This window comes from Anastrepha obliqua, chromosome 5 (genome assembly GCF_027943255.1).
Source record: "Anastrepha obliqua isolate idAnaObli1 chromosome 5, idAnaObli1_1.0, whole genome shotgun sequence".
Classification (NCBI taxonomy): Eukaryota; Metazoa; Arthropoda; class Insecta; order Diptera; family Tephritidae; genus Anastrepha; species Anastrepha obliqua.
In genome coordinates, this window is record NC_072896.1 from 65,484,255 (window position 1) to 65,772,612 (window position 288,358).

At 38.1% G+C, this 288,358-nt stretch overlaps 2 protein-coding genes across 2 annotated transcripts; one reads left to right on the top strand and one right to left on the bottom strand.

Annotated features, from left to right (window-relative positions):
* Positions 1–1,351: 1,351 nt before the first annotated feature.
* Positions 1,352–234,702, bottom strand: LOC129248648 (uncharacterized). Its single transcript, XM_054888276.1, has 92 exons — positions 234,580–234,702; positions 161,883–161,938; positions 142,161–142,383; positions 140,652–140,753; positions 138,918–139,034; positions 105,813–105,944; positions 102,373–102,744; positions 101,619–101,945; positions 92,680–99,954; positions 89,733–90,047; positions 87,841–89,649; positions 87,582–87,674; positions 77,896–78,699; positions 61,202–61,345; positions 60,958–61,026; positions 60,800–60,877; positions 59,362–60,375; positions 57,650–57,871; positions 57,292–57,474; positions 56,264–56,755; positions 53,747–56,176; positions 53,358–53,675; positions 52,982–53,287; positions 52,593–52,910; positions 51,148–51,471; positions 50,752–51,069; positions 50,356–50,685; positions 49,954–50,283; positions 49,549–49,863; positions 48,963–49,286; positions 48,542–48,865; positions 48,170–48,475; positions 47,784–48,107; positions 47,370–47,711; positions 46,975–47,283; positions 46,235–46,561; positions 44,428–46,023; positions 41,148–44,354; positions 35,202–35,528; positions 34,793–35,110; positions 34,388–34,729; positions 34,024–34,320; positions 33,655–33,960; positions 32,941–33,588; positions 32,555–32,872; positions 32,156–32,491; positions 31,780–32,088; positions 31,411–31,716; positions 30,699–31,346; positions 30,327–30,638; positions 29,916–30,257; positions 29,551–29,856; positions 28,541–29,494; positions 28,166–28,477; positions 27,768–28,106; positions 27,406–27,705; positions 26,382–27,338; positions 25,797–26,111; positions 25,396–25,731; positions 25,029–25,340; positions 24,657–24,962; positions 23,945–24,589; positions 23,564–23,878; positions 23,171–23,503; positions 22,801–23,106; positions 22,432–22,737; positions 21,722–22,369; positions 21,348–21,662; positions 20,340–21,290; positions 19,639–20,280; positions 18,860–19,576; positions 18,511–18,807; positions 17,495–18,448; positions 16,717–17,370; positions 16,043–16,657; positions 15,324–15,974; positions 14,945–15,256; positions 14,206–14,877; positions 13,831–14,145; positions 13,108–13,767; positions 12,253–12,567; positions 11,814–12,161; positions 11,142–11,750; positions 10,745–11,074; positions 9,572–10,657; positions 7,496–8,098; positions 6,979–7,179; positions 6,721–6,915; positions 5,653–6,654; positions 2,346–5,570; positions 1,857–2,285; positions 1,352–1,785 (listed from the first exon to the last, which is right to left on the bottom strand). Exons 2-92 carry the CDS (start codon positions 161,931–161,933, stop codon positions 1,544–1,546), a joined length of 54,009 nt encoding a protein of 18,002 aa, XP_054744251.1. The 5' UTR covers positions 161,934–161,938; positions 234,580–234,702; the 3' UTR covers positions 1,352–1,543.
* Positions 234,703–279,152: 44,450 nt separating this feature from the next.
* LOC129248808 (protein GVQW3-like) lies at positions 279,153–279,608 on the top strand. Its single transcript, XM_054888422.1, has one exon. The coding sequence runs from the start codon at positions 279,153–279,155 to the stop codon at positions 279,606–279,608; it is 456 nt and encodes a 151-aa protein (XP_054744397.1).
* Positions 279,609–288,358: the final 8,750 nt, after the last annotated feature.

The window sequence follows — 288,358 nt, forward strand, 5'->3', positions numbered from 1 at the left end:
GGAGTAAACTCTTGGTAGTCTAGTGGTTTTTTGTGGCTACTCTACTTTTCTTTACGTTTATTAACGTGTAATGTTTATTTTCCCCAGGTTGTTGTTTCTAGTGTGTTTTCTACAATTTTAAGGTTGTTTTATTTATTTGTTTACAAAAAATAAATAAACATCTCTAATGCTTGATTTGCTTTGATGATTTTTACTATAGTGCATGGAGCCTATACATAAAAAATTCGTATCTGTGCTTTTCGGAAATGTATAAGGCCATTAATTTTTACTCCTCCTTTTTATTCCATTTGACTGCCTATGTGCCTTTAAAATTAATTTCACATATCTGCACTGCCTTTGTCTTTGCTCTGGATTACATCTCTTGAATCGTTCGTTTTCATTGGGTTCAATGAATGCTCTTTGAATTCTTCGTCTCTCAAGGCAGTTTCTTGGTTTCTTCATTTATATAAATTATAGGAAATCTTTACATACGTACATATATAACTATCTACTTAGAATGGGTGCGGGTTTTTTTCTTAATACAAGTGCATTTATAGATAGATTTAAAGTTGAAGTGCCCCACCACCTACACAGTTCTTCACGCATGCCCTGTTTTTCTTTTCTTTGTATAAGGGAAAACAAGTTTTAATACGTCAGTGGCAGCGTAATTGTTTATGTGTGTATACGTGTATACGTGTGTGTGTATGTATGTGTGTTTCGACTAATGAAGAAGTTTTATTGTTAGACGAGAATTCTTTCGTAGCTTCTTCAATTCTGTTTTACTTTAGGATATACGATTTTTCGTAGCATTTTTTATCTCTATTTTGCTTTTTTCTTTATATCCCGGCATCTGATCTAAATGCTGCTCTTTTTCCTTTCTCTTCAACTATGCGTAAATGCCTTTTTGCTCCTTTTTCTATATGTTTGTCTATAAACATACGCAGTGTTACAGCTTTGGCAGTTGTTCATAGTTATTTAATATAGTTTTTGTTTTCTTTCTAACTACTTCAGTTTTTAAATTGAGTCCTACTAGTAAAAAAATATTTGCATAACTAAAATAATATAAAAACTGTACAAATTTGATTAAATCATTTAAATGTTTTTTTCGCATTTTTCGCATATACTGTTTTGAAGAAAAATTCAAAAAGCTACTTGAAATTCTCATGTTTGCTATAATACGAGAGCGTAGTTCTTGACGCCTACGCATTTTAGGAATGTTATGGTCAGTTGAGAAATATTCGCTTATATTTTATATAATACACATTTTTGGGGTTTTTTCATACGAAACTCGTTCGCATCTTCGTAAATTTTGACACGTCCTGTTTAAGTTATTTATTTGGCTATTTTTTCCGCTTTTGTTTTTCTTTGCACTTTTGCAAACCTCTTTTTTAAATATCAGCAAATATCAAATTTACTGTTTGCTTTAACTTTTTGCACAGGCTTTTCAAATATTTATGTTCATCCTTCAATTTAAATTTATTTTTACTAAATTAATTATATTTCTCTTTTCGTCAATAATTTCTTAACTAAACTAGTTCTAATAAATTTAGTTGTTCATCACTGCTTATGATAGATAGTCTGGTGTTGGCTCTGGCACAGCTTCGGGATTCGCAAATAGCGGATTGGGGAACTCTGGTGGATGAGGTAGCGGGGCCAGCGTTTTGGGCCGCCGACGATAAGCCATAAGCCAACAGGAAACGGCTACAGCGACTGCTACCAATGCCAGCAAAGCTGTGATAACGAGTGCTATTATCAGACCCACCATAGAGACGCAAATGTCCTCGACACGCTGAGCAGATGGTTTGACTGTAAGAAATAAAGCAAAATTGTTTTAATTTACTACTTATCCATTTCTTCTCCATGCGCTCTCCACTTACTATTCGCATCACTGATGCCAGGGCCGCTGCGTTTTTCAAATGTCAGTATGGCATTCGATGAAATTGTTATCTCTTCACGTAATTGTCCTTCCATGCCGGTGTTTGTCGCCACTGCTGTTGTATCCGTGGAATTGTCCGATATAGCGCGACGTCTTCTACGCCCGAAAGCATTATAGCCGCGACAATTAACCGGTTGACATTTACCAAAGCAGACGCGTATGTTACATTGGAAGCGTATATTGTCGCTCGAAGGGAATTTGAAAGCATTGAAGTTGGCCATAAGGCTGTTGGTGTCTGGGTTGTACTCCCATTCGCCAAAGATTGAAGCATCTGTAGCGCAACCGTTCTCATCGGTTACAATATATTCATTCTCTACATTATCCTCCATCGTTTTTGCAATACAAGAGCGTGCAAAACCGCCATAAATTGCTAAAAAAATTTAGAAAAACATTAATTTTAATTCAAAGATACACTCTCTTAAATACTTACTTGCTGGCTCTACGTCCACTTGTAATTTGAGATTGTCACCGATTTCCGCGGAATTAATCTCTTCACCTTCATGTGTAATAATGCGCATTTGACAGATTGGCGGCGGTCCGGTGTTGGCGATAGTGCCTGCTGTAGTCAGCATAGACACATTGAAGCCCAACGTTACGTTCTTTTCACCAGTCTGGTAGACGCATTTAATGTTATAAGCTTGTGCTTTGTAAGTGACCAATTTTGGATGTTTCTGTATGACCAACACGAAACTAGCAATGTCTTTCACAGCTTGCATGCCACAACTACCGAAATGTACACGGAATATTTCCGTGCGTGGTACGCTTTCGCCAGCTAGATTTACCACACGGCGACATTCTTCATCCTTACTGTGCCCTTTAACGTAGAGCACACCATTGAAGCCGGGTTCGGTGATGTGTATTTCTACTTGTACGCCATCAGCCAGACAGCTGACCAACATATCGGGTCGTGGGAAGTCCGTGCGGAAGTTAGTGTGATTACAGATAAGCTCAGGATTGCCGGTGTAACCAGTGATGCATTGACATTGCGCACGATGATTGATAGCGTTACAGAAGGCGTTCACGCCACACACCTTTTGCAGACAAGGATCCTCACAGGTCTTAGGATGTGTATTACAGTAACGATTGTCGGCGCAGTCATCGTTGGTTTCGCAGCCAGGTTGGTCTTCGGCTATGCATTCGCCAGCAGGAGTTAGTCGGTAGCCATGGTCAGTGGGGCAAATGCAGCGTCCGCGCTCATCGATTACCATGCCGCGTTCTAGAGCGCAGACACAGTGTCCATTCTCATCAATCTTGAAACCTTGTTGGGGTAGACAGGGTGCACAATATTCGTAGACATCTAAAGCTGTACCTGGTGGGCACACACACTGACCATCTATATCACGTACGAATCCTTTCTCGATAACGCACAACGACCGCTTATCGCATTGCACGGCCGCGTTACCAGTGTAGCCTTCAAAGCATTCACATATCATTGTACGTACTGGCACTGTATCCAAGACACGACAGTCAGCGTTTACACCACACGGATGTGTTGCGTTGCATGGATTGACGCATTCACCACGTATGCAGGCAGTTTGACTTGGGCAGTCACCATCGTAGCTGCAAATTGATATTTCGCGTAATGGCTCACAGCCGTTGCGGCGAGAAATACTACCCGGTGGGCAAGCGCAGTCCGGTCGATGATTATAGACTTTACAAATTTCGTCATATGCACAGACCACCTTTGTTTCGCATGGGTTCTCACATTTTCCATTTAAACATGCCTTATCAGACGGACATTCATTGTCAGCACGACATCCCAGTGGTGTACAAGAGATGCGCGCGTTTCCGCGGAAGCCTGGCAAGCATTCACATACGGCGCGATGATCAACTGGTAGACACTCCGCATTTGTGCCGCATTGTTCTCCTTGGCAGGCGGGGACGCAAAGCTGATTGCGACAAGCATGCGTTGCTGGACAGTCTGAGTTGATGGCACAACCAGTCTTAGAACATTCAAATTCTGGGTTGCCTTCATATCCTTGGCGACAAGTGCAGACGGGTTTATGGTCCTTTATGCGGCATTCGGCATTCAAGCCACAATTGCAAGGATCTCTACAGATGCCATTGACACAGGATTTATCAACGGCACAGTCAGAGTCAGCTATACAGCCGCCCACATCCACAATAGTTTTTGTTGGTTTACAAGTGCCACTACCGCTGCTTATGTAGCCATCGGGACAAACGCAGATCATGGTACGCACCGGTGTGGTTGGCGTTACTTGGCATTGTGCAGGCTTGTTACATGGTTCCAGTGTAAGGCATGGATCGACGCATTCATCGTTTATGCAAGCCAATGTTGCAGGGCAGTCTGTATCTACCTTGCACACCGGTTGTGGTTCGGGACGGCAGTCGACATATGGGTTACCTAAGAAGCCAGCAGGACAACGACATACCGCCAAGTGATTTTGCGCGCGACACTCGGCGCGTGGTGAGCATATATTATGATAGATGCAGGGATTTACGCATTGCTCATTCTGGCACATTTTATCTGTGGGACAGTCGTTGCTCGTAAGACATACAATAACACGACAGCGCTCATAAGCATTGCCACGATAGCCGCTCTTGCAGCGGCACATTGCTTGATTGGATTGTACATAGCATTCGGCGTTTATGCCACAAGGATCGTTGACTAAGCAAGGGTTGATGCAGTTGCCGTTGATGCACGCCTTACCAGAGTCGCATTCACTGTCGATGCGACAGCCAATCGTACGGCAGAATGAGTAAGGATTGCCTTCATAACCGTCCTGGCAAGAACAGGTTGCGCGATGATTCTGTACGTGGCATATGGCATTAGTACCACAGTTGCAGGGGTTCCGACATTGTCGATTGATACACGCCTCTTGGTCCAAACAATCTGCGTCCGTGCTGCATCCTGGTGGGCTTTGGAGTATAATTGGTTTGCACTCACCGCGCGCATCGGGCACATACGATTCGGGACATTCGCACACCATAGTTCGTACAGGAACGCTATCCAGTACGCTGCACCGTGCAGAGCTGGCGCAGGGTGAGAGTATGGCACATGGATTCTGACACTTGTTGTCGATACAGGCCAATCGGCTCGGACAATCGCCGTCATCGCGGCAGACAGGTTCCACAGGACGACGTTCACAATAAGAGTACGGGTTTCCTAGCGGCATTGACTCGGGACAGCGACAGACAGCCCTATGTTGCAGTGCTTGGCAGATTGCATTTTGTGCGCATGGACTATCCTGGCATGGATTCACGCATTGATTGCGTACACATGCTTGATTGGTGGCGCAGTCATAGTCGGAGTGGCATTCGACGCGCATGCAACGTTGGAATGGATCACCTTCTAAGCCAGCGGGGCAGCGGCAAGAGGCGCGATGATTGCGGCCAAAGCATTCAGCATTGAGCGCGCATGGATCACTGATTAAGCAAGGATTAACACATTCACGATTTACACATTGTTGATCCGAAGAGCATTCATCGTCCGATTGGCAACCAATTTGTACACAACCAAATTGTGCATTGCCAGAATAGCCAGGTTGACAGTAGCATACTGGGTGATGATTGCGTACAATGCACTCAGCATTCAGACCGCAATTACAAGGATTGACGCAACGCTCGTTGACACATGATTCGCTGAGCGAACAGTCGGAATTAGATTTGCAGCCAATTGTAGATACGTCTGGTGCTGTGGAATACGCAAGGAGAATACCCATTAGAGCTTCCAGTTGGTAGAATAAATGTAAATAAAGCTAGAATATTATACTTACGCGGCACACAACCGGTGTGGGCATCGCCGGTAAAGCCAGGCGGGCAACGGCATACAGCTCCTCTGTTTTGCACATGACAGTAGGCACCTTGCCCGCAAGGGTCCTCAACACAAGGATTAATGCAGCGTTCATTCTTACAAGTCTTATCATTTGGACAATCATCATTCTTCGTGCATTCTGCTGCTGGTGTTTTCGGCTGTTCGTGTACAATCAATTGGCATTCTAAGCGGGGATTGCCCTCATAACCACGCGCGCACGTACATTCCGCGTAATGATCGCGAGAGCGACATTGTGCATTAACACCGCAGCGCTCCAAGCGGCAAGCGTCAGTACAAACACCTCGTTGACAGATTTCAGTGTTGGCACATTCATCGTTGCTCTGGCAGCCGCTGACTACTTCATGCTTGATCGGGATACAATTGCCCGAGTTGTCGGTAATCGTATCGCTTGGGCACTTGCAGATCATTGTCCGTAAAGGTAAAGTATCCAGAACATGGCAGGTCTGTTGGGGCGTGCAAACATGTGGAGTGGTACATGGATTTGCACAATGGTGATTTATACATGCCAATTGTGATGGACAGTCCGCATCTTGCGTGCACTCCGGCTGTACCTTAGTGGGGGGCTCGCGTGGAACATCGCACTGCACGAACGCGTTCCCACTATAACCTGGGCGGCATTCACATTGCGGCTGATGACGTCTACCCGTGCAAATGGCATTCAGAGCGCAGGTATCCTCATCGCAAACCGGACGGCAAATACGATTCAGGCGATCGCAAGCTTCGTGATCAGCGCAATCTTCGTTGTATTGGCAGTGACCTGTGATGCAAGAGATAAATGGATTACCTTGTGTGCCCGGTGGGCATACGCAGACGGCTTGATGATTTTGTGGCACGCATTGAGCTTCAGTTCCACAACGTACTTCACCGTAGTTACACGGGTTGACGCAATTCTCATTGATGCAGGCCTTGTCGTACGGACAGTCGGGGTTTATCTTACATTCCGCTGTATTGGAAAGCATATTTGGATTTATAAGCACAGTCATAATGAATGAAACTCAGCAGGACTTACGTTTGTAACATTGAACTTGAGGATCGCCACCCCAGCCAACAGGACACGAGCATATTGGACGCGAATTGCGCACACGGCAATCAGCATTGCCAGCGCATGGATTTGCCTCTGCGCAAGGATCTTGACAACGTTGATTGATGCAAGCCGTTGTAGGCGAGCATTCTGAATCGTGTGTGCAGCCGGCAGTAATTTGAGCTGTAAGAGAATACAGGATGATTAGTTGTCATGTTGAGAACAGTAATTTATGATTGGACTTACGTGGTTGGTAACAGTTGATGAACGGATCACCCTGTGTACCCTGCGGACAACTACAGACGGCGCGATGTCGTTGAGCCAAGCACTCGGCGGTATGGGCGCAAGGCGAACCATCAATGCAAGGATTCACACACATACCATTTCGACAGGCTTCAGTGTCCTGGCATTCGCTGTTGGATTGGCAGCCGTGATCTCGTGCGGGTTCTAGAGTCAAAAATTTGAATCAGTACTCATGTAATTAAGAGATAATTGTGTTAAAAGGAAATAGGTTGACATATAGTAATATCTGTTTTGTGCTTCCATAATTGTGTGTAGCTGTACAGAAGTGTTGATAACAAAAGTTAATCAGTTGACTAAAATGCGTTTTTGCAATTTGTCAACTTATATATATATATATATTTACAATATGTAAAAAAACATTTTTAACTCATTAATAAAATTATGCTGAAATGAGACAGAGACTCAATAAAATATGCTCTTAAAAATTTGCTGCAGTTTTTCAATCACTTGGCTAACTTACCTTTACGACAGCCCACATCTGCATCACCCACATAGCCGGGTTCACACTGGCATATCATTGTACGCAACGGCAATGTGTCCACCACCGAACAAATAGCATTCACGCCACATGGCTGCGTTACAGCGCATGGGTTCTTGCATTCGCCGTTGAAGCAGGCCAATTTGCTGGTACAGTCCCCATCCATAGTACATTGTGGTGCCACCTTAGGTTCTTCGAGCACACAGCTAACCAGCGGATTGCCACTATAACCTGGTGGGCAGCGACATAACGCGTGATGATTGTCGACACGGCATTGAGCACCAACTCCACAATTGCATGGATCCTCACAACGTTCGTTTTTGCAAGCCAAATTGAAGGCGCATTCGTCATCGCGTGAACATTCCGGCCGCTCGCAGCGCAACAAAGGATTGCCGCGATAACCCTCTGGGCAATGGCAGCGCGCCTTATGGTTGTAATCTGCACGACAAATGGCATTCGTGCCGCATTGTGTATATGGACAAGGATCGGTGCATTGCTTATTGATGCATGCTTCAGTCGCGGGACATTCCTCATCTGAACGGCAGCCAATGGTATGACAGTAGCTGAAAGCGTTACCGGTGTAACCTGAGGGCGGAAGAACATCACATTTTTGAAGAAATTCTAGGTTTTTAGAATACTTAAAATACTTAAAATACCAACAAAAACTGTCGCTTAGTTGCTTTTTCAATTATTTTACAGGATAAAAAATGAATGACTTTGGTATCATTTAGTTGTTTTCATAACTCCAGCCAGTTTTCAGAAAATGTATTAATAAAACCTATGAATCTCTTATAAGGCAAAATTAGAAAATAATGTATCACATCTGCAACAATTGCTTATGCTTGGGCTTCCATAGAGAGATTGCTACACGATATGTGCGTTTCATTTAGGTTTGAGATGAAAGAGCTTGATTATTTTCAACATAAAAGCATCTTTTCGGCCGCAGGCACTGTGACACTTTTCCAATTGCAGCTCGGGGATAAGCCTTCCTCTTGCCTTGCAAGTCGAAGTTGAGGAGTTCACGTAAGTTTTGGATTTATAAACCACTCCACTGTGTACTGCACCAACTATGCTTCTTAAACTCGGTTAAACAGAGTAGCTTTAGTAAAGGGAATAAGAACAACTAGGGTGATTTCCATGAGATAAGGACCATAAGGCAAATATGGCTGATTCGACAAAGCGTGCACATTCAGATATATAACGAAATGCAAGCTCTTCGTCTTCTAAGCCCAGATCTCCGAAGTGGTTGCCAAGAAACATTTTATCCTACCAGCGTGACCCTTTCGGTAATCTTAACGTAGTCATGTACAAAATCTCTTGACTACGCCGCTATTAATATAACTGAACACTTATTGTGATCCTTTGGTGGCCCATAATGTACTACTACTTGCATATATATGGTTGCTTCAACTGGATTTATTTATTTTTGCTCTCAAATATTGCCATTGTCTAAGTATATATTGCCAGTTGCTTAGGCAGGGGTCCCAATAAAATATTTAGTAATTACTGATATTTTACCGATACAACTCGGTTATCCCAAGTGGAGCAGTTGACCAAAACTCGTTGACTCCACTGCCTTAATTCAAATGAAGTGTAGATTGCTCTTGATATACATTTTCAAGCTCTACACGACTAGCACATATGAAATTCTGAAAGTTAACTCTCCCAGCTTACCATAGTGATTTGCTTGAATTATCCGCTTTAAGTTCGGAAACCCTTTGACATTTTTTCCAAACAAAACTTATGTCTTAAACTGTCAACTATCAAATACGATTGGCAAAAAAAAAAAAAGTGATAATTCTTAATCGGAGAGCTGTGGGAGCTGGCTCAAAATGAGGGCCAATATCTAAGTTCAGAAGATCTAGCTGAGCACTTCTCGAGGCTACTAAACCTGTTATCGGTCTAAAATTCAAATATTTACTGGACTTGAGCAAATAGATCATCTTTCTAACTATAAAACTTTACGGTACTAAATTGCATTACTTCTCCTTAGAATTAAAACACTATGATTGCTCTTAACCAATTCTTCACTCATTGCTCTGAGCTTCGCGTACTCACCTTCATTACAAACACAGAGTGGTCGGTGAAGTTGGATATGGCAGCGTGCATTTGTGCCACAGATATTCGAGAGTTCGCATGGATTCTTACAGGCCTGATTCACACATGCCTTGTCGTTAGAGCACTCCGAGTCCGTGGTACATTCTGGGCGAGGTGCCGGTATTTCTTCCATTTGTGGTAGACACTGATTAAATGGTGAGCCATAGTAACCACTGGGGCATGTGCATACCGCCTTATGATTGATAGCATTACAAATCGCGTTAAGACCGCAAGCATTGATACATGGATTGCGACATTTTTGATTAATACAAGCTCGATTGCGTGAACAGTCCTCATTAGTCACGCACTCTGGGTATGTGCAAGTGGCGACGCCATTAATAATTTGACAAATACCATTGCTACGGCATGGTGAGGGATTGCATGGATCCACGGGTTTCAATGGCTCATGACATTCGACGAACGGATTGCCAATCATTGGGCTGGGACAACTGCAGATTGGATTGTGGTTAACTGTCTGGCATTGCGCACCATAACCGCAAACACCGGGACATGGATCGATGCACTTTGCACTAACACAAGCCTTGTTTTTGGCACAGTCTGAGCTGAGCGTACATTCCGGACGACAACCTTGACCATTTGGATTGCCAAAGAACCCAGGCAAGCATTCGCAAACAGCTTGATCGCGCTGTACTCTGCAGATGGTGTTGGTGCCGCACGGTGTTGGATAGCAAGGATCGCGACGTTCCTGAGGCTCTACTAAGATAAGTGAACACTGGACGAAAGCATTGCCAGTATAGCCAGACGGGCATGAGCAAATCGGTATGTGGTGGTGAATGGTGCAGAGCGCTCCCACGCCGCAGGTGCCTGGACAAGGATCGGCACATTTGTTGCGTATGCAAGCGCGATTCGAGGGGCACTCCGAGTTGCCAATACATTCAGGACGACAACCCTCGTAGGGGTTACCAATGTAATCGTTAATGCATGTGCAGGTGTAGCTGTCACCGCGTCCACGACATTCACTATTCGAGCCACAGGGCGATGGACGACAAGGATCACGGGGTTCCTGTTTTGGTGGTGGTGGAAGAACTGAAAGAAAACAAATGAAATACAAATAGTATAAAAGGGGGATATTAAGCTATAGCTAAGGCTAATATCGACTTGCTAGCGCCTTACTTTTGGGTGCCTCGTAACACGCATGGAAAGGATCGCCGGTCATTCCAGCTGAGCAGTAACAATTGGGTATGTGTAATGTCACAATACAGTTGGCATTTATTCCGCATGAACCGGGACAAGGGTCACGGCATTTAAGATTAATGCATGCCAAGTTGTTTGGACAATCATCATTACTTGAGCATTCTGGATGGCAATTGGGGGGAACACCAATATAGGAAGCCAGACAAACACACTGAGCCTGCCCCTGTTTGTCGGTACATTGAGCATTAGGACCACAAGGTGATGGTATACATGGGTCTTTTTGTATGGTGGGTGCCTCTTCCCTTATTTCTAAAATTAAGTATTAAAATATTAAGTAAATAACCTACGCGCCTTCTTTTCGCGAATAGTAAGTTACCTGTTCTCGTGCAAAGGGAATATGGATTACCGTTGTAGCCGCGTGTACATTCGCAGTGTGCACGGTGCTGCACTGCCTGACATTCGGCGTTCAGACCACATTGACCAGGGCAAGGATCGACGCATTTATTGTTGATACACGCATGTATTTGTGCACAGTCCGAACTGGTGTAACATTCGAGACGACAGTTTGGTGGGCTGCCGAAATAGCCGATGATACAAGAGCAAATTCCATTAACGCCGCGTTCGATGCACTGCGAATTGGGGCCACATGGTGATGGTTGACATGGGTTTTTGGGTTCAACTTCACGTACAGGTTCGCATGCGACAAATGCATTACCAGTCATTCGTTCAGGACACCGACACATGGGTATATGATTAATGACATTACAGAGCGCACGCTCGCCACATGTGCCTGGACAGGGGTCCACGCACTTATTGCGCACGCATGCGCGATCACGTGCACAATCTGCATTGAGAACACATTCTGGACGGCAACCGATAAAGGGATCGCCGTGATATTCTGGTATGCAAGAACATTGACCATTGTTGCAGACTGTATTTGCGCCACATGGTGAGGGAATGCATGGATCGACAGGCTCAGCTGGTTCTGTAAAGGGATGTATATTAACAGTGTGAATGGCGTCTAACAACAACAATGAGGGGCATTTACTAGGTGAAGGCGGTGGTGGTGGTAGTGGGCGACAGCTGGTAAATGGGTCGCCGGTGTAGCCAGTCGGGCAGGAACAACTTGGGGTGTGATTGATAACATTACAAAGCGCTGAAAAGCCGCAAGAGCCGGGGCATGGATCGCGACAACGCTCATTCATACAAGCCATATTGCTGGCACATTCCGCATTGATGGTACACTCCGGTCGGCAATTGGGAGGGGCTCCGATATAGTTCGTCAAGCAGCTGCAAGTTGCGGCCCCATTTACTTCGCGGCACTGTGAGTACGGTCCGCAGGGGGAGGGAAGGCATGGATTGACATCAGCTGGTGGCTGCACTGGAGGACGAGGCGCTAAGGGGTATTCGACGGAAAAAAATAGTAAGTGAAGGGTAATAGATGCATAGATAGGATCATTGCATGCAGTTCCTGCATTGCTGCTTACATGGTATGGGCTGGCAGCTAGTGAAAGCTTCACCGGTAAATCCAGTTTTACAAGCACACAAGGGACTATGGTTATGTACGTGACATTCTGCATTTATGCCACACGCACCGGGGCAAGGGTCTTTACATTTCTGATTTATACATGCTTTATCTAGTGGACACTCGGAGCTAACGACACATTGCGGACGACAGGCAGGTGGGCTGCCCACGAACTCAGGTAGGCAGGAACAAACGGCTTGGCCATTTGAATCGCGACATTGCGCATTAGGTCCACATGGCGATGGCTGGCAAGGAGTTACGGTGACAGGTGGTTCGGCTGTTTTGGGTTATAAAAAATTAGTTTCGATAAAGGATATGAGAGCAAGCAATTAGATACTTGAACCACCACTTAAGCAAACTCTATTGTAATAAAAGCGAGATTTGTTATAATAACATGAGCGCAAGGTAAATTTCAATATTAATGGTTTACTTAATCTAATACTTAAATTTAAATAAGTACGTGTTCATAATAATTAATTAGCGCAATAGTTTTTTATTAGTAATGAAGCCAGAAATCAATTTTTCACTTCAGTCATCTGAAGCAGTTTCTTATTTGTTTCTGGTTGCTAGTCGGGTAAGTTTACATTGTGGGGTTTAGAGATTTTAGTTACTGAGTTACCTATATATAGGCCTAATGTTTAACTATGTTATTAGGGCCTAAAAGGCAACCAAGTCTAATTATGAAGGTATTTTGTATATTAGCCAGTTTTTGCAGTCATTAGGGTTGGGTTTAAATTTTTTAGTTTGGCAGTTCAGCGTTTTTTCGGCTTTGAAGGTTTGTAGTTAAGAGAAAATACGCGTATGAAAAATTTCTTACGTTCCGCTTGCACAATTGTGCAACGTGTATATGGATCACCATGGTAACCGGGTAGGCAAGCGCAGTTTGGTATATGATTGATGACCTGACAAATAGCTTCTGAACCACAAGTGCCCATACATGGATCACGACACTTTTGATTCTGACACGCTTTGTTTGCAGCACAATCCGAATTCCTAACACATTCCGGACGACAAGCTTCATAAGGATTACCGAAATAGTTGGGTAGACATTGGCATACGCTAATGCCATTCCGTGGTTGGCAAATCGCATTTGCACCGCAAGGGCTGGGACTGCAGGGTAAAGCAACTTCCGTTGGTGGTTCTCGTTGTACAATGCAAGCGTTGAAAGGATCGCCAGTATATCCGCTTGGGCAGTAACACATTGCACTGTGTGTTAACACTCGACATTCGGCAGCAGCACCACACGAACCCGGACAAGGATCCGCGCACTTACGATTGATACACGCCTTGTCCGAGGCGCACTCAGCGCTTGTCACGCATTCAGGACGGCAATGTGGTGCAGCGCCAATAAAATCGGGCAAACAAGTGCATTGTGCGCCATTCAGTGTGGCGATACATTCCGAATTAGGTCCACAAGGAGATGGTTGACAGGGATTGGTCGGCTTTTCGTCACGTACTGGTGGCGGGGATGGTGTAGCTGCAAAATGGGTTAAAGGGTTTAGTGTGAAGTACATTAGTGAGAATGTAGAGACGCCGGTACTTATAGGCTGGCAAGAAATGAATGGATCGCCAGTGAAGCGTGGTGGACAAGCGCAGATTGGACTGTGATTTTGTACATGACAGACCGCACGTATACCGCAGGTACCGGCGCAAGGATCTTGACAGCGTTGATTTAAGCAAAACTTGTCTAGAGTACATTCCGAGTTTGAGACACATTCGGGACGGCAAGTTGGTGGTGCGCCAATGTAGTCAGGTAGACAAGAGCATATAGCTTGTTGATTTGCTGCACGGCACTGTGAGTTTGGACCGCAAGGAGAAGGTTGACAGGGGTTGACTGGAGCTGGTGGTTCGATGACTGAAATTGAGACAATGTGAGTTTCTAAATTACCATACCAAGCGTCGGATGTTTTGTTACTTGTAATACTGTCACAGCGAACAAATGCATTGCCTGTCAATCCGTTGGGACATGAACACATCGGAATATGATTTATAACATTGCAGACCGCTTGCGAACCGCAAGTTTGAGGACAAGGGTCTTTACACTTTTGATTAATGCAAGCGCGGTCACGTGCACAATCGCTATTAAGTACGCACTCTGGGCGACACCCACTGTATGGATCTCCATAGTAGTCTGGTAGACATGTGCATACTGCCTCTCCACTGCAGATAGCATTTACACCGCAAGGTGATGGAATACAAGGATCTTGTTTGATTGGCTCACGTTGTATAGGTTTTGGTGGTTCTGGTTGGCAACTGCTAAATGGATCACCCACATAACCGGCTGGACAGATGCAGTTAGGCACATGGTTGAGCACATTACAAAGAGCATTGAAGCCGCAGGATCCGGGGCATGGGTCACGACACTTTTCATTGATGCAGGCACGATTCGACGAGCAATCAGAACTTACAACGCACTCAGGGTGACAGTTTGGAGGACTACCTATATAGCTTGGTAGACATGAGCACACTGGGCTACCGTTGCGGTTGTGACATTGGGCATATTGGCCACAAGGTGATGGATTGCATGGATTAATTGATAGCAGTGGTATCGCTGGTGTTACGTCTGCGACAGGTGGCGATGGAGCAGCTGATATTACAGGAAAATATAATTTTCAGAAACTGATGCTATTTGAATATTTTACTTTTTATCTTACAAGGTATTGGATAACAACGCGTAAAAGCATCTCCAGTATAGTTTGGTATGCATGTGCAAATCGGATTATGATTGTAAACGCGACATTCTGCATCCTGACCACAACTGCCTGGACAAGGATCGGCGCACTTTCGATTTATACAAGCTTGTGTAAGCGAGCACTCAGCATTAATTGTGCATTCTGGACGACAAGCAGGTGGTGACCCAATGAATTCGGGTAAACAAGAGCAAACAGCCTGTTGATTGACTTCGTGACATTGCGCATTCGGGCCGCAGGGTGATGGTAGACATGGGTTAACGTAAATTGGTTCCACTAAGAATAAAAGGACAAGTCAAAGTTGTACGTGGCTGCGTTAATGAAAGTTGATATTTCTGCTTACATTGCTTGACAGGCGAGCAGAAGCTATACGGATTGCCTGTATAACCATTCCAACAGTGGCAAACTGGCAGATGGTTCCCAACCTGACACTCCGCATTTTGGCCACAGGTGCCTGGACATGGATCCCGACATTTGCGTTGTATGCATGCTTTGTTTGACGAGCAATCACTATTTAACACACACTCTGGTCGACAACCCTGGTAAGGGTTACCGAAGTACTCTGGTAGACAGACACAGGATCCAACTTTATTATGACGACGGCATTCTGCGTTGTCCCCACAGGGGCTAGGTATGCAAGGATCTACATAATCGGGTGCAGGCGGAGGTGATGGTAGTGAGAGACGACAAACGGTAAATGGATCTCCCACATATCCTTGTTCACAAATACAGTTTGGTACATGGTTCAAAGTGTGACACTGGGCATTTGAGCCGCATAGCCCTGGACAAGGATCGCGACACTTCTGATTAATGCAGGCCTTATCGAACGCGCATTCCGAGCTAGAAATGCACTCTGGACGACAATTTGGAGGTGCACCTATGAACTCAGACAAGCAAGTACAAGAAGGAGCGCCATTAATGTTGCTACATTGGGCATTTGGACCACAAGGTGATGGACGACATGGATCGCGAGGTTCTTCATGAGACGGTGGAGCTGTGGAGAGGCGAATTGAGTAGGGCTTAGTTTTTGTGTAAGAAAATCGTGGATGTCGAAATACATACTGATAATAGGCTGGCAAGCGACGAATGGACTGCCAGTATATCCTGATGGACAAGAACAAATAGGGTTATGGTTGACGATGTTGCAGAGCGCGTTGTGGCCACAAGCGCCCGGACAAGGGTCTTTGCATTTCTGGTTGATACATGCGCGATTCATTGGACATTCTGAGTTACCAATACATTCAGGGCGGCAGGCAGGGGGTGTACCAATCATATCTTGTAAACAAGAGCATATGGCTATGCCATTCCTATCTTGGCATTGTGAGTTGGGGCCACAAGGTGTCGGTTGACATGGATGTAAAGGTTCTGCTGGGCGCTCTGGTACTTGCTGACATTGCACAAATGCATTGCCTTGCATTCCCGCTGGACAGTGGCACATGGGAATGTGGTTGTGTACTTCACATATAGCGTTCGAGGCACAAGTACCAGGACAAGGGTCCTCACATTTCTGATTAATACACGCTTTATCACGTGGGCATTCGGTATTCAAAATACATTCGGGACGGCAACCAGTGTACGGATCACCTTGATATTCTGCTATACAAGTGCAAATACCATCACTGCATTGAGCGTTAGTACCACATGGTGATGGTATGCAGGGATCATCAGCTGGTGTGGCTATTTTCGAGAAGATGAAATTTGAATGTGAAGAGAAAGATATATTGAGTTTATATTACGTGGTGGTGGTGGGGCTGGCTGGGCATGACAGTTTATGAATGGATTACCAGCGTAGCCTGCCGGACACGTACAAGCTGGGATATGATTCAGGACATTGCAAACGGCGTTCACTCCACAAGAGCCTGGGCATGGATCGCGACACTTCTCATTAATACAGGCACGATTACTGGAACAGTCAGAGTTTATAACACATTCCGGACGACAATTTGGAGGTGCGCCGCTATACCATGGTAGGCAGACACATGTCGGTTGATCATTTGTTACACGACAAACGGCATATTGGCCACATGGGGAGGGAACACATGGATCTCGGTATGGCTCGCGGGCTGGTGGTGGTGGTGGTGGTATTAGGTAACAACGTACAAATGCGTCACCGGTATAACCTGGGCGACAACTACAATAGGGACTATGTGACCTTACGCGACACTCGGCGTTTGAGCCGCAAATGCCAGGGCAGGGATTCTGACATTTTTTGTTGATGCAGGCCTTATCGATGGGACATTCAGAGTTCGTTGTGCATTCGGGGCGACAGGACGGAGGACTGCCGATAAAGTCGGGTAAACAAGAGCAAACCGCTTGTTCATTTACCTCCCGACATTGCGAATTTGGTCCGCAAGGCGATGGTATGCATGGATTTACATATTCTCTAATAGCTATTCATATCATGAAAATAAAAAAAATTATCATAGTAAAAGTGCAATGACATAAAGCTATCCTGTGAAAATTATGTTTTCCTAGTTCTAAAAGCAAGTTAGGAATACAAATTGTGATGCTTACGTTCTTTCAGTGTGTTGCAGTAGTTGTACGGATCTCCAGTGAAGCCCGACATACAAGTACAGGTAGGCAAATGATTGATCGCGTCGCATTGTGCATTTTGGCCGCATACACCAGGACAAGGGTCTTGGCATTTTTGATTGCGACATGCCTTATTTGAAGGACAGTCAGAGTTCGTGACACATTCGGGTCGGCAACCCTCATATGGATTACCGAAATATTCTGGTATACACTTGCATGCACCGGCGTTATTTTGTGTGGTACAGATAGCATTACTGCCACATGGACTTGGTACGCACGGATTAATCTGTTCGAATTCAATTATTGGTTCGGGATAACATTGGGTGAAAGGGTCACCTATAAAGCCGGCGATGCAGGCACATGATGGCGTATGACTAACCACGTGGCACGTAGCTGATGCACCACAAATCCCGGGACAAGGATCTCGACATTTCATATTGATACACGCTTGGTTGTTGGGGCACTCCGAAGAAGATAAGCACTCTGGCCGGCAGTTGGGTGGTGCACCAATATAGTCCGGCAGGCAAATACATGATGGTGAGCCATTTCTATCCGTACATTGGGAGTTCGCACCGCATGGTGATGGTATGCAGGGGTGTGTTGGTTCGTTTTGGGCACTCGGTGGCGGTAAAAGTTGGCATAGAGTATGGGCATTACCAGTATAACCGCTGGGGCAACTACAGAATGGCGCATGATTCATGACTAAGCAAAGAGCTCTTACACCACAGCTTCCTGGGCAGGGGTCTCGGCATTTATGGTTCACACAAGCCATGTTCAGTGGGCAGTCCGAGTTTATAGCGCATTCAGGTCGGCAGTTAGGTGGTACGCCGAGATAGTCGAGTAGGCAAGCGCACACAGCTTGCTGGTTAATCTCAGAGCACTGCGAATTGGGACCGCAGGGAGAAGGTTGGCACGGGTTTATAACCGTTGGTGGAGCTAAAATAAATCGTGTGTAGTTGGATGTGGATCTAAAATACTTTTCACATTTTGAAACCTACTTTGTAGAACCGCGCATTGAACGAATGCATTACCCGTCATTCCATCGGGACAATGGCACGTTGGTATGTGATTAAAAACATCGCAGATGGCACCCAGACCACAGATGCCTGGACAGGGGTCGACACATTTATTTTTAATGCAAGCATTATTACGTGTGCAGTCCGTATTGAGTACACACTCGGGACGGCAACCAAGGTAAGCGTTCCCTTGATATTCGGGTAGGCAAGAACATTCGCCATTATTACAAGCCGAATTGCTACCACAGGGGGACGGATTACAGGGATCGTTTAAAGGCACTAAAAAAAAAAATATTATATTTTTTTTGTCATAAGAAACGACGTAACATACATTTCGGTTCGGGTCGCTTGGGCGCACAACTGGTGAAAGGGTCGCCGGTATGATCTGGTGGGCAAGTACATATTGGCGTGTGATTAATGACATTACAAATCGCTGCGAAACCACAGGAGCCTGGACAGGGGTCTCGACATTTTTCATTTATGCACGCTAAATGTGCCAGACATTCGGCGTTGATGGAACATTCAGGGCGACAATTGGGCGGCGTGCCTAAATAGTTGGGCAGGCAAGAACATGACGCCTGATCGTTAATGCTGCGACAGACAGCGTTACTACCGCACGGTGATGGGACACAGGGATCACGATACACCTCGTTAATAACCGGCACAGTGGGGGGCTCTAGAAGAAGAAACCGGTGGATAAAATATTTTCCTCTAGCATAGACATTTTGCCTCTTACGCGGTATTGGGTAACATCTTGTAAAGGCATCTCCCGTGTAACTATTACGACAAGTGCAAAGCGGACTGTGATTGCGTACGTGGCATTCAGCATTGAGACCACACACTCCAGGACATGGATCGATGCATTTTTGATTGACGCACGCCTTATCGAGAGAACATTCGCTGGAAGTGGTACATTCAGGGCGACAATCTGGTGGGCTGCCAATGAATGTTGGAAGACAAGAGCAAACCGCTTGTTGTTTGACTTCCTTACATTGAGAATTCGGTCCACAGGGTGACGGCTGACAAGGGTTTACTACTTCAAATTTAGCTAGATGTACAGAAAAAACACCTTTAAATTTTTCTATTAAACATTATTTCTTCTTTGCTTACGTTCCGCTATCACTCTGCAGTAATTGTACGGATCGCCTGTATATCCGCTTAAACAGTTACAGGTTGGTAAATGATTGCGCACATGGCAGAGGGCATTCTGCCCACAAGTACCTCGACATGGATCTTTACATTTGTTCTGTAAACAAGCTTTATTCGTAGGACAGTCTGAGTTCACTACACACTCTGGGCGACAACCTTCATATGGATTTCCTATAAATTCGGTCAAACACTGACAGGCGCCAGCGCCATTGCGCACAGTGCATTTGGTGTTGGGACCGCAAGGACTTGGTTGACAGGGATTAAGAATTTCTTGTGGCACGTCGCGTATGATATCGCAATAGCTGAATGGATCTCCAGTATATCCGCTTGAACATACACACATTGGTGTATGATTAATTACATGACAGTCTGCATTTGCGCCACAAACACCTGGACAGGGGTCCTCGCAATGCTGATTGATGCACGCCTGGGAAAGCGGACACTCAGAGTTCGTTACACATTCAGGACGACAATTTGGTGGTGAACCAATGAAGTTTTTAAGGCACGAACATGATGGACTATCGTTGATAGCGCGGCACTCGGAATTGGGACCGCAAGGCGATGGGTGGCAAGGATTTTTAGGTACGTCTAGTTCTGGCACAACTGTAAGAAGACGTTACATGTAAATTGTCTGCGCTGATGGATAAATTTAAAGTATTTACTTCGTATAGGACTGCAAGCTACGAATGGATTGCCAGTGTATGAGTTGACGCAGCGACAAATCGGTGAATGATTGATGACAGTGCATTCGGCATTAATTCCACAAACTCCAGGGCAAGGATCGCGACATTTCTGCTGTAGACAGGCTCGGTTTAAGGCACAGTCTGCATTGCTGGTACACTCTGGGCGGCAGGATGGAGGTGCACCAATAAACTCGGGTAAGCACGAGCACACAGCTTGCTGATTGATCACACGACATTGCGAGTTCGGACCACAAAGTGATGGTTGACAAGGATTTACTTGTACCTTAGTTGTTAGGGGTTGGCATAGAGCGAATGCGTTACCAGTCATACCTTCTGCGCAATGACACATTGGTACATGGTTATGTACTTCACAAATGGCATTCGAGGCACAAGTGCCCGGACAGGGATCTATGCATTTCTGACGAATACATGCTTTGTCGGACGGGCAGTCTGTATTTAAAACACATTCTGGACGACAGCCTATCAACGGATTACCTTGATATGTAGGTATACATTCACATTGGCCATCGCGACATACAGTATTGGGCCCACAAGGGTAAGGGCTGCATGGATCTTCTTCCAGCTTGGGTGGAGGTGGAGGTGGCGCTTGGCACGAGATAAATGCATCTCCACTTAAACCAGGTGCGCATTGACAAATCGGCGTATGGTTGATAACATGACACTGGGCGTTGAAACCACATGCACCTGGGCAAGGATCGCGGCATTTTTGATTTATGCAAGCTTGAGTGCTCGAGCAATCTGAGTTTCTAATACACTCCGGATGGCAATTCGGTGGACTACCTATATAGGTGGACAAACATGAACATGATGGATTGCCGTCAATATCACGACATTCTGCGAACTGCCCACAAGGCGATGGCACACATGGATTACGCACTAGTTCTGGTGGTGACGCAGTTTTTGGTGGAGCTACATTGGGGAACAAATTATAATTCTGTGTTCCTCGTTCATACAAAATGAGCTTACGTGGTATGCGATAACAGCGGGTGAAAGCATTTCCAGTATATCCACTCAGACAACTACAAATGGGTGAGTGATTGCGTACGTGACATTCTGCATATGAGCCGCATGTACCCGGGCATGGATCCTGACATTTCTGATTAATGCACGCCTTATCGGATACACATTCGGCGCTCGTTGTACACTCTGGTCTACACGCAGGTGGTGCACCACTAAAGGCGGGCAAACACGAACAAACGGCTTGTTTGTTCACTTCGCGACATTGTGAGTTGGGGCCACAAGGTGATGGCTGACAGGGGTTGATATACTCTTTCATAATCGCTAAACAAAAATTATGCTACCTTGACTTATACGGTTGTGATATGCCAAATTAAACTTACGTTTCTCTGGCAACTGGCAATAACTATACGGATCACCAATGAAACCATCCAAGCACATACAAGAGGGCAAGTGATTAATAACCCGACACAAGGAGTTTAGCGCGCATACGCCCGGACAAGGATCACGGCATTTCTGATTCTGACATGATTTATCCAAGGGACAATCCGCATTCGTTACACATTCTGGGCGGCAGCCCTCATAAGGATTACCCAAGAATTCAGGCAAACACTGGCACGATCCAGCATTATTCAATTGACGACACGCGGCATTTGCACCACAAGGATTCGGTTCACACGCCGATATGAATTCCGCTTGTTTCACTGGTTCCGGTAAACAGGCAGTAAATGGGTCACCAGTAAAGCCAGGGGTACATATACACATTGCTGTGTGACTAATCGTATGACAATGTGCATTCTGTCCGCATACGCCAGGGCAAGGATCGACGCATTTTTGATTAATGCATGCCTTGTCTTGACTGCACTCACTGTTTGTAATACACTCTGGTCGACAGTTTGGTGGAGAGCCCGTGAATTGTGGTAAGCAAGAGCAGGATGGTGTATCACCGATAGCACGACACTCAGAGTTAGGACCACAAGGGGATGGATAGCACGGATCTTTTTGTTCTTCCAAACGTGGTGGTGGTTCAACTAGAGGGGAACAAATTTTGTTTTTAGTAGTTTATTAATATTAGAAAATTCCAAGTGTTTACTTATTCGTTGGCAAGACACGAAGGGATTTCCGGTGTAACGTATTGGACATGTACATATAGGTGCGTGATTTACCACGTTACAAATGCTATTAAAACCGCAAGCGCCCGGGCAAGGGTCGACGCATTTTTGATTCTGACATGCCCTTTGTGGGCCGCAATCAGAATTGCGTACACATTCTGGTCGACATGTGGGAGGATTGCCAATAAAACCTTCAATACATGAGCAAACAGCGTTTTGGTTGAATATCCTACATCGGCTATTTGGACCACACGGCGATGGTTGACATGGATCAGATACGAGTTTCGCTTTAGGGTGAGGAATAAAATTTAGCGATGTCACATCGGTAAAAGGTATAAGGTAATATTTACGTGGTACAACGTCACATTGGAAAAAGGCATTTCCGGACATGCCGTCGGGACAGCGACACATAGGTACGTGATTACTGACTTCGCAGATAGCATTAACACCACAAGTACCGGGACATGGATCAACACATCTATTTCGGATACAGGCTTTGTCAAAGGGACACTCGGAGTTAAGTACACATTCAGGACGGCAACCGATGATAGGATCGCCGTGATATTCCGGTGTACATGAACATTGACCATCACTACATACCGCGTTGGGACCACAAGGGGACGGATTGCAGGGATCGTCTTTTACTGGTGGCTTAGCTGTTAATGTAGTTTTCATGAATAATTTGATATTAACCTTTGCAAATTATGCATTTTTTCTTACGTGGTGGTGCTGGTTGGCAGCTAACAAATGGATCACCCACATACTCCTTGGGGCAAGAGCAAATAGGTATATGTTTTATCACGATACATTGCGCATTATATGCGCATGAACCCGGACAAGGATCAGTGCAACGATTATTGATGCAAGCTAAATTCGATGAACACTCTGAATTGGTGACACATTCTGGACGGCAGTTTGGTGGTGCTCCAAAGAACTGGGGTAAACAAGAGCAGATCGCTTGATTGTTTACATTTTTGCACTGTGAGTTGGGGCCACATGGCGAAGGCAAACAAGGATCGCGTATTGGTTCGGCAACAACTATTGGTGGTGGCGCTATATAAGAAATATGTCGATTAAAAGAGGTAAGCGTTTCGAGAAAGAAATCAGACTCACGCGGAATGGGATAACAACGCGTAAATGGATCGCCAGTATATCTGTTCTGGCAAGAACAGAGAGGCGAGTGATTGCGCACTTGACACTGGGCACCGACGCCGCACATGCCTGGACATGGATCGGTACATTTTTGATTTATGCATGCCTTATCAAAGCTACATTCTGCGCTTATGGTACATTCGGGTCTACAAGCTGGCGGCGTGCCGATAAACTCTGGCAGACAAGAGCAGACGCCTTGGCCACTAACTTCACGACACTGACTATTTGGACCACATGGCGATGGTTCACAAGGATTGACGTACTCTTGTATCTTAGCTAAAAGTTAATAAAAATATGCTAATTAAATGAGTTAAATTTTCTATGAGTAATTGTTTTCCTTACGCTTGTCTTCAACTGTACAATAGCGATATGGGTCTCCCATGTAGCCAAATATGCAAGAACAGGTTGGTAGATGATTTCGTGTGAAACACTCGGCATTCAATCCACAAGTTCCGGGGCAGGGATCGCGGCATTTCTGATTTATGCACGCCTTGTTTGATGGACAATCGGTGTTTAGTACACACTCAGGGCGACAACCTTCGTATGGGTTGCCAAAGTACTCTGCAAGGCATTTACAAGAGCCTACGCCATTTTGTTGCAAGCATTCGGCGAATGGACCACACGGATTGGGGTTGCAAGGATCAATAACTTCAGCCGGTTCTTGTACAATAAAGGTACACAGTACGAATGGATCACCAGTATAACCACTTTCACAGTAACACATTGCTGAATGGCTTATAACCCGACAGAGAGCATTATTGCCACAGAGACCAGGGCAAGGGTCTATACAACGATTATTCCGGCATACATTATTGGACAAGCATTCTGAGTTTGTTACACATTCGGGGCGACAATTAGGTGGCTGGCCGAAGAAGTTCTCGAGACAAGAGCATGACGGTGAATTGCCTGCAGGTTGGCAACGACTATTTGGACCGCATGGTGATGGCTGACATGGGTTCACTGGAGTAGTATCACGCACTGGTTCAACTAAGGTGGATAAAGGGAGAAAGGTGGTAAGAAGCAGAAAACTATTGCAAACAGGTGTTGAACTCACTTATGGGACGACATTGTATAAAGGGATTTCCTGTGTAACGTTCATTGCACATGCAGAACGGATTGTGATTAACAACCGTACATTTCGTATATAATCCACAAGTGCCTGGACATGGGTCCACGCAGCGTTGGTTTTGACACGCACGATTCGGTGCGCAGTCAGAGTTACTGGTACATTCTGGACGGCACGACGGAGGACTACCTTGATAGTTCGGTAGACAACTGCATACGGCTTGTGAGTTCACTTCGCGACATTGTGAGTTTGGACCGCAAGGAGATGGCTGACAAGGATTGCGGTAAATATCCACTGAAGGAAAAAAGTAAAGATATTCTAGCACGATGTTCGAAAAAACAAAATATAATAAAAACCTACTCTGAACAGGTACACATTGCACAAATGCATTGCCGGTCATATGGTTAGGGCAACGACACATGGGTACGTGGTTATAAACTTCACAGATGGCCTCTGAAGCACAGGTGCCGGGGCAAGGATTAACGCATTTCTGGCGAATACATGCAAGATCACGCGCACATTCTGTATTTAGCACACATTCTGGCTTACACGCGACAAACGGGTCACCTTGGTAGTCAGATATGCAAGCACACTGACCATCGGCTGAGCAGATAGCGTTGGACCCACAGGGGCTAGGATTGCAAGGGTCGATTGGTTCTTGTTGCGGTGGTACTAAAATTCATAGTATTAGGAGCATTTAGTGATAATGAAGTTACGCAAAGCTTACGAGGTGGTGGAGCTGGATGGCACGCAATGAATGCGTCTCCTACATAACCGGGCTGGCAGGCGCAGTTCGGTGTATGATTTACAACATTGCAAATAGTATTCACACCGCATGCACCCGGGCATGGATCACGACAACGTTCATTTATGCAAGACTGGCCGCTGGAGCAATCAGAGTTCACAATACATTCAGGACGACAATTGGGTGGGGCACCTATATAATTTTGTTGGCAGGTACAAGATGGCACATTGTTTTGATTGCGACAAGTGGCATATGGACCACAAGGCGATGGCACACAGGGATCGCGAGGTACATCGGCGGGCTGCTGAGGTATTGGTGCTAAGATTGGGGAAATATTTGCTTTGGTAAAGTATTTTTGGAGCTGAATTTATTGCTTTCCTTACTTGGTAGCGGATAACAACGCACGAATGGGTCACCTGTAAGGCCACTACGACAGGAACATATTGGACTATGATTACGCACTTGGCAGAGTGCTTTTTGACCACAAATACCGGGACAAGGGTCGGCACATTTGCGATTTATGCATGCCTTATCACTTGCACATTCTGAACTGGAGGTGCACTCGGGTCTACAGGACGGTGGTACACCAATAAACTCGTTAAGGCATGAACAGACTGCCTGACCATTTACTTCGCGGCATTGGGAATTCGGTCCACATGGGCTCGGTTGACATGGGTTTACGTACTCTTGTATGATAGCTAAATGAGTTTTGGTTTGTTAGATGAAAATAAATTAAAAATGATACAAATAGTTACAAAGTTAGTAACTGCAAGATATAGTTGAAACAACAAACTACATGTTATTTATGTGACGACAGAACGAATGCCAGGAGAAGCCTGTGCCGGTAAAAACTGAAAAAATGTTTTTTAGTTCAGTAGGCAGAAGCTTTTCCTGAAACTTTGTTCTTCTGACACATCAGTATACGAGTACAGTTTTGCTAAATTATAAACTCAGATGCTCTAGCTTACGTGTTGCAGGCTTGGTGCAATGACGATATGGATCTCCGGTATAACCCACAAAGCAGTTGCACGTTGGTAAATGATTGACGATATTACATTCGGCATTCTGACCACATGTACCTGGGCATGGATCGCGGCATTTTTGATTCTGACATGCCTTGTTCGATGGACAGTCCGAATTGAGCATACATTCTGGTCGACAACCCTCATATGGATTACCGAAGTATTCGGGCTGGCATTGGCATGCGCCGGCACCATTATGTTCGAGGCAATTTGCGTTGGCCCCACATGGCGATGGCGAACATGGATTGAGTACCTCGATAGGTGTGGACACTCGTACTGGCTGACAAAGCGTAAATGGATCGCCAGTAAATCCTGGTAAGCAGGTACAGCGCGGTGTATGCGATACGACGTGACATTCGGCGCTAGTGCCACACAATCCTGGGCAAGGATCTTTGCATTTTTGGTTAATACAGGCCTTTGTAGAGGAACATTCCGAGTTCGATACGCATTCCGGCTTGCAGTAAGGTGGCGAGCCGATGAAGTTTTCAAGACATGTGCACGACGGTGTGTCGCCAACTGCACGGCAATCCGAGTTGGGACCACAAGGTGACGGACGACAAGGATCGGTTGGAGTAACATCCAGTTGAGGCTGGTCGATGATGCGTTGACAAGCTACAAATGGATTTCCTGTGTATTGCGGTAAGCAAGTACAAAATGGTTTATGGTTGACGGTGTTGCACTGTGCGTTGCGTCCACAACTGCCAGGGCATGGATCGATGCACTTTTGATTGACACACGCCAAGTTGGCTGCGCACTCCTGATTAGCTGTACATTCTGGACGACAAACAGGTGGTGAGCCAAAATAGCCTGGTATGCACGAGCAGACTGCCTGCTCATTCACTTCGCGACATTGAGAATTTGGACCACAGGGTGAAGGTTGACAGGGATTGACCATAACGCGAGCTGAAAAGTGAAGGTACCGAGGTAAGTTGATAATTCGTTGGGGTGGCGTAGGGAAAATTATAGTTACATGGCAATGGCGAGCACTGTATAAACGCGTTGCCGGACATGCCACTCGGACATGAACAGATTGGTATATGATTGATGACGTTACAAACAGCATTCGGTGCACAAGTGCCCGGGCAAGGATCAATACATTTATTGCGTATGCAAGCACGATCTCGTGCACAGTCGGCACTGATTACACATTCGGGTCGGCAACCAGTGTAAGGATCACCCTGATATTCTAGTAGGCAAGTGCAAATACCGTCGCTACACTGAGCATTTGAACCACATGGTGAAGGATTGCAAGGATCTTTCTCAACGATGGCTGAGCAAAGAATGAGAGCGCATATTTAGGTGGATAAAGCTAAAATATTTTCATTGTCTTACGTTTTGGTGGTGGTTCTGGTAGACAATAAGTGAATGGATCTCCAGTATATCTCGCAGGGCAGGTGCAGCTCGGAGTATGGTTGATAACATTACAGATAGCGCCAAAACCACACGAGCCGGGACAGGGATCGCGGCATTTTTCATTAATACACGCTTGACTGCTTGGGCAGTCTGAGTTAATAGTGCACTCCGGACGACAGTTAGGTGGTGAGCCGATGTACTTGGGTAAGCAAACACAGGAAGGTGAATCGCCAATGCGACGGCATTGGGAATTTGGACCACACGGGGAGGGGACACAAGGATCTACAGGCTGACGCTGAACAGGAGCAAGTGGTGTAGCTACAATAACAAATACAATGCGTCAATCCTTCCAAATAGTTATTAAATCATCATCTTACGTGGTATAGCGAAACAACGTGAGAAGGCATCTCCTGTGAAACCTGCACGGCAAGAGCAGAGTGGACTGTGATTGCGCACGTGACAATTAGCATTCTGACCACACATGCCTGGGCATGGATCGACGCATTTTTGATTGATGCACGCTTTGTCGAAAGCGCACTCTGTCGAGATCGTGCATTCGGGGCGGCAGAGCGGAGGACTACCAATGTATTCGGGTAGACACGAACATACAGCCTGCTGGTTAATTTCACGACACTGCGAGTTGGGACCACACGGCGAAGGCTGACAGGGGTTGATATATTCCTTGATAGCTGTTTTAAGATAAATGTCTATTGCTATAAATTCTAAAGATTTTAACTTCATTGTTTGCTTACGTTGTTTCTCTACTTGGCAAAAGCGATATGGGTCACCACTATAGTCAGGTATACAACTACATGTCGGTACGTGATTCAGCACTACACAGATGGCATTTTGGCCGCAGGTGCCAGGACAGGGATCACGGCATTTCATATTTTGGCAAGCTTTGTCGGAAGCACAATCAGAATTTAACATGCACTCAGGTCTACAGCCTTCGTAAGGATTACCAAAGTACTCAGGAAGGCATTGGCATGAACCAGCGTCATTACGTTGCACGCAGCGTGCATTCGGACCACAAGGGTTTGGATTGCAAGGATCGATATGATCCAGTTGTGGGATTTTAATTTCCACACATTGTACGAATGGATCGCCTTCGAAGCCTGTTGGACAATAGCAGCTTGGAGTGTGAGAAAGAACTCGGCATACAGCACTATTGCCACACAAGCCTGGACAAGGGTCTTTGCATTTTTGATTGATACAGGCTAAATTAGTGGCACATTCTGAGCTAGTCACGCATTCGGGTCTACAATTAGGTGGGGCACCGATATAATCGGTCAAGCAAGTGCACGAGGGCTGGTCACCCACAACGCGACATTCAGAGTATGGACCGCAAGGTGATGGTTCACAAGGTTGGGTGGGTGGACGCGGTACCGGCAACTCTATGATGGGTTGGCAACTGATAAATGGATTACCGGAATATCTGTGTGGGCAACGACAGAACGGACTGTGATTAGTTACATGGCAAAGTGCATTAATGCCACAAACGCCTGGGCATGGATCGGAACATTTCTGATTAAGGCAAGCATGATTCAGTGGGCATTCTGAGTTGGTAGTGCATTCCGGCCGACAGAAGGGTGGGTTGCCTATAAAGGACGGTATGCAGGAACATACGGCTTGTTGATTAACTTCGCGACATTGACTATTTGGTCCGCAGGGTGTTGGATGACAAGGATTCCGTGGAACATCCAGTTCTGTAAAATTTTAATTTTTATCGAATTTTGAAGCGCTTCATTTATTTAAATCTTACTCTGTATGGGTGTGCATTGTATAAAAGCATTGCCTTCCATACCGTCGGGGCAGCGACAAATTGGTATGTGATTCAAAACTTCACAGATGGCATTAGATGCGCATGTTCCAGGGCAGGGGTCGACGCACTTGTGGCGTACACAAGCGCGATCTCTGGCACAATCCGTGTGCAACACACATTCAGGTCGACAGCCTTTATAGGGATCGCCAAGGTATTCTGGTATACATGTACACTGGCCATTGTTACATTGTGCATTTGAACCGCAGGGCGAGGGAATACATGGATCGTCTTGGGGCACAATTTCAGCTGAATAAAAAAATTTCGGAGTACTAAATATGTTTCTTTTCATTCTAACTTCTACTTACTTCGTGGTGGAGGTAACGGATTACAGACATTGAATGGATTGCCGGTATAGCCTGTTTGACATGTGCAAATCGGTGTATGGTTTATGACATTGCATAATGCACTGAGGCCACAAGAGCCTGGACAAGGATCTCGACATTTCTGATTAATACAAGCTTGATGACTGGGACACTCCGAGTTGAGACTGCATTCTGGACGACAAGATGGGGGTGTTCCAAGGAAATTCGGTAAGCAAGAGCACGATGGGGTGCCATGCGCATCACGACATAGGGAATTTGGGCCACAGGGTGATGGTACGCATGGATCTTGTGGCTGAAATTGTGGCGGTGGTGGAGGAGGTGACGCTATTGGAGAATAACGTGGTGACGTCAGTTTTTTTTGTTGTAAAGATGTGAAAAGGCAAGAGGTCTTACTTATAATTCGGAAGCAACGCACAAACGCATCGCCGGTGAAACCATTGTTACAAGTACAGATGGGACTGTGATTCTTAACGCGGCATTCAGCATTCTGTCCACAAACTCCCGGGCAGGGATCAACACATTTCCGATTAATACATGCCTTATCGGTGGTACATTCAGAGCTAGTTATGCACTCTGGTCGACACGCTGGTGGACTCCCTACGTACTCTGGCAGGCAGGAGCAAACCCCTTGACCATTAACTTCACGGCATTTGGAATTAGGACCACAAGGCGATGGCTGGCAGGGATTTTCGTATACTTTCGGCGCTAAAAATATAAAAGAGTTGAGGCACACTGCTACCGCATGCAGCTTTAAAACATGCTTACGTTCTTCCTGGACTACTTGACATAATTGATATGGATCACCAATATAGCCGGAATAGCATTCACAAGAAGGTATATGGTTGATCGTTTGGCATATTGCGTTTGCACCACATGTGCCTGGACAGGGGTCGACACATTTCTGATTTTGACAAGCCTTGTTCGATGGGCAGTCTGAATTAAGCACACATTCCGGTCGACATCCTTCATATGGATTTCCAAAGTACTCTGGTAAGCATTGACAAGAACCCGCACTGCCACGTTCTTCGCATTTAGCGTTGACGCCACATGGACTCGGACTGCACGGCTTTAGCACTTCAATTCGCTTATCTTTTACTGGGTTACATTGCGAGAATGGATCACCAGTAAAGCTATCTTGACAGAGACACATGGGTGTGTGACTAAAGACACGACAATTGGCGTTCAGCCCACACAATCCAGGGCAAGGATCTTTGCATTTCTGATTTATACATGCTTGTTTCAACGGGCACTCTGAGTTGGATATGCATTCAGGACGACAGTTTGGCGGTGAACCTTTAAACTCTGGCAGGCATGAGCACGACGGAGAGTCACCAGAGACTCTGCACTCTGAGTTTGGACCACATGGCGAGGGTACACAGGGATTAGAAGGTGTGTCTTGAGTAATAGGAGCAACTATTTGAGGAAATCCGTAAGCAGATTAATAAAATGATTTATTGATAATTAAGTAATTTCATACTTATTTCCAGACAACGCACAAACGGATTCCCTGTCATTTGACTGCGACATGTACAGAATGGGTTATGATTTACAATATTACACACAGCATTGAAGCCACATGTTCCCGGACATGGATCGCGACACTTGGAGTTCTGACATGCTTGATCGGGTGGACATTCAGAGTTCGTCGTGCATTCTGGACGGCATTGCGGTGGACTACCTATAAAGCCTTGGAGACAAGAGCAGACACCTACATTGTGCAGTTCACGACACTGGCTGTTGGGTCCACAAGGCGATGGTTGACAAGGATTTCTTATTATGGGCTCTATAAGGTAAGGCAATAAAGCAATTTGTAAAATTCTAGATTATAAATAAAGCTTATAATTACTTTCAATTGCGTGGCACTCGAAGAAGGCATTGCCCGACATATTTTCCGGACAATGACACATGGGGACGTGGTTGTTAACAACGCAAATTGCGTTGTTACCGCAGGTTCCAGGACATGGATCGATACATTTATTGCGGACACATGCGCGATCACGTGCACAATCTGTATTGAGGACACATTCTGGACGACAACCTATATAAGGATCACCCTGATATTCCGGTATACAAGTACATTGGCCATTGTTGCATTGACTATTTGGGCCACATGGTGATGGAACGCAAGGATCATCGAACACTGTTGGTTGAGTTGCTGTTATCGAAGTAAAAAAAAAAGTTTGCGTAACGAGTTAAATCCTTATAGTTCATTGATGTCTTACGTTCTGGTGGTTTAAGATTACAGTTGATAAACGGATTGCCTATATAGTTTTGTATACAAGTACATGTCGGTGTATGATTGATTACTCGACATTCTGTGTTTAGACCACAAGCGCCAGGACAGGGATCTCGACATTTCTTATTGATGCAAGCCTGCTGACTTGGACACTCCGAATTGATAGTGCATTCTGGTCGGCAATTGGGTGGTTGGCCGATGAATGCAGTTAGACAAGAGCAAGAGGGAACACCGTTTATACTCCGACACTCTGCGTTAGGACCGCAAGGTGAGGGTAAGCAGGGGTCACGATATTCTTCGCGTTCAACTTCAATGGATGGCGCTAAATGAGAAATTAAAATCAGTATGGAAGATATTCCTGCTTTCTGTCATATCTATTGCTTACGTGGTATGGGATAACATCTAGTAAATGCATCGCCGGTAAATCCATTGTTGCAAGTACAAATCGGACTGTGATTCCTAACACGACATTGAGCATTGTTGCCACATGGATTGGCCGCGCATGGATCCACGCATTTCTGAACGATGCAAGCCCTATTTGTGTCGCACTCAGAGGAAATGGTACATTCAGGACGACATGCAGGTGGAGTGCCTACGAAATCCGGTAGACAAGAACAAACAGCTTGTTCATTTGACTCACGACACTGAGAGTTTGGACCACACGGCGTGGGCTGGCATGGATTCACGTATTCTGTACGCATGGCTGTTATAGCGGTAATACAGCAAAATGAATAGAATTTTAAACTATAAGAATAAGAAAAAATTTCTTACGTTCAACAGGAGGTGTGCAGATACGATATGGATCACCGGTATAGCCGTTAATGCAAGTGCAAGATGGCAAATGATTGACTACTTGACAATCGGCATTCTGGCCACAAGTGCCTGGACATGGATCCTGGCACTTCTGTTGCTGGCATGCCTTATTCGAGGGGCAATCGGAATTCATTATGCATTCAGGGCGGCAACCCTCATAGGGATTGCCAAAGTATTCCGGCAAGCATGCGCATGAACCAGCACCATTATGTTCGCGACAAACTGCATTAGGTCCACACGGACTTGGACTGCAAGGTGTTCGTATTTCGACGACATCACGTTCTGGTGGAAGACTGCATTGCACAAATGGATCGCCGGTATAGCCAACCACACAGTTACACTGTACAGCATGGCTAATCACACGACATTCTGCATTCAAGCCACAGCGTCCAGGGCAGGGATCAACACATTTATGATTGATACATGCTAAGGTGCTGGCGCAGTCTGAGCTCGTAACGCATTCGGGTCGACAATTCGGTGGACGGCCTATATAGGACTCAAGACAAGAACACGATGGTGCTTCACCGATTGGACGACATTGTGAATATGGGCCACAAGGCGATGGACGGCAAGGATCCGTTGGTGTGATGTTACGTTGTGGTTCAACTGTATAAAAAATTAAACGAAGTTCTAACTTTTTTTCCAAAAAGGCATTAGCAATGAATTTCTTACTAATCGGTTGACAGCGTATGAATGGGTTTCCACTGTATCGAGGCGGACAAGTGCAGAAAGGGCTATGATTGACGACAGAGCACTCGGCAGCAATACCGCATGTGCCCGGGCATGGATCACCACACTTCTGGTTTAGACAAGCCTGTGTAGGGGCACAGTCAGAATTCGAGACACATTCAGGGCGGCAAGTTGGTGGACTGCCCATGAAGTTGGGCAGACAAGAACAAACAGCTTGTTGGTTGACCTCGCGACACTGAGAGTTCGGACCGCAAGGTGAAGGATGACATGGATTTGTGACTGTAATTTCTGGCAAAAGTGTGAATAATTAGTATCGTAGAGTTGGGTAACAGCAACGCTTAGCGAGCTTACTTGGTGCTGGACTGCAACGAATGAAAGCACTGCCGACAGTGCCATCTGGGCATCTACACATGGGTATATGGTTTATAACATCACAAATGGCGTTTTCACCACATGTGCCAGGGCAGGGGTCGGCGCATTTTCTGCGTAAGCATGCCTTTTCGCGCGAGCAGTCAGTGTTCAAAACACATTCGGGACGACAACCTGTGTATGGGTCCCCGTGATATTCTGTAAGACAGGTACAAATACCATTTTGGCATTGAGCATTTGCACCACATGGTGACGGATGACAAGGATCGATGGGTTCATCTAAAAAAATAAATGGAATTTGTTCATTGCAACCGTTGGCGATGAGTTTTGGTAAACATTTGCTTACTAATGATTGGTTCTGGTGGAATGAGATGACAGTTGGTGAATGGATCGCCCGTGTAACCTTTGGGACATGTACAAATGGGAGTGTGGTTGATGACACTACACTCGGCGTCAAACCCGCAAGAGCCCGGACAGGGATCGATGCATTTTTCGAGTATACAAGCCATGTTCGAAGGACATTCAGCGCTGATGGTACATTCCGGATGACAGTTGGGTGGCGCCCCAATGTAATTTTGTAGACAGGAGCAAGACGGAACGCCGTTGATGTTGCGACAATCGCTATGTGGGCCACAAGGTGAGGGTACGCAAGGATCCCGTTCAATATGAGAAATAGCTGGTGGCGGGGCTATAGCAAGTGAAATAAAGTTAACGATATTTTTCACATATAAGGGACTTCAATAACCCTTACGTGGTATTGGATAGCAACGTGTAAACGCATCGCCGGTAAAACCATTACGGCACTGACACAACGGACTATGATTGCGCACGCGGCATTCAGCGTTTGTGCCACACGTGCCTGGACAGGGATCCACACAACGTTGATTTATGCATGCTTTGTCATGGGTACATTCTGTGCTGAGAACACATTCTGGGTGGCAGTTTGGTGGTACGCCAATATATTGTTCCAAACACGAACATACCGCCTGGCCATTCAGCTCGCGGCACTGAGAGTTGGGACCACATGGTGATGGCTGGCAGGGATGTATTGGTGGTGCCTCACGAATGGCTATAGAAATCCAATAGCGACGAGAAAAGAGAAGAAGCAAAATATGGAAAATCACGATACTTATTCGGTACGTAGGGGCAGATGTGCTTACGTGCTGGTGGCTCCACATGGCAGTAACTATAAGGATCGCCCGTAAAACCGATGCGGCACATACAGGACGGTACATGATTTATAACGCTGCAATCAGCGTTTGTGCCACAAGTGCCTGGGCAAGGATCGCGACATTTTTGTTGAGTACATGCTTGCGAACTAGGACAATCCGAATTGCGTATACATTCGGGTCGACACGACTGATAGGGGTCACCGAAATAATCGGGTAGACACTGACACGAGCCAATGCCATTACGATCGCGACAAATGGCATTCGAGCCACATGGATTGGGCTGGCACGGTGTAATTTGCTCGTTTACAATACGCTCTGTGGGAGAGAAAGAAAGAGAGATGCGAAAAAAGACAAAGAGTTAGAAAGGTTTGACATGTGTGTTGTAAGATATGCCATTAGTAAAGTCAACACACCTTTTGAGTTTCAGTAGCGCAGCTTTGGCAATTTTTATGCTTGTTTTGTTTGTTTGCCTTTTACATTCCATTTTTTTTGTTTTTGTTTTAATATATTATTTAGAGCACGTAAATATAGGTTAGAGCACGTAAAATATTTTCTTAATTGCCAACACACATTATTACACTGTTACGGTGGTTACGTTTAACGGTTAAATCAGAGTAATCGAAATATATGACAGTTAGACAACAATTTGCGGTGCACTTGTAACGGTTACACTTAGCTTAATAAAGGTTATTCGAGTGCGGTACAACAACACTGTATGGGTTGTTTCTTTTTTTGTGTTTTGTTTTAAATAAAACTTGTGTTCATTTTTGTTAAGTTCTTACTCAATTGTGTTTGTGTGTGTAAAAATGCGAGCGTGTGAGTGCAAATGCATGTGCGCGTTTACTTTAGCGGTACAAACTTAAGCATACGGGTAGAAAATTTCGAAAATTTGACATCAAAATTTTCGTGATTATTTGATCAGTAACTTGTGTTTGTCTTTCCAATGAAACGCATTTGTTTTTAGCTTCCAATTTGAAATATTTTATTGAGTTCTTTTGTTTATTAAATAATTTTGAATATTAATTTAGTAAAGCTTTACTTAGACTAGCTTAAACAATTAGATTTGTTATGGGTTAAAAATGTAACATCCAGCGTTGATTGGTTTATTAAAGCAGTTGACGTTCAGCAGATAATGAATTTTTGGGCCGTTGATATTTTTTATTCAAATAGAGGTGTCAATTTGGGTTAGCTTTGGTTAGGGCGGTACGCAAAAAACAACGCAGAACTCGACGAAGATTACAGACTTAGTATGAGGGGCTTGCTAGGTGTATCAAATTATAACATTTGTGTAAGCAGTGTTTGGGGGTATTAGGGCCAGCAATTTGTGTAAGGCTTGGTTTGGTTTGTTTTAGTTTTGTGGTGTGATAAGCATTTCGTATTCAGATTTTATTTTAGGCGATATTTGGTCAGATTATTTTGTTTTTATTTTTACCAGACTTGGGATTACTTTATAAATTCAATTCAGCCCCGACTAGCAGTAAGATTGATTTTCTAGGCTTATATTTCGTTTTAGAAAAGCGTTTTATTTAATTTTTTGCTATTGTAACACTCTTACAGCTAAAAACTAATATACATCCAACATCAAGGCGTATTATCAATTTCCATGGACTTATAAACTACATAAATACGTCAGAGTTAAGAAATACGAGTATATATTCAAAAGGTGAGGCAAATAGTAAGGCGAGGCGTGATTTTTATTTTATTAAGGCAAGTAAAGCGCTTAGCATGTTGATATCATAGATAAATAAAAAGCATTACACAGGGCATGTTCTTTTTAATTTTTTCGTACATATGTACATAAGTATGTATATGTAGGTCAATAAATAAGTTAATAAAAACAATGCCTTTTACAGCTGCCACACACTTTCAAAAGCGAAACAAATTCGGACAGTTCGTACGAGATTTGTGCCTGTTGAAATCTGCATTTTGCCGCTGAAGTGCCCAAGATGAGTACACACATGTGCGGTGTGCGTGGTGAGCAGTAAAGAAAAAAAAATACTTTTATATGTTTTCCCGTAAATTTGTTCTTCCGCCTAAAAATGAGACGACTTTTTTTATTGTTTTATTTAATATTTACCCGGGCTGCCAAAGCTTTGAAAATTACCAGTGGATCCCCATGGGAAAATTGGTATAAAAAGCTTTCAGATCGGGCTAACATTAACTAAGGGAACAATAAATAAATATATGTCTAATTTTTTTGGCATACAGCAAATTAAGAAAAACGTTTACACAACCTAGTATACACATATAAATATTTAAATGTGCGTAAAAGCGCAGTTCACCGTTAGAATGTGGCACCTGTTTCTTCTCATTGCAATGCATTGTGTTTGACAGTGTAACAGACATGATTTTTATTTAAAACAAGTGAGTTATAATAATACACAAATTAGAACAGATGCTGTGATCGCATTTTGTGACATTTATGAGTTTTGTGAATTTAAACAACAAATTAACGTTTAAGGTGTAAACGAAATAAAAAATGCATTTTGTTGTGCTTGACAATTATAAATACTTATATATAGAGCCTATAAATATATTTATTCATCATTCATGTCAGGAAGATTTTCTTTATAACAAACATAAATTTTACGAAGTTAACCGTTTATACAAAGAACTAAAATGGCGAAGCTGCAGTTGGATAGACAGATCATAAACATAAGCAAATGAAAAAGCGTCATCGAAAGTGACAGTGCTGAGTACACTGAAATTTAACCTTCTGGTAGTATTATTCTCTAACCGGAGTTATGTAACTACGATGAAAGGAGCCGCCGATTCGCTTTTGAATATTGTATACTCGCCAAAAAGGTCAACATTTGTTGCTGTCGGCTCGTGATGTAAAACCTCTATATCATGGGCCATTTGAGAGGAAATTAAAAGGATGAAATGCACAATTCGCTTAAACAATTGCGTTAGTCAAGTTGCAATCAAGGCCCTATGATCACTGACAAGGGAAATCACTCTTACGCTGACGCTATCAAGCTAATAATATGCAAGATACCGTATGGCTGATTAGTCTGTTAAGCCGCGCACCCATCAGGTAAATTCTACGCGTAAAGAGAGTGCGACTACTTATGGTCTCGAGGTAAGCCTATCTCTACATTGATATATAAGATTCCCTTGGCAGCCGGTTCCAGAAGGTAAGTAACCAGGATTATATTTCTGCTGCGTTTGCTAAAGACGGCTCCACCCAAAATCAACAGCGGTTAGATGCAACCAGTGCGACGGGTGGTATCATCTTAAGACCCGCTACAGCCTTAAAACACATAGGGAGTAGTCCATGCGCGTGTGGCCAGGGGTTGCTCCCACCTGTATGGCTTCCACCTCGCAAAATGTGTACGCACAACCAACCAGCACTACAAGCAGAACCTCCAAAGCTCGTAGGAGTTTACCCGAGCCACCACAACCCTTGTGCAAGAACTAACCAGGTCCGTGTGTCAGACCAGAGAAACTCGAAATTTGAGATGAGTCAAATGCAACTCTTGCAATGGCTGGTGCCGCTTTCGGAGGTGATCTGGCCTGCGTACCATCCGAAAATGAGCTCGTGACTACGTTGCTCTCTACTATCGAGCCGTTTACCCGCAATCGCCCAGTGTGGCGCGTAATGCACAGCAGGGCCAACTTAGACTGGTCACTGGTCTTCCACGCTGACGATGTGTTCCAAAGTGGATGCTTATCTCACCAGCCTTTCTCGCTTTTTCACTGCGAGGAATCTCCTACTTTCCCCCACTAAATCCACGACGACCCTCTTTACCACCTGGACGAAGGAGGTCAAGCTACAGCTAAAGGTGAAATTCGGTGACACACCCATACCGACAGTTAACAACTCCAAAATGTTTGCGTCGGCTTTGATAATTTACTCTCATATTCAGCGCACATAATCACGATGCCTACTAAGGTCCCAAACTGCAAATCTACTCATCTACATCCCTCTCCCTCTGCACCCAACCTGTCAAAATAGCACGTTTTCTGAGTTTATCGTTAGATGAGTTCGACGAAGACGATCTGTGACTACATCGCATTGACAGAGTGTAGAAGGCTGCTACAACAACAACAACAATTTATTTTCTTATCTCCAAAGACTAGCAAACGGTACTGCTATGTAGGAATTGGTTCAGCAAAACTTAATGAACTTAGAGCGCATTTAGGAAATCATATTTGTACCCGTTCAATTATGCTTATGTAAATTTTATGACTTAGTCTCTAAATGAAAGTAACACTTTTTGATGTTTAAACCCGAGACCTAAACACCATAGTTCCAAGACGTCATCTGGTTTCGAAACTTTGGAAAATGCTTCTAAATCGTCATGCTACTAAAATCATTTATAAGCAAAACAAATCATACTGGCCCAAGTATATTCCTTTGGGAGCACAGGAAGATTGCGAAGAAAGATTCGGAAGAAATGCCGTCAATTGTTACACCGCAATTTCATTTACATATTACGGCGGCCGCCGTAGCCGAATGGGTTGGTGCGTGATTACATTCGGAATTCACAGAGAGGTCGTTGGTTCGAGTCTCGGTAAAAGCAAAATTAATAAAAAAAAACATTTTCCTAATAGCGGTCGCCCCTCGGCAGGCAAAGGCAAACCTCCGAGTGTATTTCTGCCATGAAAAAGCTCCTCATAAAAAATATCTGCCGTTCGGCGTCGGCTTGAAACTGTAGGCCCCTCCATTTGTGGAACAACATCAAGACGCACACCATAAATAGGAGGATGAGCTCGGCCAAACACCTAACAGAAGTGTACGCGCCAAGTATTTATTTTTTTTTTTTTATTATAAGTATGACTTAATCCAATTCAGAAATAAGAATTAAAATCCATACAAACAACTTAAAAATAAGTAGATTACGCGAAACTTTATCAAAAGCTTTAAAGAAATCAGTATAGACGCATTTCACCAGAAACTATATCGGAAGAAGACGAAATACAGTATTCACTAAAAACAGCAAGATTCGAAACTGTAGATCGGTTAGAAACAAAGCCGAGCTGTTTTGGCGAAATCAGAAATGTTGACTTTAAAAAAATCAAACCATTTTATTGGAAATATTATATTTTCAGTATATCGTAGTTCACTTGGCAATATTTTTGAGGTTACAGCTGCTCATTTGATGAAATCAACGAAAGCTTTGGAACGATTCAGTTCAAAGATCGCATCCGGTAATCGTATGTCATAGAAGCCGATGCAACCACGTACCGTGGGTGAAAGTGGAAAATGGATTCTCGGTGTTTGTGAAGGAAGTTTTGATCAAACTCAACGGAATTTGTTCTTTTCATACCCATAAACGGTTAACTTGGTAAATTACTTCATTTGTTTTTTGTTAAGAATGAACGTTTAAGATAAAATATTAAAACTAAATAAAAAAAATACTTAATACTTCTCAAAGTAAGTCTTTAAATAAACTCAAGCAAGAAATGACACGTAAGTGAGATCATACATTTTTGGATTTAAGTTGTGAAGTGAGAATAATTTTCTCGCAGTGTAATTGCTAACTGTGCAGGTACATATAGTATACAAACATAAATATGAAAATTTCTGTTCTAATTTGTGTGGCAACTACGGATGGCATATTCTGTGCTGGAACTTTAAAGAACATGAACTTTAATGCAAATCAAAAATACAAGTTTCAACCGAAGTTAATTTTAGAGTACAAGTCGTTTATTTTTAGTAAAGAACAATAATGAAAAGCTGCGCCAAATACGATTTAAAACCCAACAGTTCCACTAACAGAATTTGCCATTCAGATAACAACCGTTCTTTATTGCTGTAATGATGCTAGAATTGTGTTTTTAATACATAAAAGCACCCAGTTTTGCAGTTTAGAAAGCATATTGATTCATGGCTTAAAATATATTTAATATAAAATAGCAGTTTTTTTAGCGTTTAATGGTTGCATCTGTGTTATTCACATATAAAAATGCGGTAAATTTTTGTCTTACCTTGCACTGGCTGACAGCCGGTGAATGGATCACCGGTATATCCCACTTCACAGGTGCAGATGGGCATATGATTGGCCACATTGCAACGCGCATTGAAACCACACGAACCCACACATGGATCTTCGCATTTCTGTCGTATACACGCCTTTGTTGACGAACATTCCGGATTAATGGTACATTCTGGTCGACAATTAGGTGGTTTGCCTAAAAAGCTGACTGCGCAAGAGCATGCGTAGCTATCTCCGACTACCTTACATTCGGAGTTCGGTCCACATGGTGATGGTATGCAGGGATTGGCTGTTGGTGTTTTCTCAATGACACGTTCTTCTATGTAACAGCGTGTAAACGGATCACCTGTGTAGCCGGCATTACAAGTGCAGATCGGATTGTGGTTTATTACTTGACATTTGGCAAATTGGCCGCAAGCGCCAGGACATGGATCTACGCATTTCTTTTGTATGCATGCAGTTTGCAGTGAACATTCAGAACTGACTATGCATTCTGGTTTGCAGGCCGGTGGCGAGCCCAACATACCTGGCTGGCAGGCACAGACGGCACCCTGTGCGGTTGCTTGACAAATGCTGTTTGATCCGCATGGACTTGGCTGGCATGGATCTTTGGGCGTTGGTTCTCTTTGTATTTCCGGATGGCAATTGATGAATGGATCGCCAGCGTAACCCTTTGGACAACTACATATCGGAATGTGGTTGCTGACATCGCATTGTGCATTTTGACCACAAGTACCTGGGCACGGATCTACACATTTCTTGTTGAGACAAGTTTTATTCGGTGAACAGTCTGTGCTGAGTGTACACTCGGGGCGACATCCTACATAGGGATCACCTTGATAATCGCGTATGCACGTACAAATGCCATTGTCGCATTCGGCATTAGCGCCACAAGGCTGGATATCACAGGGATCTGTCGATACGGTGGGTGGTGTTTTGACTTCGATTATTTCCACGCATTGCGAAAATGGATCGCCGGTGAAACCGCTGCGACAAGTACAAACAGCTAGATGATTCTGTATGCGGCACTCAGAATTGATACCGCATGTACCTTCACATGGATTGCGGCATTTCTCAGCTATGCAAGACTTTTCGGGTGAGCAGTCAGTGTTTACGACGCATTCAGGGCGGCAATTTGGTGGTGCGCCGATATAGTTGGGTAGACATGAGCATGATGGTTGATCACCACTAGCACGACACTCGGCATACAGCCCACAGGGTGATGGGAAGCATGGGTGTCTTGGCGCCTTGGGTTCATCTTTAGGTGCAGGTGGTGGTGTTGGATAGCAACGCGAGAACGGATCACCCGTCATATCTAGTGGACAACTGCATATAGGATTGTGATTGATTACTTCGCACTTTGCGTCTATACCGCAGGTACCGGCACAAGGATTAGCACATCTAAAGTTATGACAAGCCTTATTTTGGGGACATTCAGCATTGACGGTGCACTCTGGTTTGCAGTTAGGTGGTGCGCCGATAAACGAGTCTAAGCATGAGCATACGGCAAGACCATTTGATTCGCGACATTTGCTGTTCGGTCCACAAGGTGATGGCTGACATGGATTACCTTGTGGTGGGGCCGATGGTGGCGCAACTTGACGTTGACAATTTGAGAACGGATCTCCGGTGTAGCCTTCATTGCAAACACAATTCGGCACATGATTAACGGCGTAGCATTGTGCATTTGAGCCGCAAATTCCAGGACAGGGATCTTTACATTTGTTGCGTATGCAAGCCTTGTCCGTTGGACAGTCAGAACTTAGCACACATTCGGGTCGACAACCATCGTAAGGATTGCCTTGGTAGTCATCTATACATTTACAAGAAGCTGCACCATTACGCTCAATACATTCGGCGTTCGCGCCGCATGGCGACGGCTCGCACGGTTTGACCGGCTCTTCAATAGCAGGTACACATTGAACAAAGGCATTGCCAGCAAAGCCCGCAGGACATGAGCAGGAAACGGTATGACTTATCACGCGACACTCAGCATTTGTACCACAAGAACCAGGACAAGGATCATGGCATTTATTATTAATGCATGCTTGACTTGATGGACAATCTGGGTTGATTATACATTCTGGACGGCAGTTTGGTGGCGAACCGAAGAACTCTGGTAAACACTGGCAAGAAGGTCTGCTGTCAGTAGCTTTACAAATTGAATTGGGCCCGCACACATTGGGCACGCATGGATCGCGCGGTATGCCAGGATCACGTTCTTCTGGTGGCTGTGGCGGTGGTATATCAAAACAGCGCTTGAATGGGTCGCCTGTTTTACCTGGAGAACAACCGCAAATTGGACTGTGATTAATAACTTCGCAACGAGCGTCAATACCGCAGGCGCCTGCACATGGATCAGTACATTTTTTGTTGACACAAGCATGCAATGCCGAGCATTCGCTGGACACTACACATTCAGGTCGACATTGCGGTGGACTTCCGATGTAACCCTCTAGGCATGAGCATACTGCATGACCGTTAATGTCACGACATTGGCTGTTTGCGCCACAAGGCGATGGCGAACAAACTGCTTGCTTAGGTAGTTCGATTATATCCTTAAGTCTGCAATTGCTGAACGGATCTCCTTCATAGCCCGTGATGCATGAACAAACAGGGATATGGTTGAGTACTTCACAAATGGCATTAATACCACAAGTGCCGGGGCATGGGTCCACACATTTGTTACGCATACAAGCCTTGTCGCGTGGGCAATCTGCTGAGAGCGTGCACTCTGGACGACAACTATCGTAAGGATTACCTTGATAGTTGTCTTGGCAGCGACATTCTCCATTGAAGCAGTCGGCATTCGGTCCACATGGGCTCGGATCGCAGGGATCGTTAGGAATTTTTGGTGTTTCTATAACTGGTGGTATTGGACTGCAACGTATGAATGGATCGCCTGTATAACCGTCAATGCAGTTGCAAATTGGTACATGATTGAGTACATGACACTTGGCTTCGAAACCGCAGGAACCAGGGCATGGGTCACGGCATTTTTGATTGATGCATGCTTCAGTTGGACCGCATTCTGAGTTGAGAACACATTCAGGGCGGCAGTTTGGTGGTGCACCGATAAAGTCTTGAAGGCAAGAGCAAGCCGGACTACCGCCGATAATTTGACATTTGGAGTTAGGTCCGCAAGGCGAAGGCACACAAGATGGTGGGCGCTCTGTAGGTTCTACATCGTGGATAATTGCTACAATAGAGAAACAGAGAAATCATAGTTAAGGAATGCCATTTTAAAATACTCGAACCCTACAGGTACTTACGAATTTTCGAGCACTGTACGAATGGATCACCAGTCATACCACGCGGACAAGTACAAATCGGGCTGTGATTCCTTGTGGTACAAATTGCGCGTATACCACAAGTGTGTAAGCATGGATCGACACATTTGTTATTAACACACGCGCGTTCCGGAACGCACTCAGAACTGACAACGCACTCGGGTCGGCAGTTTGGAGGCTGATTGATGAAACCGGCTTGACAAGAGCATACGGCTTGATCATTTATGCTGCGACAGATACTATTCGGTCCACATGGTGATGGTACGCAAGGGTTTATCGGTGGTGGGGGCGTAACTGGTATCTGCTTGCACTGGAAGAACGGATCGCCGGTGTAACCAGGTGGACAGTTGCATGTAGGTACATGATTCTCCACCGAGCAAATGGCGAATTCACCACAAATGTTGTTGCATGGATCAACGCACTTGAAGCGTACACAGGCCTGTGCTGTAGAACAGTCATCATTAATTTCACATTCACGTCGGCAACCGCGGTCTGTATCATAGGGATTGCCTTCGAAACCGTCATGACAATAGCAAGCACCGGCTCCATTACGTTCTCTACATTCGGTATGTGGGCCACAAGGTGAAGGTTCGCATGGTGAGCTAGGCGGTTGTTTCGGCAGTACTGGTTGTATTAACTCGCAACCCAAAATTGGGTCGCCCTCGTAACCATCCGTACATGAGCAGATCGCGTTATGTTGCACAACCTTACAGAAGGCATTGCTGCCGCAAGAGCCGGGACATGGATCGATGCATCGTTCGTTCTGACACGATAAGTTATTGGGACATTCATCACTGTTGGTACATTCCGGACGGCAGTTGGGAGGACGACCTACATAGTTGGTCTGACAGGAACATGCTGCTTGCCCACCTATCTCACGACACAATGAGTTGGGACCACAAGGAGAAGGTACGCATGGATTTTGTGGATCTCGAGGTGTTTCTTTTTCTTCAATGCAGGAAGTAAACGGATCACCGGTTAAGCCAGGCGCACATGTACAAATCGGATTATGGTTGACCACTTGACAACGAGCATTGTTGCCGCACGCACCACGACATGGATCCGCACACTTCTGATTAATACAAGCGCGATTCTGGGGGCACTCCGAGCTGACAACACATTCCGGTTTACAAGATGGTGGCGCACCGACGTAACCATCGACGCAAGAGCAAACAGCATGCCCATTAGACTCGTGACATTCGCTGTAAGGGCCACAAGGTGATGGTTGGCATGGATTGATTGGAGTCATAGTCGTAATTTCGATAACAGAACAGGAACGGTGTGGATCACCGGTGTAACCATCAAAACACATGCAGTTTGGTGCGTGATTTAAGACACGACATTCTGCATTTATGCCACAGACACCAGGGCATGGATCTTGACATTTATTATTAATGCAAGCACGCGAACGATCGCAATCTGAATTTTGTACACATTCCGGACGGCAACCACTATATGGATCTCCAAAGTACTCAGGCAAGCATGAACAGGATCCTGCACCATTTCGCTCGCGACAAACAGCATTCGCACCACATGGGCTGGGGTTGCAAGGATTGCGTGGTTCTTCCGTTGGCGTCACTGTAAGGGCGAAAAAAAGGAAATTATGTGTAAGGACAGTGAGCTGGTAAGAAATGTTGATAATTAGACATTTGAGGCACTTGCGGGCAGGGATGTACAATACATGGAGCAGTTCTCTGTACTTTATATTGATTATTAAAGAACAAATTGATTTAAACCTGGAAGTGCTCAAATGTCTATAGAAAAAGATTTATAGTATGAAGATATATACTTTTTACAATGGCACATCCAGAGAAAGGATCTCCAGTATAGCCGATTTCACATTGACACGTGGGATTGTGTTTAATAACTGTACATAGTGTATGTACACCGCATGCGCCGACACAAGGATTCGAACATTTCTGATTGGTACATGCCAAATTAGCTGGACAATCTGAGCTACTTAGGCACTCGGGACGGCAATTGGGTGGTCGTCCCAAGTAGGTAGGCAAACAGGAACATGCTGGTGAACCGCCAACATCGACACACTTCGAGTTGGGTCCACACGGTGAAGGTATACATGGGTTACCAGGTTTAACTACTACAGAAGGCACGTCCACTACATACACAGGCAACAGGAAGATAGTTAAACATACAGGAAGGCAGGCAGGCAGGCAGGCAGTGTTGGATAGGTTGTGTTCACAGTAGTAATGTTTTCATAGTTTGTTTATAGTAAATTTTATATAGTTGTAAGTAGAGTAGATAGGATTTTACACAGCCACAACATATAAATTTATAAATTTATACATATCACATAAAAGTAGAAAAACATAACAAAGAGAAAATATATAGTTATTTATATGAACATGCAGGTATGTATTTAAATATTAGTGTTTAATGGGGAACATTGCGACAGAAGAGCGTGCTTTACAATAATCATAAAAAACGACTCAGAAGAGAGTTGGGCATCCATCTCTTCCTACTTCTAACGCCAAGCTACCCTTTAGATGTTTAAGTACTACACATGCTTACGTTTAATTTTAATACATCTACTGAATGGATCTCCCGTAAAGCCCGGCGGGCAAGAGCACGCTGCATAATGATTTATAACCTGGCAACGCGCTTCGCTGCTGCAGGTGCCAGGGCAGGGGTCGACACATTTCTGGTTTTGACATGCAAGATTTTGTGGACAGTCTGAGGAAACGATACATTCGGGCTTACAATTTGGTGGTGACCCAATAAAGTTGGTCTGACAGGAGCATACTGCATGGCCGTTTACCTCGCGACATTGACTGTAGGGGCCGCATGGTGATGGAACGCAAGGATTTGAGTCTTTCGGAGCTGTGCAGTCAACAAAAATAATGGGTTGTATTAGTGAATGTACTCGTATCAAATGAGCAGGGGGGTTAGTAAGTTTATTTTCATACTTGGCGTTGGCGGGAGCTGAGGTATTTCACGGCAAGCGCTTAACGGGTTACCCGTGTAACCTTGCAGACATTGACATGTTGGTGCATGATTGGACACATGACATTCGGCATTCAATCCACATACACCTGGACAGGGATCAGTACATTTGTTATTTACACAAGACTTGTCACGCGGGCAGTCGGAGTTAGCAATGCATTCGGGACGGCATCCGCTATAGGGATCTCCCAAATATTCTGGCAGGCAAACGCATGAACCAGCGCCATTGCGTTCTCTACATTCGGCGTTGGGACCACAGGGCGTAGGGATGCAAGGTGTAAGTCGTTCTTCCGGTATTACAGTTGCTAAACGGTTTACAAACGATCGAAAGTTAGTAAAAGTTCTTCTTTGTGAGGACGACGATGATAATTGCTTACGTGTTGGAGTGCAGCCGGCGAACGGATCGCCAGTGAAACCAGTTTCACAACTGCACACTGGCGAGTGATTCACCACATTGCAGAAAGCATTGAAACCGCACGAACCAGGACAGGGATCCTTGCAACGCTCATTTAAACAAGCCAAGTTGGCAGGGCATTCTGAGTTGAGCGTGCATTCAGGACGGCAGTTTGGTGCACGGCCAACAAAGTTAGGCAAACATGAGCAGACTGGCGTTTCGCCAACAGCGCGACATTGTGAGTTTGGTCCGCACGGACTTGGAATACAAGGGCTGGATGGTCTTGTTGGTAAACGAGGTTCCTCGCCTAAATGAGGCAAATATTTTGAGTAAATGCTTTAGAAGGAAGCGAACAGTTTATGGTCTTACGTTCGACGGGCAGACAACGTATGAATGGATCTCCGGAGTAGCCAGGTGGACAAGTGCAAATTGGATTGTGGTTTGTCACCTTACAACGCGCTTCATTTCCGCAAGTGCCCGGGCACGGATCTACACAGCGCAAATTTACGCAAGCCTTGTCCTGCGAACACTCCGAGCTAACGGAGCATTCAGGACGACAAGACGGCGGTGCACCAATATAATTGGTTATGCATGAGCAGACCGCATGACCGTTCACTTTACGACATTGGCTGTAAGGACCACATGGTGAAGGGCGGCAAGGCTCAGGTTCGATGTCTGTGGGAATTTAAATGATGACATTTAAGGATTATTTTATATACTTTTAATGAGTGTAGACTATACGTTTTGGTTGTTCACGACAATATTCCGAAGGGTTACCCGTGTAACCAGATGGGCAGCTGCAACTGGGCGCATGGTTGATAACGTGACACTCAGCGCCGACACCGCACGCGCCTGGACATGGATCGCGGCATTTATTATTCATACAAGCAAGATTCTTCGGACAGTCGGTATTTAGTACACATTCGGGACGGCATTCAGTGTATGGATCTCCAGTGTATTCGGGTAAACAGGTACAGGAGCCCACTCCGTTACGTTCTTTGCAAAGAGCATTCGCACCACAGGGGCTGGGATTGCAAGGCATGGGGATTTCTGGCGGTACATGAACTAAGGTGGGTAATAAAGCGTTACAGTAAGTGTTCCCATACTCAAAAATTATTATAGCTGGTATATTTCAATAAAGCATTGCTATTTGAAATCTTACTTTGTGGACTACATTCTGAGAAAGGATCACCCGTATAACCGTCCAAGCAGCGGCATATTGGTCTATGATTATTTACAATACATGTTGTGTATGAGCCACATGAGCCCTGGCAAGGATCTTGACAATGTTGATTGATGCAAGCCATATTACCGCTACATTCCGAATTCGATGTGCATTCGGGTCGGCAACTCGGTGCTCTGCCGATGTAGTTAGGCAGACACGAGCACACAGCTTGACCGTTTGCGTCCGAAACGCGACACTGTGAATTCGGGCCGCACGGCGATGGGATACATGGGTTTATGGGATCTCTTATGATAGGTCGTTCTACATATATCGTATATACATATATACAGGGCATAATAAGCAACATGCAACCAGAAGAAAAATGTCCACAAATACGAAGAAATATAAGCAAAAGAAAAAGAAAAATTTGAATAAGTAATGATGGCATGACATGGGTATGAATGACAAGAGAGCGCACGACGCGGTGTGAAGTTCTAAATTTTTGCAATATTTGATAAGTTGATAAAACTTCAGAGCGTGTTGAGCGCCCGGTTATAGTGAGCGAAAAGCGCAATGTTCTTACTCTCTTCGTAGACGCAGCGTACAAATGGATCGCCGGTGTAACCAGGTGTACATGAACAAATCGGATTGTGATGGACGACACGGCAGAGGGCATTGTTTCCGCAAGTGCCCGGGCAGGGATCTTTACAACGTTCGTTGATGCAGCTCTTGTCTTGCGCACAGTCAGAGCTGCTCATGCATTCTGGACGACAGTTGGGTGGTGCACCCAAGTAGTTCGGTAAGCATGAGCACACTGCATGGCCATTGACAGGTCGACAATTGCTATACAGCCCACAAGGGGATGGCTGGCAAGGGTTGATAGACACCGGAGGTTCATCTACGAGGGCAACGCATTCAAAAAGAAAAATAAATTGTGTGTCGTCAGTATGAGTGATTACTCCTTTTCGCAGACTAATTGAGATCTTACATTGTGGGGGTGGCTCAGGTATGGTTGAGCAACCAATGATGGGATTTCCGGTGAAGCCGTTAAAGCATTCACAGTTCGGCATGTGATTTAAGGTGGCGCATTCGGCGTTACGGCCACACATACCCGGACATGGATCAACACATTTGTTGTTGACGCAGGCGCGCACTTTCGGGCAATCCGAATTGATAACGCACTCCGGACGACACTCAACATATGGGTCGCCAAAGTAATCGGGTATGCATTTGCATGAAGCCGCACGATCGCGCTCTTCGCAAATGGCATTCACCCCACATGGACTTGGACGGCAGGGTTGGATTGGTTCATCGGGTACTGCAAGTGGGAATATAAAGGCGTTAATAATTCTCTTTCCGCCTAAGGGATGTGTAAGTGATTTTGACATACGTTGTATAATTTTGTAGCAACCAGAGAACGGATCGCCGGTGTAGCCCGATACACACATGCAAATAGGTGCATGCGCACTGACTTGACAGATTGCATTGTTGCCACACGATCCTATGCAAGGATTTGCGCAACGCGCGTTCATGCAAGACAGTTGCGATGGACACTCAGAGTTGATTGTGCATTCCGGACGGCAGTTTGGTGGTCGGCCAATGTAGTTTGCAATACATGAGCAGACTGCGCCAGAGCTTGATGCACGGCATTGTGAATTTGGACCACAGGGGCTGGGCACACAAGGATTTTGAGGTGGTATGCGTGGTGTATCAAGTGGTTCTAAAAGCAAGGGGAAGCAAGTTAGTTTTGACGTGTCTTCTTGGTGGTGGTGTGTGGGAAACATACTTCTTTCGGGCACACATTGTTGGAATGGATCGCCAGTGTATCCATTTGCACAGCTACAAATTGGTGAATGGTTGATAACGCGACAATGTGCATTCTGGCCACATGTACCTGGACACGGATCCTGACAACGCATATTCATACAAGCCTTGTTCGAAGGACATTCGGAACTCAACATGCACTCCGGTTTGCAATTCGGTGGGTTGCCCAAATAATTGGGGAGGCAAGAGCAAACGGCGCGATTGCTTACAACACGACAAGTGCTATATAAACCACATGGTGATGGACGACAAGGATCACGCGGTATAGGCAAATACATATCTAAGTGACAGTGAGGGAGACAAATATAGGCAATTTGGTTAGGAGTTGCGTTTAATGATGGGCTTGAGTGAGACATACTTGATGGTTTTTCGTGGCAGTTACGCATTGGATTGCCTGTGAAGCCGGGATTGCAAAGACAGAGCGGCACATGATTATTAACGCGACACTCAGCATTAATGCCGCACAGACCTACACATGGGTCGACACATTTCATATTCACGCAGGATTTTGTGTGCATGCAATCACTATTCTGTACACATTCAGGGCGACAATTTACGTAAGGATCACCAAAGTAATTTTTAATGCAGGTACATGAACCAGCACCATTGCGATTTCGGCAAACGGCATTCGAGCCGCAAGGCGATGGATTGCATGGATCGGCGGGAATATCAGGAATTACAACTACAACCGAATAGAAAATAGATGGAGATAGCATAGTGATGAGTTTTGGTAGAGTGAGAGAGACTTCCAAAAATACAACAGTATAATTATTTATGTATGTAATAAAAATAAAATGTATATCTGCATATGTATGTCTGGTGGCGTTAAACCTTGACGCCGAAATAGTAGAATTGACTATAAGTATAAGTGATAGCAAGTCGAGGTAATAAAAAAATGTAATGATATATAGTGAATTGAAATAAAATCCAGTGGGAATGTTGAAATGGAATTGATTTGAATAATTGGAGCAGAATGGCATGGGAGGAAATAGTACATATTGAGGAGGAAGATCGAGAATAAAAAAATTGGGATCAATGGAGAAAAAATATATAAAACAAATGGTTAAATCGAAAGGAATGCCAATGAATTTAATTAATGAATTAATGAAACATAATGAACTAATCTGGAATAAAATAGCTAGAAAAAATTGGGATTCATTGAAATAAATGGAAGAAAATCGATCAGAATGAAATTAATTTTTGTACATCGCTCCGATATGGAATCCATTGGAATGAAAGGAGAGGAACAAAATGAAATGTTACGTAGAAAATATAATATAATGGGAGAGTGCAATGGGGCAATATGGAAGGACTTACCATTTCTTAGTATAGAATGGTAATGGATGAAATTATGTGAAATGAAATGAAACAAAATTCAAGAATACTAAAAGTAATGCAATGAAGATCTCGAGTTCTACGGAGTCCTAAAAAATGCTGCATCGGCAGTAAAGCAAATTAAATTAAACTTAAAAAATTGAATATTTTATAATCATTTCGGCGTCAGAACTAACTCCAACATGAGATGCATATAGTACAACGACAAAAATGACACAAACTTTCAACAAATATATGGTACATATGTAGATATTTTAAACATGCAGAAAAAACGAAAAATACAAATATACAATAATAAAATAATCAGGCATATGGAAGATAAATTCAAAAGTACCATTAACCTTACATGAACAAACTGAAAGAAATATACAATATTAAGAAGAAAGAAGCTACTGGCACCAGTGGATGCCAAGTGACTGAGTTTATACATGTGAACAAGGCAGTTGCGAACATAAAACATGTACTTACTTTGCGGCGTATTGCAACCAGCATATGGGTCACCTTCGTAACCTTCGAGGCAAGAGCAAACTGGGTTGTGATTTTGTGTTGTACAAATCGCATTGAAACCGCAAGCGCCGACACAAGGATCCTCACACCGTTGACGTATACAAGCGCGGTTCGATGGACAGTCTTGATGGATAACACATTCCGGACGACAGTTGGGCGGTGCGCCAAACATACCTGGAGTGCAACTACAAGCAGCGCGGTTATCTACTTCACGGCATTCGGCATTGGGGCCGCAAGGGCTAGGTAGGCAGGGGTTGCCCCGTGGTGGTGGTTCTCGAGCTGTGGGTATTTGGAAGATGTGAACATAAAATTTCTTTGCATATACTATTCAGAATATATTTGAAGCTTACGTTTCGGCACACATTGTTCGAAGGGATCACCCATGTAGTCGACAGGACATGAACAGATCGGATTGTGATTTACTACCTGGCATTTAGCGTTGAAGCCGCAGGTGCCAATGCAAGGATCTGTGCACTTTTGATTGATACAAGCCAAATGTTGTGAGCATTCCGAACTGACAACACATTCCGGGCGACAGTTGGGTGGTGCACCGAAATAGCCAATTTGACATGAGCATGTTGGACGATCGTCAACCACGCGGCAAATACTATTGCCACCGCAAGGTGTAGGTTCGCAGGGACTGCGTGGTGCGTTTGCTGTTGTGTAGAAAAAAAAACATAAATTTTATGAGTTGAAATTCTTCACCTTAAAAATATGTATATTTACGAGTTTTCCGTTTGCAGCCTGTGAATGGATCACCCTCGTAGCCACGGGTGCAACTGCATGTGGGTACATGGTTGACCACTGCACACTCTGCGTTCGAGCCACAGGTGCCCACACATGGATCACGACAATACTGTTTGATACATGCCAAAGACGAAGAACACTCAGCATTGTAAACACATTCCGGACGACAACCGGTGGAGTAGGGATCACCAATATATGGTTCAATACAGCTACAACGAGCCTCTCCATTACGTTCGTTACAAATCGCGTTCTCACCACAAGGACTGGGATAACAGGGATCAATACGATCTTTCGGTTCTATAGAGAGGAATAAATAATGTAGGTGAAATTTTCGTTTTACGACGCTTCATGACTATGTTTGAACTTACTCTCATCGATTTTTGAGCAACCAACAAAGGCGTCTCCCTCATATCCTTGGTCACAGCTACAGTGCGCAGCATGTGCTATTACGGTGCAGCGTGCATTGTGGCCGCATGTGTTCACGCAGGGATTTTGACATTTCTCTTGTATACACGCCTTATCCGCTGGACATTCAGTATTTAGTGTACACTCCGGACGACAGTATGGGGGACTGCCAATGTAATTAGCAACACATGAGCAGACTGGGCGATCTTGTTTTATTTGACATATTGAGTTAGGCCCACATGGCGATGGGACACATGGATTGCGATCGGTTCTCTCTTCTGGTATGCGGCCACACGATACGAACGGATCACCTTCAAAGCCGGGTTCGCACGAGCAGATGGGGTTGTGATTTAAGACCTCGCAACGCGCTTCAACACCACATGTACCAGGACATGGATCTGAACATCGTTGATTGATACAAGCTTTATTCAAAGGACATTCCGAACTCACAACACACTCTGGCTGGCACACTGGCGGTGAGCCCTTGAAGTTTGGCAGGCATGAACAAGCTGCATATCCATCTGGTGAAATCAGGCAACGAGAGTTGGGACCACATGGCGATGGTTCACAAGGATTGCGAGCTGGTTTCCTTGGCGGTAAGTAGAACGGATTGCATTGGACGGTTGCATCACCCGTATAGCCTTCAACACAGAGACATATAGGTGCGTGGTTTACAATACGACACATAGCATTCACGCCACAAACGCCGACACATGAGTCCACGCATTTGGAGTTGACACAAGATTTATCTGCTGGACAGTCTGAGTTGAGTACGCATTCGGGTCGACAACCGATGAATGGATCGCCAAAGTAACCTGTGTGACAGATGCAAGTCAATGCACCATTTCTCTTCTTACACTCTGCATTGGCACCGCAGTGTAGTTTCTCGCAGCTAGGTGATGGTGCTGGCACAAATGGCGAAGGTGGTGAACAGTGTTCGTACGGATTGCCATACAAGCCAGGTGGACAACTACAGATGGGGTTGTGTTCGTATACATTGCAGAGAGCGTTGTGCCCACAAGAGCCTGGACAAGGATCTAGGCAGTGTTGGCCCAAACAAGCGCGGTCGAAGGGACAGTCGGAGTTCGATATACATTCAGGTCGGCAGCGTGGATTTTGTTGAGCATTGAGTCCAAAGCATGGATCGCATAACGCAACGCCGTCACCGTATACCGAGCAAACATCTTGTGGACCACAGGGTGAAGGTACACAAGGATCGCGTGTAACATTCTTTAGCACACCAACTGGTATACATTGTCGAAAAGCGTCTCCGGTGAAGCCATCGAGGCAGGCACAAATAGGTGTGTGTTGTTGTACTCTGCAAATAGCGTTTATGCCGCACACTGTACCAGCACATGGATCGATACACTTGTGGTTGATGCAAGCTTGCGCTGTGCCACAGTCGGAATTGATGTCACACTCTGCACGACAACCACTCTGAGGGTCACCCAAGTATCTAGGCAGGCAAGAGCATACAGCGCGATTGTTTAGTAGTTTACATTCACTATTCACTCCACAAGGGCTAGGAATACAAGGATTGCGGCTTGGCATTTTGGGTATATCTAGCGCGTAACAGCGTATACCAGGATTGCCAGTGAGTCCAGCATTGCATGAGCAAACTGGATGATGTTCCTCCACGCGGCAGTTGGTACCTTGACCACAAGCACCTGGGCAGGGATCGTAACATTTAAAGCCCATGCATGCCTTATCGTGCGGGCAATCGGCATCCACTTGACATTCGTAACCATGACATCCTTTAGTAGAGGTGGGATCACCGGATAGACCCTCAGGGCAAACACAAGCGCTTTGACCATCGACGGATACGATACATTCAGCATTCGGACCGCAAGGATTCGGCTCACAAGCACTACGTGGTGGTTCGCGACAGCCTTGATATGGATCACCGATATAGCCAGAACGGCAGTAGCATTCCTCACGATTACTGGTAACATAGCAATCAGCATTGCGACCACAAGGTCCTGGTGTGCATAGTTCATCGGAAACAGGTGGCTTTTCACAAGATTTGAATGGATTACCGATTTTACCATCGGGGCAGAAGCAAACTGGATTACGTGAAGAATCGCACACAGCACCAAAACCACAAGGGTTGGGGTCGCATGGATTGACAGGTTCAATGCAGCCACGAATTGTGTTTGGGCTTTCTACGTAGCCGGGTAGGCAAGTACATTTAGAGAAGCCATTGCTGAGTACAGCGCATTGCGTGTTTGGCCCACAAGGCGATGGATCACAGGGACTCTTCGGCACTTCGCATGGGACAAGCGGTGGTTGACCTTCATATTCGGGTAGACAGAAGCAAGTTGGAGCACCACTCACCATACGACAACCTGAGTTTGGGCCACAAGGGTTCGGGCGACATTCATCACCCTCAGGTACTGAAAGCGGTTGCAGAAAGGGAGTTTTATATATTAGTTAATACTTACGAGCAATTAATCAAACATTGAAAGTTATTAAGTACTTACTGCAATTCTTGAATGGATTGCCGGTGAGTCCCTTCGGGCAATAGCAAATCGGGTTACCATTATCAAGCTCGCACAACGCATTAACGCCACATGGATTTGGATCACATGGATTGGTTGGTGGGTTACAAGCGACTTCCGGTCTGCCGGCATAACCTGGTGGGCATTTACAAATGCCTCGGTGATTGATGACGTCGCAAAGCGCATTGGCACCACAGCGACAGGGCGAAGCGCATTTGCCATCAATACACGCCCGACTGGTATCACATTCACGATCTGCACGACAGCCTTGCACTTGCGAGCACTCGATGTAAGCATTGCCCACAAAACCCGATAAGCAACGACATTCGATGCCATGGTTCACAGGAATGCACTCAGCGTTCTCACCACACGAATCTTCGAAGCAAGGATTGATACAGCGACGATTCAGTCGATCGCAGAGTTTGTTAGGCGGACAGTCCTCATTATATTGACAGACAGGCGTATGGTCAAGCGCTGTTATTCGGTGGGACAGGTACGCAACCGAATCGTTTGGTTTGTGCGCAATTGTTTTTGGATTACAGGTATGGTGTGTGTTTTGTATGTGTATTTATAGGTTCGTTGGTGTGGTGTGTTTCAGTTTTTGTTAATTCATAGTAATTTATTTGTTTTTGCGGTGTTCAGAAAAGTACACATTTTTACAGGTGAATGGTGTGAGCGTATTTTACAGTGTTTTGAAATAAAAAATTAAAGAAACAGTTGCGAAATTAGCATAGCTACAAAATGTTATATGGTGCAATCTGCACAGAAAAAACTTTTTGAATATTTTTCTCAGGTTCTCTTAGGAATTCAAGATGTTTATGAAGCTACTCACGGCAATGACATGAAACAAAGTAATGTACAGAAACAACGAGCAGCAGTCGTATACAATATATGTAGATCTCTCTGAAAACTTTAAATTACTTTTGTGCGTTTAGGTCATCTTTGTGCCATTGTCATTGCCCTTGAAACGCTCCTGTGTAACCCGTTTTAGTATGCCATCGTGCACTTACCTGGTTGACAACCAATAAAACCGTTGCCCTGATAACCATCCACACAGCTACATTCGGCAGCATGGTTTGCATTCATACAGACTGCATTTTGCGCGCAAGGATTATGTGCATCGCAAGGATGTTGGCAGCGTCGACTGATGCAAGCCTCCGTAATGTCGCAATCGGCATTGTGTATGCACTCAACTTTGTGAGAAGGGAAAAAGAGCAATGATTAGATAATTTTTATGATTCTTCTAGCCAATTAGTAAATAAATATTTCCGCTATTTAATCAGGGGTAAGTATTTGTTGATTAATCTATTTTTGAATTTATAATGAATTTATGTTATAGGTATGTAATGAACGAAGTTCTTCGCTTACTTGTCCTATCCACAGGCGTGCATTTGATGGTCGGATTACCTTCATGCCCCTTAGGGCACGAACATATTGGCCTATGCATTTTCGCCACACACTTCGCGGTGGGCGCACAAACATTCGCAAAGTCGCAAGGATTATGGCATAGACCCATGTAACATGCTTCATTCTCAATGCAGTCATTGTTCGATTGACATGGTTCCGGATTCTTTGGTGAGCCGGGGGATTCTACTTGTTAGAGGAGTTAGAGTATTAATGTATGTTATTTGGTAAGTAGATTTTTTAGATTATAATGATGTTTGATAACACAAAAGTAACTTAACGTATATTTAGACTTCCATACTTCCATAAAAAATGAGTTAACCAAAACACGAAAAATACGGCAAATATGAGGGGTTTGTAGGAAATTGTTATTTACAAATGTTTTCGTTTTCCAAATATTGAGCAACCAGACAGTAGAGAGAGTTGAAGTGCGAGTATAAAAAAACGTGAATTTGCATTTCATGCCAACTCCTTTTCTTCTTACAAAAAACAAATCGTAATTACATTATTTATAATATATGTACACTAATATTAGCAATTATCTTTCTTTAAAATATGTTCAAAAAATCTTCGTAAATTTAACTACTATTAACAGTTAAAAAAATTGCATATCACAAAAAAAAAAATTTCTGAGCAATAAGTTCGAAAATTTAATGAAGTTTTTTATGTTGTATTTATATAGTTTGAAATTTTAGAATATGCTGCCTTTGTTATAGTAGGATATATTTTTATACGAAATTAACGAAAAAAATTTGCATGCCAATTGCGAATATTCTAAAAAAAAATCTCACTGTGTTACGACTTGTTTCGCTCACTGTTTATATATATATGAAGCGATTATATTCACGGCGGGCTCTTAGCTGCATTGATTGGAGCGTGACTACCATTGGTAGTGCCCGGTTTCGAAACCGCGGGCATCACATATCAAATGATAGAAAAAGTTTTTTCTAAAAGTGGTCCCTCCATTTGTGGAAAACATCAATACGCACACCACAAATAGGTGGAGGAGCTCTACCAAACACCCACAGTATGTCTATATATATATTATCCATATACTAAAGCAAGCTTGGAAGCGTGAATTTAAATTGCATTGCAATTGAATGATTTAATTATTGATTTTTAATTCAGACAGCAGCGTTTTGTACCAGTTGATTTTGATAAGAAAGTAGCTTCAAGAAAAAGTTCCATTGAAAATTGTTTAGTAAAAATAGGAAAATTTTAAATTATTAAAAACAATTTTTAAATTTAAAAATTAAGCCGAATCAAATAAATAATTTTTTTACTTAAATAGTAAAAACTCCCTTTTTTTGGCGTAAAATCTTATTACTGTAGGACTCATTACTTCGACTTTAGTATTTAACATACAAATACAACAAGTAAAGAAATTTCATTGCAAAATAAATAAATAATTTTTTTAGTTCTATGAGGTATTTCTTCATTAAAGAAAATGAAAGATAGGACAGGTTTTTGTGTTCTTCCACGGCCTTTACTGGACTTGTTTTAAAAGCTCTACCGACATATCCACATCTCTAACTAAATTTTGTAAGAAGCTTTTACCTAAAAATGGGAAAGAAACCATGCATTTTCCACTAAAATTTTGCAAAATGTGCAAATCGTGCAATCCTTTTTTGAAAAAATAAAAAAAATGAAAAACTAAACAAATATTAACATTATACCTTTTACACACTCCGCATCGCTTGTGTCACTTTCGCGACACCTATTGCGACACACTCCCAATATGCATAATTGACTAGAACCACAGTTAGTATGATCTGTACAAGTGTTAATCATTGTGATATCAGTAGAGGAGCTAATTGCAGTAGTTGCTACTGTGGTGGCGGTTTCGGTTGTTATAGTTTTAGTAGTAGTGGTACCAGATTCAGTGGTAGTTGTTGCCTCTGCAGCTACAGCTGGAGCTGGCGTTGACGTCGTGGTAATTGGTTCAATTGTCTCATAAGCGAACGACGTCGTAGTACCGGCCATAGTTGGACGTTCCGTTTGTTCCGTTACTGGTGGTGTTATCACAGGGAACATTGTTGTGATTAAATCGCGAACACTCATTGTTGTTACTTGTTCCGATTCCTTCATAGGCTCAGTGACCATAGCTACCGGGAAGGTAGTACGTTGTGTGGTCGTGAGTAAGGTAGTTAAATTATAATCAAATTCATTCGAGGTATCAATACGTGTAGTCTTCATTTTGGGTGTTGTTGTGCGCGCATCGAATGGGCCTTTACTATCCTCGCCGCGACGTGAGCTGCTGCTGCTGGTAGAGATGGCGGCAGAGGAAGTGGACGACGACGTAGAGACAGTGGTGAATGTTGGGGTGGTTGCGTGCTCAGTCACTGTGTTGGCGATTATGTTATTCTCTCCATCGCGATAACCCTTTGGTGGGCCAGTTTTGCTCGTCGTATTCACCTCAAATTCTCTACTCGATTCGGTGGTACTCTCAATAGGCTTTTCAGTGATTGTGCTAATAATTGGAGTTGTGGTAGTGGTAGTATCTTCAAGGACGATGGCTGTAGTAATTTCAAATGAGGTGGTGGTTCTAGGGGTGGTGGATGTTGTTGTGCTCGTGGAAGTGCCAGTTTTATTTGTGTGAACGACGGTGTCGGTGATTATTGTAGTAACATCAGTGATTGGGTTAGATGTAGTGGTTGTTATATTGGTAGTGGTTGTTATTGTAACATTAGCTGTTAACATTGTTGTTGTATATTTTTGGTACGTATTTACACGGTTAACGTGGGAGAGATTGGTTTGAAAATATATACAAAACCGTGAATACAGAAATATTTACAATAAAAATTGTGACGTTGAAATGTAGAGTAGAGTGCGAGGGTATATGAATATTAAATTAAATACTATATATACAAATTTTAATTTTTAAGAATTTGTTAAAAAAATTAGCAATTTCAAATCAAATAAATAACTGCATTAACTAAATTTCAAATGTTTGTACTTTTTTACACAATTGAACCTATACAGTTAAATTGTTTAGCGAATGCGGTTAATTTAGTAATTTAGGAATTAAGTTTTTTTATAATTATTTATTTTTGTTGGTTAAAATGCAATAAAAACCAGGCAAACTTAGCATTAAGGCACTTGAATTGCACTCACCTTTAATGCAGGCACCAGTTGTGGGATCACAGTTGGTACCTATTGGGCAGTGTTCACAGCCAGGTGTGCGTCCGGTAGCTGTAAGGATGCAGAAAGTAAAAGTAGAGGAATTAGCGTCTATTGTGAGAGTTACTATTTGTTTTTAATGATAATCGTACTTTGTCGGCAGTGACAGCCATCGCAGTCGAAACCGGCATGACAATCGGATTTGCTTTGGCATTCGCAGACTGAAAAATGACGAAATTTTAAAATAATTTATTTTATTGACGATGTGACGAATAAACAAGAAGGTCAGTAAACCGTTTGTTGTTTAAAGAGCTACTCGGTTACTAAGTCTCATCTAACGAAACTATAACCGCTCGTTAAATTATTTGAATATATTGTAAAAGTCATTTCACTCACCCCTCGAACAGACCGGTTGATGTTCAATCACCTGGCACTCCTGATCACGTCCACAAGGATTAGCGTACGAACAGGGATCTAAGCATATGCTATTGATGCAAGCGCGTTGTGTTGGACACTCGTCGCTCGAAGCGCAGCCGATTTCTGTAGACCGCGCATAAATAATAAAAGGGCGAGTGAAAGAAAAAGTTATGAACGCCCAAGGCGAGAGAAAAAGAGGAAGAGAATATATTTGAAATTAGTAATATGCATTGACTGGAAATTATTCTCTATTCTTCTATAAATAATATTACAAATAAGCAGGCAATCGTTGTTAATAGTTTTTTTTTTATATATTGTTTTTGTGAAAGCTAATTATTTCAACGCCGATTGGGGTAATTAAAACTTTTTCGTGGTGTATCTTATTAAATGCATTGTTTTATATCAGTTAAGTGTTCCAATAATTCTTAATTGCATTACATTTCTTGTAGATTTTTTTCGTTAAAATTATTATTATTTTTCGTTTAAATAGAAGCGTTAACATACAGCAGAAGCTTTTTAAATTTTTTTTAAAAATGTGAATTATAAATTCTACGCTACGTTAGACAATTGAAAGACATATACAAAAGTGCCAGCATAACAACGTCTACAAGTAGCTGAAATTACGTAAATAAAAACATGCAAGATTCTACTACTACGGTGGGACATGAAGCCTTTTGAGTATTTTATAATTAACTTATTTTAGTGAACCCTTAACCGATGTTAATAACGAGTAACTATTTACATAATATATTTACATTTTTTGTGTTTGTTAGACATATTTACATATTACTATTATTTCATAGTACTTATTTTTAAATTTCCCCCAAATGTATTTTTCTATACTTTTTTCATTTTTATTTGTTAGTCCTACAATTGAATCCGTGCCGAATCTTTCCGCAGATATATGTTGCATGCAGTATGCGAACGCAGATGCTTCTCTTCGAGCTTACGAGTATTACTGTTGTTCTTGCAACACATGCACATTGAAAAGTGGCTGCTTTGATGGCACTCAAAGGCATGCGGCGGTAAATTTGATGAAGAGGGTGTTAGAGGGATAGAGATAGAGGGGAAGATTTGGAGTAAAAAGTGAGGAGCGGTGTGAAGGAGCGTAATGAGATGGGCAAGAATACTTCTTTCTGATTTCTTATGCTTGTTATTGCAATAAGCCCATTGCGAAAACAATGCTCATTTTCAGATTGATTGAAATAGAAAACTAAAACAAGAAACATACATATAATAGTAAAAAAAATATATAAAATAAACAAGGAAGGCGTATTTCAATTAAACATTCAACATTAAAACAGAGCCACATGCAAAACATAAAGAATATTGTGATTATCCAGCGAAGTCCAACGTTGGAAAATTTTGTGTGTAAAGAGGGTAAATACTGATTGATTTGATGGTTTACAGAAAATACAAACACAAAAGGATACGATTCAGATATCAAAAGATCTTTTAGTGCTCACAGTAATTTTTTGTAAAGGATGGTTAAGTTTCAAGGGCCAGTGTTGATTTTGAATAAAATACAATTTTTTTAAGAAACTATTATCATTTCTCTTTATTATGATAATATTGGTATGGTTCAGTTACGTATGGAAAAAAATATCGGTCAAATGGGCCAACGCGGCCTCGGCGGCATACCTCCATCCGATGGTCCAAATTTTCGAAGACGCTGAGGCATAATTGAAGTTCTATGCCGTTAATGTGCCGAATTATCTCATTCTTTACCTCTTGAATTGTTGCTGGCTTATCGACGTACACCTTTTCTTTCAAATAACCCCATAGAAAGAAGTCCAACGGTGTCAAATCACATGATCTTGACAGCCAACTGACATCGCCGCGACGTAAGATTATTCCGCATCAAATTTTTCGCGCAAAAGAGCCATTGTTTCGTTAGCTGTGTGACAAGTGGCACCGTCCTGTTGAAACCACTTATCGTCCACATCCATATCTTCCAATTCGGGCCATAAAAAGTTCGTTATCATCTCCCGATAGCGAACACTATTCACAGTAACTGCCTGACCGGCCTCATTTTGGAAAAAATACGGCCCAATGATGTCGCCGGCCCATAAACCACCCCAACAGTCACTCTTTGTGGGTGCATTGGTTTTTCGGCAATCACTCTTGGATTATCATTCGCCCAAATGTGGCAATTCTGCTTATTGACGAATCCACTGAGGCAAAAATATGCCTCATCACTGAAGATGATTTTCTTCACGAAGTGCGCGATATGCATTTTGATTTGAACGCCCGTTTTCATAATAAGCCTGAATAACTTTAACGCGTTGCTCGATTGTATATCTTTCCACGGTTCAAATTTAGCTAGTCTGAAATTGAAAACTGTCAAATGAAATGCAGAATAAAACTTGACGTTTAGATGTGGTTCACATTCAACATCAGCCCTTAAAATTTAACCACCCTTTACTTTTCCCCTCGGTGCAAATGTACGAAAACTCCAAGAGAGCAGCAGTGAATATGTGAGAGAGGAGAGAGCACAGTAGATAGCAGGATAAATGTTTAGGTAATAGTATACCAAACTCGATATCCACATAAGAGCGATGACACAAATGAATTAAAATAACACAACAAAAAACACATGAGCGGCAAAGTCACATAACATTCACTAAACAATGATTCAAGACAGAAAGAGAGAGAGAGAGAGAGAGAAAACATAGACAAACAACGAGCACGAGTACTAGTACGAATATATGGTTGCTTTCTTGCATGCATGAGACAGACGTCCATGATTGATGGGTGATCCAGTTACTTGAATAATTTTTTTCCCAAACAATATTGCAAGACTTTGCCGCACGACATTTAAATTTTATAGTATTCTTTACTCAGCAGATGGGTGATAGTTTAGAATAGTAATCTATGTAGGAGAAGCAGACGTCCTTGCGGCAAACCACCGGCCGTCGCTTTAAACCGCAACCCCGCATTGTAAACTCATTCCAAGACATATAAAAGTCGGTGTTTTTTTTCAATCTTTTTCTAACAAATTATATAAAACGAGCACCTTTTCTTATACGTACATATGCACACGCTAGTTACCTGCTATTATATGACAATCGGGAGTATTTACATCGGCTGCATTATCGCAAAAGCACATAGGCACATGTTTGATTGTACGACAGACCATAAAATTAGGATTGTATATGCGACAGAAGGTCGGCAAGAGTAGGCAAGGATTAATGCACTCTCCATGTAAACAGAATTCTTCGTCAGTACAGTCGCTGTCAGTCTTGCAAGTTACAGTGGGTATGGCAGTGGGTGGTATTATACTGGCTAGATGTGGAATTACTGTTTGAGCTGTTTCGTTAACGCGTACAGTTACGTCAGGTATTGTAACATTTATGCCATACGGCATTTTCATTGTTGTTAGGGGTCTGATTTGAGGTGTGATAGGAACAAGAGCCTCTGGTGTCGTCGATTCCACATATATAGGTGTAACAGTAACCGTCCGTTGGGTGGTTGGTATTTCCGTTCCATAACCCAACGGCGTTACGATTTTAACTAAACCACTCGTCTCACCCCTACTGGAGGTTTCAATGCCTTCAGTTGATATTCCTACTGTTGCACCTGTTGAGTATGTGGTTGCTGTTTCAAGTGGTGGGACTCCCCTTATCGGACCCAATGTGTTGGTACCTGCGGCTCCGTCTGAAGTAGTAGTTCTATCCGGTGTTGTTGTGGTCTCAACAACAGGGATTACAGGGTATCCAACCGTTGTTTCTACCGAAGGAAACTCGCTTATTGAACCAACCGCTGTAGTAGTTCTGTCGTAATCCGAAGATGCAGCTGTGGCAGCCAGTGTTGACTTGATTCCCTCTGTGGTGGTTGTCACACCAGGAACTGTAGTGTATCCAACCGTTATCTGAACTGAAGGAATCTCGGTTATTGGACCAGTTCTCGTAGTAATTCTTCCTTCACTTGAAGACGTAGTTGTGGCACCAGGAACTGTAGTGTATCCAACCGTTGTTTGAACTGGAGGAATATCGGTTATTGGACCAGTTGTTGTAGTTATCTTTTCTTCACTTGAAGACGTAGTTGTGGCACCAGGAACTGTAGTGTATCCAACCGTTGCTTGAACTGGAGGAATCTCGGTTATTGGACCAGTTATCGTAGTAATTCTTTCTTCACTTGAAGACGTAGTTGTGGCACCACGAACTGTAGTGTATTCAACCGTTGTCTGAACCGGAGGAATATAGGTTATTGGACCAGTTGTTGTAATTATCTTTTCTTCACTTGAAGGTGTAGTTGTGCTACCTGGTCCTGATTCGATACTTTCAGTTGTAGTCCTCACACCAGCAACTGTAGTGTATACAACCTTTGTCTGAGCCAAAGGAGTCTCAGTTATTGGACCAGTTGTTGTAGTTACTCCTTCTTCACCTGAAGGTGTAGTTGTGCCACCTGGTGTTGATTGGATACTTTCAGTGGTAGTCCTCGCACCAGGAACTGTAGTGTATCCAATCGTTGTCAGAACTGAAGGAATCTCGCTTATTGGACCAGTTATCGTAGTTATTCTTTCTTCACTTGAAGGTGCAGTTGTGCCACCGGGTGTTGATTCGATACTTTCAGTCGTAGTCCTCACACCAGGAATTGTAGTATATCCAACCGTTGTCTGAACCGGAGGAATCTCGGTTATTGGACCAGTTGCTGTAGTTATCTTTTCTTCGCTTGAAGATGTAGTTGTGCCACCTGGTGTTGATTGGATACTTTCAGTGGTAGTCCTCGCACCATGAACTGTAGTGTATCCAATCGTTGTCAGAACTGGAGGAATCTGGGTTATTGGACCAGTTATCGCAGTTATTCTTTCTTCACTTGAAGGTGAAGTTGTGCCACCGGGTGTTGATTCGATACTTTCAGTCGTACTCCTCACACCAGGAATTGTAGTATATCCAACCGTTGTCTGAACCGGAGGAATCTCGGTTATTGGACCAGTTGCTGTAGTTATCTTTTCTTCGCTTGAAGATGTAGTTGTGCCACCTGGTGTTGATTGGATACTTTCAGTGGTAGTCCTCGCACCAGGAACTGTAGTGTATCCAATCGTTGTCAGAACTGAAGGAATCTCGGTTATTGGACCAGCTATCGCAGTTATTCTTTCTTCACTTGAAGGTGAAGTTGTGCCACCGGGTGTTGATTCGATACTTTCAGTCGTAGTCCTCACACCAGGAATTGTAGTATATCCAACCGTTGTCTGAACCGGAGGAATCTCGGTTATTGGACCAGTTGCTGTAGTTATCTTTTCTTCACTTGAAGGTGTAGTTGTGCCACCTGGTGTTGATTGGAAAGTTTCAGTTGTAGTCCTCACACCAGGAACTGTAGTGTATACAACCGTTGTCAGAACTGAAGGAATCTCGGTTATTGGACCAGTTATCGTAGTTATTCTTTCTTCACTTGAAGGTGTAGATGCCCCACCTGGTGTTGATGCGGTATTTTCAGTTGTAGTCCTCACAACAGGAACTGTAGTGTATCCAACCGTTGTCTGAACTGAAGGAATCTCGGTTATTGGAACAGTTCTTGTAGTTATCTTTTCTTCACTTGAAGGTGTAGTTGTGCCACCTGGTGTTGATTGGATACTTTCAGTCGTAGTCCTCACACCAGGAACTGTAGTGTATCCAACCGTTGTCAGAACTGAAGGGATCTCGGTTATTGGACCAGTTATCGTAGTTATTCTTTCTTCACTTGAAGGTGTAGATGTGCCACCTGGTGTTGATGCGGTACTTTCAGTTGTAGTCCTCACACCAGGAACTGTAGTGTATCCAACCGTTGTCTGAACTGAAGGAATCTCGGTTATTGGACCAGTTGTTGTAGCTATCTTTTCTTCACTTGAAGGTGTAGTTGTGCCACCTGGTGTTGATTGGATACTTTCAGTCGTAGTCCTCACACCAGGAACTGTAGTGTATACAACCGTTGTCGGAACTGAAGGAATCTCGGTTATTGGACCAGTTATCGTAGTTATGTTTTCTTCACTTGAAGGTGTAGATAAGCCACCTGGTGTGGATGCGGTACTTTCAGTTGTAGTCCTCACACCAGGAACTGTAATGTATCCAACCGTTGTCTGAACTGAAGGAATCTCGGTTATTGGACCAGTTGTTGTAGTTATCTTTTCTTCACTTGAAGGTGTAGATAAGCCACCTGGTGTGGATGCGGTACTTTCAGTTGTAGTCCTCGCACCAGGAACTGTAATGTATCCAACCGTTGTCAGAACTGAAGGAATCTCGGTTATTGGACCAGTTATCGTAGTTATTCTTTCTTCACTTGAAGGTGTAGATGTGCCACCTGGTGTGGATGCGGTACTTTCAGTAGTAGTCCTCGCACCAGGAACTGTTGTATATCGAACCGTTGTATGAACCGGAGGAATTTCGGTTATTGGACCAGTTGTTGTAGTTATCTTTTCTTCACTTGAAGGTGTAGTTGTGCCACCTGGTGTTGATGGGATACTTTCAGTCGTAGTCCTCGCACCAGGAACTGTAGTGTATCCGACCGTTGTCAGAACTGAAGGAATCTCGGTTATTGGACCAGTTATCGGTGTTATTTTTTCTTCACTTGAAGTTGTAGATGTGCCACCTGGTGTGGATGCGGTACTTTCAGTTGTAGTATATCCAACCGTTGTATGAACCGGAGGAATCTCGGTTATTGGACCAGTTGTTGTAGTTATCTTTTCTTCACTTGAAGGTGTAGTTGTGCCACCTGGTGTTGATTGGATACTTTCAGTCGTAGTCCTCACACCAGGAACTGTAGTGTATCCAACCGTTATCGGAACTGAAGGAATCTCGGTTATTGGACCAGTTATCGTAGTTATTTTTTCTTCACTTGAAGGTGTAGATGTGCCACCTGGTGTTGATGCGGTACTTTCAGTTGTAGTCCTCACAACAGGAACTGTAGTGTATCCAACCGTTGTCTGAACTGAAGGAATCTCGGTTATTGGACCAGTTGTTGTAGTTATCTTTTCTTCACTTGAAGGTGTAGTTGTGCCACCTGGTGTTGATTGGATACTTTCAGTCGTAGTCCTCACACCAGGAACTGTAGTGTATCCAACCGTTGTCTGAACTGAAGGAATCTCGGTTATTGGACCAGTTGTTGTAGCTATCTTTTCTTCACTTGAAGGTGTAGTTGTGCCACCTGGTGTTGATTGGATACTTTCAGTCGTAGTCCTCACACCAGGAACTGTAGTGTATCCAACCGTTGTCAGAACTGAAGAAATCTCGGTTATTGGACCAGTTATCGTAGTTATTTTTTCTTCACTTGAAGGTGTAGATGTGCCACCTGGTGTGGATGCGGTACTTTCAGTTGTAGTATATCCAACCGTTGTATGAACCGGAGGAATCTCGGTTATTGGACCAGTTGTTGTAGTTATCTTTTCTTCACTTGAAGGTGTAGTTGTGCCACCTGGTGTTGATTGGATACTTTCAGTCGTAGTCCTCACACCAGGAACTGTAGTGTATACAACCGTTATCGGAACTGAAGGAATCTCGGTTATTGGACCAGTTATCGTAGTTATTTTTTCTTCACTTGAAGGTGTAGATGTGCCACCTGGTGTTGATGCGGTACTTTCAGTTGTAGTCCTCACAACAGGAACTGTAGTGTATCCAACCGTTGTCTGAACTGAAGGAATCTCGGTTATTGGAACAGTTCTTGTAGTTATCTTTTCTTCACTTGAAGGTGTAGTTGTGCCACCTGGTGTTGATTGGATACTTTCAGTCGTAGTCCTCACACCAGGAACTGTAGTGTATCCAACCGTTGTCAGAACTGAAGGGATCTCGGTTATTGGACCAGTTATCGTAGTTATTTTTTCTTCACTTGAAGGTGTAGATGTGCCACCTGGTGTTGATGCGGTACTTTCAGTTGTAGTCCTCACAACAGGAACTGTAGTGTATCCAACCGTTGTCTGAACTGAAGGAATCTCGGTTATTGGACCAGTTGTTGTAGCTATCTTTTCTTCACTTGAAGGTGTAGTTGTGCCACCTGGTGTTGATGGGATACTTTCAGTCGTAGTCCTCACACCAGGAACTGTAGTGTATACAACCGTTGTCGGAACTGAAGGAATCTCGGTTATTGGACCAGTTATCGTAGTTATTTTTTCTTCACTTGAAGGTGTAGATGTGCCACCTGGTGTTGATGTGGTACTTTCAGTTGTAGTCCTCACAACAGGAACTGTAGTGTATCCAACCGTTGTCTGAACTGAAGGAATCTCGGTTATTGGAACAGTTCTTGTAGTTATCTTTTCTTCACTTGAAGGTGTAGTTGTGCCACCTGGTGTTGATTGGATACTTTCAGTCGTAGTCCTCACACCAGGAACTGTAGTGTATCCAACCGTTGTCAGAACTGAAGGGATCTCGGTTATTGGACCAGTTATCGTAGTTATTCTTTCTTCACTTGAAGGTGTAGATGTGCCACCTGGTGTTGATGCGGTACTTTCAGTTGTAGTCCTCACACCAGGAACTGTAGTGTATCCAACCGTTGTCTGAACTGAAGGAATCTCGGTTATTGGACCAGTTGTTGTAGCTATCTTTTCTTCACTTGAAGGTGTAGATAAGCCACCTGGTGTGGATGCGGTACTTTCAGTTGTAGTCCTCACAACAGGAACTGTAGTGTATCCAACCGTTGTCTGAACTGAAGGAATCTCGGTTATTGGACCAGTTGTTGTAGCTATCTTTTCTTCATTTGAAGGTGTAGATAAGCCACCTGGTGTGGATGCGGTACTTTCAGTCGTAGTCCTCACACCAGGAACTGTAGTGTATACAACCGTTGTCGGAACTGAAGGAATCTCGGTTATTGGACCAGTTATCGTAGTTATGTTTTCTTCACTTGAAGGTGTAGATAAACCACCTGGTGTGGATGCGGTACTTCCAGTTGTAGTCCTCGCACCAGGAACTGTAGTGTATCCAACCGTTGTCTGAACTGAAGGAATCTCGGTTATTGGACCAGTTGTTGTAGCTATCTTTTCTTCACTTGAAGGAGTAGATAAGCCACCTGGTGTGGATGCGGTACTTTCAGTTGTAGTCCTCGCACCAGGAACTGTTGTATATCGAACCGTTGTCTGAACCGGAGGAATCTCGGTTATTGGACCAGTTGTTGTAATTATCTTTTCTTCACTTGAAGGTGTAGTTGTGCCACCTGGTGTTGATTGGATACTTTCAGTCGTAGTCCTCACACCAGGAACTGTAGTGTATCCGACCGTTGTCAGAACTGAAGGGATCTCGGTTATTGGACCAGTTATCGTAGTTATTCTTTCTTCACTTGAAGGTGTAGATGTGCCACCTGGTGTTGATGCGGTACTTTCAGTTGTAGTCCTCACACCAGGAACTGTAGTGTATCCAACCGTTGTCTGAACTGAAGGAATCTCGGTTATTGGAACAGTTCTTGTAGTTATCTTTTCTTCACTTGAAGGCGTAGTTGTGCCACCTGGTGTTGATTGGATACCTTCAGTCGTAGTCCTCACACCAGGAACTGTAGTGTATCCAATCGTTGTCAGAACTGAAGGGATCTCGGTTATTGGACCAGTTATCGTAGTTATTCTTTCTTCACTTGAAGGTGTAGATGTGCCACCTGGTGTTGATGCGGTACTTTCAGTTGTAGTCCTCACACCAGGAACTGCAGTGTATCCAACCGTTGTCTGAACTGAAGGAATCTCGGTTATTGGACCAGTTGTTGTAGCTATCTTTTCTTCACTTGAAGGTGTAGATAAGCCACCTGGTGTGGATGCGGTACTTTCAGTCGTAGTCCTCACACCAGGAACTGTAGTGTATCCAACCGTTGTCAGAACTGAAGGGATCTCGGTTATTGGACCAGTTATCGTAGTTATTCTTTCTTCACTTGAAGGTGTAGATGTGCCACCTGGTGTTGATGCGGTACTTTCAGTTGTAGTCCTCACACCAGGAACTGTAGTGTATCCAACCGTTGTCTGAACTGAAGGAATCTCGGTTATTGGACCAGTTGTTGTAGCTATCTTTTCTTCACTTGAAGGTGTAGATAAGCCACCTGGTGTGGATGCGGTACTTTCAGTCGTAGTCCTCACACCAGGAACTGTAGTGTATACAACCGTTGTCGGAACTGAAGGAATCTCGGTTATTGGACCAGTTATCGTAGTTATGTTTTCTTCACTTGAAGGTGTAGATAAGCCACCTGGTGTGGATGCGGTACTTCCAGTTGTAGTCCTCGCACCAGGAACTGTAGTGTATCCAACCGTTGTCAGAACTGAAGGAATCTCGGTTATTGGACCAGTTATCGTAGTTATTCTTTCTTCACTTGAAGGTGTAGATGTGCCACCTGGTGTGGATGCGGTACTTTCAGTTGTAGTCCTCGCACCAGGAACTGTTGTATATCGAACCGTTGTCGGAACCGGAGGAATCTCGGTTATTGGACCAGTTGTTGTAGCTATCTTTTCTTCACTTGAAGGTGTAGTTGTGCCACCTGGTGTTGATGGGATACTTTCAGTCGTAGTCCTCGCACCAGGAACTGTAGTGTATCCAACCGTTGTCTGAACCGGAGGAATCTCGGTTATTGGACCAGTTGTTGTAATTATCTTTTCTTCACTTGAAGGTGTAGTTGTGCCACCTGGTGTTGATTGGATACTTTCAGTCGTAGTCCTCACACCAGGAACTGTAGTGTATCCAACCGTTGTCTGAACGGAAGAAATCTCGGTAATAGGACCAGTTATTGTTGTTATTTTTTCTTCACTTGAAGGTGTAGTGGTGCTACCTGGTCCTGATTGGATACTTTCAGTCGTAGTCCTCGCACCAGGAACTGTAGTGTATCCAACCGTTGTCTGAACTGAAGGAATCTCGGTTATTGGACCAGTTGTTGTAGCTATCTTTTCTTCACTTGAAGGTGTAGTTGTGCCACCTGGTGTTGATTGGATACTTTCAGTCGTAGTCCTCACACCAGGAACTGTAGTGTATCCAACCGTTGTCTGAACTGAAGGAATCTCGGTTATTGGACCAGTTATCGTAGTTATTTTTTCTTCACTTGAAGGTGTAGATAAGCCACCTGGTGTGGATGCGGTACTTTCAGTTGTAGTCCTCACACCAGGAACTGTAGTATATCCAACCGTTGTCTGAACCGGAGGAATCTCGGTTATTGGACCAGTTATTGTAGTTATTCTTTCTTCACTTGAAGGTGTAGATGTGCCACCTGGTGTTGATGCGGTACTTTCAGTTGTAGTCCTCGCACCAGGAACTGTAGTATATCCAACCGTTGTCTGAACCGGAGGAATCGCGGTTATTGGACCAGTTGTTGTAATTATCTTTTCTTCACTTGAAGGTGTAGTTGTGCCACCTGGTGTTGATTGGATACTTTCAGTCGTAGTCCTCACACCAGGAACTGTAGTGTATCCAACCGTTGTCTGAACCGGAGGAATCTCGGTTATTGGACCAGTTGTTGTAGTTATCTTTTCTTCACTTGAAGGTGTAGTTGTGCCACCTGGTGTTGATTGGATGCTTTCAGTCGTAGTCCTCACACCAGGAATTGTAGTATATCCAACCGTGGTCTGAACCGGAGGAATCTCGGTTATTGGACCAGTTATTGTAGTTATCTTTTCTTCACTTGAAGGTGTAGTTGTGCCACCTGGTGTTGATTGGATACTTTCAGTTGTAGTCCTCACACCAGGAACTGTAGTATATCCAACCGATGTCAGAACTGAAGGAATCTCGGTTATTGGACCAGTTATCGTAGTTATTCTTTCTTCACTTGAAGGTGTAGATGTGCCACCTGGTGTTGATGCGGTACTTTCAGTTGTAGTCCTCACACCAGGAACTGTAGTGTATCCAACCGTTGTCTGAACCGGAGGAATCTCGGTTATTGGACCAGTTATTGTAGTTATTCTTTCTTCACTTGAAGGTGTAGATGTGCCACCTGGTGTTGATGCGGTACTTTCAGTTGTAGTCCTCGCACCAGGAACTATTGTATATCGAACCGTTGTCTGAACCGGAGGAATCTCGGTTATTGGACCAGTTGTTGTAATTATCTTTTCTTCACTTGAAGGTGTAGTTGTGCCACCTGGTGTTGATTGGATACTTTCAGTCGTAGTCCTCACACCAGGAACTGTAGTGTATCCAACCGTTGTCTGAACCGGAGGAATCTCGGTTATTGGACCAGTTGTTGTAATTATCTTTTCTTCACTTGAAGGTGTAGTTGTGCCACCTGGTGTTGATTGGATACTTTCAGTTGTAGTCCTCACACCAGGAACTGTAGTGTATCCAACCGATGTCAGAACTGAAGGAATCTTGGTTATTGGACCAGTTATCGTAGTTATTCTTTCTTCACTTGAAGGTGTAGATGTGCCACCTGGTGTTGATGCGGTACTTTCAGTTGCAGTCCTCACACCAGGAATTGTAGTATATCCAACCGTTGTCTGAACCGGAGGAATCTCGGTTATTGGACCAGTTATTGTAGTTATTCTTTCTTCACTTGAAGGTGTAGTTGTGCCACCTGGTGTTGATTGGATACTTTCAGTCGTAGTCCTCACACCAGGAACTGTAGTGTATCCAACCGTTGTCAGAACTGAAGGAATCTCGGTTATTGGACCAGTCATCGTTGTTATTTTTTCTTCACTTGAAGGAGTAGATGTGCCACCTGGTGTGGATGCGGTACTTTCAGTTGTAGTATATCCAACCGTTGTCTGAACCGGAGGAATCTCGGTTATTGGACCAGTTGTTGTAGTTATCTTTTCTTCACTTGAAGGTGTAGTTGTGCCACCTGGTGTTGATTGGATACTTTCAGTTGTAGTCCTCGCACCATGAACTGTAGTGTATCCAACCGTTGTCAGAACTGAAGAAATCTCGGTTATTGGACCAGTTATCGTAGGTATTATTTCTTCACCTGAAGGTGTAGATGTGCCACCTGGTGTGGATGCGGTACTTTCAGTTGTAGTATATCCAACCGTTGTCTGAATCGGAGGAATCTCGGTTATTGGACCAGTTGTTGTAGTTATCTTTTCTTCACTTGAAGGTGTAGTTGTGCCACCTGGTGTTGATTGGATACTTTCAGTCGTAGTCCTCACACCAGGAACTGTAGTGTATCCAACCGTTGTCTGAACCGGAGGAATCTCGGTTATTGGACCAGTTGTTGTAGTTATCTTTTCTTCACTTGAAGGTGTAGTTGTGCCACCTGGTGTTGATTGGATGCTTTCAGTCGTAGTCCTCACACCAGGAATTGTAGTATATCCAACCGTGGTCTGAACCGGAGGAATCTCGGTTATTGGACCAGTTATTGTAGTTATCTTTTCTTCACTTGAAGGTGTAGTTGTGCCACCTGGTGTTGATTGGATACTTTCAGTTGTAGTCCTCACACCAGGAACTGTAGTATATCCAACCGTTGTCTGAACCGGAGGAATCTCGGTTATTGGACCAGTTGTTGTAGCTATCTTTTCTTCACTTGAAGGTGTAGTTGTGCCACCTGGTGTTGATTGGATACTTTCAGTCGTAGTCCTCACACCAGGAACTGTAGTGTATCCAACCGTTGTCAGAACTGAAGGAATCTCGGTTATTGGACCAGTTATCTTAGGTATTCTTTCTTCACTTGAAGGTGTAGATGTGCCACCTGGTGTTGATGCGGTACTTTCAGTTGTAGTCCTCACACCAGGAATTGTAGTATATCCAACCGTTGTCTGAAGCGGAGGAATCTCGGTTATTGGACCAGTTATTGTAGTTATTCTTTCTTCACTTGAAGGTGTAGATGTGCCACCTGGTGTTGATGCGGTACTTTCAGTTGTAGTCCTCGCAGCAGGAACTGTAGTATATCCAACCGTTGTCTGAACCGGAGGAATCTCGGTTATTGGACCAGTTATTGTAGTTATCTTTTCTTCACTTGAAGGTGTAGATGTGCCACCTGGTGTTGATTGGATGCTTTCAGTCGTAGTCCTCACACCAGGAATTGTAGTATATCCAACCGTGGTCTGAACCGGAGGAATCTCGGTTATTGGACCAGTTATTGTAGTTATCTTTTCTTCACTTGAAGGTGTAGTTGTGCCACCTGGTGTTGATTGGATACTTTCAGTGGTAGTCCTCGCACCAGGAACTGTAGTGTATCCAACCGTTGTCTGAACCGGAGGAATCTCGGTTATAGGACCAGTTATTCTTGTTATTTTTTCTTCACTTGAAGGTGTAGTGGTGCTACCTGGTCCTGATTCGATACTTTCAGTCGTAGTCCTCACACCAGGAACTGTAGTGTATCCAACCGTTGTCTGAACCGGAGGAATCTCGGTTATTGGACCAGTTATTGTAGTTATCTTTTCTTCACTTGAAGGTGTAGTTGTGCCACCTGGTGTTGATTGGATACTTTCAGTGGTAGTCCTCACACCAGGAACTGTAGTGTATCCAACCGTTGTCTGAACGGAAGAAATCTCGGTAATAGGACCAGTTATTGTTTTTATTTTTTCTTCACTTGAAGGTGTAGTGGTGCTACCTGGTCCTGATTCGATACTTTCAGTCGTAGTCCTCACACCAGGAACTGTAGTGTATCCAATCGTTGTCTGAACCGGAGGAATCTCGGTTATTGGACCAGTTATTGTAGTTATCTTTTCTTCACTTGAAGGTGTAGTTGTGCCACCTGGTGTTGATTGGATACTTTCAGTGGTAGTCCTCACACCAGGAACTGTAGTGTATCCAACCGTTGTCTGAACGGAAGAAATCTCGGTAATAGGACCAGTTATTGTTTTTATTTTTTCTTCACTTGAAGGTGTAGTGGTGCTACCTGGTCCTGATTCGATACTTTCAGTCGTAGTCCTCACACCAGGAACTGTAGTGTATCCAATCGTTGTCTGAACCGGAGGAATCTCGGTTATTGGACCAGTTGTTGTAGTTATCTTTTCTTCACTTGAAGGTGTAGTTGTGCCACCTGGTGTTGATTGGATACTTTCAGTCGTAGTCCTCACACCAGGAACTGTAGTGTATCCAACCGTTGTCTGAGCTGAAGGAATCTCGTTTGCTGGAATTATAGTCGTAGCAAATCTGTCTTCACCTGAAGGTGTAGTTGTGACACCTGCTGTTATCGTGGTTTCTTTTGTTGTAGTTGTTATAGCAGGAGCAGTAGGGTGTCGATCGGTTGTCTGAACCACCGGAATCTCTGTAATATCAACTGTGGCAGGGATTTCTTCCCTAGGGTGCGGGGATTGCGTGGAAGACAGTGGAGGTTCAGGTCCTTTTAGCTTTGTGACTGGTTTTGGTGTGGTCGTCCGAAATACTGTTACCTGAGTTGTACTGTCATAGGATTCCGTCTCTGTCTCGGCAACGATATCGGTATAGTGTGTACGCATTTCTGTTTGGTTTGCTAAATATATTGTTGTATATTTAATGGTCGTGGCAGTCGTGTCCGAACGTTCAAACGGTATTGGCTGTGTTATGTTTTCTATAGGAGGAGGCATATCAAAAAGTAAAGGAATGCATTTAACAGTAGTATTGCCAATAAAACTATCAGCGCAAATACATGTGACTACGCGATGTGCTTTTACAATACATAATGCAGACTCCGCACAAACGACTATACAGGGATCAACGCATTGCTCTAGCGCGCTGCACTGAAGTGTTTCGTCGCAGTCCGCATCTTTTGTACAGTTGGCACCCGCCGCCGACGGGGTGAGAGTAGGAGTTGTTATTGCTGCGTAAGTTTGTGTTTCGTATTTTTACATTTTTATTTTCGTTTTGATAGAGTAGAGTTTGATTTTTACATGTTGATAAGATAAAAAATATGTTAGATATAAAATATAATATGTACATTTGTGAGTAAATTTTTAATTGTTTTTAGGAGTTGGTATTTGAGGGTAAATACATATATATATACATAATACTAGTTGCTAGAGTATAGCTAGGTAGGAATTGACTAGAGGGATCTTTGTCTTAATATTGGATCAGCAGGTATACCAACGGGAACAAAAGGGTCATAAGTCTATTTAAATACTAAGTTTTTACTTTTTCAAGGTAGTAGGATTTAGGTTTTAATATTTAATATTTAAAGTTTAGAGTTACTTTGTACTTTTATACAATTAGTTAGCTACACTGGTTAACCATTAGTAATACTTCCGACTTTAGTATGTTACGATACCAAACATTTTAGGTAAATATGTTCTGTTGAATTAATTGAAATATTAACTTTTGTTTTAATTTGCTGTTGATTGCATTGATTAATTTTCATTAAACGGTGGCATGAGCATGTGTGAATGTGTAGAGGATTTTATTGTTTGTTAGTTTGGAATTTTGAAAAAGTATCAAAATCCCATCTCCAAGATTGGAATTGTTGAAAAAAGCTATGAATATTTTTCGTTAAATTGAAACTTTAATGGGCCTTATTAATATTTTAAGCATTGTTGTTGGTAAATAATTTACATTTCATTTACAGATGGTTGAGTTCTCATTGCTAGGCTGAAGAGACGCACGAACTGCTTGTTTTTGTTATATATTCCATGAGCCTCTCATGAAAAGCATTTCATTTTAGATTAGTTAACATTTTTTAAACGGACAAATTTTAGTTGGCCTCAATAGAGGAAGTGTGCGGACACTACCCCGCAGAGTGCATACATAGCAATTTGAGTATGTGAGCGCACGCGCAAGGAGTTTGTGACATTATTAGAGAGAAGTTTTAGGAGATTGAACAGAGCGTGAGAAAGAGAGTACATGGTTGTTTTTTTGCTTTTGTAGTAGTATATTTCACACTTATACAACTCTAGACGTATGCTTTACCTTTTTGACATCCATTCTTGGCATCGGCTATAAATCCGGGCGGGCAGAATTTACATATTGGCTTGTGATCCTCGACGATGCATGGCGAGTTGGGCGCGCACGTTGCAAAGTCGCACGGATTTACACACTGATACGAGCGACACGCCAGACCCGACGGACAGCCGGCATCTCGCAAACAAATTGATATGGACGGCTGACAATCCTTCATACATATACACACTGGCTTGTGATCCTGCACCTCACAAGATTTATTCTCTGCACAAATTGGCTGGCGACCAACAGGGACCACGCACGGACTACGACATTTCCCCTCACTACAAGCCATATTTGAGGCACAATCATCGTCGCGATAGCATTCGCGCTTCTCAGGTGCACACGTTAGCTCACCATATTCGTTGACAATGAATCCTGACTTGCAGACACACACCGGCTGGTGTCGACGGGTTTCACACTTTTTACTTCCGCTGCAAATGAATAGTGGATTTTGGCATGGATCGGTACATTGGCCATAGTGGCTACACTGCAAGGTATCGGGACAATCGGTGTCCTGTGTGCAGGGTATCTGTTGCTGGGGATCACGTGGTTGAACTGCTGTGCCATCCGTACATTTCGGATCGGGTTTACATTCGACTTCAGGACGTCCGATATAGCAACTGGGGCAGGAGCAACGCGGACGATGCAGAACGCTTTTGCAAAGCGCATTTGCACCACAAACGCCACGCACCGAACAAGGGTTTACACAGTGTCCTTGCAGGCATGATTTTTCGCTGGGACATTCGACGTCTGATGTGCATTGTTCGGTGTCTAAAATGGAATTTTAAGTGTCCGAAAGAAAGAGTGAGAGATAGAGAGACGGGCTGGTTGGTAGTGATTGCGTTGTTGTATATTTTTGGTTTAGAACTTTTATTACATTGGTGCATATATTTGAGGGATGGCATTTGGATATTTAGCGACTTATAATGCAGAAAAATAGTGAGAAATAGGAGGAAAATTATGCGAGAAATTAAAGAGAACTCTTCGATAGCGACATGAGAAAAATTTGAGAACTGAAGTTCATATCAATAATTTTGTAGAAAGAACGATTGTGCAGAATATAAAAAGAGAATTTGGGAGATATCACCCGAGAGTGGCGTGAGGAAAACATATGCTTGCACATTGAGAAGGGAAAAAGAGAGTTTAATTTGTTGCTTTTGAAGATCGTGCAGTCAAGAGCCAAATCGAGCAGAAAAGAGAAGAGTAAATAGATGAATGAGTGAGCAACATTAACTTGCTAACATACAATTCCAGATCTCAGCGCAAGTAATCATAGAATGCGCGAGTGAAACGGAATAACGAGTGGACGACTGCGCGTGCGAGGAAGAGGGATTTTTTGGGATAAAAATTAAAGAAACTTAACAAATAAACTTAAACTAGCCCTAAACTAAATGAATAATTTGGGTTAGAGAGTGGGGGATGTAGTGTCGCGTGACCTATTGGATTTTTGCTTATGCGTTTGTTGTAGTTGCAACATTTTAGTGACAATAAAAACTATAACTTGTTTGTCAGTGAGTGGGTTTGTGTTTTGTTTGCTTGTGTGGGTGGTGGAGGGTTTCGGTTGTGTGGTGGATTCAGTGGAGGAGAGGTTCGTCTAATATTTAGGTTAGGTTGAGATAAAAGAAAATATATTAAACTTTGTTTTGCAAATGAGGTTTTGTGTGCGTGAATGCGAAATGAATCTAAGAAAACTGAGAATAATTCCGAGGATGTATATTTGAAAACCAAAATTAGAAAAGGATTATTACTAAATGTTAAGAAGGTAGTTTTCATTTTTTTATTTAATTACTTTTATTTAATTTTGTAGGTGTAAATTAAGAGAAAGTGCAATATATTTTTCTCACCGAACAATTCAATATGATTTTTATATTAAAAAGTCGATGGTGTGTTAAAAAAACAAAATTAATAAAGAACTGTGAAGGGGAGACATCTCACATTTTCATGATCGCAGCAAAGGTGTCTTAGTAGTAGTAGTATTTAGTCAGTAACTGACTTTTGTTCTTGTTATTTTCATTTTGATTTTGTTAGATGTTGGATTTAAGCGAGTTATTTGTGTGGATTTATTATTTGAGTAAATGATTCGTATAATTTTTTCAATTTTTTATTTGCCCAATACACGTTTGTTTATTTTTGAATCCGAGTTTATAGCAATAATAAAAAAAAGCAACTTTTTATATATAAATTGGCACATATTCTTGAGAGAATGGCGGCAGCTGTTTGGAAAGTTTATCAAACAGAGTATGAGTGCTGACTTTTGACAGATTTATTTTTGCCAAAGCTAACAAAAATGCGTGATTAGTTGAAAGTTTTTCTTAGTAATAGTAAAACTATGATTAGTCAAATAAAAGCAATTTGCATAGACAATCAAAATTATCTTCGATTTTTTTTAGTTTGCAAAGAATGGCCAAATGATGTTGAAATTAGTTTCGAGTTTTTAACAAGGTTCGAAAACACCAACATATTATTTTTAAAACGGTATTTGTGTAACGGTTTTCGATTTCCAGAACATTTTGGCAGTTTTGTTATTGAAACAAGCTCGGCATGTCTTTAAGAAATATAAAAAGGCCAGTCTGGTAGGCCAGTTGAATAGTCGACATTTTTTAAATTAACAGATGGTAGTATATGCCCGAAAGCCATACTTAGATTTATGATTTTTAAATCCGCATACTGTGGTGGCAATTTTTAGTGAAACATTTTGGTAAATTTTATTGTGTAAATAACGAAGATGAGTAAAATTTGTGTTAAGTTGGGAAATATACTCACTTTAATACTACATATTAATATAGTTTGAAATTGTTGACAGACATTTTTTGCGTCTTGAGTTTTAAGCCTGTCAAAATATTTTTGAGAATATTAAGAATATGCGCCAATCATTTTGGAAAAAAATCAGTCTGCTTTTTTCTTCAAATACTATTCATTCCTTCGCCTTTATACGAAAGTTCTAAATTACAGTTTTTGCAAAGCAAAGCAAAATTACTTATATTTGTTTTTTTTCTGTTTTTGAAATTCGTACGACATCCAACACATGCGCTCTGCCCTAAGGCGTACACTTTCTTGTGGTACTTCATGAAATATTTATATGTATGTATATGCAAGTTGTCCAAAGCAGTACGCATATATATAAATTAAAAAAAGGTATATACATACATACATATTATATATAAAGGGGAAATTATAAAAGGAAGATTTTGTATATGCTTTTTACAATGTTTTTTTTTGTTTAATTTACAAATTACCAAAAAATTATTAAAAAATACTATTAATACCAAAACTAATTTGTACAAAACTTAATAGCGCTTGGTCCAATATATTTTATTATTTTTACATATTTTTTAAGACGACAGTGTGGTTGTTTGTGCAACACAGCATGTATTTGTAAATATTTACAGGTGTTAGTATATAGCTCACTGCCAAGAAACAGTTTTATTTTTTAGATATATGTACAACTTACTAACTAATGCAAAATACCAAAAATATTTGTTTGTATTAGTCAATTTAGTTACAGCTGGCTGGTTTTCGGAACCCTAGGCGTTACTTATTATTATTTTATGTTTAATTCCAATGCTGTATAATTTTATAGATTTTTATGTTGTATGCTTCTTATAAACAAACTAAAATGCCAATATTAAAGTAAATAATTTGTGATAGGTGTAGAGAGGCACGAGCAGAGAGAGAGAGAGAGAGAAGATTAGTGAGTGAATGTGGTTTTCCTTTTTGTACAAAGGACGGCTTTTAGGCGCACTGATTTGCTTGTGTATATTTAATAGTTGCAAAAAAAAAACCAAAAAAAAAAACAATATATGTAAGAGAGTTAAGATAAGGTGAGTTACGATTTCTTTGTTTTTAAATTTATTAAACATTATTTTTTGGGTTATGGAATCATATTGATCAGGCGAATTGTTGGTGTATATATAGCGTGCTTTCGATTAATTAAAAAAAATTTCAAACAAAAAAGTTCAAAATAGTTTGCTGGCATATGTGAACCATGTGAGAATTGTCCCGTCCACAGTTCCCAATCTGAGACGTAGTTGATTTGTAAAAAAATTTATTTAATATAAAAAATTATATCTTTTCATTGCTCTTATAATTATTTGTAATTTAGGTCTTTCACTGTTTCTCAGCATTACATTTTAGTTTAAAATTTGTTCAAGACTTTTAAGTTCTCGTTTTCACACTCGTTTCGAAAAAAATATTTATTTCACGTGTTTCAAACAGCAGGGGGGGTCAACAAGTGAAGGAGCACATGGATATTGGAAGGGAACGCACGTTGTCAAAGGATGTGGGGGATCACACAGCTGTAACTAGTAAGTGGAACTGTGTATTTCTGTAAACGTGTGCGTGTATATGTGTGTGTGTTTGTGGGCGTGTGTTTGCGGAGATCGGTGTCATTTTAGTAACTCGTAATTTTTAATCTGCCGTTATGCTTCAAATTATTTATATACTTTTGTTGATATTTTGCCAGTCGGTGGTTATTTTTTTTGTAGAATTTTGTTGTTGTTGTTTGCTTTACTTATCGCTATCGCGGCGCTTGATCCGGTTTTGCAAATGTGCTTCTTATGATTTTTCTTCTGCTGTTAAATTTTTAGTATTAGCTCAACTGGTTGCTGCTGCTGTATTTGTTGTTTCAGCTACAATTTTGTGCACAGTTTTTACTTCGTTATTTGCAGGATTAGACATTTATACGTGGTTAGGTACATAGAGTTATTACTTCAATATCGCTTTACGATATCAAGTGTACAGTTAATACGGAGCGGGTGGGGGTTAAAAGGATGATGAGGCAGCCAGGACAGGGATATGATGAGCTTGAGGTGGTACAACAACGATTAATTGTTTCAATAATAAAAAATTAAATGAAAAACATTTATCGTCAGACTCAAAACCGCAATTTGTGTTTGTGAGCTTAAAGGCTACACAATCCTGTCTTATAAATTAATTTAAAATGCGTTGGAAGCCATGTTTGCACAAAAAGCTTACACAACTTTTTTGGGTTTTAAAGCATTTATAAAAGTTTCATTCGAATGCTTTCGACTTAAAACTTTAAAATTCGGCCTATGAGTTCATAAAAACTCTAGAGCTATTTACCTTACTAACATTTACAGCCAAATTCTGTGCACTTGATATATTCACCATCTTCCGCATTTTCAATATTGACTATTTATGAAGTGTTGGTATTCTGTGTCAAAAAGAAAACCCTTTTCTTAATCAATTGCCAAGAGGTCAAATTGTTTTAACAAATCAACACATTTCTGAACGATTGAAAATTTATCTATTAAAGCTACACAAATCAGGTAGCATGCTCGCGTTTTGATTTTATGTAAATAAATAGCTTAAATTATGTAGAAGTAATGGAAAATTGCGTGTTTTACGTTTTTGCGGACCGTACTGCGTATAATAACTCCTTAGTTTTATCAAGTTATGCACAGAATACCAAAAAGCTTTCGACTTCATAAAAATCGTAATTATTTGTAAATTTTCTGTTGATTTGCCAAGTGCACAAAATTAGGCTCGAAGCGTTTGGTTCTTAGAAATTCTGTGTTTTGTCGAATATTACAACATTCCACTATTTAAAGTATGTAATGTGCTTGAAAGTTTGGCATATCAAAGGATGTTACTTTAGGATACATAAAATAACGTATCTTGAAGCTTTCAAAAAAGTTGTATTGAACTTTTCTTCAGTGAAAGTTCTAAGGTTGTCAACGTTTTTGCAGGTGTTGGTAAAATTTTGATTTCGAGAGCTTTAAGTTATACGAGGGGAATAGAAATTATATTTTGTCACACATTTGCGTCTTGAAAACAGGCTTTAAACTTGAACCTTAATAGTAAAGTTAACAGAAGAATACAGTTCTTGAACTGACAAGTACATTTATTTTGCCTGGAGGTTGAATTAACGTGAAAACACGACTTGGGTGGTGCAAGTTTTCTTTAGCAGAGCTCATAAAGGCCAAAAGTAAAAGCAATATGAAAATATAAAAAGCTATAAAGGGTTAAACTTTCGATGCAGGCTTCTTTTTTGAGTGATATTATAGTCCATTGTTGTTTTCCCAAGATATTTTAAAGTGTTCTGGCAGAGTGTTCAAAGATTAGCTTTTGAGTTCTCCAGCAAACTTAGCCTTTACTGAGCTATTCAAAATGTTATGTTATGAAATTAAATAACATGCGTTTCTTGGAAGTCGTCTATTGTGTTATACCAAGACTATGGCTATGGCTAGATTCTAAATACACTGAAGTGTAACAACAAAGTTATCGATATGAATTATTATCGTAATGCTTGTCACGCGGCAGGCAAGGGAAAGCCTCCGAGTACGTTTCTGCAATTAAAGAAAGCTTCTCATCAACTAGCGATCGAAAACGTTATATATTATGGTGAAGGAATCTGGCCTAAACCAGCTCAGATTGTTTACGACACTTTAACATTTTAACACATAATATGTATGAATATAGCGTGGAATAAGTATGTAAATAAATGTTGAAAAAGTTTTCAAGCTTGTGTAAATGAATGTTGTTTTTAGTTAAATAAAGCTTTTTAAAATTATAGATGCATTTAATAATAAAAATGTTATGTTGATATTCATTCCATATATATATATACATATATGATATATTTGGCGCCTACACCCTTTTTGGGTGTTTAGCCGAGCCTCCTCCTCCTATTTGTGTTGTGCGTCTTGATGTTGTTCCACAAATGGAGGGACCTACAGTTTCAAGCCGACTCCGAACGGCAGATATTTTTTGAGAAGCTTTTTCATGGCAGAAATACACTCGGAGGTTTGGCATTGCCTGCCGAAGGGCGACCGCTATTAGAGTTTAGTTGTTCTTAATTTTAGTGTTTCACCGAGATTCGAACCAACGTTCTCTCTGTGAATTCCGAATGGTAATCACGCACCAACCCATTCGGCTACGGCGGCCGCCCATATTCATTCCATATTCATTCCATATATGTATTATCAAATTTTGAAGGAAAGCTTTTGTTACTCTAAGCGATTAAAGCGCTTAGAATGAATGCGAAACAATGTGTATCACGCTTAGATAGTACAAAATCAAAAACAAAAGAAATAAGAAAATAAATAAAAAGACTTCCTGAACTATTTAAGTGACCCAGTGCATGACGATTACACTACGAAATAGTGCTGAAAAAGTGTTTACCAACTTCAAATTCTCAACTTAAGTATTCTGATAGCATGAAGATGGACGCCGGCGCCCGTATGGACATTTTGCCTGTATTGCAGTTGTCAGTCTGGCTTTAAAATTAATATAGTATGCATTGAGAATATTCTTCTATTAGAAGATTTCTTTTTTGTTGGATTTTTACTGTGAACTGAAAAAGAAATGCGCGTACAAAATGTTTATATTAAGTATACATATATCTACAAACATACTTAAATTTTCACATTTGAATTGTTTGATGCATTTGATTTATCACCAGATTTACCATATAAAAAACTAGTTTTTGAATTATTTAAATATTTCAGCCTTATCATGAGTTTCGCTCAGTTGGCTTCACCCGAAGCAAATTCCACTTCGAATCAGCTGGTGTACTATAATTCGAACTTAACATATGAACTCTCTGAGCGCTACATGAAAAGTTGAATATTTTTAAGTATAGTGATCAATTGACAATTTTGATAAAATTTAATAAGCATTCAATGGCAGGGTTTTGCGAAAGGAAGATACAATATGAGAGCTCGGACACAGCTGAGAGACACGTTCCCACGGCAGTCGGTTCCGCCTTACCGGAACGAGCCGGATTTATATTCGGTCAAGGACTGTCACTCTTGAAGCATGCCTCTTTATTGCTGGAATATTATAGGTTAAACAAAGCAGCTTTTTTTTTTGCTAGATTTATTAACCATTTCATTACCACATTCGAGACAAAAATGTGTACCATATGTACACTATATGACATAGTTAATCATCCCTACTATGCTTGCTATGTTTGAAGAGATATAAGTAATATTTTAGGTCACTTAAAGTGTTCAAAAATAGTTTATCACGTTGTTATGTAATATATGTATCTGAAAATATTTGAATACAATTTTAGAACTTATTATTTTGGATTGTACTGCCCATGAAATTTTTTTTTTTTCTTATCAAAATAAATTAGGTCTCGCTGCTAGGAAATATTTTCCTTTCCACATAGTGTTCTGGATAATGGTTTTCTTTTATTGGGATGGTCTTTTCAGGATAAGTGATGAAGGATGTGTGTATGTGTGTGTAAGTATATATGGGGACGTGTATGTGAAGGTGTGTTTTTTAAGGAAAACTGACTTTTGTTGTGCAACGATTAACAACATATGTTTAGTATGTATGTAATATTGTATACTTGTAGCAAATGTTGTACTACGTAGCGGATCCGAGTTAGAGGCCTACTGATTTATGTATTTAAATTTAGAATTGTTTTTTTATCAACAATGAAAGCATATTTGGAAAGGGTTATTTTTCTATTTGCGTTGCTATTAATTTTGTGGCACGAATATGTGAATGGTATATGTATTTTGTATGTAACTATAAATCATATATGCATGTGTTACATGTATGTATGTATGCACAGATTGGGAGACCGCGATAGCGACAGCGACATTCCACGAACTTTCATATGCGTTAAAGTTTGTTTTGTTTTTCAAAATTTTGTTTTTCAAGTTGGTATTTAAGTTTTGTATATCACACTTGAAACATGTAAATGTATTTGACGTACGAATAGTATAAAGCGCTGTATGTTGATTTGCTTAGAAAAAAATGCTGATAAGAAAACTCAAAAATTATAAAATTCAAATAAAAAGTAAATAAAAAAATAAATATACCTAAGCTAAGCGAAATTGAAATGAAAAATATTTAAAGTGCACTAAAATGTTTTATATTATATTTTTAGCAAATTATTTTGCTGAGTGTAGTTTTTAATATTTCTCTTTCTTTCCTGCGATTTGCTCTCTTCTTAGTTTATTTATCCTGTCTATGGGACATTAAAGACATCGCGTGTTTATATTATTTTGTATATGTTTCCAGATGTGTGGGTGTGTTTGTGTGATACGTTAAGAATGGCTAAAACCCCATCAACTATATTTGTATTAAACTCAAAATATTGTTTTTATTGTATTTAAACACACTACACTGTGAGAAATATTTGCTTAATAACAACTGTTCACCGCAATCGAGTGATTATTTTTGCTGTGTAAGAGGTTAAATTCAATTCATAAAATTTGGTAAAACAATTAGGTAATTATTTAAAATTTTTCGACTTTACATAATGTTCAATTAAAATTATTTAATAAGAAACATTTGTTAAACTAATCAAACAAACATATTTGTAAAATTGGGGTTAATTTTTGTATTAAATATTTATATGCCAATACTGTATATTTTCTTTTTCTTTTTGAAATTGCATAAAAAACATAAATCTCGAATCAAACAATGGTTACTCACAAAATAAATATTATTTAGAATTAATTGTGTACGCTATTGGTGGTATTAGACGAGGTCTCAAATGTTTATTTTTGCAACAAAACAAAAAATAAAGAGAGGCTAAACTAAAAAGTCTGCAATTAAAAAAATCTGTACTAAACTTGATAGGATTGCTAAAAAGTTCTGGTTATTTTTTTATTTATCAATTTAAATATACTAAAGGATACATAAAATGGCAGTAGAGTTTCAGTACTTACCATGCCGGCAGACATACTCGACTCCTTGGCGCACACATTCGCCGGTAATACAACCCTGAGTGCGGCAGTCTTCTTGGGGTGGTGTTAAGTAACCTAACAAGTAAATGGAAGGTGAAACGAAGTTAATGAAAGTATATAGGTTAAATGAAGAAAAGTGTAGGAAATGTTAATCACAACAAAAACTTTTCTAAAATTTCGAAACATTAAACAAAAATTAATTGTTTTCTCTTTTTTTTAACATCTGCTTCTTCATACTCACATTGCACATACGCATCGCCATATGGGAATTCTTCGGGACAGTAGCATTGTGCCTCGTTGTGCTCCAGCACGTGACAAGCAGCATTCTGCCCGCATGGCTGCTCTGCGCATGCATTCACCAGATGTCCTTCGCATACACATCCCTTGTGTGCATCTCCCATACAACCGTCCATACAGGCACACTCATATCCACCAGGTACTTCTATACATTTGGAATTTGCGCCGCAAGGATCATTCGCACAGCCGCCATACAATGAGCGACATTCAGTTTCGGGGCTGCCAAAGTAGTCGGGTGGGCATGAACATTGTGGTTTGCGATCCACCACACGACATTGAGCATTAACTCCACATGCGCCATATTCCAAGCAGGGATTGCGACATTTGCCAGCATCACAGCGTTTATTGGGCTCACAATCGGCATCTTGCGCACATTGGAATTGCACGCATTCTTTGCTCGGTTCACCTTCATAGCCATCGGGGCAATAGCATAACATACGATGATCGGAGATAGTGCAGAGCGCATTGCGACCACAAGCTGACTTGCCAGCACACGGATCGGCACATTTGCCTTTGAGGCAGCTTTGGTCGGTGGGACAGTCGGAGTTAGCCTTGCAGCCAGCAAGGCAAGTACCGCGTTCACAGAGTTGTCCGAGTGGGCAATTGCGTCCGGTGCCGCACTTCTGGCGACATTTACCACGTGTGCATACTTGACCGCAAGCGCAGTCGTCGGTATGCGTACATGTTTCGGCGCAGTAGGTATTCGTTTCATCACATTGGCAGGTGGGATTACAGCGCTGTGGAGGTTGTTGACAACCGCTGAGTCCGTCGCCGAGGAAGCCATTCGGGCAGCTACATTGGACACCGTGGTTGACCACTAAACAGTTGGCACATTGCCCACATTGTCCAGGCGTCTCACAGGGATTTTTACATTTCTTATTGACGCACGCCTCATTGCTCGGACAGGTGAGATCATTGCGACAACCAATTTGACAAACGCGATTTTCGCAGATTTGTCCTTGCGCGCAAGCAGAGTCGGTGTTGCAAACGGTGCGACAGGTGCCACGCATGCAGCGCTCATCCGCTAGACAGTTTTGATCATTTCGACATTTTCCTTGACAGCTGCCACCGTAACAGATTTGGTTTGCATCGCAATTTTCGTTCTGCACACAGGCGATGCGTGGTGTTTTGCATGATATATCTGCGTTGCCGACTAGACCTTGCGGGCATGAGCATTTCTTGCGATGATCAATTACTAGACATTCGGCATTTGTGCCGCAAGTGGCTGGTTCGGCGCAAGGATTCACGCACTGTTGATTAACACAAGCCAGATCGAGTGGACAACCCTGATCCGAGCGGCAACCAGCTACGCAAGTTAGACCTAAGCAAACTTCGCTGCTCCGACAATCATCATCTCGTCGACAAAGTGGCTTACAGACACCTCCTTGACAACGTTCATTCGAAAGACAGCCCGCATTGTCGGCGCATGGCGGACGACAGGCAAACTCAAAGCAAGCTAATCCATTTGGACAATCGCGATTTTCATTACAGTCGAGTGGTGGACTGCGCACGCAACCGACCTGTGGTGTAGGATTCGGCACCATGCCGTCAAGACAACTGCAAATAGCGCGATGATTAGACACGGAACAGACAGAGTTTGGACCGCAAGGATTCTCTAGGCAAGGATTAGTGCACTTGTCGTGGCGGCAGGACTCGGAAGCGCTACAGTCGTCATCAATACGACAGCCATATACGCATTTATTGTGCAAACAAACATGCCCGAGGAAGCAATCATTATCCACTCGGCAAGTCACTAGAATGGTAGGAGAAGGTGCAAAATTAGTTATTCATTAAGTATTCTAATATGGTTCCTATACTTTTTATTCCAATACTTACGCATGCAGCTACCACGCAGGCACTTTTCATTCAACGCACAATCCTGATCGCTTTGACAAGCCGGCTGACACATTGAGTCGTGACAGTTATAGCCTTCCCGGCATTCTGCATCGCTGTTGCAGGCTACTGGTATGCGCACACATTCCACGTCCGGATTACCAGTGAAACCGGCTGGGCAGGAGCATTGTTTATAGTGAATTTGTATGTGACATTCAGCATTCATACCGCAAGCTTGTGCCTGCAGGCAGGGGTTTACACACTGGCCACCTTGACACACCTCAGATGAGCCGCATTCGGTGTCGAGTATGCAGGCAGCTGCAAAATGTGAAGGATAGGTTAGCTATGCTTCGCTCAGGATTTCGCAATAATGTCTCGTCTGCTTTTCATTGAATGGTCCTTAGTTGAGTAGGTTATGTATATTAAGTTATTTTTTTATTGTGGTAATTCTGTAATGTTACACGTCCGAATCGTCTGTTGCCCTAATCTGTTTAAACTTCGAATCCTTTAATTTTGTGTTCTGCGAGTGAAAAACTAAATAACTTCTTTGAGGATGACTTTTTTCTCATGAATGGGATCTGAAAGGGCTCGGAGACCAAGCCAAACAAAAGAAAACCTTAACAGTGCTGACGGTGTCCTAAGAGACATATTCAATTCCAATTATTTTTCATAGGTAATAATTTTTAAATATTTATTTGCAACTAGTTTTGTAAGATAAAGAATGTGAAACAGAAGTCCCATTAAATAAAATACAAGTTTTATATTAAGTGGAATGGAAGAATACACAATCGAGCAACGCGTTAAAGTTATTCAGGCTTATTATGAAAACGGGCGTTCAAATCAAAATGCATATCGCGCACTTCGTGAAGAAAATCATCTTCAGTGATGAGGCACATTTTCGCCTCAGGGGATTCGTCAATAAGCAGAATTGCCGGCGGCATTATTGGGCCGTATTTTTTCCAAAATGAGGCCGGTCAGGCAGTTACTGTGAATAGTGTTCGCTATCGTGAGATGATAACGAACTTTTTATGGCCCGAATTGGAAGATATGGATGTGGACGATATGTGGTTTCAACAGGACGGTGCCACTTGTCACACAGCTAACTAAACAATGGCTCTTTTGCGCAAAAAATTTGATGGCCCCAAGATCATGTGATTTGACACCGTTGGACTTCTTGCTATGGGGTTATTTGAAAGAAAAGGTGTATGTCGATAAGCCAGAAACAATTCAAGAGCTAAAGGATGAGATAATTCGGCACTTTAACGGCATAGAACCTCAATTATGCCTCAGCGTCATCGAAAATTTGGACCATCGGATGGCGGTGTGCCGCCGAGACCACGGCGGCCATTTGGCCGATATTTTTTTCCATACGTAATTGAGCCATACCAATATTATAATAAAGAGAAATGACAATAATTTCCTAAAAAAATGTATTTAATTCAAAATCAACACAGGCCTTTGAAACTTAACCACCCTTTAGATGTTGTATTGGGGACATCAGAAGACATCCTATCGCAGTCCTTATGGCAGGTCTGTAGCTTCGTCCACTGCGAATCACTGGTTCCAGGCGACCACACAGGCGCATCATAGTTTAGTCGATAGCAACATTTCTTTGTCTTTGCCCCAATGTCATTTGCCCGACGCCATTATCGTGCAGTCGTCAGCGTATGAAACCAGGGAGACTCCCTCTGACTTCGACTTCGAGATATAGAAGTTAAAAAGCCAGGGTGAAAGTCCCTTGCGGAACTCCTTGGTTTATTTTCCTCTCTTCCGATATTTGGTTTCGAAATAGCACCGAGGAATGACGACTACTCAGGTAGTTTGCGGTCCACCTCTTCCGCCTTGATGGGAGTAGCGACTGTAAGATATCATCTATTAGCGTGGCGTGGCTGACTGCATCGAAAGCTTTTTTAGGTCCAACGGTACTAGGACAGTCCTTTCGCAGGGGCGGTTTTGCTTGAGCCCGCGGTTTATCTGAGGGATAATGCTGGTGAGTGCTGTGGTGGTGCTGTGTACTCTTCGGAAGACATGCTGGTGTGAGGCTGGGGTCAGATGTTTCGTGTAAAGAGGGAGTAGAAGGGCTTCAAGTGTCTTCAACACTGGGGAAAAGAGAGTTATCCGATGATAAGAATCCCAGGCTTCAGCAGTGGGACCACTTTCCCTGATTTCCACTTGTCAGGAATAATGAGAGTGGCCAAAGACATATTGAAGACTCTTGTGAGGTACACCATATGAAATCAACCATATGAATTTTGTTTTGTTTGCCCTCGCTGTTCAGGAACTTATATTAAGCAGACGGAGGTTGGTTTATGTGGACCTTTCTATCTAAGAACCTAAACAAAAATTGATTGTAAGATCTAAAACGCCCTTGGCCGAGGACTCAATGTGTTGACGTGTAGTTAGTTCGTGGAGACTGTAAGCCTAAAAATCTTCGTTATCGAGAACTATTTGTCTGTGGGTTTCGAAACCGGGCAAAACCGAATGATAGTGACGCCCAAACCCATTTAGCTACGGTGACTTATTCGAATTTTAAGTATATTTCGTTTTCCGTTACGTTTTAATTTCCAGAGTTTCAGAATTAAAGCGACATTTTGCACTTTCTCTTTTCCAAAATTTTTATATTTGTTTTTTAGTTATGTTATCGGTATATCTTATTTTTTTCGGTAAGTGTTCACAATTCACCATGGACTATACTAGGTTTGGTTACATGGAATTAATTTCATACACATAAACACAAAGTATATATGTATGTAGGTACTACAAAGACCCATGTGTATGGAATATTTTGTAAGTAGGGTAGTATGCAGTGTAGTATTTAACTACAAAGTTAGCGCACTAAGGGGTTACTCTAAGAAGTAGTTTATTTTTTGGTTTTACTATTTTCAAAATCTAAACCGTTCCGTAATTAGCGTTCGTTATATTTTTTGGTTCGCTGTATGTTAGTACTTACGTTTACATATACTATCCGAACAGTAGGTATTGGTCGGGCAGTCGCTGGTCATTTGACATGGTACGGGTAGTGGCTTACAGCCGGTAATCCGATCAGCGGGATTACCATCGTAACCATTACGGCATGCACAATGAGCTTGATGACCCTTAGGTATACATTCGGCATTCTTGCCACACTTAACATTCGCACAAACATCTTGACACTTGGATATACCATTAATTTTCGTGCATTCAGCATGCGGGGGACAATCTTCATTAGTTTCACACTCCACCGCGGTGCGACAACCTTCGTTGTAGGGATCACCAACCAAACCTGGGGGACAAGTGCATTTAAAGGAACCGCGCGAATTACGGCAACGAGCACCGGGACCACAAGGTGCATCCTTACAAAAGTTTATAACGTCACAGCGCATGCGCGGATCTCCGGTATAGCCGGGTTGACAGTGGCATACTTGCTTGTGATTTTCAGTAGTGCACAGGGCATTTTCTCCACATGGTTCGCCAATAAGGCAAGCTATCTTGCACATGTGATCATCGCATGTCTTGTCGTTGGAGCAATCCGTGTCCGTGCTACATTCAATCTTGCGACAACCACTCTTCGGATCACCGAAGAAGCCTTCCTTACATTCACAATCGGGCGCGTGACTGCGCGCAATACATTCGGCATTGCGTCCACAAATAGCGCGACCTAGGCATACATTTTCGCACGATGCACGTCCGTAGGTATCCTGTATACAACTCTCGTTTACACCGCAGTCATCATCATCTCGGCAAAGCACCTCTTTGGTGCAAATACTGTTGAGGCAGTACTGGAATTCAGGACATGAGGAGTTCGCACGGCATGTGGGTTGACAGACGCCTTGTATGCACAATTGATCAGAAATGCAATCACGCACAGAAGAACAGAGCGTGGCGCAGATGCCATTGGTGCAAATTGTTCCAGAAGCGCATTGGCTGTCTGTGTTGCAATATTGTAGTGGTACGCAACCAAGTTGCGCATCACCCGTTGTGCCAGTTTCACAAGTACACATGCCGATGTGGTTTTGGGCGGTGCAACGTGAATTTGTACCGCAAACGTTTGGTAGAGAGCAAGGATCCACACATTTTGCATCCAAGCAGGCCTTTTCGTTGATGCAGTCTTCATTGTCCGAACATTCGACATAAACACATTCGATGGATGGATCACCACGTGAGTTGGGTGGGCATGCACAGATGGCGTTGTGTGACTGAGCTAAACAGGTTGCATTACGCCCACAAGCATTTTCACGTTCGCAAGAGTTACGGCAGCGAGCATTTTGACAGCTCGCACTGGAAGGGCAGTCTGAGTCGGTGAGGCATTCGATGGGATCGCGACAACCTACATTGATTGGATCGCCAATAAGACCTTCGGGGCAATGACACTGGAAGGTGCCGGGCTGATTTTGACAGAAGGCGGTGCTGTGGCAGGGATGAGACAGACATTCATCGATATCTTCGCAGACGCCGTTTACGAGCTGATAGCCCTCATAGCAGGAACACAATACTTGGTGATTAGCAACATTACAGGTACCTTTTCCACACAAAATATGATCGCAAGGCTTGATGCAACGGTTGGTTTCACTATCACAAGCCTTGTCGTTGGCGCAGTCATCATCCACGATACATTCAACTTTAAAGCAACCAACTACGTGTTCGCTGGGATCTCCTAAATGACCAGGAGGGCAATAGCAAGATGCCTGATGATTTTCAGCATTGCAGAGTGCATTCGGTCCGCATGTTGTATTAGTGCAAGGCTCCGTACATTTGTCGCTAACGCAGGCTAAGTTATTTGCGCAATCGTCATCCTTATAACATTCCTTAGGCTTGATGCAGCCTTGTTGAGAGAGCCCGTCGCCCACTGTACCTTCAGGACATATACAACGGTATGAGCCGGGTAAGTTCTCACAGCGTGCTGTTGAATGACAAGGCTCCTCTGTGCATTCGTCAATGTCGGAGCAACCAAACGGTGTGCCAATAAAGCCAGAGGCACATTTACATTTGCCGCTGAGGCAGAGCTCTGTAGGTGGACAATCAGCATCAGAATCGCAGCCAGGTTGACAGGTGCCATCGTTTTTGCAAATTTCGCCTGGCAAGCAGTTGTTGCTAGTGTAACAAACTTTACGACAGACATTTTGGTAACAGCGTTCGCCAATAGCACAAGCAGATGTCTTCTGACAAGGAAGATTGCACTGGTTACCGATGCACATGTGGCCGCTGGGACACTGGTTGGTGGCCAAGCAAGGAGCGGGTACACGCACGCAACCTTGATCAGGTGTGGGATTACCTTCGAAGCCTTCTGGGCAAGTGCACTGACTGAGATGTTTATCTATACTACAAAGCGCATTTGGTCCGCAGATGCCACCCGCTTTGCATGGATCGGTGCATTTGTTATTTATACATGATTGTTCGGCTGAGCAATCTTTGTTACTGCGACATCCAATAACGCAAAAGCCTTCAAGGCAAGCCAAACCTGATGTACATTGACTATGATCCAAACAAGGTATCACACAAATATTACTGAAACATTTCTCGCCGAACGAGCAGTCATCCGTATTACGACATGCCACGCGACACTGCCCGTTGTAACAAATATTTCCGCCGCAGTCAACGTCAGATTTACATCTGGACACCGAGCGTACGCAGCCATCCTTTGGTGAATCTCCGTTCTGTTGGAATTTCAGGGGACAAGTACAAACAGGTTTACGATTAACAACCTTGCATTCGGAGTTTTGACCGCAAGCATTCTCGCAGGGATCAATGCAGCGACCATTAGTGCAAATTGTATTCGCTGGGCAATCGGCATCGTCATTTGGGCATTGACTATCTGGACGACAACCGCTCGTTTCGGGATCACCAATAAAGTTTTCAGGGCAGCGACATATTGGGCCGTGGGGTGTGACCTCGCAAATGGCGGAATGGTGACAAGTTCCAGGAACACAGCCACTAACTTTGGTGCATTCCACCTCTGGTATTGGATTTCCTTTGAAGCCAGGTGGACATTGACAAACCGCGCGATGATCCTCGGCAATGCAAATGGAGTTCTCACCACAAGACTCATCATCACAAACATCGTAGCAAGTGTGTGTCATGCGATTGCACATTTTTGTTGGTGGGCAGTCGTGATTGTAGACACATGGGACGCTCTGACAGCCATTGAAAGGATCATTGGGATCCCCCGCAAAAGGTCCAGGTGGACATTGACATTGAGCGAGATGGTTGTTGGTGATACAAACTGCATGTGGTCCACACTTCATGCTTTCGCAAGCTGGTCGGCAGGAGAGACTTTCGCTTGGTCCAAATTTAACACACGCTTCCGATTCAGCGCATTCAGCATTAGTACGACATTGATTTTTTGCCACTGGCTGACAACCATTCCGGTCATTTGGGTTACCAACGAAGCCAGGTAGACAATCACAGCGGCCCTGGTGGTTGCGTGCCACACAAAGCGAGTTACCAGGGCATGTGAATTCATCACAAATTGAAATGCATTTTAGCACACCGACCACATCTGGTCGGCAGGCAGAAGCTGTAGGGCAGTCCCTGTCGCTGGTACAGTCTGGCAATGAGGGTTTTTCGCAGGAAGAAGTAACTGGATTCCAAACAAAACTGTCTGCGCAGTTGCATAAAGCAAGCCCATTCGCGTCGATATTACAAACTTCATTTGCGCCACAGACGACCTTCGAGCAACGATTGATACATCCTTTTGTTCCTTGCATATCGGGTCCGCACGAGTAGCCAGATTCACAATCATTGTCCGATTTGCATTTATCTTCAATATCTGGTACTTTCCGTTCTGGTTGACAGCCCACTTGCAAATTGCTTGGATTGCCAAAATAGCCATCAGTGCAGATACATGAAGATAGATGATTATTTGATACACAAAGCGCGTTAGGTCCACACTGAATCTTTGTGCAAGCATCGACACACTTTCGCAAACCTTTACCAAGTTGGAAACATATTTCTGAGTGTTTGCAGTCCGCATCGTTGTTGCATTGGCCATGAATGGTGCAACCACTATTGGTATCATATGGATCACCAATATAGCCAAGGGGACAGATACATTTACCGCCATCACAGACTGCTCTCGGCCCGCAGGCAGTATTTGAGCACAGATTTTTACACTTTCCGCTCTCGCAAGTAAAGCCATCGGGGCATTCCACACGCGCGTTGCATTCACAACCCTCTGCATTATTACAGAAAATAGTATCGACCGGTTGACAACTGCTGAATGGATCACCGGCAAAGCCGGATAAGCACACACATTCGAAACCACCGTGGGTGTTGAGGCAAGCAGCGTTCAGACCACATGGTTTGTTCACGCATTCATCCACATCCTGGCAGCCTACATACGCATTACCGGTGAAGCCTTGTGGACAGATACAGCTAATTTGTTGACCATCAGCGCGACATTCAGCATTCGAGCCACAACTATTGGGTGAGCACATATTTTTGCTCTGTATACCACATCCTTCATAGGGGTTGCCGGTGGTGCCAGGATTGCAAGCGCATGCACTACTGCCGAAACCATACTCACAATGAGCATTCTCACCACAATTTGGATCACATTCAGCATATTTAACAGGTGGCACACACACGAGGTCTGGGTTGCCAATAAAGTTGGGTTCGCAAACACATTTCCCGCTGGTCTTATCGCAGGTGGCACCAATGCCACATACCACGCCATCACAGCGTTCCTTACAGCGACCATTGATACAAACCTGTCGCTCGGCGCACGGGCGTGATGCACTGCACTGATCCGTTGAGCACGAACCGCCTGGGAACGGATTACCAAAGTAACCGTGTGGGCATTTACAGGTTGGTCCTTCCGAAGTAGGTATGCAGAGTGCTCCTTCGCCGCAAATGATGTCCTTACATTGCGATACACAGTCGCCATTTGGATCTTTGCTATAACCGACGCGACAGCGACACCAGCCCGCGTGATTTTCTGTCTCACAAAAAGCGTTGGGACCGCAAAGTAGACTGGAACATGGAGATACGCAAGTGCCCTCCACGCATGCCAAATTACTCGCACAATCCTCATTGCTTGTACATGTGCTCTTCGGCGCGCCAGTTTCCAATATGCAACCGCTTTTATATGGATCACCAGTAAAGCCTTTGGGACAAACACACTGATAGCCGCCTTTTTTATTAACGCAATAAGCACCGTAAGCGCAAGGCAGGTGCGCACATTCATCTTCATCTGTACAGCCCATGAGCGGATCTCCTTTGAAGCCTGGTTCACACATACACTGTGGTGGATCCGTTGGTGTACACTTGGCGTTGATGCCACAAGGAAAACGTTCACAAGGGCTCTTACATTTGTTATTATCGTAGGGGTCCAAAAAGAAAGGTGGTGGGCATACGCATTCACCTGGCTGCACACATTTTTCATTCGTGCCGCATTCTTTATCAGCGGCGCATTTTCTTTGCGCTGGTGCGCAAAATCCGTGATATGCATCACCGTTGTAACCCTCAGGACAGGCACAGGTAAAACTGCCAGGGATATTGATGCACTCTGCACCAAAAGCGCACACTTGAGAGTCACGCTCTACACATTCGTCTACATCAATGCAAGAACCATCCGGACCGGCTTTAAAACCCTTCGGGCAAGCGCAGTAGCTAACGCCACCAGCGATAGAAATACACTCTGCACCGCTGGGACATTTTTTATTTTTTGAGCAATCAGCAAGTATGCAGCTATTACCTACCAGCTTGTAGGGTGGTTGGCATTGACACTCCGGAGATTGGCATTGTTCGCACATAACGAAGGGGTTGCCACTGAAGCCTTGTGGGCATTTACATTCATAGCTGCCGGGCAAATTTTTGCATACCGCATTAAGGCCGCAAGCTGCTTTTTGGCGACTCGGAGAGCACTCATCAATATCCTGACACTGTCCAGTTTCTGCATTACGTTCGTATCCTTGTCGACAAATGCACACGCCATTACCGGTGTATGAATCTGTGACGCAAGTTTCACCGGGCGAACAGGGGTTTGAGTCGGAACACGTGAAAGCGACTTTGCCTTCGGTACAGCCTTCCCGGTAGGGATCGCCACTCGTGCCACTGGGACATTGGCAGAGATAGCCACCGGGTGTGTTTGTGCAGATAGCATTTGCCTGACATGGATTCGCCTTGCATTCATCGATATCATGACAGCCACCTGGTGTATTAGGACTGCCGGTGTAACCTTCGACGCATAAACATTGCGATTGTCCGTTAGCTAACATGCACTGTGCGTGCGCTCCACAATTAACCGCTTCGCAGGGATGGCGACAATCATTGCCAATATTTGGCTGTGGGCAGAGACAATGTTTTCCTGCATCGCAAATAGCATTGCCTGGGCAGTCCTTATCTGTGGAGCACGAAACAATCGGCACGCAACGTACTGTAGGATCCGGATCAGGTATTGAATCCGTGGGACAGCGACAATTATAACCGCCATTCATATTTATGCATTCTGCACCTTCGCTGCATTTGTTGCCCAAGTGACATTCGTCTACGTCCACACACTTGGCGTGCGGATCACCAGAGAAGCCAGATGGGCATGTGCAAGTAAAGCTTCCCAAAGTATTCTTGCATGTTGCATTGACGCCGCAACTGCCAAAAGGACCATGTACCGTATCACATTCGTCAATATCCACGCAACCGGCTGCAATGTCACTGGGATTGAAAGTCCAACCGTCTTCGCAGATGCAGTATGCCTCGTTGCCATCAGGCCTGCAGTAAGCATGCTCACCACAATGTACATCCTCACAGGGTTCCTTGCATGCAATACGCGGTGGTGTGCCTACAAAACCAGCCTCACAATCGCAACGGAATGAGCCGGGCGTATTTATACATTGTGCATGCACGCCACAGGCGTCCGCATGCGTGCGACATTCATCGATGTCGACACAACTGGAGCCAATCGGTTCGAAGCCATCCAAACAGAAACACTGATTCTCAATACATTCCGCATTATTCGTGCAATCGAAGCTGCTGCGACAAAGTATATTTACATCGACCTGCTCGCAAGCTACTTTCGGATCCGGCTTTCCATCGAAGCCTTGTGGACACTTGCAGTTGTAGCCTGGAACGGCATTTTCGCAAATAGCATGTGTGCCACATGGTTTGTCCAGCGCGGTGCACTCATCAATGTCGGTGCAGCCACGGAAGGGATCGCCAGTGTAGTCGTGTTTGCAGGTGCAAACAAAGCTGCCGACGGTGTCGGTGCAGATCGCATTCTCGCCACAAGGATTGTCCTGACACTCGTTGATGTCTAAAGTGCGCGTGTAACATTGGTGCGGTGACGTTGCCGAAACGTGCGAAGAGGTGCAAGGGAATTTGTTCAAACATACGGTTCGGTTGTTGTCGTGAAGTAGTTATTGGTTTGGCATCATTTGGTACGATTTTTTGGTTTGGTTGGTTCGGTTTAGTGAATTGAATTTTAAGGCATTCGGATGGTGGGCGTTGATTGCAATAGTGATGGTGGTGGTGGTTGGTAGTGTTGGGAGAAGGTTGTTAATTATTTAAAAATCAAACAAAGAAAGAAAATACTTGGTTACAATGTAATAATGATTGTAATGATTTTTGATGGATAAATATATGTTTGTATGTGTAGGAATAGCGTGAAAATAGGCAGTAGAGGGTAGGTAATATAGTATCAAGTAAGCTTCTCGAAAGCTTAAAGTTTATTAAAAAGCATAAGTTAAGCAGTTTAAAAAATGAATTCAAGAAGCGTTCTTTAAAAGCTGAGATATGTTCGAATATCTCATTGAGTGTGTTGAAAAGCTTAGGTGTGGAGAATTTTGATGCATCCCCAGCAAACTTACTTTGATATTTGGCAACAAATGGAAAATGAATATAATAAGATTTGTAAGCTTTTGCTTGAATAAGACGTTTTGAGTAAAATGAAAATAAGTAAACAAATTATATGGTTCACCGAAATTTTGAGATACAAACAGAGACAGCTCTTTTTGCCATTGTAGGCAGCTCTAAACCATACAAATAATAATTATTTTAAGAAAATTTTGACCGAGTGATCTGGGAGAGTCTGCTCATCGATTCCATGTCAAGCGATCCAAGTATTTTGGACATCGTAAATTTTTCTGAAAATTGGTTTATTTGTAAGCTTGAATCTAATAAGAAATAAACTAAAAAATTTTGAAAAAATTAATAATTCGCAGATTTATTCAATGCTGAAAATTTTTGTAAGTTCTTTTAGACGTAAATTTTATTTTTAATTTCTTAGAATAAAATGTTCTTCCAAAAACATTTTTCGAAAAAAGGTTAATTTTTTGTTCAAAATTTATGAAAATTTTTCTTGTAGTGTAATTTCTTGAATTAATATATTAATTGCACGTATTTGAATATAACTCGATAAGTTATAAAACTTTGAGGGATTACTGAGCATAGTCTCAACTATTGACGAAATAATTTCAGGAAATCAGGAATTTTCCCCTAAAATTTTTAACACAAAAATAAAATTTTTGTACAAAGTAATTTTTTAAAGTGTGTATACTATTTCGTAAAAAATTAAAAAAAAGATTGAAATCTTAAAAATACCTGAAGCTATTTCAATAAACCAAATTTATGACAACATCCATCGCTTGACATGGAATTGCCAATTCATTTTTATTAAAAATTCCCGCTGCTTGCTGGCTAGCAAAATTTCGAAAGATTCAGGAGTGTTGAATGTGTATGAAAGCATTTATATAGAGTTTGATTCTAACTTGTTAAAAGCTTGCAAGCTTCAGCATTGAAATCGCCTCAAACATTTTCATTTTGTGAAAGTAATAGTATTTCGTTTTTGCTTAATTTTCCTTAATTTAATACAAATTTGTGCTTGGAGTCCAATATTTTATCAATAAGTTCGATTACTGTAAGCTTGCAAACTTTCACTACGCGAATACTATAGTTACAAATACAATTAGCGATACTAACTTTCGCAATGCAAATAACCATGTCCTTGAAAGCCGCTCGGGCATAAGCAACGATATGAGCCCGGAAAGTTAATGCATTTGGCATTTGTGCCACACTTGGCCACTCCATTATCCATATTACATTCGTCTACATCAACACAGGCTAAACCGGCACCGGTTATCTTCAGCGCTGTGCCATTGCCGCCATAGATCCCACCGCCACCCAAACTATACTCGCGCTCAAACTCTAGCGTGTAACCCGGCGGACAATGGCACGCAAAACTACCGCCAATATTCACGCATTCGGCACCCAAACCGCATGGATTATTAGTGGAGCATTCGTCGACGTCTATACGTCGAAGATGAATGCGAAATGGCGATGTTATGTTGACACGTTGGTGATGTTGCAATGTGTGCGATGCGGTGTAGTATGGTTGGTGCGGTGGTATGATAATTTAATTTTTTAACCAAATTATTTGATTGTTAAATGCATTTTGCGTGTTATTTTTATTATGGTTTTTATTATAGCGTGTGTAAAACATTTTGAGTTGTGAAGTTGTTGTTTCGTGCCACCGTGAAATACATTTAGGTTTGATTGTTTGTTGTTGTTTGTGATTTGATTGTTTATGCGCGAAAAAGTGCAATTATTAAATTATTTGTTTTTTTTTTCATGAGAGATGCAAATAGAAAGAATAATAAATAATTCCATGTACTTAGTATTGCAACTTTTTATCAAAAAACGAGTTTTTCTTTTTTTTTAACGACGCTTCACTTACCTTCACAACCTTGACTGGGATCGCCCGCATAGCCATCCGGGCAAATACACTTGAAGCTACCATCAGTATTCAGACATTGCGCATTGCGGCCGCATGGTGAACGGGTGCACTCATCGTAGTCCACACAGCCGGTCGCGGAGCGCGCATCACCATTGTATCCCTCCGGGCAGTCGCAGCGATAACCGCCCTCCAGATTCGTACATATAGCACCTGGACTACAGGCGTTCGGTTGTGTGCACTCGTCAATGTCCGTACAGCTGTAGTAGGGGTCGCCGTGGTAGCCATCGGGGCATGCGCAGGTGTAGTTGCCAGGCGTATTAATGCACTGGGCACCAGTGCCGCAGGCAGTAGGGCTTCGGCACTCGTCGAGGTCTGCGGGCGAATGTAAAAATATTATAATTTATGAAGGGCAAGTGGAAAAATTGTAGGAGAATATTTATCGATAAAGATGGATTGAATAATAAATTGAAAGAGTTGAAAGTGAGAATTGAGAATTTATTAAGATCAAATTAAATGTTAAATAATTTAATATTACCTAAAGTAAATCTGGGCAAAATACTAAGAATTTATTTTTAAAAATTTGATATAATAAAATTGGTTTTTTATAATTGTTTTTAATTTAAATTTAAAATGTTTATTACATTATTTTATTTAAATTGTTTTTGTTAAATATATAAATAGAATTTTATCAATACTTTTCGGAGATGCCGAATATTGTTTCTAGAATTTCAAAATGCTATTAGGTTATATTCTGATAATATTTCTTCGATAATGAGTGCTAGAGTTTAGTGTTCCTATTAGCTAATCAAAAAATCTTTTCTAAAATTTTTTCAAAAAAAATTTCTACACTTTTTCTCAAAACTATTTATATAATTGTGCGATTAACCATATAACATTTCTCCCCCGAAATCCGAGATAATAAAATACTTTATTTTATAAAAATACATTTCATCTTATAAAAAAGCCACACCAACTCAAATTTCAAACTTTGAGCAAATTTGTTATACATCCTTCCAATTTCTATAAAAATGTCGCACTTATTATTCAGAATTTTTAGAAAAGTTTTGAATATGCAGTTGTATAGCCTAGAAAAATAATTAAAAGAACAACAAGAATTTTGATGTATTGGGTACGGGCATAAGTTTCCGTCCTTTCTTCGCCAAAGTTACGAATTATTTAAACAATTTAATAATACAATAATACAATAAATAAAAATGAAAAAATGATGTCATGTGAAGTATATGCCATTAAAAACTACAACTTTACTCCATCTTTCAGACAACATGTCTCTGACGAAAAATTCGAGTTCTTTTGACTTGACCCATTCATTGAGCCAGTCTGCGATGCTTTCGTAAGAAATGAGCCGCTCTCCATTAAGGTCTGACTGCATTGATCGGAACAAATGGTAATACGGCGGGTGGGGCGAGATTTCCCAATTCAGTCCTTCTAAACATTTCTGGATTGATTTACCGATTTACCAACGTGTGGCCTGGCGTTGTCATGCAGCAAAATCAGTTTGTTATGTCTACCGTCACATTCCGGCCGCTTTTCTTTGAGAACTCGATTGAAACGCATTAGCTGCAGTCGGTAACGAGCGCCAGTGATGGTGTGATCCCACCAGATGCATAACATAACCTTTGAATTATGATTATTTTTTTTTTCGCTGTCGATAGACCTCGTTCACCTGACAAGCTCCAACATTTTCGACGCTTAGGGTTATCATAATAGTTCAATTTTTCATTGCCAGTGACGATGTAGTTGCTGTCACAATAATTGTTGTATTTGTGTAATGTGAGTATTTTCGAATTTTTTTGGTGCCCCTTCGCGATCTTTATCACACACGTCGAAATTGTCACATTGGAAGCCTCGAAACCACTCTTTAGAAGTCGTATTTGATAGAGCGTGATTATTGTAAATATTGATCAATATACGACACGTTTCCGCTGCACTTTTATTTTAAACGTAATAATGAAGCATGACTTTTGGCAAATGCTGTTTTTTTGGAACGAACGTAGACATTTTTGAAGTCATATAAAAAAGGTTATATACGACTCAAACGTATGTCAACTACTGCGATCGGGACGTCACATATACAACTTCAAACCACCAGTATATTATTAGAGCGAACACAAAACTACTATCAGCAGCGACACTTCCTTTACGAGGGCGGAAACTTATTTCCATACCCAATACTTCAGACTTGATTTTTGCACTAATTTTCTTTAGTTCTGATTTAAAAAATTGAAATTTTGATAAAAAATCGTCGGAATTATGTCAATTTTGTCCAGAGTACCATAATATAGACTTTCCTATAGATAGAATTATATGTGGCCATTCTACCTCCTGTAATAGCGTCTGAAATCACTATATAATCGCGTACAACTAAATGGTTTTTCAATTGGCGCGGGTTGATTTTGGCGCCCTGTGGCAGCCATTTTGTTTCGGTGACATCTGTCGAATCTTTTGTTTATTATTCAGTTGTTTATGCCAAATCCTCATGGCAAGTTACATGATTGAACAGCACGTTCAAATGATAAAACTTTATTATCAAAATGAGTGTTCATTAACGCAAACGTTGCGCGCATTGCGCCCATTTTTCGGTAGACGGGGTGGCCCTTCCAATTTCTTATGGCCCATATTGAACCATATGGGCCTAGACGACATGTGGTTCCAGCAGGACGGCGCTACGTGCCACACAGCAAACGCCATTTTATTCCATTTCAACATCTACCCGCCCTTATTGAAAAACCCTTTACTTTCTCATTGATATATTTACTCTCTAATTGGGCTTAAACAAGCGAACGAAATTCGCGGCTCGTCGGAATTGAGTGCGTACCACAAATTTCTTATTTAATAGCCAAACTAATACGCAACAGAAATACGAAAAAAATTCTTCCGGTAGTCTACCGATCCTACAAAATGTTGTGCGGTGCTTAGTTTGGTTTTTAAATATTTTGAAACAAATAATTATATATATATTAAACTAAATTGCATTTTGCATTAAATATAAACTTATTATGGAAAATAACTATATCTAAATTTTCTACAACTCAAAAAGCGTTCGATCGCGTTTTTAGAGAAAAATGACTCACGAAAATAGAGTAAAAAAATATTAACCTTTCTTCTTAAATCCATTTTAAAATAATGATGATGCCACATGATATATATGAATTTCTATATGACCTTGGATCGAAATCTCCCGTTTCTTTAAGAATACCTCGCAATGCCAAACGAAACAAAAGCTTGCCTACCTGCCTAATGAAAATTTTCGAATCAAATAATAATTAATTGCCAACCAAAAAGTCGATTAAAGGACAGCATCTTACCTTTGATTCCAACCTTTGTTTTTATGACAGACTTACAAATATTTTAGTTAGAAAAAAGCAAAACTTGTTTTAGTTGCGTATCCCAAGCACCAAAGCACCACATTCACGACTTACCTGTGCACAGAACTTCACCATCACCCTCATAGCCGTCCCTACATTTGCAGAGATAGTGCGCTGGCAAATTGCAGCACTCGGCATTCTCGACGCAACGCGCTCTTATTGTAGGATCTTGACATTCGTCTATATCTGTATGAAGAAAAAAAGCGATGTGAAGCAAAATTATTAGCGGATTAGAGCGTAGCTGATTTATTTATGTCGAATATACACATGTATGCATGTATGTACATATGTATGTATGTAAGTTGTGTTAAAGGGATTAGGTATTAAATTTATGCTTGGATGGAGTGATTAATGCTATGAATGTCAAGGTCAAGGTTTTTGTGTGTTCATTTTACATAACAAATAAAGGCGCACATAATCGTCAATTACTTCTTAGACATCGGCGGCCGTTAGTAGTAAAGAAAAAAGCAAAAACATATCCATACAGTATGTACATATGTACGCATTTATGCATACATACAAGTACTTCCGTTACGCATCATTGCGAAAAGCTAAAGACTTAAGCAGAGAACTTGCTTTAGTGGCTGCTTATGAAAGAAAGCCCCTCTCCCCACGTTGTTGATTAGCTTTGTATTACACAGTTTTCATGCATCACTACCATCTAATGCGTATACTGTGCGTTGCACGGGCAATAGTTGCTTTTTTTTCGTATGTTCTGCATGCGTAATTGTTGACACTACTGGCCTGGCCTGTCAGCACATCATTATTTGGCATTGATTATGTCAATTGAAGGTAATTTCTTCTTTTGTTTCTGTTTTCTTTTCTATGTAGTTGTGCGAAATCGCTTGCTCCTTTGACATTTCATTGTCATTTTGTGGCAAGCGCGACAACAGTGTTGCATGCATATGTGCAATGCCAGTGGAGTACAGATTTATGCGCGAGTATAAAATTAAACAATCATGTGACGTGCGGCTGAAGGCCGAGTTGTGGGTTTATATTTAATTTAAAATTAAAGATTTTCTATAATATTTTATGGATTATTTTTGAATTATCAATTTTCAATTTTTGGGACTTCGCAGAATGGATGAAATGGAATAACAAAGATAAAAAAAATATGCCTAAGTTGATTTTCGTAAAGACAAAAAGGGTGGAAATCTTCGTGTATAAAAGGCATTTCAATATTTCCAGCAAATGAGAGTTGAGAGAAAATGTTAGATTTTGGGTTTAAGGAAAATTTATACTCTGCCACGGCACTGCAGTTCTTTACTTTTAGCAAAACTAAGGAGCATGACAGCCCTTCTTTCCTCTCAACTTGCATTTGCTGCGATCTAACAAATAGCAATTAAAGCTAAGTATGCCGTTAAACGTTAGTTTATTAAAAAACTAACCCATTTGATACCAGCAAAGTATTTTGTTCACTTTTGTGAGTATTTGAAGAACGAAAAACAGAGATTAAGAATCTAGCTAACTGATTTCTATACCTGTTATAAGGATGAAAATTTAGTAGACTTGATGCAATATTAACAATAATATGCCATAATAACAACAACATGAGTGGTACTTTTTCGTAAATCTGGCCGGTATAAGTACGAAAGCATCTGCTAAGAATCTAAATATTTGTACTGGCGGGTGGAAAATTATTATCTCACGAAGATTGGCGGTCCACACTACTACTACTACTCGATTTTCTAAAGTTGATTTTCTTCAAACGTTTTAATGCCGTAATAAAAACGCATTGTATACATTTTCAAATTTAATACATATTCTCAGTACTAAAGCAACGTTGAGTAAAAGTAAAGAAAAAGCTGAAGGCAATAGGCCGTAGTGAAAGCTATTAATAACTTTTCTTTCTGATGATAGTTGGGCACTTTCAGTAGTGTTTGGAGTCAAAAACTTAATTACAACCAAACGCTTTATTGAAAAACTGGAACTAAAATGTGATGCTTAACAAATTTAATAAGAAAACAATTTAGCCACAAGCATGTAAATAAGAGACGGCCGCCGTAGCCGAATGGGTTGGTGCGTGAATATCATTCGGATTTTACAGAGAGAACGTAGGTTCGAATCTCGGTGAATCACCAAAATTAAGAAAAAGTTTTTTTCAAATAGCGATCGCCCCTCGGCAGGCAATGGCACACCTACGAGTATTTCTGCCATGAAAAAGCTCCTCATAAAAAACCATTTGCCGTTCGGAGCCGGCTTGAAACTGTAGGTCTCTTCATTTGTGGACCAACATCAAGACGCACACCACAAAAAGGAGGAGGAGCTCGGCCAAACACCCAAAAAGGGTGTACGCGGCAATTATATACATATATATATGTATATATATATATAGAATCTAAAAAGCGTGTATTGTGAAGTCCAAAGAGGATAAACATAATTTTTTAGTCACTTATTTAAATATATTTATATATAACTTCGGATTTCACAATACATGCTTTTTAGATTTTTAAGAATTACAAAAATAAAAGTGTCTTTCAAAAGTGACGCTTAGATACCAGTATGGAATAATTGCTTGACGGTACCTTTTTTTGTCCATTTGCCAAGTAGTTAGATGTGCAATTTTACACGATAGAACACCGCATTAAAAATTTAAGAAGATCTTTAAGAAAAATATAACGCAAAATTTGTGATTTTTTTACGGAAATAAAAAGAAAGTGGTTCTGTGGTCGAGAATAGAAAAAGGACTGGCAGACCAAAACCTGGACATTGTAATGAGAGTACTGCTGTTGTAGGGCAAAGGGTTGCTTAACAGTCTTCAACATTTCTCGACGGTCGCAATAACTAAGTATTCATGAATCGACTGTTTGGCGGATTTTACCTGTAGACGTGCTCATGGTGGGCATTAAATGTCATTGATGTTATTTTTCACGGATAATTGTTGACAGCCGTAATTTGAATACAATTAGTGAAACCTGAAAAAATCTAAATTTCTACGTGTTTCATTCTAAAGCAACCACAAGAGGCGTCTTTTGAAATACCCTTTATGTTTTATGTTTCTGCCTACCAGATACCAGGTGCGCGGCTATATCTGTGCACAAGGGCATTATAATTTTGTGCACATAACGGTAATATCTAACAGCATAAGGGAATCGAGATACCAAATTGAGGACGTCCCATGTCTGTCTGTTCGGCCGTCCGTGCACACCCCCAAGTTTTACACTTATTACTATTTTTCCAAGGTAGTTTGGCATTGAAAATGGGCAAAATTGGTCAACAACCACGCCCACCTGCCATATAATGATAATTTCCAAAAAGCAGAAAACGTGATATCTTTGTTAAAAATGAAGCAAAATATCTCGACACAAGAAAAAAAAATACGCCGCGACTAAATACCACGCCCTCTTCGTAAAACTATCATACACTTGGCTCATATATTGCCCCCATCTCATTACAACATATTTATCATATAATAATATTATTGGAATAGGATAAAAACCACGCACACTGTTTTGCATGTTAAGACTCAAAGACACGTTTAATATTATGCGATATAATTCTGAGCCAGCAAATTAAATTTTAATAAAATTTTTGGTTCATACCGAATTTAGCTTTCCTTACCTATTGGTTTTTTGATATTTTCTGCTTTTTCAAAAAGTTTTCTTCAACTTTTTACTTCTCCTGCCAGCAAATCAGTCGACGGCTTTCCTCTTTAAAAAGCAATGAATATATTACTATTTAACTGTTGTCCTTTCGTTTCTTCGCAGATCATTTACTCGAAAATATGTAGGTACGAAGTTATTAGAATGGCGCTTGCCTAAAAGTCCACTGGAGTTCATAGTTTTGTTGAGCTATCTTTCTACGGCGAGTGGAGTAAGCATTCCTTTTTTCAGTAAACTACATGCATACAATTGATTTTGTGTATTGTTTTTGCCTTTGCTATACAAGGCGAGACATGCATTGAAGTTATGAAAGGCAACAGGAAGCAACTCGAAACGATTTGCCTCCTCGTTTTATTGCCTATTGCCTAGTTGGCTAGTTGGCGATTGTTTCATATGTCTACAACATGTCTACAAAGTGAATGTAGCCGTTTCTTTTTAGTCAATTAGTTACTTTTAACAGTGTGAGTATTTAGCTATTCTTTTTGAATGTGCTTGATATGTTGGCCGTTGTTTGCTGCTATTATGAGCGATGAGTTATAGGCGATTGTGGTTATATCTGTTTTGTGGGTATGACATATTCTATTATGGAACAAACTAATTTGCCTACAGTTACTAGATCAAGTGCATGTATCTCCTCAGAATTGCAGTTTTAATTTAATTTAATAGGATGCAAAAAAGTAATCAATGTATAAATGTTCTCATAGAGATTTCTGCAGCTAACCCAGGGCGAGACCTTTTACAGTTATATTTCGAACACAAAGCGTCCTTCAAAGCTATGGCTATGCTATTGTAAATGCCACGCATACTACTATTTCGACTACAATGCTCCTGCTTCGATCATACTTTGGCTCCTATATATCCATTTTATTTAATATTTCAGAAGCCTTCGCATCAGTGGTATAGCTTTTAATGGTTCCAGAAGTTAAGAGAATTTGCAGCAACTTAAATACTTATATGCCCGCTTATATCCTTACTCATATATTTTACTGAAAATACATGAAAAAAGGAATAAAAAAATTCCTCTCTTTGCTGAGCTCGGAAAAAGCAGCACTCAAGTCGAAATCTATTATTTAGTTCTTTATTCTTTATTTATTTAGTGCTTTATGTAGGCATAAAGATTTGCTTCATGTACACCTCAGTCCCTCCCACTTTCTAACTATGAGTCACAAGTAATTAATTTGATACATTTAGGCCTTAAAACTTACATTCGAATGTAAAGATTAGATTTCTCTAGCGGCATAATAGGAACATGTTGCAAGGAAGGTTGCTATAAAAGAAATTTCGAAGTCATTCGGAAGATCCAACACCGGGACGAGCTATGCCAGAGGTATTTGCTAGTGTTATTATAAATGAGATAATGATTTTATGGCTCGGCAGCCCGACAAGAATTACAGTGAGTCATGCCGAAGAATCAGTTAGGCCCGAGTTAGGCAGGCCTTACTGACGCACGCCTCACTATTACCTTACCAGGCCCACGTTAGGAAAGGCAAAGATTGGCATGCGAGAACAATACCAAATTTGGTTGTGGTCACGAAAATCTGTGGCAGTGTCTCACTTAGGCATAAATTGGAATCCCTAACTGATTTGTAGAAGGGCATCCGGAGTATTATTGAAGTTCGGTTTTTCGAACCTGCGCCTAATGAGCCAGATGTGTGGCGATACCTTTCGGGATTTGGGCCTAGTTTGGCTGCCTTATGAGGCGCAAATTTGGAATGCGGTCTGCCTTATTTGCGCCTAATCATCACCTTACCAAAAGTTCTAGTCGGGAGTATCACACTTGCCACGGAAATTTTCCAAGATTGTATTACTGGTTTCCGGCTCTGACATTCATGAGAATGTCTTGGCCAATAATCACCTTAACGGGCTGTGCGTCACTGAATTACCCACGCAACATCAAATGCAACTCTGACGCCGTCATTTGGTATCGACTAATAAAACTATTGCCGAACTTAGAGCGCCATAAATAGATCATTTAATGGGGTGTTCTAGCCAAAAATCGTCCAAGCTCTTATCAAATCAGCTCACAAATTGGCAATGTAATTGGATATGTACCGAAAACGGTAATTCCTGCATGATTTTCGAATTTCACGTTAAATTATCACTCTCTGGATGTACTCGTATTGGCTTTTCGACAATCAAATGTGACTTTTTTGATATTTTCAAATTAGCTGAACATTATTCATTAGGAAGAGCGACTTTTGACTTCTACTATAGTATATTTTTATTACAATATACATATTTTACCACACATTTCCGGGTTCATAAAAGGAGCGATGAAAATTGTGTATGTGCAAGTAAGTATATCTCATTTATGCTTATGGAAGGTTGAGCAAATAATTTTTTAACTACTGTCTTTCTAAGCGTAAAGCAAAAAATGTATTCTGAACCATCTCTAAACATGTTTCCAAGGCATATATATGTATATAAGCATGTACGAGCATTAATCAAAAATTTTAATAATCAAAATAAGTGTTCCTTGAACTTTAAAAATACTCCTTTTTTAATAAATTACAAAAGCCACTCACCGTACAGTTGGTGTTCTATGCTGCTTCTGTTTTTTATGCCAAACACAAACTGTTTTCTATGCACACCTTCCACTTATTCTACTCATTTTCCATGTCTTTAATTTATGTACCTATTTATGTTTTTTTATTTTCAAATTGAATGGGAGTGAACTTTTACATCTCCAAAGACGCTTTTGCGCTGTTTGCGCTTTCGATCTGCCACAAACAGCGATCAAACTCAAATTTATGACCTCGAAAGAGGCCACTGACGTATCCAAGAGGGAGTAAGAAACAAAGTATTAAAAAAATATTAATTAAATAAAGAGAAAACTTGCTGGTGGTCGGTTGGTAAACGACATTTTTTATGTATGAGGCTAGGTAGCATAAAATTAAAGTTTCACAAAAAGTATAACTAATTATAACTATTTACGAGCCTTTGCAGCAAGAGAGAAGAGCAGGTATCATAGTAAGGAATAGATATACGATTTATATAAAGCAGAGTAAGCTAAGAAGCGAAGTCAAACTTGGAAAAATAGTCTTAAAACCGAGTTTGGTGAAAAAAGTCTGCGGGCGCTTCAAATTAATTATGAGCTGCCAACTTTATGCGGTACTTCGTTTGATGTTTGTATACTCGTACTCATTTCAAACTAATGTTTAATAAATTTTTTTAACATAGCCACAACACTTGTTATAGGGGAACCCGAATATAAAATTTACAAAAACACTTACGTCATGACATGCCCAGAAGTGTTTACGGGGTTTCAAATTTCTTAGGCATATTTTTTATAATTTTCGTGTTCTCTGAATTATTTTCTTCGTTGCCCTTGTATTGCTGCCAGCATGTATGCGGGTATGAAAATTGGTTTATATGTTTATAAATATATGTCTATTAATTTATACAGTGTGTTTATGTCACGTCGTCTTTTGTAGATATTAGTTAGCAGTAATTCATTTCCATTTGTCTTATATAATATAACGAACAGTAGAAGTGGGTAATACTGATGCTTGTAATTTCCAAAGATGAACTCATCAAAAAGAGCAGTCTATTACGTATACACAAACAAACCAAAAATACATACATATGCATATATACCTTCATAGAATTTCATATTAATGTAGGTCTGTGTATGTAAACATTTCAGATATATGGAGTTTTTGGCTTCCGTCTCGCAATTTATTCCGCTGAGAATATTATTTACTGGTCTTGTTGTTATTGCTTTTATGAATCATCATTAAAGCTTTAATTAATATTTAGCACGGATTATTAAAGCCATCGACATAAAGGTGTAACTTAAGTATTATTTAAAGGTGAAATTTCCCCAATTGTTAGTACACTGTATACACCTGATGGACTAATGCAAAAGCTCCCAATGATGGTCGGTGTGCACCAAGGGGCAGCTCTCAGCCCGTTGATTTCTAACATCGTTTTGGACTATCTGATAGTTAAAGTTCAAGACGAACCGCCTTATAGTTTTAATTAATGAAGACCTCGCTTGCTGGAGAGAAAACTGAACACCTGGAATGAAATATTGATAAACAACGGAATGCGCATAAATGTGAAGAAGACCGAATACCTACTGTTTGGCAAAGAGTAAACACACTAACGAGATGCCCCGTGCATTAATGGGAAGCCAACAACAGTAACAATAAGTTTCAAGTACCCAGAATCGATCCTGAGCGAAAATGGAAACAGAGACGAAGATGTGACACACAAAGTTAATGCGGCAAGGTTAAAGTGGCGTAGCCTGACGGGCGTCTTATGTGACAGGAAAATGCCATTTACAATTAAGGGAAAGGTGTAGAAGACTTGCGTGAAACCAGTAATGCTGTGTAGGTCGGAGTGTTGGGCAACGCTAGCAAAGGACAAACAGAAGATGTACGTCACCGAGATGAAAATGCTTCGCTGAGCAACAGACTTCACGCGCGAGGGCAAAGTGAAAAACATTAAGGCACGAGAAGATATGAAAATTGCACCAATCTTGGAGAAAATGAGAGAAGGCAGACTAAGATGGTAGGAACACGTAATTCCTAGAGACGAAGACCCCATTGGCAAACTCGCCATGAACATATAATATGTATCTGTGCCAGCAAGAACTAGACGAATACTACAATCGACCTAGCTAAATATGATACAAAGCGGCATAAGGGATCAATAATTGATGATATGACGACGCTAAACAGAAGAACCTAGTGCATGAGGACAAGGAGAGCCGAGTCTTAAGAGGGATAAGGCAAAGAGAGAGAGAGAAAGAGAGAGAGAGAGCTGTTCATGATGCTAATTCTATTTCTATTGTGACGAGGGAAAACTTGAATCCTGTTGAAGTGAACGTAATGCATCAGTATATATACACATCTATGGTAGCTTCAAGACTCGGACTAAGATTTCTGATTATTCAGCAATGAACAAAGCTTAAGAATGGATGACTGGATGACCGAATGGGCGGAATCATTTTCACAGATCCCAAATTCATCAAATTCATTAATTTCTGAATATTTATTCTTTAAATTACTTACATGCGATTATCTGTAAAGCTAAGTTTCTTTGTTTCTGTGATTTATCATTTTATAATTTCTCAATCGCCTATTACATTTTTTCGCATTATTAATAATTGTTGCACCCTATTTTCGCGCTCTGCTACCGCCTGATTTTGACTAAAAGCATTAATTCACGAAATTTTTCACCTCGCTCAGTAACCATTACAATTCTCGCTCGTTCGGCGTGTCCTCATTAGTGGCACCTTAATTAAATGAACCGCGTAAATTTGCACTCTTAAATGAGCGATGAAGTTAAAAGCTGGGGCAAAAATACAATACCTACGTATGTACTTACGTAGTATGCGGGTACATACTCGTATGTAGGTATGTGTGTGAACATACATTTCGATGTACATATAAAAACATATTACTTAGGCATTGCTTTTTTTTTATTGGCATACATACCTACCCACTATGCATTTATACAAACAATGTAAGTTGCATAGCGCGCTAATGAGTCAATAATAGTGTTAATTAGGCGTGTCAATTTCGGAGGGCTTCCGTAGCGGTATATTTAATATCCGTTCGTGGATTACCAGAAATAGATCGAAATGATTCGAAATCCGCCTTTCATTTAATAGCTTTCGGCAGGCTAAAATGATCACAAACACTATTTGCCTTTCTGGGCCAGTAATAAAAATATCAGCTAAGAAAAGGCTACAGAAATTAGAAAAAATAAGAGTAACGCAGTTTGATACGACAAAAGTATAGTAAGTATACTGATACTTTCCTGAAAAGAAGTGGTAAGAATAGTGCTTTCGGGAAATTTAGCAAAGTAATTGCCAGAGTAGTAACAATTTTCGACAGCAAATAAAAAGTACTATGTCTCCATACCTCTTGTGATCAAATTGCTACTGTTGATATTGCTACACATTTCTTTTATTTTTCATTTAAAAATTTAGCAAAGAAAAACCCGTATGTAGAGTAGGGGCTGCAGGGGTTATGTGAGAAAATTTGTATGTATAAAATCGATTCATCTCATTGCTCATAATTGTAAGTATTCGTACTTCATTTGGCATAGATGTGTGTAAACATTAGCTTGAACTAAGCTTTTTTATGCACTTTTCTTAACCCGTACGTGCCTTTCATCTCGTCATTTTCGTGGAACATTTTAACAGTCCAATTACTTGAGAACTTGTCCAAAATGCCATTCTAAGTAGGAGCTGGTGGTTAAAATTTACTGTAAAAAATTCCTGTACTGTGGAAGTCTGAAGACAGAAGCTTAAGTTGAGGCTGTTTTATGTGACATATTTTCGAAAAATTGTACTTTAGGTCAAAATGTAAAACTTTAACCTTGGTGAAAAGAAGCTTGATCCTCTGGGCAGTGATGTTTTGAGCAAAGTTGCTTTGAGAGACTGCCAGACTATTTAAGTCGTATTTTTGAAATTGATTGCCGAAATATTGAAAAGAAATTTCTGAAATTACTTTTCTGAAAGCAAAATGAGTTGGAGACGTACTTTGCTTGGCATATCTAACTAGACCATTACATTTTGCTTACAATTCTGTAGAGGTACAAAAAAAAAATGATTGTGGAAAATATTTTGAAAATAATTTATTTGAGAACTTGCGATAAGTGTGGATATACTTTATATCATGCATAAGTATTTTTCATAAAGTTGCTATAAAGTTAATGATTTTATTTTTAATTATCATCCATATTTTTTGTGTATTTTGCTCTTGTGAATTTGTTTCACTTTATTGCTTTGATGTATTTACTCAAAGCGCTTCACTTAATGATATGCAAAATTAGAAAAATAAATATATATGTACATTCTAAGCGTGTGCGAATGTATGTGTGTTGTTTGTGCGTACCAGCTGTGCTGGAGCTTATCAGTAGCGCGCGATCGCTCCGAAAAGGGCACAAACAAAAAACCGAACTGTTGCTAAAGCCAAGCGAGCTTAGTAGCAAAATAAAAGTGTAAAAAATTATTTGCACAGAATACTTAATGTAATATGCTGCTGCTAGATGTAGTCATAATCATATTTTTTTTATTGTTTTAAATTGAAGCATTTAATTTCTTCGTTTTTTTTTAATTTAAACGCCAGTGAGTGAGTGATACTTTATGAAAAACCTAAATACCCAGTTACGTGCATGAATTTGCAGAAGCGGCATGTGCGACACACACACGCCCACGTATGTGTTGACGAATTTAAAAAGTTGTTTCGCCGCTAATCTAGCCCAGTAAGCTCACTAACTTCAACTGCAACTTCAATTGCATACAAGACCTTTGCATGCTATGTTGCAACTTTACCTGTACACCCACGAAGTTCACTGCACTTACAGTTTTTTTTCCTAAATATCTACTTGAGAAATGACACGATCCGCAGTACTTTGCGAGTAAATCAAAATTCAAATTAATTGTCACTTTAAAGCATCACTAATGGCGATGCACATTGCACATGCAAACTACGTATGTACGTAAGTGTGAGTGTGTGTAGAAGTGCTAAAGTTTTCCCCCAAAAAGGTAAAGGAAGTGTTGCATTTGTTGTGTTTGTTGTTGATTTTTATTTGCAAACATTTCATTTACTATTCAAAACTATGCACCAACATCCAGTTAACAGTCTGCCACTGGCATGCTTTGGAAGTGATAATCGTGATGCTCGTTTGAAAGTGTTGTTGTTTTTTGCTTGTAACATTTTTGAGGAACGTGACGGGACAGCTCAACTCAGGTTGGAATAACACAAGTATACGTGGCACTATAACAGAAATCTAGCAAAAACAGCAAAAACTCAAGTTTGTCCTCCTTTGACTGTTATAGTATTTTGTCTGTCTTCCGAATTGACTGGCTTCCCTTTAACCTTTGCTTTCACATTTAATGTGCGCAGCCTCAGCCAGCACAACCAGCACAACAACTTCGCCATCACAGGGTTGCATTATGTTAATGAGTTGTTTGTCATCATTGTTTGCTGGCTTTTTATGGTTGCTAATATTGCAGCGGCAGCATTGACAGTCATCAGCGCGGATTGTTTGCCAACTTTTACTGTCATAACCTTGTGGACTCACGGCCTGCCGGTCTAAGCCACTTTGCCTTCACTTGGGTTGTTGAATGTATGGAAAATTGCTGCTAACTTTCCTTATTTTTATTCTTGTTTTTTGTTTGGGAGAAATGTTGTTATTGCTTCATTTTATTGCTATATTTGTTTGGCATAAATACTCAATGTTAATATTTTGACTACAATTCGGAATAAATGTATGTTGTCTCTTCTGCTTTTTATGCCTGCTTGCGGTCGTTAAGTTTGGTTTGAGTTGAAGGTTGTGAAGAGCTTATGTTTCCTCGCTTTTCATATATCTGTTTTTTGACAATTTTTTATTCATACTTCTACTCCGATTATTTACTTTCTACTGTAGTATACAGGCTTATATCTAACGGTATAAGTACATATATAAATGCCTAAACAAACACATACACGACAAGCAGGAAAATCCGTTCTTACGAGGGATTCGAAACTGTGCCCAGTTGGTTTGCCTGCTTTTATAATGGCTTAAATTCAAATTAAATTCTCGTTGACGATGGCGAGTATCGTAGGCGATGGAACATTGAGCTTTACGACGGCATAGACGTAGTGCAGGGAATAAAGATCCAGCGGATAAAGACGATCCGACTCTGGAAGTATTCGATGCGGTACCAGCTGGTGGTGGCAGAGGAAGAGGAAGGCCTCCTCTGCGTTGGAAAGATCTGGTGGAGAAGTAGTTGGCTTCACTTGGTGTGTCCAATTGGCGCCGGTTAGCTTGAGCGAGATACGACTTGCGCACTTTGTAAAATTCAGCCGAAATTGAAAGATCAGAGCAAAAGCAAAATTTGGGCAAGACCTTTAACTGAATGCAAATAAAACGGAGGTGGAAAACGCAAGGCTCTATTGGGAACACTAAAACAAATCTGTGCAAGTGGATCGCGATAATCAATAAAACTACAGCGACAATCATATACAAGCGATTTCAAATCGGTAAGTTATCGTTATAAACATAGCCAGTAAGGGTTCTAAAAAACGAAGCAGCTGAAGAGCAAATCCAAGAATTTTATGTTTTACTCTTTTGTTTCTATTAGCTTGGTAACTATAAATTGGATTCCATTTTACAGAAGAGTAGTCAAGTTTTGAATGAACCAGTCCATTATGGAGTATTTTCCTAGTAAAGGGATTCTTATAACTTTTCCCATTTCTGCACAGAAGTTCTTAGTTATTATAAGCTTTCGGAATTGGATAACAAAAACAAATAATGAACTCAGAGTTAAACACAAAACCCATATCCAAAAAGTCTGTGAGTCGAATTGAAATTTCTGGAACACATAACAGCATTTTATTTCAAATTATTTTTACGACTAAACGGATAGAAGGTAATCTCAGAACATGACGGCTGTTGAGGTGGAAGCCACTGACGGAGTCAGAATAACACTTACCTCTATATACATGGCACATGATAGATCAGCATCGCCTGAAGAGGCCCGTAAACTTGTGCAGGAAAACCCAAACAAAACCCTGCTTCTCGGACGCGATGCCAGTGCGAGGCACGCTTTATGAGGAAGCTCCGAAACAAACGACCCAGATATGTAACAGGGGTAACACTCCCACTTTCACATTTCTTAGTACGGAGTACTTCAGGGGATGTAACTGATCGATGTTACTCTATTGTCTGAAAACAGCTCAGCAAAGTTAGAAAATTGGAGGGTCTCTAATAAAAGGTCTTTTTCGGATCACAGCGGGATCTTCTACGATCTGGATCTTAATGCTGATCCGCCCTTACCGTATAGAAATGCGCTAAGAACCAACTTGAAGAGGTTCAGAAACGTAGTAAATAATAGGATAGGAGAGATTCCCATCCACCAAATCACTCTCACCGAAAACCTTGAGAGTAGGGTCACAACACTGCAGAAGGTATTTAATAGGACCTACAAAACGTCTCCCATAAAATTTAGCAAAAAATCACACCCTCGTTGGTAAAGCAGTGAGCTCTTAAAACTAAGGGAAAGTCTAAATCAACGCTTAACCTCAGCTACTCGACAGGAAATTGGGAGTTGTATAGAGAGATTCGGAGACAGTACATGAAGGCAATTAGGGCCACCAAGAAAGAGAGCTGAAGGAAATATTGTTCGTCAATCGAAACCAACAGGGATTCTGCTAGGCTTAGCCGTGTTCATTCAATGGCTTCGTGGGTCAAGAAGCCTGATGGTACTTGGACTGCTACGACAGAAGAATCGTTAGAACTTCTGAGGTAATCCGAACAATAAAAGTCTCTCTAGAGAACAAACATTACACCATGGCGGCATTCTTGGATATAGAAGGCGCGCTTAAAAATGTTAGTACAGATGCCATCCAACGGGCATTGATAGACTGAGAGGTGGACAATTGCATCAGTAATTGGGTCATCTCTATGCTAGAAACCAGGATCATCAAAGCTAATATGGGTAATATCAGCGTTGGTTATACGTTATTAGCAAAGTCTTAACAAAATTTAGTAGAGGTGGGGTAAAAGCGGTGGCGTACGCTGATGATGTGGTGTTAATGACGCCAAAGGGCGTTAGGCGAGCTTAACCGGTAGGCCACAGGCTGTGGCCTAAGTTTAAACCCGCGTAAAACAGAACTTATGCTTTTCACCCCCAGATATAAGGTACCAAATTTTACCCTACCAAATATTAACGGACAAACTCTCTCACTATCACCCAGCGGAAAGTACTTAGGGGTAATTCTGGACTCCAAATGGAAATTAAATGTCGAAGAACGGGTAGGCAGAAATTGTTTTATATGCCTGTAAACGTATGCTTGGAAAAAGACGGGGTCTTCCACCTAAGCATATATTATGGCTGTATAAGGCGGTTATATGACGTATTTAATTGTATGGTGCAGTAGTTTGGTGGAAAACTTTAGAGAGAGAGTACAATACCAAATTACTCAGCAGACTACAAAGATCAGCCTGTGCAATAACGGTCGATGCAATCAGATCATGTCCTAGAGAGGCTCTCAATGTACTAACACTCGTTATTCCAATAGACCTACATACTCGTATAAAGGAGACGGCAACCATGAGTGCATTTAGGTTAAATGAAGCGGGTCGCTGGATGGAAAAAGCTTATAGTCATGCCAGTCTATTATTACGACGAACTCAGTTAATATCGGTGAGATCTGACTACATCGTGCCGACGATAGCATTCAATAGGAATTTTGCCACTCTCTTTCTATCTAACGAGAAATGAAATAATGGATTCTGACTAAACAAATATTGTGGTGTTGGAGCTGGTATATATTCTCACAGACTTAAAATTGAGAATTCTGTGAGTCTCCTTAATACCAGCAGTGTCTTCCAGGCGGAAGTACTGGCCATTGGGGAAGCCTATAGGCTACTAATCAAAGATTTCTCTTTGGCTCCTACAACCTCTAAGCTGGTGCAACAAAGTAGGAATAGCTTCACCACGTTGAGTAAAAACCATAAAGTTACCTTAATCTGGGTCCCGAGACATCGGAACATTAAACGTAAAGCGAAAGCAGATGAACTGGCAAGAGGGTGATCTGCCATGAATAACGCTCTTGCAGAATCGGTATTCACCCCATTAGGTGCAGTCAGGAGTACAATTTCCCAAAAATACCTTCGAATCGCGGATTGTTTTCCACCTACAACCAGACGAAATGCAAAATTAGCAGAACGTTATGGCCCACCTACAACCTCAAGCAATCGTCGAGATTAATAAGCATGAAACGGCGGGACGCCTGGAGACTAACGGAAGTCATAACTGGCTTTGGGTCTATCGGAGAACCAGCAGCCAAAATGGCTATCCCTCAGAATATATACTGTCACAGTTGTAAATAACCGGAGAAAAACGTAACAATCTTCCATTTTCTCTGTGAATGCCCTGCCCTATGGAAGGACAGAATGCTAACCCTGGGCCAACCGCTGTTCGAGAATCTCGAACAACTGCCTGGCTTAGACGTCAACAGCCTAATAAGGTTTTTAAACCTCACAGATTGGATATAGTCATGCTGTAAATAACCGTTAAACAAGCTGTGGCCCCTCGGCAGGCAATGGCAAACCACCGAGTGTATTTCTGCCATGAAAAAGTTCCTCATAGAAACCATCTGCCATTCGGAGTCGGCTTAAAACTGTAGGTCCTTCCATGTTTGGAAAAAAATCAAGACGCACAACCTTAATTGGAAGAGGAGCTCGGTCAAAGGCCCAATGAAGGGTGTATGCGCCAATTATATATAATAACTCCAAAGGCACTGGGTGTGCATATTTCCCAGCACCCCCGAAATTTCCAAATTGAGCATAAGAAATCCACTTAAATAGTCCACTTGCGTTTGCAAAAAGAAAGGTGGCACTTCACCTGGAATGCTGTCACCTATTGCATGATTTCCTGTAGTGCCCAAATAACGAGTGAATATCTCATCGTGCGTGCAACCTCAATCCGCTGCAAATGGCAGTGGAAAAATGTGTTTGTGCGCCAGGGTGGGGCGTTGCATAACACAACGTAACGCACTTGAGCTTGAAGATAACTAAGTACACATAATTTTCTTCGTATATGTGTGTGTACGTGCATGGGTATATGCAAAAGAAGACTTGATTTGAATATGTATTTCACTACTAGTAGAGTACGATGTGGCGGGGCCCAAGGTATCCGGCGCAAATGCGTGACGGGCAATTCAAAACTTGCAGTGCATTTAGAGGAACAGGTGTCCCAAGAGGCTTACAGTTAGTTAGTTATGCTGATGTTGTTACTTATAACCGATTTATATATTTTAGCGCGTATTTTTGCGATGTCTTTTTCTCTACTACCTACTTTGGCAGTAGTTTGCAACACTGCATTGTCAAAGCCTCGTATACCGTTATGCGACAGTCAAACCATAACTAACACATATGCCAAGAAACGTATAGCAGTATGTACGTGTGGATTTGATATTCATATGCACTAACTACACAACTGCTATTCTTGTTGTGTCGCTCCATTCCATGCGAAGCGGGATGGAAAGAGAATTCTCTTGTCTTAGCTGAGTGACTCCCATTTTGCCGTAGTTGCATGCAGTTCGCAGCTATATTTGCGCTTGAAGGTGGTGTGCTTGTGACAACTCTTATGTGTTGGCGGAGACAAATGTGTTAGCGACGAAGGTGAAGGTGTCAGGCGATAAGCAAAGTGGAAAAGCAAAAAACGAAATATGGACTAGACATGCCCAGCAAGCAAGTGTTTCGGTGCATTAAGAAACACATAAATATACACTTAACGGAAAACTTGTTGCAAGTAATCGTTCGCGGAAAACTCGCTGCGGAAAAGTTAAATGGATGAACTTGATCTAGCAAAGCCTTTTAAAAGCGGTTAGTCGGCCAAAAACTGGCTCCCCACAGCCTGCGTTGAAGATAGATGTTGGCGACGAGCAGGTGGGTAGGGGTACCCATACATATAATTTCAAGTACGCAGTTAGTGGAATTTGCGTAAAGCCGGAAAACTGGGGATGCGGGCATTCGTGAAATAATATCTTACAACACCAAATTGATGTCGGAACATCTGAACGTCTAAACAACTGTCTATGTGCAATTAAGCTAAGTCTTACGCATTTGTATGTTGTATATGTACACACACATGTATTTAAATCATATTTGCATATTAATAGTCTAATTATAAAATTCGACAATGGCCAAAACAAAGCTGCCGCCCCTTGGCGCCATGTAATGCAAAAACTATGATTTAATTGCCTTTTCAGTTTTCAATACAAATTCGTAAATAAGTATTTTTGGAACAGCAGAAACAAGCTGTGAGCTACGTAGGATTTCAGATAATCTAACTGGTTTTTATGTTCATGAAGTCGGAAATTGTGAAATTGTATTCAGTTAGAGCAGCACAATTACTAATGCCCACGCAAATTTCGCTGTATTCCACTCATTTAGTACAAAAACGACGTGCGGTTTTAAGATCGGAATAATCGTACGCCCCATAAAAAAATGAAAGCAGATCAACATTTTGAGCAGTTTTTCCTATTTTTTCTTATTTTTTGTTTTTGAATGTCCACTAATTTTGTGTAAAGGCATAGCTTCTAGCCTAACAAAAACCATATAAATACAAGTTGTAAGCTTCATGCAAATTAAAAAAAAAAAAAAGAAATCACCAACTTTTCACCTAAGTCTCAATCTTTTTAATCAGAATTGTAGAACCATCTCGAACCAAGCTCATTGAATTCTTATGTTATAAAAAATGAACAAGATTACTTAGCAACCTCAAATTTGCAATTTATTCTCCTAAAATTTAATAAACTATAAATCTGCATACCACGAATCTATGTAGAAATTATAATTAAAAACCATCGAGTTGGGAATAAAAGCTTTTGGAGCTTTTCTGATTTTTGCATTGGTTTTATATAACTTTTGTTAGACAATCAGCTACTTTGAGAAAAAATAATAAACATTCAAATAATGAAACTAAAATGGTTAAAACTGGTAAAAATATTGATGAGCTATCGGTTGTCGTAGTTTGTATGTATGTAGCTGGGTAAGGTAGCTGATCAAGGCTGACCGTAACTGCTAACTACATCACTGTACCTCAAAGGATAAAGCAGGCAGTTAATCCCATGTTCTCTTTTTGCCTCATATTGCCCCTAAAATAGCATACGAAAAGGCTGTGCAGCAAGCAGTTTCTGCTAGCATGCCGCTATAGATATTCCCAGCGTACAACTGCTACAAGCAACGCTGCCTCTTAGCCAAATTGTTAACCATTCAGCGCTGACTTAGTCAGAGTTCTAATTCGAGTAGCTATACTGCATAATACAGGCATAATTACATTCTGGTACTAGACCAGGTTCAACTCAACTACTCAACTTCTGAATAAGAATATACTCGTAAGCCAGCAAAGCAAACACTTGTTCTTTATGTGAAAAGCGTATCGAGAAAACTTAACCAGCTTAAACTAATTAAACCGAGACGGATTTTTATTTGGCACTACAACAGAGTATTAGCTTTAGGGCTTAGTAATGCCACTGAGCGAATCTATACCAAGTAATCCAAGTATTTTGTACGTTGTCATAAATTTTTCTGAAAATTGGTTTGTTTGTAGCCTTAAGTACAGACGAAAATTGAAGAAATTTAATAATTTTGACATGTATTCAATGTTGAAAATTTTGGTACATAGTTTTTCAAATGAGCTTTTCGCATGGTGGCTCGAAATTAATCATCCAATTTGGTTTTTGAAAAACTTATTTACTAAACGAAAAAATTATTTCGAGTGAAGAAAATCTTTATTTTGAGCTTTATTTGCTTGCCTGTTTGTACACATCAGGACTCGTTTGACGTTGAGTCATATTCAAAAAAGAACTGCGAACTAAGTGCATCAATAATCGAGTGTATAATGATTAATATAATATATTAATTGATAGTCGAGACTTATATGATGCTTGGCACTTTAAGCAAGACTTTTCGTAGTGAGTGCAGTGATTGAGATCCATAAAGGCTCTGAGCTCACCTAAAATTAAACCTGATTTCATAAATTACCTCAATTGACTTTTGGATTCAGCAAAGTGCGATAGTAATGTGTTAGTATCCTTTAGTTCTGCTCTAATTTTGTTTTGTAAGCGAAATTCGATAGAAGGATGCCAGCCCATAGCTCTCATGTAAATAAAGGAATACGATGTGGTCGCTGAGCTCACGATGTGGTTCATAAATTCTACGAAATCGTGTATTGTTGCCACCATATTTCGGTTTTGCTTTGGAAGTATTTCAGCGGTAATGTGATTTAGCTTGATCAGTTTGAATCGCTAATGCAAATTGTCTATAATCGTATCTATATTAAATCTTCTTCCTTCCGCTTATACATAAAAGTGTGCTTTGTTAAGATACGCTATTTCTTAAAATAGGAGCTGAAAGCTTAATTGAAGACAGCCTTACGTCAGTAGTCATATAAAGCTTTATTTTCATATAGACGTCACCTTACTGAAGCCTAATGTGACAAAAATCAACTTTTTTCTGTTATCCAGAAAAAATTTCATATGCATGTGATAATATAAATTTCATATAGTAAAGTTTCATTCTCAGTTTGCTATTTGCTGATCAATTTAATTTTTTAAAGGATTTTAAAATTTAAAAAGGGCAAAACATACACAGAGGTATCCGTTGCGTATACTTAATTTCATATGCGGAAAGTTCGATTACATACTTCTTTTACAACTACTACAAGAAGAACGATCGAGGGTTGTGCCAGGGCAATCTTTCCAAGAAGGTAGGATTGGAACGAGGGGAAAATCTATACCGATGCTGATACCTCTGTCTTCACTAGGGGGACCAGGGGTTTTCTTTAAATCAGCCGATTAATCTATTACCTTAAAACTGCCGAACATTGCTTGTATTTTTTAGGCAGAAGTTTTTGTGGTCCTGCAGGTACATAAAATGTTCAGAGAACGAGGGAGATATTAACATTTTTTCAGATAGTCAAGCCGCTGTCTGTGCGACCTTTCAGAGAAGGAGACTGCTGAGTACTTTCTCTATAAATGTCCGGGCTTGACAGCCAGACGATTAAGGTCACTGTGTGTTCCTTTTTTCGGCAGCCTCGGGTAGTACGCCAAACTGGCCATTATCGCTTCTGCCAATCCTCAAGAGTTACAAATGTTAAAAATCCATTATTTAATGAATATTGTAGGGTCTGAAATTTTACCATATTTATATGTATACGTAGAAATAACACCGATCAATTGTATTAATAGTATTATTATTATCGACAGAAAATTGTATTATATAACCTTTTTTATGGCTGTTATAGATCAAAATCATTTCACAGGTCTCAGGTATACACGTCCAGCAACAAATTACCCATCTATGAATGTATTTATTATTAGATCTGTATGTATGTATGTCCATTGTATGTATGTGTGCATATCTAGTATTTCTCATCGCATGGTGAATTAGTTCATCTGCGATGACCTCAAACGTTCTCGGTCAGTCATTAAAAAACTTACAAACGCGCAAATTTCCATATACATAACTTTGTAGATAAATATGAACACTGTGGCATAGGGAGATGTATTATTAACAGGTAAAACTGCTTATCTGCACGTGTGAAAATAATAAATAATGAATTCAATAAGAGTATACATGTGTACGAGGTGTGTTCAAAAAGTATCGCGAATTTTGAATTTTTGCAGGTTGCGTGTATTCCAATTTCGATTTTTTTGTGGCGATATATTGATACTCATGTCTCTCACTCATGCCGAGAGCTGCTTTGCTTGCACGTGTTTCGGCTCGTCTTCGATTTTTACCTATTCGAAAAGATGGATCAAAGAACCTGTATCAAATTTTGTGTGAAAAACGAAATTAAGTGCGCGGATGCATTCCGAATGTTGACTGTGTTATACGGAAAAGCTACTTTGGACAAAAGCAACGTTTATCGGTGGTAAAAAATGTTCTCAGAAGGCCGAGAAGATGTGAACGACGAAAAGTGTGCCGGACGCCCGAGCACTCAACAACAGACGAAAAAATTGTGAAGAAAATGGTATTGCCCAATCTTCGAATCACCGTTAGAGAAGATGCTGAGGACCTAGACATATCGATTGGCTCGTGCTATTCTATTTTTTTTTCAATGATTTGGGCATGAGACGGATTGCCGCAAAATTCATACCAAAATTGCTCAATTTCAACCAAAAGCAGCATAGCATGAACATTGCTAATGAGATGTTGGACTCTGTCCGCGACGACCCAAATTTGCTCCAGAGGGTCAAAACTGGTGACGAATCGTGAGTTTATGATTATGACGTGGAAACCAAAGCTCAATCATCTCAATGGAAGCTGCCGCACGAATCAAGACCGAAAAAAGCGCGGTCAATAAGGAATATTACCTGCAAGTTATGCGCAATTTGCGCTAAGCAATCCGCCAAAAAAGCCCGGATTTGTGGAAGAACAAAAATGGGTTGCTTGTGATGCTAATGATGCCACATCCACCGTATTCCCCAGATCTGCCCCCCTGCGAATTTTTCTTGTTCCCGAAACTGAAGAGGCCCATGAGTGGACGACGCTACGCTACGATTGACTAGATAAAGACGGTATCGAAGGAGGAGCTGAACAAGATAAAAAAAATGAAGTGCTTCGAAGATTGGAAAAACGTTGGCACAAGTACATAATATCTCATGGGGATTACTTTCAAGGGGACAAAATAGATATTAATGAATAAATAAACACAAAATTCGCGATACTTTATGAGTATACCTCGTTTGTATGTGTATGTGTGTATGGCATACAAGTAGAAAAAACCCCTTGAACATGATAAAATAGAGGCCCAGATACAAGTGCAAGTGCCAATGCATGTATTTGTTGTTGCGGTTTCAATTCATTTCTTATCGCCTCACGTGCTTTCTGATATTAGTTAAGATACCTCTTACACATAGGAATAATTGCATAAATGTGAACTCAATTGAATTTCGAGAAATTCCCAGCGAGCCGTATTCGCTTGAGAAATATGCTGCGGATTTTTCAACTACTCGGTTACGTGGCATTGCACTGGCTTGCTTCCAGTGATACATTACTTACATATGCCCACATAGGGAATAAATCCATCTATTGTTGGAACGTGCAAGAATGTATGTTAACATGGTGCACCATGCACCATGCAGCTGAAGTGCCCTTTGATGGCTCGCGGCACGAACTAATTTCAATGATAATTATGTTGAGCTAGAATGAAGCTACAATTTATGCATATCGGCACCAAGTTCTTCCCTGCAATTAAATACAATTTGAAATAAGGAGAGGAAGCTAAAGTAAAATAGGCGTCACAGTTAAATCGAGGGCAGATGCTCTTAGTGAGCTATATCTCATGATCGCATATTTTGTGGTAACTTATAGCTGAGATTACGCTTAATAAAACTGTCTTGACAGTTTTGTATTTGGTGAAGCTATTTGAGTGTTAGTGTTGGTGAGCGTAAAAAAGGTTAAAAAAGAGAAAATTCGATACATTCTTCAGTACCACTACGAATGGGATAAAAAGTCGAAGCAGGCAGCAGTTTGATAATACAAAAGTAGAGTGACAGTGTGGGGAGGAGACTCCTCTGCGACTCTCTTTATTTAACTATTCTCTGCTAGGAGTTTTGATCTCTGAATATTACTGATGAATATCGATTATTCAAATAATTAGTAGAACATCGTTTTTGATCGACTACGAAGAAGTATTTCAGCAAATCTGTGAGGCTTTCAACGAATCGCTATTAGCACCGGCCTTTTAATAGAGTGTTTAATACACTCGGTTATGTAAAGGTTGGTTTTGGAATAATGGGTTTGTGCAAGAATAAACAATCCGACGATCACTTGTACTTACATACCTTACATGAATAAATTAAATTAAATGAATTAAACTTTGGAATCCCCTTTGAAGTCACACAAAACTCTATCACCAAAACTCTAAACTTTCCAAAAAAAAGTTAAGAGTATATTTTATACAAAAAAAAAAAATTTTTTGGTATAAACTTATTAACAGGAACTTAAGATATTTCACTTTTAAAACCCCTTTACCAAAATTTTAAACATTGAGTAAATCAGAAATTATAAAACTTTTTTCACAAACCAAAAAAAAAAACTAGTAGAAATATCCAAAATTCTTGGATCACTTAACATGGAATCGTTTCGTACTAAGTCCCAGCTGAAATAGATAGATAATATAAAAATATAGCATTAGTGAATTTGTGCTTCTTAATAAAGGGTATTCAGACTGGAGGTACTTTTTCTAAAGGATTTGTTTGACAGATCACGCGCGACTATTGTCAAACTAAATACATATTTTTTTCAGTTTCCATTGAAATTTCATCATAGAAAGACTTACACCTGAACAACGTTTACAAATCGTACAATTGTATTACGAAAATCTACGCTCTGTGGAAAGTATTCATTGCGCACTCAAGCCAACTTATGGTGTCCAGCGATAAGACTAATTTTTGGATTAATGACTACGTCGATCCGAAGCCATTCAAGAACAGCCATTACATCAATTGAAAACAACCGCCCCATATTTCTTCATAGACAAGGCTGGCGCAAATGTAATGTGCAAACATGGCAAACGCTATCGCGCCATGATAAACGACTTTTTGTAGCCGGAAATTGAAGCTAGTGATCTTCTTAATATTAGGTTCCAACGGCGCTACTTGCCAGACAGCCCGTGAAATAATGGATTAACTGCGTCGTCGTTTCGGTAAACAATTTATCACTCATCTCGGACCTGTGGACTAGCCACTAAGATTGTGAGCTGTAGCAATAAATTAATTATTTTTGATTTAATTAAACCGAACGGAACCATGACAGAGTACCGATATTGTAATTAATACGAGTGAGCCGAGCACTGAAGGAAAAAATGGCCACAACTTCAAAAGATACAAAGAGATATTTTCCAGCAGATAGCGCCCGGTCTCATTTCACAACAGTGTTTTAAAAGGACACGAAGACATACTCAGAAGTATGAAAAGCCTTACCTCACCCTCACTTTTCAGACGTTGCTTATTTGGACTATCATATGCTTTGGATCATCAGCATTTGCGCTCTCATGAAGAAGTAAAAAAATAGATCACCTTTGTCTGGTGCAGAGCTTGTGCGCTGCACAAAATTTGAGAATAAATAGGCGAAACTATTTTTTGTGTACAATAACGCCTTAAAATTTGAGGAAATATGGCAGAAGCTGCGCATCTAATTAGTAGGCCATTTAAAGAAAACAGATAGCGGAGCTTCTGAAACGTAGATAATTTCATCTCATTTATTGGTTATATTCGGATATATGCGTATTTTTAGTTTACTTTGATTCTGTTATTTCCATGATAGGCATGAAAAGTTGCGTCAGAGCAACTATAAAACAATGGATGCAAGATGATATCAAACATTGTGCAACGGCATCTTCAGTAACCACACTGTAATGCCTCTTATACACAGCAACTCAAAGTCAGGAAGTCAACCTTTTGCACTGCAAATTCTATTTTTAATTTAAAACATTTCTTCAACACATTTTTGTCCTCTCTTACAGAATAATTTGTGCGCTCGCTGCTTTCTTTGCCTGCATGTGCCGCTTCAAGAAGACAAGAAACACTTGTTGCAAGCAAACAATTGCCAAGATACATTTAAACATTTTCTATGCACGTGCGTGTGTGTGTATATAAAAGCTTGCTCTACGTCTAGCAAGCAAGCAATGCCGTAATTCTCGTAATCGTAGATTAGATAATACACTTTTTTATACTCCGGCAAGCAGAGATTGTTGGTTATGCATTGTACACGTTCATATATGAACTTGTGCATGCACATGTGTGTTTGTGTTCCGCTTGAACTTGAGCGCAAAGAAGCTGTTGTTGTTACCTTTGTTATGTGCAACAGTCTCAACATTCACTGTAACTAATCTTTAATCTATTGAGTCGGTTTTTTTTTTGTTTTATTATCTGTTCTTATGATTGTTATGAAACTTGTGTGCACTTTAATGCTGGCAATTAGCCAGCCACATTGAAAAACATCTATCTAAATAAGTGCTCTTACACACATACATATATGCAAGTGGTTGGGGTGTAGTGTATCTACACACATGCATTTATGGATCTACTACGCTATATCGCATGTCCAATAGCTATTCTATGCCTTTCTCCAACTACCGACATATAGAAATTTAAGATGCTGCATCAAGACTAACCGACACTGCCACGTTACCTCTCCACTCATCACTCACTCACTGGTGCATGTATGCGCCTGCGCAATGAAATGACGTAATTAAAGCAACCGCCATAGTGGCGGCGGTGGTCTATAAATTTGGAGTGATAAAAGTAGAAGGAATGCGAGGTCGTAAAAACTTTCTAACTTTCAAGTGGCTTACCAGATTGTTATCCCCAAAAAGCAAATCTATACAAGAATTCGGACATGATGCTTGATAGCGATGTGGTTGTTGTGCTCGTTGCAGAAAGCATATCTTTTCTTTTCTGACGGCTCAATTGGCAAGCTGCTTACCATCTTGTATTTTCGTTGGTATTTTAGATAATGCATTTTTGGTTTGCATTAAATTCGCCACAACTTAAATTTTAGTATTAGGTTTGGTCTTAAAATGTTGTATCTTTGTAGTTAGTTGAAGATTTACTCAAAAGGCATTGCAGTAGATTTACTAAGTTTATATTGCTTATGGCGCGAAAGCTGGGACGATGACAACATCCCTTGGAGTGCTTGAGCGAAAGATTCTGCGGAAGATTTTTGTACCTTTACACGTTAGCAGGCGATGGAACAATGAGCTGTATGAGCTTTACGACGTCAAACACATAACATAGCGAAGAAAGATCCAACGGCTTCGTTGGCTAGGCTATGCTGTCCGAATGGACACAAACGCAGAAAGTATTCGTTGTGCTCCTTGTGCCAGCTGGTGGTAGGAAGAGGAAGGCTTCCTCTGCGTTAGAAAGATCAAGTGGACAACGCCTTGGCTTCACTTGGTGTGTTCAACTGGCATCGGGAAATTTTGAACTAAAAATTATGACTTTGAGATTTATTCAGTGTTAAAAATTATGGCATAGAGTTTGCTGAAGTGAACCGTCCGCGATTTTTTCTAATTTTTTTATAAAGTTTTTTTAATTTTTTAAGATAAAATGTATTTAAAAAAGTATTTGAGGAAACGTTATATATTTTGTACACATTTCCAGGAAAAAATGTTTTTGTAATTTCTGAAAAACACACTCTTCAATTTTTTTCATTGTTATCTTAAATTTGGGGCATTTCGATCGATTTGCATACAAGCATGGTTCAACAGAACTCTGCTAGCTTTTCAACTTCGTATTGTACGGCGTACTTTCTCTAAGCTCTAGCACCCTTACACTTCCAAATTTTGTTATTCCCTTCCTTTGTTCGCTCTAGATTAGAATATGCAACATTTATCTCAGCGATTTTCAATTGAGAGAGTTGAACGTGTACAGGAGGTGTTCTTTAAATATCTTCTCAGTTCAAATTGTTTATCACGAATTATGTTTCCGTTGAAGAAGGAATTTTATTAATTATTACACTCCTTTTTTTTAATTAATATAATTGTCCTTACTAAGTTAAGCGCACATTAGCTTTAAGCGGTCTGTAAAAGTTCCTATTATGTTTTAGACTCGAAATAGTTTAAATGATGCCTTCTGGTTTCATTGATTTGCTTTCGGACAATCTATAGTATCTAGGATTTATATTAGCCGTTGCTGGAAATTTCTTATTTACTCAATGCGATTGCCCAAATCGTTCTGATTTTTGTTTTAATTTCTTTCTTGCTAATAATGGGGTACAATTCTTGAGGGCGATATTTGGCCATTATAGGCTTCACCGACGATACACAGTGTACATCTTGTTTGAATGAGGATAGTACTTAACATTTTTTCTGCCGTGTTTTGGCATTTGTTAGACATAGATGGCATATTTTCACTTTCCCTCAACAAACTGCCAGGATTCTTCTAAAAAACTCGGGGAAGTTTGCAGGTAACTAATGAGTCCCCGCTCCACCTGTCTCTCCCTATCGTTTAAACCTTCTCTCTATATCTTTAAACTATTTCCAGGCTATATTTCCTGAGTGGTTGGAACAAATTTCAGGTCATCGCAATTCTATTCCACTCCTCCACAAATGCGGTTAGATAGAATTTTGTATGAACATAACACAATACTAAACCACCAGGCTTATCTCGCAAAGTTATGTTTATAATTTATACAATTAGAATTTTTTCCGAGTCCAACCAGAAAGTCAAATAAGACACCTTTTGTTTTCGACACAATGAGGGCTTCTGACGTTTGGCCAATATTAACTTTGTATTTGATTATTTATTTCGTTACTCAGAAACTACCTAAGGTACTGCCTTGTACCATATTTCTACCAGTCCCACTTTCTTAAACTAAGTCTGATACGGGCCATATAAAAGAATTTTGTTTTTCACCTTTTCTTTTGCTCTACGTTATGCCGCAACTTAACTGTCGCAGACTACCGCATTGAATGACTTAGGAAATGATCTTGTGCTACTTTTTCGCTTTATTACGTAATTTAATAGCAGGAGACATTAATGATGACCGGTTTATGGGGAGCTGCTCACACTCGATTGCAGCAGCTGGCTGAGTAACAAGTAACAAATATGTTGCAACAATGGCTCAGATAAGCATTAGATAGCGTGGTTGTGTGCAGCTAAGTACTCAACGGTGGTAGTCAGCAGCAAACTCTACTTTTAAGGCTACATGTGTGTAGTGTGCATGTGTGTGTTGGTGGCGGTGGCATTTATTGCAACTAAACTTGCACAGATTTGAACGCTTCCTAGTCAACGCCACTAAAAGTGGCGGCGTCTTCTGTCCCAACTATTGTCAGGAGGAAGCTCTACCAATGTTTATATCTGTTTGTGTAGTTCTTTATTCGTTGCTGTTATGCAGTTTTATGTATGTGCACAACGATTTGTATACAAATTCTTATTTATGCTTATAGTTTATAAGAATGTTCGTATGCGCTTTGCCTGTTTCTTTATTACATGCGTTCTCTATAGCCTTGTCACCTTAATTCAAGTCCATTTTTATAGCCCGTGCCGTTTTGCAATGCCCCTCGCCGTTTATGTATGTGTGTCTATATAACTAAATGTGCACTTAAATTCATATTTGTAGCATTATAATAAAGAAGAAGGAGAAAAACAGTTTGTGTTGATGTGTTACCATATTGTCAATGTGTGTGTAGATGAGTATCATTGTGCACCGCCCCGTGTTCTTAAGCCGCCTTCAGCTCTACCACGCCATACTACTACTTCTCTATAATCCACGATCCACTTGCTTTTATGCTACTTGTACTTCATTTTTATTTTTTACATTTTCTCCTATTAATATACATATTATACTATTTCTTCAAAGCCATTTTATAGCCGAAACCGTTAGGCATACTCGGTATAGATATGCATTGCTTACTTAGAAAAACTCGTATGTATGTATGTATTTCTATAGCAGTTTGCTTATATAGATTTTGCTTTATGCCTTTTTATATGAAATTTTTTTTCTTCTTCTTTTTCTCATTCCAGCATTCGGCTATTGCTGTTCAGCGTTATATGAGGCATACATATTTCAGAAGAATATACCCAGTTTAATGCGGCTGGCCGTCCAGATGGCCACTATATGGCCGACCCCCGTTGCCACCACGGAAGTATCTCCGCGTTGCACTGCTTTGTTGCTTGACCGACCGAGCGAACAGAAACAAGTCACTGAGTAAGTTAATACGAATTGTGTTCAAATGTATGTACATACGTACGTACTTATGTATATTAAGTAAAAATCTGAGTGCCAGCCCTGTATTTGCAACAAAGCAAACAGAAAAAACAAAGATCAGCCGCCAAAAAGAATCAAAACCAAACAAAAACAAAAAAAAAAAAAAGAAAAGAAAAAGAAACTTACGCTATGAAAATAAAAATGTAAATAGGTTTGTAAGTATGTAAAAAGCTGTAACTAAGTTGTGTGGAATAAATCAAACATAAAGTGCAAACTAAGAATTTGGTGTTTTTGTGTCGTGTTTTACTTTTCACAATGTATTTTAACTTTTGTTATTATATTTATTTTCTTGTTGTCCGATATTAACTGCCTCGCGGCCATTGATGTTGGTGAATTTCATTTGCCTAATACCGAACTACGTACATGCAGGCTCCTTCAATCGATAACTGAATTAAAATAATTAAAGTTTCTATTTGAACGGGTGGCGTGAGAGGACCGACGTGCTTGAGAAATAAAATTTGTCCCTTGTGATATAATTGCAGCACACAAATAGGAGGGAGAACAGGAAAGAAGATGCAGGGGGTGGAGAGCTAAAAACAAAAATGTCTACACTCTCTTTGGGCGTTTGCCCGACCTTCTCTTTCTATTTGTGGCGTGGAGGGGGTGGAGGTCCCTACAGTTTTAAGCCGACTACGAATGACAAATAGTATTTTATGAGGAGCTTTTTCAGAAAAGCTTCAGAAGTATACTCGAAGATTTGTATTGCCTGCCGAGGCGTGACCGCTATTAGAAAAGACTTATCCTTTCATTTAATGTTTCATGTCCGGAGATTCGTATCCGTGTTCTTCCGAATGGCATTCACACGCCAACTTATTCTGCTAAGGATGGAAAGTTAGGATTATGGAAAACAAAGAAAGAAGACCGAACGATGGCTAATCACAGTTGTGCTTCAGGCTACTGGTGAAATTCATCAGGTGGTTAATATCTAGGACTAGGGGATATAATTTCTCGTCAATGTCCCGTTGACAGGTGAGCCTGATTTCAAATATTTGTTTTTTTTTTTTTTTTTTGTTTTTTGTCGGGACAACTAGCTAGTGCAGCACTCATAAATTAATTAAGTCCATTGTACTACGAGTACACTTGGATTCCCTTTTAATTTTTTTTAAATCTACCCGATCTCCGAGGAAATCTGAGTAGGTCTTGTGGTGCCCAGGATCCAAGGTGGTCGCTTCTTAACACATCAGTGGCAAAGACCTCAAGCCTGATTCGAGCGAAGGCAAGGCAGACGCACAGGAAGTAGCCCGCCGTCTCATCCTCCTCTTCACAAGCTGGCCAGAGTTCACTGTCTGAGATGCCAACCCTCTCCATGTGCTTCGGCCACAGAAAGTGGCTCGTCACCAGTCTAACCAATCCAAGCTGTCTGCATTCCCTTCTGCTTAATGACAGAAGGGTTTGCGACAGTCAATCGGACATGACCGGTAACATCAGTCTAGTCTATCTGCAGCTTCTCTCAGCCTGCCAAGCTCACTTGTGGGTTGTAGTAACCCATTTGCTAACCGTACCTTTGATGGCCGCAGAAGCGAGTGGCAAAACTTAGCTAAGGAGTCAGAGGTCTCATATCGCACGGTAGCCACGTGTCCCGGGACCCATGTTAGCATCAGGCTATTATGTCTACCGACATAATTCAGCCTAGATTTACAGAACTCGACTACCCCTGATGTGGTTGGGGGGCTGTCTAAGGCCATGAGCGCAGCTTGGCTGTCGCTGCAGACACATATAGATCTGCCTCTCCATCAGTTTTCCACAACAAAGTTCATCGCTTTTTGAACCGCATACACCTCCGCTTGAAGCACAGATGCATGCATTTCAAGAGCAAAGTGCAGTTTTGTCCCGCTGGATTCTACGTAGACCGGAGCCATGCTCGGTCCTGGAGCCATCCGTGAAAATACGAAAGCAGTGTTTGTTTTTTTACACTGTATCTCTTTTCAAGTACGACTCTTGATGACATGGAGTCAAGAGGCATGGAGAGAATCGTTGCCTTCTCTGTTTTCCAATGCCAGACAAGGGCCGTACCAGTTCCCATTGTGTTTCAGCCTGCAAATGGCCTTCAAAGCCTCTCTTCGGATGAACGCATCAAGTGGTGGCAAACCAATCAGAGCATCTAATGCCGGGCCTGCAGTAGTCGGAAAAGCTCCGGTGCAACAGATGGCCACAGTACGTTTTAGTCTCGATAAGGTTCCCCTGACTCCCACGAGAAAGAGTCTACTCATCCAGACCACTGATGCATAGGTAATAATAGGTCTTATCATAGCCATGTAGATCCATAGGACCCTACTACATGATTTCCAGAGGAGCTTACTATCAAGAATAACTCCAAGATATTTAATTTCCTTGGATAGCGGGATTATGACGCCTTTTAGCTCAGGCAGAACGAGTTCATCAAGCTTCCTCCTTCTGGTGAAGAGGACAATACCGGTTTTGGTGCGATTTGCCGATAACCCATTCGCACAGCACCAAGTGTCAATCAGATCCAGAGTTTTCTGCACATTCCTGCAGATGTTCATAAGCGAAGGGCCCGTTATCAAACAGGCAACGTCGTTCGCATATACTTGTGTGTAGACTCCAGCATCATTTAAGGTGGTGAGTAGAGGATCGATTACCATGCACCAGAGCAATGGAGACAGCACATCACTTTGGGGACAGCCTCTATTAACCCCGGACGACACCAGCAGATCCTCATCCGCCCGCACTGTGACAATTCTTTGGGCCAGCATTGAACGAATCCAATTCACCAGCACCCGGTCTACACCATGTCTGCTGGCAGAGCTGCACATACTGTCGAATGTGGCATTATCAAAAGCCCCCTCTATATCCAAAAAGATGCCCAAAGCATAGTCTTTTCTGTCGATGGCCTGCTCTATCCTAGCAACAAGGTTTTGCAGTGCCGACTCGTAGGACTTTCCGCTTTGATAAGCATGCTGAAATGGAGAGAGTGGGTGAGCTTTCAGCGACTTCTGACGCATATGCAACTCCACTAGCCGTTCGAGACTTTTCAGCATGAAGGAGGTCATGCTGATGGGTCTAAAGCTTTTGGGGCTGGTGTAGTCATCTCTCCCAACTTTAGAGATGAAAGTGACCCTCACCATCCTCCACGAGCGTGGTATATAAGCCAGTGCCAAGCATGCAGTGAAGATTTTCTTCAGGGCTGCAGTCACTGACTCTATGCCTTCCTTCAGCATGGTGGGATAAATGCCATCTGGTCCGGGGGACTTGTAGCCGCCAAAATATTCGATGGCAAATCGAATGGCTGCTTCGTTCACCACAGACCTGGCACCGTACCAGTCACGCCGAGAAGGTGTAGCAGCTGGCCAATGTTGTAAGTAAATTGCATGCTATCGAAAAGTAATTCAGGAACACCCCGAGCAGCGCACCATCATTAAACTCAGGACCTTAATTTCCGCTGGGCATCAGAGCGGTTACACAAGTGAAGAGCCAATCAGCTACTTCCTCGACTGGGGCTAATTCAGCACTGGGTACGCTGTAATGGTCCGATGGAGTTCCTGGAGGAATCGGCCTCCATCAAGCCTTCTATCCAACTTAGAGCGATCCGTGAACAGATGCACCAGGCCCTGTTTTAGAATACTGCACCCTGCTTACTATTATATTGAGGGAATACGGCTAGAAGATACTGAAATGTAGACCGATGATCTCAGCCTGATTCTGGCGGGTAGTTTTGCCTGCCATGTTCACGGTACCATTTTAACGGTAACTAAAGAAACAAAATGGCAATATTTGTGCACTGGAAATCCTACGACAATATGTGGAAAAGTCTTAAAATCTATCTTTTTTCGCGAGAATGCAGCTGCCAGTACGCTTGCCCTTAGTGGAGATTTTAACAACGTTTTTTGACCGATTATTGGGGGTATGGAATAAATAAGTTTATTACAAAAGATATCCCAAGAAAGAATAATTTCACGATATACAGTAGCATTGTTTTTACTATTTTCTGAGCTTGTGTGAATAATTTAGAAGCATTGAAGTTTTGAAAATTAGGAAGGAAAATTGCCAGGATAGAGCTCTAAACACGGCTAAATGCCATCGAAAGTTTTACCAAAAGTATCAACGACGGCTCTGCGCTTTCGGAAGCGGATTTATCCAGCCAAGTCCTGTCCCCTCAGCAGCTTTCACCAAAAATGTAGAGGGAATGTCTTACGCTATTGCAACAACAACATCTCTAAGTGTGTACGAGTGCATCATATGACAATAAACTGATAAGTATAAGTTTTTTAGTTCCTATGTTTTTACTTTGCTTAATTTTGTTTTGATGGAACGAATACGTGTGTGTATGTATGGGGTGTGTGTTTAATTAGCGTGCAAAACTTACCTTCACAGAAAAGCCCATTGCCGTGATAGCCGGGAAAGCAGGTACACGTGAAGCTGCCAAGCGTGTTGATGCAGTGCGCAAATACGTCGCATGGACGATATTTGCATTCGTTTTCATCTGAAAGCGTGATTTTAGAAAGCATTAGATTTTACAGTGCAGCAGCAGTGGCGTTAATTTTGTAAGAATATAATGAGTTTTTGACTGTTTTAATGTTGAGTTATTGTTGTATTTGTTTGTATAGCTTTTTAATTTTCTTGTAAATTGTTTTGATTAACTCTGATTTAATTACTAATTAGTTAATTAGGCTTATTATTTAACTACTGTAAAGCTGTGTTAAAATAAATTTGTTAAACTGTACCGTGGTTTCACTTGCAAATTACCCTTCTGTTGTTGTTTTCTTAAATCGTTATTATTGTGGCTCTTAAGGCTCTTGTTAATTTTATTAACGTTAGCTATTTAGCTCTTCAGTAGTATTTGTGCTATGGCGCTAAGTAAATACTTAAATTATTATGTCTATGGCATTTAATTTAAATAAGGTCTTACCTTTCGCATTTTGGGTAACCATTTAATTGGCACATTACGTTTTAGAGCAAAAGAGCATTTTCTCTTTATTTTTAATTAGCTCGGCTTTAGTTAATTTAATTATTATAATTATATGTATACTAGGCCAAATTACAGGTTCTGTATGCAATAATTATTAGAAATTAATTAAAATTAATTAAAAGTTAACACACGAAAATTAAAATTAAACTAAAATTAAAACTCATACAGTAAACTTACGTTAAACTCGAAAATTTCGATTTTAGATAACTTCGGTAGAAAAAAATGTAAATCTACGTAATACGAGTACTTAACCTTGTTTTTTTTACGCTTCGACTGAATTTTCTTTTGAAAGCAAATTAAGTTTTTTGAATTTTATGTTAGATAAACTGACTAATGTTTTTTTCTATTAAATTTGTCTAAAATGGGTTAATATCATTCAAAAATATGCGCAGCAGCAAAGCCATAGGGCTCTCATATTTACTAGTTCTGACTGTACTATCGATTTACCTAAATAAAAATTTCATGCATTTTTCTGAATTTTATGTTTTTTTGAAAAACTTTCCTATAGCTCTTAGAAAATCACCCTTTATATATATAATATATAAAATATCTATATCTACATATATATAAAATATTGCACACTGGCTGCCGAGGTCTACGGTTGAGTTTTATGAAATATAAAATTGTCTAATATAAAAAGTTTGAAGTATTTCAACTTAATTTTATTGTTAAGGAATTATTTTAATATTATATAAGGTAGTAGATTGAGTTTTAAGCTTATTCAATTAAGTTAAGTTTTCAGTTACAATTTTAGAATTAAAAAAATTAAGTAAATAATCTCATTATTAATTGTTTTCGTTACCAGAAAGCCATTCGTTATATATACTTATATTTCTAATTAATCTTGGCTTCCTTTACCTAATTCGATAACAACTTTTGTTGGCAATTAAAAATATTTGTTTTTTGCTTTACTTCTAAAAATCAAAAAACCAAGAACATTTTAAGCTTTATACAAAGCCTAATCGAAGAGAATCCTTTTCCACCGATTCGTGCCGCTAACAAACTTAACAATAAATCTTAATTACTTTGCCAACAACTATTACACAATACAATGCAACACAAGTACAGCTGACGCTTATTGCTATAGAAAAACTCTCATTAGAAAGATATTCGAATTTATCGCTCACTCACCTCGTTCACTACAATTACAACCGCCGAAGCCGTCGTTACAATGGCAGACGCCATTTAAGCAAACACCATTCGTGCACTGAGTGCCATCCTTATCACAGTCATCTGAAATTAAGTGAATTCAACGGAAATTACAATTTAGCACCGTAAAAATTTGTACATGTATGTGTGTGAACGCAATATTATTACTACTTTAAGGAACACGAAATGCAATAGAAAGAAAAAAAGCATAAAATAATTTTGAAACTATTCAAGTACTAAATCCTCTTTTTACACTTTGACACTTGAATTTAATCTCTTTTGTGTCGCTTTGTTGTATACACTTCAATGTGAGAATAGAGATTTCAAAGCGATCATTTGCGGTATTCTACAGTAAAACCCGCTTTAGCTCAAATAGTTTAATATCCATCCGATATTCGCACCACGTGATTGGTTTGGGGTACTTAGTGTATGTAAAATTTTGATTAAAAATAAACTTTATTGCATTAATTTTTATCCGAGAATTTGAAAAAGGAAGCATGGAATTATACTAGGTGGAAGGGAAGGTGGGATGTAACTCGGTTTTGGAAGGGCCGACTTAAATTAAAAATTGAAATCCAAATGTGCATGTCACAAACAGATAATGACAGATCAATTTAGGAAGAAACCTCCAGAAAATGGGCATTGCTATTCTGCGAGACAGTCAGACTTTAAGGGTATGTCTGCAAATGTTCTTGAGTGCATAGAAAAACTAAATTTACTAAGAACACCCAGCTGCATGCGGCTTATATGGATCCCAGGACACTTGGGAATATCTTGAAATTATGCGGAGGATGCTTTGGCTAGTGAGACTGGGGTCTCTTTACGAATAAGTCACGAATTATTTCTCGCCATGAGACAACATATCATTAAGGAAGACTTAGAACGAATCACTAAGACAAGAAACTGTAAGGTTACTACAGGTTGCGAGGGATAATACTCCCAAAATACAAACTAAAAATGCTGACTGGCACTCTCACTGGTCATTGTAAATGGCACAGACTTAAGATATGGTACGCTAGCTCCTGTTGTGTCTGCGATAATTCTCGGAAACTCCAGCCACCTTATTTTCGGATGCAATGCCATAGCGAAGAGGAAGTAGACCTTTCGGCCTGGTAGGGTCTGAAGAAAGGCACATACGTTCCGCTAAACTGAGCTGCATTCTAGGCGTATCGAGGAAACTAAATTTGAATGAGGTATTGTAATGCGTAGACGGCACAACTGCTATTATTCCAAACAATTCTTCTAAATTTCAATTTGAATTTCTATCACTAGTAGTTAAAGACCTAATCCTTTTGCAGTTAGGAATATGCCCACTAAGCTCTTAGCCATTAATAAGGAATCTGAGGGTACCTTAGCTGCTGAAAATTAATATAGGAACGTTGAATTTAGTCGTGAAATGTCCTGTTCTTATTTTTCTTTATATTTACCCTTCAACTATTTTAATTTTATTTTTTTTAATAATTTGTTGTGTGCATGTTTTGCCCTACTTACTTGTGCATTTGAGCTCCTCTTTCAGCTCATCGGCACCGAGAAAGCAATCTCGCCTGCCGTCGCATAATTTCGATAATTCGAATAATTGTAAATAGTCTGTAGACTCATTAACTTGACAGCCAAAATAGCCATCTTCGAGATTTAGAAAAAATACTTCGCCACCAAAACGGCTATTTTTCAAATGCGCTTGGTCCGATCGTATTGTTTTGATTTGTGAATGTACCTGCAAGGAGAAGAAAAAAGAAAACAAATATGAAATTTTGTTAGTATAAATAATTTATATATGTTTCTATGTGGCCTTGCAATGAAATATACGTTTAAATAAATATTTATAATGTAAGTACACATAAAATGCAATATGGATAGCTTCGGGATTTTATATGTGCTGTATACAATACAGTAACAAAAACGCTAAACAATAGAATCTTAATAAATTACGAGTAACTAAACTTAATAAGTGCTTTGATCAAGGACAACCAAAATTAGCCTTTTCACACATAAATTTTACTTTTCGAAGTAAAATTTGTTAAGCAGTAAATTATGATTTTTAATTTGTTAAACATTTAACGCGATCATTAAATTTTACTTCTGAATAAGATTTTAAGCTTTACTCGTTAGCAAACCTGTGTCTTCGGGCTGTAATATATTATATATATATATTTATGGCTAAACTGTTTAAGAAATTTGCAAGAAAAGGTAAGTGAGGCCAAATCTTGCCCTACTTCGCCTTCCAACACAGAGAACACTTCTCTTTTGCTCTGCTACTAACAATAGTTACCAATTCTTTTTTCCTTTACTTTTTACGAAGCGCATGGCATAAAGGTTACTCTCTACTGAGCCAAATGTTCGAGAGGGTATAGGAATTTGAAAGAAATCGGCATCTCAGCATGAACTCTTTCCAAGCTTATGCCAAGATTTCAGAAGTCATTGCGGCAGCTTTCATACAACTGCTTACAAAATATAACAAAGAAAAAAGAAATCAAAATTAATGCTAGTCCGCGTCATAGATTTAGTACTCTTTCCACGCTGAAATGAAAAACATTAAAGATTGGAGCGTTACATTATGCTGACTTGATGATGATTTCATTGCACTGACTTGCGGACAATTACAGCCTCTTCTTTAAGGTTAAGAAAACGTTACCCTAGCCTCTCAATAATTGATTTACGTTAGTGTATCTTTAAGATTTTATTTAGATAACGGAATTCTTCTGTTGTTATTTAAGAAACTCCGCGTTTTGTGACTCGGCGCCAAAACAAAAAAGATGCTTACGCCATGCGGACTGAGTCCTTCACATCAGTTGGGTGAGAGGAAGGAAACCGATGGACTTATTGTTATTATGCCTATGACTTACAAAGGATATCAAATAGCAAGATTTTCGAGCAGAATATGTAGTTGCTGGGCCACTCCGAATTTTTTCAACATTGCTTTTTAGTAAACTTTAACAATTTGGCTCAATATTTTTGAATTAACACTGATTTAGCAAACTAATTTTCATATTTTTGTACTTTTGTACATTGCGAAATATGAAGTACTGTAAAAAAAAAAACTGATTAAAAAAGTAAAATTCATCTTTCGAGGACAACTGACACTCTAACTAAAACTAAACTCTAAACTAAGTTATGTAGGTGTGAGGTATTTAACGCTTTCGATCCGAGCGGTATACATGCATGTATGTACCAGTATTATGTTACACACAAAAATTAATGATTTTCTTTCTCAGTAGCTGTAAGTAATAGTAATGTATGGTACCTACACTAGCACCATAATCATTCGAATGAAACTGGTTTTGTCATACCGAATGAAGCGTAAAATTTGTATAGATTAAAATGGTTTTTGGTCGATCTTTTTCTCCTGGGCGATATTTTCGACCTGCTCTTTAACATCAAAAATGCTTAAACGGAATCGAGGTAACCAAAAATTTAGACGTAATTAGCTGTTACAGCATCGGCTTCATAAACATCATTCACAATTTCCGCGGCCTGGCTTTCATTTTCGCCTTTATGAAAGAAAAACTGTAAAATGTACCGAATTTTCTCTTTGTTGACTTCCATTGTTCAGACCCTGTAACGCACAACTGAATGGAACAAACAGAAAACAGGAAACAAATAATTTTAGTGTAAAATGCCACATTGACAGCGATCATAAGCTTTAAACTGTTTGATCGATACTTTGCGTGATATGGATCACTACATCCATTTACCGAGAAAGTAATGTATTTTTTTCCCCAAACTAATATCTTTTATGAGCTGAAATTAATGTGATTCAAACTTATCTACATGTATTTATTTTTTTATTAATGCAAATACTGAAGCTTTTTAAAAATATGCTTTTTTATTACTTGGAGGTTTTAAAATGTTCGGTTTGGTTTCAGTTCAGCCTCGACTTTAAAAATCGATGTTCGGCCGTTTTCTCCATGTACCTATGTATGTAGCTGGGTAGACTGGCTTTCTTCTTAACATATTGCCCCTAAAATAGCATACGAAAAGACTGTGCAGTAGGGCCGATTTGTGGGGAGGCAAAAAAATCGCCCATTGCTCTGTGAAAATCATATTCTAGGGATCAAAATAAGAAACTTTGCCGAACTTTAGTAAGCATTCCCATTTTATAAAAAATTAGTAGGTGCAGAGCCGTGCTAAGTTAATGGAATGTAGGCAAAAATCGCTCTCACACGCCTCCCTCTATACAGTTCACCCTTAGTTGATTAAGATGAGTATAATCGCCTGATTAACTGAAATTTATAGAATTTAGCGACACAGCTCTAGTCACTGCACATTTTTCTGTCTTTAATAAGAACGCAATTGTATAAAATATAACCTCAGTGTACCAAGCTGGGATTTGTGAGTAGAACTGGCAGACACACTTTAAGATAACGTAGCGGACGTGCGCTCATTAGTGACTAAAGTGACGGCAATGCTGCTTCTTTTGTCTATTTTTTTTATGTAGCCTTAGTAATTAGTACAGAGGCCTTCAACTTTAGCAGTAGCATAATGCTTATAAATATTTTACTTATTTGTAATTTTTTGCTTTTTTTGCATACTTATCTGTTACGCATCGTTTCGCTTTTTCTATTTATAATAAATGAAACAAAAAACACCAGATTTTATGAGTACTTAAATTTTAAGTGAGAAGGCTTTAGCAGTGGCGTCCATTCAACAACAATTGTATGTAAGACAAGAACAATTCAAAAACTGAAAATTGATAAAATACGACACAAAGCGCAAGTGGAAATACGCTTTTGCATAAACGAATAACGTGAACGCTTTGCACAAACTTAATTACGGCACATATTCTAACACTTTTAGTCTCCATTCTCCATTCTCAATTTACACTCTTAATCTCCTTCCGTGCGCTTTTCTATTTCACAGCTTGTCGCTTAAGTCTGTTTTTACTGCATTAGGTACAGTTAAATCGGAAAATGCCAGACAATTTCAAAAGCGTCCAAATAAGTGTGGAAGAACTGTTGGTTAATCTTGAAATACAATAGGAAACTGCGATGGTTTGCCAAGTTACTAATTACCTCGCGCGATTAAGCGCAAAATTGAAAATTCATAGTGAAATATGGAAATAATGCTGGGTTATAATAACTGCATGAGCATTAGGATGCAGCATAAGCGTGTGCGAATTGATTTATTCACCTGCAATTGACTCAAGAAATGGGGCTATTGACTTATTGTCTTGATATTTTGTTAATTTTTTTATTTTTACTTATTTATTTGTTTTTGTTTTTTTTTGTTTTTTGCTGCTATCTATCTAACTATCATCGGTGCTATCAAGTTCAAGTTTGTATATACGCCGATTTTATCAGCTAACACTGGCTGAGTGTACGACTGACTAGCAGCGGGAGTGTTAGGCACGAGCTGCTACCAGCCTTCACTTGACACTGTTGTAATTAAGTGCTACTGGTATTGGTGCATCGGCATCTACGAGTTTATTGTCATTTGTGCTATATTGTCAAATACTAGTAAATCGCTGCATGCTACCGATGCGCTATGAATTTTTTTTTTTTATATCCGAAAAAATCTACAATACGACCCTGTGATGGCATTTCAAATGGATGGAAAAAATGAAAATTTATTCAATTGATGTGTGCAGCAGCAAATTTAGTTGCATTGTTCAATTCATGCGAATTTGCTATCGTATAAAAAACAGAATTTACTGTTTGATGTTGTTTTGGAGTTGAGAACAGATTTGTGCATAGATATATGGATACATTGAAGTGTAGAAAATTTGAGAAATATTTAGGAACATAATTTTTATAGCAAATGCATTGCGAGGCTTAACAAATATTTACGAAACAAAACAAATATTTACGTCCTTCCCTATCTTTAGGACGGTTCGTGAGATTCTTTCATCGTCCGATTGCTTTCGCTTTTTCTCTTGAAAAAAGCAGAAAAAAATACAGAAAAAAATTCTGTCCTAAAAAAATTTATTATACAAATGGGAGTAACTTCATAAATCTTTAAGGGGACAGATAGAAATTTCGAAAAAAAAGTTTTTTTTTTAATAAAATGTTAATATAATTCTTTAAGGATAGGTCAAACATTTTAGAACGTAAATTTAAGTATTTCTTATACTATTATACATCGTCAACGGGGACGACTATTCTTTCCGTTTGAGCGCTGGGAGAGGTATAGTTACGTTGTATTCAAACCTTAGACGCGTTTTTCTCAAAACTATATAATATTTTTTCGAATTGGCATACACGATAACTCGAAAAGTTATTGACCGATCTCTTTGAAATTTTACACACATCGCTTTTATGATATTACTTCCTATGTGAATTTACATGTTTTTGAAAAATTTCGAAAAAATAATTTTTTCGAAGTAAAAATGGTGGAAAATTCGCCAAAAAATTCATTTTTTTAAGCATTTTATTCCGCCTTTTTTTCCATTTTTTTTTAATTTATATAGAAATTATGACGTTAATAAACAAAACGATTTTAGGTTTTTTGTATTCAGGTCACTGACGCCGCTGCTACAATGCCCGCCGATTGAAAAGCTCCGCTGCAACCTTCCTGGAAGAAATGAGTGTCCATTTTAAATTATTAAAAAAAAAAAAAATTTATATTATTTTAATGTGTAAATAAACTGTACGCTAATTTAAAAAAAAATATACATTGACTTCTTCATTTTAAATAATTTTAATGAAAATCAGGGAAAATATGGCCGTTTACAGGTATCTGCCCACTTAAATATTAAATGAGATATGCACATGTGGGATTTCTAATGGGCCCACGCCATGCCATATACTTAAAGAAAAGTATAGGTACACGCATTCAGGTTTTTGCGATACAATTTGGGTGCTTTTTTTTGTCTTTATTTTAGTAACCATTCTTATATATTTGGTTTAAGAGCTTCAGAACTTTAGTTATAATAGAAACAAGATATATTTTTGCTATGAGTTTTCTATTATAATCTGGTAGATAATTTCAAGACATCTATTAGTCCGTTTTGGTTTCGAGTTACAGACCCATTCGATCAGCCCAGTAAATCGATTGTTGAGCTCACTGTATGGTAAGTTGCGCCGTCTTGTTGGAAATATTGCCGGTGTTTAGCTGATTAATTTTTGAAAACAAAAATTCGAAATAAATAAGAACTAATGATGCCGCCAGCGGAAGCGTTGTTCTGGCTCGATGACTTGGATTCATGATCACTTACGAAAACTATTGTAAATGAACAGAAATGTCAACACAGGTTGCCATTCTGAGCTGCCAAATCATAATTATCGATATCAATAGTTCTCATGCACCTGAAAACCACCCGATATTCAGTGTATAGAAGCGTTGTATAGTTGTGCCTAGGGCTTCAGTTATTAAATATAACATCTTTAAACGTTCATGGCATGCAGTTTTATAACTTAGTAAGTTTTAGTACAATAAAGGGTAAGTTTGAAGTTAATAAAAATTCCGTATATTTCTTATAATTTTTTTTCCTTGATGGTGTTGCGTATTCTCTCCATTTATTTAATAACCATTCATTCGTAGGAGATTCCAATTAAAAACGGTGGAATTGAATTGACAAGTTTGTGGATCCTTTTTAATTTTTGAAATTTGAATACCTTAGTTAAATGGCTTTTGCTAAAGAGTGAGATAAAAAAATGATACAAATGATACGTAAAAACAAAACAAAAAAAAAAAAATAGAAGCAAAATAGGCAAGACTGGTCGAAAGGTTGATCTGTTATTGTTTTATTGCGGAGTGCATGTCTAATTCCGGATTATTTCTAGTAAGGCTTTTCAAACTTGTATAGCCACAGTTCTTTTCAGACTTTCCCCATTAATGTTGGCTGTTTGGTAAAAAATGCAGAACGCTGTGTAAGCCTCGTTTATGGCTGCTCTAAGCTTTGAATAAATCTATATACTGTTCATATTTTTATGTCAGCCACTGTATGTATGCATTGCAGTTTATTAAGTATCAAAAGTAAATAGTACTGAAAACAAACTCTACAGGAAAAATTAGAAAAGCAAAAAAGCGCACGAAGCAACATATTTTTAATTATCAAAAAGCAACAACAAATGGTTGCAAAAGTAAGTACACCAATGTAAGTGTTTGAATAAAAATCGAAAAAAAGCAAACGAAAAGAAGATACAAAAACAATCGCAGACAATGCTGCGCATCAAGGTGCTCCCATGACATTGTTGTTAATAACGGTGGCGCAGTCGAAGGCTCTGCCACTGTTGCTGTTGCCGTCACAATCATCAGCGCATCCATTTTCAAGTGCAATCGCGCTTGCAATTAAATCCATTAAAAAAAGTACACGTACGATCACATTTTTATTAGTTTTTATCATGCCGAGTACCTGTGGCTTATTTATTCTCTTATTTTTTCCATTTGCCTCACGAAATGCAACCTTTGTGCATTCACAGCAGTCAATGATGTTGTTTTGATGCAGGAATGTAGAAAAATAAATAAGACAAATTATTGTTACCGTTATAATTGCCAACTAGCGCTTCTTTAATGCATTACTTCGCTTACCTACTTGGCTCTCTCACAACTGTCACCTGCACCTAGCAATTAGGAATCTCGTATACATACAGAGATGTGTTGCATTTTTTTCCCAATTTCCACAAAGGCGTCAATCGCGTGCCTGACAGTGATTTCTACTGATTTTATTCCTCTGTGTGTACATTATTTGGTGTTTGGTGCTCTTCACAGTGTCGATGTTTTTCATAAATTTAATTAACGCCAATTAGTTGAGGAATGTAGTGCATAGCGCGAGAATGCGTATAACAATAAAATACTTGAGTTATAAAATTGAAAAAAAGTAACAAAATCCAATGCAATAACTAATAAGCAATTGAAAGTAATTAGTTCCAATAAAACCATAAAGAGGAAAAAATACTCCAAAAGCAATGAAAAACAAAAAAAGCAAAAAATGCATCAAAACAAAACAAAAAAATAGAAGTGCCAGTGCAGCGAAAGCGAAAATTGTATTGATGAGATGCCATGAAGTTGCTTTGGTGCAACAGCAAAAACATTTCTTATACATTTTTAGAGCGGGCTGCCTAAGAGACCGTCCTTCATTGGACATAAGCTCGGGTCGTTCCGGTAATGTAGACCCGACTGACGAGAGTACGGGCATACTATTATTTTTGGGTATGCAACTATAGTAACACCACCTTGCCCAATCCCGACTCGTGTATTAACAGACCTGCAGCTGAGTAAGGATCTATATTCGAAGTCGTTTCAACAGAAACGTTTGTAAGAGAGCCAACAGGATGAGCTGATGGTTTGCCATAATGATCAGGAAGCACTACTACATATCGGCCGCCGTAGTCGAATGGGTTGGTGCTAGACTACCATTCGGAATTCACAGAGAGAACGTTGGTTCGAATCTCGGTGAAACACCAAAATTAAGAAAAAAATTTTTCTAATAGCGTTCGCCCCTCGGTAGGCAATGGCAAACCTAGGAGTGTATTTCTGCCATGAAAAAGCTCCTCATAAAAATATCTGCCGTTCGGAGTCGGCTTGAAACTGTAGGTCCCTCCATTTGTGAAACAACATCAAGACGCACACCACAAAGAGGAGGAGGAGCTCTGCCAAACACCCAAAAAGGGTGTACGCACCAATTATATATAACAGGTGGCGCAAAATTAATCAATTATGGAAAGATTTATAATATTTGCAAATATCGTCCTACGGCAATCATATTTGACACTTGTGAGCTAGACAGCTGCAGCATACAAACAGACAAGCAATGAAGCACGTAATTGTCAAAATAAAGATTTCCGTCATTCAAAATAATTTTTTGTTTGGTAAAAAGTTGAATGGTTAATTTTGCGCCACCATATAGCTGTTTATATACTTATCTAGTTCTGAAAAATTAACCGATGCATAGTTAAATACAACAAAAAGTAGTTCCTTAGTTAGCTTTATGTAAGTGCAAGTGAATAAAAATTATAAATTTAATTGAAAACGGTTGGCTGATGTCGTAGGCATAACAACTGCTGATCCAATGAATGCTACTATCCAATAAACAGAGCGCATTTACTAACAGCTGCCAAAAAGCACAAATTTGTATGAGAGATATGATAGCCAGACAGATTTTCTGTATTGTATGTAAAAAACAAGAATTTGTCAAGAAAACACTTGCCATCAGCCCTTAAGAGTTACTATAGCTTAGGATATCTAACTAACACAACGATACTCAGAACTCGACATCTAATTAACTTCTTCAGGATTACAATTTGAATAAAGCGTGCAAGGCGAAGACCCCATATAATTTTCATGTTAAAAATACAATAAAATGAAATCCTGAGTTATTGTTATGATGCTATTTGAAGGTAAAAAGATCCCTACCACTACTTTTGCTAGCAAGATCGCAGCCTGCCGTTTCAATTTTCTTAGCTCACAAATTGTTCGGCTGACAGGACCTTGGAGATATGAATTGGAAACTTCATAAAAACGGTCTAATGGGGTCAAATGACTGCTCTATGATCGACTATTTGATGAGCTGTGTGCCATGACGCCCCTTGTTGTGGCAACCAATTCGGCTACCAACAGATCCACAACGAAACACCTGTCAGTAAATTCATATTATGATAGGGTTTTGCGCTCCATGTAAGAAATTATTTGGTTTTATGCGACATCCGAATACTATTTTTAGTGTTGCTATTAACTTTAGAGTGATTTTGGACTATACTAAACTAAGCTTTCAAGTATACCCCAGAGATTGCCTTCCACAAGTTTTAGTAAATTTCTGATCTTTAAAGCACAATATATCTCAATAAGGAAGAGATGGAGTAAGGAAGCAGGGACATTCTAGTTACAATCTGCATATGCCGGTTCCAGTACCAAATTCACCGCTTGAATTATTATAAGATTTTTCCCGTTAGTATCTAATTCATCGTTCGCAATCTACCGGAAGAATAATTGCAAAAAAAGAAAAGGTTGGCGCATACAGTAATATAAGATGATTTGGGCCAAGCTTTCCACTCAAGTTAAAGGTCGCTTGTGAACGTTTGCTTTTTTTTGGTTCATTTTACGTAAACTCATGATAAACAAAACTCATTACGTACATTTTTAGTTGCAATTTGTTAATTCAAATATCTGCATTATTCGTTCGCTAAATTGGCTACATGAGGTACAAAACCAAAAAAAAAACTATAAATGGTAGCTGTTACAAAAAAAAAAAACAAAAAAAAAAGGTTGCGACTTAAATCTTTCGTTGTAGTTCGTATTGATTGAGGCAGCCGCACGCACTATTTGTGTTATCATGCAGAAAAGTATATTTATATTGATACTATAGTTCACAAGTGCTTGTTCAATTGATAAATGAAAAAAGTTATGTAGCAAATCTCAAAATTTTTTAATAAACACATAATTTGATCTTTAATAAAAAAAATGGTAAAAAATATTTACTTTTTAATCAAAAGCTTTTTATCAATGTTATAATAATCTCTTACAGCTTATAATAGGTGTTTGGACGAGAGACTGCTCCTAATTGTGGTGTGCGTCCTGATGTTGTCCCACACATGGAGGGACCTACAGTTTTTAGCCAACTCCAAACGGCTGAGTAGCTTTTCCATGGCAGAAACACACTCGTAGGTTTGCCATTGCCTACCGAGAGGCGAACGCTATTATTAGAAAAAATGTTTTCTCTGGGGTTTCACGGACGAAGATTCATACCCAAGCACACCGAATAGTAGTCCCGCACCAAATCATTGGGCTACGGTGACCACCGTTAGATTCCGTTAATGTTACAAAGTTTTGGTACAAATTTTGTACAAAGCTTGGCACCTCAATTCAAATGCTTTTTGTTAGGGAATAAATTATGATTTTATTGAAAATTAGTTGAAATTAAATTAGAAAAATTACGGCGCGTGTATGTTCATATGTTCACAATTTATAATTTGCCATAATTTTCTTTTCCTTCATTGCCATTTTAAGTACATCTTTCAGCTTTTGTATCCTATGTTATTTTAGCTTCATATTCGGCCGCCGTAGCCGAATGGGTTGGTGCGTGATTACCATTCGGAATTCACAGAGAGATCGTTGGTTCGAGTCTCGGTGAAAGCAAAATTAATAAAAACATTTTTCTAATAGCGGTCGCCCCTCGGCAGGTAATGGCAAACTTCCGAGTGTATTTCTGCCATGGAAAAGCTACTCATAAAAATATCTGCCGTTCGGAGTCGGCTTGAAACTGTAGGTTCCTCCATTTGTGGAACAACATCAACACGCACACCACAAATAGGAGGAGGAGCTCGGCCAAGCACTTAGCAGAAGTGTACGCGCCAATTATTTATTTTTTATTACATAAATTATCTTTCATAAAATTACTTAAACGATAAACAATATTTAGTGCCGCATAGTTCAAATCAATATTCATTAAATAAAAAAATTGTTTCGCAACTAAAAATTGCGTCATTTGCTGCGATTTCACTACTGATAAAGCAACTGAATATTGAATGGTTGGCAAATGAGTAAGAAAGTCACCGAGTGCCACCAAATCGCCTCAAAATCAATTGGCAGTTAATAATAATAAAAAATTACAAAATCTATAGAAAACTAACAGTTAATGAAATAAGTCAATAACCTTCAAGGTATTAGACCATTTTGCCAAATTAAGCGCGCGTTTTTATCGAAAGCGGAATATAACTGTTTTCATATACTAGGTGTGTATGTATATATTTGTATGTCGGTATATTATTAATGGATTTTGTAGTTGGTTGATTGGTAGTCGGCAGTTCTCGTATTGTTATTGCTAATGTGGGAGTTTGCTTTGGCGTGCTTCATATTTGGCGCTACAGCATTTCTTTACTAATCGCTTTTATTATATTGGTTTTTGGTATACCCAAAGTGTAAATGTAGTGAAGTAATGGAATTGTTGTTCTGTAAGATTTCATGTAACTGAATAGATCCAAAAATATTTGGATTGAAAATATAACTATTAAGGTGCATTATAACATCTGAGCTATTCTGAAAGTCTTCAGTGAAAGCTGGGTTAATAAGAAAGAGGATGATCTCTGCTGGGAATTTTACAGCTATATTTTCAGTGCCCATTATGGGTATAAAATGCTACTTCATTTATTTCATTCATATATGTGCAAATATAAATGCATATATGCATATATTGTATATTTTATATTGTAGATAAATGAAATTTTGTGGCGGTGAAAGGCCCATTGCAATGCTATCATTCCTACTGAGCTCTAAAGCATTCTTAGAACTCAAGATGGAAATCTCACCGGAATTTCGAAATTCTTTGGCTAATATCTAGCAGCAAAATATTCTATCTGCTGAAAAAACTATCCCAATTTCTCAAAAAGAGTAATATTTTTATTTATAATATTATTTATTCAGTTTGAACATTGGCGCCATCAACTTATTTCGGGTGGTTTTTCAGCTGCCTGAGAACTATCGATATCGATAACTATGTTTTGGCAGCTCAGAATGATACATTTTGGTAACGTTTCTGTTCAGCAGGGTTTGGTAGGTTATCATGAATGATTTAAAGCCAGAACAACACTTCCGAGGGGTGGAAATTTACTTTGAAAAAACTAAATCTGTTCGCGAAGTCGGCGGCATCATCGGTGCTTATTTCTTTCGAAGTGAGGAAGAAGCTGCCGTTATTGGGAATAGTGAGCGCTATCGAGCAATTCTGACTGAATTTTTGTTTCCGAAAATTGATCAGCTCAATATCGACATTTGGTTCCAACAAGATGGCGCAACTTGCCATACAGCGCATTTAACAATTGATTTATTGGGCTGGTCGAATGGACCATGTAACTCGTAACTGCGGCAGACACATGCCGGATATCACATTAAAAAATTAATACTATGAAATGATCTACCAACTTATAGAAAAAAAATTCCATAAATATTTCTGTTTTGAGAGTTTGTAAGTTATGATACTCTTAAAAACAGCCGATATATTGAAAATTATGGATGGCATTTTGTAGGGTATTTCAGTCGGACGCTTGAAAATTAAATATAACAGGCTGTATCGCTATAACTTCGCACATGGATGTCTTTTCCAACGCCTGTACTACATGGGTTTGATTGAATTTTAGCAGAGGCTTGAGCTAAGTTGAATTTGAAGGCATAGACGTGCGACTTAGGAAGCTCTATGAAATAGTCTACCGGTCAATTCAGGTCACCTATGGGAGCGATAACCTGTACCTCAAATAGTTCATAACAAAGTTTTATCATTCCCACCTGTTGCTTTATCGCGTATCTTGCTGTTGTGATTTGGCGTGAGTAACTGAATAATAATTAACTAACTTAATAATAGTCGCCAAAATAAAAAAACCCTCACGATCTGCCAACTTAGGGTTACCCATATTAGAAAATCCTATTAGCGCTTCTCACTTGTGGAACATTAAATGATTGAATTTAGTCTGATATTTAAATGATCAACCTTCCATGGATGCAGCTGTAGAATTCCCATTAAGGCAAGCAGAATTATAGTACTTAATTTTGCTTTATAATAAGAAAAAGGCTAAAGCCAAATAAATTGTTTTATCAAAAGTCTACAGAGAGTCTATCTGAAACTCAATGAAACCTAATGAGGTAATTTTATCTAAGCAACTTACATACTCATGAGCACATGAATATGTGTGTTAAGTGTAAAGAGTTCAGTTACATGCGCGCTTAAACTCGTAAATTCTTTCTTACTTATGTACTTTGCTGTTTTTTTTTTATTCATTTCTCAAAATTGATTTTACAGCTAATGCTGCTATTTTCATGCATTGCGTTATTGCTGCCTTTGTTACGTTGTTGTGTTGGCATTTCATTAGTTTGCCTTTCGCATTTCAGCGGGTAGATACTTGGCAGCGAGTTAGTGTGAGAGTATATATGTGAGTGTGTGATTGATTACAGGCGCTTGTCATCTAAGACAGCGATCGCAGTCGTTGACCGCAGTGATTATGGTATGTGACTGACGGCATTCGAGTGTTTGTCATCCGGAATTGTTGTTGTTGTGCACTTTTTTACTTTCTTTATTTTGTTGGTGTCTGTTATACTTTATTGCTCGTCTATAAAGCCAACTGGCTGTTTTAACTGTTTTCTGTTTTTGCTAGAGATCTGCCAGCTGCTTTCTTTTACTTTGCCATTTCGCTGGTTTTAGCCGTCTGTCGGTCGGTTGGTCGATAGGTCTTTAAGCTGCTAGGGGTTGCTGCTTATTCTGCTGCATACTTTCTTTACTTCCCACTCAGTCACACCGCATTTAGTTATTGTGAGGGTTTGTTTTTGTAGTTTAGTTTGAAATGCTGAATTTGCGAAATTGTGTTGTTGTTGTAAAAGTAAAAAGCTACTAATTATTTTATCGCTCATATTCTCAAATAAAAAATTCAATAAACTTGAATGAAATATATATGAAAGCAAATACTTTCCTACCTTTGAGCATAAACCAGCAATTCTGCGGATAATGAACTTTCTTCCAAGCCACAAAAAAAAAAGAACAAGCTGCAAAAAAAAATGTTTCTCATAATTGCTATTGATTTCTTTCTATTCACTGGAAATTTATGATTTCAGCGAAATTACATGAAAACCTCGTGAAAGCGTTTGTCCATTTCTAATCCTCATTTACATTTAATTTCGCTTTGAAAACAAAAAATGTTACTATCCACTAGCGTTAAAGTGATACTAATTTAAAAAGTTAATTTTACAGTTCATTTAACATTCTTTAAAGGTCAAATCCTGACTAAGTTTGTATTTGTTACTGTCTTCTTCTGCGCCTACAGCTTTTCCTTTCCAAATGATACTTGAGTAGTTCCCTGACTTTTTTTTATTGATTTCAAGAAATTAAATTTTCATGCCTATATTCAAAGTTGTGGTTCTTTCTACAAAATCCAACTCAATTATCCACCTTTTTACAAGATTTGTTTAAATGAATTTCATCGCTTTCATGTAACCATTGAAGCAGAGTTGGTAATTAACTCAACATAAAAGTATTTTACTACTAAAAGGACTTAACAGTGTAAAAATTAGGGAAAACCGATCGAATAAAGCAAATGCAGAGGGTTGAATCGACAATAACTTTTTACCGAGTTTATGTGCATGTATACATATGTATGCCCAGTTGCAGAACTAAGTATATCGAAGAAAATAGCACAAATCGCTTTTTATTATTGTTCGTTTGTTGTAATGACTTGAATCTTGTTTTTTACCGATTTGTTTTAGCAACCAAGCCTCGCTGTTCGCAAATAAAGTGAACAAAACAAGTTTGTTGCTTAAGTCTTCTGTTATTGCTGCTGCTTCGCTGTTGTTGACTGATAAATTTTTTTAAGGCTATTGCTAATAATAAAATAAATGGGATTTGAAACCAGTTTGAAATCGATTGAGTTTGAAAAAGTAGTAAAAATAAAAATTGTTAAGGGTGTTTTTTAAGTGGTGTGGGCTAATGAAATTGAAATGATTATTATTATAATATATCGGGAACTTTTTTAAATTGAACTGAAAAATACAAATGTTAGGAAAATGAGATTTATTTAAATCTGTACATGTTCCCATTAAATACGATTTGTGAGTTTGTTTTTTAATTTACAATTTTCTTTATTTTTTTTTAAATCAATATAGCAATAACATTTATCACAAGGTTCATACAATTTGTGGAACAACATTAAGAAGCACACCACAAATAAGAGCAGGAGTTTGGTCAAATAATCAATAAAGTGTGTAAACGCCAATTATTGTATATATAGCATATATATATATATATGTACAGGGTGGGCCATACAGCGTTTGCTTTTTGAACCACCTATTATTTGAGAATGGTAACACAAATGACATGTCAAATGTGTTCATAATTTACTTAAAGGTGTGACATTTACGAAATGGGAAATATTGAAAACTTATTTCCAAAGTGGTGAGTCTTCTTCTTCTTCCGCGGTTACAGTAAATGGCGAGCGTTACCGCGACATGCTCAACGAGTTGTTTCCAAAAATTGAAGAGGATGACATGGACGACATTTGGTTTCAACAGGACGGTGCACCTTGTCACACTGCCAAAGTTACACTCGAACTTTTGGCCACCGTTTTTGAAAACCGAATAACCAGCCGAAATTCCGATATCAATTGACCGCCTCGGAGCTGTGATTTAAGCCCGTTGGACTATTTTTTGTGAGAAGCCGTTAAGGACAAATGCTATGCGAACCATCCAGAGACGATTGATGCTTTAAAACACGAAATCGAAGTTGCCATTCATGAAATTGGAGCCCAAACAATCGAAAATATGCTTAAAAATTGGGTTGATCGAATGGCCTACTGTAAAGCCAGTCGTGGCAGTCATTTGAACGATATTATTTTTCATTCATAAATTACAATGTTCAATCTTCAAAAAAAAAAAAAAAGTTTGAAAAAATATTGATTATTTTTTTATAGCCAAATTTTACATGGCTCACCCTGGACATAACCCTTTTAACTGAATAAACCAGTTTTAGAACTTCCAACAAAAACTGTGGACAACAATAAAAGACGTGAAAAGTTCGCGAAATGTTCGATTGAAGATTTAATGGGGTTTTATACCTTGTGTTGGACTAAAAAACCGAAATTTTGTATGGCATATTCTAAAAGTACATCATCTTAGAAATATAAATAAATTCAAAAAATCATAACGATCGGAGCACTAGAACGAAAGTTACAGACCGTGGAAGCGCGCGACCTTATCCATAAATGAAGTGCACGTAAAACTTTAGACGCGATTATCTCGAAGTCGTGTTTCTTGAAAATTACCATCGCGGTGGTCATTATTTATCAAAAACTATTTAACCGATTTGCATAAACTTTTTTTTTTAATTATTCGAAGTTTCAACCTCGCGAATCTGAACGGTTCACTTTTTATAAATATTTGCCTAGTTCGCTGGAATTCATTTTTTTTTAATTTTTCAACCCCTCTGCAAGCCTCTTTTAAAAAACGGCGTTTCGGGCGAGGGGCGATATTAACAATAAATAATAACATTTTTTAAAATAAAAACACCAAAATGTATTCTTCGAGAGTTACCCTTCAGTATGATATATGCCTCATTTGAATAAAAGTTTTAAAACATATTTAAAAAAAATTATGACAATTGCCCATTTTTTCGGGCTCACAAGGTATATAACCCCTAAGCATTTATATCTTTTGATATCCCAGATTTGAAGCTACAATTGACTTACCCATGACAAGTGAGTCATAGCGAAATATGTAAGAATCTCAAAGAAGTCTATAGCATAGAAAACCCAAGATAATATTATATAAAGAGAGAATTCCTGATACAGTCTTTTTTATACTGTTTAGCATGGCCAAGACAAGGAAACCCATGGCGACTCCATTTGTTAATGTTATTGGAGCGTTTACTTTGCTGCAATAAAGCACACTATTCTACTTTTTAAAACAAGAAAATCGAGTTGATTATTTAACATTTCAAAGTCTTTTTGAAATCACAAAAAATAATTTTGTAATTATTCACTTTCCTTTTTTCACAAAAAAAATATTCTCGTTCATGTTTTAACTGTTTAAGTTTTTAATGCATGCAAAGTGAAATAAAATATAATAATAATGCAAAGAAGATTTGTTATTCTAAGCTATGTTGATTCAGGTTTTCGAGTGTAATGATTTCATTAAATTGTAATTATTTTATGAGTCCGCCGAATGACCTTCACTCCTCTGTACACAATAACAAACCTTCGAGTAGTCACAATATGCGGTAAACTCGATCCGTTTAAAATACCTAGAATTTAAAGGTTCTGCATTGCTTAAAGTTCTGAGTTAGAAAAGCAACCGATTTATAATAATTTAATAATCCTGGTATTGGATTTTAACACATTTTTATTTATATATTATTTATTATTAATTTAATAATTTGTTATACTTTTTAAATGTATTCTTATATACAAAAGTTATTAGTGCTTGTTTTTTGTTTGTTTGTTAAATCACTAAATAAACATTTTTCTAGTTTATTGCTTAATTCTTTTGTTCTCAACACATCACCTGCATGCGCAAGCACTAATATACTAAAATTTACTAAATGATTAAATTTATTAAAAAATACGGAAAATTGTTGAAAAGAAAATGCGAGACAAATAATTGATGCTTCGAGTCTAAACCGATTATTAGAGCATAAAATTCACATAAAATGCTGCTTTGAAAATACTATAACTTTAGCTTTCATAGTTCTTTTTGAATACTCAGGGCTTTCATTTAATTAATCAATTTATGCACAAATCCATCTACCGACCTTTTGTGACTTATTATTGTACATTAATGTGGCAATAAAGTTCTGGTTTTTATTGAAATGTTTGCTTAAGCAAGCCTTCGTTGTAGATTGCAGGTAATGCTTTGTAATAGCTTTTGTTGAATTGCAGCACTGCTATGGCGAAGTGTGAGTGTACTTGAGTATTACGTATTTGTGTATAAGTAAAAGTGCGCGGGTACGAGAAGAAAATGTAAATGCAAATTAAAAGGCTGAACATTGAAAGTCTTAGGATTCGAAAGAAATATAATAATTTATTTAGTAATGCTATGGGACTTTGAGTAATAAATTGCGCTGCTGGAGATACTCGATTCATATTCTCCGTAATGTTTTGGGAAGCGTGAATAACACATAAGTGAGACTAGTCCAGTTAAATTTTTGGGTTACAGCTGCCAGTTGACGATGTGGTTAGCTTATTGTTATTTTTATTTTTATTTATTTGTTTATCAAGAAAATGTTTACAAGGCACAAAAGGCTGCCATTTAGAGCCAGTAGAAAAAGTGGAAAAAGTAAGTTAAGGTGATGCTAAATACAGTTGCCTTGAAAATCAGTGTATAATCTTAGGTTTTACATCAATGGACAATCGCTTCCCCGTATTCGAATACCAATGAGTTTTACAACATATTGAGGCATAAGACTAAACACGGCATCCATGTAGCAAAGGACTGTTTGAAGGAACATGTTAGCCTTAGAAGGATAGTAAGATTATCTCTCTCGGAATAGATTTTTCATTTGCGCTTGACATCTTACATGGCATACACTGATATGGTGTGTCTAACTACTATTTATGTAGAAATATTAAGCCTTGCAGCTGAGCTGTTTCGGAATTAGGCTTGCTGTTAAAATCGTCTTGTTCTTCCGTATATTAAAATATAAAATTATTTGGCATAAGAAAAATCCACCATTTCATATGAATAACTTACACTAATATAAATTCAAAAAATTAATCTAATTATTGTGGGAGCAAAGAAAATGGAAATAAAGAGAGACTTGCGTACTTTATTTTGTATGAAAAAAGATCAAATGCGCAGCACGCGCAGTGGAAAAAATTATTAAAAATTAAGTAGAGTTTTGAATCCCTTGAAACTTACTCTTTATTGCACTGAATTTTAAAGGCTGCACAATTGCGTATAAAAATTTATTTTAAAACTTTTAATCAAAAGTTTTGATGAAAATTAGTTGAGTTTTTTAAGTCATGCACAAAGTAGGGAAGTTTGATTTATATGTCGTAGGAGCATAGAAGGAAATGAAATTGCACACCCTGAATGTTCTCAGGAAAACGCAAAATAGGACTCCATTTCTTCATGTGCTTTGGTTCCACTAAAGTAGACGCAAGACTCAGAAAGTCCTGGGGACTACACGCCATTCAACCCCCAAACTCTTAGTTTTGCTTGCTGAAAAGCTCGATTTACCATTTAACCACCATTACAATCGCTTTGGAGACTTTTCAAAGAAGGAGATTGTTGAGCACTTTCTCTATAAATGTCCGGGTTTGGCAGCTAGACCAATAAGGAACGGGGTGCTCTTTTCTTCGATAGCCTGAGGCAATGCACCAACCTAAATCCTATCAATCTTCTTCCCCAACAACAACTCGCCTGTAGGAGGCTTCAAAATGGTATTTCCATACGGTGCTTTAGTGCTACTTGGAGAGTGCCAGAGTGGTACTTCAACCAATCACCTACCACCTACCTATGATATTTGCTCTACAGCAAATATGAAGTATATTATAAAAAAAATTATGAAAACTAAAAGTAAAATTTGTTAAAATATCGCGAACCTTTTATTTTAATCTAATTTTTTTACTTCATTTATGAAAAAATTTCCGATTTCAGAAAAAATACTAGATTTACTGCATATTTTGCTTTTATAATTTTTGTTTTTTGAAAGTATATTCTTAAATTAACAATAATTCATACATAACGACTGAAAATGATAATTGCTTAGTAATAATAATACCAACTATTATATGTTTGAATTCACATATATACATACATATTTATATGTTTATACTTCATTGCATATATTCTTAACCGTTTCCGCAAAATACTTACTGTACTCGAAAGTAGCACTATCCACGTGACTAGTGGCAAAAATATTCTCATTTTTGCTGTAACGAAAAAAGAAAAGGAAGTCGAAGAAAATTAGCCAATTACATACATATATATTCTTTATAAATGCACTTATCGTTTAAGTTAAGTAGTAATACAAAATCATATATGTTGAGTCGAGTTGGGTATGAGCGAGCAATAAGCGATCAAGCATAAGTACCTTACAGCACGAGTAGTCACTGTGAAATTACTAATTGACTACGTAAGGGAAAAACCGAGATAGTCGCACAAAAAAATCATTTAAAAACAAAAAAAAAAAAATTAAAATGTAAAAAATCCAAAAAAAAATAAAAAATCACAAAAACAAAATAGACATTGAGAAGCACAAACTGTAGAATAATGTATACACATGCATATATACATACATACATTAAAATGTAAAAAATTGAAATTTCAAACATGTTTTCGCATGCGAGTAAGCAGACATCACGCACAATACCAGCTGAGGGAGTTAGAAAACTACTAGCTGGGAAAATCAGGTGGCGAAGACAACTCTATTAACAAGCACCAGGCGGTAGTCAAAGTGTGCGCCTACAAAAGGAATATATCGAAAAACCCCAAAACAAAATTTAGAATTTAGAATTAAAGGCCAAGTTCGTAGTTTCTTTGTAATGAAAACAAAAAATATTGGAAATACAATGTTATTTAAGTCGTAGCTTGTGTCTTACAGCCAGTAAGCCTGTATGATGGCACTCAAGTGCCAACTGACAAAATAAAGCGCGAAAAAACTTAACTAATAAATATACAGAATAAAACACCAGTGCACATTGTCACGTTTGTAGTGTTTGAACAACAGGTAAATGACACTCAACCAAGCAACACACAAATGTAGGTATACAAGTAAATATGTACAATCACTCACAGCGCGCACTGAATGGGGCAAACGGACATTTGCACATCATTAACGCACCTTTGTCACAGACGCACAAAGCCAGACGGTGTGGCTTGACGACGGTGGCGGCGGCGAATGTGTGGGAAATATTTAACATACTATATGTGTTTGTATGGAATGGAAAGTCGGGAAGTGCTTACAGGCCCTGATAAGGAGGAGTGCAGGCAACCGCTGCTGGTGGTGACGTTGGTTGATGTTTGCAGGTGGGGCTGACAGGTTTGCCACCATTTGACAGGTTTGAAGAAATATTGAGAGCGTTTTTCCTTATATTGTGTACCTATTTTCTACTTTCTTTCTGTTTCTTCGCCTATTTGTCAACACAAGCGTGAATGAGGAAGTGCCACTTATCATCCACATCAAATGATTTTTATTTATTACCGCATTTTGTCCATCATTTAGTGAGGAAGTAGGGTCGTTTTTCACACAATTACAAATTTTTGATTTATGACAGTTTTGCGTGTGATTTATTGCTATTGTAAACTTTTTCATTTGCTGCGATACTCGTTGCGTGATGGCTTTGTTCTGTCACGTTGAGAATTTTATTAAACTGCTGAGATAGCTTGAGCTACTGAAGGTAGTGCAACGATCGCGAGCGTGGTTGGTAAAGGTGATAATTTTTCAAAGATATTCGGTTCCGTTGGATAGATATAAAAATTAAGACTACCCGAGGAATGTGAACATCTTTCGCTAACTCTCGGCCATTGAGTGAGTTCTAAAATTTCTTTGTGTAAATTAATGCCTTATGGAAAAGTGAAATTAATAAAAAGTAAACGAATCATGAAAACTTCCTGAAGAAGAGTTTTCATAGCGCTATTTGGTAGAATACAAAATAAATTTTGAAAGACTAAAAAATCGATTTATATTTTGGGATTATTCGAACTATGTGAAAAAATTATCATGCTAAAGTGTTCGAAGAGGATATGCATGTCGAAATCCACTAATAGAATCCGATCAACTGCGGATCATACATTTATGGAACAACAGGGTTCTGCCTAACTTGCCCTACAGCGAAGCATTCAAGGCGGTGCATAAAGTCCTTGAAGTTGTTTCAACTCTGATGAAGTCCGAGTGCCGTTAAGTAATCATAATCGTGAAATGCACAGAGCTCTGAAAAGCATCAATTGACTCACAGAAATGATGAAACTTACCTAATTCTTCCAAGCATTGAAAGGGCTATTGAATTTATTGAGCATAACATTGGGTTAGATTTTTGACCCCAGCAAAACGAATAAACAGTTCAACATGAATTTTTGAAGGTCTAGAAGCCGTAAAAAATTATTGCCGTAAATGATGAGTTGAATCCTTAAAAACTATTTAATATATTATTTTCATTCATGGGCGCTTATTTTTGCCTCAAAAGTGAAAAATGAGAGAGATTTTTTTATTCAGCAAACTAAATAAAGATTTCGTTTTTATTGGCACTGATTGTGTTCTTTTAGCGAAAAAAAATAAAGTAAACAACAAAACAAAAAAATGCAGTTTTGATGATGCTGTTTACTGTATTAATTCTACCAATGCTTCTAAAATTTTGCTTTTTGTGTGAACTTCAATTTGTGCAAAAAAATGTCTGTGATTTTACAAACTCTCCCATGAAGTCTTAGCCACTCCTAAAGCTTTCCAGCAAACAGCATTTATTTACCGAAAAATAATCTTGATACATTTCTGAGAGTGACATGCCAAGTATTTGCTACTTAATCAGATTGAAAAGATACTGTCCTCAATACCGATGATGAAGTAGCTTTTGAGCTGGCATTTGTATGCATGACTCATAGTTTGTGGAATTGAATAAAATAAAACGTATTTGAGATGGGCCAAATTTTGGTGCAGTGAATGGAAAAAGTCGAATTTAACCCACACATCTTTGGTGACGCGCCAGAAGCTCCTGAGCTCGGATGGGAGGCTCTTTCGCATCCACCGTATAGTCCGGATCTCGCACCAAGTGATTACCACCTATTTCTGTCCATGGCGAACGAGTTTGGTAGTCGGAAGTTGTCCACAAAAGAGTCCTGTGAAAATTGGCTCTCCGAGTTTTTTGACAATAGGGAAGCGAGCTTCTATAAGAGGGACATTATGAAGTTGGTATCTCGTTGGGAACTCGTCATCGAACAAAACGGCGCATATTTGACTTAAATCGCATTATTATAACCAATTTTATGAACAATTGAAAATTCAATAAAAATACCGCAAGACTTTTTTGACAACCTTATATATAATTGGCGCTTACGCCCGTTTTGGGTATTTGGCCGAGGTCCTCCTCCTATTTGTGGTGTGCGTCTTGATGTTGTTTCACAAATGGAGGAACCTACAGTTTCAAGTCGACTCCAAACTGCATATCTTTTTTATGAGGAGCTTTTTCATTGCAGAAATACACTCGGAGGTTTGCCATTGCCTGCCGAGGGGCGGCTGTTAATAGGAACAACTTTTTCTTCATTTCGTTGTTTCACCGAGATTCGAACCTACGTTCCCTCTGAATTCCGAATGGTAATCACGCACCAACCCATTAGGCTACGGCGGCCCAATAATAATAATAATAATAATAATAATAATAATTAAGGTTAGTTAAATTGAAATTTTGTGAACGAGCGCTCTCCCAGGAGCTAATTATTCTAAGTAAGGTCTCTAAATAAAATCTGTACAACAATCAGTATGTTTACTTCGAGGTACAACGCGCTTAAAAAGGCGTAATTACCTGGTATACCCTTCGGCAGAATTTATTTACAATGGTTCGGAGGAAATAATATAAAGTTGCGCTCTGGTTACTTAGTCTTGCACCATGGATATACTGGATAGTTCGATTTGCTTAAAAATAATGCAAAATCTAACTTGAACATGACGAGATGTCCGAAAATTTTTAGTTCTAGTGCTGGGTTTTAAGCTGATCTAAATGAGAATATACTCATATATAAGTGAATGAAGGAAGGCAGGACCGCCAATTCAGTCATTATTTTGTGTAATTAGCATTAGAGGTGTATTATTGGTTGAAAAACTACATTTATGATTCACTATAAGTTAGTTGTGCATTAAGAAAATCGTATTTGCTTTTTCTTTTGGTAGGCTTATTCTCATTTGGGTTCATTCATCAAGAGGTTTGGTTATTTTAAAGCTATTATTAGTGACTGATACATTTTCATTGCATGCTGCTATTGCGAACTAACAATCAATCCACCTATTTTTAAATGTTTCTGTATTATTGGAATTTTTTTGCAATTTCTCATTTGATTTTGTATATTTTAATTTCTTATTTTTACTTTTGTTTTTCGGTATTTAAATACATCTATATTAGCTCTACATCTCACATCGGTGCTATTGCTTAAATGATTGCTTCATTTGCACACATGCAGGAGCTGACATTGAGCATTGTCGGCTGTTATATTCCCCTTCTGTGTTTTGTGTTTGGTTTGATAAAATGCTGCTTCTCATTCTAACTAGAACTCTTCATTATCATTTTATATCCATCACTTCAACACACACTTCGAAATGACTTCTATATAAGTGTATAAGTACATACTCGTATTCGACACTTACAGCCTGTTTGGGTGTTTGGTCAAACTCCTTCTTATATTTGTGGTACGCATCTTGATGTTTCGATACATTTGAAGAGACCTGCAGTTTTATGCTGCCTCTGAGTGAAATAAGAGCTTTTTTCAAGGCAGAAATAACTTCAGTGGATTGCCATTGTCAACCAAGGAGCGACCGCTTTGAAAAAAAAAAAACATATTTTCTATCATTTGGTATTTTATGCCTGAGGTTTCAGGCCTGGGCACTAGTGGTAGTCACGCACTCAACTATTCGGCCATGTTGGCGCCAATCACTTATCATCAATTTAATACAAATTAAAGATTTAACCTTACAAATATGTCTTGAAATCTAATGCACAATAAACGATCTATTTATCTGCGAAAACTTTGGCATATCTCATCGCTTTCAAGCCCCTTCACTATAAAAAGTGTATATGTTTTGCTAATTAGATACAATAAAAAAAAAAAAAATTATTTCGACTGTCAGTGAGCATACGATTGACATATAGAATTTGTCACTTGCAGCTGTCTCAAATCCATAAAAATGGAAAGGAAAAAATCAGTCACGCATTTAACTTTTGCCTGCGGCATGTGGCACGCACAATCAGGCTAAAATGCTCAACGACACCACTGAAACGAGCAATGAGTATGCAAGTAAGTAAGTGAATGTCTTGCAGCAAACAAATGCAAAAGCAATTTTTCTGCGAAAGCGGCAAATGACTGTGGAGCGCTTGTGCAACAACGGGTGTATTGCAGAGCAGAGTGTGATTTATTTCGTGTGGTTAAATAAAGCGCAATGAAAAATGTCTGCTTGTCAGGCAAATAATGCGTAGAAAGCATAAAGTGGCGAGCAAGCCTCTTTAAAGCAGTGACTGCCACTCGAAGCCCATCCCTTGGCGACAGCAAGAAAAAGGCCGCGCCTGCAAGGCCACAACCAAAACGCCAAAGCCAGCAGGCAGCAGACAGTAGCTAGCAAGCGCAGGAATAACCATCGGAATGTCCTTTTAAGCGGCTGGACACAGCGATTGTTTGACATTGAAAAAGTATTATTAATTAGTCAAAGCAGTACAAAAGTCTATCAGTTAAGCGATAGTAAATTACGAGATTGAGTGCGGGCGCTTACAGCTCGGCCTCGGAGGTTTGCTGCGTACATAGCGATGGGTAACTGCGTGGAGCGAGGGCGTTTTGTTACCATTTTAAACGCAACGACAAAGTGTAATGGATGTCAAAAAGCAATAACAACAACAGCAATAACATTGTGCAATGATAAAGTGCGCTGGTTGGTCTTCCAGCAGGTCGTCGACCCTAATTGCCTTCACTGTCAGAAAAAAGATTTAAGCAAACAAATTTGTCATTTGATAACAACTCGTTGATTGATGGTTTTACAATGGCAATTTGCATGCAATTAGCTAACAAATCGACGTGACTTGTACCTATGCAGCTACTTAAAATGTTACTAGCCCATTTTGCATTTCCAGCTACTCATTTAAATGTCATAAACTACTGCACGAACGACCAAACGAGGGAAAAATTTTATTAAAAAAAACTATATTAAAATATCAGTCATTGGGCGTGTATGGTAATAAAGCTGTATGAACGTTGCGCCACCGAAGGAAATGATAATATTTTTATGAGCCCTTTGGATGATTACTGATTGATGGAAAAAGAATGTAATGACTTGAGTGAGTACGAATTTCCCAATCCAGCCATATTTTATATTTAATCTTAATATTTAAATATTTTGAAAAACATGCGCGCAGTGCGTTTAGTTTTACTTGAGGTACTGCCAGTAAAAATCGAAAAATCTGATAAGCTCTAGATCAACAAGTAATGGAAAAATGTGAAAATGATTATAAAGTTCGTTTATTGACATGGTAACGGCTTATAACTCGATGTAGCCGGCTGCATGCATCAAAAAATGAGGCGTTACCTTGCTCATACGTCGTTATCTTGCTCATGCGTCGTTATCTTGCTCACGCGGCGTTATCTTGCTTGAACTGCAAGCGAGAGCGCGGAACGAACGACAAAGGGGCACAATCGGCCACCGCGTTCGGCAACGTTCGACATCTGGCTCTCTCCTACTTGAGTGAGCATATATTATATATGTATGTATATGCGCATATGTATATAAATTCACATACTTGTATTTGCATATGCCTTCTTCCTGTGTGCATGGTAATGAACAGTTTCTCTGTTGAAAATAGGACGATGATAGGAAAAGTAGGAAATGAAAGGGAGTGTTTCGAGTGTAATGTGTCTGGAAAAAGTCAAATCGATGATGGTGCCTCCTAGTGTTGTTGACTTATTCACGTCTGATGCACAATCGAAATTGAACATATCTTTCATGAATTTGATAAATGTTTCGTCATTTTTCACGTTTGTGTAAATGTAACTTGATTAATTCCATTGCGATTCCATTTACCTCCTTCTCTATATCCATACAAAATATCTATCAAACAAACAAATTTTGTGTTTCTTTCCTTTAATCCACTGATTTCTTCTTCGTATGAAAACAAAACCAAAACTTCTAGAAAGTTCAGTTGTGTAAGTATGTACGAGTATATTCAGCAAGTGCATGCTTGATTTGTCTGCATGTCGTACAATTCGAAATTTTTACTCACAACTAAATATATGAATGATCTCATCATTAACCATTTTAGTAAGTTGCCAATTTGATCTTGTTGTCATTTTTTCAAACATTCACTAATTTTCCAAACAGTTATAAGCACAAAGAAGGAGGGCAAACAAATAAAATAGCGATAATTAATGCAACAAACGTCAGAGATCGTAACTCTGTATAAAACGGGATTTACTAAAATGAATAAATAAAAATTAATTAAATTACATAAGTATATCAGATGATTTATTTTAATTTGTATAATTGAAAAAATATATATTTTACTGTTATACAGAAAGGCGAGAAAACTTTTTTTGTTTGACCTAACAGTTTATAATATAAGACAATAAAAGTATTCGATGTTTGCTTGCTATTTTTGACACCAACTGCGAACTAAACGAGAAAAGTGGAAAGAGAAGACTTTGATATGGTAAATCCGTAATCATACTTTTGTTATTGTCGCCAAATGTGTAAGTGATAGAAATCTTGTGTAAAATAAATAAATTAAGTTTTCTAAAATGTCTCTTTGTACATCGCACGATGAATTTATAGTATCTATAGTAGAGGCTAAATTTAAGATATAATCGCCAACTAAACCTTAGCCTTTGAACTAGACCCAAGTGGATAATAAAAATAATACTGCATTGAACTTCGCCTCTTAAGCGCCTAAATGACAATTGTTGTTATGAATTATGAATTTCTTTTTTTTGTAGAAATACGCTAGAAAGCTTGCCAGGAGAGTGAGCCAGTTTTCGGAAAAGAATTGAGCTCAGAATCTTCAGATTATTAGTTGTTCGTGTGTCACACATTAACACATTCATACAGCGACTGGCAGGTAATTCAATTCTTCTTCTTCAAGGAGCGCTTATACATTTTACATTCGATTTTAAAAATAAGAACAACCATTCAAAAGAGCAAGCAGTCACAAAAGTATCGGTCTTTTATAGGAGTTTTTAGCTTTAAATATAAGTTTTTGTGCGCTAAGTGCAACATAGGAGAACAGGCGCTTATTAGACTTCAAGACCTCATCGTTTCTTTCGCAATATTTCGCAATATACTCTGGCGAATTGGCGGCAACGACTGGCTAATCATGATTTGTCTAAGTGCCTAGGCGCCTGTGCTTAGTATGAATATTAAAGAGGCTTGCAAGATTCACCAGATATGCATTTCTACGCCTCTTAAACACACGCATTCTCTTCGCTTATTTAGGCGTTTAATAGTTGATAAACTGAAGTGAGCTAACGAAAATGTTAATGTGTGTGTGCAAGTAAGTGCTTGCGAGTTTCACAAATCGGTTACGCACTTAAGTTTGCGATTATTTTGTACTTCATCTATGTACCTTTTTTGCGTTTTTAATTTTTTTTTCACTTCTTAGATTTTCTGCTCATTTGAGCAACTAGAAGCACTCTTCCATTTCTTTTCCCAATTGCTGATGGCTTCATTGCATCGTTGCCATTGCTGCTGCCATATAAATTTTTACCAACAATATTTTTTCGCCCCAATATTAAAGCACAATATTATTCCTAACAATCTTCCAATGCATAGCTACCATATCGGGCTAACACAGTTGTTTGGCACCTCCCCTTCCAATGGCTGCAGGGTTATGATTTAATAATTGGTTTGTTGGTTAGCCGGGTGGTTAGTAGGAAATTATGCAAAAAAGCGATTATCAAATTAAAAATGTAATAAAACCAACTGCATGGTGGTGTAAGTGAATGTGTAAAGCAGATTTCAAAAAAAAAAATATATGTATAAGAAATAAAAAAAATGAATAAAACAAAAAAAAAAAAAACGTTATGGAGATAACTCATGTTAACAACAACAATTAATAACATAATAGTTAGAAAAATTGCTCGAAGTTACTTTTTGTCGATTGTTATGCTTTGCTAAATTTGATTGACATTTTACGATAGCTGATAGTGCAGGCATCATTATTTTACTGTCTCGGTTGTTTGTATAATTTGCAAAAGTTATTCGAAATTATCATTTGCTGAGACAGAGTGAAGTTTTGGAAAGTGAGTTAAAAATGCGTGACGTCTGATTAAAAATTACTTGCGAAATCTACAAACGGTTTTTTGTATGTAATTGGCGCTTACATCTTATGTTGGGTACTTGGCGGAGCTCCTCCTCGTAAAATATTTATGGTGCGTATCATAATGTTTTTCAACATTTTTTCCTACATTTTTTATTACACCACACCACCATTATTATTTTTTCATGGCAAAAATAACTTGAAGATTTGCCATTGCCTGCCGAGAGGCGACGGCCTATCATTTGATTTTTCATGCACGGAGATTCCAACCTGCGCACTGCCGAATGTTATTCACGCACCAACGCATTCTCTTACAATATCGAAATAAATAGAAAATAATGCTTAAAAACATTTATTGCATGCATATTCCTTAAAAATATTTATATACATATCTGAGTGGTTAATAAAAGCCCAATAATCACAGGAAAAGCTTGAATGCCTAGTTTTGGTCCGTTTTGGGCATAATTTCACGATTTTGATAAATCTGCATACATTCTTACGTTCTTACAGGACAAGTTCTTTCCTAAAGTGTTTTATCGTTGAACGCGTTGGGCAAGTTGGACGAAGGCCCATGGAAAGATACTAATACAAATATTTTTATTTGAAAATCTCGGCTTCTGCTTAAGAATTTTTTGTAAAAATGTATTGCAGCCTTAAAGTGGTTTAGTTGTTTGAATGAGTACAATTTCTCAGTATAGATTTGAAAGCGTTTCTTAAGTTTTGTTTGGATAAGCTGTAAACAAAATATGTTTCAATAATTCAGTTTTTGTAATTTCACATACAAATATTGTCTAATTGTAGTAAAATACCGCCGATGGATAAATACATGCGTCCAAACGCCTAAATTTCGCAAATTTTGTTTCGGATCTCAACAACTCATCGCCTTTGCTTGTCCACTACTTTTAAGATTTCGAGGAAAGGTTTTGGTTTATGATGAAAGCTTCAAATGGTGTAGAAACTGCAGCCAACGCACTATCGTGTGCATTAGGTATTCGGTGAATGGACTGAAGTGGAACTTGAATTCCACTTTTGCCTTGAAATCGTCTTTAAGGATTAAATTCATTTCGGGCTTAATGACCATGCAAGTAAGCAACTTGGCGTGCAGTGCGAAAAACCATATTAAAACTCTCGCGGTCTCATAAAATCTCAAAAAAGTCAGTAAATAGTCATAAGCGGAAGTCGAATGTGATAGGCGTCTTTGGGATACACAAAATTGGACCAAATAGATGGTAATCATAAAGAAATTCAGAAAAACTAATTGAAAATTAAATTTCAAAGCCAGTTTTTATTTTGCTAATCATTAAGCAATTTCGGATTTCGACGCTGGATGGAAAAGCCGACACATAGGCTTGCAAAACAATGTATCCTTATTTATTAGAAGCTAGTTGATGAAACGCCGAGGAACGCGATTGAGTACACAAAGGATTTAAGTGAGAAACCAGTTTATAGGCAACACCCTGAACTTGGTACTGAATATTTTGCGGAAAATTAAATTTTATTGCGTTACACTGCATTACCCCACAACCGGAATGCTAAATACGGACGGACATTTAGGTTTGGTTTAGCTTTTCATGAAATGTAGAAAATCCAGATGGCAAACAAAAATGCGTTGCGGAAAGAACCAAAGAGTAAGCAAAGTCGAATAAGTTTGCAGACAAAAAGAAAGTCACTTAAGTAAATAAGAAATAGCTGAAATTTCCGGTTTATGGAGCGCGGAGCGTGATTTTGATGTAGTGGCCACAATATTGCAGGCGTAGATGTGCCCATATAACCGCTAGAGTGCTGCTGTATGTGCTGGTGGCAAGGAAACACACGCTTCGCAATAGCAATGAGTTGGGCTTGGCTGCAGTTATCTGAATGGCTGGCTGGACGAATGTTCGCATGTAAGACTACTGAGCTGAAAATTCTGTTTTTTTGTTTTTTTTTTTGTTTTTTGCTATTTGTTTGCTTAATGCGCTGTAAAACAAAAGAAACGCGACATTTCACAGCTGGGCTCGAGTGATTTGCGCTGCTTACTTGAATACACCGATTTTGTGCTATTTTTAATTCCTTGCTGCACAAACCACACTTTGCAACAATCAATTGCTCATTTAACGACGCCAACCATTTGAGAATCTGAGTGTGCGTGTGTGCGTCTGCTTGTTATTGTTTATGTGTATCTCTACATACATACATATATAGTAGATGGGAACCAGTCATTCACCTGCATCGCAGTCATCGGTCAATCAGTTAGCCAGTAACCCAAGTTTAGACCAAACCACTTGCAATCGCTGTTGCCCATAATTTTTTATTACAAAACATAAACAACTCTTCAATCCTCTAACTCACGTCTCACCCCCCTAACTTTGTAAATTTTACACAATTTGTTCGCTTATTGCTATCATGTGGTAAATGCAGTAGCTGTCATTCGCTGCCATGCCTGATTAAATGCAAAGTGAATGCGGCAATTTATTTGAACGCGAATTTCCGTTTTTTGCTATTTATTCTGCTTGTTCTGTGCGAGTTGGTATTATTTTTGTATTTTATTGTTCGTTTGAACTTGTTTAACTAGTTTATACTGGCCATTGTGGCGATTTATTGGCAAAAATGAAAACAAGTAATATTGAAAAAAAGCTAAAAATTATAAAAATTGCAAAAAGTTACTAAAGCAGTAAGTGAAGGGGAATCGCAAAACAAAAAAGTGACAAATAATTCAATGTTGCTGAACAAATGCGAATAAATAAAATTTCCAAACGTGCCACTTCCAGCAAACCAGTGCCAATCATCGTTGCAGCTTCTTCGCTTTACAATATATTAATTGTTTAAAAAATCCCCCCCTGTAATTCGCCAACCAGTTCAAATGAATTCTTCAAGGAGCGGAATTGATTCTGCTTTCACTTGGGTACGTACAGCAGATAGATGCTAAGATGGGCAACAGACTCTTATATATTAACACACATAAGACTTTTGAAATGCCCTGCGGACATTTGAGAAACAATACAAAGCGAATAAGCGTGAAAGAAAAAATTGACTTAGGCAAAATTAGTAAAAGTAATAAGAAAAGTTTAATCACTTGTATAACGTGAAGATATGCTTATCTATATATTTATCTGATTTGATAAATCAGCTCTGTAAAGAAATGGTCGTTTTGCTTAATTTGCAGTATGTTTTGACGTCATATTTTACAATGTATTTCTATTACTTTTCTAGCAAAAGTAGAAAATACAATAAAAACATTAGCAGTTGACAAAATTGTGGGTGACCGAAAAAAAAAATTTCTCTTTATAATGAAGGTATATAGTAATAAGTAGAAGTAATAATTAACATACAGAATCAGGGTGGCTAAATGCTTGTCGATCAATGTTATAGATCAAAGATCATAAATCATTGATTACTACAGATCCTAGAATAGGGAACATAGTTAAAAAAAATATCATAAATAAAGAATAATTTTATTGTTGTTGTTTGAGTGGCGCTGGTTCTTGAACTAAGAGATATCTAATTAGCAATTCACGTTGTTTTAATACTTCACTGTTTTGGTGGTTGAGGGTCTAAGAGTGTTACTTCATGTAACCACATTTTTGTGTATAAACCAAAGGAGACACTTAAATTCAAATCGTAAAATTTCGTTAACGTTGTTGAGGAATGATTTGCCAAAAGCTCGTCATCAGGAGTTTCGTTCTCCCCTACTTCTTCACAACTGCGGCATATATTGTTGTGTGGTATGTTCGTGGGCATCCCTACCTTCCAGTGTCCTGTGAGAACCGCCGTGAGGCTTGAAATGTAGGCCTACCGTACCCAAGCCGTTGTGTGGCCTTTCATACATTGTAGTAATGCCATGTCTTCGCAGCTTGGCGGTGCCTTCCTTTGTCTACTTGCAATGCTGTAATTGTGAGACCCTAGTTCCGCCCTAATCCGGCTAAAGGGAATTTCTACTGGTTCTTCTTGGATGGAGGCTCGTTAACCTCGATGCTTCTGTGCCCTGGAAGTCATACTAAAGTGATATTCGGCTATTGACTGAATGGGTTGAGTTCCTCTATACACTGCATTACACTTTTGGATTGAACTGGAATTTATTAAGTTTACCACCTTTGTATGTTGCTCCAATTTGATCCTAGATCATAGGCCATTGAAAATATACCACAGATCATATATGTTAAAGCTCATACATAAACGATTACATATCCTACAACATGGATTATGGTTAACAAATGCAAAAGAAACCATAGGCCATAGACCAAGATATGGGTCATAGATAATTGATCATACATAATAAACCATAGATCAGAGAGAATATATTCTAAAACACTGTTTATCGTTAAAAATAAAACAAAAATAAATTCATATGCTATTGACAACCGAAGATCATAGAACACATACCATAATGTATGCCAATTATCACAAAATAAAAGACCGATGAAGAAAAAGGGCTGAAGTGAAACCATAGATCACAGATCATATATTAAAGATCGGACATCAAAGATCACATATAATAGACCATAAATCAATATAATAATTATAGATTATGAAAACTGAGTCGAAGTTCAGCTCAAATCTCTAATATGTATTGCATTTTAAGTAGGAATGATGTGCAGTATTCGCAATTGCAGTTGTTAGCATAAAATATGATGTTCTCACGCAGAACTCTCACTGGTAACTTGTGACTAAAGTAAAAATATAGGGTTTTCCAAACAGAGGTGTTACTTTGATATTCAATGATAACAATATATTTTAATATAAATATCGGATGTTTATTTCATTATAAAGAGGAAGGTGTGTCGTTAATAGTGGAAAATAACATCAGGCAAATTACCACCACGACCACGCTTACAGGACAACATCCTTTTCTTGAAATTTTCCATAACCGAATTGCAAAGTGGCTGCCCTATGTCCCTGATAGCCGCACCATCTTTCCATCTTTGAGCTCTTGAATCGACTCTGGGTTGATGGCGTACACCTTCTCCTTCGCGTGGCCCAAAGAAAAAAGTCACAAGGTGTTAAATCACAAGATCGCGGTGGCCAATTGTGATCACCTCTGCGATCACCACGGTCCGGAAACTTTTCCCGTAAAAGATCAATGGTTTCGTTGTTGAAAATAAACGTTGTCGAGACCAATACCATCCAATTCCGGACATAAAAAATCGTTAATCATCTCTCGATGGCGCAATCCATTCATTTATAACACCTGTTATTGGAAAATTCTATAAAAGTTATCCAAGTTCTTCTCGCAATTACCAACTTCGCATACAACTCATTAAAAGGCCATTAATCAACGGCTAATAAAAACTGTATTATTAATGGGAATGTCTGAGAGGCCAACTAGCTGCACAACACGAAGGCCATATTTGCAGTTACATACACATGTGTATACACACACATATATATGTATTTCTCATGCATGAATATTTTCCATTTCTGTGTTGTTTTGGTTTTTTGATCACTCTGTTCAAAAATTTTAATTAAGTAATGAGACGAGTGGCAGAACTGTAGCACTTTTTCGTTGATTCGCTGCTTCGCTGTATGACTGTTCGCATGTAAGTTCTTCGGGAACATCATATCACTACATTGTTCCATAAATACATACGTAATATATGCAAGCTTTTTTAACGCCACTTCTGACCAGCCGCTGCGTGCAGTAAGCGTGCTGTACTCAATATGCTGGCAGTGTACTTGTCAGCTTGTATTTCATTCTTGTCCACTCGATGCGCTCATCGGCCAGTAGTGTGTGAATGCGCGAACAAAAATATGCCGCATAATATTAAGTTTAAAGAAATTAACACTAGCAATCGACACCAATCAGATACAGGTGAAGTGGTTGTACTGGTGGTCAGCAATGATATGGTTCAGGAGTGGAGGGAGAATATATGTGGGAAGCAGATTAAACAGTTGGACGAAGATTAAAGCCAGATGTTAAGGATGCGTTGACACTGTGCGAAATATAAAGTTTGGATTCAATATTCTGTACTGCGGTTATGAAAATGCGTCGCCCAAAAACTTTGGCTTGTGGAAAGCTTTTTTTTATATCAAATATGTAGTGCAAAAAAAAAATGATTACTTTAAACTGTGGTTGTGTGCGATGATACGCTCGGAAATTTGTCAAAGCAAATGAAACCAGACAAGAAAGTCAAGGTAATACAGAAAGCAGTTCTGTAGGAGAAGGCACATCTTATGTGCACCTTTATTATTCGAACCTAATTAAAGTAATGACCACTTTCCACATTTTCGGGAGAATTTTTCTGCTAAGCGAGTTCATGCCTCATATTTGCTTTTCGATGGAGGTTGGCCTGGTCAATAAGCACATAAAGAAGTGTTTCTCATTTAAGCGCAGAAGCCATTTGCTGGGCGTGCGTTGCTCGATGTGATGGTGCATTGATATAGGCAAAAAATTGTGCTGTACTGCCTTCTTGCATTTTTTAATTTTTTTAGAGAAACCCCAACCCTTAAAAAGCTCATATAAATTTAAAAAGTCCTAAAAGTTGAGGAAAGACGTGGTTTTAAAGCATACATTGCTGGTAACTACCACAAAAAATCTTTTGAAAAAAATTCTTTGAAAGTAGATATTCTTAACAAAATTAAAAAAACATGAGATTTATGTAGTTCAAAAATTCATTTGGTTGAAGCCACATCTACGTGAGTATTCCAGTTTCATATGTATATACGGTGGGCGAGCAGAACTGGCTCAATGTTTGCCACATTCATACATTATTGATTGCCGCATAGTATTTTTCAAAAATAATGCTATCAAATTTCCAGCTTAAAACGTATAAGTTATAGTATAGAAAATATTTAAAGGATAGTATTATTAGGATTGAAAAAAAGGTTGAAGATTAAATTGTTTCATTGACTGAAAATCGTTGCTCATCAAATATAAAAGCACAATGCTTGGAAATTTACCGTCAAACTGTACTTAATGTTCTTATAGCTCCAAAGATTACAAAAAATCGAGTTGGAGGCCGCCATCAAGCCTCAAAAGCCAGCATTATCTGACAAAAACGTGAAAGACAGATTGAGATTCTGCAAAAAGTACATACATGGAAAGTGGTAGCGTGATCTGATGAGACTCGTATTAACCGTTTTGAGCCGGATGGAACGCAGTATTACTGGAAATTTATGTATTATACTAAGGAAACGCTTAGCGTCTTACGAAATGGCCCCAAAGAACATCGACGAACTGTGGTCAAGAGTTCAGAAGGAATGGCGTGATGTTCCATATTGAGAGCATTCCAAGATGTTTAAATATCGTTATTAAGGCTGAAGATATGTGCACAAAATATTAATATTAATATTATATTAAAAATAAATAAAACGGGCAACCACAAGATCCATCACATTACGGTGTTGATAACTGTGTTCAGTGTGCATGAAGCGCATCACAGCTGTCAAGGTAAATGAGTAGTTGTTCAAACATAAATATGTATAGTAATGTAAAGCAACATGCGCCAAAAATACATACATACAAATCTTAAGCAAAAATGCTGAAGAAATTAAATAAAGCAACAATTAAGAAACCGACCAACAGATATATGAAAAGCGAAAAATTGCGTAAATATGTATGAAGACACATACATATTCACAGGTGTGTTGCAGATAGCAAATAATACAAAAAGTTTCTATAAACGCAGAGTAGCAGCAGTTCTAGAAAATCAGAAAAAAATTAAAAAACTATATCAACGAAGCGTGACTGAAAAATGTCCCTATATATATATAAATGTGTATGTGTGTGCATTGATCAATAAACACCGTTTTTGTTTTGCGTGTAGCCCTTCCGCCTTGTGGTATATTAAAATTAATATATGGAAATTTACATATTTATATGTTTACGTGTGAACATATTCTGCCGCGAGGGGCAGCAGTTTTCAATAAGTTGTTAATGATAAGTACGCTGATTAATGGCATTGGAATGTTCGATTATCGACGCAAGGCAAGTATTTTCTTTGACTGCAAATATTCAAGGAGAAGGCATTTTTTATGAAGGTCTGTGTTAAAGCCTAGGCTAAGGCGGAAACAGATTCAGGTTCGGTAAGACGGCCATTCTTTCTGATTTTGATTTGCTTTTTTCAATGAGATAGATAAAAAACACTTACAAATCGAATTTGGCTAATGGCAACGCAACATCAACAGTCAATCACCTTTGACTGTTCTGAGCGCATTCAGTTGGTCTTATATTTCGATATTGCATCAGTACCTTAAGCAATGATCTGAAATAGTTTGGCAATTTCATGTGCATAGCTAAAATCTTGCTAGACCCTGAGCTTATATATACTAGCCAAGTACACATTAGTCTATTATACAAACTTTTAGATATATTAAATTAAAATTTCATTTTTAATTTTAGTGTCATTTTTATTTTTATATTTCTTTTTAATTCTCATTTTATTGTCTTTAATTTCAGTTTCAATTTGAAGTTAATTTTAATTTAAATTTTTTATTACTTTATAATAAATAATAATAATGAATTCTATATTTATATTTATTCTATATTTATATATATTTTTATTTGAGTTTTAATATTAAATTTTATATGATTTTTAGTTTTAGTTTCAATTTGAAACTTAATTTAGTTTTTAATTTTATATTATTTTTCATTTAAAAACTATTTTCAATTCTTCTTCTTCTTAATTGGCGCGATAACCGCTGACGCGAATTTGGCCGAGCGTAACAAAGCGCGCCAGTCGTTTTTTTCTCGTGCTAACCGGCGCCAATTGGACACACCTAGTGAAGTCAAGTCCTTCTCCACCTGATCTTTCCAACGCAGAGGAGGCCTTCCTCTTCCTGTGCTACCACCAGCTGGTACCGCATCGAATACTTTCAAAGCCGGAGCGTTTGTATCCATTCGGACGACATGACCCAGCCAACGAAGCCGCTGGATCTTTATTCGCTGCGCCATGTCTATTTTCAATTACTATTTTGTTATTACTTTGAATTTTAATTTAATATTGAATTCATATTTCATTTTTAATTTTATGTTTATTAATAAATTACAATTTCTTTTTATTTAAAATTTTTAGTTTTAGTTTTATTTGTAAATTAAAATTTATTTTTATTTGAATTTAATTTGTATTCTTAGTTTAAATGTTATTTTTTAATTAAATGTTCCTACTATTATTTATTTTTAATTTTAGTTTTGTCTTTAGTCTTACTTTTGTTTTTATTCTAAAATGTATGTCAAACATAAAACTTAATGTTACTTTCAACTTGAATTTTAGTTGTAGCTTTGATTTTAATTTGAATTATTATTAATTTTGATTTGAACTATAATTTTAATTTTTAATTTAATTATATGTGTTCTAATTTTCTTTTGCATTAAATTTCTCCTTTATTTTTAATTTTTGATCAACATTTCGTTTCACTTTCCCCTTAAAAATATTACTAACAAAAGTTATAACTCAAAAGTCAAGGTGAAATCAACTTCGCCAAAATAATTCGAACCCAAATTGTCATTTGTTCCGCATTCCTGCAGAGAACGAAGATAAATTGCAGCAAAAGCATTGCGGTGCCCCAAGAGCGAGCGGCGAGTGTTAGAATTTATTTGCATGCAAAGCCGGTTTTCGCTTTTGTATTTTGCTGAAAGCAATAAAAATCAAATAAATTGATTGGCTCCATGGCTTTTAAGAGAAAAGGAATAAGAGGGGATTATCACGGGTGGGATCAGAAACTTTTTTTGCTTGATTTGCTGTACGGCAACAACCTGTTACTGTAAAATCGTTGTGCTACTTCTGTCAATAATTCGCTAAACCGAAACGCATCAACGGACAAACCAACAAAACGACCATGAAGATGCCTCCACTAAAGGTAAATTCCAAACAAAATTAAATGCTTTTAAGCCGCTTAAAACTCGTTGCTCTGTAAGCGAGGTGAGTGCTGCAACTTTGTGCAATAACCGTCAATTACAAAAGAAATGAAAATAAGAAGAAAAACAAAATTCTAGCTTCTAAAGCAGAGTACGTATGCGCTTGTGCACCGATACGAACGCACCCATATATAATACATATCACACATACATGTGCACATGTATGCACACCAACACAAGTAAGCTCTCAAACCTACAAAGTAATGATAAAACTGCCATGCGCGCAGCTCTTAAGCAGTGAGCCACGGCGGCTGCTGGCTATTGAATTTCTAACTGTTTAACTATTAGCTTACTCTGTTTTTGTTTATTTTTGCTTTTGATTATATTACTTTTAGAGCCGCGCCACCAATGCCACCACAGTCACCAGTAAAAGCCCGGCTTTCCGTCGATGGCCGCTGTGGCTTTGCTGCTGCAACTTTCAAAACTTGAAACGAGTTGCACGCCGCCAAACGGTTTACAACATTTGCAGTGCTGAGAAGCTATGTTGAAGTTTATTGCTGAATGGCTACATGTGCCTGTCTCTCGTGCAAAAACTCCAACTACTTAGAAAAGCATGAGTGGATGTGTGTAGTGCTGGGAGCATGGCTCGGTGAATATACGTTTAAGCGAGAAATATAAATGCTTGTAAGAAAATTGTATGTACAGGTATGTATGCCCTACCCACACTCTTACCTCCGCACTAGGTTTTTAGTGCATTTGAAGCACGCAATAGCGCTGCTCTATCAACATCTAAAAACTTAGCTCCAGTGCTCTCTTTTTAGTAGAGAATACCTTTTTATGCTGCTACCTGCCGCTGTTCGGGTTGAATTAGAAACTGTTTAGTGGGATTTTACAACTTCTTATTTTGCGCGCGGTTTTTTCAATATTTTCCATTTAAGCTATTTCGAAGCACTTGCCGTTTTTCAGTAAAGCTATTGACTTGCAAATTTTGCCTCCGAAATAGTTCTCAGAAAATTTTGAAATACCATATGTCGGTATGTCATGCCCTTAAGACTAAACAAACTCTATCTAAGACATAATTTACTGAATGCAGAAGTAACTAAGAAATGTAAATGGGCAGCGGATAATTGAATATCTAAGATCCACTTCTTTTGTAAAAAAAGATGATGGCTTATGCAAAGGTATGGCCTTAAAACCTAATGAAATGAATTTAACATTCAAGACGATTCGGGAAAGGTTTGGTCATGAAGTTTCATGTATTAAACGCTGCAATGAACTTCTAGCTTTAATGGCTATTTAATGGGTAGTCATATGTCGTATAAAAAGTTGTAAGATATGGAGTACTTGTGTGATAAAATTATCTTGGCGAAAATGCTAAATATATATTATTTAAGCACGTAGAGTGAATACAAAGGATCGATTATATAAGAATTAATGGCACTCTTCCAGCCTTGCATTGTATCAACTGTATGCCTTATGGGTATCACCTTGCATCGGGAAAATGCATATCAGTTGAAGCTTTGGTTGCTCTGACACTAATAAATTCATAGTATTACGCGTTTACGTGAAATATTCCAAATGTATTCTTGCAAAAGAAACCAAACTAAAACACAAATTATTGAGAATGCCAAGTTCATAGGTGAATGCTCTTTCTCGCTTCCCTACTATTTAGTTCGACTGAATGGGTAAACGCAACCTATTTGATCAACATTTTATTAATTTTTATAAAGGATACTAAAAGAATAAATGAAATAATGAAAAGTAATTGTAAACTAGTGGTTGGCATAGAACACCAAAAGCTTGTCCAAACCTAATATATTTAATAAATGTTGTATACGGCAATTATTTATTTATAAAAGTTCTTTTATTTTTTGAGAATACTTCTCCAGCACAATTGTGATGTACAGGGGCAGTGGGAGGAGTGAATACTATCGATGGCGTAAAGTCTCCATACACCCACAGAAGCGGAAGCTGGATGCAGGAACCTGTTGTGTCAATGGACATAAACGCAGCTCCACTTTAAAGAAATCCTAACGCGATTCCAGGGTGGAAATCAGCCGATAAGGAGGAATGTTATAGTGTTACGGGTAGTAGTGTTTAAATTTATTTTTTTATAAATATATATATTTCTTAATTTATGTTAAAGTTTGAATTTATTTGTTTGCAAAATAGTTTTGATACATTTTTTAATTGTTTTTTTTTTGATATTTTCTAAATATAATTTTTTAATTTGTGTAAAATTTTGAGTTTGTTTGCATATATTTAAATTTTAATTTATGTTAAAATTTTAATTTACTTGTTTATAAAATGTTCTTAATTCAAATATTTTTTAAATTCTTTATAAATATAATTCTTTTAATTTGTGTTAAAGTTTTGATTTATTTATTTTCTACAAATATACAGTTTTTAATTTGTGTAAAATTAAAATTTATTTCTTTATAAAAATATTTTTTTTATTTTGTGTAAAACTTTGAATATCTTTTGTAAAATATTTTTTTTATTTTATGTTAAAATATTAATTTATTTTCTTTTCTATAAAATTTACCTAAATAATTTTTTTATAAATGTATACTTTTTTAATTTGTATTTAAGTTTCAATTATTTTTTTTATAAAAGTTTATTAATTACATTTTTTATAAATTGTTATGCATGTTTTTGAGCATATGTTAATATTCAGAGACACCTTTTACTTCTACATTGGCGCATTTGTAGTGGTAGAAGTGTTAACAGAGTGCTATGAAAATCACAGAAAATGCAACTGATATTGCTGAAATTGATATGCGATCATGGACATGAGGAAGCGAGAAAACAAAAAATCACAATAAATAAGAAGTATGTCTTTATATCGACATTTGAAGCTGTAAAACAGATACCCATCTATATACAATCATGAATACGTCGGTATATAATACAATAACAAGCAGATTTGTTGTTCATTCCGAGTACCATAGTGATATTCTCTTCTTATTATATTGTTGTTTTTGGTCACTTTGTGAAAGGCAATAAGGTTTTCAAGATCATAACAAGCTGATAAGGAAATTAGACATGACAGTTAAAAAGGCGCATTTGTCTGCCTACTAAGTAGTGAAAGAAAATATGCTGCTACACACTTAAGAATTGGTTATAGGTGTGGATATGTACGTATACAGTATATATACATACATGTGCACAAATTGTAGATATATAGATAAGTGTTAGCGAAAGAAACGATGTTGTTATTCAGTAGGCAATAATGCAGGTCCTTCCACTCATACGCGCGTGGCGACATACTCGGTACTCACTAGTCGATGACAGTTGAAAGCTGCTACATTTAAAAAATAAAATCTGTAAAATGAACTTTCATGAACTAGATTTACCGGCAGAGCATTTATTTATATCTGCTTAAATATGCAAGGGCATATGTTTGTGTGTTGTTGGGTGTATAAAGATATCAACTAGTTTGACTACTAGATTAATATGCCTTCAGTAGGGTAGAGTCATCGTTGAAATCCGCTCAATTCGAGTCAAGTTATTTGGTTGCTTGGTCGATTGGGTTGGCGGTTGAAGTGAAAAAATGTTCCGCTTAAACAATAAAGCATAAATAGCTTCATTTGCTATGCCAATAACAAACAGCAGCCATGGCAGTCGAACATGGAAACTACAACGCACAGAGTAACTATTTACTTAAAGGTTGTATTTTTAGAGAGTTTGGCTGAATAATACAATACTGGCGAAAAGCGAACACGTTTAAATAAGACACTTTTTTATATGATATGTGGTACTGTATTAGTTTTATTTTCGCTTTAGATGGCTTAAATGGAACAACTATGAAAAAATATTAGCAATCCTCAAAATTGTTCACAGGGCCATGACTAGTCGATTCCACTACTACTGTCTACTTGGACCACAGATTGTTTACAATTCCAGAGAAAGATTAATGGGAAAACGCAAAGGACCTGTTCAAGGTGCAGAATTCATGACCAAGTACCTGTATTTTTACCCTAGGCTATACGATTGGGCCGGAATTATACTAAAACATAAAACCAAAAATCTATCTGACCCCCCGCGATATTTTCAGGTTTAACTGACACCAATAAAGGATACCGTTCTTTGGCTTTTAACCCTTAATGCTACTGAGCAGAAAATTACCCTTAACTCCAGCAGTTTTGCCTCGAAGATAGATTCGATTTGAATAGTCTCTCCAGGTTGGTATTTATCATACTAACAGAGCGTTGATACCACTGTGCAAAGGTATAAACGGTAAGATGTTCGACTTCTCATCCAAAGATTTCCATCCCACCTGAAGAGATGAGAAAGAGGTGACCCACTCAATTTCCTATAATATCAATGTGAATAGGGAGCCATCTCAACTTTATAAAGAATTATTCAGAAGCGTCCAAAAGATGATTCATATATTCACAGTCGGTTCTATTCCCATTTCCATTCTGTTACTATATAAGCCGCTTACCTGTTACCATTAGTCTAAAAGTTTCACTTATCTGAGATAAATAAATAAATTTGGAGTGCTCTGCCAGTGAACGTAAGACTTTAGTTTTTACTAAACTATCAGAGAAATGGCTACCTATTGTATTTAAAATGGTACGGTGGTAGTGAGAAACCAAGCTTGAAATTGACTGCAGTAATCTGGAGGCATACAAAATACGCTACCTTCATGCTTTCCATTCAAATTCTTGTTATATTTATATGTTATGTGTTATGAATTTATACTCAAATCATGCAGTTTGCTCAATTCACTCTTGATTTGTATCAATAGGCGCCCAATCGGACCCATTTCAAGTGCACATTGTTTGTAACCTGACCTAGGTAATACATACTGTGTTTTATTATTAATAATATGGCTTTACTTAAAGAAAACACTTTTTTTAAGTCTCTACAACTTCTCAATAAATACCGTATTACAGTGGCATTATTATTTTTTCTTAAAGTGTAAAATTCCATTGACAATGAATTATGTGTGAATCTTCGCAAAGTAACGCACTTTTTAATGTAATCTGTACGATCGGCAGGCTACAGCAGCGCACTTGTAAAATGGAAATGAATTGTATGAAGTTGACAAAAGTCAAAAGGAAAAGTGCAAAACAAAAAAAACGATGTTCTGAAAAAAAAGTTAAAAAAAAAAAATTATAGACCGAACGAAAAACACACTCCTACTTAAGCCATACGTACTTGTATATGTTTGTATATAACTATAAAGAGTATGAATTGCCTTTGGTGCAGCCGATGATCTTGGCTTGTCGACAAGCAGGACAATAAGTGAACAAAGAGCAAACATCAGTGCACAGTAGGATTTAATATATACAAACAAAAGGATTTCACAACAACATGGGAATTGCAAAAGATAATCAATGTGACTTCTTACTACGAGCACAAAAACAAAAAAAAAAGTATTGTAAGTAAGTGAAGTAAGGGCAAGTTAAGACAGCCAGTAGAGTACATAAGTAAACTTGGCTTTGTCTGTAGCGACAAATATTCTGAGTAATGAAATGTCAGCGACATCACCGGTATACTATTCGCCCCTTCCAACGGCGATACAGTAATGGCCACAAGAGTAATACCAGCTGAAATCGTAAGATTCGCTGATGAATTTGACGCTTTATCCTTTCTTAAAAATAGTGTTATTATGTAGCAATATGTTAGAAACGGCTTAGTTGGAAAATATTTTTTCCATAACCTGCACTCAAAATGGGTCTCTGAATAATTTTTATTTTCAATAAAGTATACAACATATATTGGAAGTTATTTTCAGTTTGGTAAATTTTAATAAATTTATTTAAGTGGTCAGACGTACTAAACGTTGAATGTACTGAACGGCAATTCGCTGTGATTTCAAAATTATTTTGCAGTAGTTTAAAGTTTCTTATACAGGTTTTAATTATTATTAAAAACTCAATGTATAAATTTTGTAAGAGATTTTTATTTATATAAATAGACGCTCAGGCTTAAGTGATGAAAATAAGCTGATAATTTATAAGTCTATATTTCAGCCAATAATATTATATGCCTGTCCAGCCTGGAGTAATATCGCAAAGTCACATGTTAAGAAACTGCAAATCTGCCAAAATAAGGTACTCAAAATGATGCTACGACTCCCATGGCATTTCTCCACCAGAAAGCTTCATGAAGAATCAAAAACTAAGATTTTGTCAGATCAAATACAAAATTTGACTAAAAGATTCAAAATTCGTTCCAGTTTTTCGGACAATCTACTAATAACTGAACTTTCTTAATGTTCAATTATTCCCTGGTGCTTAAATGCGTATAGATTAACCCTAGCTTGTAAGATGTATAGCGGAGGTTTTTCATAGTAGTTTTTTCCTTCGAAAAAAAGAAAAAATCATTTAAAAAAACCAAACCTGTGATAAATATACAAATATAATGATGTAGAATTAAGATTTAAATCATATTCTGTAAATTGTGCGATAACATAAGTATTGTAACGTTTTTCTACTTAATAAACTCTTATCTTAAATTTTTTGTTTTTTGGTAGGACTGTTATAAGCTTACATGGCAAATTTCAGCGTGATATGTCACATAGTTTGTTTTCTGTGCTACTGTAAACAAGTCAAGCTCGAGTGTGTTCTTCGAATTTAACGATGGAAATTCAAGTTGAACAAAGAATTTGTTTGAAATTTTGTTATTCGAACATCGGTTGAAAACTTGCCTCATGAACGTTGTCCAGCAACATCCAAAAAACAAAAAATTTATTTTTGCCATATTGATTTTATTGATACCGTCTCGTTCATATTTGAGCAGAAGTTACAATCTAGCTTACAAAATACTGCTTTAAAAGCTAGAAATTAAATTTTGATTCTCATACAAAAAAAACTTGTTTTTTCTCATTTCTATAAATGTATAGCTTTAAATTGACCAATAAAATTATAAATTTAGAAACTCTTTACCCAAAATTTTTCAAAATAGGGGCAATCACCTAAAATTCCTTAACTTTCAAGCGAAATTTTAAATAAATTAAAAAAAAAGAATTTAATTCTGATATGTTAAAGTATTTACCTATAACTACATTAAAAAAATACATTATTGTGGCAATTTCTTTGACAATACTTGGTTTTGAACTAGTTTAAATTTAGCTAGTTACAAAAGAAATCCAAATTGTGATTCATATAGGAAAATGCTGCTTTCATCATAACTGCTACAAACGGGAATTTCAGTGAAAAGTTTAAGTTTTGCATTATAACGCTACCGTATATGAGATTTTAGTTTAAAAAATAATTTTATCTTTATTATTTTTGCTGTAGACAAAAGCATTCGGCACCCAATTAAGATCGAAGGCCATTAAGGTATTATTGTTAGCAGTATAGATATAATAGTAATTTAGTTTCTGTGCCCAATGGCCGACGCTTCGACCTAAAGAACCTTTTGTGTTAAAGAAGTAGTGAATATCAGTCCTTTTGATTAACACTAGATTTACCAGCTATTTAAATTTACCTATTTCTACCAAACCCGTCAAAATGACTGGTGTAAAGGAAAAACTGCTTATTGTGACTTTCAGTCTTTATCCACTAAAAAAATACAAAAAAAGTTGAACAATATTAGTTGTAATAGATAAATGAATTTATAGACATCGTCAAATAGCAAAATACTTAATTGTTTACAGTTTGTCGGTCACAATTTCTACATAGGTAGATTTTCAAATGTGTACACTCTCTGCATATATTTTTTTTGCATGTCGTACAAATATTTGTAGTCTGATTATTATTGCGATATTCTGTTTGGCACCTGTTGCGTACAGAAACCGTGATACTTGTAGTTGGAATATCATATTCGTGTAGTTTTTGCCGTGAAGTCTGAAATTCTGAAGCAAGTGCTTTTACTAATCTAAATACGTGACCCCGATAGTCGGTTCTACGTTACCGGAACGACCTGGATTTACTATATATCCGGTCAAGGACTGTCACTTCAGCAGCACTCCTCGTACATGTATGGGGAAGGTTTTTGCTGCTAAAACAACAACAACAACTAATCTAAACAGATAGTCTATGAGAATGTGTTGTGTTTTTGTACAATATATTCAACTGTTTATTCCGGCTATATTATGAAACGATACAGTTTCAGGTAATTTCTTAGTAGCTTTATCAATTTTGATGTGTTTATGCTTTGTACTCAGTATAAGCACTTTTTTATTTGGTTTGCTTTTATAAACGGTTAGTGTGCATCTATTGGATTGGTACAACAAGGTTGAGAAACGTGGAAGTTTTCGAGAATTCCCTTTTGCTTGCACGTATTGTTCCAAGCAACGAAGTATTTTTAGATCTTAATTTTAACGCCAAAGAAATATTTTGGTATACGTTTCAAGAAGTTTCATTACGACAAACTCGCTTAGGAGGTTGGTGCATTTCGAGACTCGTCTTTTTTTAAATACGCTTAGCCACATTTCGTCTCTACTTCAGACACCAGCCAAAAATTAATGCCAAATTTATGTGGTTTGTTTGGCATATACGAAGTAAATCTGTATCTGGCTTTCGTTGGAAACAGTTGCTCATCCACAACAATATGAGCTCCCGGGTTGAAGCAGTTTTGGTTGTTTTCAATAACTTTGACCCAAACTGCTGAAACTAGAGCATCTATCTGTTTGCAAACGTTGACTCCTCTGATTTCTTTTGTCGTAACGAGTGTATCGCAGAATCTGAATAAAATCTCGTCTACACATAGAGCTGGAGAAAAATGATGCTCCCCACTTATTGAAGCCTCAAAGTATTTCCTCCGGACGCCCCACGTGTGAACAATATTGCAATAAACACCTTCAATTTTGCTTGCTTAATTGTACAGTTTTTTCTCCAAAACTCGAGAGGATTCTAACTCAGTACAAATACTTATATGTTCCAAATTATGGTTGTAATAGGAACACAATAGCAACGGCTCAATGCCGATAACGAAACGAACGAAGTCACTTGGCGATATATTCCTCATGATTCCTCCGAAATCACACGTCTCTGCATAGAAACATGCACCGGTTATTTTGACTGGTACTGGTATAAATGTCAATAGCAAAAAATATCTTTGTTCTTAATATATATAAAGTAATATTAAGTTCATAAAATGTATTATCCACTTATAGCTACAAAAGTCATAGCATCATTTCGGAAAGCAATTGTTATATGTAGTAGGAATTTTGAATTGAAATCGCACAATCAGTCAAAATGAATTTCGTATGCGTATTGATGCCATACTTTTTTGAATCCTCAGTAAACGTCGTTTATGGATTTCCTTCAAATGTTTACTATTAGCAGCCAATTGCGAAATTATTATATAAATATTGTATTTCCTTTATATCGTTAATAATAATTAAGCAAACCAAAAAAACCGAAATATTCTATCAGGTAGATTAGTTTTGTGGATTTATTCGTAATTAATGCATATGTGAACGTACTTTAAGCCTCTGGTATATGCAGCACTTGAAAGTCCCAAGGCTAAGTTGCATCCAACCGGCGCAAGTGGCTGTGGTCGCCTGGAAGTAGGTAAACAATTTAAATGTTAAATTACTTCTGGCTTTCTTGTTTCACTGTTGCTACGTCGCTTTTGTTGGTTTATATATGTTATTTTTTTTTAAATTTGTTTTAAAATTTGTATTTGTTGTCGCGAAAAGTAAATAAGAAATATACTTAGTCTCCGGTTTTATTTAATTTTATTTCATATTTTCTCTACTTCTCTGCTCTTTCGTATTTAATTTTATTTGTGTCGTCGGCGCCACAAAGCAATACAAATATTTTATAATTTATCCTGTACGTGTCCTCTTCGCTGAGATCGTGCTTACACTGCCGTAGCATGAGCTCTTGGCCTCTACGCCATCACCATCAAGTAATGGCTTAACTAGCTGGCAGAGTGACATGGCCGAGTAGCCAGTATAGAGGACTAATAACTTCACTGGAGACTGTTTCCATACAATGATGGTATTGTACTTGTATTGGTACGCGTATCTTGGCGTATTGGTGCAGGCAGGCGACATTCGGCACACTTTGTTCTGCCGCATAGGACACTTTGTTTAAGTTTGTCTTTTGCTATTTGTTTTCATCTACATTTCTTTGTTTTTCATTTTTAAATTCTTGTATTTTTTTATTTTTTATTTGCTACTGTTATTGCCTTTGCACTCGTCTGTGGCGGTTTAGGAAAGTGGCTGTGATCAAGGAAATTCTTTTGGTCTTGTGAAATTTCTGCGCCAACTTAGCAAGTACTTGGCAGGTATTTAACTCTTTATGCTGAATTGTTGTTGCTTTGTTCAAAAAATACATTTTTTCCTTTGCTTTGATAGAGTGGAGTAAACTGATTAAACAGTGCCTTCTACAAACATGAAAAAATTTGACGAAATATTTGATTTAAGAAAAAAATCAAATAACTTATTATTAACCACAAACCAATTCTTAATGTAAATACTTGCTTTGTTTTGTATTTTGGGTTCAAACTAATTTTTCTGATATTAAAAAAAAAAAAATTCTCTGAAAGAGACAATTTGGTTTCTTCACTTTTTTCAACAGAAAATTTGCACTTCTTATTACTTTTATTATAGAGGATTTAGCTCTGTGACCTGAATGATGATTGGAAGCCTTCATGAATTTTGAGAATTTCTCTGCACTCAACTTCTTTTAAAAATTAGTATTTGCCCTGTTTTATTGAGTTTTGTTTCCTCCTCTGGCACAAATATGTTTACCTAGGTGTTTGTGCGGCTTCTGCATCAGTGTTGGGCATGATGCCTGCACTTGTTTGGTGGTTTCATCTTCCTCTCTACAGAACCATTGAAGTATTTTCCTAGGTTAGTAAGATGATATTTCAATTTGAAATGCGTTATTAGAACTTCTATGATGATTGCAAAGTTATTTTTACTTTCCACATAATCTTTCAATCGATTTGTGTTCAAGTTTGATTGCAATACACCGGAAATATTATTTCAGTATAAATTTGCACTTATGTGACATATAATACTTGTAATATAACAGTTTTCAATTTATTTTTAGTTTTGGAATTAATTTTAATTTTAAGACTAGAGTAGATTAAATTAGGGTGAGAGCCAACACCACAGCTATTAAGTTCTGTTTTATCATTCCTATTAAATGCAAATATTTGAATTAAGAGCTGCTTTAGTTGGGAGCATCATCGTCTCTTTGTTAGTGCGCCCGCCATTCCTTTAGCCCGAATATATGATTTTTGTAGGTTCGTATGAGCCTCACTCCAGTGATCTAAACTGTGTACTTCCTACCCCACTATACTACACTGGTTTATGAGTAAGCCTGTTTCTGTTCCCCTTGCTGTTGCAGGTTCAGAAGTCTATTATAATGCAAAACATTCTATCAAAAAAGTACCGTGAGTTGATTTTATTTGATTATGGCAGTACTTATTGTGCACTCGATATTGTTTTCAGAAGGTCAGAAGATCAGGCAGTGAATGAAAAATATTATTTGAATGATATTCACCGCTGGAGAAAGAAAATTCGTCCACACAAGGACGGTCTTTGATTTTTCTCTAAAATAATACATCATATCACAAGCCTATTATTTTTAATGATTTTTTGATCATGAATTCAATAAATTGTATATCATTGACCAGCCTTGTAAAAAGCTCAAACTACCAAATCCAGGCATTACTTTTCATTCCTTTTTACTCGATTAAAGACATACAAGCAAATTTGGGGCGAGAACTAAAGTCATAGCGGAATTAAAATTTCAGAATCTATGAAATTGTGTATAAGAATAAATTACACTCAGTTATAATTTACACTCTGCGGTGCCCTAGAAATGATGAATAGAAGAGCAGTAAGCAATAAAGCCATCGGGAAATAAATACAACTCACATGGGTTTTATGTGATACTTTGATCTTAAAGAAGGAAAGTCATCTACGCAGCGCCGTACTGTATTGAGAAAGATTTGAAGACAGCACATTTATTTATGTACGAAAATATATCTGCAATTACTCGTGGCGCGGAAAAAATCATTCATAGCTGGGGTAATAATTTGACCAATCCCATTCTCTGGGGTAAGAAAGTGGAGTACGGAACATCTCTGCATTCGTTGAAACAGCTATATAATGGACTATGAATAAGTTCGTGCGGTTTTTTTTCGAAATTTGAAACTTTATTGACGTAAAATGGTTACAAATTTAATATTCAAAGTATCGTCCATCGCTTGCTACTACTTTTTCCCATCTTTCTGGCAATTCACGGATTCCCTTTGTGAAAAATTCGGTCGGTTTTGCCGCAATCCACGAATCGATCCATTTTTTGACTTCATCGTAATTACGGAAGTGCTGGTCAGCCAGGCCATGTTGCATCGATCGGAAGAGATAGTAATCGGATGGCGCAAGGTCTGGACTATACGGCGGGTGGGGTAGGACATCCCATTTGAGCGTTTCTAAGTATGTTTTGACCACTTGTGCAACATGTGGCCGAGCATTGTCATGTTGCAAAATAACTTTGTCGTGTCTATCGGCGTATTGCGGCCGTTTTTCTCGCAGTGCTCGGCTCAAACGCATCAATTGTCGTCGGTAGACATCTCCCGTAATCGTTTCATTCGGTTTCAGTAGCTCATAATACACAACACCCAGCTGGTCCCACCAGATACACAGCATAACCTTCAGGCCATGAATATTCTGCGCCGACGTCGATGTTGAAGCATGGCCAGGGTATCCATACGTTGCCCGACGTTTTGGATTGTCGTAATGGACCCACTTTTCATCGCCAGTCACAATTCGATGCAAAAAACCCTTTCTTTTGTGCCGTTGAAGCAGTTGTTCGCATGCCATAAAACGGCGTTCAACGTCTCTTGGCTTCAATTCATACGGCACCCAATGGCCTACCTTTCGGATCATTCCCATGGCTTTTAAACGTTTGGAAATGGTTGATTGATCAACTCCCAAAGTTTTTGCAACCTCTTCTTGCGTTTGAGCCGGATCTTGATCGAGCAATTCCTCCAATTCGGTATCCATGAACTTTGGCGGCGCACCCTCGCGTTCTTCGTCTTCCAAGCCAAAATCACCACTTTTAAAGCGTGCAAACCACTTCTGGCACGTTCGCTCAGCTAGAGCATGCTCACCATAAACTTCCACCAAGATACGATGACTTTCGGCTGCTTTTTTCTTCATATTAAAATAATGAAGAAGAATTCCCCGCAAAAACACATTATTTGGCACGAAATTCGACATTTTCAAGTGTGGTAAAAATATTGTTGTTTACGCTTCAAATAAAAAACTTATACTGACGTTTGTGCCTTACGACAGTAGCTCTCCAATGAATGTTTGGAAATGTGGATCGATGGAATAATAATCAAGTTACGCCATCTGTTGTAAAACCGCACGAATTTATTCATAGTCCTAAACATTATAAAAGAAATAATTCAGCTTAAAATGTATGTATGGAACAAATATGATCCAAAGGGTGAATTTTATAACTTTTTGTTTAGGAACAATATACGGTTAAATTAGTCATTGTATATATACCTTTATTGCTGCTCGCTCATCTTCAACATGTATAAGTAAGTAAATCTTTGTTTGTTCGACTGTATGTGTAAAATCGTCGCTTACCTGAAAAATAAAAAATAATAATAGTAATAATAAGTAATAAAATAAGTTACAAAAATAACAAATGCAACATCTTCAAAAACTATAAAAAATAAATTGAATTTTTTAGCAGGTTATAGGAATTCTAATGAAGGACCGTGGGACAGGGATTTAAAGTTTATAGGATTTTTTTAATTTTTGGAAAACTGAAAATTAGATTTCGCGCCAATAATTTTAGATTGGCGCGATAACCACCTACGCGATTTTGGCCGAGTTTAACCAAGCGCTCCAGTTGTTTCTACGCTTCGCTCAAGAATCTTTGGGTAACTCCCGAACGTCCATTTGAGAGCGAGCTAACGTGAGAAAACGAAGCAACTCATGATATCTGGTTGTGGGCTGGGTTTGGGACCCGCCGACAACAAAGTTAGATAAGTAGCTAGCTAAAAAATTCTAATCATTAAAAAAAAAAATATCCAAAATTGTTAAAAATGTTGTTGTGGTATCGTTTTTCCGTCGGATGCAATTTAATAAAGTCTAAATGTGTGTACTCACACGTTTAACTCACTAGAATAAATGTTCCTGGTGGACAAAAGATGGTTAACACGTCAAACTGTTGTTGAATAGAACATTACTAAAATGCACAAAAGGCTGAAACCAACATCTGAGTATTTTGTTTGAAAAAAAAAAAAACGAATAGTAGTGGTTCTAGGCTTCATTTGTTGCAAGACGTCTGAATACTCGGATCTGCATGCCTATAAACTGGTGCCTCCGGCTGTTGTTCATTATCACTTATAATTTGGAGGTATTAAAACATCTCCCTATAAATATTTATAATTGAGCGCGTTCTGAAAATATTTCTTATACAGGCACAAGGCTCCCTTCGATTTGAGGCTCCTATTCCATCCTATAATTCTTGGTTAAAGTTGATTGGCTTTAAATCTTTAGAAAAGAGAAGGGCAGTCCTTTCACTTTCGTTTAGTTAGTGCTGTTAATCACTTGAAATTGACACTATATATAATAATAAACGTTCATATAAATGTGCGAAACAAATTTATTTTTATTAATATTGTAACAAATTATTTGAGCAACAGAAGCGTAAGTTTATATTTCAATCCTCATCTTAAAACTAAGAAAATCAAATTCTCTACCAGAGTTGTGCTGACTGAAAATAAATTGTCGTTCAATGGCATTGTCGACTGCCTAGTTCTACTTGAGCAGATGAGCTTTAATGTTCCACAAAGGAGTCTTCGCAATTTTTATCCTTTCTATGGGGAAAATTTTAAGACTAAATTTTGCGAGTAATGCACCTATTGTTCAGCCACTTCGATGCTATAATTGATTATTTGATTCGATTGATTTCGCTTTATCTACGTAGATCAAACTGTGTAAAAATTTTAAATTTATTTGCTGATAATATTTTAGTTGCCAAATTTGTCTGTAAGGTAATTTGTACTGTAAATTATTAAAATAAACTGAAATAAAAAATAAAATAATAAGATAGGAAACGTTTTTGTTAATAAAATCTGGTTTGAAACCTTATAAACGTTTTATAAAACCAACTGAAAGTTAACGAAAGGAAATACATTTTTTTTTACTTCTTCGAATAGCTTTATTTTATTTTAATGTTAACTGAAAATTTTATAGGAATGATTTTCATGTATTCTAATATAAATAAAAATGCTTTCTGATTTCTTTCGTACTAGCCTTTTAGTTACCACCTTCCTTCCCATATCTAGACTTTTCATATTTTTTGTCTGTCAAGTCTTAGAAGAAAAAAATAAAACACACAGAGATTTAATATCCTGGGAAGAAATTAAGCACGTGGATTTATTACAATTGAGCTCTAATACCGCACACAATTTTCTCATGTGTGACGAAAAAGTTGAATTTTATGCTACTCTGTTATAAACCTTAACCGAAAGTAACTCCCCATCAGTGAATTACTGTAAGCCCAATTTTTTTTTTTTAATTTTATTACAGACTGCCAGAAATTTCAAACAAAGCTTTTTCGAAAACATTCTTTTAAGAACCTCTGCGGATTTTGATGAGCTTATGTAGAATAGTTTCCATAATTAAGTGTGAATAGTTCAATTCATTGTACGCCACTTCAAAGCAACCAACCGCTTACTTGAGAACACCTACCATCACTGCGTCTGCCAACAGGCGAAACGAAAGCAACCACAGTCATTGCCACACCATAGAGTTGCGTATACGTATCTCAATTCCTACATACGAACATATGTAATTTCGCTATCGCAACACTTCCGCTGTTTGCGCAGCCGCCTACACACATTATTGCATATCATAAATGTCAATATTAAGAAAATTTATGAAAGCGTGTGTCTGCGCATATTTATTTTGCTTTAAGGCAAGCAATGAAAGGTAAGCGACAAACTCCAAAAAGAATTTAAAAAATAGTTGAACAAAAAAAAAACAATTGAAGGACAACTTGGCTGGTGGTGAAGTGATTGAGTTGGCGAAGTAAACCGTGGTTGAAAGGCGGCGTAAAAAATCCTAGTCACAGCAATAGGGTACGGTGTGGCATGGGTGTGCCAGATATACCTGCTACCAGGAAAAAGTTAAAGATCTGATTCGTAACTTTTGCTAATTTTTAACTTAACTGTACAAGTAAGTAGTTACACTTTTGGGGTGGGCTTACGTGTGATTTTTACATTATCTATTTTGTAACACTTTCTGTTTCGGCTCACTGAATTTTACTAATCTTAGGTCCCTTTTGGTCTACTCGACCTCGATATTGTGTAGTGCTGGTGTTTTAATAGTTTTCTCTTCCTCACTCCTTCTCTATCTATGTTGGTTACTGTTGGTCTCCAAAAATAATAGAATACAAGACTGCGCTCATTAGAGCGGTGTAACGTTACACTCAAGGTGGATGTGGGAGTGGATTTTGAAAATGCGAACAACAAAACGAGAAGAAGAACAGATTACAAAAACAACATATGAATAAATTGCGCATGTGTCACGACACACATGGCACACACAGGAATTCTGACAAGTTCACTGAGAGTGGAATAGCGGTACGAAATGGGCTCAACCTCTGAATACTGTGCATCATGGATTGTTTTTTTATCATATGATTGCAAAGTTTTGAATTTGTAGTAAGAAACAAAAATTATTTTTTGTGAAATTTGTATTGAGAAAGAAATAATTTTTCGTTAGATTTGTATTAAGAAAATAATTATTTTTCGTTGAACTTACTACGAATTTGTAATAATTAGCTTAGCTTTAGCGCTATTGAAAACTTATATTTTTAGTAGGCTTTCCTTCACAACTTTAACATACAAAGTAAGTTATGATTTCATTCATAGATAATTTTTATAAATATCCAATTTACACAATTTAGGTGTGCAACTCAACTGGCAGTTTTCACATGTCCATGGCCACATATGGGGATACTTAGTTTTTTAAATTTATATAATTATTATTACGGTAGTAATAAAAATCACATTTATTTCATCATTATTTACTCACTCTAGAATCTATCAACAGGGGAAGTGAAAAAATGTTGAACTATAAATTAACAAAAAAAAAATATTTCAATAACTATTTTAAACTAGCTTTAACTCGCGTCCCCGCTCGCGTATGAGTAGTTTTGGGGGATTTAGGATTTGCATATAAAAGAATTACAAAGAATAATTTCATAGAAAATAATTTTTTATTAATAACCATAATATTACAATAACCGGCATCCGTTGCTATGCCTCGTTGAATAAAATCAAAACAACCAATCAGAAAAATATCAAGCAAAATTACTTTTATTAATTTTCTATCTCAAACCTTTTTTGAACTTTGCATTTGGGTAATAGTTGAACACCTTATGCAGATTATGAAGTCTAGAGTGTGCTATAAATAGTGGGAAATAGGAAAAACTAATGTTTAATTCGCGGCCCCGCTCGCGTAGGAGTAGTTTTGAGGGATTTAGGCTATAATAGGATATAAAGAGTGGGAAATAGGAAAAACTAAGATTTTTTAGATTAAATTAAAGCAAATATTAGATTATTACTGACGAATGAGAGGGGTGGCACGGCCTGGGGACTGTGGGAAGGGAGTTCCATCATAAAAACATGCCTATAACCTTCATTGGGTGAAAATATGAATGCATAAAAATTTTTACGTCATTTGGTGTTGTCGTTTCGTAGTGATGCGCGGACAACGTACAGACATTCACCTTTATAGTATAAATGAGACTAGTCGGTAATTACTTTATGCTATAGATGTTAAATAAAGCGATGGTGATTGGCGTGTTAATACTCACAGTTTATTTCCTTATTTAATAAGTTAATTATTTCCTGATTACTTCAACGATTATTAACAGAAAAACTTCAACACGTATATTTTTCCTACTTGGTTGGCATGCTCAAGTATATTTTAGTTTTTTGTGTTTAAGTTTGATTGACAGTGTTTCACATAAATATTGATTTTTATAATGAATTTTTCGGGCAACCGCATATGAAAATTAAAAACCGTGTAGAAAACTACATTCGAATATGCGAAGTGTTCTTAGCCCTTTGCAACAAAAGACTGCAGCAACGAACTTCTGAACCACAGCGTGCACATAATGACCAGCACATGCCTAGATGTCGCATGTAGTGGTTGTTGTTGTTTTTATTGCCACATCGAATTGCATGCGAACGTGCAAACTTTAGAGTTAGAAATTGCAGGAATTTGCCCCCGACCAGCAAGTTCAAAGTCTACCCAAGTGAACTAAAGAGGCAAGCGTAAGGAACTATGAGAAAAGTCAGAGCAATTCACCTGCTGCAAAGGTAAATGAAAACACAGCTGCCTCACAGCCGCCTACAATGCAAGCAAACGCGAATATGCAATACTCAGCAACAGTAACAGAAAAAACAAAGAAATATATACGAATATGTATCTCTATAGTTGAAGAAACACGACGATGCATCGATTGCATATTACAGTGTCAACCAACGCGCCCCAACAGCTGGGAGAGCAATGAGCCGCATCACCGCCAAGCTGCCACCACCTCCTCCAACGCTGCCGCTACTGTTTTACCTTTACATTTACCTTTACTTTACTTTGCCCGCATCATCGCCTTGCGACGAGAATGTTATGCGATTGTTGCAATTATAGCGACTTTGCCAAATAAGTAGGCAAGAAATCGGGCAACAAGCAAGAAAATACCCAACAATTTCAATTCACCTGACCTGCAATATGGCAACGTAGGCAACGAGGCGTGTGTGCCTATTTATGTCAGGTGGAAACGTGCTTGTTGCTACAACTAACTAACAACACTGCAGTTGTTGCTTTTTTTATTGAATTTATTGCCCTGCTGTTGTTGTTATTAAAATGTAATGATTTTTTGCTTTTGTTATTGCTACTACTGCATATTTTCTATTTGTATGCAGCAAGTGCGCAGTACAATAACAATTCCAATTGCATTTGGTCTGCTTTGCTAGGGCAAGTGGGCCGCAAGTCGCCTGAAGCAGGCAGGTGATTAGATGCGAAAACAAGAAACTCTACGAAACGAAAGCCTGCAGTGGCAAACCTGGTTGTGAATTGTGTGGGAAGTTAAGCAGTGCAGCAAACACACGTATTTTGAATGTGCATATATGTGTGTTGTGAGCAGATGCATGCAAGCACATTGTTGAAGAATTTATTTGGAAGTGATTAAGCAGACACAAGCTGGTAAATAATTTTAGAATTAGTTAGAGAACGGCCAAACATCATTTTTTAAGGACGAGTCGGATCGGCTTTCTATCAAGGTTCCGGAATAAAGTGAACCGAATATTTTTTAAGGTACAAAAGGAAGACAACTACTTTGAAAAGATACGAGCGCTTTAGCGCGATGGCAAACCTCCGAGTGTATTTCTGCCATGGAAAAGCTCCTCACAAAAAATATCTGCCGTTCGGAATCGGCTTGAAACTGTAGGTCCTTCCATTTGTGGAACAACATCAAGACGCACACCACAAATAGGAGGAGGAGCTCGCCCAAACACCCAAGAAGGGTGTGCGCGCCACCCATGGATGGATGGTAGTGCATAGCGAAATACGAGCGGGAATGACAATTTAGCTAGGAAATTTGCCTTTTCTTTTTTTTAATCTACTATTTCACACTACTCCTCAGACATAGAAGTCAGATGGTTATCTCGGTTCAAAACTTTATGAGGACTATTTGAATTCAGGAAAGAATTACAAAAGCTTTTGCTGATACTTCTTTCAATCTCAAAAAATATTTTACAACAAAAAAAATTATTTGAGACATCCCAATACACATAAAACTTTTTTTTTTATTAGTGAAACAGTAAAATCTAAAAATTTTAAACTTCTATGACCACTATTCGAAAATATAACTCCGGCTTATTTCATTCGATCAGATCAAAATTATGATAGTTCAATCAATTAAAAGTGGAGAAGTATTATTCTGTTCAATGCAGTAAGGTGTCAAGACTCTCAGATGCTATTAATTCCATTTCGGAATCCCTTGAGATTTTATGCAGATTTGCGTCTGCGAATAAAAAGTGCTGCTTACTAAAATATGTAAAAGAGTACTTTTTCAAAACAGAGACCTGCTATTACTAAGTGACCAAGAAGCGCTCATTTTGGCTTGACAATATTCGGTGAAATAAGATTTATACTACCAATCAAGTTCTAAATTAAGTTATTAATGTTTACACACACATTTAATTTATCTAACACAATTACCACTTTAACGCCAAAAAAGCTTTAATTTTATTTGTGAAAACTTATGCTTGTAAATTTATAAAAATTGAGAGAACTTCAGCCCTAAGCAATCTTTGCTCATTCATATCAGAAATATTGCATTATTCCAGCACGGAGACTTGGTTATTTTGCGACTCTTTGTACTGCATTTTTTTATTTATTTTCGACGGACAATACTAGACAAAGAAATGTACTCCTTAAGTCCACGTGTGACAAATGTGGTGGGAGGAAGCGCAAAGGCCAAATTGGGGTTTTTTTTTGCGAAATAAACAAAGGAGGTATAGTTCGGGTTAAGGTCCAACACTGACGAGGTAAAGTTTTTCAATGCATCCTTCTCGTAAAAAGGTGTTAACTCTGTTGTTTTTGTTAACTCGACGGTCATGAGTGGATGTAAGGAATTACTCTAATAATATTAGTGAAAGATAAGGAAAATTTTTAATTGTTTGCAAATTAAATGAAAAGTGAAGTATAGAAATTCAGTGAGCGCTGAGCGATTGCGCAAACGTGGAAAGTCGAACGGGTAGATCGGGGGAACTCTAGAGAACTGCTAAGGTTAACAAAGCCACATGTATCGAATTTGGTAGGTATCCTCACCGGACACTATCCGTTAGGTGCCCATGCGGTGAGGATTGTCATTGCGTTAAGCCTTTTCTGCAGAAACCGTCTAGAGGATGAGGTAGAATCATCTCAAAACCTTCTTCTCAGCTGCCCTGCTCTCGACGGGCCAAGGTTTAAACAACTGTGATCTCACTTTTTCACTACACCAGCGGATATTGCAGGCTCAAATATCACAAATCTGGTGAAATTCATCAGCAGCTTAAAGCGGCTAATACAAACGTAAGTCACCATTCGTTGGTCGTCATCCTCAAATCCTCTAATTTAAGCCCTGGATTCTGTCTGGTTCCTTCACCTTTTCTGTCCCCCTTTTCTTTCTTGTATGGTATCACAACGGACAAAATTTGCATTTTTTGTCCAAGTGGGCCCTTCGCAAGGGCAGCCTAACCTAACCTAAAGTACAGAAAGATGTTGAAAATAAATAAATTGCGGGAAAATTTAAAGTTTTTTTTTTTACAAAAATATACAATTGATTATAAAGTTAAGTAAAACCTTACATTACGTTATTTTGAGCAATCCATTATTTCAAATAAATGTACATTTGGTATTTACGTAATTACTTCGGTTCAATAGAAACAATTTTGTTGAAATGTTGAAGTTCATTATTGGAAAATTACATTCCCTCGGCTACCAGGAACACGATTCATCGTGCCAGAGGGTCAGCGTATTTACATATTGACAACTTTTTGGCACTCCCAAATATATAATACTTTAAGTCATAAAATACCATCGTTTTGTAACATATTAAGTATTTAACCAATATTTTTGCTCAAAGAATGTTGGTAAAAACCGAATTGTGTAATAGAAAAGCCAAACAAAACTTACAAAATAAAAATACGAAATTCGCAGTAATGGGGGAATGCAAGTCACATACTTTGCTGGTGGCACAAATAATGTTGGTTGGCAGCAATATTTGGGCACAACTGCCAATATAAATGTAGTATGCAGACATAAATGCGAAAACGTATAAATACACATACACATATACACACACGTACACATACACACACACGTATACAAATCTTTTGAACAAATCAGCAATTTTTTCAAAGCGCATTCATCAATTACAAACACCCGACAGCATGACATGAATAGCAAGAGCAATTATATAAATATGTGGCCAAAAGTCGAAGACGAAAAAGGAAAAAATAATCATCACATAACCAAAAAAAAGGAAAATAGAGAAAAACAAAATCAATTTAAATTTCATCGATGCACGAAAATGACAGTCATTGACAATGAGGGTAGACCGCAGCGGTCGAGGCAATGTCAAAGTAATAAATACAAAAATGTATATATGGAATCTACGTACAATATGCAGTACTGAATGTATGGTGCATACTCGTGAATGACCATGCCAACGTCAGTGTGGCAGAAGAAGCTGCCATAGCAGCCGTGGTTTTTTGAGTTCACAGAAATGGGGAAAGCGGCAGCAGCAGTGATGAAAGAAAATAAATTTATGCTGAGCACATACAATGCACAAACGCGCGCACACACATACATATATAGCTGAATGCTGTTTGCTGCACAACAGCCATTGGCATTTGTAACTCCAATACCGTCAACAGCACCAGCAGCAGCGAAACGCGCAATAGACGCTAACGACGCCGAAAGTAGACAATTGCATAAAAAGACCGAATCGCTCAGTCAGTCGGGCAGGCAGAAGTGCAATACGAGCACAAGTCGTACTTATAAAGCGCTGGCATTGCGTATAGGTGTATGTGTGTGTGTGTGTTTTGTACTATAGGCTCCTTAGTTTTCTGGCAAGGCGTAGACGGTAATTTACAGCAATGCCAAACATGTTGCTGAATCGGCAGCGGGGTGAAGGAACTTTGTTGGTGGCGTACACAAAGCACGCACACAGACACACTACGGCATAAAGTTGTCTTGCTATGCCATGCCCATTTCCACATTCTTAGATGCGTGTTGTGCGTTCATATTGTTGCAGCGCTTTACTTCCGCCGGATAAGTAGTTAAGTTGCCATAATAAAGCCAAATATGTGGTGTTCATTAGTTGTGGTCAGCAGCGAGTCGAAGTTGTTGGCAATGCGCTCGACCAATTGTGTAGTAAATAATAGACATAATTGTGCAGATAACTGTATTATAGAGTGAGGTATGCGACTAGCACGTACTACTCGTTTTGTTCTTGTATGTCTTTGCGCTTGCGTTCTTTGGGCTTATATTTCCTGTTTCTTGGGGTGCAAACAAACTTAATTTTGCGAGCTCGTTAAGGGGGGAGCCTGGTTTATAAGGTCAAAAAAATCAATTTTTTTTTTCGTTTTAAGCAATTCCTAATATATTTCAGAATATTCACACAAAGCTACAGAGTCTAATTCTCAATATTTCCGTAGATACATAGCCAAAGGTAGGCGAGCGTTAGGTAGTTACGCTGTGACCGGACAGCTATAATACAAACTTTATCTTCTTTTCTCGACTTTTCATTTTTATGATTTCTTTGAATTGGCGTACATGAATGAAAAAAACTAATGAACCTTTTGAAATGAATCATAGCTTGTTCCCTTCAGTATTAAATTCTCTTCTATTTGAACTAACAAAATAGATAAAACAAAATTTTTCAAGATTTTTATACCAAGTTGAAGTGAATTTTTTTTATAGAAAGGCCTTTCTTTCTTTAAAACCTCCAAAAGGTTGAAATTTTGGAATTTCTCTCAGTTTGCTTAGTTCATCTAGAATAAAAAAGCATGATAATTAGAAATCCATTTGAATTTTTTGCTTTAGATAATAATTACGAGCTGTATCTTGTACGCCAGTTGGAAACTCCATCGTTGCAGCGCTCTACTAATTTTTATGTTAAACATTTTTTTCAACTTATTTTAACCAGTACAAAAATTTGTATACTTTTTAAATGTTCATTAAAAAGAAAAAACTTTGCAGTGCTAAATTAATTTATTGCCTTTAGAATTCCCCGCCATTCGGTATTCTTTAAAATTGGTTTTTCTAGAAGTATTTATCATGTCAAGTCTGCCATATCTAGAACTTCTGCTAAATTAAACCTTTAAGGTAGTAGTCTGGTCAAATACTCATTTTTTATAAATATTTTTTAGGATTTTTTTTTTTAAGAAATTAAAATGCGTCGTTTTGATCTTATAGTATGTTATTATTGACATAAAATAGTATAGAAAAACAATTTGTTTTTGACATATTTTTTTGTAGTAGTGTGCCACCAAAGTAAGCGTCCTAAAAAACAAAAATTCCTAAACAATATCTATAAAAAAAGCAATCAACTCAGAAACCGAACAAACAACAGCAAATGCAGAACCTCAATTCGTGGTATAGATATAAGAATCAATTAAAAGCAAAAAAAAAAAATGGAAATTGACAAGAACCACATGACTGTCGGTAATATACAGCTTAAATGTTTATTTCTGGTAATTTAAAATAAAACATAAAAAAACTCCAATAGTAGTTGGAATTAAAAGGCGCGAGTGGTGGCCAGCAGTGGCTATAAGTGAGATATGTAAGTAATTAGTAGAGGGTAGAGGTTTAAATAGGCAGATAGTAAGGAGTAAAGAATAAAACAACAAAACACAATCAAATTAAAGTCATTTATTTGCGCGCGCAAATATTTTAATATTAATTACACAGTCGGAAAGGACAACTCGCATCTCAATGCGACAGCTGTGGCCGAAGCTTAGCTACATAAATATTATACATACATGCATGCATACATATATACATTTACATGTAAGAATGTGTAGCAACTGCAGCGCCAACTATACATTGACATTCTTTGCCACCGCTTGAGCTAAAGCATAATTGGGAGTCTGCTCGTAGGGCTGGAATTAAATATGGCTTTAGGTTCAACCACTGCGGTACGCATGTGGACGACTCCTTCAAACGATCGCAAGGAGCAGGCATAGATGAAGTGGACATTGACGGCTACAAGCTACTATTTGCAGGCGCGAGCTTAGAATCGCATTTATATACATATGCGTGTATACATGCACACATACATACGTAAGCATGTTATATGTGCATACACAGATATGCACCGTAGTTATGTCGGTTCATAAAGCCAGATGCTGTGTCCGATAATTAACACCTCGCTGTGAGACGAAGTATTGCAGCGAAATTGTTGCCATTTGGTGGCCTTCAATGCGAAATTAACAACAAACATACATTCCTGTATGTAGACAGCCATAAGTATGCACGCACATACACATGCAAGCATATAAATATAAATGCTAAATGTGGTAAGTTGTTACAGATATTGCTTGTACTAAGAGTTTACACCACTTGCAGGCTTGCCAAAGCTTTTTTTGCAAATCATTTTTTTTATTTTTCCCTGATTCTTAGTTTTTATTAACTTTTATTTTGTTGATGTCATTTCATGTACTTTTGTCTGCAACATCCTGAACTGCGTTGTGATATTGATTTACACAGTTTAACGAGATAAATACATGTCATTGTTTGTTTTTGTTGTCTGTGGCATGCGCTGCGTTGGTTTTTTCTACAGTGATTTGAAATACTATGTAAACGCATATGTTTATTTTTAGAATGCGCAGCGAATGGGTTTAAATGGGTGCGGATTTCTGTAGGTTGAAATTCTTGCGATCTGACGATTCTATGGAAATGGTTGTTTGACGCAAATTTTCAGAATACGATTTTGTTTAAGGTGAAAAATGTTTTCAGGTAAACTTAATAGCGTTCAAAGGCCAGAAAAGAGCTATGCTACAATTAAAGGACTAGACGCTTTCATTTTCAATTCTGAATTTGTATTGGACTTTAATGAACTCTTCGAGCCAAGCTTCGGTTATAGATCAAAAGGTAAAGAGAGATATTGAATGGCGGATGTTCCTGCGAAGCAAGGTGCGGCCAAGCAGGTGCGTTCTGTGAAATGCAGCACTTGATCGGCTTATGGTTTGGATTTGGTGAGGTCAGGTTTTTTGACTGTCTTTCATTAGGGACGCACGATAAGGAACCATCCGCGCGGTATTAAAGTATTAAAGGCGACTCTATACCGACTTAGTATGGCGTATGGTTGCTCTTAACAAAGATCGAAGATGACCATCTCATGAAAATAGAGCAACTATGAAGTAGTTCCAAGATCCACTTCAGCATCCTCTTAGAGTAACTCTAGAAGAGTCTTGAAACGGATAGTGGTGTTGGAAACACGCTCAGGTGATTTTAGGGATTCCCTTGACTGTGTTCGAAGGCTTTACCTATATGGCATATGCTAATTACGAACTTCAACATAGAGAATTTGTGTATAGAAAATGGGGTGAGGAAGGGGTACTAAATATGGTATGTTGATAATTTAGATAGCTATGATCGAAATTGGTTCGGGGGCAATTAAAAAGTGTATGCCCAAAAAAGATGACGAAGATATAACAGAACATTGCCGAAAGTAAGAAAGAAGAATGAGGACGAAGTTTTTCTAATCGCGATTGCCCCTCGATATGCAATGGAAAACCTACGAGTGTATTTTTGACATAAAAACGCTCTTTATGAAAAACCACCTGCCATTCGGAGTAGACGTAAAACTGTAGGCCCCCCGATTTCTGGGACAGCATCAAGATGCACAAATAAGAGGAGGCTCAATTATATATATATTAGGCCGGGTCGATTTGTGGAGAGGCAAAAAAATCGCCCACTGCTCTATGAAAATCATATTCTAGGGATCAAAATAAGAAACTTTGCCGAAGGAACCATACCTCTAAAACGAATTCTGATGCCCCCCAATTTGGGTCGAACTTTTAGTGTCTTTTGTGGGGAGGCAAAAAAATCGCCCATTGCTCTGTGAAAATCATATTCTAGGGATCAAAATAAGAAACTTTGCCGAAGGAACCATACCTATAAAAAGAATTCTGATGTCCTCCAATTTGGGTCGAACTTTTTAGTTTCTTTTCTCATGTAAAGGCCAAAAATTGTGATATTTTGAAATGATTGTATGGGGAACCCCCCATGGGAGTTCCAGGGTGTGTGCCGCTGGCGGGTGGATCGGCCGTCCAAAGTTAGTGGGGCTCGGTCATACATTTGGACTCGATTGGAGCACTCTAAATGGGTAAAAGTGGGATTTTTCGTTCAACCCAAATTGGGGGGCATCAGAATTCGTTTTAGAGGTATGGTTCCTTCGGCAAAGTTTCTTATTTTGATCCCTAGAATACGATTTTTACAGAGCAATGGGCGATTTTTAAATCGACCCGCCCTAATATATATTATATATAATAGAAATTCAAGTTAGAAGAAATTTGAAGAGGAGTAATAAAACTGTTCACCCCTCTCTTCTTATTTATACACTAGGAGTAAATTCATTACTTCATCAAGCGATGTAAGCTATTTTCTAATTATTTCATTCATCTAACACAAATGTCTGCAATTCTCAATACAATATGAAAAAATGAAACACGCTGCAGGTTTTCCTACATATACACCAACCGCTTGGCGATTATAAGCTGCTTGTAAGGTACAGCGTAAGAGTCCATTTGTGCCATTATGCCCATTTGTTTCAATAGCCCGTCGAATGATTGACCTGGGATATTCTCTGCGCTCAGTAAACATACACAGCTGTGTCTAAATATAAAAAGTATAATTGCTGAATATATACGTATATAAATACCTTGAAGAATAGTTTCCCTTTCTTACTCCCGAAAGCTTTCATTTCTTCTTTCTAGAATACAATTCACTCTCTCTAAGTAACACATTATCCATAGCTCTTTTGTGTTCTGTATATATATATATTTATAATTGCGCGTGCATTCGTTTTGGGTGTTTGGCCGAGCTCCTCCTCCTATTTGTGGCGTGCGTCTAGATGTTATTTCACAAATGGAGGGACCTACAGTTTTAAGCCGACTCCGAACGCCAGATATTTTTTTATGAGGAGCTTTTTCATAGCAGAAATACACTCGGAGGTTTGCCATTGTCTGCCGAGGGGCGACCGCTATTAGAAAAAAACTATTTTCTTAATTTTTGTGTTTTACCGAGATTCGAACCTGCGTTCTCTCTCTGAGTTCCGAATGGTAGTCACGCACCATGCCATTGGTATACGGCGGCCGTATGCTGATACTGGCGGCCGTATTCTGTATACTGTACACTTTTATGAGATACATTTGTTTTTGTTGAAAATTATTTACCTCCAACCAAAAATATTCTACCGGGTTTTCTTCCCTTTATTAGAACTCATACTTCGATTTAAAATAAAAATAGACCGATGATGAATTTTCTGTGTCACTTACACCGAGATCTAAGCTTCTCTAATCTCTCTCTTTTGGGAAATGTTGTGTAGAAGCACATGGAAGGGAAACGGTTTAAAAATCGAGCTGAGCAAGTTTTATTGGTTGTCAAAAAAGTCTTAACTATGACGATAATTAGAATGCACGTATTTTTTTGGTCACAGATAAATTCAGTGCTTGATTCTTGTACTTTAATGTTTATTGATGTTTGACGTCAATAATAACATAATTACACACACACATGACCGTAGGAGTGGAAATACAAGTTATTGGCAAATTGCACTTGCAGAACAACAACAATAAGCGAGTCGCGAACAACCAATCGAAAACAAAAAACTTGGCCACTAAAATAATAATAAATAAATCGCAAGCGTAAAGAGTTAAGCAGTCAAACTGTGAAGTTGAACAGTCAATTGCCAAGTGGCTGAAGGGGGAGCAAGCGCTTCTTCACTAGCGAACTGTTCGAAGCGAGCTGGCGACCACCTTGATTGTTTCATTGTTTGTTGTACAGTGAGTAAGTAGCAAGGCATGCACAGGCGGGCGAGTGAGCCTCTGAAGTTGGCGCACAGGAACTGACGACAGACGCGTCACCATGAACCCGAGCATGGCCAATTTATTTTGCTGCTGGTGCTGCTGATACCCAATATTTTCTTGCTTGACTTTTGTGCCTACAAGAAGGCACATTGTTATTGCTGCACTGTAGTGGCATTCTGTGTGCGGCGAACACATGTATGATGGCCGACATTACACGCCCATAAACACATTGAGAATTTATTGAATTGGCGGCTTATGCGGCGGATTCTTGCAACGTGCGCACTTGGTCAACGTGCTGGCGGTCACCTGGTCAGCTGGTGAGTGGTAAGCTGGCTGCAAGCGCGTTGGTGTGATAGTGGGCAGTCAAAGGCGGCGCACCTATGCATACTCGTACATACAAAGAGCATATCTCCTTGTAGTGGTTTTTCTATATTTTTGTTGTCATTGTTTTTTATTTTAATTTAATTTTATTTTTTGCTTGACTTACTTTTATTTATTGCCTGTTTATTGCTTTGTTTTTGTTTGCTTTCAACTTTATTGTAAAGCAATTAGTTGTATTGCTCTTTGTTGTAGCTTTAGTTGTTGCATGTTGTGGCATTGAAAGCATGGCAAATCAAAGAGATTTGGCTCTGGTTTTCAAGTGCTACTTTTCTAGTTTTGCTCATTTCTTTATAAATATTTTATCTGTTTATTTGTTTTTGGCGTCTTAAGGTGAATTCCATTTGAGTTAAGTTGTAGGTGGCTTTGTAAAACACAATAAGTGGTACGTGTTGCTGTTTTGCTTGTGTTGCTTTGCATGATTTCCGTGTTTTATATTCAAAAGCTAAAGATTTAAGATAAACATTGAAAGAAGTACATAAAAAGTAAAAGCGTATAGATGCAAATTTGTAATGCACGGAAACGGAAATTTAAAAATTGTAAAAAAAAGAAAAAAAAATATTATCATTGTCAGTTAGGCGATAGATGCTTGTGTACGTGATGTAGTTACATTTAATTTTTTACTAAAAAGCTAAAATTTGGCAGTAGAAACTTAAACCCTTTGTCCATAGCCGGTGGATTGGATAAAACTGAAGATCCCTCCAATAGCAGTCAGATGTCCGTAAAAAATGGAGGAGAAGGTTAATATAAGACTTGGTATAGGATGAATGCCCCAATTTCACAATTAAATACATATACACCTATGCATATACGGATAACCGGAAAGCCTGTAGTCACGGAGGTCCACCTATGCATATACGTCTTCGTGATTGACAGTTATCAACTCATAACTCAAATTAAGTCATTATCTATAACACAGCCTATGGATTTGCCTTCACAATCAATGAAAGTTTGTATAAAGTTTAAGTTTCTTGATTTCACGAGAAGGTATCTTTAACTCTAAACGACCTCTTTTTTGTGAGTGGAAATTAATCAAAAAAAGTGACAAAAATCAACGAATTTTTAAAGTAACTTTTTAGATGAGTTGTTTATTTAAAGTAGTTAATTAAAATTGTTTGGTATTATACCCACACATCAAACTAGTTTTTTATTATTATACATGAATCAATATGCGTAATGGAGCAGAAAATCTTGCACGCAAAAAAAAAAATTTATATATAAATAACGATATTTTTTAATTTTAATTTATCGGCTTTTAGCGTTATCTAGATTAATAAAATGTTTCTCATTTCACAACCAGCTTGCTTTCTTTTCAATAAATAGATTTTACAATTTTAATATACTTGAAATTCTTTGCGCTCTATTTAAGTTCCGGGTGAATGATTGCTGTCTGGATTTATCAATCTGTCGCCATGTCGCTAATAATTTGCCGCGCACTTAGTGTAGTGTTTCCACAAAGCGCTGGCAGTGCGCGTGCTGCTAATTTCAAATCTTTTGACGTCGCTTGACCCTTTATTGTGTGAATGTCGACTTTTCTTGTTTGAAATTTAATATTGTGGTTCTCCTATGCAAACATTACAAGTGTACACATACATATGTATAGTAGTGTTCAGCGTAGGTGGTTTGGTTGAATCAGCGCATATTTTATAAGCCAACTATTGCCGCCATTTACTGAAAATATTTTACACATTTTTATAACGTGCGGTAAATTAAATATTTTAATCCAGCTTTAAGTAACTCAAAGATTATTTTGTTTTCGAACTAAACTGTGGTAGTGTGCACTTTGGATCGACTAAAGATGCAAAACCCACGCTTGCTTTGATCTTTGTGAATGGCGTGAATATCAGAGCAACATCTGCGATGTTTGCTTTCAGTTTGAGGTGATGTGGTTTGCCTTGAAAATTTATTTTGCTAATCTTTTCGAAAAATTGAGTAAGTCGAATATTACTTGGGAAATCAAATATTGCGCTAAAATATGGCTTGAAAATTAAATTTTATTTATAAGCCTTAAACATTGTTTAGATTGGTAGATAAAAGTTTCTTTATAGATTTCCAATAATATTGAAATATTGTTATTTTTTCATAACTTGAAAAATTTTGCTTGAATTTGTTATACTCTTAGTTACCTCAATTGTTATAATTACGTATTAATAATTTATGGAATTTTATAGTAACCTTTTCAAATTCTTTTTCTAATTTATTTCCGTAGCTTTCTTAACCTGTAATCCTCCCTTGATCCTTTTTTATTTCATTCGCACACTCTTTTTTCTATTTATGCTTGTTTTTACAGAACTTTGGTCTCCTATTCGTTTATTTCATCTATTTTTGACCCTATCGTTAGGTTTCCTTTGTTTGCTCCCTTATTTTTTTTTTAATTTTTCTTCTTATGCTTTCATCAAAAGTAATGATTAGTTGCAGTAAATTTATCCCGTAAGCCACCTTCGCAGTTTCTTCTATATTTTGTAAGTTCTTCCTTCCCCAAACCTCTTTCCCTTTCCTCTTCCTTTTCCTTTTCCTTCTGCTTTTCCTTTTCCTTCTGTTTTTCCTTTTCTTTTTCCTTTTTCTTTTCCTTTTCATTTTCCCTTTCTTCTAAATGATAACCCTCGTGCTTCCATTTCATATTGATATTTTGAAAACTAATTTTTTATTAATTAATTTACGTATTAAAAATAATTACATATATTTTTTTGCTTGATACGCTAAACAAATATTTTTTTCTACCACTTCAATGAATTCAATTTATGTACATATATCTAAGCTTGTTCCTCTATGCTAGTTTTCGCCTGCATCTTCAATAGTTTATAAAAAGTTTGTAGCTTGAGTCTTTTGTTCTCACAAGTGCTTCACGTTTCCAATTAAATTTACATCAAAGCAAATCAAGTGACCAGCAACATAACATCATCATCAGTAACATGCAGCATAACAACAACAATAACCCATACATGACAGTAAAAAGTAAAAACAAAAAGGGAAAACATAAAACAAAGCACAAAAAAAGCAGAAAATTGCACAAAAATAGAAGTCATTGGTCGCCAGCTTCAGTAGCAACCACATTACAACTTGATTAAAAAAGTCTGGTGCATAATTAACACCATGGCGGTGTACAGAAGCTGTACAGGAACAGCAGTCAGGCAACAGAAGCGCCACCAACGCCTTCAGGTGTAGCAACAAAGAGCAACAGCAAAATGACGAACCACAGGCGCAATCAACTGTGTGCTGACCAGAGCAGCTGGCTGAATTCATTGGAATTATCAACAGCAATCAAAGGACAACAATTACTTGGCAAGAGTGATGGCCAGCAGAGAAAAAAACCAAGTAGCGACAAAAACATTAAATAAAACACATACATATTAAGAGCGAAAGAAAACTAAATAAGCGTGTGCAGAGTATCAATACAGCACTTGGAATTAAATAAATAAGAAATTAACGCCATAAGTAGAATTCGTACATAGGTGGCGATAGTAATATAACAATGAATATAAATTTGCTTATGATTTTAAGATCTGCAACAACACTAAACCCACACCATTTCGGGGACAGCAGCTGACTCGTGGATTAGACAGCATTGGATTTTGCCGTTTTGATATCCACTTGATTTGGTCTATGAGATACGTGCTCTCAGATCAGGATCTAGTTTCCAAAAAAAAAAAGTGAAACAAAATTTCACTGACAGGCTTGTCTGAAGATATTCAAAAATTCTCGCTGAGATCGGAAAAATGTGCAATCATCTAGCAGTGGCCCTTATTTTGAATGAAATATTGTGATTGTGTGGCTTTATTAAAAAGAGGCACGCAGATGTAGTAATACGTATGACAGTCAAGATATTGTCTATTTATGCAACTAGCTCAAATTTCTCACATGAAATCTTGAGCACACTGCTTCTATAAGAGTTCTTTCTCAACTGCCTTCATTCCATTTTTCACAGTGCACTGAGAAAGTTATCATTGCATCGTGATTACACTATTTGCATGCATACATCGTAAGAACAAACCACTGAGATTATAACATGGGCCAAACTGCTTACCAACCTACCCATCTAGCCATCAATGTATGTGCTCCTCCTATCAAATGTACACGCGTGTAATTTAATAATTGCGGTTCGCTGTGCAGTCGGGAGAGGAGCCAATTGACTCCTTGCACATTGATTCCTTCATTCATTTATTCCACCCAGCAACAGAAGAAGCGTAAGTATGATCACTCAGAAGCACAAAAACAAATTTACATGTGGATTTTTTTCTTCTGGACTTACTTTCGGTCAGACAATCAGCTTCGTCTAGCCACGGCGAGTAATGTAAAGTAGTTTCTAGCCAAGCAAATTGGCGATATAGAACAGCCGGCGCGTGCATAAACTTTTTGTAAGTGCCTGCAAAGGCCCTTTGGAACAAATGAGGAGCACTGGGCTAAATAATGTCCGCTTGCGTTACAAACCGTATTCGATGCAGCATGTAAACATATGTAAATATTTTCTTATGCACGCATAGTTAATATTTACCTCATGCATGTGGACTAATTGAAATTCTAAATAATCATTTACGAAAATTAATATAAACAAAATGAATTTAATGACAATATTACCATAAAGGAGCCCTAATGAGCAGAATTTAGCAGTATGAATTTTAAAAATTAAGAAATTTTATTATAAAGGGTTTTTCAATAAGGGCGGGTAGATGTTGAAATGGAATAAAATGGCGTTTGCTGTGTGGCACGTAGCGCCGTCCTGCTGGTACCACATGTCGTCTAGGTCCATATGGTTCAATATGGGCCATAAGAAATTGGAAGGGCCACCACGTCTACAGAAAAATGGGCGTAATGCGCGCAACGTTTGCGTTAATGAACACTCATTTTGATAATAAAGTTTTATCATATGTTTATTTTTCAGTTTGCCAAAGCTCGATCGCGCGAATACTAAATTTGATGCAATGCATTTTTTTGATATTTTGTTATTTAATTTTTAACTCTAACTTATTCATTTTGTATTACTTTGAGCGGCAACTGCAATTTTTCCTATAGAAGCAAGTAGGCATAAATTGATTTAAAATTGTGCCAATAATAAACATATCCCTGCAAAAAAGAGAATAACAACAAAGCAAACAGCAAAATCGCAAACAAAAAACAAGAAGCAAACTAAAAAGCGGCGACAAACGACTATTGTTGCATGCAACAAACGCTTGGAATGCCAGCACGGCAGTGTCCACTAGCCGCCAAACGTATGAAATACATGCAAAAAGAAAATATGTAAAAGCAATAATAGTCATAGAAATTTAATAAAATTGTGGAAAAGAAAAATGAAAATATAATTAAGAAGAGATGAGTAATATCAAATTGAAAGCAGTGAAAACCAACAATTGCCTGTGTTTGATAATCGTTGCTCAAATAATGATTGGCGGCAAACATCGCTGAGGTGATGCAAAACCATGCACCAAAGAACTACTGAGTTGCTAAGATAATGCTAGCTGATGCTGTGGCCCATACACAATCATACTCCATTACAAATGTACTCGTATACGTGTTTATATACATATAAATGCGTACAACACAATCTAATCTTGAATTGTTGCGCTTCTTTTCGTTGATTGTGGTGACGAGTTTTTGCGGCTTAGCGCATGTTGTTTTGTATTTTCTACTCACCTCAGCCCCAGATTCCTATTAAGCCATTGCTGCTGCCTCTTTCTTTTATTTCTCTTTGAGGCACATGCATGTGTACAAATGCAAATCGTTGAAAGAATTATGTAAGTTTTTCGCGAGGTGAGTGCTAATATAACCTCAGAAAAATATTATGTGGCTCGCCCGCATATTATAATATTCTTAGTATGAACTGTTCTTTCGTACTACGAGCATATATGCTGGTTTTAGCCCCGATATGATTTTCTTTTGTTTTATTGTAACTATTGACATTTGCAACGGAAAATTTCTGATTTTTGAAAAAAATCATTGGCTGCTAAAAGGGCAATGGAAATTATAGAGATAGTGGTAATAGTAATTATAATCATAATGTTAAGGGGGGAGCCTGGTTTATAAGGACACAAAAATCAATTTTTTTTTTTCGTTTTAAGCGATTCCTAATATATTTCAGAATACTCACACAAAGTTACAGAGCCTAATTCTCAATATTTCCGTAGATACAAAGCCAACGGTAGGCGAGCGTTAGGTAGTTACGCTGCGACCGGACAGCTATAGTACAAACTTTATCTTCTTTTCTCGACTTTTCATTTTTATGATTTCTTTGAATTGGCGTACATGAATGAAAAATAAACTAATGAACCTTTTGAAATGAATCATAGCTTGTTCCCTTCAGTATTAAATTCTCTTCTATTTGAACTAACAAAATAGATAAAAAAAAATTTTCGAGATTTTTATACCAAGTTGAAGTGAATTTTTTTTATAGAAAGGCTTTTTTTTCTTTAAAACCTCCAAAAAGTTGAAATTTTGGAATTTCTCTCAGTTTGCTTAGTTCATCTAGAATAAAAAATCATGATAATTAGAAATCCATTTGAATTTTTTGCTTTAGATAATAATTACGAGCTGTATCTTATACGCCAGTTGGAAACTCCATCGTTGCAGCGCTCTACTGATTTCTATGTTAAACATTTTTTTCAACTTATTTTAACCAGTACACAAATTTTTTATACTTTTTAAATGTTCATTAAAAGATAGAAAAAACTTTGCAGTACTAAATAATTTATTCCTTAAAAAAAAATTCGCAAAGAGATGCAATTTTTAGACCTCATAAACCAGGCTCCCCCCCTTAATGGTAATAATAATAGTAATGGTACTGAGTACGGTAATGGTAATGGCAATGGTAATGGTATTTATTAGTGAAGGCAACAATTATGATACTTATCATTTTTTGCTAGTCTTTGTCCATTTTGCTAGTCTTTTGCTTGCCAGTCTTGAAAGAAATACTTATATGTAGCTATTACGGTTATGTAATAAATTTACGATCCACTTCTAATAAAAAGTAGATTTTTTCACATATCTAGCCGATCTAAATTACTTTAAATCGAATGTAAACCCGTCTGAAAACCTAAAATAAACTTTACACCTCAAATTGTCTCTCCCATGCAGTCGAACATTTTAAAACTAAAGACTTAAGCATTAAACTTGTTTGCTTTGTTAGTGCACTTTGTGGCGAATGTTATCTCACGACGGCAAAAGTAGTACACCAACAATGGTCAAACGCATTAACTATTGACCATACAAATAAACGACTCAATGCCGTTTCTTGCTGCACAGGCTGACGCCATCGCCAACGCTGTCACCAATGGCGTCGCAACTGATTCTGCTACTGTCTATATCTCTGCCCCTCTCGCTTCCACAGCCACCGCTACCACCACGACCACTACATGACATAATCAGGGTGGGCGAACTCTTTGCATTTTAAGTGCGGTCGACCAACCAGCTAGACGAGCACATAAGCTACGAGCCAACAGAGCAGTGAGCGCACAGCAGTGCAAAGTTAAAATAGAAATCAACAACTACACAAAGGCTGCAAAACTAAAATAGAAAATAAATCAAAAGAAGCAATAGTGTTTGACAAAAACGAGTTGACGCACAGACAGACAGGTCGCTGCCAATAGACAACAACAAGAAGGCCAATGTGCGCTAACTAACCGACTGAGTGTTTGACTGGATAACTGGTTGACCAACTGCCTGACGGAGGCGAATGTACTATGTTTAGTACAAAGCGGTTAGTATGAACGATAGGCACCTCAAAAATTGAATGCTGACTCTGGAAACGAGACGAAAAGGGGGTGAGGAATAGGAGAATAGGCTGTTAAGCGGCTTAGAAGAATTATTATAGTTGAAAAAAAGAAAAAAAAAAAGATACGCAAAAATCGAAAAGCAGCATTTTAAGTCAATAAGGCCGAACGCAAAACGATCGCAGACACCGTTAATTGGCCGATAGTTTGGCAAAATGCTGCAAACACCACTCATACCCCTCATTGGCAGAGGTACATGTATGTGAACAGGCAAATTAACGAACATGTAACAAGTATGTAAGCAATAACCGATAACCAGTTGCAAACTGGTAACAGTGAACAGTTATTGTGCTGACGTATTGACCGGCCAACTATGTGGTAGTAAAGAGAAATAATTGCTGGGAATGCTGGAAAATCTGTGGCACTACCACACTACAGTTGCCTGTACTGTTCAGCCAATTTTTGTTGCACTAAATGTGACTCATAAATTTTTCGTGGCATGTTGCATTGTTAATGCGTGTGTTTTTTTATTGATTTTGCTGTTATTGTTGCGCTCGCTGGCAGCCTGTCAGTCAGCCTCGCTTATAAGCGCCGGATTACTTATAAAGTGCAGCGTTTAAGTGGCTTAGCAAACGTGTAGACTGGTATAAGTTGTAATACTCAAAAAGAAGAAAGAAATAACAACAAAAAAAAAAAGACAAAAAATAAATGGTAAAGGTAGTTGGCTTTAAAGCTGATAAAAATTAAAATAAAATTGGAAAAAACGAAATTGTAGAAAATCGCGTATTAAGCGCTTTTTAAGTGGCGGCTCAAAATTCAGGGTCTTTTGGTGCATAAACAGATCTTTGTGAAAAATTCGCAAAAATATATCGGCAAGTCGTGAACAAAATATTTTGCACACAAAAGTGGTGGGGCAACTTTTAAAAATAGCGCCAGTACTACAGCGTATTTATGCTTTCAGCCAACGCTTGTTTTCAGGCGCTTAAGGGGATTAAGTTAATAGAGGCATACAAATACCAAAGTTTTTTTTGTAGATGTGTTGATTTTTAACTTGCGAAAGAATTGGTATTGTATAATTTTTCCATTCCTAATGTAACTTGTTAGAAAAATCCAAAACAACAAAAAAAAGATAACAAAGAAAAATGCAATATTTATTTAATATAAATAATTTATTTAATTATAAATAAAATATAACCTTAGGGCTTGGCATTTGATATTTGATGCCCATAAATTACTTGTAAGCGATCGTAACCGAGAGTCTTTTCACATGGTTTGGTATTAATAGGTCCTGCACTCGATTCTCAGAGCGCACATTTGACATCGAAATGTTTATTTTAAAATGACCCCATTGGCTATGTTACTAATTTTCTTCTTTATAACGAATGCTCCAAATTTTTTTTATGTGGAAAAAACAAAAATAATCATAAAATCAAAGCGATTCTTAACTATTTCAAGCTTGCACTTTATTATACGAAAATTCAATGAGTTCTTAAGCTGCATACTCGAAATGTTTGTAAGAGTTCCGAATTAAGTTTCAATCTTTGAGGTATATGGTTTTGTTGTAGTACAAACTATATTTTGATAAAAAAAATAAAACACACATTAAATAAAAAATTAAAAAATAATCAAAAATTTGCCCTATGTGGCGCACTGTTATTATTGTGACGAAATATTTAAATGATTCAAAATTTCATAGATATAAAATTTCAAGTAAATTATATCTCCGAGGTTGCAGTACTTTTATAAAAATGGAAACTCCACATGAGGCACGTGAGAAATTTCGCTTAGAATTACCGCAATACTTATTTAGTCAGGGAATTGTTAAAGTTTATTACCAAATCAATGCCCTGCTCGTCAAACATTCTGTGTATGAGTTCATTTTATAGACTTCGTGACCATCCTGCAGAGTTCGTCATCCTCGTTTAACATTCGCATCTAAGACACTTGGATCGATAGCAGATGTCTATACCGTAGAGAAACTTAAGTTCGCTCAAAAATATTGTTGTCATTTGGGGCTACGGACGATTGCTGCTTTGAAAGCTGACGATATTCGCAATAATCATGAAATTGATATCCATTTTGGTAATTTATTTCAAACTATATTTTTAATTTTTATTTCAAAGCACAACCACTCTTAATGAATAAATGACCGAAATGATTTATTTGATATATACCTGTGACCTTCTATTGAATGGTAACTATCATTTTGTTGGAGAAGGAAAGCTGGAGAGAGTTTTGTTCTTCGATCGAATCCACCAAAGATTCTGCGAGGCTCAGCCGTATTTTGTCCAAAGATCAGTCAATGGCTTCTTGGGTCAAGAGGCTAGATGGCACTTGGACTTTTACGGTCGAAGAGTCACGAGAACTTTTCTTAAACACCCATTTTCCGGGATGTAGCCCTCACGATAACAATAACCCCCAGCATCTCGCCGATGTAATAGTCACAAAAGAGAAGGTTGTATGGGCAAACAAATCATTTTCACCTTTCAAATCTCTAGGCCATGACCGGGTTTTTCCCAAGATGTTGCAGGAAACTCTTGATAATATTCTACCATGGCTAATGGAAATTTTCAAAGCGTGTCTAAACCTAGGTTATATTCCAATTAGCTGGAAATCTGTTAGAGTCGTCTTCATACCAAAGGTGGGTAGAAGGGGGCATGAATCAGCGAACGACTTTAGGCCAAGTAGTCTGCCGTCTTTCCGTTTATTTAATGTGTACATTTGAATGGGTTTTAGATATACACATTAGAAACTCGCTGGAGAGCTCAATTTCACACCATGCTTACCTCAAAAGCAAATCGACGAAGACAGCGTCTCACGAGGTAATACGAACAATAGAGGGGACTCTAGCAAGAAAACAGTATACCATGACAGCTTTTCTTGACATAGAAGGCGCATTTTATAACGTTAGCATTAATGCTATCCAACGGACGTTAATAGACTTAGAGGTGGAAAATTGTATCAGCAATTGGATCATCTCTATGCTAGAAACCTGAGCTAATATGGGTAATATCAATATAACTAAGAGAGTACATAGGGGTACTCCACAGGGAGGAGTACTATCTCCACTTCTCTGGTTATGCATGATTAGCAAAATCTTAATAAAACTTAATGGAGGTGGGGTAAAAGTAGTTGCGTACGCTGGTGATGTGGTGTTAATGGCATCAGGACGGCGTCCCAATACGATCAGTGGAATCATTCAAAGGGCGCTAGGCGAGATTATCTCTTGCGCTACTGGCTGTGGCCTAAATTTAAACCCGCGTAAAACAGAACTCATGCTATTTTCGAGCAGATATAAGATATCAATATTTATCCTTCCAAATATTAATGAATTTTGGACTCCAAACTTAGCTGCAAATTAAACGACGAAGAACAAACTTGCTTAGTGAGAAAGAAAAGCTATAAATTTTACGTTATTATTTTATATACAAATAAAGTTATTGTTGTTTGTGAATCTACCATAAATCAAAGCTCTCTTGCCAGAAAAAAAAAATTGATTTCAAAATTTCATTTGGGAAACAACGTTTTAGATATTTATATTCGTCCTCTCTGTCTTGCGCCACAATTTTAGCGTAATTCCGAGATCTTTTCCATTCGAAAAATAATACATCAGAAGCCTAAGATTATGCCTAATTATAGTCATAGTTCTTCATAAACAGAATGAATTTTTTTGATAATAATCAATTACCCGCTTGTACCACAAATTTTCTAAGCCACACATTTCTGCGAATGCTGCAGAAGCTCTTTCTGGAGGCGTATTTTGTTAAAGTAATTTTTTTTATAATTTTTTGCACCCGTCTTTACCAGACTTTATATCCTCTCCGGGAGTTTTCGGTAAACATTTTTAAGGCATTTACTGAGAACTGAAAGTGCATGTTCTGTCGGCAACGGCTAAATGACTCGAGAGTACTCTTTTTAAATTTGCTTACACATTAAATACGAAGTAAAATATTCTTTGTGCAGATTAGTCCAGGACTTAAAAACCTTTTCTTATCTTTAAAACACAATAAACTTCATTTCTATTTTACTTATTTTTTGTTTCTTTGTAATACTTTGGTGAATATTTTGGGCCGTACTGATGTTGGAAAAATGACTATGTGTGAGTAATACTAAAAAAAATTTCGTGTCTCGCTTTTTGACATGCCTGCGAATGTGAATTAGCCGAGAGCGAGTTGTAAGAACTGCCTTTAATGATCTATTGAATCACTCCTTTCGGCTCAACTAATTAGAGGCACGAAATATTGCACCTTGAATTTAAATAAAGATTCAGTAAAAACTTACTACTGAACTGAGCAGCGGTGCATGTAAAAAAAAAAATTAAGTCTAAGAATGGATTTCATAAGAATTGTGCTAATAAAAATTAAAGAAAAAAAAATTAAAAAGGCTTCATTTTATGTTGGCGCATAAAATTTTCTGTTGATAGTTATTTCCTTCAAGTGTCTGTTTAAAATATCATTTATTTTTAAGTAACAGCTTACCGCTAGTTTTCTAGGCAGCTAATCACTTAATTGGGATGCTAAAAAATTAAATTACCAATAAAAAAATCTATCTATTATTCAAAGTTAATATTCGGTTTTATAACAAGTTCCACACAAAAAAAAGTACAAAAAGAAAACAAAACTTAGGAAGAACTTTATTGATTTTTGATGATTTCTTTTTGGGACTGTTGTTACTAATTTTTACTCATTAAAATGGCTTTGAGTATTAAACTTTATTATTGATATTTACCCGATCATTTTTTATTGTCTTTTATAATAATTATCATGCAAAAAATCCCCAAAAGGAACGTTAATAGTTTCCTATTTTTTTAATTTTTTTTTTTAAGCAATAAAAGTAAGTTTGAGTATTAAATTTTTTATTGATATTTATCTCATTATTTTTCGCAATAACTTGTCAGTAAATTAATTTCCTTCAATGCTTAGCACTAGTTTTATTGGTAACCAATTTAATATCCAGTTTTTTTGACATTCAAAAGATCGAGATATCGGCAGCGGTAACAATCATAAGGCCGGTTTGGCCGATATAATGGCACAACAAGAAAAACGAGAAAAATGGCATAAATAAACGTAAGACGCTTGAATGACATCATGTCTCCGTCGTGTTTTTTTGGGGTGCAAAAAAGTCACTGCTTATTTTTGGCTTTGCAGTTTTATCTTGTTTTCTGATTTCAATTTGATTGCATGTTTTATTTTATTTATTTAATTTATACTTTTTCTGTATTCTGTGCTCTTACCCAACTAACTACACCGCTGCTTTGGATCAAAAACTAAAATACTGGTAATTTCACTTTCGCTCTTAAGTTTTCGATTTGCTCGAAGACCTCGTTTTGGGCGACTGCTTCTGCCGAGGGTGCTGTGTCTGCTGATCGGAGTTTTTTATTTGCTTTAAAGAACTGCAAATTCCAAAAAAGGCAGTTGTATATATTTTGGGCAATTCGATGGGCTTTTGGAAGGTTTTACTTCTTTTACGTCTGGACATTTTTTGTTTAATTTTTAGTGAACACAGAATTAATTTATGCAATGCCAAATGCAGATTGACAGCGTCACGCAGCTGAAAAGGGTTACAAATCTAAAAACAATTAAAAAATGCGAAGATGTGAGACTGCAAACAGACAATCATGTTGTGCGTGAAACCCATTTACTTAGTCTGCAACTCAGTTCGCACTTTGCATTTTATACATGAGTATATTTTGCTTATTTTCTCATATTTTACTTCATCTTATTTTTTCGTCTCCTCGACAGTGACCACAATTTTTGGCAATTTGGCTTTTTTAAGGTCAGCAGTGAAAGTTAAAATACCGCGTTGCAGCTCACACGCATTCTGGTCTTTTGGTCGTCAGCATTCCTGCTGGTTTACTTTGACCGCAAAAGTATTTTTTTTATTCTTTTTCATTATCTGACTTGCTTTATATTGAAAGTAATACTCAGCAAGACGCCCACTTGAATTGCAATCAAATCTGCAGCGTTTAAGCGGTGGAGAGCGTAAGTGACTCAACAGATCATTAGTTGAAGGTTTACAGCTCATCGCTACTGCTACACACCCACAGGCGTACCAAATACCGATAAACCAAAAGTCAGTGTCTGACTTTCACATCATCGTAATTATTTGCCACCATCATTCATTGCCATTTATTAATTTCACTTTTAGCTACATTTTTTCCCGAATAAGGGAAACTAAAATGAAATTATAATATGCATTAGAGCTCTCGATTCTATACGCACATTTTCGAGCAGCCCGGTAAGTACCCGCCACTTCTTCGATGTTCATTGATCGAAAATTTTCGAACAGGAGCTCGAGTATATCGAGTTTTTCCGAGTAATTCTAGTAATAATTTTGATTATTTTGACTTTCTTCGAGGCATTTTTTTAAGTTTTATGGATAATTTATACGCAATGCAAATATTTATTCACCACTTTCAGTTAACACTTTAACCATAAAAAGAAGCATTAAATTTAATCAATAATCGTCTAGGTATTATATCTTATGACTGACTCCCCATAGGGATAGCTGCGGCCACTAGATACTAATTTCCTGATCGCAGAAGACCCGTAAAAAATCCATGCGCTTAAAACAAAAAGCAAACAATAAAATTGTTTTTAAGAAACTGTACTGTTCCTGCTCAAGGTATGGCACATATTTTTGCCCCAATAAAATTAAGGGTTTTCCAATATTAATTTCGAGAGATGATTAACGATTTTTTATGGCCGGAATTGGATGGTATTGATCTGGACAACGTTTATTTTCAACAAGACGGCGCTACGTGCAACACAAGCAACGAAACCATTGATCTTTTACGGGAAAAGTTTCCGGACCGTGTTAATGCTCGAAGAGGGAATCACAATTGGCCACCGAGATCTTGTGATTTAACACCGTTTTTCATTGGAGCCACGTGAAAGAGAAGATCTACGCCAACAACCCAGGGTCGATTCAAGACCTCAAAGATGGAATTCGTGAGGCTACCGAGGACATAGAGAAGCCACTTTGCAATTCGGTTATGGAAAATTTCATGAAAAGGATATTGTCCTGTAAGCGTGGTCGTGGTGGTCAGTTGCTTGATGTTATTTTTCACTATTAACGGCATATCTTCCTTTTTATAATGAAATAAACATCCGATAATTTATATCAAAAAATAGCATATTTCCTTGAATATCAAATTAACACCTTTTATTAAAAACCCTTTACTTAATATACAATCATACTAAATATGGATCACAACACTAAGATACTGTTAAATAATAAAAAAATCGACCATATTTAACTAAAGTAATATAATTGAGAATATTAAATGAGGCGGAGTTGTCAAAACGTCTTTTAACAAACTGCACTTGTGTACATCTCTTTCTTCAAGCAATCAGAAGACTTAAGCAGCGAACTTGCACCACGATCTGCGTGGTAATTGTAATAAAATATTTCTAAAAAGGTAAATATAAAGGAGGGAAATTGCATTTAAGTAAACCGAAAAACCACTTCACTAAAGCCAATTAGTCGTTGACATCCTTAAATTTTAGTAATTCCTTTTTGTTTCGATCATGGTAGAGACAAGTAAGAATACAGAACTACATAATATACTATACTAAAATTTTACTGATGTATGCGAAGTTTTTCAACCGTTCACATGGCTGTCATTGTTATGCTGATTTATTTGCAATACAAAGCTTTGTTTCTGGCTAAAGACTGTCTTTTCAGCAACAACCAAATTTGGTTTTATGATTGGACTCTTTCTGGTTGATTTGAGAATATTTTTGAGGTTTTGGGGCAAAATTCTGAGGTATGCTATATTTTAGAGGACAAGTTTTTATTTCACTGTGTAAAATAATATGAAATATAGTACAAGTCAGGCACGTCGAAGTAAAGAGAAAAGCAAAATAAATTCCCGATAATCTCAGTTTTTAATAAAATAAACTTAAAACAAACAATAAATTTACTTTATTATGGAAGTGGGAGTTACATATTTTGAAAATAGCAAACATTATAAAAATTCTATATTTCCGCTGAACATTATGGCATCCGCAGTCAACAGAAATGAGAAACTAGAAGGAAGATAGAATTTTTTTACTGATTTTATAACTGTTTATATAAATTTAATGGCTTAAATTTTGCTGAGCTATAAAAAGGACTGAAAAAAGACTGAACTTCTAGCTTTTGAAATATATATCTGGGGCTCGCATCTTTTGGGTTGGGCGTCTTGATGTTATTTCACAAATGGAGCAACCTACAATTTTATGTCGCTTCAAACATAAAATTAATATTATTTTTCGATGAATTGGAAATGAAAGTAATCATATATTTTCAATGAAATTTGGTACAAATACTACAAATATTTATACGTAAATAAATAATCTCATATTTGCATAATAACAGAATGGGATAGAGCATTTTTATACCAAGGGTATCGCTCTACTGCTCCACTAAGTTCGCACCCTAAGTCCAACGGGTTTTTCTTTACCAAATACCATCATACATATTGTGTAAACATCTGTCAAAGCATTTATTAACTACAAGCACACTTTTTTAATGAAATGCAGATGCTGATAATTAAAAACTTATTACAACAATCATACCCAAACGCTAGCGGTGTGAAAAGAGAGTGAGAAGGGGGCGTGTAGTTGTAAAAGCAAGTAAAATGTCTTAGTGCCTGTATTAAAGATGTTGTAGCAAAAGCGTTAACAAGTGGCGTAACGATTGAAATGAGAAATTAAAAAATTCCCAACAACTAAAACAAACCAAGCGAAACAAAAAAAAGGCTGGCAGACTGTTAAATATGAAATGGTAAAATAACAACGAGGCAAGTGAAAGTTGTGCACCTTCGTACAACTTTTTTAAAATTTGTATTTATTCCTTTTTTTATAAATTATTTCTTATATTTTGCAAAACATCTACTTCGTGGCTGAAAGGTAATGCGAAAAATCTCGCAAATTTTTTTTCTTGCAAATTATCATATTTGAAGCCGGAGCTAACGTAAATGAGGTAAATATGTGAATCATGAGCAGAAAGGATGCACTAGAGCGAAGATAAGAGGAAAGCTGTGCAAAAATTGTGATATAAAAAATTTTTAATTAACAAAATTTGGTTATAAGGGTCACAAGCATTAGAAATATGACTATGCTGATTAACGTTAAGATTATGGGTAGAGAATATTTAATTATAATTGAAAAGAGGGGAAATTTGTTGTGTATATAAAAATTTAGAAATAATTTAAGGCTGTCAGAACTAAAGCTAATAAATTAGAATACAGCTCTTGGGATATAGATAAGGATGGAAAAATGCTGTGCTATGTAAAAAAAAAAAAATCATGGCGATATCAATAAAGAGTATATTTTATATATATCTGCATAACCTTACTTTAATTTAAATTAAAAACTTTGAAGTCGCTTTTTCCAACAAATTCGGTTCTTTGGACTATGATATTGTACTGTATTTAGCTGACTTCTCTAAGTTGTAGTGTAGTTCGTCATGTTATGTAAAGGGCAAACAAATTCTAATGGTCTATGGATAAGTTCGTGCGGTTTTACAACAGATGGCGTAACTTGATTATTATTCCATCGATCCACATTTCCAAACATTCATTGGAGAGCTACTGTCGTAAGGCACAAACGTCAGTATAAGTTTTTTATTTGAAGCGTAAACAACAATATTTTTACCACACTTGAAAATGTCGAATTTCGTGCCAAATAATGTGTTTTTGCGGGGAATTCTTCTTCATTATTTTAATATGAAGAAAAAAGCAGCCGAAAGTCATCGTATCTTGGTGGAAGTTTATGGTGAGCATGCTCTAGCTGAGCGAACGTGCCAGAAGTGGTTTGCACGCTTTAAAAGTGGTGATTTTGGCCGCGCCGCCAAAGTTCATGGATACCGAATTGGAGGAATTGCTCGATCAAGATCCGGCTCAAACGCAAGAAGAGGTTGCAAAAACTTTGGGAGTTGATCAATCAACCATTTCAGCTTGAAAAGCGCTACCGTAGACCGAATCGTCTCTAAGCTTCGCTCAATGAGTATTGATGGGGAAATACGCCAGATATTTTCGGAACTACACATATTCCATGTCAGCCCTTTTTTGAATTATTTGAAATTGAAACAAATGTACGCTAGGCAGAATTTGACGAAAGTGAAGTTTAAGAATAGGTAACAACCACATAATTGAAGAAAAACTGGTTTTTGTTTGCTTTACTAATTTTTTTGCACCCATTTATAGTTCATTATTTACTTTAGCATCAGAAACTGAAAGCTGACAGCCTAAACAAATAAACAAACGAACAACTGAAATTAAATTAAAATCTCTGAACGCTAAGCGTGTGTGACAACAATAATAAAGTGAAAATAGAGAATTAAAAATGATGAAAGAAAAAAGAAATGAAATAATAAATGAAAATAACATTCAACTTTAATAAAACAGATAGGTATAAATGAAGAAAAAAGTTTGGCTAGAAGATTAAACAAAAAATACGAAACAGATTTAGACAAAATTTATTTAATTTTAATAGTTTTATTATTTATAGTTAATTTAAATGAAGATATTTATTGGATTGAAAATTTATAAATTGAAAAAAATGATACTATAATTAATAATTTTAATCAGTGTAAACATAATTTTAATATTTATTGCATATTTAGTTTTATATTTATTATTTGAATCGAAAAGTTAGTACTGAAATATCAAAATTAATGAGGATAAGCGAAGCCTTTTTGCCGCCAAAATTGATTAATGAAGTAAATCTAACTTTGATGAAACAGTAACTAACTTGGGTTTCAGAATAAATTCAAGATTACCATGCGCTGACCATGCAAACTTTGTTGTAAACAATGTAGATTATATTCTTAGAAAGCCATATTGTACTGCCTATACTTACTTGGAATCAGAGCAGAGTGGAACCCCTGTTAGTGCCATAAAACTATGGAATTCTATACCAACTACAATAAAGCTTATAAAACAAGCAAAGTGTTTTAAAACTGCAGTTTCTAACTAATTCTAACCTCTAATCTTCCTTTCCTTCTCCCGTTCCCACCATCTTTCTCCTTTTCTCACTTATTATACTAAGTTTTAGTCTATAAGTTTAATAGTTAAAATGGTTTTAAATTTTAAGTATCATTTTTATGTATACCATCCTCGTGTTCTAGAATCATAAGAAGATGTACTACCACAAGGCCCCGTATTAGTATGTACAAAACAAAACAAATAAATTGAATTGAATTGAAAGCAAAAAATTAATGAATTGAAAATATAGTGTATTTTATATTTTTTATTAATACAATTAGGTGGCCGCGTAGCCAAATGGGTTGGTGCGTAACTACCATTCGGAATTCACAGAGAGAACGTCGGTTCGAATCTCGGTGAAATACCAAAGTAAAGAAAAACATTTTTCTAATAGCGGTCGCCCCTCGGCAGGCAATGGCAAACCTCCGAGTGTATTTCTGCCATGAAAAAGCTCCTCATAAAAATATCTGCCGTTCGGAGTCGGCTTGAAACTGTAGGTCCTTATATTTGTGAAGGGGGAGGAGCTCGGTTCAGTTTGGATCCCTCCCAGCCGCCAAAGCAAAGAACTAAACTTGCCTCAAGAGTAAGGTGATGTTTTTCTCCTCAATTTTGTTATGAGCGGCCACAACTAGTATTACAACTCCGCTTGGTCATATGCTCTGCGGCAGCTATTTCTGCGATTGGCATTACCGCTATGTATGCGCTTGTCACTCGGTCACTTTGCCATTTTGCCGTTTTACAGCTTTGCCTTTTGTGTTAATTTCAACACTTTTTCTCATTTTTCTTTTCATGCTGCAAATAGTAATTTTATGTAAAGTGTGTCACGACGCCACTTTGTCAACGCAAATGTGAGGCAGCTCAAAGGCGCCAAACAGAAAAAAGTTGCATTGTACATAGGCAAATATAAATTTACTTAAAAATGATGTGTGGGCACTTCATACACCAAACGCTGCTTTGTTTGCTTATCCGCCAACAGACTGTCATAATTTGGATTCAATAAAACATCTTCGCAGTTTAAATGGCGTTACATTGTATGTATGGGTGATACATATACATACATATAAATATTTATATGGATGCTTGTATGAGTGTGCATGTACGCGTAAGGCTTTACTGCATTCGCTGCTTGGGGTTTCTGTTTTCTTTTATGATGTGTTGGTGTGGAAAGTGAAACTTAAAATTATTTGTATGCCGCTATATGTTTACTTTCAGGTGTCACTGTTGAACTTTGGATGTGTTTCAAAGTTTGGCAACAATTTCTTTTTTTTTTTCAAAAAATACATTTTTCACTAATATTTGTTGCTGTGAAAACATACATGTACTAGCGAGTTGTGACAAGCGATTTGTATCAAATACTAATATTTATTATTCTCTTCAGCGTACGTGGGATATTTGAAGGCTGCAACGAATGTTCATAGTCGCCAAGTAAACTCTTGCTGTTGGGTAAATCTATTGACAAAAGCTTTTAAGCAGAGCTACGAAACGCAAAAAGTGTTGGAAAGTTAAATAAAAATAAAATCCAATTGGAACAAATGAGATATTATTTATTCATTTACATTTTCTACAAATATTTGCTGGCTCGTAGATTGTTATTTATTTGGCAGTGAGCAAATACAGCTTACATTTGAACAAACAGAAGAGAAGTCAACTTAAGTGAAATCTAACAAAAATTATTTAGAAATATAGCCTTAAACCAAATTGCACCTACGGGAGAGTTCGTGTTCTATGCTGAATAACAGACACGGAAAGTAGGCTATATAGAGAAGTATCTAATAGCATCTAATATATATGAACTTTGGCTATGAAAATATATTAAAGGTTACTGGGTAGGACCAAGACGAAACAAATTTCTTACGTTGCCCCGATGGCCTTGTTATATAAAGTCATAAAAATAATAATAATTATAATAATTTGCAGGCGTATAACTCTACCTAACTCACTAACAAAGTTCGTACTCTTATTATTTAATTTAAGAGTTTATTTAAAACAACATCTAGGTGCGTCTTTTGCAATACGATTTATTTTTAACTTTTGGTGGACTGCTTCATTAGTTTTTAAGTGAATTCACATGGAATGGCATTAGGTTGTATACATTATTTTAGTTCCATGGCTGACTAAAAATAAGTCTCCCAGGAGTCTCCTATACAGTCAACCTTCTCAAGGTTTTATATAAAAGGATATATGTATGTTCAAAAAACTAAAAGGACAGGTATCGGCATCCACGAATATCTAATAAAATTTACCAATAAATAATTTTTGAAACTATTGGATTACTATGGACTTTGTTATAATGAAAAATAAAAATAAAAAAATAAAATAAATAATAAAATAATAAAAAAAAATAAAAATTGATAATTGAAATTAAAAAATATATCGGTGAACTGGTCAATATGTACTATTATACATTTTGTATAATTTTGGGCAGTAGTCGGCCAAAAGTTAGTTTTCGTATCATGTTTAAGTACACAAGAAGACACACATTATTATTTCATAAGCCTGAGAGGAGTATTGCATTCACACTCTTTCGAAATAAAATTTATTCAGAGGAATTTCAGGACTTTTGCTGCATTAAAGATTTTCATTTCAAAATGTAGTGTTTCATAAGCTTTTTGAATTTCGCACACATTTCAGGTAACTTTAAAAAATAATAACAAAAGTATGAGAAAAATATTGTAAAAAATCTAGAATAAAAATATTTCGAGGAAAAAAAATGAAATTAGGTAATTGAATAATTTTAGCTGCTTTGATTATAAATATAAATATTTATGTATATACGTAGAAATTCTATACGTTAAAATTGTTCTTTATTGAATAAAGAAATGGTCGGCCACCAGAATTCACAAATGGAAATTGGTAGAAATGGAAGATTTCAAACATGTCGAAAAATTGGAAAAGTTGTTGCTTAAGGGGGAGCCTGGTTTATAAGGTCAAAAAAATCAATTTTTTTTCGTTTTAAGCGATTCCTAATATATTTCAGAATATTCACACACAGTTACAGAGCCTAATTCTCAATATTTCCGTAGATGCAAAGCCAAAGGTAGGCGAGCGTTAGGTAGTTACGCTGTGACCGGATAGCTGCAGTACAAACTTTATCTTCTTTTCTCGACTTTTCATTTTTATGATTTCTTTGAATTGGCGTACATGAATGAAAAAAACTAATGAACCTTTTGAAATGAATCATAGCTTGTTCCCTTCAGTATTAAATTCTCTTCTATTTGAACTAACAAAATAGATAAAAAAAAAATGTTCAAGATTTTTATACCAAGTTGAAGGGAATTTTTTTTTTATAGAAAGGGGTTTTTTTCTTTAAAACCTCCAAAAAGTTGAAATTTTGGAATTTCTCTCAGTTTTCTTAGTTCCTCTAGAATAAAAATCATGATAATTAGAAATCCATTTGAATTTTTTGCTTTAGATAATAATTACGAGCTGTATCTTGTACGCCAGTTGGAAACTCCATCGTTGCAGCGCTCTACTAATTTCTATGTTAAACATTTTTTTCAACTTATTTTAACCAGTACAAAAATTTTTTATACTTTTTAAATGTTCATTAAAAGAGAGAAAAAACTTTGCAGTGCTAAATTAATTTTTTCCTTTAAAAAAAAGATCGCGAAGAGATGCAATTTTTAGACCTCATAAACCAGGCTCCCCCCTTAAAAGAAACTGAGAACTGTAGAAAAACCACTTAAATTTAAAATATTTGAAAAACATTAAAAAATTAAGTATTTCAAAATATTTCATGAAATGTTTGTTTTTAATTCTATCCGAATATTCGTTGTATGCATTTTTAATATTATTTAACAGATTTCATGGATTTAACAGATAATTTGTTCTTTGCTACAATAGAAATCCCATGAAAATGGAAGAAGTTCCAACTGTACGAAGTACCATTTTAAAATTGGTTTCTCAAAGTTTTCTAAAAGTTTTAAAATTCTATTGTAGTGTTACTAAAATGCATAACTAAATAACGCTTGCTCTAGTAGAGAGAAATGGCAAATTTTCAATTTCAAAATATATTCACTAATAAAAAGTTAGTATAAAAGTAATCGTGACTCAATTCAACACACAATAATTCCGGGCAGTTTTAAATTGAAGTTTTTAGTTTTTAAAATGAAAAAAAAAACGAAAAAAATTTCGTTTAAAATTTAAAGTTAATTAAATGGGACTCGTAGATTAGAATGGTTTGAATTATAATTAATTAATGAATTAAAATTTGAAGTATAATTTTATGCTTTGAAGGAAATATAAAAAAATTAGAGTCTTCGATTTTAAATAGCTTTTAGTTTTTGAATTTAAGTTTTTTAACTCGTTAAAGCTGATTTAAAGTATTGAAATTCTTTTTAAAAAGTCAAAAAGTGAGAAATTTTCTAATTTCAATTTTAAGGCCTTAAACTCTTAAGTTGGTTGGTATAAAATTAAATAAAAAGAAAGAGAGATGGACTCCATTGATTGTGTACCACAGTACACAAGTAGTAAATATAATTGTCGGACGATGCCATTTGGAAAATATGAAATATGGGTGATATATTTGCTCCATCTTGTAGAAACAATTAGTTTTCAAATAAGTTTGAATAATTTGAAATTTTTCGCTTTTGCAATTCCAAAGGTTAGGATAAGTTAGGTTGACCTGGCTGGCTGAAAGCTATGGCATAGACTTAGTGGTCCTTAGTGGTACTAGATGGAGCTTGACCTTTACGATTCTTTCCAGCAGACTTCTTGTAATAAGCCTACGCCCTTTGCAAATCTAAGTCAGCCTTGGAGCTCAAACTCCGCTTTCAATTATAAAGAACTTTAAAGGTTAAAATAAAGGTAAAACTTTAAAATTTAAAATATTAGACAAAAATAAAAATTATAAAATTATTTAAAAATATTTTTAAAAAAATTTAAGAATAAAAATATTAAATTAACTACAATTAAATAAAGTAAATAAAGTAAAGTTTTAGAATATTATACTCAGTTAAAAAAATTGCTTTTCAATTCGAAAGCTGTTTGAATAAATTTATAAGTTAATGCGTAAGTTAAAGCTTTCATATTTTTTTAATTTTAAAGTTCGAAACTATTTTAAATACGTTTTATAACTTTTAAATTTCTATAACTAACTTAATGTAAAGAAAATTTTTGAGTTTACATATTTTAATTATTTGTAATTTTTAACTTCGAGATTTTTGAATCCAATTAAATAATTTGAAATTTTTAGCTTTAATTCTATTCAACTTCGGTTAAATAGAGTTCAACTTTGTATTAAATTTTTAAAATGATTTAAATATATTTGGTTTTTACTAAATTTTAGTTTTTTTACATTTTACCACTTTACGGTATCTCTGAACTCAGTACATACAAAATTAGAATAATTTATTTAAAACACTCTAATTTTTTATGATTTTGTAATATTTTAAATTTAGTACAATTTTTTTTATTGTAAGAACAACTTAAAAAATAAAAAATAAACTCAAATAAATAAACAAATTTGGATCTGAAATTTTCAAACCCGCTTAAAATTTTACTTAAACTTAATTTTATTAGTTGAAATATTTCAATTCATTTGCAGAAACCTTTAGGGATTAACCTCTTAAGTCAATTAAACTTGTTTTGTATAGATTACTGAATTCTTTCAATTAGTTTTCAGATTTAGTAAATATACAAATTGAGGTTTTTTAGGTTTTAAATTTCTTAATTATTTCATTTGTAACAAACATTTCTAAGTTAAATTAAAGAGAAACAAGTTGTATTTTTTTAATTTCATAATAAATTTAAAAAATTTAGTGCTTAAACTTAAATTTGGCTGAAATTCTCTTTAGGAAACTTAAATTTGAATATTAAAAGAAATTTTGAGTGAATTCAATTAAATTTATGCTTCCATGTATTTGTCTTTAAAATTTATAATTATATTTTTCATATATTCCACAACAAATTTGTTTAGCATTTGTCATAGATTATATTTTTAAGATTAATAAAGTAGAATTTTAGCTGCATGAAAGACACGCCAAAAATGTTTTTTTTTTTTTAATTTTGAATTATTTAATTGAAGGTATGACTCAAAAACCAATCGGTTCCGGAATATTCACTCTAAAACAAATAATTCAAAAACTTTTAGCTGTCTTTAATTAAAATTTCATTAGCAATGGTTGCACTTAATTTGTTATAGGTTTACTGAATATTATAAATTTAATTTGGTTTTTTTAGTTGTTGACCAGCACCCAAAATATTATATTAGTCATTTGCTCACCATTTCTTTCTTGCAACAGACTTTGAATTTAATACATTCTGTCGCCAGCTGCGTACTACTCCACACACACAGGAAGACACACGCTTCGAGAGACAGTTTAATCCAAATCGAAAAGTTCACTTTGCTTAGAGTCAGCGCCACTGCGCCTTGCAGGCTAATTTGTAGTCACAAAAATTATTTGCGATTTTCAATGTTTCACTTTAATATTAAATGACTTTTTTGTAATTAAAAAGTGTTGTTTTCTACAGCTGAAGAATTGATTTGAATTTGCAATTGTGCAAATAGAAACTTTCACTGCAAAAGATGAAGTTTGAAAAAAATTGGATTTTAATTTTTGAAACACCAGAACTCCACTTGATTGAACACAAGAAGTTATCTAAATTTACGAACACAAAATTCCGAATTCCGTTTGCAAATTTTTTTGAACACAATTCAGTGCAACTTTGCTTTGATTTTGACTGAACTTTCAGCCAACTACTTTATGCTATTTAAGAATTTATATATTTTATTTTCACTTTATAAAAATATTTTCTTAACGCAACGCTCAAAGGCGTTCTTGAGCTTCACATAAATATGTATGTATGTATATGAATTGGCAGTAGTTGAGTATTTAAGATATGTATGACACGCAAACGCAGACGTCCGTTCAAAGCAAAGAGAGAGATCCGCACCGTACGCGCGCCGTTGGCGAACTGAATGTACAAAGCTCTGTGGTATAGTGACGCACCGTAAGCTAAACGCTGTGAAATCAGACAAGCGAGCAACCAACTTAGCCAACTTGGCTTAGGTGGTTTAAAAGAGCGCGACGAGAGTGACGAGCAGCTTATGCTTATGAGTGTGTGAGGACGCAATGGCAAGTATGTGCATTTGTAGATATGTACGACTTGGCATGTATGTGAGTTAATAGTGTGTGGGTTTAATGGTGTGTGTTTCTGCACTTGAGCGCACCTTAATTTTGTTGCCACTCACACACATACGCATATATATTTTTGTAAATGCACTTGTATGTGTGCGTTTGTGTGTTTGCCATTTGCTGTTTGCCCGTTTGCTGTTAGGCAACATACGCTGACTTCTTTGCCTACGCGCTCAACCCGCGCACTAAACCAAGCCTGTGGTCCATTTTTGGCCACCGCCGTCTACAACTACTACCACTTTTTTACTCCACCTTCTTCGGTGCCCACTTCTTTCCCTAACAACTTCCACAATTTTTTCTTCTGCTTCTTTTTCATTAGCGCGCTAATAAAAGTCAATGATTTTTTCTTTTAACAAAAAGTCGCTTGCTTGCAGAAGTCGATGAAAATCACTTAAGCGATTTTTTCTACTTTTTCTTTGTTGTTGCTTGGACTTTTTGGGTAAATCAAGTTTATTACCGCAATTTCTAGAGTAGGCTGTATAAGGTGGAAGAGGAGAATAGAAGAAGAAGCAAGAGCAACAGGTATGAAGTGTCTTTTTCGCATTTATGTCTTGGACATCTTCAGCGCGCCCATTACTGGCAGCAGACGACACCCACTTATCAAAATTTGGTGATGATCAAATGTCTTTTACGGAGAAAAGTAAATTTTTCTGTAAAATTTTGCTTGCAGATCTTTGGTATGCGACTTTCGCTGGAATTACGGCATCAGGTAAGTGGCTGCTTTCGATTATTCTTTGTTAAGTTATTGGATTTTTTGGCTTTCAACTTCACAATTTTTAAATGGAGAAACAAATTTTTGTCTTTTAATTTTTTTTTATATGTTGAGGGGGTTTCAGCCGTTACAAAAATAACTAATTTTTGAAAAAGCGACTTAGCGTAAATTTTGGGACATGCACACATATTGAATAATTCTAATAACGCAATGAAAATTTAGTACTCCTTTGGTATTTATTTATGGATAAGAGATCAATTATTTTGCTCGACTAAGTACTAGGCTTTAACTAAATACAGCATTAGATTACTATAACATTTATATCTTCTTAACTAAAAAACTATTACTATCTATAATTAATTAAATGGCTAAATGTACCTTTTTATATGCAAAAATTTATATATTTCTCTTTAAATTAAGTGTTCGAATTTGGAGTTATTAATACTGCATGAGTCTAATTGAACTTATTCTGCCACGCCTAATAGTTTCAGCCAAGAACTTTTTTTTATCTGGTACCTCTCATTTTGACAGCTTCATTACTCATTGTCATCCATTACCTGCACACAAACGACTTATGCATTGTTATATCTAGTCGAAAAATAATAAAAACCGTTGCTGCTTTATAGTACCACAGCTTTTGATATCGCCAGGAGACAACAGAGTTAAACTTGCAATTTGTGCCACGTCGGTAAATAATATGCAAAGCTTTACATTAGAAAAAATACTTAAAATTTGATATTTTTCTATAAAGAACAACCGCTATGTGCGTCAGTTGCGTCGGCTCGTGTGTCATACTTGCTTACTTATATGCTTGTATGTGCTGTGCAAATGAAAGACTTAAGAAACAAACCTGTTCGACTAGAAATGCTAATTTATTGCACTTTGACGATTGTGAAATCAATTCAAATGTGTGTTAATGAGTGGTTCAAAAGTTAAAATTATCAAGCTTAATATAATAATGGATCTCGAAATAGACCGAAAGGAAAGATTTTATTACGTTTAGAACGTTTAGAAGTAGAAAAATTAATGATTTTATGAGTGTGCTTGAGTGTAAGCAAGTTTTTGAAGATTTATTAGAAGCTCTAATTTATAGCAGAACTTAATCGCTCAGGCACAATTATTTATAAGAGCGTACAATTGCTGGCGTATGCCGATGATATCGAAATCATCCGCCTTAACAACCGCGCTGTTCGTTCTGCCTTCTCCAAACTGGATAAAGAGGCAAAGCGAATGGGACTGGTGGTGAACGAGGACAAAACGAAGTACCTCCTGTCATCAAACCAACAGTCAAAAATTTAACGAGCCATCAGAGTGACCTATGTTTTTTTTGGCTCTTTTTGCGTCGTAGTAACGGTATACTGGAAACTAAAAACTCCCCGTCGTTTGGAACCGTGGCCCACCCTGTACCTTTACTATCGTGTAAAGTTGCCTTAGTAAAGAGATTTCATTTTAAGTAATCCAAGTATTTAAACATTGTCGTCAATTCTTCTACAAATTGTTTTATTTATAAGCCTGCGTATAATAAGAAGTAAATCGAAATATGTAAAAATTTTATCATTTTAAGATTTATTGAAAGTTGAAAATTTTCGTATACAATTTTTTTAGTTAAATATTTTCGGCTTCTCTTAGTATTCTTAATTTTTTTCATTTTTTAACGTTAAATATATTTCCTATTAAAAACCAGAAAAAAAAAATTTTTTTAACTTTTTTAACAAAAGCCCCCTTATATTTTTTTAGCTCAGTTATTCCTGCAAGTATTAAGTTTCAAACAACAAACACTTTTCGGCTAAAACAACAGTTACTTCTCCCGCTTTGAAATAGCAGATTTCAGCGGTATGAAGTCATTTCACCGCCTACTTTCTTTCATAATATTATGATTGGCATGTAATTTAAAATTTCAAGAGTTTCATATCTTCATATCGCAACTTTTTCCACCACCTCAGTGCACCTACTTACAGAGTGTTTTCTCGACTGCGCCACTCCTGCACTACGTAGAGTTGACGGCAGAGGATATACACTTCCTTTAAACGACACTCAGCTATCAAGCTAGATGGGCTGACTATAAATTTCACGTTCGTATGGACATTTTTCATATGTGTGGCAGGTCGTCGGTGTACGTGCCACACATATGAATTTTTTTCTTGATTCCGCTGGCGTGGCCCGCTTTGCATTGAACCAGCAAAATTCGCAGTCAATCGATGTGTATAAATATGGTAAGTATAATGGTTTTTTGTAAACAATTTTAATGATGCAACAAATTGCACGACCAACACCCCAACCAAAAAAGCAACAGCCGGGCGAAGTAGCAGGCGTAGAGCCAAAAGACTGATACATACACACACATACATACATACGTACAAAAAAAATGTGGCATGCGATATAGTCGCAGTCCAGCTCTTTGTGGCGATGAGTCAAACACCCGGCAGTGTGGAGACACGTTGTTGCCGGTACTTGGTGGAAATTAACAAGGCGTAATTAAAAATGTGCAACGCATGCATGACAATGAGAAAGAATACAAACAAAAATAAGAAATGATTAGGAAAAAATAAAATATTAGCCCTCAACTGAAACTGAGTCTTCTTCTCACTACAAAAACCACTAGTGCTCGCTACTCCACATCCTGGTGGTGCTAGTGAACCAGAAGTGTTTGCTGTTTTTATGCTGAAAATCATTCGCTCACGCAATTTCAGTACTTAATACGCTGGCCATGTGACCATGCTGGGCGTTTAATTAGCACAAGGATCGATCAGCTGCTCATTTAGCTTATTGTACTTTGGCGCTATAATGAAGATGTTTATCGATTTTACATAAACCAACAAGCAAAGTAAATTTTAATTTTTTGTTTATATAAATAAGATTAATGCCTTGACTATTTATGAATGAATGAATGAATTTATTAAGGAAATATATTAGCAGCAGCAGAGATTTTAAGTTGAAGATGACGAGCGTAGTCGAAGCAGACGCTGGAATGCTGGCTACAGAGTGTGTGAATATTCACTGGCATGTTTCATATTTAGGACTTTAGGGGTAGCAAAAAGCAAAAGGGAAACCAAAAATCGAAAATAGTAAAATATTCCAACAAAAAACTTAAACTGTATTGGAAAGAGATAAAAAAATGTGAACTTAAAGAGTTAATATTTGTTGAAATATTGTGAGCTACACCAGAAAATACATTTTTGCATTTTTTTTTGTATTTTGAGTATATGAAAAGTTTTCAGTTATTATGATTCTACAGGGTGGCCATGTAGCAATGATATTATTTCCAAAAGTGTAATTAAAGAGGCTAAAAAGAAATGGGACCATAAAATATTGATTGTTCCTGGCCGCCGAATCCGAATGGGTTGTTGCGTACCTACCATTCGGAAGTGCTCTAGTTCGAATCTTGGGGCAATGAACACCAAACGATAGAATCAGTTTTTTCTTATAGCGGTCGCCCCTGGGCAGGCTATAGCAAACCTTCGAGGGTAATTTTGCCATAAAAAAGCTACTTATAAAAAATATCAAACATCAAAAAAAGTTGTAAGCGTCAATTATATATATGTATATATAAGTATTTGGGCGGGTCGATTTAAAAATCGCTCATTACTCTGTAAAAATCGTATTCTAGGGATCAAAATAAGAAACTTTGCCGAAGGAACCATACCTCTAAAACGAATTCTGGTGTCCCCCAATTTGGGTCGAACGAAAAATTCCACTTTTACCCATTTAGAGTGCTCCAATCGAGTCCAAATGTATGACCAACCCCCACTAACTTTGAATGGCCGATCCACCCATGCCAGTGGCACACCCCCTGGAACTCCCCTGAGGGGTTCCCCATACAATAATTTCAAAATATCACCATTTTTGGCCTTTACATGAGAAAAGAAACTAAAAAGTTCGACCCAAATTGACATCAGAATTCGTTTTAGAGGTATGGTTCCTTCGGCAAAGTTTCTTATTTTGATCCCTAGAATATGATTTTCACAGAGCAATGGGCAATTTTTTTACCTCCCCACAAATCGACCCGGCCTAATAAGTATATAGGCCAGTGTAACATAATGAGCCATTCTGATGAAACCAAAAATTTTGCAAGTTCATATCTTCAATTTCAGCAAAAAAGAGGGCGTAAGCTTGGCTCTGTGACTAAATTAAGGAAATGACGCCACCGCTTTAAAATTTATATGAAACTACCGCTTCCTGCGGCTGTTTCCCCGGTACTCACAGAGCGGCACTCAAAGCATCAAAATAAATATTAATGGTGGCGAGACTAAATGAATGTTTTAAGTAAATAAATCAATATCACTGCCAGCATGATGGAGTGTGAAATTCTGCGTTATTGTAAATTTCAAAATCATTGGTACACATGAATTATTGTTTTCCTAACAACACTGCAATATTTTATAAAATTTTTAGCACAAATACAGAAAATTAAAGATTGTTAATTATTACCACTTTGATATCATCGAAATTCAACCAAAAGTAGGTACTCTAAAAACTTGCAAAAAACAATTATACTAATTACTTTTGTTTAAGTTTTTTTTAAGATTTCTGGTACTTAAAGGGAAGCCTACATAAATTTTGTTAATCTACTACTTTTCAATACACTTGAAACTTTAAAAAATGAAAAAAACTACATTACCATTATTTTCAATTTCAGAAATATATAATCTTGTCGACAGGCGCTTTCAATTTTTAGCTGACAGTTTTTTCAGCAATCAAGTTTCCACATAATCATTCTAGTCACACCCATACATCTTTTATATGGATAAGAAAGCATTGAATATGTTGGGTTTTCTGAGTAGACTTGAGTTTTTGCAAAGATACCTCATAATAAACTTTATGATCTGAATAAAAATATTCACCATCTGATAATTGGAGGACGACACATTTCTTATCGAGAAGAATGAAGTGAGAAAATTATTAATTTTTTCCATCAACACTAGGAATTTAGTGATTAGAAATTTTGTAAATTACAGCATTTTATTTAACAACATTAGAAAATTAGTGATACTCTAAAAATAATGTATAGCTTACAAAACATATTTAACATCCGTTACTTTGTCAGTTGCTTTACTCGAAACAGCTTTTGATGATGTAAAAAAAACTATGTACGTAAGTATATTAGCTTAAAGCGTGCATTGTAAGATCACAAGCTAAGTTAAAGGCGAAGGTGATAAAGAGAGCAACAAAACAGTTGAGCCCAGGCAAAGTTGGTTTTAAGACCTGATTTCTTATAATGTTGCAAATATTACTTATTTAGTAATAAATGGGAGGGATCAAAAGATAAAAAATATGAAGAATAAAAAATAAATAAATGCCAAAATTCTCTGACATTTTAGACCTAAAACCTTCCCCCTTAGCCCTTATATATACATATATATATATATGTGTTCATTTATGACTACATCACCTTAAAGTGCAAATGTTGCTTTAATAATCTAATCACGCTTACATCTGGCCGTAATGAAATCAAGTATCATAAATTCAGTTGACACTCAAGACTGTTGCATGGGGTTACATTGTTTCCTCACGTGACTCTGGTCGCAAGGACAAGTAACTATATCATTAACTTTAGATATACAAACGTAGAAGCAACGATAATTATAGCAACATTTCGAAAATATTTCGAAATATCAGTTTGAACAAATTTTGTTTTTGTATTCTTTAGTGCTTCTATCAAAAACAATGAACAGTTACTTTATTATTTATGGAGAAGAAATGAGGAACGGTTTATCTTGCTTGTGTTCTTCTTTAAGACCGAAACATTCCCTTTCATGGGTCATCCTTCAGATGATTACACTTTCATACAATCGACCAAAGCAGAGATGTGACAAACAACAACTCAGAATCAGGATAAATGATATACGATTGTAAACATAGTATCCAGAAAAATTTTTTTTTGCTGTATAGAAAAGTGTAGATGCATTAAAACCGTAATTTATAAATTAGTGAACATTTCCAAAGTGTGTCAAACATGAATGCTTTGGTTGCCCTTTTCCTTGCAATTACACGATTACGACAGGTTTCCAGCCCCTATATGCATATACCAAAGTATTATGACTGAAAAAATTTGTGTTGCAAATGTTAAATTAAATAAAAACTATTTTAAACAAATTAATTAAAAATTAAAGATTTTCGTCATATTTTTTTCAAACCCTTATAACTTATGTTATTTTGGATAACGGAATCTTTCCCCAACGTTGTGGATATTGGTATACCCTTGGAGGGACGCTTTAATTGAAAAAGACACAATCTTAAAGAAAAAACACACATAAATTTGAAAACCTTCAAATTTATATTAGTTAATGAACCGAAAATCTATTTTTAAACTAAAATACAAGGTGCTATTGCTATCGATATCGAAAGAGTACAATCTAAGATATAAATATATATATATATATATACCTACATGAATATAATTGGCACAGGGTGTACCTGTTTGGGTATTTGCCCAACTCTTCCTCCTATTTGTGGTGTTCAACTTGATGTTGTTCCACAAATGGAGGGAACTAGAGCTTTAAGCCGACCCCAAGGAGCTTTTTCATGGCACAAATACACTGGGAGGTTTGCCGTTGTCCTCTAAGGAACAATTGCTGTTAGAAACAACGTTTTCTATAAATTGGTGTTTCGAATCTGTGCAGTTTTGAATAGTATTAACGCACCAACACATTTCCAAGGCACTAAGAATAATATCAGCAGCGCCATGGCTTGTCAACAGCATGCACACACATGGAGATCTCCAAATACCGATAGGAGATGTCGAAATTAAGAGGCAAAGAAAAATTCTCAAATCTTTGCAAACTGACCGGAACAATCTTGTACTGCTTTCGCATACACACTCGGCTTGTCGTGCCTCAAACGAAAATATTGCCCTGCACTAAAGGAGTCCATGGACTATCAAGCAGTTAAACTAGACTCAGTTTCAAAAATTTACTGTTAAGCTTAAATTTCGTTGTAATCGATTTAGTAAATAAAATCATATATTAAAAAAAAGAAAAACTTTAACTTTCGCTAGAATTTTCGATTTGGAAAACTCGAATTTTATTATTATAATAAATTTGATTTTTTTGCAAATCAATGTTTGATGAATCAATGCAATTTTTTGGTGAAGAAAATGGTTATATAAAAAACGGTAATATTATTGATATAGAAAGTTGATTGCATTCGGTTTCAAGACTATAAATGCCACATTCCACATACTTCAATTTAAATTTATAACTGCTAAAAATTATAATACACTTAGTATTGAATAGTGTTGTAGTAGTGACTAAATATTAAATAAAAAAGATGTATATTTTAAATATGAGTCTTTTTAAAAATACTAGTCCAAGTTAGAGATAAGATTATTTTATTGCGGTTAGTTATTTCTTATACCGCTTCTGGATTTAATTGTATCAGCCTTCAAAATCACTCTCGCGACTTTCAAATTTTATTTATTACTATCAGATAGCCGCTGCTTCAATGCGAACGTTTCATAATTAGCATAACAAAAATAACTAATTACCAATACCGGATATGATTAGAATCTGTAAATTTTTTCACGCAGATTGTGCGACTAAATGCATTATTAAAAACGGCAGCGTGGGTTTTCCCTTATGCAATTTACATTTTTTAGAATAGAAATGATATAGATTAAAAGGTAGTCTCAATGTAGTTTGAATTTAAAGAAGTATTAAAATTTTTAAAACTATATAGTAAGGTCCCTCGCACATATTATTATTTATATTTTACTAAAGCGTTCTTAATCACTTTTTGTGTATTAACCACATCGAAATATTTAATACCATTTTAAAAACTTGGTGACAAGGCCTGCAAGAATATTTTTTATTTAAAGCTTTCTAGTGACTTTTCATAATTTTTCTTTTACTATATAATGTAAAAAAGTAGTTTGTTCCGTACTGTGGTACACGAAGATTAAATTAGACTTCTTAACTTTTTCTTTTCTCCTTATAGTGATGATCAAACCAAAAATTTTAGTAAATTAAAAAATATTTCTCCGTATGTAGTTTCTATGAATTTTTGTCTCGCAATATATAATTTCTTGAATGAATCTCATTTATATTTTGCACCAATACATTTATTTATTAGCGTGTTTTTCCCAATTCGGTCTTATGAATTTAAGTCGCGTTGTCAAGGACAACTACTTCACCTACATTTCCATCACAACGCCGTCAACGCCAACGCCCTTGCCAGAGCAACCATCTGCGCACATACGCATACAGATAAAAACCATCAATACACACTTTGTATGCCATGCGTTTGTAAATCACTGCATGCATTCATTTCATGGAGCTCCATTTATGTATATATTTTGCTTCAATTAAAAATCCAGTTGAGTTGAAAAATTTGTGCTCAACTCATTCATAACTGAAAGCTTAATTAATTAAATATGCGGCAGCAGCCACTTCCACTGCAGTAACAACAACAATGGGGGTTGCCTTAATATCACAACCCCTCCTGCTTCTCTATTCTACAAATACAAAAAACTGAGACAAAACAAGCTGCCAGTCTCATTGAGTACTGGCGCTACTTGCCGTTGCTCCTTTGTAGTTTTATTATTTAGTTTTAAACATGCCCGTCTGTTGCAATATGTTGTTCTTGTTGCTGTTATGTTTTCGTGATCATTTATAGCAGAAGCGTGCCACAGATACGTCTTTCGATATATGTATGTGAGTACATAAAGTACATGCGCTGTGACGTTACTGCTGCTTCAAGCCCACTTTTTTTGCTGGTTTTTTTATTTTTTTTGTAGTTGCTGCTGCACTACAGTTATGTCATCATGACAACTTTGAATTAACATTAATAGGCTCTTGTTTGTTTACATTCGCGTAATTCTTCCACATTCACTTTAAATGCACAAAGGAAAGTAAAAGCCCATTACAGGAGTTAATCGCACTTGAACGATACGAGTTCGTTGCTTAAGTCTACTGTTTACGCTATTGCGCTTCCTGTATTCACGCGCACATTGCGTTGTGTACATTGCAATTAATGGATAAATTAGTGAAATTGCGTTATTTTTATATTTAATTGAGTGTGACGTGCAAGGAAAGAAATGCAAGAAACAAAAAAGTGTGTTGAGAAATGGTAACATTTAAGTTCGAGGAATTCGTGTTGGTTGGCTTATTATCATTACTATGATTTTATTAAAAAACAGTTATTATAATAGGAATGTTTTTACTCTATTTGATCATTAAATTTGATTTGCGGCTCAAGTTGGGAGGACATTTGTTATGTTTTCATGATTTTCATGATGTATTCAAGACAAATTCATTAAAGGTGGAGGCACTAGGCCAACAACAACAATTTTTAGATTAGAATGTCACATCAACGGAGAAAATAAAAAAAGTGATTTATTAGCGAAGGCAACATAAAAAAAGGAGTCGATTTATTTGTCGTGTTGTTATTTGTCGTTTTTTAAAATGTTCATAATGAATTTATAAATATGCACATATGCAGTTATTAATCAAACAGTTAGAAAAAGAATCATACTATGATACAATGGCACGGATTTTGTCAGTAATTTAGGTTTTGTCCCTGGGCATCTATATTTGTACGTGAAAACTGGTCACAATAAATGAAATCATTGCGCTTAAGTTGTGCTCTGCATGATCTGGACAACTTCAGTGTTTCTGATTTCTTGATTGGTACATTAAAAACTGTTATTTTCCGCCTTTTTCTTTTTGTAAATAAATTCCGCACTTTCTCAATATTTTATTAATTTATAAAATACTTTCAGTTTCATAGTGTGGAAAATTCCCAGCATTTTCTAACGAAATAATTGAACTCTTAGGAAAAATCGAGCTCCATTACTGTGAAATTAAAACTTGTCTAGCTATTTCAATCCTCTTTTCACATCGACGTGATGCCCGTTTCTTCACTATATGTATTTCATGTTGTTGATATTTGGTGGGAATAACAAATTCCTTGAGCAGAGTTTATAGATTCCCAATGATTTAAATTCATGAAAATTTTATTCCCAAAAAATTTGGAATTACCAAAATTTAGAATTTTTCGGAAATTTTAGGGTGCGAATTACAAGAAATGGTTAGTGAAAAAAGTAATTTGGCTGTTAATGTTAGGAAATTTTCGCATTTTGGATAACCGATAAATCGGCAGTGAACAAAATTAATCGATATTAAAAATAGCCATAGTTAAATAATTTGTAACGAACAATTGGTGGTTAAAAATAGATCGATACAAATAAGTAAGCAGTTGAAATTCGTTTACACAATAAATAATAAATTACAGAAACAAAATTTTTTTTATATTCCATATTTTCCATATATTCCATCTTTTTTCATTAAAAAAAAAATTGGAGAAAAACACTTGCAACACTGGAAGCATTAATAGATCCTTCATGCCAACTCAAGGTTATATTGACCTATCAGCATCAAGATCCGCAGTAGTCCAAACAATTTAATGCCAAAAACTTATTAATTTTGCAATACGCAAGGTTAATTCCTAAAATGTTTATTCGAAATTGCATTTATAATACTATTTTTGCATAATTATATCTAATATTTGAATTAATATTCCACGCATCAATTAAGCGCCATCAGTCAGATAAAAAAATATACAAATAAAAAAAACAGTAAAAACTGCGACGATTAAGTGCAATCAATGCCAATGCAAATTAGGCCAAATGCATGTGACCAATTAACCGCAGAGACCTTCAACCAATTACTAGTAAACAAATTATAAAACGGAACAAAAACAGAAATAACTAAGGCATAGATGACAGAATTCAAATGAAAAGATGCAAAAATTATGCCAGTCAGGCGAAATGTCAAATAAATAAGCTAATCGGCAACGGTAAAAATAAATAATCATACGTGAGTGAAGGAGATTTTTACAAATAAGTATGAACAGTTAGCAGAAAAAAAATTAAAAATAAAAAATTGCAAAAAGTACACCAAATTTGCAAATAACAACTGGAGTCGTACGCTTTTAAGCAAAGGGGAAATTGCTATTAATTTTAGGGCTCATAGCCACCAAATAGTACAGAAAACAATATGAATTAATATAAACTGTAAGTACTGTTAAATTCCTGCGATTTGGAAAAATAATAAATCATGGAAAACAATTTCGTGCACCAAATGAATAAATGAGAGAGCAAAAAACTAAACAGCAAAAAACCAAATAACAGAAAACCACAATAGCAAATAGCCCAAAAATTAAATGAATGAAGGAGAGAGCATGAAAACTTCGAAAAAACAGTTTGGCGCTGCCAATAAAAGCAACAATGTTTAGCTGAATAGAGGTGAGCAAAAAAGGTTGAAATCTACACCATTCATTACGTAATCACACATACAAAAATAGCCGCGAGCGTGTGCAGCATTTAAATGTAACTACGGAGTAATCATTTTAGTTGCTTACTTACACGCAGGCAAGTGTGTGCGTGTGTGTGTTTGTGAGTAGGAGTGAATGTAAGTGGCAAAATTCCAACTAAAAGCGACTCAACAATTGAATTTAGTGCATGTTTGCAAAGCCAATTGGTCTTCCAAATATTTGGCAATAAGCTCACAGACACTCACGTTAGTATACCATGTTGAAAATTGTTTGCTTATTAGACACTTTATAATGCGGATTTTGCATTTTAAGATATTCACAATAAATTCATTCCTTTTATACAATGTATTTTATATGCATGTATGTTTGTACGTATGTGTGCATGTATTTGATTTTATTATTACATACTATTAGCAACAGCATTTTGTGCACAATCGCGAAAGAACACTAACTCATGAGTGAGTAAGTACACAAATTTATTTTATGTAGAGTAAAATTGGAATAAAAATAAATTTACTAAAAATTTTCACTATTTTTTACTAACGAAACGATCGGTTCTCTCGCGTTTTACGCGCACGCGACACCAAGCAAAGACGAACTGACTTCACCAGCTAAATTTTTTAGTTGAGGAGACTCAACTTGTCTTAGATAAAAAGTAGTTAGATAATAAAGAGGGTTATACAGATATGGCCGCCGAGTTTGAGTACAATTTGGTAGTGATCTCTGCTCTGTCTGTAGCATGCCACACCGCTCCTGTACCCATGAGATAGATAATATTTTGTTTGGTAGCGCTAGATTCACTCACTGTAAGAGAGCGCATTTGCGCTCGCCCTAAAAAGCAGTACATTCGAACTTATTTATTCAGAAGAAAAACCAAGCAACAGGTTGCCTGTAAGGGGGAAAAACAGAGCATAAAGCGATAGAGCAGAAAAGTAATAAAAAATGTGTGTAGCGAAGAGGCAAAATAAGACTGAGAAGACAGTAACGAGAAAAGTATAACATAGGGTGTCTTAATGGAAGCGCTTATTTTCAAATTAAGGAAAAAACGCTACACATAAATTATATATGTATACATATAATTGGCGCGTACACCCTTTTTGGGTGTTTGGCCGAGCTCCTCCTCCTATTTGTGGTGTGCGTCATGTTGTTGTTCCACACATGGAGAGATCTATACTTTTAAGCCGACTCTGAATGGCAGATATTTTTATGAGGAGCTTTTAGAGGGTAGAAATACACTCGGAGGTTTGCCATTGCCTGTCGAGGGGCGACCGCTATTCAAAAAATGTTTTTCTCCATTTTGATGTTTAACCGAGATTCGAACCTACGTTCTGTCTGTGATTTCCAAATGGTGGTCTACGGCGGCCGCCCACATAAATTAAATTATTAAAAGTGCTGATGGTTTTAGTGGAATAAGGAGGAGGTTACGAGTGGTAGGCAATACCCAATTTTCTTTGGTATTTTGGATTTATTTTGACTCCATTTCATCAATCATCTCGTCTAATTTCATCTTTTAGCTCAGGAGTTGTTTTTCGGTTATTGGCATTATTTGTGAGCCGCCTTCTCAAAATTCCAGTAGAATCGGTAATGAATTTACACTAGGGCAGTGCAATGAATTGATTACTACTATAAACCTTGAAAACATGTCTAAATTCATAAACTATCTTAAAGCTTGTAATATACTACATAAAATCTAAATAATTTTAAACTTTGTACTTAGATATTAAACACAATATATGTATATGTACATATTACAGGATTAACAAAAACGCAATTTTAAAAGAGAGTCGAAGGCCTTGGCTGCTAGCACTGTTGTTAGTTATTAAGTATAATAATTGTATTATTGTACCTAATCATAATAAAATAAAAAAAATAAAAGAATTGATTACTGAAAGTTTTAGTTAATCTTTAACTACAGTTACTTCATTAATCTTAAGTTTAAATGTTTGATTAATCAAGAAGTTAATTTACGCGATTGATCTACGCTGTGGCCATCTCTGGTCGGCTATCACACCAAAATTGCATTTTTTTAAACTTTGACGCTTGCTTTTTGAAGAATGATTTTTAAATTCTTATTTTTTAGTTGGGTAGACATTGTTTTTCATTTCATGTGAATATATAAACACAATGAACAGTTTTTTGAATAGTCCTTTTAAAAAATTTTCAAGTAATGGTCGTTTTTAGAAACTTCAAAACTTTATTTAATCGAATAATTGATTAACTGAGCATTATACTACTCAACTTGTTCAAATAATCGAATAAACTTACAGCCCTAATTTTCACAATTTCCGTACTTTGCACGTACATATGTACGTGTAATACTCATACTAGATCTGAATGTTCATATCTAACATCTAATTTATGTGACTAACAGCAAAAAGGGAAATGACAATAAATTCAAACTAGACGGTTTTAATGGGACACCCAATATACTTGCAAGCAGCTCTCTACTTTATTGCTAACGATCAGCTGACCTGTAGAGTATCGAGCGCATCGCATTCAAAAGAGTTCAATTAAAAATTAGATAGTATTGACGGTGAGGCGGTGTTGGCATTTGAAAATTATCAGCTTCAAATAAATGTAGGAGCTAACAGAAGATACATTTTACAAAAGCGGATAAGTGAGTAAAATGTGAGCCAGCTAATGTCGCCAACAATCAACAGCTCAGCTGAGTTCAGCCGGTGCAGTGCTGAGTGGACTCTTTACGTGCTACAGCTAAGCCGCTGGAGCTCATATATTTCTCTCTGCTTAAAAAATGCACAATTGGAGTTATCCAATGCGATTATCTATTATGCGCATTTGTTTGTATTATTACTGCGATTGTTTTGCTGTTAGATACATGCACAATTGAGCTGTGAGCTCTACGGTAGTGAGCGCGTATAACACTTTTCTCCAACAAAACATTGAGCAAATGCACATACACACACTCACATAGTCGTAAATGTATACGCATTTTCCGCTGCAGTACTTAGTGTGCGTGCAAATGAGAAATGTTTCCAACTCTCATTTGCTTTGACTCCGATGTGAAAATAAATATTTTCTTTTAGTTGATGAGCGTGAAAATCCAATAAGGAAATCTGATGTGAAGATGTTGATTTGTTTACTCCACTGCTATTTATTTTGTGAACTTCTAATTGATATCTGGCTGAAAAACATATATGTATTAATGTATAGATATTTCAAAAATTGAAAAAGTTATGATAATGAAGTGGTTAATTGAGAAGACTTGTATGTGACACATTGCCTAAATTCAGACCATACACATTTTAAAATGATCAACAACTTTTATAAAAGTTAAAGTTTTTTCAAACAGGCATAGCTTTTTGCACCAAACATTTTAAGAATTTTTTTTCTGCGTTACATTCTATTTTATTATTACAGCTCCAAAACAGTTAGAAATACTTTATTTATTTTTCAGGTACGCCCGAAAACTAAGTGCACCCAAATCGAGGAGTTTTAAAAGAGCATTTTACTTCTCATCTAATCAAATCTGAAGCGCTCTAAAACAGGAGTGAGAAAGGACTTTCGCAGCAAACCTCGAAGAAGCTCTCCAAATATGAAATCAAATGTTAGCACCTCAAGAGCGTCGTATGGGAACATTTAGCGATCAATTTGCGAATCTTGGTTATTTTGTTGGTATTTATAATTTTTTGCGTTTGCTTATACTTAAATAAATGAAACATACTCAAAATACTCCACGTTTTTTTATCTTTGGATGATGTACTGAGTTCTTTTAAAAGAGAAAACACAGGTGACTAGAGATATCCACGCAGAGTACTTGTGGATTATTTGGGTGAGCTTTTTGGGACGCGTTAATCATTTTTTTAAGGAGTCTTATTCGCACACTTTTTTCAAATATACTAAAAAGGCCCTTTTCTCTGGCGGATTTGCTACTTTAAAATCTTTTTCGGATCCAGAGATCCTCAGTTGTGTGCCTTGCAAACTCTGCCTTAATTGTTTGGTTGCTTGCTACTCTGCCACTGTCTTCAATTCAGCAAAGCACGAATCTAAGCAGTTCTGTATAATTTTCAACCTTAGAAAGCGTAGCAGATCAAAAAATTAGCAGCTTACTAAATTATCCATACTATGTATTAAATAAAACTAAATAAAGTTCTTAAACTTTCCATAGAAACACTTGGTATCACTAAACTAACCAACCTAATTTAACCTTGGCCATTGAAAAGTTCACCTAAAAGTAGAATAACTACACCCGAGATATCAACTTCTTCAGCGAACCCAACACCATCGAGTTGCATAAATTTAGCCGACTTCCAATCTCGATTTTTCCGAAGAAACAATAAAAATTTTTTTGAGTATTCCATCTGAACCTGAATTACTTATGACTTTTTTTTCGGATATCAAAATGAGTGAGCTAAAATTTTGTAAGAATTGTATGAAACCAGCGAGCCAACAAACTTCTGAAAAACTTACAAAATAAACACAGGATTATTGGCAAGCAAAATGCCTAAAAGTATGCAATATTGTATTCAAAACATTGAAATTCGGCTGATTTGCACCCAAATTAATTTTTATGTATCCTTAAAAGAACTAACTCAAACTAACAACGAAGTCAGTAGACAATATAATTATGAGAATGTACCATAAGGTACTGTGACTTTTCAGAACTACTGTAGTACCGTTAATAACGTTATGCAACTAGTTTCTAGCGCTGAAAAAAGTGAATATTAAATAATGTTGTTAATTGAATTGAATTAATGTTAAATTGAAAACAAAAAAATTTAGGAAGAGTGAAGTTTAAGTGAGTTTTTGCATAGGTACAACGGCTATGGATCTTTTGGCTGTTTCAGCATAGTACGTAATATCCACGTTTGATTTTACCTTTCATTCTACCCCTAAACCAGTGGCAAATTCACTAGTAAAAATTATATATAAAGGGTCCGCCATATAACTTTACGGAATTAAAAATGCTATAAAAAAGAAACTACTCAATATTTTTCCAAACTGTTTTTTTATTTTTAATTACAATCCTTACGGTTAATGATGGAACACAACTTCATTCATATGGCTGCCTCGGCTAGCCATGCACCATCCCATACGATCGGTCGAATTTTTCAACACATTTTCGATTGTATGCGGCTGTATTTCAGCTATGACATTGCGTACGTTGGTCTTCGGTGCATCAATTGTTGCTCGTTTGTTGGCATAACACTGCTCTTTGACGGCACCCCAAAGATAATAATCCCACGGCGTCAAATCGCAGCTCCGAGGCTGCCAAACGATATCAGAATTTCGGCTGATAATGCGATCTTCGAAGACAGAGCGCAAAAGATTGATCGTAGCATTCGCTGTGTGGCAAGTAGCGCCATCTTGTTGGAACCAAATGGCATCAATATCCTCCTCTTCAATTTCTCGGAACAAAAATTCGTTCAACCTGGCCTTGTAACGCTCTCCATTGACGGTTACGGCCACTCCTCCCTCATTTTCGAAGAAAAATGGACCAATGATGCCTCTCGACCAAAATCCGCACCAAACAGTGACTCGTTGTGAATGTAGCGGCTTTTCTTCGAGTGCGTGCGGGTTTTCTGAGCCCCAAATGTGGCAATTTTGCTTGTTAACATACCCGCCGAGATGAAAATGAGCTTCATCCGAAAAGATGATTTTTCGGTAAAAGTCTTCATCTTCTTCAAGTCGATCCCAAGCGTATGAAGCGAAGCGAAAACGCATTGGGTGGTCGGTTCTTTGAGAATATACACAACCATTTTCGTTCAGCGGAAGAATAAAACTAATTTTCTGTCAAATCAGATGATGGCTAAGTGTTACCATTCTTCAAATAATACCTAGTTCAAATCCATAACGATAGATGGCGGGCCCTGTATATGAGTCAAAAATCTGTTATTCGAAGACATCTGAGTGCAGTATCTCTTTTCGCTCTAACCGACGGCATCTGAACTTTAATTTCAGTTCCGAGTTCCTACACATATCTGTTTAGCTTTGTAGAATCATAGTGCTCTTTTGGCTTTTACGTGCCTTGTTAAAATAATATACTGAATTGGTTTATTTTAAATGCCCCGATACTAAATAAAATTAATTTATATGGTAGGAAACAATTTTTTTTTGAATTCGGCCAAAATCGTTTAGGAAGAAAACAATTTGTGAAGTTATCTAATAATGCGGGTCTACGAAATTCACTTCGTTTTTTATATGTGATCGGTCTGCTACATAATTTCGTGCACTGAATACCACTACAGGGTACAAAAGTACCCATCTCACACTAGAATAACCTATACAGCAGTTCACAAATAAAAAAAATATGAAAAAGTTTGAAATAAAATGGGGTTAACCCTTTAAGTTCCAGTGATTACGATTGAACTGCAAATTAGCAGAAACAAAGCGTATAAAAATGACGTACCGACGATTTTTGTGGTCGCTGATTACTAGCCTGATGACAGTTTTTCGAAATTCAAATCCAAGATAGCGAACTAAAGTGAAATATTTTAGTTAGGGTTCTAGAAATGATGACTTCGTTATTTTCTGGGTGACTATCAGTGTCTTGGGTGTGCTTACTTTTCGTAAAGCTACTTTCGTCAACTACATATATAGGTCTTGACCCTTTATCTATTGCAAAAACAAAAACAAGCACAAAAAAAGCATTACCCATCACTCGGATGATAGTTCATCCTAGCAAATTTTTATTAGCAATATCAATAATTAAAAAAAAAATTATAATAATATTCTCAGAATATTACAGAAGACATAGAAGAAAAAAAAGTTAACAGAGTTACATATTGATATGTAATATAATAAAATCTTACACGGTAAAGTATTAAAGGTAGGTAAAGTATTAAATTAATACTTGGCTACATACTCGTACATTGTTATCGTAGTGTAGGTTTAATTTGAATACAGGTTGAAGTTTTTGCTGCGTTCGGCAGTTGCGAAAACGAGTGGTAATAGCATATTTTTAATATCATGTGTTTCATTTTATCCAATATCACGTTCCTCTGGTTCTATCCAAATTTTCTTAAAGCTGGCCACTTTTCATCAAAAACACCAAAAAAACCATAAATCTGTATTTTTGATGAATCACAGCAATAAAAAATTCTATTTCAAACTCAATTCAAAGTACAAAAAATTAAAATCATTCCTAATCCCAAGTACTATGTAGCTCACCATTTCCCACCTCACTTGCTAGTCAGGAATACGCTCAATGAAAAATTTGGAATCATTTTCCCCTTACTCATTTCCTACTACATTTGCTCTTCGTTTTTTCTGTCGCAACAACCAGCTTACTCTTATCTATTTTTTCTCAAAGATTATCCACTCAAAACCACTTCCTCTCTAATAGTTGGTGCAGTCAACTGCTGGTGTTTTCGTTATCTTTTGCTCGATTAATTTATCTGCACATTTAAGGTGGTTTTTTTGCCTCACTTTGTGTTAACCCATTCTGAAGTAGTACTTGTTGTTGTTTGCTTACCTATGTTTCTTCTATTTGTGTACTCGTTTTCATATTATTTTTATGTGCTTGACGGTTTTCTTTAACTAAACACTAAAACTGAGTTTAACTCAGCATAAGTATGCCGTTCTTTCTTTTGCTGAAGCTGATCGTTCAGTCAGCCTGTTGTTGTGTTATTGCCGTTGCTGCTTTTTTCAAGCATGTTGCTACTTTTATTATTAGTTCATGTTATATATATGTGTGTGTCTGCCTGCTTTTGTTGTTTCTGTTGTTGGTGTTTTTGTACTATTGCCATTTCGTACTTTTTAGTGGATGGCGTCATTTTGGCAAAGTCACGTTACGTACGCTGCGCTGTACCAAGCATGTGGTTGGTATTTGCGAAGGGACGTGGGGAACGATGCGCGAGTTGTGAATATCACTTGCTCGGGGGGGAGTGAGGTTTGGTTTGCTTACGTTGCTGGCTGTTGCTACTGGGTATTTAATGCTGTTCGTTGCTGAGATTTTCGATTTATATGCGTTTGCACGCATTTTTGATGCTGCTCATTCTGATTTTTTGTTTATGGTTTGTTTTATATTTCTTTATTTTTGCATAAATAAATCTAAGGGAAAATAATAAAGTAGCATTTTTATGAAGGCTTCTTTCAGCGCAGAAAATGCTCACCGTGCGTATGAAAATTATTTATTTATTATTCTTCGGAATTTGTAAACAAAGTAGTCAAACTATGCAGGGTAGCTCGGAAGATTTAACGCTTAGTTAACTGTATCTTTTTCCATAAACTAGAGTGTATATACAGGTCTGCCTCTCAATGGAAGGCCAAGTCTATTGAATTTCAAAATGAGCGCAATAAAATTACTTTAAGAAGGATTCAACTGTAAAGCCTCGCTTTTGCTAGACAACGTGAAGTGTGAAAAATATGTAAGTAATTGGAATAAAATTACTAAAGTAAGGTGGCACAACTTCCGCACTCAGTAGAATGCCAATTAATTATATGGGAAACTTAAATATTTTTTGAAGTAAAAAACTGTGACAATTATTCGCTAGACGCTTTCAGTGAGCCACTTCTAACGAATTGAATGTACACTAGGCCGGGTCGATTTGTGGGGAGGCAAAAAAATCGCCCATTGCTCTGTGAAAATCATATTCTAGCGATCAAAACAAGAAACTTTGCCGAAGGAACCATACCTCTAAAACGAATTCTGATGTCCTCCAATTTGGGTCTAACTTTTTAGTTTCTTTTCTCATGTAAAGGCCAAAAATTGTGATATTTTGAAATGATTGTATGGGGAACCCCCCAGGAGAGTTCCAGGGGGTGTGCCACTGGCATGGGTGGATCAGCCGTCCAAAGTTAGTGGGGGTCGGTCATACATTTGGACTCGATTGGAGCACTCTAAATGAGTCAAAGTGGGATTTTTCGTTCGACTCAAATTGGGGACATCAGAATTCGTTTTAGAGGTATGGTTCCTTCGGCAAAGTTTCTTATTTTGTTCCCTAGAATAAGATTATCACAGAGCAATGAGCGATTTTTAAATCGACCCGCCCTAATGTACACTCTATTGCCTGGAAGATCAAAAAGAGATTCATTTGAACGGTAAAATTTCAACAAAAGTAGGACCATTTACTCCCTCAGTCATTTGAGTATTTATCGAGAAAGAAATCTGTAGTATTAAATATCCTTACGATGTAACATACCATACATAGGGCAATCTTAAAGAGACACTAAGCTTCAAAAAAGTTCTCTGGTAGTTGAGAGAGCGTGCATCAATCGTCGAATCCAGGATCCAGACCGGCTTAAGGTCACTGGTTCTATTGTGAACTAACGAAGACTTTACAAAAAGTCATGCTGATCCATATTATAAGAAGTTTTGTGTACGGCTGCTATACGAATTTACTCAAATAACCTTTAGAATGCATTGACACCTCCGACTCTATGCTAAAATGTAACGAGGTCATTTCAGTTTTGAAACGGATGGTAATTGGTGATGAAAATGGGTCACAACGAAAACAATTACTGCAAAATATCGTGGTGAAATTACGGTTAGCTGGACCCAAACACTCGTAATGACCGGAATAATGGCCAAGAAGGTTTTACTGTGTGTTTTGTGTGAATGGAAGAGAATTAGTCACTATGAGTTGCTCTCATAAGGCCAAACAATCAATTCAGACCTTCACTGTTAACGATGGACTAGCTTTAAGTAGAAGAACGAAGGATCGACCAGAAACGGTCGTAATTTACGTATAGGACGGATGTTGTGTTATCAAGGCAATGCCAGGTCGTACACATTTTAACAACTCCTCGATGGGAGGTTCTGTCACTCCTGCTGATATCAAGCCATTGTGACATTTTTTAGCATTTGAAATATTTTCTTGGTGCCAACAAACCGGCCAGAATAAAAGTAAACTTCTGTTTTGCCAATAGGAATAAAGTCCTCGGTCGATTCGCGGAGTTATCAAATTGGTTTCAAAATGAGCAGAAGTTATTAAGTATGACACTGAATATTTGGACAAAATGGGATAATCCGAACTATATTAATTTCCATGTCAAAATATACATCAAACTTTTTCACTTAACCGTAAAACTTTGTACAAATTTATTAGAGATTATGTCCGGAGTGTGTACATTTTTCCAGTGATACTACGAAAGCTGTATGATGAGTATCTAATCTTGACAAGAAATTAACTTTTTTTTGTATAAAATGTATTTAATTTTTCAACCTCAATGCATTTAGCCCAATGTTTTTCCGCCATTCCAAAATTGCGTACGCGGTTATATATATATATATATATTATATATAATTGGCTCGTACACCCTTTTTGGGTATTTGGCTGAGCTACTCCTCCTATTAGTGGTGTGCGTCTTGATGTTGTTCCACAAATGGAGGCACCTACAGTTTCAAGCCGACTCCGATCGGCAGATATAATATTTTTATGAGGAGCTTTTTCATGGCAGAAATACACTCGGAGGTTTGCCATTGCTTGCCGAGGGGCGACCGCTATTAGAAAAATGTTTTTCTTAATTTTGGTGTTTCACCGAAATGCGAGCCGACGTTCTCTATGTGAATTGCGAATGTTAGTCACGCACCAACCCATTCGGCGGCCGCTCTATAATATACAGGGAATCATTATCAAGCCAAAATAAATATTATATACTGGGAAAATTCGACCTGAATTGCATAGGTCAAAAGTAACACCTTCATTAACGAACGCATAAACAATTTTATCTATACAATGAATACCACACAGTTATACACACAAGTATAAAAATATTTTGTTTATCTGAGTATCCATTAGAAAAGACGTTGAATGCTTAAAACAGTTATTTTAGCGCTTAAGACGGTTTTCTAAGTCCAAATCGATTACATTGTCAGACGCATTCAATTATTTTACTTAGTGTTGGCTCTATTAAAAATTGTAGACGTATTCAGATATTCACTCGAATGTTCGGTTATTTCTATTTGTGTAGCATTGTCTACGCTTAGCTATAGAATTAATATGCATTGAAATAACTCAAGTGTAATTGTTTAAAAACAAACGCTAGCATCACCGAATGGGTATGCGAGCGATTAAATATTATAATGATGACAGAAACACACAACGGAAAGAAAGAACGAAAAATATATATAAAAAATAAATTAAAAATAAGTTAATAGCAGTGCACACTTATGTGTCTAATTGAAATGGATGCTGAAATTAATGAATAATTTGCCACAAAATACGTTTAGGTATTTGTAGTGCACAAAATTTTGATGACACTAATCAAAGCAAATTATTTGGAACTAAATACAAGAGAAACTGGTTAAACTGGTGAAATTAAGTTGTAAATTCTAATGAAAATAAATTTGATTTTTCAACTTAAGTTTTATGCATTATCATCTTCAAAGGAACTGAAATGAATTTTCTGTGAAGCAGGTGAAGATTATGGCAGAGAACGCGCAGGAACAACTAAATGAGCGACTCTGAGCTTCTCTTCTATATTTTTATATTGATATTGTTCCAAGAAATACTGATCTACACTTTTATGTCGCCCCGAACCGAATGTGGTTTTTATCAGAAAATTTTTCATACTCTCGGTGGCTTGCCATTGCCTGACGAAGGGTGCACGCTGTTAGAAACAGTTTTTTTATACTTTAATGTTGAACAAAAAATATTCAACAGCTGTAAACCCTGACAGCTAGTACTCTTTGTTTGTGTTTAGTTACAAAAACTTCTGAAATATGTATCTTGTAAACATTTAATACTAATAATTATTATTAAGAAATTACGCTCTGGAAGCTCCTTTTCACAAGGTAAAATACTTTCCACGGAAGTTTTTCGGGAATATGGATTTTTGTTAGTGAAGAGTTGTCTAGGTTGCAATTGAAACTGTGAATTTGCAAGTCAATGCCGATGTAACTGTACTCGTGAGAGATTCCTCTTTGAGGCAGCATCTCGAAGAAATATCCATTCGAATATTCAAGGTTATGTGTATTTATGTATTTGGTGGGACCAAGTTGGTGTTATTTATTATGAACTGTTAAAACCAAGCGAAACCATCACTGGGGATCAGTATCGACTTTAATTGATGCGATTGAGTCGAGCACTGCTAGAGAAGCGGCCGCAATACGCGGAGAGGCATGAAAAGTGATTCTACAACATGACAACGCTCGGCGTCACGTTGCCATACCCTTTAAAACCTACCTGGAAACACTGAAATGGGAAATCCTACCCCACCCGCCATATTTTCCAGATATTGCGCCGTCCGATTATCACCTGTTCCGATCGATGGCACATGGTCTAGCTGACCAGCAGTTCCATTCATATGAAGACATCAAAAACTGGCTTGATCAGTGGATAACCTCAAAAGATGAACAATTTTACCGCGACGGTATACGAGATCTACCAGAGAGGTGGGAAGAAGTAGTAGCCAGCGATTGGCTATTCTTTCAATGATTCGATTGAAGCGATTTTTTCAGAATAAGGTTGTATTTTCATCAAAAAAACAGCGAGAACTTAGTTACGCACCTAATAAGACAAAAAATTGATTTCAACAATATAATTTTAAGGTGTCAAGCTCTTAAAAAACACCCGCTACTATTGAAAAGAAATATATATCTTGCTGAAAATCCGTTCAGTTCTCGTTTGTCGCTATTCGGCTATGTGACGCATATGTCCCAAATCTCTCCGAACCCATCACACTAGGTGATGATCGCTTCCAAAACAGCTACTAATCTCTTAATTACGAGAACGTTACAATTTACGGTAAATTTTCTAAACAAAGCTATCACCTGGCAGGGTCTGATGCACCTAAGAATAACACCAGACGCTAATCTCTGACTTTTATATTACTTAAAATGAAATTTTCGGACAATATAATATTATATTTATCAAAACGAGTGGTAAAAGATTAGATGGTGTTTAAAAAAGCAGCAATAGTAATTCTTGACTACATAAGAACTAAGTAGCGAACTTGAGCCGGCTTTTTCCCTAATGTTTCTATCATCTACGTAGGAAAAAAGCAGTCATAATTTCATCAGGTGAAAAATTAAACAGCACTTACTTATGTAAGCATGCATGTGGCATGTGTTTGAATAAATAAATTACCATTGCCACAGCCACCATTCGATGCAAATGCAACCTAAATTTATCAAGCGTGAAGAACTGACTTATCACCAATAAATGTGCATTTGAATTTATTCATTTGTAAAAGCGCAGCGCCGCAGAGGCAATCAAATGCAGCGGCAGGCGACACGCAAGTGCATTGTATCCCATTGAACTCTATCTCTCAACCAACGCAACGCCTACCATATATTAAACATTAGGCCGGGTCGATTTGTGGGGGAGCAATAAAATCGCCCATTGCTCTGTGAAAATCATATTCTAGGGATCAAAATAAGAAACTTTGCCGAAGGAACCATACCTCTAAAATGAATTCTGATGTCCCCCAATTTGGGTCGAACTTTTTAGTTTCTTTTCTCATGTAAAGACCAAAAATGGTGATATTTTGAAATGATTGTATGGGGAACCCCCCAGAGGAGTTCCAGGGGGTGTGCCACTGGCATGGGTGGATCGGCCGTCCAAAGTTAGTGGGGATCGGTCACACATTTGGACTCGATTGGAGCACTCTAAATGGGTCAAAGTGGGATTTTTCGTTCAACCCAAATTGGGGGACATCAGATTTCGTTTTAGAGGTATGGTTCGTTCGGCAAAGTTTCTTATTTTGATCCCTAGAATATGATTTTTACAGAGCAATGGGCGATTTTCTTGCCTCTTCAGAAAAGACACTAAAAGTTCGATCCAAATTGGGGGACATCAGATTCGTTTTAGAGGTATGGTTCCTTCGGCAAAGTTTCTTATTTTGATCCCTAGAATACGATTTTCACAGAGCAATGAGCGATTTTTAAATCGACCCGCCCTAATGCATATCTATTTGTTAAGCTGAGGCAGTTAAAGCGCCAGGTGTATACAAATCCGCTTTTTGGTGCTGTTGGAGGTGCCGTCGCTGGGGTGCCGGCAAGATGACGACATTAAGCGCGTGCGCTTGCAATAACATGTTCGCACACACACATATATATATTCATATGCGTTCTCACCTACTCACCCACTGGCTGGCTACTGGTTTCTGACTGATTGGTGACCTAAAAAGCGGCATTAGTGCTTTTTTTATATAATATTTGCCTGTGTGCGTGTGTGTCAAATGAGTGAGCATAAAAACGTTTTGCTAGCACGGCGCACAAGTGACAGTGACAGCGTCAACGTCGACGCCAACAACACCGCTACTACTTGGTTGGCAACAACAAAGGGGTGATGCGACTGCCAAGCGCGCCTGTTACCGCTGCTTTGTCGACGTTGTACTATTTAAATGTATGCTACTGTGCTATTGCAAATTGTTGTTTTGAATTTTTATTGCCTATTCATTTGTTTCTTGCTGTTACAACAACATAATCCCTATTCTATTTAGTTAGTTATTGCTGTTTTTGCTGTTATTGGTTTTTTATAATAGTTTTGTGAGTGACACCTGAAAGGGGGGCGTGTTAGTGTTGGCTTGTGTTGCTCGCATCCTTTATTTTAACTCTTATTCTTGCTTATCTTTACTGCCTAGTAAATTATTGCTCTTAACTGTGAATCTGTTTATTTGCTACTGGAAAAGTGGGTAACGCAGTTAATGCGCCGTTAAGAATGCAAACGTGCGGCTCACCGAAAAATAGTTTGCAACTTAATTTTTTAGACACTCAAATATTTATAGCTCACGCCTAGTTTAAAAATAAATTGAGTTTGTTCGGATTGTTCAGAAGAGCAGAGACAAGACAATTGTATGGCTGAACATATAATGAAATAACAACTAAGGCAATGAGGTAGTAGCAAAAACTGTTAATATACAATCGAATAAAAAAACTTCAGAAAAAAGTAAATCTAATATTATGGGTTAAAATATTGTACAAGGGATAATAAGTGCATGGTCATAAGCTCAATGCATTGATGCACTAATTAAACAAAAATGTGGTCGAACTAAATTAACATTGAATATATCCCAATTAACAATTAAATTATTCTAGTCAGACATATGGTATCCGTACTAGAACAAAAGCTTAAAAAACTTTAGCACTATACACGGGATACCCTACTAAATACTTGTACACTAATCATCAGCTACAAAAGTTTGCAAATATGAAACGAAAGAGTAGATACCACTAAACCGAGGACAAAAATGCGACTCCCTATGACATTCATAGAGAGTTAAATTCCCAACCACCGATTGCGACATCGGAGTCCAAACACGCCCTATTGCAGAGGAGGAGCGTCAGTTGCTTCTTGAGAGTAGCGTAATTTTGGCTCAAGTACATTCTGGATTTTCAAGTACAATGGTACCACATTTACTTAACATTTTTAATAGCTTCATTCCCGATGTACCTTATTCACCTTTTGCATCTTTTTTCCGCTTTCTACCACAAAAGATAAATATACTATGCCGTTGGTTTGCAGTGAACACATATTCAGTGCGATCCATCCTAGTACATCTGAGAATACTACTTTTGAGGTTATATTGTATGCTATTATAACACAGAACTCTAGTAGCTTTGAAAAAAAAAAAACTTTGGGATACTAATGAGACCCATTTAGCTTTCATATGATAGAACGTTTTTTACTCAATATCTGTTTAGAATATAATACAAATTGGCTGGAATTCGACAAATTTATAAAAATGAAATTTCGCAAGAACTAAAACAAATTAAGAGTTTGGAAATATGGACAATAATCTCGGTATATCGAATACTTTGCTCATAAAACTGGCATCAAGAGCTACAGCAAAGTCTTCAGAGAGGAAAAGTTGTGCCAACAACAAAGTAACAGCCAAATCAAATACATTTCCATTGAAAAACGACGTCTTTGACGAGAGTTACATATCTTTACCTCTCTATCATATGTTTAGGTTTACAATAGCTGCCACAAAGCTAAAACATTCAATAAGTAATAAATTCGATAAAAACATTAAAATGTACAGCAATTAATTATTTCCTGCTGGGTATCATAAATACATTTTTTGCCACAGTTTTCGTATGATGGTCTTTTATACAAAATTATTGGGGGGCTTCCTTTCTTTCATTTTTCTACTTATCCATTACCTTTTTAAATATATTTCCGAAAAATAATACCAATTAAAACGGACGCTTACCTGAAAGGAAAGAAGTAGAAAAATATTTATATATAAAAAAAGATATTTGCAAACATAGAAAAACTCTGTGGAAATATTATATTTAAAAGTATAAAGGTCAATTAACTAACGGATAAATTGGTCCTAGATATAATCTTTTTTGTTGTTATTGTAGCTGGAGTGTGTTGATCTTAATAATAATTTCTTTCTAACTCTTTCAGAAATTTACCATTAAAGACTTCGCTTACAACATTATCTTTTTGTGGGATAAGTTTTTATTTTTTTATATTTATTTTATATTTTTTTTAGGAAACTGGCATATTTCTTTTCTCAACTTGAATGTCTCTGACTAAACTTACACTCTATCACTCTTTCTAGGCCTAAATACTAAAATTAATGAGAAAAGTGTGTGGAAATTTGCAACTAAACTAAATGAGTATTAATTACTATCGAGTATTTTCCACATAATTTGAAAAAGCTGAAAAAACTACTTTGTGAGAACTGGGTAAAGTACTGGGGAGAATCAAAAAGAAATCATCTGCAATCTAGGTTCCACATGAACGAGTATGGGTATTTATTAGTTGTTACTCGAAGACCACATTAACAATTATATATAAAGGGGTTTCCAATAAGAGTTGTTATTCCCGTAAAAGATCAATGGTTTCGTTGCTTGTGCGGCAAGTAGCGCCGTCTTGTTGGAAATAAACGTTGTCCAGATCAATACCATCAATTTACGGCCATAAGAAATCGTTAATCATCTCTCGATAGCGCAATCCATTCACTGTAACTGTTGCACCAGCTTCATTTTCGAAAAAGTAAGGTTCAATGACTCCGCCGGACCCTAAACCGCCCCAAACAGTTACACGTTGAGGATAGAGAGGCCTTTCAATAATAAATCTTGGATTTTCTGAGCACCAGATCCAACAATTCTGCTTGTTAACGAAGCCACCGAGGTGGAAATGGGCCTCATCACAGAAGATAATTTTTCGATAGAATTCCGGATCATTTTCATGCATTTCAACGACCGCATCAGCAAAGACACGACGGTGTAATGACGTTTTTGGAATGTCTAATCCCAAAGAACGACGAGGAATGGACAAACCTGGGGTTTCTTTAACACTTTCGGCTACAACAGCAATATTTTCGGCTGTTCTTGAGCGACGTGCACTGATTTTATTCTTCACATCACTAACTTGCCCCAACAGCTCGAATTTTTGCACCAATTTCTGTATTGCGGTCTGACAAGGTCCTTCTCGATGACCCAAATATGTTGGAGTTTTACGAACTGTCTCTGCCAAATTTTCATCACTTGTATAGTGAATTTTAATAATTTGAACGCATTGTTTAAGCGTGTATCGCTCCAGTTTTATTAATGTCGTAATTTCTACTTATCAAGTATCAAAAAATGACAGCTTCAAAAGTGACATCTACCGAAATAGCGGACTATTCAAAATAACACCTGCTATTTGAAAATTTTTTATATATAATCGGCGTACTCTCTTTTTGGGTGTTTGGCCGAGCTCCTCTTCCTATTTGCGGCGTGCGTCTTGATGTTGGACCTACAGTTGCAAGCCGACTCCGAACGGTAGATATTTTTTATGAGGAGCTTTTTCATGGCAGAATTACACTCGGAGGTTTGCCATTGCCTGCCGAGGGGCGACCGCTATTAGAAAACATATTTTTTTTAATTAAGGTGTTTCACCGAGATTCGAACCTACGTTCTCTTTGAATTCCAAATGGTGGTCACGCACCAACCCATTCGGCTACGGCGGCCAAGTAAGGTAGAAGCAAACTCCCACAATGTGTTGACTAGTTCTAAATTTAATTATTCTCTGATTGGGTCTGTGATTGAAATATTTCAATCTACTTTTGGTGTAGTGCATCGTCATAATATTATATAATAAGAGCAAAAAGTTATAGCAAAATAAGATAGGGAATGAGGTATATGACGAAAAATTTGGAGCGTATACGTTACAAATGTGCATAAATACAGGAAATAACGAAATTTATCTCATTTTATTTAAATTTACCGTAAAATGCCTTAATAAAGCGTAATGTTCACAATCTAACTCTAGCTAGTAAAATAATTAGAAGAATTTTTCTGAGCCCAATGAACCTATTTTCTAGTTATATGACAGTTTTTTTTTGTGTAAGGTACCTCCTTTTGTAGAATAAAAGATTTGGAATATTTCGGGGCCATAAATGACACACTCTAGCTTTTAGATTTTTTCAGTGGAAAATTTCCAGTTTTTTTGGCAAAGTACTTGACCCCTATAGAAGCCACTTTTGCGACATCAAGAAACAGTCCTAAATACCTCTTCAACAATCGCTTGGTACCAGGTCTGGACTATAAGGCAGACGCGACAGGATCTCGCTTCGCTCTCTAGAACTCAGATGCATAGATATATACAATTTGCTAATTTGGCGGCTACTGGTCAATAGCTGGTTTCAATCCAAGTTCATATTGATATCCAAATTTTGTGTTTGTTCCGACATAAATAGTTTGTAGAGAATGATTTTCCTTCAAACACAAAACACACAGAAGAATCTTCTAAGCCGTTAATTCGGGACTTGCGATCACTTGGGCCATCTCACCACGCGAGTTACCAGCCGCTAAAAATCTTAGCAGACTTCGCATTTGAAACTGAATTTGGGTTCATAAACAGCTAAACTTTGTTTTAACTCTTGTTTTCATCTTTCACCTTGCATTTAGTGGTACATAACCAAGAATGTGTTCAATTTCCGTTGTAATACCCAACTGGCTTCATCAAATAAACCACAAGATATGAATCACTATTTGAATCTAGCGTAAATGGCTTGAACGATTTTCTTCGAATAAATGGGTTTTCTGCGAGAACTTTTCTTATTGAAAAACCCCATATTTTGAAAAAAGATAAGTATTCATCCAGAAGGAAGTTCAATCTTCAACTTCCCTTCAAAAATTTAATAAATTTTTTCATGACTTCTTATTCGCACAAATAATAATAGCAGTGATCTCGAGTTTAAAATTCCTAATACACCAAAAAACATTACTTACCGGTCAACTAACTAAATAATTTTCCGCAGCCAAATCCTGCACACATACGCACATTCATAAGTTCAACTCTGATTGCATCTTGCTGACCAGTTAACCAACAACAAACAATAGCAACACATTGGTGGAAAAACAAGTTGGCGTTGTAGAAAAAAGTACAAAAAGATGAACAAAATAAAATAAATAAATGGAGTAGAAAGTAAAATAGAACGAAGTAACAGCAGAAGATGAAAAACTTTTTTATAAGTAAATAGCAAAGCAAAACAAAAATCGGTTAGAAACTGGTGAGCTTGAAAAAAGCCTCTAACGAAGCAAAGAGGAAGTGAATTTTGTGATGTAAAAAGTAAAATGTGCAGTTGTTTGAACAGGTTCGGTCCAGTTGGAGAGGTTGTTAAGTGAATAGGTTTGCTAGAGCATGTAAATATAGGTGGTTAGTGTCATGCGGTGTACCTTCTGAATGTGTCCCCTGCATCACCTTCACAATCAGGCTTCACTGCTCCCAGTCAAGAAGCACAACAAAATGCTCTGAAAGCAGTTTCTTCCAGCTACCGAAGGTATCACCCCTACCGACATTTGCTAGAGCCACAGCCACCGCCCAGGCACGTCAGGAGGCATCTCTTTAATTGCACTGACGAGATCTACGACAAAATACAACTGCAACTACTGGACCAGTTAGTATACAGACCATAATTAAACGGCATTCATCGGGAAACCCATACTCTCTTCCTAAACTCCCGATCTTGGTATGCCGTTATTGGAGTCCAGCGACCACCTATTGCAGACGGTGAGCTTCTGTTGAGCTTCAGCTTCCACTTACGTCCTGCATATTGTAGTAATGTTGGCTTTCAATGCCTCAATGGAAGCTGGTTTATCCATAAACTATTTAGACCAAGGTGTAATATCACACAATCCTGGTAACCAATCCTCTGGTCCGAGACAAGAAATAAATTACTCACCGAAAAGACGGTGCAGTAAATCTATTATTTCATGGGCTGTACGGTAAGTAGCACCGTGTTGCATCTTGTTGAAAGCAAATGTTGTGGAGATCACGGGCTTTAATATCCGATGACTACTCCAGCCTATAGGCCGCACCAAACGTTTGCTTTCAATGGATGTAATGTTATTGAATGGCTTTGGGTTGCTCTTCAGTCCAAATATGGCAGTTTTGTTCAGCGACGTAGCCATTAAGTCACAAAAGGGCCTCAATGCTCTACACCATAAGTTGGTTCGAGCGCGCAATGAACGCTTCTTACAGAGCGTCTTTTTTCGTAACACAATTGTACGATTTGAGGTGTGAGTCATTCCATGATGAAATGTCAATGCATACTGAAAAAAATTATGTATTTAGTTTGACAGTAGTCACGCGTGATCTGTCAAAAAACCCTATTGGAAAAAGTACTTTACATGCATATAAGCATGTTTTTTGTTTTTCTATAGCTTTTTCTTGAAGGCTTTCGGAAAGCAATCAAACCATTGCCTATTATAAATTATTTGCTAATTAAATAGCTGATTGAAGCTACACTTGCAAAAGATTAGAGCATTTTCATTAAAAGCAAACAAGAGAGTGAACACGCTGCCACGCTGCCGTACTGACTAACTGGCTAGTTGTCTTGAACGTTTGAATTGAGAAGCCAAATGCCAGGGTGCTGGCTTTAATAAAATTCCACCCAAATGGAACTTTAACCTTCGAAGTGATTGTGATTCAGTTTCTGCTTTTAAAATTCATGCCACGGATTGTTTCTACTAAGATAGCCGCACTCGAAAATAATATGTAGTTCTCGAAATCTAAAGCTTTTTGCATGTCCCTCTTACCTCCACCTCAACTATTCCGCCGTTATTTCATTTCGCCCATGATGGCTTAGCGGAAATAGAAAATATGTACATTTGTAAAACATTTACTTCACTCAGCCGCTGGTTGTACGCGGTCTTCGTAAACCGGTCTCAGATTGAGGCGTAGGGTCATTGATGTTGTTCTGCTCGAATTTTGATTAATGTTCATGCACTTCATGTTTCCCCATGCACCTATAAACATAAACCCGTACATTCAGGTATATATGTATTTGCATAAATTGTTGTAAATGTTACCTTAGGTGGGTATGAGTACAATTGGTGTTGGTATTAAACATTAAAAGAATGCTTCGGGCGAAAGTTGAATGTCAGAGAAGAAAATTAAAACCACAACAAGTAAACGAATAATTCTGGAGGGGTCTAACATTAATCAAAATAACAGATTTGTAAATGAGTAATTCTGCATAAAATACACCCTTTTCTGATTGTTTTAAAATGATGCAACCAAAGCGATCAATTATAACAACTTAAATGTACATATATTTGAAGATGACGATTTAGTTGGCCTGTGTGCAATCTTATTGGAGTGAAAGCAGAGAATAGGTTTATGTATAATGGTCAAAAAATTACTTAACGAATTTTGTAGTAATGATGGCAATCATCTTTTGGACTTTGTATATTAACTGGTCAATCCGCTTTGCTGGAGAATCCCAGGGACCCTGCATCGCTTAGCTCCGTAATGTCTGTATTCTTGTTCTTGAGCGATAACCGATTCATCGACTTTTGCCGAGTAGAAGCGTGCCAGTCATTCGGTGCTAACCGGCACCAGTTGGGCACATTAAGTGCAGCCAAGTTCTTCTCTACCTGATCCTTCCAAATGCAAAGCAGGTCTTTTCTTCTGCTTTCACCAGCTGGTACCTCATTTAATACTTCAGAGTCGAAGCGTTGGCATGTATTCGAACGACGTGACGTTGCCAAGCAGCTCATTGTCTCATCGTTTGCGATACTCGCCGTCGCCAACTTGCAAAGGTTCAAAAATTATCCGCAGAATCTCTCAAACATTTCAAGGGGCGCCTCATCGGATATTGGCATCGTGCAAACTTATGCATGATAAGATCCTTGTAGGGTGGTGGTTACCACTTCGTTTGTATGGGTGTAGTGTTGTAGTGATGCACAAGGTGCATGATCGTCTCTTCCATTTCTTCATCCACACAGCTTCTGCAGGAGTCATACATCTACACACCTAGCCTACTCTTGCGAGCCACCAGAACGGATTCCAGTCAAATCCTGATTACGGCATACTGGAGTTAAACAGACTGAAATTGGGCTCACGCAGCGAAACTGAGTCACTATGATCGGAGTACGTGAAGTGTAGTCTAGCTGAATCGACTGGCAGAAGGGTTTACTGCTTCTCCAGCCTATTAAAACTCAGCAGGTCTCACGATATGTTCAATGCCTGGTGCTGCTTTTGGTGTTCACGTAGTTTGGGTTGCGATGACTGCCTATTAGTTCCGGTCTAAAGTCTGGCTCTGAGCACTGCACCTCATAGATAGCAAACGGAAACTTCTTATACTAGCGGAGATAGTTGTCTGCCTATAGTACAGTGCACTATTATTATAAAAATCAATGCGCTAAGGCAAAGCTTATTTTAGCTCGCAGATATTCTGCGCGGTTAGGCGATTTGAGAGGCGGTGACAATTGTTGGGCAATTCTACTGGTGGGTTCGTTATGCTAAGTTCTAAGTTTTCATTAGGATGTTTAGTGCTGTATCTCGGTATTAAGTTTCTCACTGAAATATTCGTCCATTTAATATTTTAAATTTTTTAAGAAAATATGTAAACATTAAAAAAACGTGGTTCCTATACTGGATACGGTGGAGCAATGACTATCCGCTGACATTCCAAGAGGTCACTCTAATACATTCACCTCTCGACCACGAGCAAGAAACCTATCTTCACACTCATCTTTTAAAAGTCACTCAATTGTTGTTGTTTTTTTTGTTCTGTTTACGAAGCCGATAGCTGCCTCTACGGTGTTGCTCTTATTGTTCTTTTTTTCTGTGCCATCACTTAGCCTGCAATCTGTCAATCAGTCAGCCAAAGAGGTCATTGACTGCAGCCGAATGAATGCGCAGTGACTGACCTACCTATTTAATAGCGATGAAGAAGAATACCAAAATTTAAGAAAATTACAAAAACAACAAAAAACGGAATAGTTAATAATTAAGTTAAGCTTATGTTAGAGTATGCATAACAAGTTTGTAAACATGAGCGAAATAATTAAAAAAATTAGATTTTCTGTTTTCTTTAGTATAGTTAGAAAAATAGCAATAGACTGGTAACCGTATTATGTTGGAGCTTTAAAAAAAAAGTAAAAATACAGATTCGTATGTGTGAGCGCCATAGGCAAGTGGTTTGTGTGAGTTCACCAAACGTATGGTACCAGATTCGATACCCACTATGGACATGGAAACGCGAGTTTTTGAAAAAATTCTTTTGAGAGCGGTAGTCCCTCTGCAAGCATTAGCAAACCCCCCAAGTACATTCCTAAAAAACAAATGCTTCGAAAGTGGAATAAAGCTGTAGGTGCTTCGATTTATAGAACAATAACAACAATAACGACACAAACCACAAAGCGGTGGAAAATCTCTCTCATATACCTATGTAGTCAGAGGTATATAAAAGCAGTCTTATTGAATTTTCTGGAGTAGGGAGCAACATAAAAAAGCCGCAACTTTAATACAGACAAAGGCACAGGCGCAACGTCTAAGAAGTTTTTTAAATTAATTTTTTTATACAACCTTACGTTCTTGTTGACGTAAAAAAAAATAATTACACTTATGTTTAATGTAGTACAAAATCATTCGACACTGCATTGAAGTTCACTGCAACAGCTGGCGGCGAACGGCTGTCGGCGTCTGGCAATTAGAAGCGAGGTAGTGTAATGCTTCAGTAAGCGCTGCCATTACAAATGACTGTTTATACATATGAATAGTTTATGCCGGGGAAAAAACGGCACTGCAAGCAATGAATGAAATATGGTGTGTAAAAAAATCTAGACACAAAACGGGCCATGCTCCAGCAATTTGTGGAAAATTAAAATTAAAAATGGGTTCTGAAGAAAGAACTTTCGTAGGCGACCGGCAAATATTTTGTAAAGTGACTGAAATGCTGAAGCGGCAACACCTAATTGTATATAGTTTGCATACAACTGAGCTGTGAAGTGACTGCGGAGTAACAAAGTTAAGAAATGAGAACAGACTGATGCTAAGTAGCTGAGGGAAAAAAGCTGTGAAATGTGTGTATATATGTACATTTAGTATACTCTTAACAGTTTTCTGTAATTTTTGAATTTCTACCTCTTCCTTGTAGTTATGGATCTTCCAGCGGGCTATTATCATCATCATATCATATCATCACATGGTGCTGCAGTCCAAATTTTCCAAGTGATGAACTATGCCTACATATGCACATGAATATATAACTGCCAATTATATTCATGTGTGAATATTAGGGTGCTTCGCAAAAAAAGAAGAAAAATAGAGCATTTTGCTCCTTGAATATAAAATATATTATAAAGGGTTTTTCAATAAGGGCGGGTAGATGTTGTAATAGAATAAAACAATCTGTGTGTGAGTTATTGACAAAATTATTTTTTTATTTGAAAGGCGCATATATGCCATTAAGTGTGGAATATGACATCATTCAAATGCCCGCCTCGGCTTCTTGCGGTGGAACGGATTCGAGTGGTCCAATTTTCAATGACTCTTCCGCATAGATCCGGCTGAATTTGAGCGATGGCCTGTGTTATGTTCACCTTTTGAGCATCGGTGGATTGTGGTTTATTTGCAATCGTGTAACTTGCCATGATGATTTGGCATAAACAACTGAATAATAAACAAAAGATTTGACAGATGCCACCAAAACAAAATGGCTGCCACAGGGCACCAAAATCGACCCGCGCCAATTGAAAAACCCGTTATTTTAAGTCATGCGCCAACATTTTTCGGAAAAATATGAACATTTACGTAAGCTCAACCGATTTTAATATATCTCTCAAATCGGGTTTTCCAGTTATTAAAAATATTTGTTCTAAAAGATCACTCCAAATAATAGAAAAGCTTAAGGTTAATATTTCTACATAAAAATGTTTAAAAATTTCAACAACGGAATGAAAATAATTAGATTTTTTGGAAGTAACTTCAAATCGGCTTAGCTCACGTAAAGACAACCTTAATGTACACACATGCTTGCATGTAACGTTCTTTCCAATGCTGTTAACTTATTTAAATAATCTGCATTTTTGGACCACTTCAAGTCGTATCAATAGCTACTTGTCTACTGTTCTTGTCCCATCGGCCCTCTTCTATCGGTTTATTCAATTCAGCAGTTAATATTGCTTGGTATTGCATCCGTCTTAGGAATTTAGCTTTGTAGGCCAACTTCGAATACTGCTGTTGCATGAAATTTGCAGGTTCCCCCACTAGAACTTTTTAAATTATAATTCTGCACCATTTTTCATTCTACTTGAATGCCCTTTTAACGGTCTAAGTAAATTCTCACCCGGCCGCCGTAGCCGAATGGGTTGGTGCGTGACTACCATTCGGAATTCACAGAGAGAACATAGGTTCGAATCTCGGTGAAACACCAAAATTAAGAAAAACATTTTTCTAATAGCGGTCGCCCCTCGGCAGGCAATGGCAAACTCCCGAGTGTATTTCTGCCATACAAAAGCTCCTCATAAAAAATATCTGCCGTTCGGAATCGGCTGAAAACTGTAGGCCCCTCCATTTGTGGAATCAAGACGCACACCACTAATAGGAAGAGGAGCTCGGCCAAACACCCAAAAAGAGTGTACGCACCAATTATATATATTATATATATATATATATATATACATTTTTACCGGTTGATATCATGCGTTAGTCGTTTTCGTTTTCTTTCAAGGGTTACTTAGTTACATTAACTGAAAGCGAGTGACCTTAGAATTAAATGCTTTTCTCGAAACAAAGAAGGGCTCTTTTTGCGTCTGTTGACACCAAGACATACTTTCAAAGCTAAGGTAGACAGAATAGTCATAGTCCCCTCAGTTGTTGCACAATATCTATGTGGTTGTAACCCACAGTCAGTTCTTTGTTCTATCGCCCTTACAAAGAAAACGGCGATGGTAACGTTCATAATACTTTTAGAGGACCTTTTATCGTCCGCGCTGCGTTAAAAAGTGTGATGCGTGTGATGAGAGTGTTAAAAACTATTCCCAAGTGATTTCAAGGCTAGTTCGTGATATGAACAATTGTACAACATCTGAGCATATCACGTTCGCCATTGAGGCACTCGCCGTTGTTGGAGAGTTCGTACGGCTACGATATTTCCATCGGTATAATTGCTCGTTATCTAGAAAAATTACGAAAATTTGGGTATTGTGAATCACCTGGTACACTTTTAATTTTTTTTATTCGAATTGATTTTTGTATTGCATTGTAGTTCTTATTATTGAGTATTATTATAAGCAATTTCAGCGAGTTATTTCGTAGTGGCATAAATCTCTTTCGATTGTTATTTCCAACACATTATGGTAAACCTTAAATCGCTAACTCTTAAGGGACAAAACCACTCTGTGATTTTCGTAATAATTATTTTTTTTTTGGTTTATAAAATAGTTTAGGGTCTATATATGGCAGGGTAACTTGTTTTAGTTAAGTTCAGTGTTCTTTAAAAATTTAAGGCGTTATTATCGTAATCACTTTTTATCAAACAGGCCAGCAAAATTTCTTAGAATACTTTTGCGCGCCCTGTTTCGAAATTTGCTAGCAGCAATTACAACCTTTCTCTTTTATAAAAAGGTTGCCACTCACTTTTTATCGACTATGACTAGAAATCGAAATAATTTTTTATTTTCAGCAAAATTTGACAAATAGAAGCCTTAAGTGCTTTCAAACCACCAAACTGAAAATATTCAATGTATGTGTTAAATCAGTGTTGCTATATGGGTGCACCACTTGAAAGATTACAATGAAAATCACAAAACGCCTTATAATTTTCATCAACCGCAGCCTTCGGCGCATAGTACGAATCTTCTGGCTCCGTAAACTAAGCAACTTCGAGTTACTTAGGATTACCAATCAGGTCGAGATTGCTTGTGAAGTGCGGAAAAAGAAATGGCAATGGATTGGTCACACACTTCGAAAAGATGACAATAACGTGGCAAACTAAGCGTTAACGTGGAACCTGTTCCGACAAAAAGGAAAATCTCGTACAACCTGGCGAAATTCAACCGAATCCGAAATGGCAACTCTTATCTTATCATGGAACGAACTGAGGGTTATGCGCAAGACCGTACTCACTTGTGATCTGTTGTTGACGCCTTATGCTTCACAAGGAGTTAAAGGAAAATATATAATATATATAAAGGGTTTTCCAATAACAGGTGTTATGAATAAATGGATTGCGCTATCGAGAGTTGATTCACGATTTTTTATGGCTGGAATTGGATGGTATTGATCTGGACAACGTTTATTTTCAACAAGACGGCGCTACATGCCACACAAGCAACGAAACCATTGATCTTTTACGGGAAAAGTTTCTGGACCGTGTTATCACGAAGAGGGGATCTCAATTGGCCACCGAGTTCTTGTTATTTAACACTTTGTGACTTTTTTCGTTGGGGCCATTTGAAAAAGAAGATCTACGCCAACATCCCAGAGTCGATTCAAGGCCTCAAAGATGAAATTCGTGAGGCTATCGAAGACATAAGGCAGCCACTTTGCAATTCGGTTATGGAAAATTTCATGAAAAGGATATTTTCCTGTAAGCGTGGTCGTGGTGCTCAGTTGCTTCACGTTATTTTGCAGTATTAACGACACACCTTCCTCTTTATAATGAATTAAACATCCGATCATTTATATTAAAAAAATAGCATTTTTCTTTGAATATCAAAATAACACCTCTTATTTAAAACCCTTTATATATTAAATACTTTCAAATTCAAAAGTTTATGATTTTTTAAAACTGTTGATTATTATCCTACGTCTTATGACGTGGAATAGAAAAAAGGCAATCTCAAAGACTTGCCAAGCCTCTAGTGTTACTTTTCAACAGAATGAAAAGGAAAGTGTTTATACTTCAATATGCATTAAATAAATCTACTGACTGAAAAAATGTTCTAGACTTTTCCATACATCCAAAATAAATCGCCATCGAAGAGTTGCAAATGAACAAAAAGAAAAGCTTAGTGGAAAAAATTATTAATTGCCTATTGGCATTTCATTATTCAAAATTATTTCACAAAACAAATTAAGTAAAGTAGGTAATTATATGCAACAAAAAAATTATACTTTCAAATAACATACGCATGCCTCAACGATATGCATAACTCTATAATACATTGCCACTAATATGACAACAAATCGTGATAACAGATTTTTCATATTACAACAAAATAGGTGGCATGGCGGCGGGCACAGTTGCAACAGCTGAAACTCTCCGCAGAGGCAGTTAAAAAAGAAAGAAAAAAATAAACATAAATGAAGAATTGCAAAAAGCAACCAAGCCAACCGCAAAGCACCTATTTATATTGGCACTCGTACACGTAATAAATATGCATATTTGTATGCACCGTGGTGTAAGTATATACATATTTTGCTAAGGTCTCCCTGCACCTAGTTGCTGTGTCTTTCTCAGGCTTTTGCGTTTCGCTGCCGCTGCTGGCCAATGGGCTTGCGGTTATTTTTTTCTGTCTACTGTAGACAAGGCTAAGGAAAGCAAGGCAGTCGCCACCGCGGCCGCGTGACATGCAACACGGTAACATTTTGTGAACCACTCAATTTATCTGATTTGCGCAGGCGCAATACAATGTAATGCCGAAGAAGAAAAAAATTAAAAAAGTAGTAAAAATATCTAAAAATAAGCAGAATAATAAAAAGTTGTAAAGGCAAGCAAAAACAAATGTGGCAAACTCGCACGACTAGAAGAAGGCATTTTTGACTGCTGCGTTCCAATAGATTTTCGTTTTTGTTTTGCTTTGTATTTGGGTTGGAATTTTTTACGTTTATTTTTATTTTTTATTTTTACGGTCATTTGCACTCAACGATTTTTTTTACTTTTGAAGTTTTCTATAAAAGTTTTTATTAAAATTATCTCTATTTTTTCTTTGCTTAATTTGAAATAATTTTGTTTTGTATGAGCACGTGGAAGTGCTTCACCTGTATATGTAATATATATATATAAGGTTGTCAAAAAAGTCTTGCGGTATTTTTATTGAATTTTCAATTGTTCATAAAATTGGTTATAATAATGCGATTTAAGTCAAATATGCGTCGTTTTGTTCGATGACGAGTTCTCAACGAGATGCCAACTTCATAATGCCCCTCCCTATTGGCAAAAAACTCGGAGAGCCAATTTTCACAGGACTCTCTTGAGGACAACTTCCGACTACCAAGCTCGTTCGCCGTGGACAGAAATAGGTGGTAAGCACTTGGTGCGAGATCCGGACTATACGGTGGATGCAAAAGAACCTCCCATCCGAGCTCCCGGAGCTTCTGGCGCGTCACCAAAGATGTGTGTGGCCTGGCGTTGTCCTAATGGAAGACAATTCGGCCTCTGTTGATCAAAGATGGCCTCTTCTGCATGAGTGCTGCATTCAAGCGGTCCAGTTGTTGGCAGTACAGGTCCGAATTGAGCGTTTGGCCATAGGGGAGCAGCTCATAGTTGATGATTCCCTGCCAATCCCATCAAACACACAGAAGAACCTTCCTGGCCGTCAATCCAGGCTTGTCTGCCGATGGGCGACCGCTAAGAGAAAAAACTTTTGCTTCATTTTCGTGTTTCACCGAGATTCGAACCTACGTTCTCTCGGAATTCCGAATGGCAGTCAAGCATCAACTCATCCGGCTACGGCGGCCACCGTATGTAATTACACATATACCAGTATACCAACTTTTATATAAGTTTGTGTAAGAGATTTGGGCAAAGTGAATTTACGGTTTACACCAGGAAGAAATCAGAGTCCATCTCCACTCTAAGAATCGATATATTTGTATACTACTGGTCAAATAGCTGTACCCCTTTCCTTGCACAGATTTTTAGTAAAGATGCATTAGCTAGCGTCCAAAAAAAAAAAGATACACTGTGTTTTAAAATAAGTTGCAGGAAACTATTCTCAATTTTTTTTAATGATATGAAGTACGAACACTAAGTGAAAAATCATAAATTCAAAACTATATCAAGCAGTAATTTTTTTATGTTAGGGCCTTTATAAGTTTTATGTATAACTTTTCTTTATTGACATATCCTGCAACCAACGACTAAAAAAATGACTCTTGAACTAATATTTCAAAAATAGTGGGAGGTGCAAGCAAAAACACATATGTTTTTTAACGTTCCTTAAAATCGAATATCTCGGAAACGGTTAAGTTTTGAACATCTTTTCATATGACCCAATTAATTAGAAATGATTTAATTGATAATGTCCCTTAGTATCTAGGACAACTGTTTTGATACTCTTCATATGCAACAACCTGGTTTCGCAAGCATTGAAAATTTTTTGGGTCGCACCGTATTGTGTGGTAGCGCACCACTTTTGATGCCCTTGCTTATTATCGTTACCGAATCTTATATGATCGGTATAACTGTAACGGTGTTACTGTAACTGCTTGAGTTCACCATTAGTCATTTACCAGGTATGTACTTGCACGATTCGAGCTGAAAACATCACTAATTACATTCACAGTCAGGCATACGAGTACAGGCTCCAAAGTAGCGAAATCGAGAGCTGTGTGGAAATGTAGCTCTGGGATACTTTGGAATGGAAAGGAAGATACAATAGTGCCCATTGCATTTAATGAAAACTTGGAGGATTTTAGTGATAGAGAAATAGATGGAATGTTCCAGATTTTATAAATCTTAACAGTTTGTCGAGGGAAACAGAATGTAACTCGTCCATTCGCAATATATCCGACCCACGAATGTAGCATCTTAGCATGACGAAAGTCGGACACCGGCTGTACTCTCCTCATCAACCAGCAACACCTTGTCGTTTCGCACCAACTGTTAACATGAGTTTATCAATAAAAGTCTTAATGTAACCGATTGTTCCCTGAAATAGGTGCAGGTTCAATTTAAAGCTTCAAAAATCGCAGTTCATCAATTCATCTGCCAGTTCATTGAATAGAACATCACAGTACTCCGGAAGCCATATACGTTTAAAACTTCAATTGCAATGGAATTTAGCCTCAACTATTTTTGAAGAGATGCGTGCAGTTTCTAAGTTATTTAAGGCAGTTTGGCTATCACTACAGACTCCCATTTTAATTTAACGCCATCTTTTGCCAATTATTCAATCCACTTTAGTACTTCTCTGTAGGAATTACTGGGAAAGCAAATCAGGGATTACATTATACCGCAGCGATAACAAATTAGCTGTAGAAGAAACGTTTTGGTTGAGAAGTCTGAAGTGCGTTATGGCCAATACTAGGCAAGACGAACAAAACCGCAGTGCAAGTCATGTCCCAGCCTAGTGATCCAACAAAATATTAGTTTTTTCCGCAGCAGTCATGGCGATGGAGAATATCATCCCTTATGTTGAAATCAGGCTCTGTGTTTGAACCGACTTCAACATTAGGCAATATCCTTCTTATACCTACTAACACATCGGTCAATAAGTCCCCGGTCTGACATATAGAGGGCGCCACTAACATAAAATTAGCTTTATGGTTCGAAAGAACATACCCTTTTAGGTATACTGTCAAATTTGTATGTCATTCGGATCATTATTGTGTGAGTTATTGAAGCTTTAGTGACGCTACTTTTGTTATTTTCAGAACAATGGAAAAAAAAGAATTTCGTGTGCTCATTAAACACTGCTTTTTGATGGGAAAAAATACCGTCGAAGCAAAACAGTGGTTGGACGATCATTATGGCACCTCTGCACCAGGCAAATCAACAGTGATCGACTGGTATGCTGGTTTTAAACGCGGTCGTACGGACACCAGCGATGCACACCGCTCTGGTCGCCCAAATGAGGCAGTTGTTCCCGAAAAAATCAAGCAGGTCCATAAATTGGTTTTGGCCGACCGTAAATTGAAGCTGGATGATATTGCTGACATCGTAAAGATATCAAAGGGAAGTGTTTTCACCATTTTACACGGCCATTTGTCGATGCGGAAGCTATGTTCGAAGTGGGTGCCGCGTTTGCTGACTGTGGACCAAAAACAGCAACGTCTCGATGATTCCGAGAGCTGGCAAAACTGGCATCGAACGTTTGGAAAGGCGTTGGACTGACTGTATAGCCTTAGAAGGAAACTATATTGATGAATAAACTCGAATTTTGATGTAACTCTTGTGTTTTCTTTGTTAGACCGGGGACTTATTGACCGATGTGTTAATGGCTTTCTAATACGTACAAATATCATCGAGTAAAAGTTTGTGCACCTCCAAGCTAAATAAACTATGAAAGAAAAAAATATAGCGTACTATTCACTTAAGCGATTTATAACAAAGCGCTTTAGTATTTTCTTCTTTATACTAAAATGCCCCAATAAAAACACCGAACGAAACCAATGCTTGGTATTGCAACTCTATGCTATAACAACTAACAGAAGCAGTAGGAAGGAAGTCAATTTGATCTTTACTTGCCGCATCGTCTGCGATTTTCGAAACACTCGTTGTTCAGAAAGATTTATTGTTACATTTTAAGGCCGCTATTATTATCGTTGTTAATAGTGGTACGCACTTAAAATCTACTACTATAGTACTCTAGAACTATAACTGTCAACAGTGGCGTAAGTGCCAAACAGCGCGTGTGATAATTATTTGTTGGTTGATTGAATACCGACGATATTAAAATAAACACGCCAATAATTGTTCGCTCCCTGAGAGATTTAAGTTGTCCTGCAACTCGAACGACCATTCCAATAGCTGGTTAAAGAATTCGCATGATATGAAGTCACCCTTCCTGAAACCTCTTTCTGGTATGACTTCTATTGATTATTTTCCTTTGATCTGTTTCATGATTTGCAATTAACACTATCCAAATGAAACCTTATTACAACTACCTTGACGACTTTTTTCTTAACACTTACCAATAACTGATCATCACCTAATTGTGGCTATATTAAAATCACAGAATTTGGTCGATGTGACTGAGCGCCACAATATTTGGTGATTTGTGCACACATATTTTACCAGGACTTGCCTTAAATGGGACAAATTGAGCAGATGATTCATAAAAAACAAGGATTTGTATCAGCCTCTCACAAGAAGTGCGAACTAACCGCGATGACAGCTGTCGCATGAACTGCGAAAATTCTGATGTGGATTCTACTTACAGAACTAACCTGTTGAGTTAGTAGCACTACAACTACTATGGTAAAATAGAAAAAAATATCGGCTGAGCCTTTACTTTTCGCCGGAATTTACTTTCTACCGTTACTCCTACTCTGTTTTATTATAGTAATTGTAGATTAACACAAAAGTAATATTTTATATATGAAATGAGCGGCTGAAGATTGAAGACCTTCAAGGCAAACTATAAGAGGGAGTATATGTATGTATGTATATGTATATGTATGAATAGACTGAATACTTTTGCGTAACAACTTATGTGACTTCAACAGGTTTGGCTTAAAGGTCAACAATATACTATATTCAGTTCTGCCACAGCAAAAAAATAGTATTTTATTCAAATTTTATTGAGATATTGGCAATAAGATAGTTATTCAATCCACGGCTACCAATGATTAATTGATTAAATATTTCGGAAAAAGCAAGCAATTTAGTGCCTTACAGAAAACAAGAGCTAATTCGACTTAGGTTGTTTTATCAAAATTACTGAGATGTATTCATACACATGGATCTGTATATATATTCGTGTAGATACATACACACATAGTAACAACTCACAAGGACAACTCCCAACAAAAGCAGCGCGGCAACATTGGGCAGCGCGGCACGACAAAAATTTATTTTTGCTTGAAATAAAATCAATAAAAAATGTACGAAAGGCAACGGAATGCCAGCGTGCAAGGAGTAGGCAAAAGTGGGCTGCGAACTTTGGACAAGTAATAATAGTAATATTGGTAAATAATATGTTATAATAATCATGATAATGCCAGGTACTTTTGTGCTGAAATGATGTACGCGCCCAAAGTGTCCGGGGTAAGAGGACTCTGTGGCTAGTTGGAGTTGTATCGATTCAGAGACAGTGCGTCAATTTCAACGGATTTTTTGTTTTTTTAATACAGTGGTTGGTTTTTCGAGTTGAGAATAACTGAAATAAAAAAAAGCGAACTCGTTGAAATGATATGGAAAATATCGAAAATCTAGTAAAAAATTAACACGATTATAGTGAGAGTGATCTTACTACAATGGAATGTAAGAGAACAGAATGAAATAGAAGTGAAACGAAATGAAACGAAATGCTGGGTTGCAAATTAAATAAAATTGAAATGAATGAAGAGAAATGATCAATGGATCAATTTGTATTGTTTGTTAGCTGAGATAAAATGAAAACTGATTAAAATTAATGAATTGAACTGAAATAAAACAAGTTGAAATGAAATCAAAATGAGAAGAGAGGAAATGAAATGAAATTATTGTAAATAAAATGAAATGAGATGAGGAGAAATGAAATGATGAAAATTATTCAATTGAAGTGATTTAAAATAAAATGAGATGAAAATTAATTAATAGAAGCGGAATACAGTTAAATAAAGTGAAAAAAAAGAAATGCAATTAAATATTTTAAATTTAATTAAAATTAATGAGAGAAAATTATGTTAGATGAATTTGTATAAATTAAAATGAAATAAAGCTGAGTGACATTACATGAACTGAAATGAAATGAGTCAACTGAAGCGAAATAAAATGAAATACAGGGCCCGCCATCTATCGTTACGGATTTGAACTAGGTATTATTTGAAGAATGGTAACACTTAGCTGTCATCTTATTTGACAGAAAATTAGTTTTATTCTTCCGCTGAATGAAAATGGTTGTGTATACGCTCAAAGAACGCTGGGAAATATTGCGACATTACTTTGAAAATCATGGTAATGTTGCAGAATGTGTACGAAAATTACGTACGGCAATGGGAAGAAGAAAAGCACCGAATGAAGCGTATGTGCGTTACCTTGCGAAAAAAGTAAGAGAAACTGGGTTGCTTATTGACGAACCAACGCGTGACCGACCAAAAACCGTGCGTACACCCGTAAGCCAACAAACCAGCAACAATTGATGCACTGAAGACCAACATACGCGATGTCATAGCTGAAATACAGCCGCATACAATCGAAAATGTGTTGAAAAATTGAACCGATCGATGGGATGGTGCATGGCTAGCCGAGGCAGCCATGTGATTGAAGTTGTATTCCATCATTAACCGGAAGGATTGTACTTCAAAATAAAAAAAAAACAGTTTGGAAAAATATTGAGTAGTTTCTTTTTTATAGCATTTTTAATTCCGTAAGGTTATATGGCGGACTCTTTAAAATGAGATGGAACAAAGTAAAATGATGTAAAAATTCATAAATTGGAGCAAAATAAAATACAATAAAATAAAATGGATTCAAATGAGATGAAGTGAAATTAAAGAAAGCACAGTGAAGTAAAGTAGAAACAAAATAAAATGAAATTAGGTGAACCTATAAGTAAAAGAATCTAGAAAATTAAATTCGAATGAGTTCGCATACTCGATGAGTTCCTAGCGTAAAATGTTGAGTAAACAGCTTAGCAAACTTTACGTAGTTCAGCCTATCGTGTTATTGCACACAGATCCCTCTCACTATGATTGAACTTAACCACACTAAGAAAAGATATTTTCTCAGTATCACGGTCGATAGCGTTGGAGCCTCTTTTATCACTAAACCATAAGTGAGCATATTGTCGCAAAAGCGCAATCGCGAAGGTACTCTAAATTGCAAATAAATTAAGCGAATTGGATATTTTCGAAACATATAGCTTAAAAATAAAAGATACTGGTGCTTGCATTAATGCTTTTCGGGGATCAACCCAAAGTAAAGCAGATAACTACACCTGTAACTACTTTTTTCTTATACATAATAGAAACTTTCCTCGGAAAACTTTCCAAAGAAAGTTATGTAAAAACATATAAGTGCATGCAATGCATGATAAATACTTTGCGTACATCCGTATAAGAAAAATGCATTCTTTACGTGGAGAAAATGTACAAGACCATTTGCAAAAAATTGTCAAAAATTATATCAAAGGACAAATGCTATAAAACTGCATACTCGAAAGTTTTCTAAAAATTCTGATTAAGAAGTTCTAAGTTTTGATGAAAATTCTGAGAATTTTTTCTATCCTGGTTCATGTTGCTTGAGTGAACTATAATTTCTAGAAAAATTATTGAAATTAAATAAGAAAATAATAAATTATCAAAACTTGTATATAAGCCCCTGTGCTATAATTTTTTAACGCACTGCCTGTATTGGGTACTTATTAGTATGAGAAAGACGCATTGGTTAACCTGTCCGGCTAACTCTTTCTCCTGCAGATTTCAAATTTTTGACATCTCTAAAACAGCCTGATTTTGAACTGATATACTGAGAAAACCCCTTTTGATAGAATTCTTGAATTTGTTTTGAAAATATGTGGAGAAAAAGAATAGAAGTACGTGGACTTACATTTGTGCCCTCTGATCTCGGATCAGATACTCCATCGGTATGGGTAACTGATTAACAAAGTAAAATTAATAAAAATAATTGCACATACAAATGCAAAAATATCTTCGCTTGAAGCTTCAGTCACGCATAGTAAGATGACATCTAAGAAACTAAAAATATCATATGACTCAGCTAATTCCCACGTATGCTTCTGTTTAACAAAAAAGTTCCAGAACATTCTGTCATATATCTTTATATGTGCACTCGTGAATGTGTGTATGTGTTTTCAGATTACGAAGATGACATTTTCATTAGCCGTGGTGAGACAGAGTTTGAAAGCAAAGATCAACCACTACTCATCATAGTGAGGCTATAAAAGTAATAGCTTTTTGGTATGGATATGGCCTAATAAAGTAGGTATTTTTATGTGTATTATTACTTTTAATAACCTGCAGAAGGTGGCAATAATGTAGATGCATGTTTTTAGTATCTGGGGACGTGTTTGTTATATAAAGGGTTTTCCAATAACAGGTGTTATGAATGAATGGATTGCGCTATCGAGAGATGATTCACAATTTTCTATGACCAGAATTGGATGGTATTGATATGGACAACGTTTATTTTCAACAAGACGGAGCTACTTGCCACACAAGCAACGAAACCATTGATCTTTTAGGGGGAAATTTTCCGGACCGTGTTATCGCTCGAAGAGGGAATCACAATTGGCCAGCGAAATCTTGTGATTTAACACCTTTTTTCATTGGAGCCACGTGAAAGAGGAGGTATACACCATCAGCCCAGGGTCGATTCAAGACGTCAAAAATGGAATTCGTGAGGCTATCGAAGACATAGGGCAGCCACTTTGCAATTCGGTTATGGAAAATTTCATGAAAAGAATATTTTCCTGTACGCGTGGTCGTGGTGGTAGTTTGCCTGATGTTATTTTCCAGTATTAATAGCATATATTCCTCTTTATAATGAATTAAACATCCGATCATTTATATTAAAAAATAGCATTTTTCTTTGAATATCAAAATAACACCTCTTATTGGAAACCCCTTTACATTGCACATAAATACTTATTTTGTACACGAGTGTATACACGTGGGTGTTTGCTTTTAGTAATCCACTTGAAAGCCGCAACAGTTCAGTGGCTTGCACTTCACGCATGGTGCTGGGTTCCATGCAGACTGTGGGCATATATAATATTTTTATAATGCACATGCATATGTGTATGTGTATGTGAATATAGAATAGGAGGAGGAGACTTCGTTTATTAAGGACCCAGAACTTACACCGACAATAATATCAGGCTTGATATCCAGCGGAAGATCTCTCGTACTAACCAGAGCTGCTTTGTATTACTTAACGAGCAAAAATTAAAGTTTACAAGTACTCAATCATGCCTTTCCTTTCAGCGGAAAAGTTTTCAGTCTTTGCACGTTGGTGGCAGCGAAAAAATCCAGCAGCTCTGCTGGTTAGGTCATGTAGTCGAAATGGATACAAGCGCTCCAGCTTTGAAAGTCTTCGATGCAGAATTAGAATAGAAAAGGAGAAATGTTTCCTTGGTGTTGGAAAAAGTAGGTGATGAAGAACTTGGCTTCAATTGATGTGCACAATTGGGACTGGTTAGCGGAATCATATATAAGTAGTATACAGAAGTATATATAAGTACAAGTATTCGTTTCTCATTATAATAAACTATTTGAGCGCTTGAGGAAAGCCTGGAAAAGGGACAGTCTATATATGAGTACGGCGGTAGCCGAGTGGGTTTATGCATGCCTCTGAGTCTATTTCTGTCCTGGAAAAGCTCCTTATAAAAAATATTTGCCGTTTTCCATGCTCAAATTCAAAGGATCGAGGATTGAAAGGGTAGGTACGGTTTTCGGAAACACCAGTAAAGGACGAAAGGTGTACATTTTTCAGATGGAATTCTCGTCAAATTCCAAGAAATGCTAGCTTAGGCTTAGTCTAGAGCACACCGGTCTGATTCAATAGAAATTTCAATGCGTGAGTTTCAGCACAACAGGTAGGTAACAAGGGTGTTGACGAGTTGGTTAGAACCAAAGCGTTTTCTAGCGAATTCGAAACAGTGACATTGCACAGCTTACTCGGAGTAATTAAGGGGTAACATCACTGTACACGCGTAAAATAAACACGATTTTTAAAGAATTTTTTTGTGTAGAAGGAAAGGGAAAACAATCACTCTGATTTGGGAAGTTATTACTTATATACTAAAATACAAAACTACAAAGTTTGATCGAAAAATTTTACAAAATGGCGGCATTGGAGACATTTTTGTAATGTGGTTTCTCTTGAAGAAGCTCCGCGGCACGCAGCACAGAGGGTGCAAATTTTAATCTGGAACAAAGAAACATTTTTTTTCTTAATCTAGATAAGAATAGCTAGAGAAACACGTAGGGGATTTAAAAAATATTTATTTTTGTGGAATTAGCAAGCATTTGAAGGAAAAAACTCTATTTTGGACTAAAAAAACGGCACTTAAATAATTATAACAATCGTTCAAATTAATCTATCGAAAATCCCCTACGATAAGAAGGTTATTATACAGACTTAGTGCAAAACCTGATTAAAAATATTTAAAATTGCTTGAGTTATGCTGCGTGCCAATTTCAGAAAACGTGTTTTGAGAAAAACGCGTTTAAAGTTTGGAAATTTGGAGAAGTCGTTGGGTAGCAGTCACTAACGCTTGGTTAAAAGCTTAAAATATTTATGAAATAAACTTCGGTAACGTATAAAACTTTTTGTTCTGTATTTTAAAAGGTTCAAAGAATTTTTTAAGCTTATAAAAAAAAATCAATTTTTTGAAATTTCTACAGTGGTGTTACCCCTTAAGAGAAAACTTCACTACCGCTGAAGCAATAGGGAGAAGTATAAGCATGTGCGAATGAGATCTGGCCCAACTACTCCGAGTCGATAAATGAAGATTTTCTAGGGAAGTCAGGAAGAAATAATATTTGACTATTAGTGGAGAGGACGATACTTCCAATCATTCAGTTTTAACCAATCCTAGTCATACGAGAAGTTTTAGGGATGTCCACTTTGGTAAAAGAAAAATAGATTTTAGTAAAACAAAACTGATATGGTAGAGAGCTTTGTACTGCAACTACAGGCAACCTAACAATCTATTATTGAACGTTTTGTTCCAAAGATGCTTAAGTCATCTACTTGTAAGCAATACAATTAGGGTGGCTCAAAAATCAAACACAAACACGCTCAACAAAACAAAAAACGTTGCAAAAAGTGTTATTTAATGCTGTATAGATACTTATATATCTTATAAAAAAGTGAGTTTAGTTTGGCGAATGAGGTTGTATTCTATTGCTTTTATGCCGAAAGAAGTCCGCTTAACTTCAATATTACCGCTATTGTCAAATATAGAAAAAAATATTCCCGAGTGAGAACACTCAAAATAAAAAATTGTATCCTCAGTAGATTCCATGCGCAAAAAATAAATAATTATTATCCGGAAGTTTCTGGCATTAGCCCACTCCAAAGCTTTCTGGGTAAAATTATCAATTAGTTTTGCGGCATAATCATTCCTATATTTTGCTTTTCTCTCATACCGTTAGAGGCATCACCTACTTGGCGTTCAAATTAGCCGCTCACTCATTTTCGAAAAGCATTGTAGGTCATTTCCCTTGCCAAGCTTCTGTTGCTGTACCTTAACCAGATATGACTGAGTTTGCAAATTCGGAGTGTGGAGGGTACAGTGTTACGGATGCTGAAAATTCGAATGTCAAATGCCACATATGTGCCCACTGATTACTAATAATGTCAACGAAATCGATGACAAGGTATTAATTTAATTGCACTAAGTGCAGGGAAAACTCAACTTTTAAGCTTTTTAAGTGTCAGGGTGGTTAGGTTTTTTTGTGAGGGATACTTGAGCTATTTGTTTTTATCAGTACTGGGTTTTTGCTGCCCCGTAATAGTTCACACAGCGTTGCCTTTTCTGTAGAATAGGATTCTGAAGTTATTGCAGCGCTTAACTGCAAGGAACTATAATGCGTTACTTATATCCGGTTCATCAATTTTGGGGTATTTTTTTATCGATATATGGGCATATTTTAGCCAACTGATACACTGGCATTCCTAAGTAAATTATTCTTCTGACCTTGAAGTTAGTTTCAAGAAAAATATGCCTTGCTTGAATTCTGACTATTTTTTATGTAAAATGTAGTATAAAGGGTTTTTCAATTGGCGCGGGTCGATTTTGGCGCCCTGTGGCAGCCATTTTGTTTTGGTGACATCTGCCAAATCTTTTGTTTATTATTCAGTTATTTATGCCAAATCATCATGGCAAGTTACTCGAGTGAACAGCGCGTTCAAATGATAAAACTTTATTATCAAAATGAGTGTTCATTAACGCAAACGTTGCGCGCATTGCG

Bases quoted from the DNA above. Each gene is read 5' to 3' on its own strand.
- LOC129248648 (XM_054888276.1), bottom strand. From the start codon at position 161,933: ATGAGAATATTTTTGCCACTAGTCACGTGGATAGTGCTACTTTCGAGT. The intron at 29,495-29,550 runs GTAAGATTTAAA...AAAATTTTACAG, and splicing joins ACAATGCACACCCATACAGA to AACTGGATGTTCCACGGAAT. The intron at 24,963-25,028 runs GTAGGTTTTTAT...TTTTTCCTTCAG, and splicing joins GCAATGTGTACCTGTTCAGA to TGGATATTTACCGCAATCCT.
- LOC129248808 (XM_054888422.1), top strand. From the start codon at position 279,153: ATGGAAAAAAAAGAATTTCGTGTGCTCATTAAACACTGCTTTTTGATG.